At 49.5% G+C, this 249,937-nt stretch overlaps 11 protein-coding genes, 1 long non-coding RNA gene, 3 other non-coding genes and 5 pseudogenes across 32 annotated transcripts; 8 read left to right on the forward strand and 12 right to left on the reverse strand.

Annotated features, from left to right (window-relative positions):
• Positions 1-541: 541 nt before the first annotated feature.
• Positions 542-9,181, reverse strand: RND1 (Rho family GTPase 1). The gene is made up of 5 exons (XM_012441345.2): positions 8,959-9,181; positions 8,111-8,198; positions 5,330-5,439; positions 4,319-4,453; positions 542-1,643 (listed from the first exon to the last, which is right to left on the reverse strand). The coding sequence occupies exons 1-5, from the start codon at positions 9,076-9,078 to the stop codon at positions 1,398-1,400; spliced, it is 699 nt and encodes a 232-aa protein (XP_012296768.1). The 5' UTR covers positions 9,079-9,181; the 3' UTR covers positions 542-1,397.
• Positions 9,182-26,363: 17,182 nt separating this feature from the next.
• LOC135275587 (U4 spliceosomal RNA) lies at positions 26,364-26,551 on the forward strand (annotated as a pseudogene).
• Positions 26,552-39,488: 12,937 nt separating this feature from the next.
• LOC135275499 (U6 spliceosomal RNA) lies at positions 39,489-39,592 on the reverse strand. The gene has a single exon (XR_010343127.1). It is a non-coding gene; the product is annotated as a U6 spliceosomal RNA (small nuclear RNA).
• Positions 39,593-51,666: 12,074 nt separating this feature from the next.
• Positions 51,667-52,203, reverse strand: LOC105709382 (large ribosomal subunit protein eL32-like; annotated as a pseudogene).
• A 29-nt stretch (positions 52,204-52,232) lies between these two features.
• Positions 52,233-73,544, forward strand: CCDC65 (coiled-coil domain containing 65). 3 transcript variants are annotated; one of them, XM_012441294.3, is made up of 9 exons: positions 52,252-52,573; positions 53,047-53,214; positions 65,652-65,821; positions 66,653-66,791; positions 67,936-68,133; positions 68,290-68,508; positions 69,909-70,061; positions 70,146-70,395; positions 71,506-73,543. In XM_012441294.3, exons 1-9 carry the CDS (start codon positions 52,442-52,444, stop codon positions 71,565-71,567), a joined length of 1,491 nt encoding a protein of 496 aa, XP_012296717.1. In that variant the 5' UTR covers positions 52,252-52,441; the 3' UTR covers positions 71,568-73,543. The 3 variants fall into 3 exon arrangements, with proteins under 3 accessions (XP_012296719.1, XP_012296720.1, XP_012296717.1); XM_012441296.2 differs by lacking the exon at positions 71,506-73,543 and having other exon boundaries at positions 52,233-52,573; positions 70,146-70,551; XM_012441297.3 differs by lacking the exon at positions 68,290-68,508 and having other exon boundaries at positions 52,251-52,573; positions 71,506-73,544.
• On the forward strand, positions 53,163-61,326 carry LOC105709435 (actin, cytoplasmic 2-like; annotated as a pseudogene).
• On the reverse strand, positions 70,695-87,144 carry FKBP11 (FKBP prolyl isomerase 11). 5 transcript variants are annotated; one of them, XM_012441299.2, is made up of 6 exons: positions 74,945-87,144; positions 74,694-74,759; positions 74,208-74,295; positions 73,870-73,903; positions 73,426-73,496; positions 70,695-71,167 (listed from the first exon to the last, which is right to left on the reverse strand). In XM_012441299.2, the coding sequence occupies exons 1-6, from the start codon at positions 75,071-75,073 to the stop codon at positions 70,953-70,955; spliced, it is 603 nt and encodes a 200-aa protein (XP_012296722.1). In that variant the 5' UTR covers positions 75,074-87,144; the 3' UTR covers positions 70,695-70,952. The 5 variants fall into 5 exon arrangements, with proteins under 5 accessions (XP_012296722.1, XP_012296721.1, XP_064233093.1 ...); XM_012441298.2 differs by having other exon boundaries at positions 70,701-71,170; XM_012441300.3 differs by lacking the exons at positions 74,694-74,759; positions 74,945-87,144 and adding an exon at positions 74,364-74,662 and having other exon boundaries at positions 70,707-71,170.
• Positions 87,145-87,580: 436 nt separating this feature from the next.
• ARF3 (ADP ribosylation factor 3) lies at positions 87,581-110,092 on the reverse strand. 2 transcript variants are annotated; one of them, XM_012441301.2, is made up of 5 exons: positions 109,904-110,092; positions 89,839-90,079; positions 88,892-89,002; positions 88,548-88,672; positions 87,581-88,004 (listed from the first exon to the last, which is right to left on the reverse strand). In XM_012441301.2, exons 2-5 carry the CDS (start codon positions 89,984-89,986, stop codon positions 87,843-87,845), a joined length of 546 nt encoding a protein of 181 aa, XP_012296724.1. In that variant the 5' UTR covers positions 89,987-90,079; positions 109,904-110,092; the 3' UTR covers positions 87,581-87,842. The 2 variants fall into 2 exon arrangements, with proteins under 2 accessions (XP_012296724.1, XP_012296725.1); XM_012441302.2 differs by lacking the exon at positions 109,904-110,092 and adding an exon at positions 108,692-108,932.
• On the forward strand, positions 107,542-107,648 carry LOC135275458 (U6 spliceosomal RNA). Its single transcript, XR_010343091.1, has one exon. It is a non-coding gene; the product is annotated as a U6 spliceosomal RNA (small nuclear RNA).
• A 177-nt stretch (positions 110,093-110,269) lies between the features above and the next one.
• LOC105709433 (ADP-ribosylation factor 1-like) lies at positions 110,270-113,387 on the forward strand (annotated as a pseudogene).
• A 1,151-nt stretch (positions 113,388-114,538) lies between these two features.
• LOC135275554 (small nucleolar RNA U13) lies at positions 114,539-114,637 on the reverse strand. Its single transcript, XR_010343175.1, has one exon. It is a non-coding gene; the product is annotated as a small nucleolar RNA U13 (small nucleolar RNA).
• Positions 114,638-119,230: 4,593 nt separating this feature from the next.
• WNT10B (Wnt family member 10B) lies at positions 119,231-134,755 on the reverse strand. The gene is made up of 9 exons (XM_064377024.1): positions 133,065-134,755; positions 128,179-130,177; positions 126,459-126,598; positions 125,632-126,186; positions 125,133-125,195; positions 124,139-124,252; positions 123,769-124,031; positions 121,631-122,004; positions 119,231-120,408 (listed from the first exon to the last, which is right to left on the reverse strand). Exons 6-9 carry the CDS (start codon positions 124,210-124,212, stop codon positions 119,950-119,952), a joined length of 1,170 nt encoding a protein of 389 aa, XP_064233094.1. The 5' UTR covers positions 124,213-124,252; positions 125,133-125,195; positions 125,632-126,186; positions 126,459-126,598; positions 128,179-130,177; positions 133,065-134,755; the 3' UTR covers positions 119,231-119,949.
• LOC135275493 (U6 spliceosomal RNA) lies at positions 129,115-129,214 on the forward strand (annotated as a pseudogene).
• Positions 132,239-135,212, forward strand: WNT1 (Wnt family member 1). Its single transcript, XM_012441293.2, has 4 exons — positions 132,239-132,342; positions 133,034-133,287; positions 133,987-134,252; positions 134,724-135,212. The coding sequence occupies exons 1-4, from the start codon at positions 132,239-132,241 to the stop codon at positions 135,210-135,212; spliced, it is 1,113 nt and encodes a 370-aa protein (XP_012296716.1).
• Positions 135,213-149,277: 14,065 nt separating this feature from the next.
• Positions 149,278-153,503, reverse strand: DDN (dendrin). The gene is made up of 2 exons (XM_012441334.3): positions 153,207-153,503; positions 149,278-152,798 (listed from the first exon to the last, which is right to left on the reverse strand). The coding sequence occupies exons 1-2, from the start codon at positions 153,413-153,415 to the stop codon at positions 150,869-150,871; spliced, it is 2,139 nt and encodes a 712-aa protein (XP_012296757.1). The 5' UTR covers positions 153,416-153,503; the 3' UTR covers positions 149,278-150,868.
• LOC135275379 (uncharacterized) lies at positions 152,479-173,524 on the forward strand. Its single transcript, XR_010342974.1, has 2 exons — positions 152,479-152,822; positions 172,522-173,524. It is a non-coding gene; the product is annotated as an uncharacterized LOC135275379 (long non-coding RNA).
• PRKAG1 (protein kinase AMP-activated non-catalytic subunit gamma 1) lies at positions 156,331-173,105 on the reverse strand. Of its 5 annotated transcripts, none has more exons than XM_064377027.1 (12): positions 173,016-173,105; positions 167,484-167,532; positions 160,604-160,713; positions 160,326-160,407; positions 160,163-160,221; positions 159,974-160,019; positions 159,819-159,873; positions 159,408-159,534; positions 158,749-158,914; positions 158,551-158,588; positions 157,626-157,772; positions 156,331-157,488 (listed from the first exon to the last, which is right to left on the reverse strand). In XM_064377027.1, exons 1-12 carry the CDS (start codon positions 173,022-173,024, stop codon positions 157,381-157,383), a joined length of 996 nt encoding a protein of 331 aa, XP_064233097.1. In that variant the 5' UTR covers positions 173,025-173,105; the 3' UTR covers positions 156,331-157,380. The 5 variants fall into 5 exon arrangements, with proteins under 5 accessions (XP_064233097.1, XP_064233100.1, XP_064233098.1 ...); XM_064377030.1 differs by lacking the exon at positions 173,016-173,105 and adding an exon at positions 172,618-172,738; XM_064377028.1 differs by lacking the exon at positions 173,016-173,105 and adding an exon at positions 170,981-172,565.
• KMT2D (lysine methyltransferase 2D) lies at positions 173,257-214,777 on the reverse strand. Of its 7 annotated transcripts, none has more exons than XM_012441327.3 (56): positions 214,500-214,777; positions 210,200-210,285; positions 209,823-209,949; positions 209,447-209,670; positions 209,226-209,335; positions 208,874-209,036; positions 208,372-208,537; positions 208,103-208,217; positions 207,831-207,988; positions 207,480-207,625; positions 205,722-207,341; positions 204,522-205,630; positions 203,926-204,036; positions 203,478-203,588; positions 202,762-202,866; positions 200,860-201,041; positions 200,517-200,681; positions 200,322-200,431; positions 200,177-200,224; positions 199,304-199,525; positions 198,640-198,759; positions 198,441-198,554; positions 198,108-198,238; positions 197,879-198,026; positions 197,606-197,671; positions 197,316-197,426; positions 196,979-197,116; positions 196,797-196,881; positions 196,348-196,589; positions 196,176-196,249; positions 195,914-195,964; positions 193,983-195,794; positions 193,694-193,876; positions 193,473-193,609; positions 191,368-193,268; positions 189,267-189,390; positions 189,039-189,123; positions 188,867-188,933; positions 188,524-188,756; positions 185,705-188,422; positions 185,418-185,558; positions 185,128-185,295; positions 184,807-184,966; positions 183,943-184,018; positions 183,604-183,779; positions 183,371-183,501; positions 182,573-182,705; positions 182,367-182,494; positions 180,746-181,886; positions 179,062-179,198; positions 178,831-178,961; positions 178,320-178,367; positions 176,860-177,145; positions 176,553-176,626; positions 176,318-176,426; positions 173,257-176,147 (listed from the first exon to the last, which is right to left on the reverse strand). In XM_012441327.3, exons 2-56 carry the CDS (start codon positions 210,246-210,248, stop codon positions 176,055-176,057), a joined length of 16,713 nt encoding a protein of 5,570 aa, XP_012296750.2. In that variant the 5' UTR covers positions 210,249-210,285; positions 214,500-214,777; the 3' UTR covers positions 173,257-176,054. The 7 variants fall into 7 exon arrangements, with proteins under 7 accessions (XP_012296750.2, XP_012296751.2, XP_012296752.2 ...); XM_012441328.3 differs by having other exon boundaries at positions 198,450-198,554; positions 203,923-204,036; XM_012441329.3 differs by having other exon boundaries at positions 196,348-196,568; positions 203,923-204,036.
• A 5,461-nt stretch (positions 214,778-220,238) lies between these two features.
• Positions 220,239-225,929, reverse strand: RHEBL1 (RHEB like 1). Its single transcript, XM_012441249.2, has 8 exons — positions 225,684-225,929; positions 225,003-225,074; positions 222,842-222,909; positions 222,494-222,576; positions 222,352-222,408; positions 222,105-222,152; positions 220,902-220,983; positions 220,239-220,744 (listed from the first exon to the last, which is right to left on the reverse strand). The coding sequence occupies exons 1-8, from the start codon at positions 225,733-225,735 to the stop codon at positions 220,655-220,657; spliced, it is 552 nt and encodes a 183-aa protein (XP_012296672.1). The 5' UTR covers positions 225,736-225,929; the 3' UTR covers positions 220,239-220,654.
• An 18,889-nt stretch (positions 225,930-244,818) lies between these two features.
• On the reverse strand, positions 244,819-249,503 carry DHH (desert hedgehog signaling molecule). Its single transcript, XM_012441291.2, has 3 exons — positions 249,201-249,503; positions 246,037-246,298; positions 244,819-245,444 (listed from the first exon to the last, which is right to left on the reverse strand). Exons 1-3 carry the CDS (start codon positions 249,501-249,503, stop codon positions 244,819-244,821), a joined length of 1,191 nt encoding a protein of 396 aa, XP_012296714.1.
• Between the last annotated feature and the right edge of the window lie 434 nt (positions 249,504-249,937).

A 249,937-nucleotide genomic window follows, 5' to 3' on the forward strand; every position in this document is an offset into this window, starting at 1 on the left:
ATTTGGCAACATCTGGAGACATTTTTGGTTGTGACAGCTGGGGAGTAGGGTGCTGTCATCTAGCATCCAGCAGATGTCAGGGACACTGCTAAACATCTTAGGCTGCATAGGACAGCACCTCAAAACAAATCATTATCCAGTCCAAAATGTCAATAATTCCAGGGTTGAGAACCCTGCTCCCCTGCTCTAGGGCTAAGGAGCTCTTCCTTGGTTTAGTAGGTCTTGGGTGGGGCTACAGCAGGGGATGGGGGAAACGAGAATTTCCTTCTTGGAGGAGCTGGGGAATGGTGGAAGCGGCCTGTTTGCAGCCCACAGAAAGGGCCTCAGGTCAGCTTTTCTCTCATTATCATCAGCCAAAGGGCCCAGCATGGTGGCTCACACCTGTAATCCCAGCTATTAAGGAGGCAGAGATGGGAGGATAGCTTGAGCCCAGGAGCTCAAGATCTGCCTGAGCAATATAGCAAGACCCCGTTCTCCATAAAAAGGAAAAAAAAAGGACAAAAACAGTATAACAACCAAAGAAAACAGAAAGAAACAAAAATGGAGCCAAATTCTTTATATTATATTTTTCATTAATAAATAGGTTTTCTTCATTAAACACAGAACATATAACAGATTGAAACACTCCCCCCTCCCACGAATTCCAAAGACAAGAGTCTATAAAACAAATGCCAGCTGTACTGCCCTAAGGGCAGAAAGTCTGGTGACCCCCACCCAGCCCTGCCCCTGCAGCACCACCACCCCCACACTCTGCAAGAGAAGGGGGTCTGGGGCTTCTCCCTTGGACCCTGGGGACTTAGGTGAGAAGCATGTGAATGTATGATGTCACCTCTCCATGAGGCATGGGCTATGCAAAGATGAGGTTTCCTTCTCATTGGCTCTGACCAGCTCCTGCACTTCCGATTGCAGTTATGAAGCACCTGGGCTAAGCCCCCAAGGGAACTGCCGCTCGGCTTCCCCACTCTCTGTTCCTCTGCTCTTCCTTAGAGGGGACGGGAAGGGCTCAGGGACCCCTCCCATCCCCTGGCCTGCATGGAAACCCTGTGTGGAAGAGGCATGATGCTGAAGGTGAGGCTGCTGTAGACCCCCAAGCCCATGAGGCCAGCATGCCCCCCGTCCCCCACAGCTTTCCTTCCTCTGGAGCTGGGGGGGCACTGGGGTAGTTGCCCTCTCCACAACCTAGTGCCTGGCTTGGGGTATGATGGTTCTCTCTCTGTCAGGTCCTCATGCCGGGCCTGGCTCCTTCCTTGCCCCATTCCTGTCTCCTTCCAAGCCCTCACCGTGGCCATCTGAAAAACTCATGTCCAGTGTCCTCAATTGTCTCATCCTCCCTCTCCCCGTGCCTCTGCACCCCAAGGGAGGAAGTAGGGGGTTATCTCCCCCCTCCAATTTCCACTTCACATAATGGAACAGCTTTTGGCCTTTTCCTTCTTGAAGGTAGAAGAGATGAGTTCAGAGCGACTAGGGAGGTGGAGCAGTCGTTTGGAGAGGCTTCGGACAGGGCTCTTCGGGGGCAGAGGGCTAGGCTTGTTCAGACACACCATGGATGCCGTCCGAAAGATGCTGTGGATGCTCTTTTCTGATGTGAAAGCCGAGCCTTCCAGGTAGATTTCCGCACCCAGCTGCTTGGCTATTGCACAACCCTGCAGGAGGCGGTGAGGACATTAACGCGGTGGCCAAAATGGCTCTGTGACGCTGCCTCTATGTGTGACTCCCCAGGGTCACTCCAGAGGTGACCCAGAAGCAAATCTCCAACCACCACCCTCTACCGATTATTCTATTATTATTATTTTTGGGGGGCATACACCCTGTCTGATTATGCCTCTTTTTCTTAAGATGATGCCCGACTGCACATTATAAATCACCTGGAGTATTCTTAAAACTATATCGATGCCAAACTAAGTGAATCAGAATTTCTGGGGATAGCTAGAGCAGTGGCTAGTGCTGCTAATCCCAGCTACTCAGGAGGCTGTGGGGGGAGGCTCACTTGAGGAGGCCAGGAGTTCAAGACCAGCCTAGGCGGCTGGGCATGGTGGCTCACGCCTATAATCCCAGCACTTTGGGAGGCTGAGGCAGGCAGATCACAAGATCAGGAGATCAAGACCATCCTGGCCAACATGATGAAACCCCGTCTCTACTAAAAATACAAAAATTAGCTGGGTGAGGTGGCTCACGCCTGTAATTCCATCACTTTGGGAGGCCAAGGCGGGCAAATCACCTGCGGTCAAGAGTTCAAGATCAGCCTGACCAACATGGAAAAACCCCATCTCTACAAAAGTACAAAAAAATTAGCCGAATGTGGTAGCACATGCTTGTAATCCTAGCTACTTGGGAGGCTGAGGCAGGAGAATCACTTGAACCTGGGAGGTGGAGGTTGGGGTGAGCCAAGATTGCACCATTGCACTCCAGCCTGGGCAACAAAAGTGAAACTCTGTCTCAAAAAAAAAAAAAATTAGCTGGGCATGGTGGCACATGCCTGTAATCCCAGCTATTCAGGAGGCTGAGGCAGGAGAATCTCTTGAACCAGGGAGTCGGAGGTTGCAGTTAGCCGAGATGGCGCCATTGCACTACAACCTGGTGACAGAGCGAAACTCCGTCTCAAAAAAAAAAAAAAAATGTTTAGGCTGTGGTTGGTGGCTCACGCCTGTAACCCCAACACTTTTGAAGGCAGAGGTGAGTGGATCACCTGAAATCAGGAATTTGAGACCAGCCTGGGCAACATGGCGAAAGAAACCACATCTCTACTAAAAATACAAAAATTGGCCAGGTGCGGTGGCTCACGCCTGTAATCCAAGCACTTTGGAGGCCAAGGTGGGCAGATCACCTGAGTTCGGGAGTTCAGGACCAGCCTGACCAACATGGTGAAACCCTGTCTTAAAAAAAATAAAAAAATTAGCCGGGTACGGTGGCTCACACCTGTAGTCCCAGCTACTGGGGAGGCTGAGGCAGGATAATCACTTGAACCTGGGAGGCGGAGGTTGCAGTAAGCCGAGATCATGCTGCTGCACTTCGGCCTGAGCGACAAAGCAAGATTTCATCTCAAAAATAAAATAATAGAAATTTTTTTTTAAATTATTTTTCAATAAAGATGGGGTTTCACCATGTTGGTCAGGCTGGTCTTGAACTCCCGACCTCAGGTGATCCGCCTGCCTTGGCATCCAAAGTGCTTGATTACAGGTGTGAGCCACCAGGCCTGGCCAGAAATTTTTTTTAAATGTTAAAGAATTCACGGGAAAGGAAGTAGGGAGCTGTAGAAATTTAATTAAAAAAAAAATTCGCTGGAAGTGGGCATACAACTGTAGTCTCAAATAGTAGAGAGGATCGCTTGAGCCTAGGAGCTCTACATTGCAGTGAGCTAGGATCACACCACTGCACTTCATTCTGGGTGACAGAGTAAGACCCTGTCTCAGGCCGGTCACCTCAGGTGATCCGCCCCCCTCAGCCTCCCAGAGTGCTGGGATTACAGGCATGAGCCACTATGCCTGGCCTTTTTTTTTTTCTTGAGACAGAATCTTATTCTGTTGCCTAGGCTGGAGTACAGTGGTGCAGTCTCGGCCTCCTGAGTAGCTGGGATTACAGGTACATGCTACCACAACAAGCTAATTTTGGTATTTTTTGTAGAGATGGGGTTTTTCCATACTGGCCAGGCTAGTGCTGAATTCCTGAGCTCAAGTGATCCTCCAGTGCTAGGATTATAGGCGTAAGCCACCACGTCCGGTGCCCTCCCACCTATTTTTTTGAGATAGGCTCTCACTCTGTCACTAAGGCTGGAGTACAGTGGCACAATCACAGCTCATTGCAGCCTCAACCTCTTGGGCTCAAGTGATCTTCCCACCTCAGCCTCCTGAGTAGCTAGGACTACAGGCACTCACCACTGCACCTGACTTTTTTTTTTTTTTTTTTTTGGTAGAGACAGTCTTGCTTTGTTGCCCAGGCTTATCTCAAACTCCTAGGCTCAAGCAATCCTCCTGCCTCAGCCTCCTAAAGTTCTGGAATTACAGGCATGAGCCACCTTACACCTGGCCTCTTGTATGTGTGTGTGTGAAACTCTAATGAACACCTCTAATGATTCTAACGCAGGTTGGTCAGAATATAATCTTAGAAAGGTGGGCACACACAGGAATAACTCACCTGCTAACTGACAGCACACATCTGGGTAAGCAGGTACCTACCACCTCCCTCCAGGTGACTCCTTTGCTAATTATAACACCAGTTCTCTCTTGCCATAGTGGAAGAGTTTGAGCCAGGGCCATATTTCGAGCTATCTGCCTGTGGCCTTCCCCACTTCTCCCCACAACAAGCGCTTGCGCACACACACCTGCTCATAGGAGATGGGCGCCTGCTTCTGGTGGGACAGCTCCATCAGAGTACTCAGGTCTGTTCGCAGGTCTGTCTTGCAGCCAACGAGCAAAACGCGGGTGCTGGGACAATAATCTAGGATTTCTGTCCTCCACTGAGGGGTCAAACAGGAAGAAGGGCAGGAGAAGGAAGAAGGGAGGAGAGTTAGTGGCAGACGGATGCCAGGAGAAGCCTGGCTGGCAACGTCACACACATCACCTCTCTTATCACCGGCCCAGTCCTCCCTCTGAGTCACAGCATCACCACTGCACTAATTACATCATCTTCCTGCCCATAAGGCCTTTGGGGCCCCCAGAGTGCTGACCCAGGAGCCTGTTTCCGCAGTCTATGGCCCAGTCACCAGAGAGAGCACAGGGGCAATTCTCCCACTCTGCCAAGCATACAGGGCATGGATCTGCCCCCTCACCCCAAAGGGTCTCACAAGTCCAGAATGCCAGGGGAAGCCAACCAACTAGTCTCTTCCCAAGGGAAGAATGTGATCCCAGCATCTTCTATACTGTACTACGTACACAGGGTTTCCTGGGACTCCTCAGCATTGGCGGATCTGCCTAGACTCAAGCATTTCATACCAGCAGCTCAGCTCAGACCTGGCTGGCTTGTCCAGTCTCAGTGGGACTGGGATCAGGGTCTATAGAAGCTGCCTTCAAAAGGTCCCATCCCTGACCCTCAAGTCGTATCACCTAAAGGTTCTCTGACTCTCGATCCTCTGCCACCTGAGTCTTCAACACCACCTTCCCTGTGGGGCCTCTGGCAAGGCAACATGGGATGATAACAAAAAGGGCAGGAGGCAGGGTGAGGAGACCCGAGTTCCAGTCCCAGAGCTGTAGCTAATGGTGTGGCCTCAGGCAAATCTCTTCCTTCCCTGGCCTCCATTTCTTGCTGTTATATACGAGGGGATTTGTGACAAGGTCCCCATGATTCCTTCTTGATTCTCATGCTAAGTCAGATTGGAGAGGTGATCTAGTCTTACCTTCTTGAGTGCACTGTCCACCGTCTCCGGACGGCTGATGTCAAAACATAGTAACACTGCGTCCGAGTCGCTGTAGCAGAGAGGACGGACATTGTCGTAGTAGGGAGATCCTGGTGTAGGCCAGAAAGAGCTGATGGTGAGCCACGGTGTTTCCCCTCCCCAATAGGCCTAAGCCCGAGAGCCCTGGGAATACCATCCTCCATCCCAGAGGATCCACCTGTCTCCCAGGGGAATGTGCTGCAGCTGGAAGCTTGGGACCGCCTGCCAGAAGGTCATGCAAGAATATCATCCCCCTTAGTCCAGAAAAAGAGAAAGAAGGCAAAATAAAGTGGGTGGAGTATAAATTGGCCCTGTCTGGGTCTCCTGCAGTAGGCTTAATTGGAGATGGAGTAGTTTTCTGAGTCACGGAAGATGCTTCCAGCCCCGAGGAGAGACCATGCTTATCTCAGGGCCCCTCTCCTCCAGAGCCTCCTGCTGCCCCGCTTCGCTCTTTTCTGCTCCAGGGTCTCCCCAGCGAAGAGACAAACCTGCCTATTACATAACCCGGCTGCTGCTTTGCCGTGGGGTGAGAACTTTAGGAGGCTGGCAGGGGAGGGAGTGCATCAAGGGTTCAGCGCCCACTTCTCCACCCACCCAGATCGGCTTACACTGAAAAGAGCAAAAGGAAAGCTGTACCCCCTGACCACCACCACCCCAAGATCTCAGGAAGGCAGTCTCTAAGACAGCAGCACCAATAGCTTGGGATTTAGAGGCTAGAGCAAGAGTCCTTCATTGGGAGGGGAATAGGCAATGCAGACCCAGGTGGTCCCATATGGGAGAATGCTAGGGGCTGAGCCTACCCCTCCACCCTGGGGAAGGAGCGATAGCGGATTTGGAACCCAGACAATCCGTGCTCAGAATAGCAAGCAGCCCCTCTCCCTGCACCGCAATCGCCATGGAAACGGGGGGGGGGGAGTCCAAGCTGGGGGGGGGAATTGGTCATTTTAAAAAAAAGGAATACAGGGGAGTTGGGATAGCTGCCTGCTCCTTTAGCAAGACTCCCCCATCCCTTTCTGAGGTGGGGTCTTACCACTGCAGCACTGAGAAGCGGAAGCACTGCAGCACTGGGGAAGGGGGAGGGGAGGAGGCCTCCATTTTGGCTCCAAGCAATCCCCCTCCCCTAAGACTAGCAAGTGAATAACGGGAACAGGAGCAACCCTGACCCCAACATTGGGACGCCCTATCCCACACACCTACACCACTTCCTCCTTCCTTATGGGAACCTAATCTGAAAGAGAGAGTTTGAGAGTAACTGACAGCCTTTATCCTTTTGGAAACTGGGGGGTGGGGGTGTGACACAGGGAATAAAGACAACACTTGCTGATTTTCTCTGATCTGGTTTGGGATTTGAGGGCTGCATTCTGACTGTGGAAGGAGGGAGGAGGTGGGGGGAGGGGGCTTGGGCAGTGGTAGTGAAAAGAGATGAGCTGCAGTAAGATTCTGGGAAGATTGGAAGGTGGGAGGGTACAGCAGATGAAAAACCAAAAAACTATACATCATGCAGTCAAGCTGCTTTCTAGTCGGATCTAGCCAGCATAGCACAACCCAGGAGAATCAGAACCCTGCATCCCAAGTCCTGGAACTGCAACAGGGAAAAGCACACCAGGTTGGGGAATTTTTGTTTAGAGGGTAAAGGCTCATTATCTGTCTCACCATCCCCAAGCCCCAATCTTTTCAGACCTCAGAATTGGAGCATGGGAACAGCTCTTGGAGGAGCAGGACAGTGTACTTATTATATGTAACAGGAAACACCTAGGGATTTATAGCCCCTCTTTAAACTCAGCCTGAAGATGCATTTCTGGAGAGGGATGGATTTTATTTTCTTTCCCCTATTCCCAGCTTTTACTCCTTCATTATAACTCTGAGCCAGTCTATTGAAAAAGGTCTGGGGTACAGAAATAATGGGAAGGGGTCAGAATCAAGGCAAAGGATAGCCTAGCACAAGGGCTTGGGGCTGAGAGGCTTGAAAAACATTTGTTTCTAGATTCTCAAGACAGAGAGCATCTTCCACCTCACCCCAGTAGAGGGAAAACAGTCAGAGCCAACCTCCCCTCTGCCCTGCCCGCCCCTCTTCACAACTGATTATGCCCCTGTATTAAGCCATCTCCCCCATCCTCCAAAACATCGATGATGCATTGCTTCATCCCTGAGCTGCAGCGGTGTGACGAGTGGGGCTGAGCTGCAGCAGGAGGACAGCAGTGGCCCAGGATGGAATGCAGGAGACAAAACTGAGTCTGAGCAATCTTTCCCCAAAGCAGGCTTGTCTCCCTATCCCAACCTGCCTCCAGCAGCACTCCCTCTTCTTGCCTCTTATTTGGCTTTGCTCTGGGGACGTAAAGGGTATATGTGTGTCTGTGTGCGTGTGTGTGTGTGTATGTGTGTGTGTGCATGTGTGTGTGCGTGTGCGCATGCTTGCCTGCTGGGTGGCAGAGAATGGAAATGCAGAAGCTCTGTTTTACTGCCCCCCAGGAATATTCATGGGTCCCTTCACCTCACCATCCCAGCCCTCTGAAGGGTGGAACTAGACCCAGGGAAGAAAGTGGCTCCTAGGGTTTACCCACTCTGCACCCCTGGACGATCCAACAGAGTTGACCAACTGTCACCCCTCCCCACAACTAAGGAATCTTCAGATCCCCTTCTTTCACTTCTCCCCACCAAAGGGGAAAACACTTTCTAAAATACAGCAGCTACACAGCAGACAAGTGGAGGTTGGAAAGGGGCATTTGGAGCCACAATTCTTACCTGAGGTATCCCAGAGACTAAGCTCCACCCTCTGTTCCTCTGTCTCCAAACAGGCTGTGTAATTTTCGAACACGGTGGGCACATAGGTCTGTGAAGAGAGAGAGGAAACATTCACCCCGGGGCACCCCTATCCTCAGATCCTCTGGTTAGTGCTGGCTACACACACACTCAGAAAGACAGTAGTCACAGGAGACAAGAAGCCAGAGGAGGGGATGCCTGGAGCGGAGCAGGAGGGAAGGGACTGTGGAGGCACAGGCACTTTGCTGTGACAGCGAGAAATGTGAATGACACCTCCCCCCATATCCTAGACGATCAGGGACATACACACACAGATTCTTCCTATCCCCAGATTGTGCTTTCCAATTTGAGAGAGCCACAAACCAATCCTAGCTCATCTCCTCCTCTCAAGCTCCCCCGGCCAGGTAAACAGAGGAGCTGCAGAAGAGTCCAGCTGGAGGCAGGCATAGAGCCTTTGAGGAGCAGGTGAGCAGACGGGCAGGGATTACGTCAAGAAGAAACCCCAGACTCTCAAATGCCTCCAGTGCCCTCTCCTGAGAGCAGACTCCAGGGACGCAGGAAGGTGGAGGGGATCTGATGGGGCCTCTGGGTGAAGAGGTGAGGAGGAGCCAGCGGGGCGGCAGAAGTGGGACAGGTCTCAGGGGAAGCTAAGGCAGGGCAGTCCTCCAGCCAGAAAGCAACTGAGGATGGGAAAGCCTCAGAAAGCGGCTGAGGATGGGCTGGGGCTGGGGGGGCCACGTCTCCTGGGCAGGTGGAAATCTACCCCAGGGCGGGCACGGGGACAGGCAGGGAGAAAAGCCGGCCAGCGGGGGGGCGGGCGGGCAGCTCACCTCCGGATAGCAATCCTTCGCTAACACTTGTAACATCGCGGTCTTCCCACACTGCACGTCCCCGACCAGAACGAGTTTACATCTGGCCACGACTGGCTGGGGGGCTCGTCTCTCTTTCATGGTTGCAGAGTCCGCGGGACTTGAACTCCGATTCAGAGGAGAGGGTTGCGCCAGGTGCGTCTGAGAACGCCAACACCGCCGGATCCCCTGCCTCCCTCCAACTGAGGAGGAGGCGAGCACAGCTGCCTTATATTTCTCTGGCAGAGCCAATCACAAGAGGAGGCGGACTCTGTTACGCCCAATCCCTGAGGTGGGATCCCCTCCGGCAGCCAATGGATCTGAGGATCTGAGTCAGCGCCCTCTTCTTCCCTTTCCTTTCTCTTAAAGCTGAACCGTTGCTTCGCCCTGAAGGGGGATTCCCACGTTGTTTTGCATTTGTATTAGGAAGGGGAAAGGGTACTGGAAGCCACATAAAATGATCTGGCGTGTCCACTAATTCGTGTCCTAAAACAAACTAGCTATGGAAGCAGGAAGTGAGGTCAGGCTGGAGTTTCAGGGACTGTCCCAGGTGGGTTACAAGAGCAGGACCTGCTTAGACTATAGACAGGTGTGTGTGTGTGTTGGCGGAGTGGGGTTGGGGGAGGTGGCCCAGAGCTTCTCTGACTTTTTTTTCTTTTTTTTCCTTACATCTTTTACGTAGAGACAAGAGTCTCACCATGTTGCCCAGGATGGTCGGTCTTGAACTTCTGAGCTCAAGCAATCTGCTTGTCTCAGCCTCCCAAAGTGCTAGGACTACAGGCATGAGCCACAGCGCCTGGCTTTTTTGTTTTTTCTAATTCCCATCCAAACCAGTTCTTACTTTCCCTCCCAATATCAGCTCCTGCTGTACGCCTTTTATTTTTATTTTGTTTTATTTTTTGAGACGGAGTTTCGCTCTTGTTGCACAGGATGGAGTGCAGTGTTGTGATCTTGGCTCACCACAACCTCCTCCTCCCCAGTTCAAGTGATTATCCTGACTCAGCCTCCCGGGTAGCTGGGATTATAGGCATGCGCTATCACGCCCCGCTAATTTTTGTATTTTTAGTAAAGACAGGGTTTCTCCATGTAGGCCAGGCTGGTTTCGAACTCCTGACCTCAAATGATGTGCCTGCCTCCGCCTCCCAAAGTGTTGGGATTACAGGTATGAGTGACCACGCCTAGCCTGTACCCCTTTTAAAGCCTTCTTTTCTTCAAGAATCACCTTCACCACCAGAGAGAGAGAGAGAGAGAGAGAGAGAGAGCGCTTTCTAGAGTCATCCAGAAAAAAAACACACATCACCTGGCCCAGAGATGGGTAGAGAGAAATGAGGGACTCTGGCAAGTGGGGATGGGAGAGAGGAAGAAGACAAAGCAAACACAGTCGCTGTCTGTTTGGCCAGACAGCCTCTCACCCATGCCTGGCAGGAGCTGCTTAGGAGTGTTTGTTCTGTGGTCTGGGCTCAGCTTCCTGGATGAATCAGGCACAGGTCCAGTTCCATGTTAACGCCCACTGAAACTGATGAACTAATGTGTGTCAGCTGGTTAAAGTCCAGACTGGACCTAGGATTTTGATTTTGGGATTAGAAGCTCTCAGACAATCTAAGGTTGAGATGAGCTACATAACTTCTTAACAGACCTGACCGGTGGGGCCCCTGTATTTTGAGGAGCTTCTCTACTAGACAGAACTATGGGCTGCCCATAGCTTAAATAAACCACTGATTGTCCAGGAATCAAGACTATCCAAATAAGAACTCCTGGGGATTTGTGATTGAAGGAAGACCAACCTTGGGCAAAATTGAGAGTAGTCCCTTCCCCTTGTAAAGCGCAGCGTCTCTGGGGCATGCCCTGAGTCTTGCTTCATCTGAGCTTTACTTTTTTTTGATACAGAATCTTGCTCTGTCACCCAAGTTGCCCAAGTTGGAGTGCAGTGGCATGACTCACTGCAACCTCTGCCTCTCAGGTTCAAGCTATTCTCCTGCCTCAGCCTCCTGAATATCTGGGATTACAGATGCCTGCAATCACACTCAGCTAATTTTCGTATTTTTAGTAGAGATGGGGTTTCGCCATGTTGACCAGGATGGTCTTGGTCTCTTGACCTCGTGATCCACCCGCCTCGGCCTCCCAAAGTGCTGGGATTACAGGCATGAGCCACCACGCCCCAGCCTGGGTTTTACTCTTAATTCATAGTCCTTGCTGCCCCACCCAGGGGTAGTTTCCTTGTGACAAAGGATGCCTGAAAGCCTTCCACAGACCTAAAGGGACAGATCTCTAAGAGTGAGATTTCCAGTGCCCACTCTAGGCAGTTAGGAGAGTAGATGTTATTTTGGGAATATAGCCTAGCCAGTGTTCCTCCAGTCAAACCACGTGGCTCTGGGGCCAAGGCCTACAACTGCTCTCCACCCATGTCCTAAGCTCCATTCACTTCCAGGGACGGGGAATGGCCTGAGGGAAACTTTAGGGTGGAAAGGGCATCCTTATCCAGGTGTTGCCCTTAGCTGCCTGCCCTCCTCTCCCAGGCTTTCTGAAGGTTTCTGCCCTCTACCTCCCCCAGGCCTCATCCTCCATCCTCAGATAATGTTCTGTCGATATAATTCGTCCTCTTCTTGCCCTTTTCCAGCAGCCTGACCGCCTCTCTGAGCTGTCTATAAGCGGGGTTTGGGAGAGTTCCAGGAACAGCTGTAAGATCATGGACTGCCTCAATCTGGAATCCTTTCCCTCAGCCTGACCTTCTCCTTCTGTATCCTCCTGTCCCCTACCTTCAGTCTCATCTGGACCTAGTTCTGGAAGCATCAGTAGAGTTCCCATACGTCCTCTTAACCCTTAGCTGGGTTCCCTCCAATCACAGCCCCAAAAGTGTTAGCCTTCTCAACATGTTCTCTACCAGCCTCCCCCTACATACACCATCCATCCGCCACTCCAAATAAACATTCAGAAAAAGTAAAAACTGTTCCTGCTGCCAGGCACAGTGGCTCACACCTATAATCCCAGCACTTTGGGAGGCCAAGGCAGGCGGATCATGAGGTCAGGAGATCCAGACCATCCTGGCCATGGTGAAATCCCGTCTCTACTAAAATACAAAAATTAGCCAGGTGTGGTGGCGCATGCCTGTAGTCCCAGCTACTCAGGAGACTGAGGCAGGGGAATCACCTGAATCCGGGAGACGGAGGTTGCAGTGAGCCGAGATCACACCACTGCACTCTAGCGTGACGAAAGAGCAAGACTCCGTCTCAAAAACAAACAAACAAACAAACAAAAAACCGTTCCTGCTAAACAAACAGCTTCTTCTGGCTTCTAAGAACATTGCCATACCTGAGCTCCTCTAAGACAGAAATTCTGAGAGCTGGTGCCAACACTGATTCTTCCCTAAGTGGCTGCATTTCAGGGTCAAGTAGCAGAAAACCTGAGCAATGATACAGAGCAGCCTCCACCATGGCTGAGGCTCAAGATGTGTCTCCAGGGATATTTTGTGGGTCATATGTTTATGGGTTTTAGTGGAAAGGGTGTTATGTGTGTGTGAGCGTATGTGTTAGATCAGTGGGCAGGGAGGTAACAGGAAAAGGATGGAACCAACATGCAGTAGGTATAGGCCTTGGACCTTGCTTTGTATTTAACAAGTTGTGTGTCTTTGGGTAAGTTACTTCTCTCTCTGGGCACCTATTTACTTAAATGCGATGTGAGGAATTTAACTAGAGAAGTTTTTGTTTGTTTGTTTGTCTTTTGAGACGGAGTCTTGCTCTGTCCCCCAGGTTGGAGTGCAGTGGCGTGATCTCGGCTCACTGCAACCTCTGCCTCCCACCCAGTTCAAGCAATTCTCTTGCCTCAGCCTCCCAAGTAGCTGGAATTACAGACATGTGTCACCATGCCTGGCTAATGTTTTTGTATTTTTAGTAGAGACGGGGTTTCACCATATTGGCCAGGCTTGTCTTAAACTCCTGACCTTGTGATCCTCCCACCTCAGCCTCCCAAAGTGCTGGGATTACAGGCATGAGCCACCATGCCCAGTAGAAGGAGTTTTTAGATGTTACTATTATTTTTTTGAGATGGAGTTTTGCTCTTGTTGCCCAGGCTGGAGTGCAATGGCATGATTTGGGCTCACCATAACCTCCGCCTCCTGGGTTCAAGCGATTCTTCTGCCTCAGCCTCCCGAGTAGCTGGATTACAGTCATGCACCACCATGACTGGCTAATTTTGTATTTTTAGTAAAGACAGAGTTTCTCCATGTTGGTCAGGCTGGTCTGGAACTCCTGACCTTGTGATCCACCCTCCTCGGCCTCCCAAAGTGCTGGGATTACCGGCATGAGCTACCAAAACCAGCCTACACCTCTTTTAAATAACTTTATTTAAAACTCCATAGCCAAGACCCGGTGTGGTGGCTCACGCCTATAATCCCAGGATTTGGGGAGGCTGAGGTGAGAGGATCACTTGAGCCCAGGAGTTTAAGACTGGCCTGGGCAATAGAGTGAGATCCCCCATCTCTACAAGAAAAATTTAAAAATCAAATAGAAGTCTGTAGCCAGATTAATACATTAAGATGGCTCTTCCTGGCCAGACACAGTGGCTCACACCTGTAATCCCTGCACTTTGGGAGGCCGATGTGAGTAGATCACTTGAGGTCAGGAGTTCGAGACCAGCTTGGCCAACATGGTGAAACACCATCTCTGCTAAAAAAAAAATTAGCCAGGTTGGTGGCAGGTGCCTGTAATCCCAGCTACTCCGGAAGGTGAGGCAGGAGAATAGTTTGAACCTCAGAAGGCGGAGGTTGCAGTGAGCCAAGATCGCGCCACTGCACGGCAGCCTGGGCAACAGAGGGAGACGCTGTCTCAAACAAACAAAAACAAAGGTGGCCCTTCCCTATCAAGATCAGAAAACTTTAAAACAAGGTTATAGTTGAAAACATTATGCCAAGGTGAAAGAAGCCAAACACAAAAGACCATAGAGCCTATATCCCTTTATATGAAATGTCCAGAATAGGCAAATCCAAAAAGACAGAAACTAGATTAATAGTTGCCTAGGTCTGTAGGGTTGAGGAGGAAATGGGGAATAACTGAAAAACCATCGAATTGTATAGTTCAAACTGGTGAATTCAGGCTAGGTGCAGTGGTTCATGCCTGTAATCCAACACTTTGGGAGGCTGAGGCGGGCAGATCACTCAAGCTCAGGAGTTCAAGATCAGCTTGGGCAACATGGTGAAACTCCATATCTACAAAAATACAAAATTAGCTGGGCATGGTGGCACATTCCTGTAATTCCAGGTATTCAGGAGGCTGAGGCAGGAGAATCGCTTGAACCTGGGAGGTGGAGGTTACGGTGAGCCCAGATAACTGCACTGCACTCCAGCCTGGGCAACAAAAGCGAAATGCCATCTCAAAAAAAAAAGAAAAGAAGGGCCGGGTGAGGTGGCTTATGCCTGTAATCCCAGTACTTTGGGAGGCCGAGGTGGGTAAATAACGAGGTCAGGAGTTCAAGACCAGACTGGCCAAAATTGTGAAACCCTGTCTCTACTAAAAAATACAAAAATTAGCTGGGCGTGGTGGCTCATGCCTGTAATCCCAGCTACTTGGGAGGCTGAGGTAGGAGAACTGCTTGAACCGGGACCCAAGAGGCAGAGGTTGCAGTGAGCCGAGACTGCGCCACTGCACTCCAGCCTGGGCTACAGAGCAAGACTCCAGAAAGAAAAGAAAAGAAAAAGGCCGGGTGCGGTGGCTCACGCCTATAATCCCAGCACTTTGGGAGGCCGAGGCGGGTGGATCATGAGGTCAAGAGATCGAGACCATCCTGGTCAACAAGGTGAAACCCCGTCTCTACTAAAAATACAAAAATTAGCTGGGCATGGTGGTGCACGCCTGTAGTCCCAGCTACTCGGGAGGCTGAGGCAGGAGAATTGCTTGAACCCAGGAGGTGGAGGTTGCGGTGAGCCGAGCTCGCACCATTGCACTCCAGCCTGGGTAACAACAGCGAAACTCCAACTCCAAAAAAAAAAGAAGTAAAGAAAAGAAAAGAAAAAGAAATTAAGAAGAAGAAAACATAAAAAAAAAATAAAGAAATTAAGAAGAAGAAGAAAAAAGATTGGTGAGGGAAGACTATGGATGTAGCAAACTTCTAAGCACACCCAAGGACTGAAGAATCAATCCAATCCACTGGAACAGATGATTCAGGGTGGGGAGGTGTAGCAGCTTGTCTGAAAACATAATCAGAAAGAGAAATCTGCCAGGCACGGTGGCTCATGCCTGTAATCCCAGCACTTTGGGAGGCCGAGGCAGGCAGATCATGAAATCAGGAGATTGAGACCATCCTGGCTAACACGGTGAAACCCCATCTCTACTAAAAATACAAAAAAATTGGCCAGGCATGGTGGTGCATGCCTGTAGTCTCAGCTACTGGGGGCCTGAAGCAGGAGAATTGCTTGAATCCAAGAGGCAGAGGTTGCAGTGAGCCGAGATCTTGCCACTGCACTCCAGCCTGGGTGATAGAATGAAACTCTCTCTCAAAAAAAAAAAAAGAAAGAAATCTACTGCTAAAATATTTTTAAGCTGGGCGAAGTGACTCACACCTATAATCCCAGCACTTTGGGAGGCTAAGGCAGGTGGATCACAAGATCAGGAGTTCAAGACCAGCCTGTCCAACATGGTGAAACCCATCTCTACTAAACATCCAGAAATTTAGCCCAGCGTGGTGGCGTGTGCGTGTAATCCCAGCTACCAGCTATTCAGGAGGCTGAGGCAGGAGAATCGCTTGAACCCAGGAGGCAGAGGTTGCAGTGAGCCAAGATTGCACCATTGCACTCCAGCCTGGATGACAAAGTGAGACTCTATCTCAAAAAAAAAAAAAAAAAAAAAAACCGTTAAAAGCACTTCAAATCCAAAGGCATAGGGATTTGTAATTTTTTAAAAATACATATACATATACCTGTATGTTGTTCTTGATCATCAATGTCCTCCAGTCAAAAGACCACCAGCAGATATCTGTAGTTGAACAAAATTGGGTTTATTGAGTCACTTCTGTTATTTCTTTTTTCTTCTTTTTTTTTTTTTAAATAAGACAGGGTTTCACCATGTTGGCCAGGCTGGTCTTGAACTGCTGACCTCAGGTGATCCGCCCGCCTTGGCCTCCCAAAGTGCTGAGATTACAGGCGTGAGCCACCACGCCCAGCCTCTGTTATTTCTTTTCTTATTTTTTTTAATACCTCTGTTGCCCAGGCTGGAGTGCAGTGGTTTAATCACAGCTCACTGCAGCCTCGACCTCATGGGATGAAGCAATCCTCCCACCACAGCCTCCTGAGTGCACTATAGGCATGTATTACCACACCCAGCTAATTATGTGATGTGTTTTTTGTTTTTTGTAGAGACGGGTTCTCACTGTGTTGCCCAAACTGGTCTCAAATTCCTGAGCTTTAGCAATCCCCTCCCATCTTGGTCTCCCAAAGTGCTGGGATTACAGGAATGAGCCACCATGCCTTGCCTTTTCTTTTCTTTTTTTTTTTCTGAGACAAAGTGAGGCTCTATCCCCCAGGCCGAAGTGCAGTGGCATGCCTTTCCTTCTTTTTAAGACTAGGTCTCCACTGGGTGCAGTGGCTCAAACCTGCAACCCCAGCACTTTGGGAGGCTGAGGCTGGTGGATCACCTACGATCAGGAGTTCCAGACCAGCCTGACCAACATGGTGAAACCTCATCTCTACTAAAAATACAAAAATTAGCCAGGCGTGGTGATGCATGCCTGTAATCCCAGCTACTCAGGAGGCTGATGCAGGAGAATTGCTTCAACCCAGGAGGTAGAGGTTGCAGTGAGCTGAAATCATGCCTTTTCACTCCAGCCTGGGTGACAGAGCAAGACTCCGTCTTATAAATAAATAACAAAGACTGGGTCTCAATTTGTTGCCCAGTGTACAGTGATGCAGTGGCAAGGTCATAGCACTTAAACTCTGGGACTCAAGTGATCCTCCCACCTCAGCTTCCCAAAGTATTGTGATTCAAGGTGGGAGCCATTGTGCCTGGCAGACTAATTTCTTCTTCTCTTCTTTTTTTTTTTTGTCTGTTTTTTGAGATGGAGTCTCGCCCTACTGCCCTGCAGTGCAATGGCATGATCTCGGCTCACTGCAACCTCTGTCTCCTGGGTTCAAAAGGTTCTCCTGCCTCAGCCTCCTGAGTAGCTGGGATTACAGGTACCTGCTACCACATTCAGCTATTTTTTGTATTTTTAGTAGAGACGGGGTTTCACCATGTTGGCCAGGCTGGTCTTGAACTCCTGACCTTGTGATCCACCCGCCTGAGCTTCCCAAAGTGCTGGGATTACAGGCGTGAGCCACCGTGCCCAGCCAGCAGACTAATTTCTCTTTTTTTGAGACGGAGTTTCGCTCTTGTTACCCAGGCTGGAGTGCAATGGCATGATCTTGGCTCACCGCAATCTCTGCCTCCTGGGTTCAGGCAATTCTCCTCCCTCAGCCTCCTGATTAGCTGGGATTACAGGCACGCGCCACCATGCCCAGCTAATTTTTTGTATTTTTAGTAGAGACAGGGCTTCACTATGTTGGCCAGGCTGGTCTTGAACTCCTGACCTTATGATCCACCCGCCTGAGCCTCCCAAAGTGCTGGGATTACAGGCGTGAGCCACCGCGCCCAGCCAGCAGGCTAATTTCAATAAGAACGTATGCCATGGTGGAACTGTGGCACATCCAATAAATGAGTATTAGAAAGGACTTAGGATTTGTACTCAGAACATGTGGTGATTTGGGGAAGAGGTGAAGGAAGTGAGGCTTTGCTTGGGATTGGATGCTGGTCAGAAAGTGGAGTATCCAGGAGGCAGAGGCTGCAGTAAGCCAAGATCGTGCCACTGCACTTCAGCCTGAGCAACAGAGGGAGACTCCATCTCAAAAAAAGTAGAGTATCAGTAAATCTGTCCTGTACAAGGTGGAAGGAATAAAGCAAGGCTAAATGTGCTTGGTAAAGAAGCGGCACTGGCTCACGTTAGCCTGGATGCACGGATGGTTCGTTGTTCTTGTGGTTTTGACGATGTTCTTGTTTCTGCCTTTTTCAGATATAATTACTGAGAGATCTTGTTTCTGTCTTAATCTCTTGAGGTCAGTCACAGCGTGACCTTGCCTGATGTTGGTATTCTGTGAAATGCTTATGGAAAACCAAAGCATTGCTGAGAGTGCCAGGCAAGTTCCTGGCTGCTGGGAGCTGTTTTCTCCTTCTCAGCTCTTCTGCTCCTCTTCCTGGGAGCTGGGCATTGTTACATAAGTGATGAGAGAGAGCTAAGGAAAAACAAAAAGAAAGAAGAGAATTTCCCAGGAAAACTTTCTGGAAGAAGTAGCACTGAGCTATGATGCAAAGCAAGAATAGGATACTGAGAGGTGGGCCAGAGCACAGGGAATGTTCTGGGAGAATGGGGTGGCTTGGAAGCAGGAATGGAGGCCTGGGGAAGAGGACCAGTGCATGTGTGTATATGTGTGTGTGAACAGGAGGAGAAAAAACAAAAAAAACAAGCCACCTGAGCTGGACTAAGAATGAGGAGGGAGGCCAGGCGCGGTGGCTCATGCCTGTAATCCCAGTACTTTGTGAGGCTGAGGCAGGTGGATCACCTGAAGTCAGGAGTTCAAGACCAGCCTGGCCAACATGGTGAAACCCTATCTCTACTAAAAATACAAAAATTAGCCAGGGGTGGTGGTGGGTGCCTGTAATCCCAGCCGCTTGGGAGGCTGAAGCAAGAGAATTGCTTGAACCAGGGAGGTGGAGGTTGCTATGAGCTGAAATCGTGCCACTGCATTCCAGCCTGGGCAACAGTGTGAGAATCTGTCTCTGAAAAGAGAAGAAGGAGGAGGAGGAGGGGGAGAGGAAGAAGGAGAAGTAGAAGGAGAGGGAGAAGGAGAGGAAGAAGGAGGGGGAGGGGAGGGGGAGGGGAAGGGGAGGGGAAGGGGAGTGGGAGTGGTATGGGGGAAGACTGACGCCCTCTCAAACTTAAAGAAAAAATTAAAAATTAAAAATAAATAAATAAATAAATGAAAAAAAATAATTAGGAGGGAGGATGAAGGTGGCTGAGGATGGGGCCAGAGTGAAAATAGAGGAAGGGGCCGGGTGCAGCAGCTCATGCCTGTAAATCCCAACACTTTGGGAGACCAAGGCAGGAAGATCACTTGAGCCCAGGAGTTGGAAACCAGCCTGATCAACCTATCAAGACCCCGTCTCTACAAAATCAAAAAACAAAAAACTAGCCAGGCATGGTTATGCACACTCCTATAATCCCAGCTACTCGGGAGACTGAGGTGGGAGGATCGCTTGGGCCTGGGAGATCCAGGTTGCAGTGAGCTGTGATGGAACCACCGAACTCCAATGTGGGTGACAGAGCAAAACGCTGTCTCAAAAGATAAAATTTAAAAAACAAAACAAAACAGATGAAGGCAGTGAAGATAGTAAAGAAGCCTGTGTTCCTTCTGGTTCCTGCTGAGTTGGGGATGGGGAATGGAAGCACAGGGAGGAGCAGAGGGCAGCTGGAGGGAGCTCAGAGTAGCCGCACTTGGTGAACAGGAGACTGGAGACCACACGCAAGCCTTCTGCCTTCTCTTGCCACTACACTAGCCCAGGGTTCAGCCAAGACTAAGGTGAACACTTGCTGGGTGAATGGGAGAGAGTAATTCCCAGGCAGGAAAGGACCTCAGGAGCACAGGAGTGAGCTGGAAAATGATGTGGACTCTGAGCCAGGCACACTTCCTCTCCAGTTTCCCATCTCCTCATCCTCCCAGGTAGCAGGGATTCTTTCAGTCTGTTTTACCCTCCTTTTCTTTTCTTCAGACTGAGTCTCGCTGTGTTACCCACGCTGAAGTGCAGTGGCACAATCTCAGCTCACTGCAACCTCCACCTCCCGGGTTCAAGTGATTCTCCTGACTCAGCCTGCTGTTATCCCGGCTACTCCGGAGGCTGAGGCAGGAGTCACTTGAACCTGGGGCGACAGATCGAGACTCTGTCTCAAAAAGACAAGTAAATAAAACACCAGAAAGCATATAGACAATGCTTATCAGTCTTCCTGTGGGGTCAGGTCCACTTTTTTTTTTTTTTTTTGAGACAGAGTCTTGCTCTCTCGCTAGGCACCAGGCTGGAGTGCAGTGGGGCAATCTCGGCTCACTGCAGCCTCTGCTCCTGGGTTTAAGTGATTCTTCCGCCTCAGCCTCCCGAGTAGCTGGGACTACAGGCGCACAACACCACGCCCGGCTAATTTTTGTATTTTTAGTAGAGAAGGGGTTTCACCATGTTGGCCAGGATGGTCTCGATCTCTTGACCTCGTGATCTGCCCCCTCAGCCTCCCAAAGTGCTGGGATTACAGGCGTGAGCTACCGCACCCAGCCACACATTTTTTTTTTTTTTAAGACAGTCTCGGCCAGGCGCAGTGGCTCATACCTGTAATCCCAGCATTATGGGAGGCCAAGGCAGGTAGATTACTTGAGGTCAGAGGTTCGAGACCAGCCTGACCAACATGGAGAAACACTGTCTCTACTAAAAATACAAAAATTAGCCGTGTATGGTGGCAGATGCCTGTAATCCCAGCTACTTGGGAGGCTGAGGCAGGAGAATCACTTGAACCCGGGAGGTGGAGGTGGTAGTGAGCTGAGATCGTGCCATTGCACTCCAGCCTGGGCAACAAGAGTGAAACTCTGTCTCAAAAAAAAGAAAAGAAAAGAAAGTCTAACTCTGTTACCTAGGCTGGAGTGCAGTGGCATGATTACGGCTCACTGCAGCCTCTACCTCCTGGTCTCAAGTGATCCTCCCACTTCAGCCTCCCAAGAAGATGGTACCACAGGTATGTCCCAGCACACCTGGCTAATTTTTGTGTTTTATGTAGAGATGGGGTTTTGCCATGTTGCCCAGGCTAGTCTCTAACTCCTGGGCTCAAGGGATCTCCTACCTTGGCCTCCCAAAGTGCTGGGATTACAGGCCTAAACCTCCTTGCCTGGCTTTTTTTTTTTTTTTTTTTTTGAGATGGAGTCTCACTCTGGTGCCCAGGCTTGAGTGCAGTGGCATGATCTCAGCTCACTGCAATCTCCACCTCCCAGGTGCAAGTGATTCTCCTGCCTCAACCTCCCAAGTAGCTGGGACTACAGGTGCACATCACCACGCCCAGCTAATTTTTTGCATTTTTAGTAGAGACAGGGTTTCACTGTGCTAGCCAGGATGGTCTCAATCTCCTGACCTCGTGATCCACCCGCCTCGGCCTCCCAAATTGCTGGGATTACAGGTGTGAGCCACCGCACCAGCCTTTTTTTTTTTTTTGAGACAGGGTCTCACTTTGCCATCCAGGCTTGAGTGCAGTGGTGCGATCATGGCTCAATCTCCTGGGTTCAATCAATCTGCCCACTTCAGCCTCTTTAGTAGCTGGGGCTACAAGCATGTGCCACCATGCCTGGCTAATTTTTTTAAATGTATTTTTTGTAGAGACAGGGGTCTCCCTATGTTGCCCAGACTGGTCTTGAACTCCTGGGCTCAAGTAGTCTGCCCACCTCAGCCTCCCAAAGTGCTGGGATCACAGGGCTGAGCCACTAAGCCCAGTCATCAAGTCTATTTTGAAGAAAATCCAACTTCTTATCCTGGTTCATAGAGCCATACACGACCTGTGCTTGCCCCCTGGCTGACCTCACCTCCTTCAGTTCTCTCATCAGCCACGTTAGAGAACTTTTTTAAATTCCTCCAATAATGGTTTTCAAACTTTTCTGTTCACAAGTCACAGTCAGAAATGCATGTTATATCACAATCCAAAACATACATTCATGTTATATTTAGAGATATAGATATATCAATATATATTATGCTATATATATATCTCTGCATGCGTATATAGATGTCTCCTAAACGCTCCTGAAACATCTACCTTTACAATGCACTCTGATAATTTTCTTTTCTACTTCTTTTTTATTTTTTGAGACAGAGTCTTGCTGTCACCCAGGCTGGAGTGCAGTGGCATGATCCTGTCTCACTGCAACCTCCGCCTCTGGGATTCAAGTGATTCTCCTGCCTCAGCCTCCTGAGTAGCTGGGACTACAGGCACGCACCACCATGGCCCAGTTAATTTTTGTATTTTTAGTAGAGATGGGGTTTCACCATGTTAGCCAGGATGGTCTCAATCTCCTGACCTCGTGATCCACTCTCCTGAGCCTCCCAGAGTGCTGGGATTACAGGCGTGAGCACCGCACGCAGCTACCTCATTTTTGGATGCTTGTCAGGACTCACTAAATTGATTTCACTGTCCACTGTGCTCACACACAAGCTTATACTCAGGGCCTTTTCACTGGCTGTTTCCTCTGCCAACAATGCCCTTCTCCCTGACTGCCCCCATTGGCACCTTTTCATCCTTTAGATCTCAGGTTGTCTCCTGCCCAGAGAAGTCACCCAGCCTGAAGTAGCCACCTGATCCTTCTCTTTCATGTTCTCAGTATGGCCTTTTTCCTCTGATATTTTTCTAGTTTATGTTTTTTGTTGACCTATTTTTTGTTGATTGTCTTTCTCCCTCACCATGATAAGGTGGACTCTGTAGGTGCAGTGACCTTCTCACTTTGGTATCATACCTACAACAGTGCCTGGGGACAGCAGATACTCAATATTATTAGTAGACCATGGGAATGGGCTTAGTCAAGACTCTTGCTCTTTTGGGCCTCGGCATTCTCCTCTATACAGTGTGAGGTCAGAGCCACTCCCCAAGAACCCCTCCAGCTCTGTCAATCCAGTTTCCAAGAAACACCAAAGGATGTGCTCCAGAAACCCCAGGGTTGGGCCAGTGGGTGGGACAGAGATGCCTAAGCAGTTAACTGAGCCCAGATACCAAGAAGGAGTCTTGCTTCCAGGCTGCTGAAAGCCAAGGATATAAACCCAGGCACACAACAAAGAATAGAAAGGCAGAACTGGAGCCAGCCAGACATAATGAAGACAACTGTGTTGATGTACTTCCCGTGTGCTAAATGCTCTGCCTGCATCACCTCATTCAACGCTTGGTCCTCTAAGGGTGGAAGAGGTGGTACAGAACATCACGATGCATTCGGGCTCTGGAGTCAGCCAGATCAGATTCAAAACCCAACTACAACACTTGCATAGGCAGCACAGATGGAGAGTGCAGGCTCGGGCCACACTTACATGGGTTTGAATCCTGGCCCTGCCAGTTACTACTTACATGACTCAGGGTAAATCACTCAACCTCTCACTGAACTTTCTTATATCTTTTTTTTTTTTGGAAATGGAGTCTCACTCACTCTTTCACCCAGGCTGGAGTGCAGTGGTGCAATCTCAGCTCACTGCAACCTCTACCTCCCAGGTTCAAGCAATTCTCATGTCTCAGCCTCCTGAGTAGCTGGGACTACAGGTGTGCGCTACCACACCCGGCTAATTTTTGTATTTTTAGTAGAGATGGGTTTCACCATGTTGGCCAGGCTGGCCTCAAACTCCTGACCTCAAGTGACCTGTCCACCTTGGCCACTCAGAGTGCTGGGATTACAGGCGTGAGCCACAGCGCCCAGCCTGAGCTTTTTTTATGTCTTAATGAGGATGGCATTCATTACATTACCTCATGGTCTTTCCAGCAAATCTCTGGAAAGCTTTCCTGGGGATTAGGAAATTTAAACAAACTTGGAATCTCCCGCTGGCCTCTGTCCTACCTGACCCTGTGGGCTCCTGGCCTCTGAGTATAGTTTGCCGGTTGGAAGGCTTAAAGCTGAGGTCTGAGTCCAGGGTTTAGCGCTTAACTAACTTGTGACCTTAGATAAGCTACAACCTCTTCGAGCCTCACTTTTCTAAGAAGGACTTAGGATTTCCTGAGCCAGCCTCAGGCTCCCTAACCTCAACACTTTTTCTTCTTTCTCTTCCCTGAAGGAGAGAAAACAGAATTGCCACAAAGAGCCCTAAACTCTGTTATCATTAAGAATTTTAGGGGCTGGGCACGGTGGCTCATGCCTGTAATCCCAGCACTTTGGGAGGCTGAGGCGGGAGGATCACGAGGTCAAGAGATCGAGACCATCCTGGCCAACATGGTGAAACCCTGTCTCTACTAAAATACAAAAATTAGCTGGGCATGGTGGCACACGCCTGTAATCCCAGCTACCGGGAGGCTGAAGTACGAGAATTGCTTGAACCCGGGAGTCGGAGGTTGCAGTGAGCCGATGTTGTGCCACTGCACTCCAGCCTGCCGCCTAGCAACAGAGCAAGACTCTGTCTCAAAAAAAAAAAAAAAAAAAAAAAAGAGAATCTTGGCCAGGCATGGTGGCTCTACCAAGATTCTAACACTTTGGGAGGCCAAGGCAGGCAGATGGCTTCAGGCTAGGAGTTTGTGACCAGCCTGGGCAACATAGGGAGAACTTGTTTCTACAAAACATAAAATAATTAAAATAATTAGCTCGGCATAGTGGTGGCCACCTGTGGTTCCAGTTACTCAGGAGGTTGAGGCAGGGGGATCACTTGAGCCCAAGAGGTCGAGGGTGCAGTGAGCTGTGGTGGCACCATAGCACTCCAGCCTGGGTGACAGAGTGAGACCCTGTCTTGAAAAAAGAATCGGCTGGGCATGGTGGCTCATGCCTGTAATCCCAGCACTTTGGGAGGTGGGGGCGGGTGGATCACCTGAGGGTATAAGTTCAAAACCAGCCTGGCTAACATGGGGAAACCCCATCTCTACTGGAAATACAAAAATTAGCCAGGTGTGGTGGCAGGTGCTTGTAATTCCAGCTACTCGGGAGGCTGAGACAGGAGAATCACTTGAACCGGGCAGGCAGATGTTGCAGGGAGTCGAGATCCCGCCATTGCACTCCAAACTGGGTGACAAGAATGAAACTTTGTCTCAAAAAAAAAAAAAAAAAACCTCTTTCTTTTCCAGCTTTCTCCAGGTTGAATAATGAAAATCCCGTTTTTTTTCTTTTCTTTTCTTTTCTTTTTGAGACAGAGTCTCACTCTGTTGCCAGGCTGGAGTGCAGTGGCACAATCTTGGCTCACTGCAACCTCTGCCTCCCGGGTTCAAGCGATTCTCCTGCCTCAGCCTCCCGAATAGCTGGGACTAGAGGCACCTGCCACCACACCTGGTTAATTTTTGTATTTTTAGTAGAGATGGGGCTTCACTGTGTTGGCCAGGATGGTCTTGATCTCTCAACCTCGTGATCTGCCCCCCTTGATCTCTCAAAGTGCTGGGATTACAGGCATGAGTCACTGTGCCTGGCCTCTTTTTTTTTTTTTTTTTTTTGAGACAGTTTCTCTCTTGTCACTCAGGCTGGAGTGCAGTGACACAATCTCCACTCAGGTTCCAGTGATTCTCCTCCCTCGGCCTCTCAAGTGGCTAGAATTACAGGTACCAACCACCACGCCCAGCTAATTTTTGTATTTTCAGTAGTTTCACCATGTTGGCCAAGCTGGTCTCAAACTCCTGACCTCAGGTGATCCTCCCGCCTCGGCCTCCCAAAGTGTTAGGATTACAGGTGTGGACCACCGCACCTGGCCAAAAATCCTCTCTTGCCCTCACAAATCTAATTTTTACTCCCCTCCCACATCTCTCCTTTGCCACCTCCCTGTATCACCTGTGTCTTCTGACACTGGCAACACCAAGCCCAGCTTCAAATCCCTCTGGCTGGGGTTCGAACTGAGTTTAGCAAAAGAGGGCTGAGAAATAACCCTGTGTCCCATAGACCTCTCAGATCCAGGGAATCAATGGCTCCATTCCTGAGGTCTGTGCCACTAGGAAGGCACTGTGCTAAGTGTTGTTGGGGCTCAGAAACCAATATCCCAAAATATCGCGTTTTGTCATCCTGAACTGAAGAAGCCTCAAGGTCTCTCTGACCTTCTTCCCACCCACCATCTCCCAAAGTGAACTTCCTTTATCTGCCTGAGATCCAGACCCACCAAAAGGAACAACTGTTTTTCCTTCCCCTCTCTGTAAGAACAAGAATGTAAGTAACCGCACCTGCACAGACTCTTTTGCAAGATAATGTACAGGTTAGTCTCTGTTCCCCAGATGCATTCATTCTCTCTAGTAATCTCCTCAACAGAATTCCTCTTCTCTGCCTCCCATCCCATTTTGTTAGAATAGTATACAAGCTCCCGACCCCTACCTGGGAGTGGGCGCTCATCATGATTCTCCTCATTTACATCTGTTAAATACATTTGCATGCTTTCCTTCCAATTAATCTGGCTTTTGTGAGTTGATTTTTCAGCGAAGCCTCAGAGGAAGAAGAGGAAAGTTCTTATTGGTCCTTATGGTGCCCTCCTTGCATGATTTCATGTAAACCTTTCGGCAACTCTACTAAATATAATACTATAGTATTGATGGTGAAACCTAAACATAATTGGTGGGGTGCAGGGTTCTAGGTTCATCTGACTCTGTTAGGGAAACAGTGTAAAAGAGCCAGGCTGACTTTCTTTTTTTTTTTTTTGAGACAGAGTATCGTAGCCAATGGCAGTATCGTAGCCAATAAGGTTTATCCGAGGTGCGATTATTGCTGATTGAAAACTTATCCCAATACCCTGCCATGACGGCTTGAAATATGCTAATTGAAAACTTTTCCCAATACCTTGCCATGACAGCTTGAAATATAGTAGGCATTGGCAATTTTTGACAGTCTATACAGAGACTAAATTATATATAAAAAAAAAAAAAAAAACAGAGTCTCACTCTGTCGCCCAGGCTGGAGTGCAGTAGCACCATCAGGGCTCACTGCAACCTCTGGCTCCCGGGTTCATGCAATTCCCCTGCCTCAGCCTCCAGAGTAGCTGGGATTACAGGCGCGTGCCACCATGCCTGGCTATTTTTTTTTTTTTTTTTTTTTGAGTCGGAGTTTCGCTCTTGTTACCCAGGCTGGAGTGCAATGGCACAATCTCGGCTCACCGCAACCTCCGCCTCCTGGGTTCAAGCAATTCTCCTGCCTCAGCCTCTGGAGTAGCTGGGACTACAGGCGCATACCACTATGCCCAGCTAATTTTTTTTGTATTTTTAGTAGAGACAGGGTTTCACCATGTTGACCAGGATGGTCTCGATCTCTTGACCTTGTGATCCACCCGCCTTGGCCTCCCAAAGTGCTGGGATTATAGGCGTGAGCCACCACACCCGGGCTTTTTTTTTGTATTTTTAGTAGAGATGAGGTTTCACCATGTTGGCCAGGCTGGTCTTGAATGCCTGACCTCAAGTGATCCACCTACCTCAGCCTCCCAAAGTGCTGGGATTACAGGTGTGAGCTGCCGAGCCCGGCCTCGGTGACACCATTTAAAAAATCAACTCCAGGCCAGACACGCACCTGTAATCCCAGCTACTCAGGAGGCTGAGACAGGAGAATCCCTTGAACCTGGGAGACAGAGGTTGCAGTGAGCCAAGATCGCACCACTGTACTCCAGCCTGGGTGACACAGTGAGACTCTGTCTCAAAAAAAAAAAAAAAAAAATCATCTCCATATGAAAACTAGCCAGGCATGGACCAGGCGCAGTGGCTCACACCTGTAATCCCAGCATCTAAGGTCAAGGGGGGCAGGTCACTCAAGGTAAGAAGTTAGAGACCAACCTTGCCAACATAGTGAAACCTCATCTCTACAAAAACACAAAAATTAGCTGGGCATGGTGGTGGGTGCCTGTATTCCCAGCTACCTGGAAGACTGAGGCAGGAGAATCACTTGAACCCAGGAGGCGGAGGCTACAGTGTGCTGAGATCATGCCACCGCACTCCAGCCTGGGTGACAGAATGAGATCCTTTCTCAATAAATAAATAAATTAAACTAGCAAGGCACGTTCCTTGCCAGCCACAACCCATGGTCATAAGATGTTTATGGCTAAGAAAGCAGCTTGATAATGCCTGCAAGGACAAACTCCTATCACAACAGAATGTCTACATACCCTGTGACTGCATAACAATTATGCTTTTAAGATAGTCGTAGTTGCTAGGCGCGGTGGTTCACACCTGTAATCCCAGCACTTTGGGAGGCTGAGGCGCGTGGATCACTTGAGGCCAGACGTTCGAGACCAGCCTGACCAACATGGTGAAACCCATCTCTACTAAAAATACAAAAAATTAGCTGGGCATGGTGGCGCATGCCTGTAGTCCTAGCTACTCAGGAGGCTGAGGCAGAAGAATCACTTGAACCTGGGAGGCGGAGGTTTCAGTGAGCCAAGATTGTGCCACTGACACTGACTCCAGCCTGGGCGACAGATTGAGACTCTGTCTCAAAAAATAAAATAAAGAAAAAAGGTAGTCATAGTTAGCTCCTTCTTTTTTTTTTTTAGAGACGGGGTTTCACCATATTGGTCAGGCTGGTCTCAAACTCCTGATCTCAGGTGATCCACCCACCTCAGCCCCTCAAAGTGCTGGGATTACAGGTGTGAGCCACTGCGCCCAGCCATAGTGATGCTGTTATGTACTTATGCCCTAAAAAAGTAATAATAAGGATAGTTTTATTTAAATCCACAGAATAACAAATTTTGTCATGCTATCAGCCCACCCACACCTAGACATAGCTTAGCTTTTACATAGATAAGACCCCTACAAAAGATGAACCGGCTGGGCGCAGTGGCTCACGCCTGTAATCCCAGCACTTTGCGAGGCCAAGGCAGGTGGATCACTTGAGGTCAGGAGTTCGAGACCAGCCTGGCCAACATGGTGAAACTCCATCTCTACTAAAAATACAAAAATTAGCTGAATGTGGTGGTGCTCGCTTGTAATCCCAGCTACTCAGGAGGCTGAGGCAGGAGAATCGCTTGAATCCGGGAGGTGGAGGTTGTATGAGCCGAGATCATACCACTTACTGCACTCCAGCCTGGGTGGCAAGAGTGAAACTCCATCTCAAAAAAAGAAGAGTTGGCGCATTCCTCCTCCTCTTGCTTTTTGAGGACACCCTACTCTGTAACTGAGTAGCTTTCAATCAACTATCTCTTCTCACTGCACCCTGTGGCTTGCCTTGAATTCCTTCCTGCAGGAGATCCAAGAATCCTCTCTTGGGGTTTGGATGAGAACCCCTTTTTCCAGCAACAACTCCACACTTCCTGTGAATCAGGATGCTACTGAAGTAGAACAAGCCAGAACAGCAGGGATACAGTTGCCTTTTCTGAAACAATGGGAAAATGCCACAATGGGGAAGGAGGAGGAATTTCTTGAAGGGAAACAAGATAAAAAGGATAAGGAACCCAGAGACTCAGAATTGTGTCACGATCTGCATATATTGGTACTGAGGGGACAGGAGAGGCAGAGAGATGGGAGGAGGGTGGGGTAACTCCGGGAATTCTCAACAGAAGGTAAGGTTGTGTGCCAGAGGGGTGGGAGGCTGGGAAAGGGAGACAGGGTTGAAGAAAGGTCAGGGGAAGAAGTGGCCCCACCCCCATGCCTGCGGAGAATCGAAAGATCAGGAAGGTGCTAGCGTGTGAAATGTTTATTTTTTCCAAAGGCTAAAAATACAGTGAAAAGGAAACACACACACACAAACTAACCTAACCAGAAACGGGGAAAAGTGGTCACAGCGACAGCTGAGAAATCTGAGACGGAATTTCAGGAATTGGGATAACTCAGTGACCTGAGCTTGGAAATTCCACCCCGTGACGAGGCTCTGGAGAGCGACTGCTTCCCATCAGCGTCTAGAACACTTTCCAGCAGCCTGAGGTGGGGCAGAGAGGGAATAAGGGAATAAGCCAGGCGGAGGTGAATGCCCCCAGTTGAGAGGGCAGACCTGTTACCTCCAGGGAAGGTGGGCGTGGGATGGATAAGGCGTGGGACCCTCCATTTAGCCCACTGTCAGAGTAATCATAACTACCTTAACAACAACCCCTTACTAAGATGCCAGCAGTCTTGTCAGGTAGTATCATCCCCACTTTATAGATGAGGACACAGAGGCACAGAGAGGTTAAGTGATTTGACTGAGGTCTCACAGCGGGCAAATAGCAGTGCTAGGAATCTTTCTCTTATTTTTATTTTTATTTTTATTTTTTATAGAGACGGGGTTTCACCATGTTGGCCAGGATGGTCTCAATCTCTTGACCTAGTGATCTGCCCGCCTCAGCCTCCCAAAGTGCTGGGATTACAGGCTTGAGCCACCGCACCCGGCCGCTAGGAACCTTTCTGAGATCATAGAGCCCTTTCCTGACCATCTAATGAATGCTATGTACCCGGTACCCAGGAAAAAGCCTTATAATGAACTTATACATATTCCATTCAATTTCAGGGAGTTCAAAGAGCCCCTAAGCCCATTCCATGGGAAAGAAATTGGACAGTAGGCAAGTGTTGAATGATCTCCCACCCTTATCCCCAACCCCAGGGTCCAGTAAACAAAGCCACAGTGCATATGGGAGACGGTGGCTTACAACAATTGCACACCACCCCTTCCTTGAAACCTTTACTAGCCTGGGACCTGGATTTTGCCCTAGCTGGTTTGAGAGGCCTCTCCAACCTGCTCTGGCATGAGGTGGTGATCGGGGTGGCAGCTGGGAGGGGGTGGGCTGGGAAAGCCATAACAGACTTTGTGGGGAAGCCGGAATTGTGCTATATTGGAGGACAACACCTCTCCCTCACCCCCTCAGGGTATCCTTTTTCGGGCTGAGATTTGGAACTGCCCAGCCTGGAAGAGATGAAGGCCTCCTCCTTTAATTAAATGCCCAGGGGTTGCTATGGAAACCAGAGCTTCCAAATCCTGGCCAGACAATGGGGAGAGGAGCTGCTCTAGTGAAGCTTCAGGGGACTTGCTGGGGGCAGGAATGGGGCCAGAGGGTGAGAAAAAAAGGGAGTACCAGCTGAGGAGTTCAGTCTCCTCTCTCCCTGGGGCTGTGGGAAGGGGCCTCTCAGAGCCAAGGGGTCTGAGACAGGGGCAACCCTCCTGGAAAGGGGAGGCAATGGGGGCGGGTAGCTGGAGCCAGGCACTGCCCAGAACTGAACACCTCCTTTGTTCCCAGAGGAGAGAGTCAGCCAAGTTGGTAAACAAAGGGAAGAGGCCAGAGGGCAGACAGCTAAGTGATAAGGCCAGGACCGCAGAGAGCTGAGTAATGGAGCGCCAGAGACAGGGAAATCTCCATGGTCCAACTGACAGGTAGGACACGCAGCAGGCCTGCATACTTGTCACACCGACACACACAGTCACAGCGATCACACAGGACACACAGGTGTTCCTACAGAAACACTGGTCTTCAGGGACACTCAGATCCCCTGCTCCCTTGTCCCCGACCTCTCCTCTGGAGTTCATTAGTCTCCCTCCTTTGGAATGTTTATGGAAGGCAGAGGGCAGGCCTCTCTTTCATGAGCGTGGGCTCCCACAGGTGGGAGAGCTTCACGCAGGGTTCAGGGACATCAGCAGGTCATGGATCCTGTTACCACACTTTGAGAGGAGACACCCCCGTTTGCAAAACATCACAACACAGATCGTTCACTTATGTGCTGGGCACTGTGCCAAAGGCAGTATAGTCTCTAGCTTCATGCCCCCACAACTCTGTGAGGTACTAGAGAGAATTTGAGGGGAACTTAGGTAAATCAGGTGCACACTCGCAGTAGGTAAGTGGAAGAGCTGGGATTAGGATTAAACCCGGGTTTGTCTGACTCTTCCCATTTTTCCTACATTTGCTTCAAAAACTTCTTGGAAACTTTTCTGAGCAAGCCTACTCTGTTCTCATCCCTTCCCTCTCCCACTCGGTGTTACCTAAATACTTCTCTAGAAGCAGTTCCCAATTTGCAAGCTGGTTATTTAAAGGGTTTATATATAACTTGGTTGTTTGGAACCCAAACACATTTTTCCCAGAGAAAAAATGTTAAATGGGCCAGGCACGGTGGCTCACGCCTGTAATCCCAGCACTTTGGGAGGCCAAGGTGGGCAGATCATGGGTCAGGAGTTTGAGATCAGCCTGGCCAATATGGGGAAACACCGTCTCTACTAAAAATACAAAAAATTAGCCGGTAGTGGTGTCCCATGCCTGTAATCCCAGCTATTTGGGAGGCTGAGGCAGGAGAATTGCTTGAACCTGGGAGGTGGAGGTTGTGGTGAGTGGAGATTGCGCCATTGCACTCCAGCCTGGGAGACAAAGCAAGACTCTGTCTCAAAAAAAAAAAGTTAAATGTGTCCAGAAAGGCCACTTGACCCAGAATGTATGTAGCTGACAATGTTACATCTAGTTCAGGATTAGCCTGGGGACCCAACCATCAGTAATAACAGTGTTTTCTGGGAAATATGTCTGGTTACACTGTGAGAAAGAAACAACGTTCTTTTTTCACTTTCTTTTCCCTCTCCTTCCTCATTCTGCCAGATCCGTATTGCAGTTCCTGGAGAGCCTGGGGCAATGAGAATAGATGGCAAATATGGTGCTGACCAAAGGGAGTTTCTTGAGAAGGGCAGAGAAGAAGGGTAGAGGCTAGCCATGGTGGCTCACGCCTGTAATCCCAGCACTTCGGGAGGACAAGGCAGATGGATCACCAGAGGTCAGGAGTTTGAGACCAGCCTGACCAACAGGGTGAAACCCTGTCTCTACTAAAAATACAAAAATTAACCAGGCATGGTGGCAGGCACCTGTAGTCCCAGCTACTCGGGAAGCTGAGACAGGAGAATTGCTTGAACCTCAGAGGCAGAGGTTGCAGTGAGCCAAGATAGTGCCACTGTACTCCAGCCTGGGCAATAGAGCAAGACTCCATATTAAAAAAAAAAAGAGAGAGAGAGAGAGAAAGAGAGAGAGAGGTAGAGAAGGGAGTTTCTGGAGAAGGGGAAGAAAGGGTTGAGAATCCAAGCCTTCCTGAACTGAAAGGACTGTTGAGATGGCCCAGTGAAAGCTGAGTGCAGAGGGAGCAGCCAGGAGGACAGCTGCCAGTTCCTGTTTCAAGGACACAGCTCCAGACAGCCAGTCTAGGGCCAAGGGGGGTGGCAGGTGATCAGATTTTTCTTCACTAAGAAGAACTTTTTAACTATTAAATCTCTCCAAAAGCAAATGGGCCTCTTGGTGAAGTAGAGTTCTCTGCTGCTGGGAATATTCAAGGAGAAGGTAAATAACCTATTGAACATATGGTGAAAGAAAAGAAGCATTGGACCAGTAGACTTCTGAGATTCCGCTAAATTTATAAACCCATTTAGCAAAGTGTTATGTAGTATCTATATGTGCCCAGCACTATGCAAGAAACAAAGTTTATAGCAGGGGTTCTTGCCCTCATAGAGCTTACAGTCTAATGGGAGAGTCAAGCATTAAATAAACACAACTGAATATAATTTAATTTTTTTTTTTTTTTTTTGAGACAGAGTTTCGCTCTTGCTACCCAGGCTGGAGTGCAATGGCACAATCTCGGCTCACCGCAACCTCCGCCTCCTGGGTTCAGGCAATTCTCCTGCCTCAGCCTCCTGAGTAGCTGTGATTACAGGCACGCACCACCATGCCCAGCTAATTTTTTGTATTTTTAGTAGAGACGGGGTTTCACCATGTTGACCAGGATGGTCTCGATCTCTTGACTTCATGATCCACCCGCCTCAGCCTCCCAAAGTGCTGGGATTACAGGCATGAGCCACTGTGCCCGGCCTAATTTAATTATTATGTATTTATTTTTTAGTGACAGGGTTCTTGGCTATGTTGCCCAGGCTACTTTCAAACTCCTGGCCTCAAGTGATCCTCCTGTCTCAGCCTCCCAAAGTGCTGGGATTATAAGCATGAACCACCACACCTAGCCCTCAACTGAATATATAATTTCAAATTGTGATACAGATTATAATGGAAAATAATAAGGTACTACTATGAGAGACTAAGAGAAGGGATCTAATTCAGAGGGACTCTTTGAGGAACTGACAGTGAGGCCAAGATCTGGAGGATGAATGGGGTCAGCCTGGAAAAGGGAAGGTGTATGTGTATGAGGAAGGGTTCAGGGTAGAGGCAACATCAGAAAGAAGGCCCTAGGGCAGGAAAGAACAGTGTGACAGGAAAATTGGGAGTGAGGGGAGAGGAGCAAGAGATGGCACTGACAAGGGAGGCAGGGTGAGATCTCACAGGCGACACTAGGAGCTTCCATGTTGCCTAACACCCTGACCTTATCTCTTGCTCTTTTTTTTTTTTTAATATTTATATATGGGGGAGAGTCTCACTGTGTTGCCCAGGCTGGAGTGCAGTGGTGCAATCTTGGCTCACTGCAACCTCTGCCTCCTAGGTTCAAGCAACTCTTCTGCCTCAGCCTCTCGAGTAGCTGAGATTATAGTCGTGCACCAACGTGCCCGGCTACTTTTTTGTATTTAGTAGAGGCAGAGTTTCACCATGTTGACCAGGCTGGTCCTGACCTCAGGTGATCCACCCGCCTCAGCCTCCCAAAGTGCTGGGATTACAGGTGTGAGCCATGCACCTGCCTGACCTTATCTCTTAGCTAGTTGCCCCTCTCCAGTCCTGGGCCTCTAGGCCTTGGTCTCCAGCAGCTCCCTGCAGTTGCAAGGCTGCACCATTCCCCATGACTCCTCCCACTTCCCCAGGACTTCTTCATAGTAGCAGGTGCTACTTGTACCTTATCAGTGTCCCCAGGAGGTAGAATGGTAGAATTCTCATGTTTTGTGTGGGACGTTCAGGTTTAATTCATTGCCTTTGCAATGAGCTTCCCTCTCAAGAGATAGCATAGTTTGGTGGTGAAAAGCACGAACTCTGGAGCCAAACTGCCTGGGTTTAGATAGTGGCTTTGTCACTTGCTGTTTGACTTTGCCAAGTTACTGAACTGCTTCAGGCCTCATGTGTAAAATGAGGATGACCATGATTATCTCCTGGGAGTGTTATGAAGTAATACTTGCTGCTGGGCGTGGTGGCTCAAGTCTGTAATCCCAGCACTTTGGGAGGCCGAGGTGGGTGGATCACGAGGTCAAGATATCGAGACCATCCTGGTCAACATGGTGAAACCCCGTCTCTACTAAAAATACAAAAAATTAGCTGGGCATGGTGGCACGTGCCTGTAATTCCAGCTACTCAGGAGGCTGAGGCAGGAGAATTGCCTGAACCCGGGAGGCGGAGGTTGCGGTGAGCCGAGATCGCGCCATTGCACTCCAGCCTGGGTAACAAGAGCGAAACTCCGTCTCAAAAAAAAAAAAAAAGTAATACTTGCTAAGTGTTTAGGACAGAGCCTGACATATAGGTACTAGAATAATCTCCCCCTTATCTTCAGGGAATACATTCCAAGACTCCCAGTGGATGCCTGAAACTGCAGATAGTACCAAATTCTATATGGGTCGTGTTTTTTTTTCTATACATACTTACCTATGATAAAGTTTAATTTTAAAATTAGGCACAGTAAGAGATTACCAACAATAACTAATAATAAAGTAAAACAATTATAATGATATGCCAGTATCACTACTCTTGTGCTTTGGAGCCATTATAAAGTAAAATAAGGGTTACTTTTTTCTTTTTTTTGAGATAGAGTCTTGCTCTGTCAGCTAGGCTAGAGTGCAGTGGCACAATCTTGGTTCACTGCAACCTCTGCCTCCCAGAGGTTCAAGTGATTCTCAGTGGGCCTCAGTCTCCCGAGCAGCTAGGCTTACAGGTGTGCACCACCATGCCTGGCCAAAATAAAGGTTACTTGAACACAAGCACTGTGATACTGAGACAGTGGATGTGATAACTGAGATGGCCACTAAGTGATAATGGGTGGGCAGCATCTACATTGTGGATACGCTGGACAAAGAGATGACTCACATTCCGGGCGGCATAGAGTGGGATGGTGTGAGATTTCATCACACTACTCAGAATGGTGGCAATTTAAAACTTATGAATTGTTTATTTCTGGAATTTTCCATTTAATGTTTTCAAACCATGATTGACCACAGAAGGCGAGACCACATACATAGACATATACAGTAGCCCCTTCTTATCTGTGTAACGGAAACTGTGGAAAGCAAGACCATGGATAAGAAGGGGCTACTGTATATGAGTGGATCTTTTTCTTTTCCCTTTTTTTTGGAGGCAGAGTCACTATGTTACCCAGGCTGGTCTCAAACTCCTGGGCTCAAGTGATCCTCCTGAGTCGGCCTCCCAAAGTGCTGGGATTACAGGCATGTGCTTGGTCCAGAGTGGTGTTTTTTGTTTGTTTCTTTGTTTGTTTTTGAGATGGAGTTTTGCTCTTGTTGCCCAGGTTGGAGTACAATAGTGCAATCTCAGCTCACCACAACCTCCGCCTCCTGGGTTCAAGCGATTCTCCTGCCTCAGCCTCCCAAGTAGCTGGAATGACAGGTGTGCGCCACTACGCCTGGCTAATTTTGTATTTTTAGTAGAGACAGGGTTTCTCCATGTGGGTCAGGCTATTCTTGAACTCCTGACCTCAGGTGATTCACCCATCTGGGCCTCCCAGAGTGCTGGGATTATAGGCATGAGCCACTGTGCCCAGCCCAGAGTGTTTCTTAAACGAAATCACCAGCAATAAACCATTACAACATCTCCTGTTTTCCTAGTTCACCCCCATGTTCTCCCAGTCCCATCCCTACGTCCACAGCAGGGAGCAAGAGGCCCAGCCTGCTGTTCTCTCTACTCACCCACTTTTTCGTCCAAGCTTCCTCTGGCCACAACTCTGGTACTTAAAAAAACAGCCAGGTTCAGTGGCATGCACCTGTAGTCCCAGCTACTCTAGAGGCTGAATGGAGAGGATCATTTGAGCCCAGGAGTTTGAGTCAAGTCTGGGCAATATAAAAAAAGAGAGTAGGTAGAGCTGAGGTCACCCCACCTAGCCCTCCTCACCCCCAGAATAAAAGATGTTCCTAATGGTAGGTTCCAGTCAAATCAAGGTGTACTGGTGACTCCCCTTCCTTCTTTCTCTCTCCTCCTCTCCCACCACATCTCCCCTCCAGCTATTTTCAGAGGCTTCGAGTATTCTGAATACACTAAATATGTCACTGATCCACTTGCACCTGGAGCCCTGCATTCTGGGCCTTGGTCCTGATCCCCACAGCTGAGTTCAGTGCTCACCCACATGCTCCCATCCCACCCCATGCTTATTCCCAATGTGGAACTTAGCACTTCTGCATCATAACCAGCAGCTTTCTTGTCAGTGTCCTTGAGGGCAGCAGCTGTCTGCCTGTTCTCTGTTGCATCCCAGGGCCTACATATGGCACTTACCACTCTAGCGTCATTTCTCACCAGTTCTTCTCCTGGCATCTCTGAGCCAGCTACGAGGGCCTGCTGTCAGCTTCTCAGGACTGCTGTTCCCTCTCAGGGCCTTTCCATGTGCTTCCCTCCATGCCCAAAGTGCTCCTCCTCAGGTCCTCGCCTGGCCAGCCCCTACTCCTTCTTCAGGTCTCAGCTTACCTGTCATTCCAGGAAGCCTTCCATGAAGCCCCTGGTCTAGGTAGGTGGCCCTCCTTTGGGGTCGTCCAGCACCACAATGCCGGCTGTATTTTAAGATCTCTTTGTACCTCCCACTTGCCTGCAGAACTCAGGTAGGGCAGGGACCATGCTTATCTAACTTGCTGTTGCATCTCTAGTGCCTAGCCCAGAGCCCAGCTGCTAATAGACCAGGGTTTATGCCCTGGGGCCCATGGATGAGCTGCCAGGGGTTCATGAGGCTCCCAAAATCACACAAAAATGTCTGTAGGGTTTATAGTGCGTTCTTTTTGGGAGACAATCTGTATTTTTTGTGTGTGTGACATTTGAATAGCACTGTATTTTTTTTTTTAAATCATACTCTCAAAGGATATGTGACACTCCTGCCCACTAAAAAAGGTTAAGAATCAGTGTGTGAACTAGGTACAGTGGCTCACACCTGTAATCCCAGCACTTTGGGAGTCTGAGGCAGGCGGATCACCTCAGGTCAGGAGTTCAAGACCAGCCTCACCAACATCGAGAAACACCGTCCCTACTAAAAATACAAAATTAGCTGGGCGTTGTGGCACATGCCTATAATCCCAGCTACTCTGGAGGCTGAGGCAGGAGAATCACTTGAACCCAGGAGGTGGAGGTTGTGGTGAGCTGAGATTGCACTATTGTACTCCAACCTGGGCAACAAGAGCAAAACTCTGTCTCTTTCTTTAAAAAAAAAAAAAAAAAAAAAAAAAAAAAAAAATTTTATAGAGACAGGATTTCAAAAGGATAGTCTCTATCTCCTGACCTTGTGACCTGCCCACCTCGGCCTTCCAAAGTGCTGGGATTACAGGTGTGAGCCACTGTACCTGGCCAAAACTCCGTCTCAAAAAAAAAAAAAAACAGTGTAGGTAGGCATTCTGTAAATACTTATTTTTGATTGGATGCATCCACTGTGACTATAAGATGATACTCAATAAACATTATTGAATGAATGAATGGGCCTCCTCTTCACAGAGTGTTGTAATTGTTTTCAATGGATCAAGGAAAACCTCAGAAGAAACCATTGCCAGAAAAAAGTTAAAGTGCCCCTTGCTTCAGCCCCTGACTCTGTGGTCCTAAATACTTGACTCCTCAGTGGGGCCCACAGCTTAAGAACAACGCTTCATAGGCTCATAGCCCCTGCCAGAACCCATCTCCTGCCCTGAAATCCACCTACTGCGCCTTTGCAGCCTGTCAGCTGAAAATAATCCCAGTGAAGGCAGGGGTTGGGTGGTAGCAGAGGAAGCAGGCCCACACACGCCTTTAATGCGGGGGACTCTGCCCCCTGCTGGCTGCCCAGCTCCCCTTCAGCGCCCGGCCGAGAGCCCGGTGGCTCCGACTGAGGTCAGAACCGGGAGAGAAGAAGGAGCGAGGCGGAGGCGCCTCAGGAGCGGGCCGTCGCCCACTGGGCAGTCTTCCCACCGACGACTAGGCTTTGTCTTCAAAACAAGTCAGAGGTGGTAGCTTCTGCTTTGGAGCCCCCTCGCTTCTTTTCTGCGCTCTCCCGACTTCGACTTCCAAATTAGGAGCTTAGGGAGGGCAGGGGGCGTGGTGGGGGTGGTGGTCCTTCTGGAGCTCCAGGGAGGTCCAGTCATCCAGACTTGGCTTTCTCATCGATCTCTTTCCCCAGAGCCTGGTTACTGCCGGCACCTTTGGATCCTCGGCCAATTCTCTGCTTCGCCTACACTTGGCGTGTGGTGTACCAACCTCCCCGCGTCACCATGGAAACAGGAGCCTTTGCATCCATCCCAGAGCTGATCTGTGAAGCTATGAGAAGAATCTGGAGGGGTGGGGAGTGGGGGGTGGGGGGGCAGAGAGATAAAGGAAGGGGAAAAGGGAAAACGTTGAGAGAAAAATATGGAGAGAAATAAATCCGGGTGAAGGGGCAGGATTGCTTTAGAAGGGTTACTGAATAACTTTTACTCTGTGGAGAGGGTCAGCTTCCTTGACAGACTGTAAATGTAGTCCTCTCATGGTCAGTTCGAGCTGGCCGAACCTCCTCACAGACTATCAGTTAGTAGCCATATAACCTTGAGTGAGTGACTTAGCCCCTCTAAGCATCACTTTTCTCGTCTGTAAAATAAAAATAATAGCAGCACTCCACAGGGTTATTGAAAAAACCAGTGAGGGGTGATCCATATTCAGCACTTAATACAGTGTTTGGCACATAGTGAGTGCTCAAAAATGTAGTTATGGTTGCACATGCTTGTGTATCTTTAGTAATGATTTCTGTTATTTCTTTATTTATTTTTCCTCTGCTGAATTGCCAGCACTTCAATAATAATACCTAATAATACTTTAGAATTTTTAAAATCATGTCATCCTTGTTTTCGGACCATGCTAATCATCTCTGTATCATTCCAGTTTTAGAATATGTGCTGTCCAAGGACCACTACTTTACAATTTTCTTTTTTTCTTTCTTTCTTTCTTTTTCTTGCTTTCTTTCTTTTTCTTTCTTTCTTCTTTCTTTCTTTCCTCTTCTTTCTTTCTTCTTTCTGTCTTTCTCTCTCTCTCTCTCTCCCTCCTTCCTTCCTTTTTTTTTGAGACACAGTCTTGCTCTGTCACCCAGGCAGCAGTGCAGTGGTGCAATCTCAGCTCACTGCAACCACCTTTGCCTCCTGAGTTCAAGCAATTTTCCTGCCTCAGCCTCCCAAGTAGCTGGGATTAGTGCCACCACACCCAGATAATTTTTGTATTTTTAGTAGAGACAGGGTTTCACCACGTTGGCCAGGCTGGTCTCAAATTCTTGACCACAAGTGATCTACCCACCTTGGCCTCTCCAAGTTCTAGGATTACAGGCGTGAGCCACCGCACCCAGCCTTTCATTTTTTTCTTTTCTTTCTTTTTTTTTTTTGGAGACAAATTCTCACTTTGTTGCCCAAACTGGAGTGCAGTGGCACGATCTCGGCTCATTGCAACCTCTACCTCCTGGGTTCAAGTGATTCTCCTGTCTCAACCTCCTGAGTAGCTGGGACTACAGGCATGTGCCACCATGCCCAGCTAATTTTTGTGTTTTTAATAGAGGTGGCTTTTCACTATGTTGGCCAGGCTGGTCTCGAACTCCTGACCTCGTGATCTGCCAGGTTTGGCCTCCCAAAGTGCTGGGATTACAGGCATGAGCCACTGTGCCCAGCCTCTTTCTTTCTTTTTTCTTTTTTTCTTTTTTTTTTTTTGAGATGGAGTCTCACTCTGTCACCCAGGCTGGGTGCGATCTTGGCTCACTGCAACCTCTGCCTCCCAAGTTCAACTAATTCTCCTGCCTCAGTCTCCCGAGTAGCTGGGATTACAGGCATGTGCCACCATGCCCAGTTGATTTTTGTATTTTTCTTTTTTTTTTTTTTTTGAGACGGAGTTTCGCTCTTGTTACCCAAGCTGGAGTGCAATGGTATGATCTCAGCTCACCGCAACCTCCGCCTCCTGAGTTCAAGCAATTCTCCTGCCTCAGCCTCCCGAGTAGCTGGGACTACAGGCACGCGCCACCATGCCCAGCTAATTTTTTGTATTTTTAGTAGAGACGGGGTTTCACCATGTTGACCAGGATGGTCTCAGTCTCTTGACCTCGTGATCCACCCGCCTTGGCCTCCCAAAGTGCTGGGATTATAGGCGTGAGCCACCGCACCAGGCCGATTTTTGTATTTTTAGTAGAGACGGGGGTTTCACCATATCGGCCAGGCTGGTCTTGAACTCCTGACCTTGTGATCCGCCCACCTCCGCCTCTCAAAGTGCTGGGATTAAAGGCGTGAGCCACTGTGCCTGGCCCTTTTAAAGACAAGGTCTTACTCTATCACCCAGTCTAGAGTGCAGTAGCGCTATCATGGTTCACTGCAGCCTCGAACTCCCAGGCTCAGGTGATCCTCCCACCTCAGCCTCCCAAGGAGCTGGGACTACAGATGCATGCCCCTATGCCTGGATAATTTTTTGTACTTTTTGTAGAGACAGGGTTTCCTCCCGTGGCCTAGGCTTACAATTTTCAAGGTGCGGCCAGAGGCAGTGGCTCACTCGTGTAATCCCAGCACTTGGGGAGGCCAAGGCGGGTGGATCACCTGAGGTCAAGAGTTTGAGACCAGCCTGGCAAACATGGTGAACTCTCATGTCTACTAAAAAATACGAAAATTAGCTGGGTGTGGCGGCACATACCTGTAGTCCCAGCTACTCGGGAGACTGAGGCAGGAGAATTGCTTGAACCAGGAGATAGAGGTTGCAGTGAGCCAAGATCCTGCCACTGCACTCCATCCTGGGTGAAAGAGCAAGACTCTGTCTCAAAAACAAAAACAAAAAAAACAATTTTCAAGATGCTTTTACACACATTCTCTCATTTGGGTCACCCCAATCATGAAAAACACAGAAGGGATTACTCTCCCCGCTTTGCAGATGAAGATAGAAATTAGGAATTTAACCTTGTTCAAAGGCTTGACCTAATGCTAAAGCTTAGGGTTCTATAGAGCTGGGATTCAGTGCCCTGCCCTCTTATGTCCTTTCTGTGTCCCTCTGCCCAGTGTGGTGCCACAAACAGCACCTCATTGTTTGGTGGCATTGATTCTGTGGAGCAGAACTCTCAGGGAAATGCTAATCCTGAAGTGTGGGTACTTGGGTTTGAACATGAAGGAAGGAGAAAATGCTTAATTAAATCTATAATTTTTTTTTTCTTCTCTGAGTTGGAGTCTTGCTCTGTTCACCGTATCCAGCCAGAAATATTTTTAATTATAGATTTAATAGGCCAGGTGCAGTGGCTCACGCCTGTAATCCCAGCACATTGGGGGGCCGAAGCAGGTGGATCACTTGAGGTCAGGAGTTCGAGACCAGCCTGGCCAACATGGTGAAACCCTTTCTCTACTAAAAATACAAAATTAACCGGGCATGGTGGCACAAGCCTGTAATCCCAGCTACTCGGGAGGCTGAGGCAAGAGAATCACTTGAACTCTGGAGGCAGAGGTTGCAGTTAGCCGAGATTGCACCACTGCACTCCAGCCTGGATGACAAAGTGAGACTCCATCTCAAAAAAAAAATTCCCTCAGAAGGAGAGTGACTGCTAATGACTGAGGTTTCTTTCTTTCTTTCTTTTTTTTTTTTTTTTGAGACAGAGTCTCGCTCTGTTGCCAGGCACCAGGCTGGAGTGCAGTGGCACAATCTTGGCTCACTGCAACCTCCGCCTCCCGGGTTCAAACAATTCTCCTGCCTCAGCCTCCCGAGTAGCTGGGACTACAGGCTCACGCCACCACACCCAGCTAATTTTTGCATTTTTAGTAGAGACGGGGTTTCACCATGTTGGCCAGGATGGTCTCGATCTCTTAACCTGGTGATCCGCCCGCCTCAGCCTCCCAAAGTGCTGGGATTACAGGCTTGAGCCACCGTGCCCGGCTGGTTTCTTTATATTCTAAATTTGAAAATGCTCTGAATGTTGTAAATTTGGTGGTGGTGATGGTTGCACAAGTCTGTGAATAACTAAAAATCATTAAATTGTACATTTTTTTATGCCTCTGAGACAAGTTCAAGAATTGTACATTTTATTCTTTTTTTTTGTTTTTGAAACAGAGTCTCACTCTTTCACCCAGGCTGGAGTGCAGTAGTGTGATCTCAGCTCACTTCAACCTCTGCCTCCGGGGTTCAAGCAGTTCTCTTGCCTCAGCCTCCTCAGTAGCTGGGATTACAGGCACATGTCACCATGCCCAGCTAATTTTTGTATTTTTTTTTTTTTTTTTTTAGTAAAGACAGGGTTTCACCATGTTGGTCAGGCTAGTCTTGAACTCCTGACCTCGTGATCCTCGTGCCTCATCCTTTCAAAGTGCTGGGATTACAGGCATGAGCCACTGCACCCAGCAAGAATTGTACATTTTAAATGGGTGAATTGCTTGGTATGTGAATTATGTTTCAATACAGCTGTTATTTTTTTAATTCACACAAATCAAATCCCAGACCCAGATGTGGCACCAGTGAATTCTACCAAACATTTAAGGAAGAAATAATGCCAGTTGGACACAAATGCTTGCAAATTATAGAAATAAAGGGCTGACCCAGTGGCTCATGCCTGTAATCCCAACTCTTTGGGAGGCTGAGGCAGGTGGATCACTTGAGCCCAGGAGTCTGAGACCAGCCTGGGCAACATGGTAAAACCTCATCTCTACAAAACAATACAAACAACTAGGAAGGCAAGGTGCCATGCACTTGTAGTCCCAGCTACTTGGGAAGCTTGAGGTGGGAGGATTGCCTGAGCAGGGGAGGCTGAGGCTGCAGTGAGCCATGATTGTGCCATTGCACTCCAGCCTGGGTGACAGAGTGAGACTCTGTCTCAAAAACAAAAAACAAGAAAAAAGAAGAAGAAGAAGAAAGAAAAGAAATAAAGGCTACTGTCTCCAATTCATTTTATTAGACAAACGTAACCTTGATATTAAATCCAATAAAGACATTATAAGAAAGAGGGATGGGCACAGTGGCTCATACATGTAATCCCAGCACTTTGGGAGCCTAGGCAGAAGGATCGCTTGAGGCCAAGAGTGCCCAGCCTAGGCAACATAGTGAGACCTTGTTTCTACAAATCCTTTTTTTCTTCTAATTAGCCAATTACAAAAAAATTTAGGTTCGAGTCTGTAGTCCTATCTACTTGGGAGGCTGAAGCCGGATGATATCTTGAGCCCAGAAGTTAGATGTTACAGTGAGCTATGATCATGCCACTGCACTCCAGCCTGGATGATAGGGGGAGACTTTATCTCAAAGCAATAAAATAAAGAAAGAAAATTTTCTGACAAGGCATGGTGGCTCACGCCTGTAATCCCAACATTTTGGGAGGCCGAAGCAGGCGGATCACCTGAGGTCAGGAGTTGGAGACCAGCATGACCGACATGGTGAAATCCTGTCTTTACTAAAAATATAAAAAAAATTAGCCTGGCATTGTGGCATGCACCTGTAATCCCAGCTACTCGAGAGGCTGAGGCAGGAGAATTGCTTGAACCAGGGAGGTGGAGGTTGCAGTGAGCAGAAATCGCGCCGTTGCACTCCAGCCTGGGTGACATAGTGAGACTCCATCTCAAAAAATAAAACGAAATGAAATAAAATTAAAATGTCTGCAGAAACACATTTAGGTAAGCAGATTCATTGGCAGATTTCAATTTTATCTTTTTTTTGAGACAGAATCTCGCTTTGTTGCTCAGGCTGGAGTGCAATGGTGCCATCTCGGCTCACTGCAACCTCTGTCTCCCAGGTTCAAGCGATCCTCCTGCCTCAGCCTCCCCAGTAGATGGGATTACAGGCACCAGCTACCATGCTCGGCTAATTTTTGTATTTTTAGTAGAGACAGAGTTTCACCATGTTGGTCAGGCTGGTCTCAAACTCCTGACCTCAGATGATCTGCCTGCCTTGGCCTCCCAAAGTGCTGAGATTACAGGTGTGTGTCACTGCACCTGGCCAATTTTGTTCTTATATGTCAGCAACAAACAGAACTTTGAAAAGATACCATTTATATTTGAATAAAAATATCAAGTACATAAGGATAATTCTAACAAAATATTTTTAAGATCTCTAGTAGAAAAACTTTATAACAGACCAGGCGCCTGTTGAATATTATAGAATGTGAATTATTTTGTTTTTTTGTTTGTTTGTTTTTATAAGACAGGGTTTCACCATATTGGACAGGCTGGTCTTGAACTCCTGACCTCAGGTGATCTGCCCGCCTCAGCCTCCCAAAGAGCTGGGATTACAGGCGTGAGCCACCATGCCCGGCTGTGAATTAAATTTTTGAAAAAGAAAATAAAGTGATATGGTAAGTCATAGACTGGGAAAAGAAATTTGAAACACATATACTGATAAAAGACTTATGTAATCCCAGCACTTTGGGAGGCCGAGGCGGGTGGATCACGAGGTCAGGAGATCGAGACCATCCTGGTCAACATGGTGAAACCCCGTCTCTACTAATACAAAAAATTAGCTGGGCACGGTGGCGCGTGCCTGTAATCCCAGCTACTCAGGAGGCTGAGGCAGGAGAATTGCCTGAACCCAGGAGGCGGAGATTGCGGTGAGCCGAGATCGCGCCATTGCGCTCCAGCCTGGGTATCAAGAGCGAAACTCCGTCTCAAAAAAAAAAAAAAAAAAAAAAAAAAAAGACTTATATCCAAAATACTGTATAAAATGAACTACTACGGGCCAGGCACTGTGCCTCACTCCTATAATACCAGCACTTTGGGAGGCCCACCAAGTTGGTGGGGAGCATGGTCAGACCAGTGAATTTCATAAGCATGGGCCCATTGTCAGACTTCATTTGCTGTGAAACGAATTCCTTGATCAGAAGCAATGCTGTGTAGAATACCATGAAGGTGAATGAAACATCCTGTAAGTCCGTGGATGGTAGTTTTGGCAGAAGCATTGTGTATAGAGAACACAAATCTGGATTTGCTCGTTCTCATGTTTATTTGCCATTTGAACATCCTCTTGTATAGTGTATCTAATAAAGTTTCTTGCCAATTTTTATGTTAGGTTCTATGTCTTTTCTTGATTCACAGTAGTTCTTTTTTTTTTTTTTGAGACAGAGTTTTGCTCTTGTCACCCAGGCTACAGTGCAATGGCATCATCTCTGCTCATTTGGCTCACTGCAACCTCTGCCTCACAGATTCAGGTGATTCTCCTGCCTCAGCTTCCCGAGTAGCTGGGACTATAGGCACGCGCCACTATGCCCATTTAATTTTTGTATTTTTAGTAGAGACGGGGTTTCACCATGTTGGCCAGGATGGTTTTGATCTCTTGACCTCGTGATTTGCCTGCTTTGGCCTCCCAAAGTGTTGGGATTGCAGGCATGAGCCATGGTACCTGGCCCTGGAATGGCCTTTTGAAGACACATTTATGGTATCAGCTAGGTGACAACATCTTGCAAGACTGGAGCATGGATCTCTAGAAGACTGTCTATGCTCTGAATCAGTGTCCAACATATAGGGCTGTTTCTTCCACAGCCAGGATTCATAGCTCCAGAAATTAAAGGATGGAAATGGGAATGGCACAATGCACAATTATTGCTGGAGACCCACTAGCAACACTTTTGTTTCCTGTTCCCCCAATCTCATGCTCTTGTTATAAGTAAAATTTTCGATGCTGCAAAAAAGTAGCACTCGAAAAATAAAAAAAGTAAAAAAAAAAAAAAAGACAAAAAAGAGAAAAAGAAAAAGTAGCACGCGAATATAAATTTCCTCAGCAAGACAATTTACTTCTATAAAAGGGTATGGCTCACAGATGGAACAATGGTGAACACACACCTGCACAAGGGGCACTTAGGCCTGACGGGGGTCACCCCTACTGCTGTGTCATTCCCCTATTGGCTAGGGTTAGACCGCACAGTCTAGTCTAATTCTGATTGGTTATTTTTTTTTTAAAGATGGGGTTTCACCATGATGGCCAGGCTGGTCTTGAACTGCTGACCTCAGGTGATCCACCCACCTCGGCCTCCCAAAGTGCTAGGATTACAGGCGTGAGCCACCGTGCCCAGCCTGATTGGCTATTTTAAAGGGAGCAGGGGTGCGAGCAGGAATGGTGGGGTGGGTAGTTTGGAGGAAAGAATGGAAACGGGCAGGTCAGAGCAGGTAGCCAGGGGCCAAAGCAGGTGACTGGATCAGGTGACCGGAGCAGATGACCAGGATGAGTCAGGACGGAGCAGGGGACCGGGGGAACATGTGAATTACTGATTAGAACTGGCGGAAAGGGTTGTTTATTGAAACTACATGGATGTTAAACTTTAAAATGGAGACTTAAGGAATAACAGAGCTGAACATACTGACAGACCGATTCTTTGAAGAGAAACTTGGAGTCTACTATATCTAACACTCTACTAGTCTAGAGGTCTTAGCTCCAAAGAAAAGAATGCTTCCACCAGGAGACACAATGATTCCATTGAACTAGAATAGACTGAAGCCTGGCCACTTTGGGATCCCCATGGCTCTGAGTCAGCAGGCAAAGAAAGGAGTTACTGTGCTGGCTGGGGCGATCCATCCTAACTACCAATAAAAAACTGGAGGCCGGGCGCGGTGGCTTACACCTATAATCCCATCACTTTGGAAGTCCCAGGCTGGCGGATCATCTGAGCTCAATGGTGAAACCCCGTCTCTACTAAAAATACAAAAATTATGAGGCCTGGTGTGGTGGCTCACACCTGTAATCCCAGCACTTCGGGAGGCCAAGGCTGGCGGATCATCTGAGCTCAATGGTGAAACCCCGTCTCTACTAAAAATACAAAAATTATGAGGCCTGGTGCGGTGGCTCACACCTGTAATCCCAGCACTTTGGGAGGCTGAGGTGGGTGGATCACCTGAGGTCGGGAGTTTGAGACCAGCCTGACCAACATGGAGAAACCTCATCTCTACTTTTTTTTTTTTTTTTGAGACGGAGTTTCGCTCTTGTTACCCAGACTGGAGTGCAATGGCGCGATCTCGGCTCACTGCAACCTCCACCTCCTGGGTTCAGGCAATTCTCCTGCCTCAGCCTCCTGAGTAGCTGGGATTACAGACACATGCCACTGCATCTGGCTAATTTTTTGTATTTTTAGTAGAGATGGGGTTTCATTAAGTTGACCAGGCTGTTCTTGAACTCCTGACCTCAGGTAATCTGCCTGCTTCAGCCTCCCAAAGTGCTAGGATTACAGGCATGAGCCACAGTGCCCAGCCGAAACCCCATCTCTACTGAAAAATACAAAATTAGCCAGGCATGGTGGCACATGCCTGTAATCCCAACTACTCAGGAGCCTGAGGCAGGAGAATCATTTGAACCCGGGAGGCAGAGGTTGCAGTAAGCCACTGAGATTGTGCCACTGAACTCCAGCCTGGGTGACAGAGATTCTGTCTCAAACACACACACACACACACACACACACACACACACACACACCCCAACAAAAATAAATAAATAAATTACAAAAATTAACCGGACATGGTGGTGCATGCCTGTAATCCCAGCTACTTGGGAGGCTGAAGCAAAAGAATCGCTTGAACCCAGGAGACTGAGGTTGCAGTGAGCTCAGATTGTGCCATTGCACTCCAGCTTGGCAACAGAGTGAGACTCCGATTCAAAAAAAAGAAAGAAAGAAAGAAAAAGAAAAAGAAAAATTGGAATATTACTTCACGATGGAGGTAAGTATGAGTATGTCAAAAATACAGGAGATTCCTTAAGTCATCTTAGTATTACTGTGACCTATGATTAAGGTCAATGGAAAACTACAACAAACCAATCCAGGACTACTAAAGTCCTGGACCCTTCAGGAATGAAGCTTTGGGTCACTCCACCAGATAAAGAAACAGGGAAACACCTGTTAAAGTGCTTGCTGAAGGCAGAGGGAATACAGGATGGTAGTAGAAGAAGGTAGTTATTAATATCAGCTATGACCACAGAACCTAGTACTATGATTGTCATGAGCATTTCCTCTTGTTTTATTAATATGTTTATGTGTATATATATCAAGCAAATATCTTTGTTTTCTTATCTTTTTGTTATTTATTATTATTATTATTTTTCCTTTTTTCTTGAACCGGAGTTTCTTTCTTGTTACCCAGGCTGGAGTGCAATGGCGTGATCTCGGCTCACCGCAACCTCTCTCCTGGATTCAAGCAATTCTTCTGCCTCAGCCTCCCGAGTAGCTGGGACTACAGGCGTGCGCCACCATGCCCAGCTAATTTTTGTATTTTTAGTAGAGATGGGGTTTCACCATGTTGACCAGGATGGTCTCGATCTCTTGACCTCGTGATCCACCCGTTTCGACCTCCCAAAGTGCTGGGATTATAGGCGTGAGCTACCGCGCCTGGCCCCATTTATTTATTTTTTTAAAGACGGGGTTTCACCATGTTGGTCGGGCTGGTCTTGAACTCCCAACCTCAGGTGATCTGCCCACCTTGGCCTCCAAAGTGCTTGGATTACAGGTGTGAGCCACCACACCTGGCCTTATTTATTATTTTTTTGAGACGCAGTCTTGCTCTGTCGCCAGGCTGGAGTGCAATGGCACGATCTCAGCTTACTGCAACCTCTGCCTCCCAGGTTCAAGTGATTCTTCTGCCTCAGCCTCCTGAGTAGCTGGAACTACTGCGTGCACCACCACGCCCAGCTTATTTTTGTATTTTTAGTAGAGACAAGTTTTCACCATGTTGGCCAGGATGGTCTCAATCTCCTGACCTCGTGATCCACCCGCCTCAGCCTCCCAGAGTGCTGGGATTACAGGCATGAGACACTATGCCCAGGCCATTAGTGTGTTTTTTGGTTATACACAGAATAATTGTATTATGTTAGGCAGAATTATGATCTATTGTTTTCTTTATTTGGAAATTAAATATGGTTTAAGGAGAAGTATATGGGTGCCAAGTTGACTAGGGGTGGACTTGTTGTAATGGTTAATTTTATGTGTCAACCTGGCTGAGCCATGGAGGGCCCAGACATCTGGGGAACATTAATCTGGAGGTCAGGCACAGTAGCTTGCACTTGTAATCCCAACACCTTGGGAGGCCAAGGTGGGAGGATCGCTTGAAGCCAGGAGTTTGAGACCAGTCTGGGCATCATAGCAAGACCCAGTCTCTACAAAAAATTAACAACAACAACAACAACAACAACAAAATAGTTGAGTATGGTGGCACACACCTTAGTCCCAGCTACTCAGAAGGTTGAGGTGGGAGGATCCCTAGAGCCCAGGAGTTCGAGGCTACACTGAGCTATGATGGCATCACCGTACTCCAGCCTGGGTGACAAAATGAGACCCTGCCTAAAGAAAAACAAACAAAAAAATTATTCTGGGTGTGTCTGTGAGGGTGTTGCTAGGTGAGATTAACAACTGAATTAGATTGAGAATTAATTAAACATTTGAATTAGTGGTAGATTGAGTAAAGCAGATTGCCCTTGTAACATGGGTGAGCCTCATCCAATCATTGAAGACATGAATAAAACAAAAAGGCTGAGTAAGAGCAACTCCTCCTGCCTAACTGCCTAAGCTGAGGCAGTCTTTCCTGGCCTTCTGACTCAGACTGAAACATTGACTCTTCTTGGACCTTGAGCTGGCTGGCTTTCAGTCTAGAACTACACATCTGTTCTCCAGCATGCTAATTGCAGATCTTGGGACTTCTCAGCCTCCATAATAACCTGAGCTGATTCCTTATAATAAATAAATACATACACACACACACACACACACACACACACATCCTATTGGTTCTGTTTCTCTGGAGAACTCTGAGTAATATATTTAAAATAAACTTTAAAACACATTTAAAACAACTTTTTTGGGGTACATTTTGCATATCACATAATTCACTTTTTTAGAGTGTACAATTTGATGACTTTTTTTTTTTCTTTTTCTTTTTTTTTTTTTTTTTGAGACGGAGTTTCGCTCTTGTTACCCAGGCTGGAGTGCAATGGCGCGATCTCGGCTCACCGCAACCTCCGCCTCCTGGGTTCAGGCAATTCTCCTGCCTCAGCCTCCCGAGTAGCTGGGATTACAGGCACGCACCACCATGCCCAGCTAATTTTTTGTATTAGCAGAGACGGGGTTTCACCATGTTGACCAGGATGGTCTTGATCTCTTGACCTTGTGATCCACCCGCCTCGGCCTCCCAAAGTGCTGGGATTACAGGCTTGAGCCACCGCGCCCAGCTTGATGACTTTTTTTTTTTTGAGACAAGGCCGTACTGTCACCCAGGCTGGAGTGCAGTGGCATGATCACAGCTCACTGCAACCTTCACCTCCTGGGTTCGGGCTATTGTCCTACTTCAGCCACCCAAGTAGCTGGGACTACAGATGTGTGCCACCACACCTGGGCTAATTTTTGTATTTTTAGTAGAGACGAGATTTCACCATGTTGGTCTGGCTGGTTTCGAACACCCGACCTCAGGTGATCCACCCACCTCACCCTCCCAAAGTGCTGGGATTACAGGCGTGAGCCACCACACCCAGTAAATTTATGTTTAACATTTTAAAAAATTGCCAGGCTGGGTGCTGTGGCTCACGCCTGTAATCCCAGCACTTTGGGAGATCGAGGTTGGTGGATCACCTGAGGTAAGGAGTTTGAGACCAGCCTGGCCAACATGGTGAAATCCCATCTCTACTAAAAATACAAAATTAGCCGGGTGTGATGGTGCATGCCTGTAATCCCAGCTACTCGAGAGACTGAGGCAGGAGAATTTCTTGAACCCGGGAAGCTGAGGTTGCGGTGAGCCAAGATCGCGCCATTGCACTCTAGCCTGGGCAACAAGAGCGAAATTAAGTCTCAATAAATAAATGAATAAATAAATAAAAATTTTAAAAAGTTGCCAAACTGTTTTCCAACCTGGCTACACCATTTTACATTTCTACCACCAATATATGAGGGTTCCCGTTTCTCCACATTCGCTGCAACATTTATCTTTTTTATTATGGTCTTTCTATTAAAAACAAGCCAACAAACAAAAAGGTTTTTGTTATTGTTGTTGCTTCTCTTTTTCGCAGTTTTTACAGTTTTCTTTAAACACAAAACATGCACAGAAGTTGTCTACTCATTTTCTTCGCTGCGAAGCCTGGCATTGGGGTTGGTGACTCTGATCGTCAGCTGGGCAGCTCTTTCCGTGATGGCCTTGCGGTTCTTGGCGGAAACACTGTGAGCGATCTCAGCACAGTAAGATTTATCGCACATAAGCAGCACTTCCAGCTCCTTGGCATTGTGGACCAGGAACTTAACGGAAGCCACCGGGTAGCATGTGCTTTTTGTTGTTGTTGTTGTTGTTGTTGCTCCCATAATGTTGGGCATCAAGATCTGGCCCTTGAACCTTCTCCAAAACCTGTTGTCAATACCTCTGGGTTTCCGCCAGTTACGCTTAGTTTTGACATATCGGTCAGACGCCGTATGAACATCTTGATTCTCTTTTTGACGATCTTGGGCTTCACAAGGAGTCTGAGGAAGGTTTTTCAAAGAGCCCTGGGGAGACAGATTTTTGAGAGGTAACAGGACCCTCCCTCAAAACCGACCGCGGTCCTCCTTGGGTAGGGGGCGCTCCAAGACAGGAACTCTTCTAGCCCGTCGCCTCTCCATATTAGCGAGATCCTCGTTGCTAGGAGACTAGACGCCTCTTTCCGCTGGAGCGCGCAGCCTCATAGATAGCCGGGCCCTCTCTTTCTTGTTCGAGGGCTGAAATGTCTGGTCCCACAACCTCCCACAACCAGGGGCAGTTCTGGAAGGCCCTTTTCTAGGGACATTTTTCTTCTACGCTCTGTAACGCGGGCCGAGGCAGGCCGAGGCTTCTTTCCCGGATCCAATCACCTGCCCCGCTATGCCTAAGAAAGAAAAAAAGGCCAAGACGCCCCTGTCCGATGAGGAGCAGCTGCTTCTGTTTCAGCAGAAGTTGCTGGCAGAGGAGGAAATGGCCAAAAAGAAGGAGAGGCTCCTCAGCCAGTTCTTGAAGGTAATGGCCTTTTGCTTTATGTCCTGCCCAATCCCATCCTCCCCTTGTGCTGGCCCTGTCACTGAGGAAACCTCATTTCATCCCGACCTCACCTCCGGAAATCCTGAGACCCAGATATACTTAGATTTCAGGCAACATTGTTTGGGAGGCGGGGGTGTTCTCTGCAAAGCATGGAGGGGGTGCGTAGCATACAGCTTGGCAGTCTCTGTTGAATCCCAGAACTAGGACAGTAGGTCCTGTCAGCTGTCCCAGCTGTCTCGAAGGCTGATACTCTCCTTGGAGATAGGTCATTACAAACAACATTCTACTCTGATGCTCCCACCCTGAAGGAAATTTACCCTTGCCCTCCCTAAATTCCATCAAGCCGTTCCCATGGAAAAAGGGTAAGGTGTCATCTGACAAATTAAGAGTGATCTTGTTTGTTGTATTGAAAGGCCCTGACTTCCTGGAGGTATATTTATTCCTTCACACAGGACAAGCTGGCCAAGGAGGAACACAACAGTGCTCTGAACCTTAATAAGATTAACACACAGTGGAGAACCGTCCTTCGGGAAGTCAAGACCAGAGAGCTTCTGAAGGACATTGAGATCCTCAGCCAAACATTTGAACGAGTGGTGGACTGCAAGGACAATGTCATCAAGGTAGGCACTATTTCCAAGGAAACCTTGAGTATGGCTTCCTGACCTCTTAATAGAATGAGCCTAGTGAATTAAGTAATCCATCTTAAACCCCTCACAAGACACAGGCTGTGGGAAAGCCAGGCTATTGGTAATAACAGTTTTCACAGAAATAAAAAATAGAATATTGGGCTGTCTTTCATCCCTCTCCCTCCCTTAGAGGAGCCACTCTCCTTGGTCATCTACTGCCTGAAACCAGTACTATCCAATAGTAGAGTTGTACATCACCCAGTGACTTGAAATGAGTCCCACGCTTCATTTCAATGTCAGAAGGCTCAGTTCCAGGGGGAATTGACTTGCCCAAGGTCACACAGCTAGCCAGTGAGAGAGCCAGGACTCCAGCATGTGTTTCTTGACTTCCATTCTAGTGCTCCATTCAACCAAATTGTTTGACCTCGATTAAACTTCAGTGGCCCTGGGTAATATTGAGATCTCTATGGGTAAGAGCAGTTCTGGATTTCTAAGCAATTCAATCAGCCATCCTTTTGCTCTTGGGCAGTTCTTGAGTTCTTGATTCCATCCTATCTTTTCTTCTAAGGGATTTTCTGTACCCTATCTTCTTTTACATTCTGCTTCCATTTGCGGCCTTCTCCTTAGTCTTTTACATTTCATTTTATTTATTTATTTATTTATTTATTTATTTATTTTGAGATGGAGTCTCACTCTGTTGCCAGGCTGGAGTGCAGTGGCGCAATCTTAGCTCACTGCAACCTCCGCCTCCCAGGTTCAAGTGATTCTCCTGCCTCCGCATCTCAAGTAGCTGGGACTACAGGTGTGCACCACCACATCCAACTAATTTCTGTATTTTTAGTAGAGATGGGGTTTCACTGTGCTAGCCAGGATGGTCTTGATCTCCTGACCTTGTGATCCACCTGCCTCAGCTTCCCCAAGTGCTGGGATTACATGTGTAAGCCACTGTGCCTAACCAGAGTATTTTCCATTTTAAACAAAACAAAGCCCACAGTAACAGCAAAATGTACATTGCCAATATAGTATTCCCACTGTAGAAAACATACATTTCTCTTTCACAGCCTAAACCCTGGGGGAAAAAGTTCAGCAGACCCTGGGCAGCTTCAAGAAATATATATTAAGAGTCCTAAGGCCAGACGCGGTGGCCCACGCCTGTAATCCCAGTAGTTTAGGAGGCTGAAGCAGGCAGATCACGAGGTCAAGAGATCGAGATCATCCTGGCCAACAAGATGAAACCCCATCTCTACTAAAAATTCAAAAATTAGTCAGGCATGGTGGCACATGCCTGTAGTCCCAGCTACTCGGGAGGCTGAGGCAGGAAAATCACTTGAACCCAGGAGGCAGAGGTTGCAGTGAGCTGACATTGCACCACTGCACTCCAGCCTGGGTGACAGAGCAAGACTCCTGGGTGACAGAACAAGACTCCTGGGTGACAGAGCAAGACTCCTGGGTGACAGAACAAGACTCCATCTCAAAAAAAAAAAAAGTCCTCAAATTTGCAATAACCATCATTCATTAGAAGTCCAAACCCCACCAATTATACCTTATGGATTTTTTTTTTCGAGGTGGAGTTTCTTTTTTTTTTCTTTTTGAGATGGAGTTTTGATCTTGTTGCCCAGGCTGGAGTGCAGTGGCATGATCTTGGCTCACCGCAACCTCCACCTCCTGGGTTCAAGCAATTCTCCTGCCTCAGCCTCCCGAGTAGCTGAAATTACAGGCATGTGCCACCACACTGAGCTAATTTTGTATTTTTAGTAGAGATGGGGTTTCTTCATGTTGGTCAGACTTGTCTTGAACTCCCGACCCCAGGTGATCTGCCCGCCTTGGCCTCCCAAAGTGCTGGGATTACAGGCGCGAGCCACCTCACCCAGCCACAAGAAGGAGTTTTACTCTTGTCACCCAGGCTGGCGTGCAGTGGTGCAATCTCGGCTTACTCCCATCTCTGCCTCCCAGGTTCAAGTGATTCTCCTGCCTCAGCCTCCTGAGTAGCTGGGATTACAGATGTGCTCCACCAAGCCCAGCTAATTTTTGTTAAAATTAAATAGAAATAGAATTCTTTTTTAAATTCTATAGTATAACACAATCAGTTCAGGGTTTTTTTCCTGAACAAACAATCCCTTGGTCTTTCCTGTGGCATGCTCCTAAAACAACCTCTATGTCTAATCAGTCACCTAAGGTATTGAGCGGCAAGTCTTTCACATTTGCTGCTTATAATTCCTAAATTGCCCATATTAAGTATTTTCATTTCTGGGTAAGGAAAAAAGCATTTTTGGTCCATTTTTTTTTCCCTCAAGGCTGAAAATCAAGCATTTTTGGTCCATTAATTTACCCACTTGCTCCTGGAGGACATTAACCAATTCTGCTCTTACAATGATGTGAGTGTCATCAATGTCTTGAATGATGAACTTCTTCCCCGGGGCATTGGACTCATCCAAATACAGAAGAAACTGCTTCATGGCAGGATCACATTCTATAAGCACTCCTTTCAAAACGTTGACCATCTTTTCTCAGTCAGAAGGTTCAGATGACCTCAAGAATGCTCAGCTCACAGATGCAGAAGCGCCTTGGCATTGCCGACCTAATTTTTGTATTTTTAGTGGAGACAGGGTTTCACTATGTTGGCCAGGCTGGTCTGGAATTCCTGACCTCAGGTGATCCACCTGCCCCAGCCTCCCAAAGTGGGGATTACAGGTGTCAGCCACCATGCATGGCCTATGCCTTATAGATTTTTAAGAGGCTTTTTCAGACACCTACTGGAAGTTAGCAAACACTTGATGAGAACAGCAGTGGTCATTGCCTAGTGCTCCATTATTGGAACGCTAAGGTTGTAGGAGTTATGTGTATCACACTGGTCAAGGTCATCACCAAGGTATGATTTTTTTTTTTTTTTTTTTTTGAGACGGAGTTTCGTTCTTGTTACCCAGGCTGGAGTGCAATGGCGCGATCTTGGCTCACCGCAACCTCCGCCTCCTGGGTTCAAGCAATTCTCCTGCCTCAGCCTCCTGAGTAGCTGGGATTACAGGAGTCTGTCACTGAGTCTGGCTGATTTCTGCGTTTTTAGTAGAGATGGGGTCTCGCCATGTTGGCCAGGCTGGTCTCAAACTCCTGGTTTCAGGTGATCTGCCCACCTCAGCCTCCCAGTGCTGGGATTATAGGTGTGAGTACCAGGATTATCTTTCTAAAGCAGAAATCTAATCCTGTTACTCTACTGCTTTAATACTTAGTGGTTCCTCTATCTACAGGAAAAAATCCAAACTCCATAGTAAGAACATCAAAGCCCTTCAAGATCTGGTTCCTACCTGTACTTTTCATACAGCCAGTCTTGTTTCTTACTTGTGCCTTTGCACATCCTATTCTCTGTATCTGGAATTCTCATCTCCATTTCTTCTCCAGTTGTCCTGGCAAACTTTCTTTTTTATTATTTTTATTTATGTTTTTGAGATGGAGTCTCACTCTGTCTCCCAGGCTGGAGTGCAGTGGTGCAATCTCGGCTCGCTGTGACCTATGCCTCTTGGGTTCAAGAGATTCCCCTGCCTCAGCCTCCTGAGTAGCTGGGATTACAGGCATGCACCAATATGCATGGCTAATTTTTGTATTTTTAGTAGAGATGGGGTTTCACCATGTTGGCCAGGCTGGTCTTGAACTCCTGACCTCAAGTGATTTGCCCACCTCAGCCTTCCAAAAGTGCTGGATTACAGCCGTGAGCCACTGCACCCAGTCCTTTTTTTTGAGACAGAGTCTCACTCTGTTGCCCAGGGTGGAGTGCAGTGGTGTGATCTCCGCTCACTGCAACCTCCACCTCCCAGGTTCAAGTGATCCTCCTGCCTCAGCCTCCTGAATAGCTGGAACTAGAGGCATGCCACCATGCCAGCTAATTTTTGTATTTTTAGTAGAGATGGGGTTTCGCCATGTTGGCCAGGTTGGTCTCTAACTCCTGATCTCCGGTGATCTGCCTGCCTCAGCCTCCCAGTGTTGGGATTGCAGGAGTGAGCCACGCACCCAACCATCCGGGAAAACTTTCATTCCTCCTTTCAAGAGTTGATACAGATGACATCTCTTTGGTGAAGCCTTTCCCAGTGTTTAGTCAGATGCAGGCACTCAGTCCTTTATATCTCATTGTCACTCAATAAATCATCAAGTTTATAGCAATTTCCATGTTACGTGGTAGTTTTCTATTTATGTAACTCTTCCTACTAGACTGTAAGCTCCTTTGGGAGCAGTGGGCATATCTTTTCATCTCTGAGTCCTCAACAGCCAGCACAGTGCTGGTACATAGCAGGGGTTAGGTAAACATTTGTTGGCCGGGTGCAGTGGCTGAAGCCGATAATCCTAGCACTTTGGGGGGCTGAGAAGGGTGGATCACAAGGTCAGGAGTTTTAGATCAGCTTGGCCAATATGGTGAAACCCCATCTCTACTAAAAATACAAAAATTAGCCTGGTGTGGTGGCATGTGCTACTCAGGAGACTGAGGCAGAAGAATTGTTTGAATCCGGGAGGCAGAGGTTGCAGTGAGCCAAGATCACCCCACAGCCTGGGCAACGGAGTGACTCCGTCTCAAAAAATTATAATAATTTGTTCAGTGAGTGAAGGGTCTTCCATTATCAGAACCTATTTCATAGGATCCTTTTTTCATTGTAAACATATAAGGTAAAAGCTGTCTCTGTGTAGAGGTCATGGTAGTTTACAGTGAGCAGACTCAAGGTGCCTGGATCAGGTGGACAATTCTGTAAATGCTTTTCTGTTTAATCTTTTTTTTTTTTTTTTTTTTTTTTTTAAGACGGGGTTTCACCATGTTGGTTGGGCTGGTCTTGAACTCCCGACCTCAGGTGATCCGCCTGCCTTGGCCTCCAAAGTGCTTGAATTATAGGCGTGAGCCACCACACCCAGCCTCTGTTTACTCTTGTTTCACTTTTTTGAAGGTAATATATGCACGTTATTCAAAATTCAAAAGCAAAAAAGGTTATATAGAGAAAAGTTCCTTCCCACCAGTGCCTTCCAGGTACCCAGTGTTCTTCCAATAATTCTAGTTTCATAAGGAAACCTTTTTTCTTTTTTTACGTAAATGATTATATTATATACTATTCTGCCCCCTTGCTTTTCTCACTTAATATATCTTGGAGGCTGAGCACGGTGGCTCATGCCTGAAATCCCAGCACTTTGGGAGGCCAAGGCAGGCAGATCGCTTGAGCCTAGGAGCTGGAGACTGGCCTGGGCAACATAGTAAAACCCTGTCTCTACTAAGAATCCAAAAATTAGACAGGTGTGGTGGCATGTGCCTATCGTCCCAGCTATTGGGAAGGCTGAGGTAGGAGGATCACCTGAGCGTGAGAGGCAGAGGTTGCAGTGAGCTGAGATCATGCTCATGTATACATATATGAGATTGTTCCATATTTTCCCATAAAGAGCTTCTTATTTTACAACTGCATAGTACTGTATTGTAGTTTAACACATTACTTTGTCCTCTGTATTTCCTGTGTTTTGGTAATTGGATTTAGATGCTTAGAGATACTGTATTCTATCAAGAGGCACATATTGTCTAGCCTCTCTTTTTGTGATGTTAGCAGCTGTTGATCCATTAAATCATTGGGAGATGCAAAAATGCTTATTTTTAAAATGTTTACATTTTATTTTAGAAGTAGAGATGGGACCAGGCACAGTGAGTGGTTCATGCTTGTAATCCCAACACTTTGGGAGGCTGAGGCTGGCAGATCGTTTGAGCCCAGGAGGTTGAGACCAGGCTGGGCAACATGGTGAAACCCCTACAAAAAAACTTGAAAATTAGCTGGGCATGGTGGTGTGTCCCTATAGTCCCAACTATTTGGGAGGCTGAGGTGGAAGATCAATTGAGCCAGGGAGGTTGAGGCTGCAGTGAGCTGTGATCATGCCATTTGACCTCAGCCTGGGTGACAGAGCAAGACCTTGACTCAAAAGACAAAAAAGCCCATCCCCTCCCTTCCCCTCCCCTCCCCCCTTAAAAAAAAGAAAAAAAGAAGAAGAAGACAGACCACTGAGACCGAGTCCACCCCTCGAGCACAGAGCCTCGCCCTTGCCGTTCTGTCGCCCGTCCACACCTGCTGCCAGCTCACCATGGATGATGATATCACTGCACTTGTCGACAACGGCTCTGGCATGTGCGAGGCCAGCTTCGCAGATGACGATGCTCCCTAGGCCGTCTTCCCGTCCATCGTGGGGTGCCCCAGGCACCAGGGTGTGATGGTGGGCATGGGTCAAAAGGACTCCTACGTGGGTAACGAGGCCCAGAGCAAGAGAGGCGTCCTGACCCTGAAGTACCCCATCGAGCACTGCATTGTCACCAACTGGGACGACATGGAGAAGATCTGGCACCACACTTTCTACAACGAGCTGTGTGTGGTTCCTGAGGAGCACCCCATGCTGCTTACTGAGGCCCCCCTGAACCCCAAGGCCAACCGTGAGAAGATGACCCAGATCATGTTTGAGACCTTCAACACCCCAGCCATGTATGTGGCCATCCAGGCCATGCCTTCCTTGTACGCCTCTGCCCGTACCACTGGCATCGTGATGGACTCTGGTGATGGGGTCACCCACACTGTGCCCATCTATGAGGGGTATGCCCTCCCCTACACCATCCTGCATCTGGACCTGGCTGTCTGGGACCTGACTGACTACCTCACGAAGATCCTCACCGAGAGCGGCTACAGCTTCACCACCACGGCTGAGTGGGAAATCATGCGTGACATCAGGAGAAGCTGTGCTATGTCGCCCTGGACTTGGAGCAGGAGATGGCCACGGCGGCCTCCAGCTCCTCCCTGGAGAAGAGCTATGAGCTGCCTGATGGTCAGGTCATCACCATCGGCAACAAGCGGTTCCGCTGCCCTGAGGCGCTCTTCCACCCTTCTTTCCTGGGCATAGAATCTTGTGGCATCCACGAAACTACCTTTAACGCCATCATGAAATGTGACGTGGACATCCGCAAAGACCTGTATGCCAACACAGTGCTGTCTGGCAGTACCACCATGTACCCTGGCATCGCTGATAGGATGCAAAAGGAGATCACCGCCCTGGCACCCAGCACGATGAAGATCAAGATCATTGCTCCTCCCGAGCACAAGTACTCCATGTGGATCGGTGGCTCTATCCTGGCCGCGCTGTCCACCTTCCAGCAGATGTGGATCAGCAAGCAGGAGTACGACAAGTCCGGCCCCTCCGTCGTCCACCGCAAATGCTTCTAGGCGGACTGTGACTTAGTCGCGTTACACCCTTTCTTGACAAAACCTAACTTGCGCAGAAAACGATGAGATTGGCATGGCTTTATTTGTTTTTTTGTTTTGTTTTTGTTTTTGGCTTGACTCAGGATTTAAAAACTGGAACGGTGAAGGTGACAGCAGTCGGTTGGAGCGAGCATCCCCCAAAGTTCTACAATGTGGCCGAGGACTTGATTGTGTACGTTGTTTTTTTTAAGTCATTCCAAATATCGTGAGATGCATTGTTACAGGAAGTCCCTTGCCCTCCCAAAAGTCACCCCACTTCTCTCTAAGGAGAATGGCCCAGTCCTCTCCCGAGTCCACACAGGGGAGGTAACAGCATTGCTTTTGTTGTAAATTATGTAATGAAATTTTTTTAAATTTTGCCTTAACACTTTTTTATTTTGTTTTATTTATTTATTTGTTTATTTTTATGTCTATATTTATACTATTACCACACTCTCACTGTCTTGATTAATATAGTTTTATGGTAAGTATTGGAGTCATGATGTGCGAGTTATTCAATTTTGTTCTTATTGTTATTGATTTGGCTAATAACAGTGCCTTATATGTTCATATGAATTTCACGAATATCTTATCAATTTCTGCCAAAAAGGCAGCTGCTATTTTGACAGTGAAAGTGGAGATTTGTTGAATAATTTTGAATATATTACTCTTTTAAAAATATTATACTTTTTCCATTTACGAAACTGGAGTATCTTTCAATTTATTTAGGTGTTCTTTAATTTCTTTTAATAATGTTTTATAGACTTTATTGTATAGTCTTGCACTTCTTTTGTTATATTTATTGCTAAGCATTTTATTATTTTATGCTTTAAAAAATAAACTTGTTCCCTTAATTTTATTTCTATTTTGTTCATGGCTCATGTATAGAAATACAATGGATTTTTATGATAATCTTTTATTCTACATTCTAGCTGAAATCATTTATTAATTCAAATGTGTGTGGCAGGTGTGTTGTTTTGTGTGAATTACTTGGGTTTTTGTTTGTTTTTAACATTGAGGATCATATCATCTGTGAGTAGAGAAGCTTTGTACCTTCCTTTACCATCTGGATGTCTTTTACTTCATTTTTTTTAGCCTAATTTCCCTGGTTGGAACCTCCAGGACATTGTGTGTTTCTTTTTTTTTTTGGTTTTGTTTTTTTAATTGATTTTTTTTTTTTTAGAAAGGAAAAAAGAAAAAAAAAAGAATGAAGGAGAGGAAGAAAAAGGAAGAGAAAGAGGGAGAGAGAACGGGAGTATTGCTTTATTGCCCAGGCTAGAATGCAGTCTAAAAATGGGAATTGAAAACCTCTTTTATACCAATAATTGTGCTTAACAATGGAGACAGGAGGGAATAAGGGAAGAAAATAACAAACAAGCAGCCAACCAATATTTCATTTAAACCTATGAAATGCTATGCAATTACTGAGGAGTGATTTACTTCCAATTATGTAGTCACTTTTGGAATAGGTGTGATGTGATACTGATAAGAATGTATGTTTTGTGTATTTGAAGTGGAGAGTTCTATAAATGTTTATTAAGTTTACTTGTTCCGGGTCTGAGTTCAAGTCCTGGATGTCCTTGTTAATTTTCTGTCTCATTGATCAGTCTAATATTGACAATGTGATGTTACAGTCTCCCACTATTATTGTGTGGGAGGCTAAGTCTCTTTATAAGTCATTAAGAACTTTTCTTATGTATCTGGGTGCTCCTGTATTGGGTGCGTATATATTTAGGATCATTAGCTTTTCTTGTTGCATTGATCCTTTTACCATTATGTAATGTCTTTCTTTGCCTCTTTTGATCTTTGTTGCTTTAAAGTCTATTTTATCAGAGGTGAGAATTGCAACTCCTGCTTTTTATTTATTTTTGCTCTCCGTTTGGTTGGTAAATCTACCTCCATCCCTTTGTTTTGAGTCTTTGTGTATCGTTGCATGTGAGATAGATCTGGATGCAGCATACCAATGGGTCTTGGCTTTTTATCCAGTTTGTCTGTCTGTATCTTTTGATTGGGGGATGTAGTCGATTTAAATTTAGGATTAATAATAATATATGTGAGTTTAATACTGCCATTTGATGCTAGCTGGCTGTTTTGCCCATTAGTTGATGTAAATTCTTCATTATGTTAATGCTCTTTACTTTTTGATATATTTTTGGAAAGGCTGATACTGGTTGTTCCTTTATATGTGTAGTGCTTCTTTCAGAAGCTCTTGTAAAGCAGGCCTGGTGGTGGTGAAATCTCTAAGTACTTGCTTGTTCGCAAAAGATTTTATTTTTCCTTCGCTTGTGAAGCTTAGTTTGGCTGGATATGAAATTCTGGGTTGAAAGTTCTTTTCTTTAAGGATGTTGAATATTGGCCCCCCACTCTTCTGGCTTGTAGAGTTTCTGCTGAGAGATCTGCTAAGTCTGATAGGCTTCCCTTTGTGGGTAACCTGACCTTTCTCCCTGGCTGCCCTTAGTATTTTCTCCCTGGCTGCCCTTAGTATTTTGTTTTATTTGGAAAGATTTTAGCCTCTGTGGCTACCCCTTTTTTTGTCCCTCAACTTGAGATGTATGCAGGCTTTTGGTCTCCCTGGGAGTGGGTGGAGGCAGCCAGGGCTTACCTGTGCACTGACTTGAGACCAGTTGAATAAAGTGCACACCTTAAAAAAAAAAAAAAAAAAAAGAAGAAGAAGACAAAAAAACAGAGATGGAGTCTGGATGCATGATCCAGTAAGGGAAAAAAAAAAAGAAATAGAGATGAGGGCCTTACTCTGTTGCCCAGGTTAGTCTCAAACTCTTAGCCTCAAACCCTGGCTTCAAATGATCCTCCTGCCTCGGCCTCCCAAAGATCTGGAATTACAGGTGTGAGCCACTGTACCATGCCTGATTTTCTAATAGTATCATTCATTTTTTGTTCATTAGCTTGAGTATTTCTGAAAAGAGATATGTCCTCTCATTTTCTATTCAATTACTCAGAGCTACAGTTTATATAGGAAAGGCAAGATAAAAGCTTGATTCTTCCTCTTTCTTGATTATTTACCAGTTTTTAAAAACTGGTTGTCTGGCATCATCCAGTGATAACTGATTTAAAAAAAAATTTTGGGCTGGGTGTGGTGGCTCACGCCTGTAATCCCAACACTTTGGGAGGCTGAGGCGGGCGGATCATGAGGTCAGGAGTTCGGGACCAGCCTGATCAACATGGTGAAACTCCATCTCTACTAAAAAATACAGAAATTAGCCAGATGTGGTGGTGCACACCTGTAATCTACTCTGGGAGGCTGAAGCAGGAGAATCTCCTGAACCCGGGAAGCAGAGGTTGCAGTGAGCTGAGATCTCGCCACTGCACTCCAGCCTGGGTGACAGAATAAGACTCCATCTCAAAAAAAAAAAAAAAAATTTATGTGCATTTGGCTTCTCACAGCATGACTGTTAGGATCCTGGAGGGACCATCCTAAGAATAAGCATTCTAAGGGGTGGGAAGCAGAAACTGGCAGGCCAGCCAAAGGTTATGCCTGGGACTGGTATAGTGTCACTTCCACCATATTCTATTAACTCATGTAGTAATAGGGTCTGCCCAAATTCAAGGAGCTGGAAGAAGAGACACCATTTTTTGATAGGGGAGTGGCAAGGTCACATAGCAGAGAATTGTAGGATAGGAGATATTGCTGTGCTTTTCCTTTGGAAAATCTGCCTCAGTGAGTCACTTCATGTTGGTTCCTGGGTCCTTCTGGCATGACCTTTTGTTTGTTTGTTTTTGAGACAGTCTCACTCTGTTGCCCAGGCTGGAGAGCAGTGGCATGATCTCGGTTCACCATAACACCCAGCTAATTTTTGTGTTTTTAGTAGAAACGGGGTTTCACTATGTTGGCCAGGCTAGTCTTGAACTCCTGACCTCGTGATCCGCCTGCCTCAGCCTCCCAAAATGCTGGGATTACAGGCGTGAGCCACTGTGCCCAGCCCCCTTTTGGTCTGTGATAGTTTCTTTGCTATCTTGTATGATAAGAAACCCCAGGTTCAGCCTGGTATGGTGGCTCATGCCTGTAATCCCAGCACTTTGGGAGGCTGAGGCAGGCAGATCATGAGGTCAATAAATTGAGACCATCCCGACCAACATGATGAAACCCCGTCTCTACTAAAAATACAAAAAATTAGCTGGGCATGGTGGCATACACCTGGAGTCTCAGCTACTCAGGAGGCTGAGGCAGGAGAATCGCTTGAACCCAGGAGGTGGAGGTTACAGTGAGCTGGGATTGCACCATTGCACTCTAGGCTGGTGACAGAGTGAGACTCCATCTCAAAAAAAAAAAAAGATGCCCAGGTTCAACTTATATTCTGCATCAGACCCATTTCTCCAAGAATCCCTGATTCCTTTCAGTCTTTCAGTGGTAGCTCCATCACTGTAAATGTTAGTTGTCCACAGGACACTGGCTGGCTTCGGGGGGTTCCTTGCTATCACTTTTTTGTTGTTGTTGTTGAGACGGATTCTCACTCTGTCACACAGGCTGGAGTGCAGTGGCACGATCCCAGCTCACTGCAACCTCTGCCTCCTAGGTTCAAGTGATTCTCCTGCCTCAGCCTCCTGAGTAGCTAGATTATAGGCACGCACCACCACACCTGGCTAATTTCTGTATTTTTAGTAGAGACGGGGTTTTACCATGTTGGTGAGGCTGGTCTTGAACTCCTGACCTTGTGATCTGCCTGCCTCGGCCTCCCAAAGTGCTGGGATTACAGGCCAGTCCCCCCAACCTTTTTTTTTTTTTTTTTTTTGAGACAGGGTCTTGTTCTGTCACCCAGGCTGGAGTGCAGTGGTATGATCACAGCTCACTGCAACCTTGAACTCCTGGGCTCAAGCAATCCTCCTGCCCAGGTCTTGTGAGTAGCTGGGACTATAGCCTGGCTAATTTTTATGGTTTTTTTTTTTGTTGTTGTTGTTGTTGTAGAGATGGGGGTCTCACTATCTTGCCCAGGCTAGTCTTGAGCTTCCAGGCTCAAGTGATCCTCCCACCTTGGCTTCCCAAAGTATTGGGATTACAGACATGAGCCACCTTGCCCAGTCCTTGCCATCACTCTTGCTTTACACAAGAGTGAGGAGGACAGCCAGCACTCCTAAAGCCAAAGAATTGGCATTAGGAACTAAGGAAAAACTGCCAGCTGAATACAATTTTATTTTCTCACACAGATGCCATTCAGCTGGAATGATAACTCTCTCTTTCTGACCTAGTCTTTAGCTAAAGACCTGTCTGAAGCCGAGGAGCAGTACGCCCGTGCCCTGCACAGCCACTTGCATAATGTTGACCAACTCTTGGCCCTGCAGAGGCGCCGGCTCAGTCTCCTGGAGGAAAGTTACAACATGGAGCTGGAAGCCCTAACCAAGGAGTTTGAGACAGAAAGGTATGGGGGCCTAAGAGAAGATGGGGAATTGAATCCAGGGGAGTGCCCAGAGTCTGTGTCAAGGAGGTGCCTGTAAGCAAGTGACTAGTATCTTGGAGCATCCCATGTTGATTATCACAGGACCCCCAGCAGAGAATATCTTGGTTCCTTTTAAACAAACTCCAGCTTAAGCTTGCAGCCCTAGCTTCCCTTTACCCACCTCAGGCCCCTGTTTGTGTGCCTTCACCACCCACTTTCTTCTTTTTTCTTTTTCTTTCACTATTTTTTTCTTTATTGTTTTATTTTTTTGGTTTGTTTTGTTTTTTCGAGATGGAGTCTCGCTCTGTCATCTAGGCTGGAGTGCAGTGGTGCGATCTCAGCTCACTGCAACCTCTGCCTCCCGGGTTTAAGCGATTCTGCCTCAGCCTCCCCAGTAGCTGGGACTATAAGTGCATACCACCATGCCTGGCTAATTTATTGCTTTACTTTTTTTTAATAACCTCTTTTTTTCTTCTTTTTAAATTTAACTCCTCAAATTCCTTTTACCAACTACCCACTTTCAACTATCAAAATCCTACCCATTTGACAGGGAACAGGGATGGGAAGGAAACTTCTCACTGTAACCTTTTGTACTTTTTTGTATCACATGAATGTATTATCCATTCAGAAATCAAAATAAAATAGCCTTATTCTTTCTAGCCCTGAAAAGAATAGAGCCTTCCCTCTCTGTTCTCCATCAGTACCTAAGAGTTTGTACCATTTACATAGATTTATTACATACTGCTTTGAATTGTCATTATTGGTCCATATCCTGTATCCCTTAGAGCAGGGACAGTATCTTGTCTCTTACAGGAAGACGATTATAGACCAACATGAGAAAGAGATTCGCTACCTACAAGATATCTTCATGGCCATGGAGCAGAACTATTTGGATTCTGAGTATGAAAGCAAGCTGGAGTTCCAGAGCATGTGGAATGATCTCAAAAACATGGTACAGAGGGAGAGCAGATGGGCAAGAACTGGGAGGAGGTGACAGAAAAATGCTCAAGGAGGCTGGGCACAGTGGCCTCACACCTGTAATCCCAGCACCTTGGGAGGTTGGGGCAGGAGGATCACTTGAGACTGGGAGTTCAAGACCAGCCTGGGCAACATAGGGAGACCCCATCTCTACCAAAAAAGAAAAAAGAAAATAGCCAGGCATGGTGGTGTGTGCCTGTGGTCCCAGCTACTTGGGAGACTGAGGTAGGAGGACTGCTTGAGCCCAGAAGATTGAGGCTGCAGTGAACTGTGATAGCAACACTGCTCTCCAGCCTCGGTGACAGAGCGAGACCCTGTCTCAAAAAAAAAGAAAGAATAAAAAATGCTCAAGGCTACTAGAGGTAGAAGAGGCACCTTTAGCCAACACAGTCAGTAAATCATCTATTCCCACTGTAGGTATCCCTACTGCTTTTTGTAAGTTTGTGAAAATTGGTTAGGAGAGAAAACCATTCTAAAATGGTAAGGGAATGCATTTTAGAGCTAAAAAGCACCAAGGAGATCATCTGGCTTCACCCCTGTGATTTGCAGATGAAGAAAGTAAGGTCAAGATAAGTAAAATGACCTGCCAAAGTCATGCTGCTGGTTTGTGGTAGAACCAGAAGGAGAATCTAGGTCTCCTGCCCCTTGACCCAAAGTCCTTTCCACTGTCCTGGAGGTCCATTAGCCAGACCTAGGTTTGGGTATTGGGGGGTCTTTGTTTTTATTTACCCCACAGTGTTTCATAAAATTTTTTGAATAAGCATCCTACACTTAAAAATTGGAGATTTCACAAAAACATCTAAATTTTCAACTTCCCTTGAAAAATTTAAAGATCTGGCAACACTGGGCCACATTTCCAAATGGCAAGGCTCACATAGAGCTCAGTGACTGCCCCTCCTCCTCCCAGATGAAGCACTTCCTCTCCAGTTCACCACATGCCCCACCCAGCCCACAAAACTTATTTATATCAGCTGCCTGGTCTTTTGTAGGCATTTTCATTGACAACCTCTGTACTAAACTATGCTACAAACAGTTCAAGAGAATGAGGTTGCTGGTGGAAGTGAAAGGGCACTAATAGGGTAATTCCAAACATTTGCTATTTTGGGGTCACTTCCTAGAATTTAGAAGAGAAGCACTTTCTAAGACTGCAACTGGAGAACACAGTAGAAGATCTGTGGAGAAAGTTCCAGGATGTATTCAAGAATTACACTGATGCCACAGAGGATCGAAAGGTTGCCTTTGAGACCCTGCAGGTGAAGGATGAGAAGAGCTCCAAAGAGATTGAAGTACAGATGAAAAAAATACAGAAGCTACAGGTTAGTGTAGCCACCTGGAAATACTGCTTGAACACTGATCATTGGTTGGGAAAACATGACATGCTCTGATTTCAGTCCCCAAGCAGCCCTTTTACCTGTCTCACTGAAGACCCTCAGTTGGTCAAGTGTTTCCCCTAATCTACTCTGTTCCTCTAGGATGCCATAACTATTTCAAAAGGCAAGATCATGATACATAGCCGTGAGAGTGAAGATGAGAACCGGTATATTCGTAATGACAAGGAATTGGTGTTCATACAACTGCGAAAACTTAAGGCCCAAAGGACTCAGGCCCGAGCAGCATCCCAGAAGAACTTAGTCAAACTTACCCTGGAAAGTAATGCTACCCTCAAGGCCCTGAGAAAGATTGTTGATAAGGTAACACAGGGGAGAGGGCAGTCAGAACAAAGTCAAGAAACCTGGCTCCTGCAAGGTGAAAGGGATTTGGAAAGGATAGAGGAGGCTTCTTCCTGCTTCCTGCCTGAGTGGACACTTGGAATACCTTTTTTATTCCATGTTTTCTCCCCTCTTTAATTAATTTATATATTTCTAGAGATGGGGTCTCACTATGTTGCCCAGGATGGTTAGGAACTCCTGGCCTCAAGCAGTCCTCTTGCCTTGCCAGAGTGCTGGGATTAGAGGTGTGAGCCACTCTGCTGAGCCCCTTCCTTTTTTTTTTTTTTTTTTTTTTGGTGAGACAGGTCTCACTCTGTCTCCCAGACTGGATTGGTGGTGCCATCTTGGCTCACTGCAACCTCTGCCTCCTGGGCTTAAGCATTCCTCCCACCTCACCTCCCCCACTCACAGCTAATTTTGTATTTTTTGTAGAGGGGGTTTTACCATGTTGCCCAGGCTAGTATCGAACTCCTGGCCTCCCACCCTGGCCTTCCAAAATGCTGGAATTGCAGGCATGAGCCACTGTGTCAAGCCCCCTCTTACATTGTATTTAATTAATTAATTAATTTTTTTTTTTCCCCAAATGAGACGGAGTTTCGCTCTTGTTGCCCAGGCTGGAGTGCAATGGTGCGATCTCGGCTCACGGCAACCTCTGCCTCCCAGGTTCAAGCGATTCTCCTGCCTCAGCCTCCCGAGTAGCTGGGATTACAGGCATGTGCCACCACACCCACTTAATTATTATTATTTTTTTTTTGAGACAAAGTCTCACTCTTTTGCCCCAGCTGGAGTGCAGTGGTGTCATCTTGGCTAACTGCAACCTCCACTTCCCGAGTTCAAGTGATTCTCCTGCCTCAGCCTCCTGAGTAGATTGTTTTACAGGTGCACACTATCACTCTCAACTAATTTTTTATTTTTAGTGGAGCCATGGTTTCACCATGTTGGCTAGGATGGCCTCAAACTCCTGACCTCAGTGATCCACCCACCTCGGCTTCCCAAAGTGCTGGGATTACAGGCATGAACCACTGTGCTCAGTCTACATTTTAAATGGAAATGAATTGGCCAGGCGTGGTGGCTCATGCCTGTAATCTCAGCACTTTGGGAGGCCAAGGTGGGAGGACTGCTCGAGCCCAAGAGTTTGAAACCAGCCTGGGCAACATAGGGAGACCAAAAAAAAAAAAGAAAGAAAAATTAATAATGAATGATTAAAAAAAATACTTGGAATAGTGTGTGTTGCATGGTAACCTCTATTTGCTCTATGTATTTATTGCTGTTGTCTCCCACTTGGATGAGTAGCTTTCCTAGGTTCAAACAGGGGAACCAATTCCACTAGCTTCCCTCTCTACCCTCCTTCTTAATATAAACTCTCTTCCTGCTTCAAATAGGGTGAAAAGATCCTTAAACTTGCTGAAATATGTAGGAAATTTGAAACTGAGGAAGAAAAAGTGCTGCCTTTTTATTCATCAGTATTGACTCCTAAGGAGCAGGAGGGGATTGAGGAGAATAATTTAGAAGAGCTTACTGAGGAGCTCGCCAAGGTAAAGGCTGGGGGATGGTGGGGCATTGGGCAGCATTTGCTAACGGGTCTTCAGGCATACTTTCTCCCTATAACTCCACTCCAGGTGATGGTGGATTACATTGGGATGGAGAATTTCTGGAAAAGGTACAACAAAGTGAAACTGGAGCAACTGAGCCTCCAACACAGACGAGCCCAGCTGCTAGATATCAATGGGAAGCTGCGGGGGATGCTGAAGCAGTACTTGGATGGCATCTCAGTGAGTGACGAAGTGCTGAGCCAGCTCAACCCACTCTTCATAGTCAACCATCGAAGCAACTTACCCCAGCCCTCGTCCATACCTATAGCTCATCCAGGTGATAAACAACATCCAACCGCTTAAAATATCACTGAAGCAGCCCATGTGATCTTCCACACCCTGTGATCTAAGGGGGAAAAAAAATCTATTTTTAATCCCTATTTTTTTTTTTTGAGAGAGATGTAGGGACATTGCTATTAAAAATTTCCATGGAGTTTATGAGCTCCTTCTATCTTTTGCATATTGGACAGAGCAGTCCACTCTGAGGACACTAGGAACACTGTGGTCCCAGGGAATACAGAGAACAGCTAGGCAACTACCAGGAGGCTCACTGCTCAATTAAGCATCGTTCCTCAGAATCAGGGCACCATGGGAGCCAAAATCCATACCTTAAGGACCTAGAGATCCTATGGAAAGACTGAAGACCAGGTCCTTAAAGTCAGTTAGGACAGCAAGGGGAGGAAGAGAGGGCCTACAACAACCACCCCCAGGCCAGGCAAGATGCAACTCAGAATGCCTTTTTCCTCAGCCCTTTACCTCATTCCCACTTTCAAAGGCAGTCTCAGAAAGTATCAGATGAAGAATGCAAAGAAGTTTTTTTTAATGTATTATTTATTATTTCTTTTTGCTCTTGTTTCGTTTCTCTTCCTTGAGCTTCTTTTTGGAGACTTTTGGTCTGTTGGCCTTTCTGTATAGGTGATACCCAATGAGGCCCAGGAGGGCTGGCACCATGGCCATGCCTACTAGAGGCAAAATGCCCTTCACCAGCTTTAGCCAGTAGTTGGCTCGGATCAATGCTATCAGCTCCACGTCATACTGCACCACTGCATCTGCTGGAGAGGCAGAGGGATGGAGAGGGTTAGACTCTCAATGCATTTTGTCCAGGGCTTGAATCTGAATGAAAATAGGGAGTGTAGGCCACAGCAAAGCCAACAACTATGAAGCTGGCAAGATTTAAATGTGGGGTTGAATTCCCTTAGACAAGGGTAGAGAAGGATTATGAGCAGAGTCTGGTGATAGTCTTGTTGACTCTAACTACACATGTGGCTTGGGTCCAGTGACAAGTCTTTGAATGCAGGAAAACTTTCTGCGAATATGAAATGTACAGGCTCTTTTCCATTTGTAAGTGGGAGAACTCAGACTAACTACTAACTTATCCTATTTCCAGAAAACCACACGGATAGAATCTTTGCAGGGCTGCAATTAAATGGATTGAAACTAGACTTTTAAAAATCAACCAACCAATGAGCACATTCAGTGTGATTATGAGGAAACAGGAGTTTCAACATAAGAGGTGAAGAGGAAGAAGGATGAGGATGCTGCTTAAGAAGTAAAAGGGGCTGGATGCGGTGGCTCACGCCTATAATCCCAGCACTTTGGGAGGCTGAGGCAGGCGGATCACAAGGTCAAGAGATCGAGACCATCCTGGCCAACGTGGTGAAACACCATCTCTACCAAAAATACGAAAAAAAAAATTAGCCAGGCATGGTGGTGCGTGCCTGTAGTCCCAGCTAGTCAGGAGGCTGAGGCAGGAGAATTGCTTGAAACTGGAAAACAGAAGTTGCAATGAGCCAGGATCACGCCACTGCACTTCAGCCCGGCAATGGAGCAGGACTCCGTCTCAAAAAAAAAAAAAAAGTAAAGGGGCAGGTGGAATAGAACTGAGTTGGCAGATGAGGTGCAAATAGGCAGCACTGGGGATGGGGAGGTAATAATAGGGCTTGGATAAAAGAGTTTCTCCTTGGTCCCTCTACCCTCCTTCCAGGCCTTCCCCTAAGCTGGAACTAGGTTAAGAATTACGATCTCTATAATCCATCACACACATCAAAAAAAAAAAAAGGATTACAATCTCTCTTTTTTTTCTTTTTTAGAGATAGGGTTTCACTCTGTTGGCCAGGCTGGTCTCAAACTCTTGCCGGCGTGATCCACATACCTCAGCCTCCCAAAATGCTGGGATTACAGGCGTGAGAAACCGCGCCCGGCCAAGAATTACGATCTCAATACTCTGTGGAGTACAAAACATTTTAGCTAATAGAACATTTGTTAGAACTGAAAGCAAAAGATAGATATGCATCTTGGGAAATCTGTCCATCTCAACTGTTCAAAAATAAACATCGGCAGTGACCTATGATGGCTTTTACAATTAAGGGGAAGACTTGGCTTTAAAAAGTTGCTTTTTGTGGCCAGGTGAGGTGACTCATGCCTGTAATCCCAGCACTTTGGGAGGCCAAGGCAGGGTGGATCATGAGGTCAGGAGATGATTGAGACCATCCAGGCTAACATGGTGAGACCCCGACTCTACTAAAATAGAAAAATTAGCTGGGCATGGTGGCACGTGCCTGTAATCCCAGCTACTTGGGAGGCTGAGAGACAGGAGAATCGCTTGAACCAGGGAGTCAGAGGTTGCAATGAGCCGAGATGGCGCCACTGCACTCCAGCCTGTCGACAGAGTGAGACTCTGTCTCAAAAAAAAAAAAAAAAAAAAAATTAAAAAAAAGAAAAAAGTTGGCCAGGCATGGTGGCTCAGGCCTGTAATCCAAGCACTTTGGAGGCCAAGGCAGGCGGATTACTTGAGGTTGGGAGTTCAAGACCAGCCTGACCAACATGGTGAAACCCCGTCTTAAAAAAAAAAAGAAAAATGTTGCTTTTTGTTTTGTTTTGAATTACTTGACTGTGATTGATTATTTTTACTATCTCTTCCCTGATGGAGGCTGAACGGAAGGAGGGGGGTGGCTGCACAGGTGACACAGCGTAGAGTTGTAGGAAAAGGGCAGGAAAGAAGTCCAGTGTTGTGGGAAAGGTAGTGGCACAGGCAGCAGACCCATGTGGCCCAAACAGTTCTCTCCCTAACAAGTTACTGGCTGCTGGAGGTCACACCAGGTGGCCTCATCAGGTTGTCTTTAGACCCCGTTGATATGAAGTGATAGGAGGAGGAAAAGAAGTGGCCCTGCAGATGAAGGCCCCAGCCACTCCTATCAGTCTGAACAAACTTGGTCTGGGCCTTCTCAAGCTTCAAAGTATGTAGCTCCTTATAGCTCTTAGGGACTGGGTATTTTGATGGCCTGAGACAGAGACCTAGTCAGATTACCTGGGACAGATGGTGGAAATCCCCGTTTTCCATAGGCCAAGTGAGAAGGAATGATTGCCCTTCGCTTCTCTCTGAGGGAAGAAATGTCAGTCACAGCCAGAGGCAGGAAGGGTGGGCCAGTAGCCTCAGTCCAGCTGAAGCTCCTCCAGCAAAACTCCCTGGATCTTCACACCCAGAACACAAACTTTTCCACCTGAACACCAAACAGGCTGGCCAGCAAAGGTGTCCATCTCCCCACGTACCTCAACTCCTCCAACAAAAGCAACAGTGCAAGAGGCACAGAGGCTTTGGATGCCCTCAGGGGTCCCACTGACCTAGACCTGTCCAGTGGGAAGCAGGGTCCTTTATCTCACATTCTCCTGCTTCTTAAGGAGCAAGGATGGCTGAGAAAGCCTCTACCCATGCAAAGGGGGTACCCAGGCCCACCCTTGCGCAAATACTCACCCCACACACATGTCTAGAAGACTCTGCTCCAGACCTTGAGGAAGAAGACACAACTGAACTGGAAGCTATCCAGCTTCCCCAAATCCCATGACATAAAGATCAAAGTCTTCCTCCTCCATCTTCAATTGACCTTTCCCCCACTTCTTAAATCCCTAGCTTCCAATGGGGTATGGAACAAGTGGAGTATTCAAAGTGAGGTTTGAATTTCAGGAGGTAACTGGTAGAGCCCTAGGGTCTTACTCATTCCAGGGGGGATTTCCAGGGCAGCTTTGAGGTTGAAGAGGCTAAGAAAGGGCTTATGTTGAGAAGAGGTGAAATGGGAGGCACAGGTCACATACCTGGAATCACCTGCTTTTGGCCAAGTTCTATAACCAGAGGGTCTCTGGTCAGGGAGGTGTCAATAATACGTCCATCTACCAAGCTGCCCTGAAGGGAGAGAGTATCAAGAGCATACACCTAGCACCGCTCCCTCCCAGCAGGCGCGCAACACACACCTGGACCGCTGGGCGGCGGCAGCCCACTTAGAAGCGCAGCCTAGAGTTCCCCTTAACGGCAGTAAGGAACGGGAAGACCCAAAGGGCTGGCGCTTCTCGGAGATCTCTCCACCCTGCACTTCTCAGTGCCAGGTAGGAACTGGCAAAAAAAACAAGGAGGGGAAAGAGGTACGGAAGAGCAACGCCTCTCCCCTCGCCACGTGCTCGACGACCCCAGAGCCCCAAGTGTCTTCTCCCGAGCCGCTTGCCACGTGTCCAAGCCAAAGCTGACGTGTTTCAGCAGGGCGCCGCCCCCTCCCAGGCCCCGCCCCGACCCCCCAGACACCTCACCGTGTAGTGTATGTGAAGCGTGTCTCCAAAAGCAGCGGGCTCCGCACATGGTTCGGGGGGCTCGACCTACGATCGGACTACAGGGGTCAAGGATGCTCCTCCAAAGATCCCGTTCTCGCCCCTAGACCCGGCACCACCCCCAACTCAGTTCCCGCACTTCCTCTCCTCCCGGCTCCCAGGTTCGTTGAGACCCCAGTATTACCCAACAAGGCTCTGCCCACCGGGGCTGAGGGCCGGGACTATCTCCTCACCAGGGTCTCCACTTGGAGGGTCCGGACGGGGCTTTCGGTTTCGAACCCAGTTTCAGTCCCGCACACCGCCGCACTGAGCAGCAGCAGCAGCAGCATATGGAGCGGGGGGAGTGACGGGCGCAGGGTCATGACTGGGCACGGGGCAGGGAGCCGGGGCACCAGGACAGCCTGTTCGGGTGGCGGCGGCTAGGACAGCGTTCCCGCGGCGCCCAGGCCAGACTGGACGGGACAGGGCGGGTCGTGATGCTTGAGCTCCTCCTCCTGCAGCCCTTCCTCCACCTTGTCCCCACCTCCGAGAGGGAGGAGACCGCGGGAGCCCTCTGTATCCTCTAAGATCCGGAGGGCGCAGGTTCTGACCCATCCGTTAGACGTTCTGTCCCATAACGAGGGGTTGGGCCACATAATAACACCCATTTACGATTACTTACTGTGTGTCAGGAGCTAGTCTCTAATCCTCAAAACCACCCTGAAAAGTCGGCATAATTGTTTCCATTTTACAGATAAGGCACAGGGTGCTCAGGATAATGTGCCCAATGTCATCAGGCTAGGTGGTGACAGAGATAGGATTCAAACCCATGACTGCCTGAGTCCAACGTGGTTGCTGTCTGCTCTTTCCTCTACGCATCCTTGCTGCTATCCTGACAGTTTCTGGCTGGCAGACCCAACCCAGGCAGTTGTCAAAGGGAGGCATTCCTCATTCCTCTCCCACCTCCAACTACTTCAGCTTGAATTTCTGGAGGTTATAGATCCAAATACCCAAAAGAGGGCAGGGAGCTGTCCTGTCCCTGTCCTTTGAAAAGCCAGCTGAAAAGAGCAAGAGGCTGTTTTCCTGTAAGAACTGGGTAAATCCTTGATATTTTCCTCTGTTGCTACCATTTCCTTTCTCCTTTCATCAACAAACTTTTCAAAAGGACAGCATATGTAACCCCTTTATGTTTGTGTAAATACTTTGCTTTTTTTTTTTTTTTTTTTTTTTTTGAGACAGAGTCTTGCTCTGTTGCCCAGGCTGGAGTGTAGTGGTGTAATCTCTACTCACTGCAACCCTTGCCTTCTGAGTTTAAGCGATTCTCCTGCCTCAGCCTCCCAAGTAGCTGTGATTACAGGTGTCCACCACCACGCCTGGCTAATTTTTGTATTTTTAGTAGAGATGGGGTTTCGCCATGTTGGTCAGGCTGGTCTCAAACTCCTGATCTCAGGTGATCCGCCCACCTCGGCCTCCCAAAGTGCTGGGATTACAGGCGTGAGCCACCGCACCCAGCCAGACTTCACTTTTTAAAAGTCTTTTTTTGTGTGTGAGACAGAGTCTTGCTCTTGTTGCTCAGGCTGGAGTGCAATGGCACAATCTCGGCTCACTGCAACCTATGCCTCCTGGATTCAAGTGATTCTCCTGCCTCAGCTTCCTAAGTAGCTGGGATTACAGGCATCTGCCATCACACCAGGCTAATTTTTGTATTTTTAGTAGAGACAGGGTTTCGCCTGTATCTTCAGGAGATACAGGCCTGGTTGGCCAGGCTGCTCTCAAACTCCTGACCTCATGATTCAACTGCCTCGGCCTCCCATAGTGTTGGGATTGCAGGCGTAAGCCACCGCACCCAGCCAATGGTCTTAACTGTACTCATTATTCCTTTTCCTTCCATCCCATCTGTAACAACCTAGACTTCCTCCCTATCTCCTGTTTCTGTTAGTGGCTCTGCTACCAGCATTCATTCTTCTCTCATCTCCCACATCCAATGGGTCTACTTTGGGTTCTCCTTCCACAGTCTCTCCAGCTCTTCCCTTCCATTCCCATATCTATAACCCTCTCACCTCAGGATAAGAAGCCTTCATTATCTTTTGTATTGTTTTTTTTAAAAAAAGTCCCCTCAGCAGGAGGGAATTTCTAGGGGTGATGAAATGTTCTACATGTTGAGAGGGATGTAGGTTACATGGGTGTATGCATTTGGCAGAACTTACCAAACTGTATACTTATGATCTGTGCATTTCACTGTTTTTGAATTACGTATCAAGTCTAAGTTAAACAAAAAAACCACAAAACTACATATCCAAATCTCCCTTAAAGCTGGATATGGCCAACTGACTTAAGTTCTGGCCAAAAGAACATAAACAGAAGTGTTCCAAGTATTGTCTTTGACTTCCAAGAAGGCCCTTTAAAGAGTTAATTTAGGTAGAAAGGGTCCTTCTGTGCTGCTCTCCCTCTCCCCAATCACCTTTCCTTCCTTCTGTCTGCTATCTGGAATGTAGATGAGATGAATTAAGTTCTAGAAGCCATATTAGACCATGAGATGACCAAGAGAATGGAGGCTGCATGTTAGGATGGTGAAGCACGAAGCCTAAGTCCTTGCTAACTGGAGCCACCATGCCAGCTCTGGATTGCCTTCCACCAGACGCTATGTATCTATGTATCTATCTATGTATCTATCTATCTATCTATCTATCTATCACCTATCTACCTACCTACCTACCTACCTACCTACCTATGATGGAATCTGGCTCTGTTGTCCAGGCTGGAGTGCAGTGGCACGATCTCGGCTCACCACAACCTCCAGCTCCTGGGTTCAAGCGATTCTTCTGCCTCAGCCTCCTAAGTAGCTGCAACTATAGGTGCGTGTCACCACACCCGGCTAATTCTTTTTTTTTTTGTATTTTTAGTAGAGAAGGGGTTTCACTGTGTTAGCCAGGATCGTCTCAATCTCCTGACCTCATAATCCACCCGCCTCTTCCTCCTAACATGCTGGGATTACAGGTGTGAGCCACAGCCCCTGGCCTACCAGACACCTTTATTTTTTAGTTGTATTTGAAGCCCCATTCTTTGTGTGGGGGGGGGGGGGTGCGGGGAAGACTAGTCAAGTACAGTAGTGGGAAGGGGGAAAAGAGTAGTTCAATCTGTAACTGGCTGTGAATAATCAAGATGCCTATCTTCAAACCAGCCGCCACTTTTTTTTTTTTTTTTTTGAGATGGGGGTCTCACTCTGTCATTCAGGCTGGAGTGCAGTGGCATGATCTTGGCTCACTGCAACATCCGCCTTCTGGCCTCAAGTGATCCCTCCTGCCTCAGCCTCCTGAGTAGCTGGGACCACAGGTGCATGCCACCATACCCGGCTAATATGTGTATTTTTTGTAGAGATGGAGTTTCGCCATATTCCCCAGGCTGGTCTTGAACTCCTAGACTCAAATGATCTGCCCGCTTCCTAAAGTGCTGGGATTACAGGCATCAGCCACCAGACCAAGCTCACCATTTTTTCTTTTCCTTTTTTATTTAACAGTCTCCCTCTGTTCCCCAGGCTGGAGTGCAGTGGTGTGATCTCGGCTCACTGCAACCTCCACCTCCTGGGTTCAAATGAGCATATCTGGTTAATTTTTGTTTGTTTATTTATTTATGAAGGAATCTCACTCTGTCTTGCCCAGGCTGGAGTGCAGTGGTGTGATCTCGGCTCACGGCAGCCTCCGCCTCCCGGGTTCAGGCAATTCTCCTGTCTCAGCATCCAAAGTAGCTGGGACTACAGTGTGCGCTACCACACCAGGCTAATTTTGTATTTTTAATAGAGATGGGGTTTCACCATGTTGTCCAGGCTGGTGTTGAACTCCTGACCTCAGGTGATCCACCCGCCTCAGCCTCCCAAAGTGCTGGGATTACAGGTGTGAGCCACCATGCATGGCCCCAGACACCTTTTAACTAAGGCAGAAATAAACGTCTATCTTGTTTAAGAAAAGAAAAAGTCCGGGCATGGTGGCTCACCCCTGTAATCCCATCATTTTTTGGGAGGCTGGGGCAGGAGGACTGCTTGAGGCCAGGAGTTCAAGACCAGCCTGGGCAATACTGCAAGACCGTATCTCTACAAATAATTTAACAATTAGCTGGGTGTGGTGGCGTGCACCTGTGATCCTAACTACTCAGAAGGCTAATGTGGGAGAATTGCTTGAGCCCAGAAGGTCGAGGCTGCAGTAAGCTATGATCACACAGCTGTACTCCAGCCCAGGTGACAGAGAGAGACTTTGTCTAGAAAAATAAGCCCCTCATCCCTAGCCTCTCCCTACTTTGGACCATTGTGTACACTGTTGCTATCTACAGTTTCAGCCCCATCACCTGCCCACTAAAAAGCCTACCATGGCTTCACATTGCTCACATGAATAAAATTCCAACTCACTGACATCCCAGCTGAAAGCTTGTCCTCCAGCCCTAATCCGCTTTTCCAAACTTGGCTTTTATAAAACTGAATGCCTTTGAGAGACAGAAACCTCATGTTTCTCGTTTCTAAATCTTCATTGCTAGTATAGTGTCTGACATATAAATGCTCAGTAAATGTTTGTGAATTAAGCTATCCCCTTCCTGCTCATGGACTGTGGTCTGGCATCATACAAACCTACATCTTGTGTTTTCATCTCTGTGCCTGAACTCATAGGCTTCTTTTACCTGCCAAGTTTCCTCCAGACTAAGCTCAAATATCATCTCTGTGAAGTCCCGATTCTCTTAGCTAGGAGTGACTTCCCTGATTTCTGAGCTCCAGGCATACTCTTGTGGACATTATTATATTTTTCCTTTTGTTGCAGTTATTTGTGTATGCCCCATTCCTCCCTTCCTATGTCCCCCAAAGAGCCAGCTAACTGATGGCAAGGTCAAGGTTGCAATCATGTCTGGAGCTAGGTACTAGCTACACGATACCCTCCAAATAATAGATTCTAGACAGTATGTTTTATTTTGAAGAAATTATACTATGAAATACTGAGAAGCCATTAAAAGGAGATCTAATTATACTAATGTAGAAAATCTCTAAGGCAAATGTATATACCCTAAGTAAAAAAGCAAATAGCAGAATAACAGATGTGATATGAGCCCATTTATATTTTAACCCCTCCCCAAACATGTATCAGTACATACATTTAGAAAAGGAACTAGAAGGATGCACATCAAATAGCTCAGGATGGTTACGTTTGGGGATGGGAGTGCGAAGAGTAGAGGGGAATGTCCCACATGTTGCTCTGTATATTTATTACTTTGGTTATAAAAATAATTTTCCTGCTCAGATGTTACTTCTCAGGTTATAAATTTTTAAGTTAAATATTAAACGAATGAACAAGATATACAGCAATACAAAGGAATGAGTGGGAGGTGTTAAATGAGTTGTGCTAACAGAGCTCAAGGAGCCAGAGTGGGGAAAAACTATGAAAGTCCTTGTGGTTGCAGAGGGCACAGGCAGCTTTGTGGAGGAGGTGAAACTTGAGCTACATCTTGGAGTAAGATTTTTAAACAAGTGAGAAAGGAGGTAAAGGCAGAGGGCCAGATGTTTGGGAAAAATGAATGGACCAATTTGGCTCAAGTAAGGGATTTGGCCAGAGACTAGAGGGAGGTGGTTAGAGAGGGAATTAAGGACTAGTTGTGGAGAACCTTGAATATCAGACTAAGGCAGTGGGAACACATTGATAGTTTCTAAGCAAAAGGGTGACACGGCATACTGCACTGATGCATCAGCAGACTGGAACAGTGTCATGAAGGTGGAAGGCTATTGTCTTATCCAGGTCTGAGGCTCTGTTCAGGAACCCAAAGGGGAAGAGGAGTAGAGTAGGAGAGGGTGGTAGTAGAAATGGAAAGGGCAAAACTATTACAGACAATATCCACTCACAGGCAGCACAAGCCCACCTGCACCCTGGAGGGACCAGAAAAGGAGCTTTTTCCTGGATCAAGTTAGAAGAAATCTAAACAACAGAGAAAGGTGACATGATTCTTGGAAAGGTAGGAGAGTTGGCCCAACCCTGGCTGGAGATCACAGAACCGTTCTTAGAAAAGCCTCCACCCTCAAAGGTGTCTCTGTCAGTGAGTAAGAAAAACCCTACCCAGTCCCTCAGCTTCCAGGACTCATGGGGCACCTACCACGCCCAGCTTGGTTAAAGACAATGTTATTTCTTAATTCATTGATTTGTTCATCAAAGTTCCATGCCTATTATGTGCCAGACAGTAAGCAGAACACTACTTTTCAAAAAAAATTTTTTTTTGAAACAGAGTCTTGCTGTGTCACCCAGGCTGGAGTGCAATGGCGCAATCTCAGCTCACTGCAACCTCCGCCTCCTGGGTTCAAGTGATTCTCCTGCCTCAGCCTCCTGAGTAGCTAGGATTACAGGTGCATGCCACCACACTGGACTAATTTTTTGTACTTTTAGTAGAGATGGGGTTTCACCATGTTGGTCAGGCTGGTCTCGAACTCCTTACCTTGTGATCTGCCCGCCTCTGCCTCCCAAAATGCTAGGATTACAGGCATGAGCCACCATGCCCAGCTTAAATGTTAAGTGTTTATTTATAACACATTGTTAATAAAGTAAAAGTCTGAGTTGGCATATGAAAATCTGGGTTTAAAATTTGATTTTTTTTTTTTTTGAGACAGGGTCTTGGCTCTGTCACCAGTGTAATGGCACAAACACAGCTCACTGCAGCCTCAACCTCTCAGGCAATCCTCTTGCCTCAGCCTCCTGTGTAGCTGGGACCACAGGCACATACCACCATGCCCAGCTAATTAGAAACTTTTTTTTTGGGCGGGGCACAGTGGTTCACGCCTGTAATTCCAGCACTTTGAGTGGCTGAGGCTGGAGGACTGCTTGAGCACAGGAGTTCGACACCAGTCTGGGCAACATAGTGAAATCCCATCTCTATCGTCATGTTGCCCAGGCTGATCTCAAATTCTGGGCTCAAGCCAACCTCCTGCCTCAGCCATCCAAAGTGTTGAGATTATAGACATAAGCCACTGTGCCTGGTCTGGTGTTGTATTTTCAAGGGTATGCATATCCCAGCTGACTAGATGTTTTCTTTCAGGTATGTTTATGCACACATTCATCCAAGAAAGAAGAAGAGTTACATCCTTCCTCCACTCTTCCCCTGTGGCTGTTCTAACCAAGGAGGTATCATCCCATCCATGCAAGATTTGGCAAAGACAAGAACAGATTCTGCATCTCCTATCTATAGCCTAAAGCTAAGAGAGTGCCCTTTATTACTATATTCAGAACTCAGAAAGAATCCCTGTGGGTTAGAGCCCCAAGCTAAGCCCTCCAAGCCTTAAAAGTCCTTCTACTCAATTCTGTGCTGGGAGGCCCCAGCACAGAATTCTATATGGGATGGAGGGGTGAAGGCAGAGGTGGACAGGAAGCAGGTACCAGGTGGAAAACTCCATTCTCAAACCTGCTGCCTTGCCTGAATTGGACTGCCAGACAACTCTCAAAATGCCTGGTTTGTGAGGAAGCGTGGTGGAAGAAAGGGTACATGGGTAGAACTGGTCAGCCCTCTGCATAGATAGCCAGGGTTTTGGATTGAGTGTCCTCTCTCCTCCACCATGTTCAGCTCGGAAGCCAGAAGTGCTCAACTAGAGGCCAGATACTCTGTTCTGTAACTCACAGCCAACATAATACACAAACAGACACTCACCTTCAAGCCTTGATAATGAATGGTCCCAACCCAACTTCCTCTCTTCTACACCTCCAACCACTGCCTTTGGTGGCTTTGCTCCCTTTACCCTACTAAATGATTAATTTCCTCTGTCCTAACTCTCTTCCCTTTTCTCAGGAATTCAGTCATTCTTACCCATACCAGCAATCAAAGTCAGGAAACCCAATTAGACAGAAAATCTTGCAGAGGAAGGCAGGCATCCAGATCCTATCACTCCCCAGTGATCAGCATGACACTCTCTCTCTCCAGCTACTGGGTTAGAAAGTGACAGAACTGGATTCTGGCTCTCCTACCTTTGCACTCTTCAGAACTGGAAAAGCAGCTTTTCTGCCAGGTACAGTGGCTCGTGCCTGTAATCCCAGCACTTTGGGAGGCCAAGGTGGGCAAATCACTTGAGGTCACGAGTTCAAGACCAGCCTGGCCAACACGGTAAAACCCCATCTCTACTAAAAATACAAGAATCGGTTGGGCATGGTGGCACATGCCTATAGTTCCAGCTACTCCGGAGGCTGAGACAGGAGAATCGCTTGAACCTGAGAGGCAGAGGTTGCAGTGAGCCGAGATCACGCCATTGCACTCCAGCTTGGGTAAGAATGAGACTCGCTCTCAAAAAACAATTAGCTGGGTGTTGTGGTGTGTACCTGTAATCTCAGCTACTGGGGAGGCTGAGGCACAAGAACCACCTGAACCTGGAAGGCAGAGGTTGCAGTGAGCTGAGATCACGCCACTTCATGAGCCGAGATCACACCACTGCACTCCAGCCTGGGTGACAGAGACTGTGTCTCAAAAAAAAAAAAACACCCAAAACTTTTCTTAGTAATATGACTGCTGCCCAAAGACACTACTCCCCACACTAAGCAGTGGCAATGGAATGGGTGTCCCCCAACTCTCACAACCCCACATGGTGCATTACAGATATCCCAAAGGATTCCAGAGCACCCCAGAAATGGATCCCCAGATGTCCAAAAACATCGAATACACTAAATACATACTTGTCAACTTCCTGCTGTAACCAACCTAAGCGCTTGAACTGGAAGTGGTGTGTGCAGTGAATCCCCAGAGCCTTCAGACCTTCTACCTCAAGGCTGAGAAACTCACACATACATTCATTCTCGGCCACTGCCCCTATATTCTGGAATGAAGTGGAGGGTTTTGCCCTCCATCCAACCTTGGCCAACCTAAGCCCTTCCACTGACTTTCTACAGGCTCATTTGGGAAGCTCCCTTGCCGAGATTATCCTGAAATGAACCTTGGGTCCAAGTCTTCTGCCAGTCCATGACTAACGCTATTCATGTTCTGGAAGATGGGGTTGTTGTTTGTCCTAAGAGCTGGGTGCTAAGCATTTACCTCCCAGGTTCAGTCTCCTCTGAAGGTTTAAGCAACTGCCACGAGAGGGCTCCCCTCTACCTCCTTCCTGGCATTCTAAATTGAGTACTAAGAGACAGAAAGGAATAGCTCATCCTCTTCTCAAGTTGTTCAAGGGTCCAAAGACACCCCACTGGCCCACCATTCAACTAAAGTCCTCTCCATTATCTTTATCTTACGAAAGGTTGTAGCTCTGACAAGTATCTATTTGCCAATATCGAAATAAAACACTTGGGAAAGATACTCTTAGCAGCAGCCTGTCACCAAGCAGACCTTTAGAGGAGCCTGGAAGGAAGAAAGTGTCATCTGATCTTGAGGAGTAGGTGGGGAATGTTCAAAGTTGGGATTGATAAAAGATGTCTGGTTGGAGTAGTTTGAGAATTACATATGGCGGAAGCACTGGTCCCTGAGGGTGATGGCCTATTAATAACATAAGAGTTGAAAAGGAAACTTGGCTGGGGAGGCAGCAGGGAAATAACTGAATACAAATTATATGCTTAACACTGGTACTTGGGCTCTCAAACTTACTATATGCCTAAATCCTATCCCTTTCCCACAACAGCAGGCTGGGAAGACCTCTGTCCTCAAAGCTTAAGAAAACAGTAAGAGTGGGAAAGACTTGCCTGGCTTTCCCAGACCTCACCTACCCTAATGGTGGCACCATCCCTTTCTTTGCCTGGAGCCAGACACTGGTAGCAGGAGAGGAACAGAATAGTGGTGGCAGTGGGATGGGAGGATGACAGCTTTATGGAAAAGGTCTATTCCTCAAGACATTTGTGGGATCTCTGGATGAGGCTTGGCATCCTGACAATGAAAAACCACATGCCTGAAGTAGAGCTGATGCAGGGCTGTCAGTTCTAAGAAGGATCAAGGCCATTACACTGCCCAGACGTTTATCCTTCATGCTTATTCACTGCCAAAGTCCAGAACTAGACTGGTGAGAGGTCTCTGTTCAAACTAGAAGCACCTCATGTGCAGAGCTGAGGAGATCTGAGAGTAGAGGCATATGGGCCCTCCAAGTTCAGGGCCCTTCAGCCAGTGACGTCCCTACAGTCTACCAACAGGTGATAAATACAGCTAATTTCAGATTTAAACCTTTCAGAACTAGAGTAGGAAAGTCACAAAGCCCTCACACTCTGATGACCAATTCATTTGGGCTCCCCCCCGGGATATGATGGGAAGAAATAAGCAGTGTGGAGTGGGACTAGTTTCCTCCATAACCCCACTCTCTATCAATCAAGTGTGCCTTTTACTCCTTTGCTGAAAGAAGGAGCACTATGGAGAGAGGGACCAGAAACAGAACTACCCTCACCACTGAACCACTGCCCCATGGCTGTTGCACAGCAAGGATGAAGGTCTGCTCCAAAGCTGCTTAAAACAAGTTTAATTTCCAACCAGGGTCACAGTCATCGCGTTATCCCACATTTTGAGCAAGGATAGAGAAGATGAGTTATTAAACATATACAGTCTACATTCCAGAGGAGGAAAAAAGAAGAGAAAACCCAGTTCAGAACTGCAGTTACCACTATAACACCACAGACAAACTTTGGGGTGGGGAAGGGGGGAGTCCTCAGGAAGTAGAAAGCAGGAATCAGGGAAAGCATAAAATTAAACCTACCAGAGGACAGCAGGAGAGGGAGTGGGCAGAAATGGAATGAAACACCCAATCCCAAAAGAGCTGTTAAGTGAATGGGAATGTAGAAAGGACCACCCCTGCCAAGGGCTTAGCAGCCAGGGATACTACCAAGGTCACTTACTGCCCCCTGCTGGACAGATCTGGGGCAGCCCCAAGGCAACCTTTTAACACTTTCAGCCCCAGATTGGTCCCTAGAGCCCTAAAACACAAGGTGAGGGATGAGGCCTGAAGTGAAGAAAACCTATTTAGGACTGGCATCTAACTAGAGAAAGACAGGGAATGAGGCAGGAGAAGAGGTAAAGTCCTCAAGAACTACAAAGATAGAGTGGAGAATCCTAAGTTGGAAAAAAATATACATGGAAAAGGGCAAACAGGCAACAGCAGTGAATGACTTGAGATTGAAAAGGAAAGAGTTCAAGGAGGGAGAGGTAATGGGAAATAGAGCAAATAAAAAGTACGGAGGGAAGCATCCGTGGGGTCAAGGGAATGAATACATTTTTAAATCAAATAGAACCTCTAACACCCCCACACACACCACACCACACACACACACACACACACACACACACACACACACATGCACACTCGCCTAGAGAGCAAGATACCTGCACACACCTGCTGCATCCTGGGTAAAACATTACTAAGTAACTGGCACTGAGGGAAGATACCCCTGGAACCTCTCTTTCACAGTTCAATCTTGGATGGGGTTACTGGTATTGATCTGCCTGCTATAGAAAAAAGTGGCCAGGAAACCTGGCCCCATGGAGTGGGGCTTGGGAGAGCCCCACTGGGAAGGGGTCCCTCAGCCTTGCTGTGAGGGGGCCCTGGGCCCTGACCTTAGCAGAAAGGTTATGGGCAGCTGTCTCGGAGCTCAGGGCACAGCCAGCACACACAGGAACCCACAGGACAGCCATGTCTTCACAGAAACTACGGAAGTCAGGACACAGGCCAGGACCTCAGGGACAAGTGCCCCCTGCAGACAGAGAGATGCAGTAGCAGCAGCTTCTGAAGAACTACATAATAATGGGGGAAGACCACTGCATCCCACAAGCACTGACAACCACTTCAGGATTTTATTCCCTCCATTCTAACCCCCAGATCCATTTATGAGAAGTGAGTAAGGAGGGCAGGGACATGGAGGGTGAAGGGACAGCAAGGATGATCTGAGGGCCTGGAAACAATTGAAAATCTTCATCCTTTAGCACATGCTGGACTAGAAAACAAGAGTTGGAGAAGAGAGGGGCTGATACTGAGGTCAGCTATGTCACCCCACTCCCCAGCTCCTCATTAGAACACCCAGTCAGCCCTGGTCAAGCCAGCAGGACTACTAGGATAAGAAAACTTCTGACCAAGGACCGATGAATCATCCAGCTCCCAAGATCAGAAAGGTGGGGGGCACTGGAAGGCAGGAACAGGATTGATCCATGCCTCACCTTCTCCTAATAACAAAAGAGAATGAAGATGGAAAATCTGAGGCCTTCTCCTCCCTTCTCCCATGCCCTGGGTCCCTAACACACACCCTGGACTTGCCATCCCCACCTCCCCATCAAGCTCCAGAGGAACAGATCTGAGGATGGTGGGGGAGGATCAGTTGAACACTCTAAGCTGATAAGAGTGAGTAGGTTCCTCTCTCCTTCCCAGTGACAAGGCAGAGCAGGTGGCATTTCCTTGGGAACAGTCATCTAGAGATAAATGCCACCCTTCAGCCCTAAGAAGGGTGGAGAGAGGAGTACAAGGAAAACGGTGGTGGAGAATCCATCATCTGTCCTATCATCCAGAAAAACCTACCTGCAGAGAACAGGGTAGCCAAAGACTGGGGCAGTCTGGCCTGACTAATGCCCTCCTACCTCCTTCCCTTAATCTCACCAACATGGAAGGGGCAGATGACAGGCTCCAGTGGGCAGTGTCCTGGCTGCAAGCCCTGAGCTTCACTCCACCCCCTCCCCACTTCCCCCGGCCCCGATTAATATATCTCTCTCTATACATGTATATACAGGCGCACACATGCACGCACACACAGAGAGGCCCGTGCAATTTCCATGTAGAACAGGGAGAGGGTAGTGAAGGAAAGGCAGACAGGGAATAGGAGGGCTTGTGGGGACAGGGAAAGGACTCAGATGCCAAGAGCACAGCAACCACTGCCAAACAAAGAGAATACCCCACCCGACCTCCCGAAACCCAGAGGGTGAGAGAGAGAAGGGCCACCCCATGAAACCATAACAACCTTGTTTTTGTTTTAAATCCAGTAAAATTGGAATGATTCATCATCAGGACAGCAATTAGGGATTGGTCATATAGGTGGACAGGAAAAAGGAGGGGAGGCAGGGGAGGCAAGGCTCTTGCTGGGCATGCGGACATGATACCCAGGGCCCTGGCCGCACTTGCAATGGAGAGGAAGGGGTAGGACTGGGGCAGGGTGACAGTAGGTATGTCAGGGGTAGGTGGGGCGCTTGGATAGGGCTGCCTGGCTCTCACTTCTTGTTTTTGAGCTGATTGGCCAGCCAGTCCAGGCCTTCGTACAGCCCATCCCCGCTCGTGGCACAGGTGGCCTGAATGTACCAGTTACGGTGACGAAGGGAATGCAGGCCCAGCTTGTCTGTGATCTCAGCAGCATTCATAGCATTAGGCAGGTCCTGGAGCACAAGGGAGACACACAAAAAGAAGCCTCAGGATTTTTTAAAGGCTTCTAGAACACCCATCTACCAAAGAAATGTGTACCAGCACCTTCCCCTCCTCCTTTATTTTAGGAAACCCACAACAAGATCCTAAGGAGCTGCTTTGGATTTAGTCACCTTAGAACCCAAGATTCAAGGCACCAGAGGTCACTGTACTGAGGAATTGGAAACCAAATATGAGGTTGGTAGGGAAGTAGAGACGTGATTCAGACTGACCAAACAATCAGGTCTGTCTGACAGCAGGAGTGAGGCCAATTCTACTAAAGTAGATAATAGGCAAGATGAAAGAAAGATTTGAGGCGATCCCTGAGGACTGAAATGTTGCTAAATAAAGCTGGGGTGGGGCACAAGAAGAGGGACATAAAGAAGCCAACTACTCAATTTCCCACACTTCTAAAATTGAAAGCATAGTAACAGGGTTTCCCATATAACAGGCCCAAGACCCAGTGATTTCCACAGCCAATTTCCACAGCCAAATTCAGGGGTGGGAAGAAGTCTCACCTGTTTGTTTGCAAAAACAAGGAGCACAGCATCCCGGAGCTCATCCTCCGCCAGCATCCTCATCAGCTCTTCCCGGGCCTCATTTACTCGCTCCCGATCATTGCTGTCGACCACAAATATCAACCCTAGGGAGGCAGGGCATGGGCTGCACTAAGATGGCAGGTAACCCCTTGCCCCCAACCAAAAGACAACACCTGCCTGACACCCTCCAAATATTTGCTCCCTTTCCTCCCTTTCTCCCACCCCCAGAGCTGCAGCAGGGTAGCAGTTGGCCACACATTAACAAGAAAGACAGCCACACTCTCTGCTCATACTCAGCCAACCCATGCTAGGCCTGGGCATACCTTGGGTGTTCTGGAAATAGTGTCTCCAGAGGGGCCGAATCTTGTCCTGGCCACCCACATCCCACACTGTGAAGCTGATGTTCTTATATTCCACTGTCTCCACGTTGAACCCTTTGGAAGAAAACAGGCAATGGCCACTTGGCCTCAAACACTAGGCCCGCAAACAACATCACAATGAGATTGGTTCTGCTTTTCCCCAGTGGGGGCCATGACACCAACAATGGAAAAAAAGCTATGGCTTCCTCAGACCTGGTAATCCTTAACCTAGCAGCCTGAAGGCCAAATGAAAACCTAGGAGAAGTAGAAGAGGATGAGGAAGGTCAGTCAAGAGGTTCACAGTTGCCTGGGTAATGTGGGCCAACTTTTCTGACTTTTCCACTCGGTCTTTGGCTCTCCCTCCTGCAAAATGACTCAGCCCTATTCCAGTACTTTAGCCATCAGAGTTGGCTTCAGCTAAGATGTGGGGTCTGAGAGGCAGACTGAAGAAAGGGAAGTGAGCTGGCATCCTGGAGCCCCAAAGGCAGAGCCAGCTGACAATGCTGACTGGAGCCCCCATCTACATGGCAATGTTCTCCCTCCCTTCAGCAGACTGTAACCAAGATTGGCCACCAAAGATTTAACCCCAAGCAATTCCAGGCCTTTGGCAGGAACATCAAAGCCTTTCACCTGCTTTCCAAACAACACAGAGAACAAACCAACTCCGTGCCTGAGGGCAACTGTTGAGTGCCAGGCCATGGAAGCTCCCACATCAGGGAGAGCCAGATTAGGTGGGCAAACAGCAGCCCCAGCACCTACTAGTAACTTAAACAACACCCACCTCTTTTCTGAACTCCACAAATTGCATGGACTTTCCTGGGGAGAAGAGACCAGGTGGGGGAACCAGGAATAGGTGCTCTGCCCTGCCTCAGCTGCCAGCATGAAAGCCCACGTCCAAGCTGTGCTCTTACCAATGGTAGGGATGGTGGTGACGATCTCCCCCAGTTTCAGCTTGTATAGGATGGTGGTCTTTCCTGCGGCATCCAGGCCCACCATCAGGATGCGCATCTCCTTCTTCCCAATCAGGCTCTTGAGAAGGTTTCCAAAGATATTGCCCATGATCACAGCAGCTGCTTTCTAGGGACAGTGGGGCCCAAGTGGGGGCAGTGGCAGTCTGGTTTTGGCCTGGTCCCTGGTATGGAGGACTTGATCCTAGACAAAAGAAATACAAAATCGTACCATCATTTGCTGGTAAGGACTTCCAAGTAAATGGAATTTGCTAAGGTCATGGCTAGAGTTCATTCATGATAAACTGAGAGCCTGAGGGGACGTTACATACCAAGGCCCACTCAGATACATACTGAATCTCTGGGAACAGAAACAAAGCAGTAAACACTAAGGATCCCTGCTCTGCCAGTAATCTAACCATGTGACTCTGGCCAAGTTCCTTCACCTTTCCATATCTGCACCTGTAAACGGAGGGGAGATTGAATTAGATGATTTCTAAAGTCCCTTCAGTTCTGACATCCTATCCTATACCCCAAGGCATTGCAAGATCATTAATGCCCCTCCCTCTCCTAACCTTACCCTGAGACTTCTGGAAAGGATGGAAGTGGAATGAGGAGTGGCTTTCTGTGACTGCTGACAAGGTTCAGACTTGCCAGTTTCCCAAGGTTTATGCTCTCTGCTCTAATCAAGAGACTGCCCCTTCCCTTGTTATATTTCTGCAACTCCATCTTTCTTCCATACTAAAACAAATGGGACTTAAAGCTGCACTCCTAAAAGAGGCTGATCCTTTACACTCTGGAATGCCAGCTGCTAATGTTGTGCCCTGTTCAAACAACAGTGCACTGACAGTAGAGAGGTGGGGTATGGCGGGGCTACCCTTTACTCCTCAGTTAAGTGCATCCTAGGCTCACTGTGGCCCATCCAAGGAGAGCTGTTCCACATGGTCACGGCAATGGGGCAGTCATCTCGTTGGTTCTCTGCTTTTTCCCTAAGCCTTTTGGCCTATTCTCCACATAGTAGGGTGGTTTTAAAACCAAACTCAGGTCATATGATTCCCTTGTTAGAAACCCTCCTGTGGCTTCATAGCTCCTTTTCAGTAAAACCCAAGGCCCAAACCATGGCTTACAAGGTCCTACAGACCTACACTCCCCTCTACTTTTCTCATGAGATCTATCACTCTCCCTTGCTTACTCCACTCCAATTCCCCAATACTTTCCTTTCCTGCCTCAAAGGTTTTTTTTTTAAAGAGGCGAGGTCCTACCATTTTGCCCAGACTGATCTCAAACTCCTGGTTAAAGCAATCCTCCTGCCTTACCCTCCCAGGGTACTGAGATTATAAGCATGAGCCACCATGCCTGGCCCAAAGCTTTCATATTTGCTATCACCTCTGCCTGGAATGCTTCTCTCCCAGATAACCACCATGGATTACTCCTTCACCCCCTTCAGCTGTCTGTTCCATTGTCACCTACCAAAGAGGCCTCCCAAAACCACCTACATAACACACACACACACAGACACACACACCACTCCCTACCCCATTTATCCCGCTTTATTTTTCTTCATAACATTTATCACCATCTGACACATTATATATTTCTTGCTGATTATTTTATTCTTCCTATGATATCAGCTCCTTACGTGTTTTGTTCACTGCTCTGTCTTCAGTACCAAGAATCGTGCCTAGCACACGATAGTTGAATAACTGAACTAAGCTCCAGGGTCTCTAATGACTTTACTGGCAGCTCACTCAGATTGGATGCTATGCCTGGTATATGGTAGGCATGTAACCAATACCTACTGATGCCGGGCGCAGTGGCTCACACCTGTGTAACCTCAGCACTTTCGGAGGCCGAGGTGGGTGGATCACCTGAGGTCAGGAGTTTGAGACCAGCCTGGTCAACATGGTGAAACCCCGTCTCTACTAAAAATACAAAAATTAGCCAGGAGTCATGGCATGTGCCTGTAGTCCCAGCTACTCAGGAGGCTGAGGCAGGAGAATCACTTGAACCTGAGAGGTGGAGGTTGTAGTGAGCCAAGATCACACCATTAAACCCCAGCCTGGGTGACAGAGCGACACTCCATCTCAAAAACAAACAAATAAATAACCTGCTGAAAGGATGAACAGGAGTATTGAGAACCACTGTATCTATGCATCTACTTAGAACACTTCACTGGCAAAAAAGAAAAAAAGAAAAGAACCGTTGTAAAGGTACAAAATGTCTATCTGCTCACCCCAGCCACTGCCTCAAGAGAGAATCAGATTCTATGCACAGGATAGCCACAGAAATGCATCTTTGAAACAATAATAAAATGAGGATTGAGAATCACCCATACAAGCCAGTTCTCTGTGCCTGCAGGAGGCATGTGTCAGCGGGCAGCTTATTCAGCAATCACCATATGCCAGCTGCTGGCATTTTCTACAGTCTGGGAACCAGAGACACATACACACCCCAAACCCAGCAGCTGAAGGGACAGGTCAAGATAAAGTATGCCTAAACCCAAGCATGTGAAAGGTGGATGGGAAGGAATCCTATTTACAAGCTAAAGCATGGGGGTTTGGTGGGGTTTGGTTTTTTCCAAAACCTTGTGACATTTCCCCCTACCATCCTTCTCAGTTTGCAGCAAATTCCAAACTAGTGCAACTGAGCCAGATCAACAGTCCCTGAGACCAAAGTACTAGTTTGTCAAAAAAAAAAAAAAAAAAAAAAAAAAAAAAAAAAAAAAACGAAACAATGAGTGCTTATGGAGTGTTTCATCTTTAAAAGGCCTCCTCAGACAGCCACTAATGAGCCAGGTACGGCGCTCTCAGTAGGTTCCCCAGATGAGCCCTACCCTTGACCCAGAGGGTTCATACCCCAGGAAGAAGGGCTGGCTCAACCTTAGGGTTCAACTTCAGTTGAGTCACCTGCTAGCCTTCCTCCCTGCCCTACCTTCCTCAACTCACCCAGGTGGACAGACTCCTGAGGACCCTTGAGGGACCTACCCAGCTAAAAGCAGCTCCCAGGCCGGGCGCGGTGGCTCACGCCTATAATCCCAGCACTTTGGGAGGCTGAGGCGGGTGGATCACGAGGTCAAGAGATCGAGACCAACCTGGTCAACAAGGTGAAACCCCATCTCTACTAAAAAACACAAAAATTAGCTGGGCGTGGTGGCACACGCCTGTAGTCCCAGCTACTCAGGAGGCTGAGGCAGAAGAATTGCTTGAACCCAGGAGGCGGAGGTTGCAGTGAGCCGAGATCGCGCCATTGCACTCCAGCCTGGGTAACAAGAGCAAAACTCTGTCTCAAAAAAAAAAAAAGCAGCTCCCATCAACCTTGGCAATTTGTAGTAGTCTAACTTTTGGTTATATTACTAACACCTCCTGAAATTTAAACCTTCCGCAAGTCTTCCTAGTCTTTAGTCTGCTTCCTGCTCAGGCAGCCTTTCCTTCAGCTCCAGATGACACTTTGCTTTTAAAGGTGTGGTATCAGGCTTTGGCCCAGATTCTGAATTAAATGTATGCCACTCATTTATCTTGCTGTCCTTTATGACTGAAACTATTGCTGATTAAATGCTTACCAACTGTGAGTACAGTGGTGACTGAAAAAGATATAAGGAGCCAATATCCCTTGCCCCAGAACACAGGTACACTGTCCTTTGATTTGTTCCTTTCCTGGGCTGCCATGCTGAAGTCCTGGTTCAAAAAAGCTGATCCCAATGTTACATCTATTTCTATTTCCTGGCATGCCACATCAAGACTTTTGAATGACCTTAACCACTCAATGTGGCATTTACTACCTTGTGGAGTTTTTCTTCTTTTGTAAGTCTGTGTATTTACTGTCTCCCCAGTTAAACTGTGTATTCCCTATGGGCAAAGACTATGTCTACTTATTTTGAATCTGTCCTCCCTCTAGTGCTAAGTTCACTGTGGGAGTTCAATTAAGCACATTGGCTGATTTAAGCCTCATCTGAGGATGTCCTTATATTATTTCTTCTGTCCAGCAGGATTTGGTATTTCTATGTAATGCACAGTTAGTTGCTTAGATATCCTGTCAATTCTCAGCCATTTTCCACACATATTTGACCCAGGACTGGTTTGGGAACAACACAAAAGGACTAGAAGACTAGAATTGGTGGGATTCTCTCTTGGCATTTAATACGCAGTGGGACTCATGAATAACTGATAAAATATCTAACAGCTGGCTGGGCGTGGTGGCTCATGCCTATAATCCCAGCACTTTGGGAGGCTGAGGCGGGCGGACCACCTGAGGTTGGGAGTTCAACACCAGCCTAGCCAACATGGTGAAACCCTGTCTCTACTAAAAATACAAAAATTAGCTGGGCATGGTGGCACGCACCTGTAATACCAGCTACTTGGGATGCCAAGGTGGGAGAACTGCTTGAACCCAGGAGGTGGAGGGTGCAGTGAACAGAGATCACGCGACTGCACTCCAGCCTTGGTGACAGAGGAAGACTCTGTCTCAAAAAAAAAAAAAAAGGCCAAGCACGGTGGCTCACACCTGTAATCCCAGCACTTTGGGAGGCTGAGGCAGGTGGATCACTTTAGGTCAGGAGTTTGAGACCAGCCTGGCCAACATAGTGAAACCTCATCTCTACTGAAAATACAAAAATTAGCTGGCCGTGGTGCCAGGCACCTGTAATCTCAGCTACTTGAGAGGCTGAGGCAGGAGAATTGCTGGAACCGGGGAGGCGGAGGTTGCAGGGAGCCAAGATTGTGCCATTGCACTCCAGCCCAGGAAGACAACAGTGAGACTCCGTTTCAAAAAAAAAAATTAGCTGGGCATGGTGGTACATGCCTGTAGTCCTAGCTACTCCAGAGGCTGAGCCAGGATAATCACCTGAACCCAGGAAGCAGAGGCTGCAGTGAGAACTCCAGCTTGGGTAACAGAGTGAGACTCCGTCTCAAAAAAATATATATCCAGTAGCTATCATGTGTCTCCCTGACGCAGCCCAGGGCCTTGAAACTAGTGGACATTATGACTCCTCTTTATTTATTTATTTACTTAATTTATTTATTTGAGATGGACTCTCGTTCTGTCATCCAGGATAGAGTGCAGAGGCAGAGGTTGCAGTGAGCAACCAAGATCAAGCGATTCTTGTGCCTCAGCCTCCCAGGAGCTAGGATTACAAAGGCATGCGCTACCACGCCTTGCTAATTTTTATATTTTTAGTAGAGACAGGGTTTTGCCATGTTGGCCAGGCTGGTCTCAAACTCCTGGCTTCAAGCAATGTGCCTACCTGGGCCTCCCAAAGTGCTCCGATTACAGGCATGAGCCACCATGCCTGGTCATGACTCTTCTTTAAATATAATCAGGAGCTTGACTTAAATGAGCATTTCAAAGTGGATGCTGGCTTTGTCTTGGCTTTCCCTGTCCCTGCTATTACCAGAGAGCATGCTGCCCTACCACCAAGACAGTAGCAGCTTTCAGCTTTGCGCCATGAACGCAAATCTTTGGCTAAAGAGCCCATTCTCACTTTCACAATACTTTCCTAGAAAAAGCACTAGGAAGCAGAATGGCAAAGCAAACAAACCGTGAATCCTCTAAGTATTATATAGCCTATAGTTACTCTCTTTCACCACAGATGGAACTCCTGTGTTGATAGGGCAAAATGCCAGGGTTCCATTGGCTGTTGGAAACCAAGAATCAGCAGTTCAGACTGAAAGTGAGTAGCTCAAGATGAAGAATGGAATATACTAATATTGCTGTTAGAGGATATCTTCATGTTCTGTTTTACAGTCAGAAACTTTGTTAACACAGGTAAAAACAACAATAGGAACCCGAGTATGTGCTCTAGTAAAATCTGTGTGGGACACTGTAGGAGTTCAGTTAAGCACATCAGCTGATTTAAGCCTCATCTTAGGATGTCCTCACTTGAGGACAACTCACTGCCCCCACCTCACCCCCCCAGGAGAAGCAGGCTGTTATTGTAACTGGCTGCTCAGCCATCTTTCCTTGCGTATGTTGCAAAACATGCCTGCCTCAATCTCCAGGTGCTTTTGAGAGTCACACATCCCAGTCGGCCCATACTCCCTCGAATTGATTCCGGTGAATCATCCAAGAATGTGCTATGAGACATCTCTGAGCAAACTCCTGATCTGGCACTACCTCCTCCTCTTCAGCGTCCAGGAGAAGGAAGACCAGAGTCTTCCAAACCCTATGCTGCCAGGTACAGTGCAGTAAAAACAGCTTTGTTCTTAATTCTCAAACTGAAATATCAGTGATAGAGATGTTATTTTTAGCACAGCTAAGCAAACAGACCAATACAATTTAAGGAAACAAAAGCAGAGTATGCCTGTACTGAGTTTTCTTGGTGCAGCTTGCTTGTGACCTGTGTAAACTCCAAGTTTTTGCATCAAGAGCACTGAAATCAGAATACAAGAACTCCTAGATTAGTATCTCAATGGTTTCTACTGAACTTAAAGATTTCCCAAAGTCAAGAAATAGCTTCTGATGTCAGTTTTTATCCATTCATCAAACATTTATTGGGCATACTGAACTAAGGATACAGAGAGAAAGACAGTTTCTGTCTTCATGAAACTCAGTCTTTAATGGGAAACACAGAATTACAAAACAGTGGGAGGGTAAGAATAGAGTAAGCACATGGTATTATGTGGACAGAAAGCTGGAGCATTAAATCAAAACTGAAGGGTAAAGGGTGATTCCCAAACATAATTCTCAGGTCACACCTGAGCAGACTCCTAAAGGAAGAAGAGGAAGTAATCACACAATAAAGAGAAAATGGGGCAGAAATGTGTGCAAAGGCATAAAGACTGAGCCAGGGCCAGGCGTGGTGGCTCACGCCTGTAATCCCAGCACTATGGGAGGAGGAGGTGGGCGGATCATGAGATCAAGAGAAGGAGGTCATCCTGGCCAACATGGTAAAACCTCATCTCTACTAAAGATACAAAAATTAACTGGGCATGGTGATGCACGCCTGTAGTCCTAGCTACTCGGGGGGCTGAAGCAGGAGAATCACCTGAACGCAGAGGTGGAGGTTGCAGTGAGCCAAGATCGCACCACTGCACTCCAGCCTGGGCAACAGAGCAAGACTCCATCTCAAAAAAATAAAAATAAAAACTAAAAGACTGAACCACAGACACAGTGGCACACACCTGTAATCCCAGCACTTCGGAAGGCTGATGCAAAAAGATTGCCTGAGCCTAGGAGTTCAAGACCAGCCTGGGCAAAGTGGCAAAAGCCTGTCACTACAAAAAAAAAAAAGGCCGGGCGCGATGGCTCACACCTGTAATCCCAGCACTTTGGGAGGCTGAGGCAGGCGGATCACGAGGTCAAGAGATCGAGACCATCCTGGCCAACATGGTGAAACCCTGTTTCTATTTAAAAAAAAAAATAAATGAATAAAAAATTAGCTGGGTGTGGTGGTGCACACCTGTAGTCCCAACTACTCAGGAGGCTGAAACAAGAGAAATCACCTGAATCCAGGAAGTCAAGGCTGCAATGAGCCATGATCACACCACTGCACTCCAGTCCAGGTGAGAGAGAGAGTATGTCTCAAAAAAAGAAAAAGAAAAAAAAAGAACCTAAGTTTCAGATAGGACTTCTAAAAAAATTTATATAGATAATTTTCTTTTTTTTAAAGAAATGAGGTCTTACTCTATCATTCAGGTTCACTGCAGCATCCAAATCCTGGGCTCAAGCAATCCTATTGCCTCAGCCTCCCCAGTAGCTAGACCTACAGGCCCAATCATCATACCCTAGCTAACTTTTTTATTTTTATTTTTGGTAGAGATAGAGTCTCACTTTGTTGACCAGGCTGGTCTCAAACTTCTGACTTCAAATGATCCTCCAGTCTCAGCCTCTTTAAGTGAAGATTGCAGGCCAGGTGTGGTGGTTTATGCCTGTAATCCCAGCACTTTGGGAGGCCGAGGTGGGCAGATCACCTGAGGTCAGTTCGAGACCAGATTGGCCAACATGGTGAAACCCCATCTCTATTAAAAATACAAAATTTGCCAGGTATGGTGACGCATGCCTGTAATCCCAGCTACTCACGCAATAGCACGATCTTGGCTTACCATAATCTCTGCCTTCCATGTTCAAGTGATTCTCCTGCCTCAGCTGAGTAGCTAGGATTACAATGCCCACCACCACACCCAGATAATTTTTTTGTTTGAGATGGAGTCTTGCTCTGTCACCCAGGTCGGAGTGCAATGGCACAATCTCAGCTCACTGTAACCTCCGCCTCCTGGGTTCAAGCAATTCTCCCAAGTACTACTTGGGCATACTGAACTAGGGATTCAGAGAGGGAAACAAAAGTAGGAGAAGAATCTCCTACTTTTCTTGCAAGTATATGGGATTACAGGCACCTGCCATCATGCCCGGCTAATTTTTGTACTTTTGTAGAGACAAAGTTTCATACCATGTTGGCCAGGCTGGTCTTGAACTCCTGACCTCAGATGATCCACCCACCATGGCCTCCCAAAGTGCTGGGATTACAGGCCTGAATCACCACACCCAGCCCAATTTTGGTATTTTTAGTAGAGCTGGGGTTTCATCATGTTGGCCAGGCTGGTCTCGAACTCCTGACCTCAGGTGATTCACCTGCCATAGCCTCCCACAGTGCTGAGATTACAGGCTTGACTCACCACGCCTACCCAGATGGCACTTTTTATTAGCCAAAGCCAGGTTCAACTGGGAGGTAGCTTATTTGGATACAGCATGGTGGGTAAAAGAAAATGATGGAGAGAGATCCAAGATGGCTGATCACTAGCAGCTCAGGCACGTAGCTCCCAGTGAAAGCACAGAGAACGAGAGGACGCCACACTTTCAGATGAATATTTGTTGCTCATGGACCAAGAGATTCCCAGCGGAGGAGCCCCATGGGTCGCCAGAGCGACTCTTGTGGCCGGCAAGGCGGTTTTGCTGGTGCCTTAGCGCAGCAGTTCTTGGTGCAGAGTCCAGAGATTCCCGGGCAGAAAAGCACCATCAATCTTAACACCGCTGTTTTGGCTGGCGTAGTGGATTGCTCAGATTTCAGTGCTGGGAATCAACAAGTTGGACGTCTGCTCAGAGACCTAGTTAGAAAGTTGGTAATTACAAAGACGACAGAGGGATAAATATATAATGAAGGGAAGAAACCAGCCTAAAAAGGCAGAGAATACTCAAAATCAGAATGCCTCTCCCTCTACAGGGGATTGCAATTCCTCATCAGTAACTGAACAAGGCTTAATGGAGGACGAGTGTGTTCCAATAACAGAAGCAGGTTTCAAAAGGTGGGTGATAAGAAACTTCTGTGAATTAAAAGAACTTGTTCTAACCCAATACAAAGAAACTAAGAACCTTGAAAAAAGGTTTGATGAAATGTTAACGAGAATGGACAATTTAGAGAGGAATATAAGTGAATTGATGGAGCTGAAAAACACAACACGAGAACTTCGCGAAGTATGCACAAGCTTAAACAGTCAAATTGATCAAGCAGAAGAAAGGATATCAGAAGTCAAGGACCAGCTCAGTGAAATGAAACAAGAAGACAAGATTGGAGAAAAAAGGATAAAAACGAATGAGCAAAGTCTCCAGGAAATATGGGACTATGTGAAAAGACCTAATTTACGTTTGATAGGTGTACCTGAATGTGACGAAGAGAATGAATACAAGTTGGAAAATACTCTTCAGGATATCATTCAGGAAAACTTTCCCAACCTAGCAAGGCAGGGTAATATTCAACTCCAGGTAATACAGAGAACACCACAAAGATATTCTTCAAGAAGACCAACCCCAAGACACATAATCGCCAGATTTATTAGGGTTGAAATGAAGGAGAAAATACTAAGGGCAGCCAGAGAGAAAGGTCAGATTACCCATAAAGGGAAACCTATCAGACTCACAGCAGATCTCTCAGCAGAAACCCTACAAGCCAGAAAAGAGTGGGGACCAATATTTAACATCCTTAAAGAAAAGAACTTTCAACCCAAAATTTCATATCCAGCCAAACTAAGCTTTATGAGCGAAGGAAAAATTAAATCTTTTGCAAACAAACAAGTACTTAGAGACTTCACCACCACCAGGCCTGCTTTACAAGAGCTTCTGAAAGAAGCACTATACATATAAAGGAACAACAAATATCAGCCTTTCAAAAAATATATCAAAAAGCAAAGAGCATTAACACAATGAAAAATTTACACCAACTAATGGGCAAAACAGCCAGCTAGCATCAAATGCCAGTATTAAACTTATATATATTCTAATTGGATAAAAAGCCAAAACCCATCGGTATGCTGCATTCAGACCCATCTCACATGCAACGATACACAAAGACTCAAAACAAAGAGGAGGAGGAAGATTTACCAACCAAACAGAGAGTAAAAATAAATAAATAAACAAAAAGTAGGAGATGCAATTCTCGCCTCTGATAAAGTAGACTTTAAAGCAACAAAGATCAAAAGAGGCAAAGAAGGATATTACATAATGGCAAAAGGATCAATGTAACAAGAAGAGCTAACGATTCTATAGATCAACGAGACAGAAAATTAACAAGGACATCTAGGACTTGAACTCAGACCCGGAACAAGTAAACTTAATAAACATTTATAGAACTCTCCACTTCAAATATACAAAACATACATTCTTATCAGTATCACATCACACCTATTCCAAAAGTGACTACATAATTGGAAGTAAATCACTCCTCAGTAATCGCATAGCATTTCATAGGTTTAAATGAAATATTGGTTAGCTGCTTGTTTGTTATTTTCTTCCCTTATTCCTTCCTGTCTACATCATTAAGTATAATTATTGGTATAAAAGAGGTTTTCAATACCCATTACTAAACTGCATTCTAGCCTGGGCAAGAAAGCAATACTCCCATTCTCTCTCTCTCTTTTCCTTTTTCTTCTCTTCATTCTTTTTTTTCTTTCTTTCTTCAAAAAAAAAAAAGAAAAAAGAAAATGATGATGGGCGGGGCACAGTGGCTCACACCTGTAATCCCAGCACTTTAGGAGGCTGAGGGGGGCGGATCACCTGAGGTCAGGAGTTCAAGATCAGCCTGGTCAACATGGTGAAACCCCATCTCTACTAAAAATACAAAAATTAGCTGGGTGTGATGGTATGGGCCTGTAATCCCACCTACTCAGGATGCTGAGGCAGGAGAATCGCTTGAACCCAGGAGGCAGGGGTTGCAGTGAGCTGAAATCACAGGGGTTGCAGAGAGCTGAAATCACATCATTGTACTCCAGCTTGGGTGACAGAGTGAGACTTGGTAAGAAAGAAAAGAAAGAAAGGAAAGAAAAGAGAGAGAGAAAGAGAAAGAGAGAGAGAAAGAGAAAAAAAGAAAGAAGATGATGAGGGATGGGGTGGAAGAGATAAGCAGGGACTAGATCATGAAGGGCTTTAAAAGCCATGCTGAGTAACATGATCAGGTATGTTCTTTAGAAAGACTATTCTGGCAGAAGTTTCAGAAGCAAATTAGAGGGGGAAAGACTGGAGACATAGAGACTGCTCAGGAGGTATAGTAATACAGGTGAGAAATCACAAGTTCTTAACTAGAGGTGGAAACAGAGGAAACATCAAAATGGTAGAATCCACAGGATTTAATGAGTGCCTCAATATAGGCAGAAAAGTAGAAGAATCAAAGACGATTCCCAGGTTTCTGGCCTAGGGACTGGGTGGCATTTCTTCAGGAAAAAAATACAAGAGGAACAGATCTGAGGGTGAACATGTTCGTTTATATTATTACTGTTGTTTTTAGAAACCGGGTCTCACTCTACCACTCAGACTAGAGTGCAGTGGCATGATCATCACTCACTGCAGCCTCCATCTCCTGGGCTCAAGAGATCTTCCCACCTCAGCCTCCCAAGTAGCTAGAACTACAGGTATATATCACCATGCCTGGCTAATTTTTAAAATTTTTTGTAGAGACAAGGTCTCGCTATGTTACCCAGGCTGGCCTCAAACTCCTGGCCACAAGCAAACCTCCCACCTCAGCCTCCTAAAGTACTGGGATTATAGGTATGAGCCACTGTGCCTGGCCCCTCAATCTTAGAAAAGGACCTATGGCAATGTTCTTTTGTCCAGCCTTTGGATGTTGATGTAGAAGGATGAGATGCTAGAATAATCTTGAGACCATAAAGAGACAGACGTTAAAAACTCCAGAATGTCAGAGTGGAAAAACAGAAAAAACTCAGTTGGGTCCTTAATGACAGTATCAAGGTGGTAAATTAGACTTTTTCTTTTTTAGAGATGGGGTCTCATTACGTTTCCCAGGATGAAGTACAATAGCTATTCACAGGTGCCATCATGGTGCACTACAGCCTCGAATTCTTGGGCTCACGCAAGCCTGAGTAACTGGGATTACAAGCATGCACCACCATGCCTGGCTTCTTTTGTTTTTGAGATGGGGTCTTGCTCTGTCACCCAAGCTGGAGTGCAGTGGTGTGATTGTGGCTTACTGCAGTGGGAGGTCTGAGCAATCCTCCCACTTCAGCCTCCCAAGTAGCTGGGACTATAGGTGTGCACTACCATGCCTGACTAATTTTTGTTTAATTGAAGTTCTGCCATGTTGCTCAGGCTGGTCTTGAACTCCTGGGCTCAAGTGATCTACCCACCTTGGCTTCCCAAAGTTCTGTTATTATAGGCATGAGCCACTATACCCGGCTGGCTTCTTTTTTTTAAATCATAGTAAAATATACATAAAATTTACCATTCTAACCATTTTTAAGCATACAATTCAGTAGCTTTAAGTACATTCACAATGTAGTATAACCATCACAACTATTCATCTCCTGAACTTTTTCATCTTCCCAAACTGAAACTCTACCTGTTAAACAAAGTCTCCCCAATCCCCTTGTCCTTCTAGCTCCTGGCAAACACCATTCTACTGTCTCTATGAATTTGATTACTCTAGGTACTTTACAGAAGTAGAATCATACAATACATGTTCTTTAGTGTCTCCCTTTCTTACTCCTGACCTTAAGTGATCCACCAGCCTAGGCCTCCCAAAGTGCTAGCCAGGCAATGAGCCACCACATCTGGCCTATGTCTGCCTTTCTACTAGATGTCTTGCTATATGATTTAATAAATCCTTGAGGTAGGGCGTGGTGGCTCACGCCCATAATCCCAGGACTTTGGGAGGCTGAGGCGGCGGATCACCTGAGGTCGGGAGTTGGAGACCAACCTGAGGTCGGGAGCCTGACCAACATGGAGAAACCCTGTCTCTACTAAAAATACAAAATTAGCCAGGCGTGGTGGTGGTACATGCCTGCAATCCCAGCTACTCAGGAGGCTGAGGCAGGAGAATCGCTTGAACCTGGGAGACGGAAGTTGTGGTGAGCCAAGATCATGCCATTGCACTCCAACTTGGGCAGCAAGAGTAAAGCTCTGTCTCAAAATAAATAAAATAAATAAATAAATAAATCCTCTCAGCCTGCCGGGCACCGTGGCTCACGCCTGTATTCCCAGCACTTTGAGAGGCCGAGGCAGGTGGATCATCTGAGGTCAGGAGTTCAAGACCAGCCTGGCCAACATGGTGAAACCCTATCTCTACTAAAAATACAAAAATTAGCCGGGCATGGTGGCAGGCACCTGTAGTCCCAGCTACTCAGGAGGCTGAGGCAAGAGAATTGCTTCAACCGGGGAGATAGAGGTTGCAGTGAGCTGAGATCATGCCATTGCACCCCGGCCTGGGTGACAGAGCAAGATTCTGTCTCAAAAAAAAAAAAAAAAAAAAATTCTCTCAGCCTTTGAACCACATGTGTTTTCTATTTTTGCAACTAATACATCCTAACTGATATATCTAGGTATAGTGTACACAGTGGGAGAGGAGAAAAGGGCAAAGGCAGAAACCTGCCTGACGATAATATCAACATTTAAAGTAGTAGGAGCCAGGCACACTGGCTCACGGCTGTAATCTCAGCCCTTTGGGAGGCTGAGGTGGGCGGATCATCAGAGGTCAGGAGTTCAAGACCAGCCTGGCCAACATGGTGAGACCCCTGTCTCTACTAGAAATACAAAATTAGCTGGGCATGGTGGTTCATTTCTGTAATCCCAGCTACTCAGGAGACAAGGCTGGAGAATCGCTTGAAGCCAGGAGGCGGAGGTTGCAGTGAGCTGAGATTGCACCATTGCACTCCAGCCTGAGTGACAAGAGCGAAACTCAGTCTTGAAAAAAATAAAAACAAAAAATAAATAAAGTAGTGGGCAGAAAAGCAGGCCAGGAGTGAGAAGCAACCAGAGGGGTAGAAGGGAAATCAAGAGAGCAAGACATCATAGACACCAATGGGGATAGAACATAAAAAAGAAAAGAGGGAGGATCGAAAGCTATAGTTTTGGTACAAACTAAAACATATCTAACTAAATTAGGCCCCAATTAACTCAATTAGTGGTGTTTAGGCTCAGGCCAGAATTGTTATGGCAGCTTCCCATCTAGTCAAAGAACAATCCTGGAGGAGACTTCAGGACACACAAACCTGAAGGAAGCCACAGCTATGAAGGAGGATCCTGAACCACCGTCTGATGGAGATCCGAAACACCTGGGAAGGGTGCGGCTTTTACCATGGACAACCCTCAGCAAATGAGTCAGAACAGAGGACAAGGTCTTAGAATCCTAGCCAGATAAAACAGTGACAAGATAAAAACTAGACCCATTTGTTTCTATGGAATATTCTGTGGCATTGCCCTCTGCCCAAAGCTTTCAGCTTGCCTTATTCTTAGAATCTGACCAGCTTACAACTACTACAGCTCCTGATATTCTACAGCTGCTCCAATCCAATGCCCACATTTGTAGTTTTGGATATGCAGAATACTATACATTCCTAACTACAAAATCACTGAAACTCCAATAGTCAGCCTAGACCCCTAATAATCTTCTGCCCCCAATCTGGTCCCACTCTGCAAGTCAAGATGGAGCTGACAGTAAACTGCTTAAACAAGGAAGACATGATTTGGACAAGGCCATCGTTATACAGAGCAGCCTAAGGACACACAGGAACAGAGAACTGCCTACTTGGGGAATAAGAGTTATCTGTGATCCCTCAGCATCCCAAACACGCTTCTACTCTAGGACTTACTGCAGTATTCACGTTTGTCTGTTTTGCTTTCCAAAGCTGGAAATGCCCAATGTGCCTCTAGTTCATTACCGGTCAGCTGGAAATATTGACTCTATCAGCCACTGGATGGCTGGGCAGGGCTTGGGGTGGCTAGAGCCCTCTTGGGCCAGCCATCTTGGGTTTCAATTCTCACTATTACCATTTTTTGTGTATGCTATGATTGTTAAAAGGCTGGAAAGCACCTCACTAGACTGTGAGCTCTTTGCCAGCACAGACTATGCCTTATTCATGTTTCATGTGCCCAGCATCCAGCACCAATGACTGATCTGTAGCTAGTGATTGACATGCTTGTTGAGAACAGTTCTACTGAAGGCAGCAAAACACTTGCGGGGTTGAGGAAGACAGTATTCTATAGGTGGTCCCTGATCCTTTTCCCTGTATCTGACAAACTGAAGAAATGGTTTCCATGTCCTCAGAGCCCTAGGGTTCTCTCTTGAAGAGAGGAAAGATCAGAAGAGGCTGTAATTATACCCCACCATTAACTCCACTTTTGTCCATTTTATGTATTTGAATTCAAATAAAATTTTATTTAAGCTTTGACTGCTTTAAAAAATAAAGGACATAAACCATTTCAACAGAGAGTAAATACTCTCCAGCATCTTAAGCTCATGCTGAAGTTTAATCATTCATGCTTGACACTCCTGTGCATAAGCTAGGCCAGGCTTTCAGCAGTAATGGGAGAATTAAAAGGTACCAAGAGGCCGGGCGCGGTGGCTCAAGCCTGTAATCCCAGCACTTTGGGAGGCCGAGGCGGGTGGATCACAAGGTCAAGAGATCGAGACCATCCTGGTGAACATGGTGAAACCCCGTCTCTACTAATACAAAAAATTAGCTGGGCATGGTGGCGCGTGCCTGTAATCCCAGCTACTCAGGAGGCTGAGGCAGGAGAATTGCCTGAACCCAGGAGGCGGAGGTTGCGGTGAGCCGAGATCGCGCCATTGCACTCCAGCCTGGGTAACAAGAGCGAAACTCCGTCTCAAAAAAAAAAAAAAAAAAAAAAAAAAGGTACCAAGAGACCTGCCACACCCAGTCATCTCAACTTTCTTCAGGAATATGATAATAATGGTGGATTTCTAAAATCTTGAGCCATTTCCTTTCTGGTCTACATGGTGTGACAGATCCTCTGCATAAGTCCATGACAAAGCTCTAATACATTCATGAAATCCCTACTTTAGTCAGTTCTTCCCTAGACTATAATATGAAGCCTTCAAACATCTGTGGGACTCTTTCCAAAGGCTCCCGATGTCTTTTCTTTATCAAATAGTTTTATTAGCACTCTATCTATATTTGCAACAGATGTTACAGTGAAGACGGTACGGTACAGAGAATTATACAGGCATCACAATATCTAGGCCATAATATTTTGAAACAGATACTAAAAGGCAGACATTTTTTAAAGATTGGACTAAATGAAAAGAGTGAACTAAATGAAATGGAAGATCCTGAAATACTGACCGAGACCTAAAATAAGGGGACCTAGGAATCTAAATCCCTGACCTGGGTCATCAGGATGCTCTTTTCTAGAAGAGTGAACCATTATCTCAGAGTCACACTGACTTTTCTAACATGAATACTATTCTTGTGCCCCCATGTCCTCACCCTACATCCAAATTGATGGTTCAGGGCCCCTGCCTTGCTCCAGCTTCACCTCCCACTCAGGCAGCAGGAGCTGTCTCTGTGAAGCTGATGCTGAAAAAAGATTTTGCTGCTCATAAGCCTACGACCAGCATAGAAAGTCATGGTAACAATCATCCCTCTACACAAGCACCTCAGGCAGTAAGTTGTTCTTTTGTAAACCTCTTTTCCTCTAAGGCAGCTCTGAGTGTTCATATTATTAGTATTATGATGATGGATTATTAATAGCAGCTAACAGTTATTTGGTACTTACTATGTGCTTTGTACAATACTAGGTGCTTTACATTTATCTCATTTAATTCTACTGACAACCAAAAAAATAGTAATTCTCTTAAAAATCATATTAGGTAGATACTATCCTTACCTTTTTTATAGATGAAGAAAATAAAGATAAGAGAGGACAAGCAATTTTACAAGAAACATGCAACTGGTAATTAGCAGAAGCAGGATTTGAATCTAATTTTGTCTGATTCCAATAGCCACTCTTAATTACTACAACATTCTGTCTCTAAATTTACCTGCAACAAAAATGGTGAGGAGAGATCAGGCATGGTGGTTCATGTCTGTAATCTCAGCATCTTGGGAGGCCAACGTGGGAGGATCTAGTGAAGCCAGGAGTTCAAGACCAACCCTGGCAACATAGTGAGATTCTGTCTCTACAAAAAGTAAAAAATATTTGCCAGGCATGGTGGCGCACACCTGTGGTCCCAGCTACTTGGGAAGTTGAAGTGCAGGATGGCTTGAGCCCAGGAGTTCAAGGTCACAGTGAGTTATGATCACACCACTGACCTCCAGCCTAAGTGAATAAAAATAAAGGTATATAGGGAAGCAGATTCCAATTTCCCTCAGTTACATACTCAGCTTTAACCAACCTGGTTTTAAAGAAGTTCCTCTTTCTAACCAATAAATCCCACCCTCTGTCCTGAGTCCATTTCCTCTTATTATGACTCTAGTGTAAAAGAGTAGGGTGGATGTGCTCACTTCGGCAGCACATATACTAAAATTGGAATGATACAGAGAAGATTAGCATGGCCCCTGCGCAAGGATGACACGCAAATTCTTCGAGCATTCCATGTTTTGCGCAGTCTGGGAAGATCATTTCAGTATCTGCTAACTAGCACTAAGAAAATAGTGAGTCTAAGCAAAAAAAAAAAAAAACCCCAAAAAACAAAACACACACACACACACAAAGAGTAGGGTAGATGAACACACACTACAATATGACTCTGTGCACTTTTCACTCACTTCCACTCTTTCTAGTCTGCTGTCTACTCTTTTTTATACTTGCATTCAGTATAATAATAGCAGCTACCATTCGTTGGTACCAATTCTGTGCCAGACACCACACACATACATACAGCGGTCCCTCCTCCAAACTCTCCAGGATCCCAATTCATATATAACACTTCGAAGGACTTAGGTCTGATGGAGAGCTCCCTTTGCCCACAATGGGGAAGCAGGAAATCTGGGACTACAGATAATGACTCTGTATTCTAGTAATATTTTTCTTTTTGGGTCTTAGTTTCCATTATCTATACCTATTCTGTGCCTCTTAAGAAGGCAGAGAGACCAAGACTTATTAATTACAAAAGCCAAGGGTCTTTGTACCCTTGCTCAGCTATCTCCAGGCACTTTTGCTGACAGCCAAGCCATCTCTTGCCCTTTCCTTAAACTGTAGTTAGAAAGCTTGTTGAGTTCTATCTATTCACATTCTGAATTCATCATGGGTACCCACTGTTTGCATGGGCATTGTGGAAATCCAATTCCTGTAGTCAAGAAGTTTCTAGTCTCTTTGGAAAAGCGAGATAGACGCCTATAAAAATTCTAACTATGCAAGGTAATAATTTCATGCTGGGAAGCAGGACACATGTGAATATGTGGTACATGAGAGCCCTTACTGGCTGAATCCAAGGTCAATCATTCATTCTGTGAAAAGCTGAACCTTAATGGGTTCGTTTCTTAGAATGAACTTTTACAGACATGTTTTTCAAGCTCAGGTCCAATGGGCTATGATAATCCACTGTCCCATAACACTGTCCCATGTCCCAACTCATGGCAAGTGGAGACACCTACCCCAACAACAGACCCAAGACAAAATGGCAGCAAGGACTGTTACTACCTACCTGATTGAGAACAGGGAAGGAGGTATGCAGAGACTAGATTCGGTCCTGTTGCACTGACCCAAGCAATCAGACTCTTGCAGCAGATCTCCTCCCAATAAAACTTTCATGCCACAGACCAGGGGTGACCCAATCCAACAACAGCAGAGACAGGTTTTAGGTTACATTTCTCCCTCACCGGGATGACCTTACTATTTCTTCTCACTCCTGACCACATACCACAATCCTCCACCTCCACCACCACATTCCTCCTGGCCTGTACAGATGGAGACTCGTCATAAAGTAATCAAATAGGGAACTCCCCAAAAAGAACAGCTACCACTCGGCTAATCAAGCGGCCCGTATTAACTGGGAACTCCACCTCCCCAACTCCCCCTCCTCCCCTCAAACGATTCGCGTAAGCAATGGCTCCATTTTCTGTTCCGGGAATCCTGGTACTTCCTAAAGAAAGAAAGCGGATTGGAAGACACAAACTCAGGGCCAGTGACAAGATGCTCCCTCCTCCTGTGAGACCGCCCCCGCTCCGCCTGGGGGAGGAAGGCCCCACCTCTCTTCTCCCAGGAAGATCAGAACCCCTTCCCCCTTCTCCTGCCTCCTCTCCACCCTCTCCCCACCTGCTGCCCTCTTCCAACCTGCGGTTCCCTAGACTTGAAAGCGCAACCTCTACCAGAATAGCGTCCCTGTGGTGCCCCAGTATCCTGCCCCGTTGGCTATCCCCCAGACCCCCTACGCACCCCTACCCTATGATGGGGGAGGGGGTGTAACCACAGCAAGGCTTCTCTTCGGTCTCCGATTGCTAAGGTGGGGGAGGGAGAGGGAGTAGAAGAAAGCAGCGTTCCCTAGCCCTTTAACAGAAAAGATACAAACAGCCATCACGGCCCCCGCATCACCTCTCCCCGGACGGTTTTCCTCCCCCTCAACAGCCCACCTCCTGCAGGCGAGAACCTAACTGCAGCCCAGGTCGCCCCCTTGTGCGAGGTGGAGGACAAATCCGTGTGCGCCCCCCACCCCCACCCCAGCTCCGCGTCCTTCAAATGCTGGGGCAGGCGCGAAGCTGTCCCGACGCCCCCTCTCCGAGCTCTCGGGTGTAAAGGATCCCACCGCCCCACGCCAGGCAGTGCCGGGCGGGGCCCGGGAGGCGCTCTATCTCCTCAGCCCTCACCCGGACCGAGCCTCTTCTCTACCGGGACCCGCCTTCCCTTCCCAGCCCCTCACCTGTTCCTGCTATCAGCTGCACCGCTGCGGCCACCGCCTCCGCCCCGCAGATTCCGTTCCGCTCCCTCCGGCTCCCCAAGCCGACTTCAGCCCGGCTGCTACCCTGGCCCGTTCCCCGGCTCCCTCCTTCCTTCCCTCCACCTAGCACCGGAAGCCGCGACGACAACTGGAGCTGTGCAGCGTACCCCCACCCCCAGCCCAGGATACTTCCCACCTCCCCGATCGCGCGAGAGCTGCGCGGTAGCGAGCGGCAGTTCTCGCGAGACCCATCACCATGGCAGCGGCTGCAGCACAGGCAGCCGAGCGCTCGAGCTGGAGTCTGGGCGGGGGCCGGTGTTGGGGCTGGAGGCTGTGGGCGGCGGAGGCGGGAGCCGGGAATGGGAATGAGACAGTGAGGACGGAGGTGAGATTCCCAAGCTCCAGGGTTGTGCCTGGAATTTACGGACTGAGGTCACAAGTTGGCTGCGTTGGAGACTGGGGCTGGGCTGAGGGGCCCAGGAGCTCCTTGGGCAAAGCCGGCTTCAGGATATGGGGTCGTTGCTGTAGCCTGCCTTATCCAGCCAGACTTCATCTTTATTTCTTAATCTGGGCTAGCTGCAATACCCTGAGAGCCCTCGCTGCACCATTGTTGCTCACGATTCCTGAGACTATATTACTCCGGGGTCTGAATCGAGAGATCCTTTCCCATAAGGAAGAGGAAGGATAGTGATGAACTTTAACAGGCTAAAGGAAAACAGCTGGACTTTGGGCCAATTAGGAAGTTGGAACTTGAAAGAGGGAGAGGAAGTGTGCCTAGCTGAATAGAGATTTTAGTATCCCAAGGAAAAGTGAAGGACGTTGCACCCATATTTCTTGCTTTCTGCCCACCCCCTAGTTCCCTCACGCTCGGTTTTGCACCTGGTCTAGACATGCAGAGCTGCCTTGAAACTATCATAGCTGTGATAGAAGGGCACTAGGAATGCTAAGGAACAGAAGGTTCTTTAAGTGCCCACTCCCCTCATTTACAGCAGTGTAAGGGAGCAAACACATGGCTCTTCCCTAAGGCTTGAGCCAAAATTGTTGCTCTTCTAAATTTATTGCCTTCGTTGGTTTTGTTTGTTTTCTTGCTTCCAAGAAGAACTAAGCTGGGGCCTGGCCCTGTGGTTCACACTTGTAATCCCAGCACTTTGGGAGGCTGAAGTGGGTGGATCACTTAAGGTTGGGAGTTTGAGACCATCCTGGCCAATATGGTGAAACCCCATCTCTACCAAAAAATACAAAAATTAGCTGGGCATGGTGGCTCACCCCTGTAATCACAGCTACTCAGGAGGCAGAGGTTGCAGTGAGCCTAGATCTTTCCACTGCACTCAAGCCTGGGTGACATAGCAAGACTCTCTTAAAAAAAAAAAAAAAGAAAAGAAAAAGCTGGGCTGGGCCTGGCGTGGTGGCTCAAGCCTGTAATTCCAGCACTCTGGGAGGCGGAGTCTGGCGGATCACCTGAAGCCGGGAGTTGGAGACCAACCTGACCAACATGGAGAAACCCCATCTCTACTAAAAATACAAAATTTGCCGGGCATGGTGATGCGCACTTGTAATCCCAGCTACTTGGAAGGCTGAAGCAGGAGAATTGCTTGGACCTGGGAGGCAGAGGTTGCAATGAGCCAAGATTGCATCACTGAACTCCAGCCTGGGTGACAAGAGCAAAACTCCATCTCAAAATTTAAAAAAAGCTCCTAGAGGCCGCCGTCAGAGCCACCATCTTGTGGGAGCGAAACCAATGCCTGGCTCAGAGCAGCAGCCGCTGAGGTGTCCCTGGCCAATGTCCTTCCACCTATCCACAAGCATGGGGAACATCTTCGCCAACCTCTTCAAGGGCCTTTTTGGCAAAAAGGAAATGCACATCCTCATGGTGGGCCTGGATGCTGCAGGGACGACCACGATCCTGTACAAGCTAAAGCTGGGTGAGATTGTGACCACCATTCCCACCACAGGCTTCAATGTGGAAACCGTGGAATACAAGAACATCAGCTTCACTGTGTGGGACATGGGTGGCCAGGACAAGATCCGGCCTCTGTGGCGCCACTACTTCCAGAACACACAAGCCCTGATCTTCGTGGTGGACAGCAGTGACAGCGCGTGAACGAGGCCCATGAGGAGCTCATGAGGATGCTGGCTGAGGATGAGCTCCGGGATGCTGTCCTCCTGGTGTTCGCCAACAAGCAGGACCTCCCCAACGTCATGAATGAGGCCGAGATCACAGACAAGCTGGGGCTGCACTTCCTACGCCACAGGAACTGGTACATTCAGGCCACCTGCGCCACCAGCGTCGACGGGCTCCATGAAGGATTGGACTGGCTGTCCAATCAGCTCCGGAACCAGAAGTGAATGCGACCCCCCTCCCTCTCACTCCTCTCACCCTCTGCTTTACTCTCATGTGGCAAACATGCGGCTCATGGTGTGAGTGCCAGAAGCTGCCTCTGTGGTTTGGTCACCGTGTGCATCGCACCGTGCTGTAAATGTGGCAGACGCAGCCTGCGGCCATGCTTTTTATTTAATGTAAATAGTTTTTGTTTCCAGTGAGGCAGTTTCTGGTACTCCTATGCAATATTACTCAGCATTTTTTATTGTAAAAAGAAAAATCAACTCACTGTTCAGTGCTGAGAGGGGATGCAGGCCTGTGGGCACCTGGCCTTCAGGAGTCGCTGTGTTGGGAAAGCCGGGCACGCGCTTGGCTTTAGAGCTGGGTTGAAATCCATTTTGGTGGTTGGTTTTTAACCCAAACTCAGTGCATTTTTTTAAATAGTTAAAAATCCAAGTCGAGAACACTTGAACACACAGAAGGGAGACCCTGCCTACCATAGATTTGCAGTTACAGCCTGGATGCCGATCGCCAGCCTGGCTGTTCCCCTTGGGACGGCAGACCGCGATCAATTCTGCATGGTCACAATAGAGATCCCGCAACTCGCTTGTCCTTGGGTCACCCTGCATTCCATAGCCATGTGCTTGTCCCTGTGCCCTCATGGTTCCCAGGGGCCAGGCTGGGAGCCCACAGCTGTCCCACTCTCCTGCAGGCCGCCCCATCCACCTTCAGGCAGCCTGTGGGAGACAGGGTCCCACCTGTCCCTCGGTCAGCATGTGGCCAGAGTGAGTCTGTCATCCCCAGTACTTGTGCCCGCTCAGACACTTTGGCAGGATGGCTGGGGCCTCACCAGCAGGAGCGCGTGCAAGCCGGGCAGGCAGTCCACCTAGACCCACAGCCCCTCGGGAGCACCCCACCTCTGTGTGTGACGTAGCTTTCTTTCCCTCAGCCTGCAAGGGTCCGATTTGCCATTGAAAAAGACAACCTCTACTTTTTTCTTTTGTATTTTGATAAACACTGAAGATGCTGGAGCTGTTAAATTTATCTTGGGGAAACCTCAGAACTGGTCTATTTGGTGTTGTGGAACCTCTTACTGCTTTCAATACATGATTAGTAATCAAAAAAAAAAAAAAGCTCATAGATTGCCACATATGTCTATCTCCTTGTCATCAATTCCTGGTTTATGCACTTAGCAGTCCCTAAACCCAGTCTGTTTTCTCTCTTATGTTAACCTGATGAATAACGTGACCCTAGAATGTCAAACCAAGGGGACCTTAATTTAAGATGGTAAGGGATGAGATAGATACAAGGAAACTATTTATAACAAGAAATTATATCTGTCCTGGGCATTGCTGTTAAGGGCCTCTGCCCTGCTAATCTCTCTGTTTTTTTTAAGAGACAGGATCTCACTGTGTTGCCCAGGCTGGAGTGCAGTGACTATTCATAGGAGCGATCATAGCACACTATAGTCTTGAATTCCAGGGCTCAAGTGATCCTCCTGCCTTAGCTTCCTGAATAGCTGAGACTATAGACATGTGCTGCTGTGCTGGGCAGCTCTGTCAGGTTTTTTTTATTATTATTGTTTTTTTGTTTGTTTGTATTTTTGTTTGTTTTGTTTTGTTTTTGGGTTTTTTTCTGTTTTTGAAACTGGGTCTTTTTGTGTTGCTGAGGCTGGAGTACAGTGGGGCAATCAGCTCTCTGCAGCCTCAACCTCCTGGGCTCAAGTGATCCTTACCACCTCAGCCTCCCAAGTAGTTGGGACTACAGGTGCATGCCACCATGCCTGGCTAATTTTTTTTTTTTTTTTGAGACAGTTTCACTCTTGTTGCCCAGGCTAGAGTGCAATGGTGCAATCTCAGCTCACTGCAACCTCCACCTCCCAGGTTCAAGTGATTCTCCTGCCTCAGCCTCCTAAGTAGCTGGGATTACAGGCATATGCCACCACACCTGCCTAATTTTTGTATTTTTAGTAGAGACAGTGTTTCACCATGTTGGACAGGCTGGTCTCGAACTCCTGACTTCAGGTGATCTACTCGCCTCGGCCTCCCAAAATGCTGGGATTACAGGCATGAGCCACCACACCCAGCCACCTAGCTAATTTTTATGCTATTTGTAGAGACAGGGTTATGCCGTGTTGCCCAGGCCAAACTCGTGAGCTCAAGCAGTCCTCCCATCTAGGCCTCCCAAAGTGTCGGGATTACAGGCATGAACCACTGTGCCTAGCCCAGCTCTCTGTTTTTAAGGGCAAAAGACATCTCTAGTATTTTTGTTGTTGTTGTTGTTGTTGTTGTTGTTCATGTCAAATGGATAGTGTGCCAATGTAACAAAGGTTTGAGGGTGGCACACTTACATGTGCGTGAACACCCAGTCATTATGTTTAAGAACTACAAAAGGATCTTCCTCCAGTATTTTTAGATTCCTAGAGTGGGCTTTATATTTCCACCTGATTACTCTTTCATTTCTTTCTCTAGAGATTTCTAGTAACACTCCACCAGGTCATGCTACCACAGTGTCCACCAAAACTACACTTTATAAAAACTCCCTAGTGCCCTTACCACACAGACATGCCTTGTGGCACTCAGACAAGGAGGTGGAACCTGTTGATATTCCTGCCCAATGCTTCAGATCCTCTCAAGGTTGTATCCTAGGTGCAACAGAAGGATGGAAATGGTGACAGCCTAATGTGGTAAGCAGCAAGTACCATGATATGTTAGTCAGGACTGATTAATAGGACTAGAGAATCTCCCAGCTCATTTGTTCTTTACCTGTCTGGAGTCTGAAGAAGAAAGTGTCTGTTGCAGCATCAGAGTGGGCTGCCCATGGAGCAAACAGGAGCAGAGATAGGAGGAGTGCTGCCCAACTGGCAATTAGCTGGCCATTGCCACTCCCTAACTTCCCAGCCACTTGGTAAAGGCCAGCAGGAGTAGAGCTCATCTGGAGCTGAAGAAGGACAAGAGGCCCGACTTACAGTTCAACAGCCTTTCTCCCTCCCTCTGGCTGCCATTGGAGCCTAGTAAAAGCTGAAATTGTAGCCACCAGCTCTGTGGGTTGCATACTTCCACACTGTCACTGACCCCAGGCCTGGGCCTGAGCCCAGCACATGTGCTAGGAGCAAGAGTAGGGAGTGGTGAAGGGGTGTGTTGGCCTTGCTGACAAAATCCATTTGGAATTTGTCAAGGTTGTGGTTTGGGGCTTAAGTTTGCCACAGAGTGTGTCTGATGAAAGAAGAGGGAATGCTAGAAAGGAAAGAGGGACCCAAAGTACAGAGGAAGGAAACAGGAAAAAGCTGAAATACTCGTGCTATGACTCTGTTAGAGATTCTCCTTTCTCTACCTGAGTGTGAGAAATTGTGATTATAGATATTCTTTATCATTATTCTCTTATATCCTTTCCCATTCTAAGTGCATCCCCTCTTCCTTCCACACACACTAGGTTCAGTAAGTGCCTAAAGTAAGGATAGGATTTCTCCTGTCTCCATCAAATTTCCAAACCCAGATTCTCAATGCTCAAGTGGAAATCCAGGACATAAAATTTGGCCATAAAGTTCTGCCCTAGAGCCCAGTGTGGTGACTAAAACCTGTAAATCCCAACACTCTGAGAGGCTGAAGCTGGAAGATCACTTGAGTCAAGGAGTTCAGGGCTTCAGTGATCTTGCCACTGCACTCCAGCCTGAGTGACAGAGCAAGACACTGACTCTAAATTAAAAAAAAAAAAAAAGTACTGGCTAAACACTGGCTCACACCTGTAATCCCAACACTTTGGGTGGGAAACCAAGGCAAGAGTATTGCTTGAGTCTGAGAGTTTGAGACCAGCCTGGGCAGCATAGCAAGACTCCATCTCTTAAAAATAAAACAAAAAACAAAAACAAACAAACAAAACTATCTTATGGCCAGGCACAGTGGCTCACGCCTGTAATCCCAGCACTTTGGGAGGCAGAGAAAGGTGGATAGCTTGAATCCAGGAGTTCAAGACCAGCCTGCACGACATAGCAAAACCCCATCTCTACTAAAAATACAAAAATTCGCCAGGCCTGGTGGTACATACCTGTAGCCCCAGCTACTCAGGAGGCTGAGACAGGAAGATCGGTTGAGCCCAGGAGGCAGAGATCACACAGCTGCACTCCAGCCTGGGTGACAGAGATCCTAACACCCTGTCTAAAAAAAAAAAAAAAAAAAAAAAAGCACTTTGGGAGGCCAAGGTGGGCAGATCACAAGGTCAGAGAGATCGAGACCATCCTGGCCAACATGGTGAAATCCTGTCTCTACTAAAATAGAAAAAATTAGCCAGGCATGGTGGCATGTGCCTGTAGTCCCACCTACTCAGGAGGCTAAGGCAGGGGAATCGCTTGAACCCAGGAGTAGAGGTTGGAGTGAGTGGAGATCATGCCACTGCACTCCAGCCTGGCAACAGAGCGAGACTCTGTCTAAAAAAAAAAAAAAGTACTGCCCTAACCTAATGCTCCTCAAAATGTCCTTGCTACCTTGGTGCTACTCTCATTTCATCTGATTTTGAGGGTAATTTGAATATCAGAAGTATCTATTGCCTAGAGACATGGAAAGAACTATTTCTACATTCTCTGGCCAAAGAAATAACCTGTTACAGTCAGCATCTAGCAGCCACATAAGTGTGCAGTCATTTGTGAAGTTCTAAATATGTGATGTATATTCCTTTTCTGCATTGAATCTTAGAAAGATAACAGTTTATTTTCAAAGATGTTGGGTTAGGGCCGGCTGTGGTGGCTCATGCCTGTAATGCTAGCACTCTGGGAGGCTGACACGGGCGGATGACCTGAGGTCAGGAGTTTGAGACCAGCCTGGCCGACATGGTAAAACCCCATCTCTACTAAAAATGGCACACACCTGTAGTCCCAGCTACTTGGGATGCTGAGGCAGGAAAATCACTTGAACCCAGGAGGCAGAGGTTAGTGAGCCGAGATCACACCACTGCACTCCAGCACTTTGGGAGGCCGAGGCGGGTGAATCACCTGAGGTCAAGAGTTCCAGACCAGCTTGGCCAACATGGTGAAACCCCATCTCTACTAAAAATATAAAAAATTATGGGCCAGGCGCGGTGGCTCATGCCTGTAACCCCAGCACTTTGGGAGGCCGAGGCGGGTGGATCACAAGGTCCAAGAGATTGAGACCATCCTGGTGAACATGGTGAAACCCCGTCTCTACTAAAAATACAAAAAATCAGCTGGGCATGGTGGCGCGTGCCCGTAATCCCAGCTACTCAGGAGGCTGAGGCAGGAGAATTGCCTGAACCCAGGAGGCGGAGGTTGCAGTGAGCCGAGATCGCGCCATTGCACTCCAGCCTGGGTAACAAGAGCAAAACTCTGTCTCAAAAAAAAAAAAAAAAAAAAAAAAAAAAATATATATATATATATATATATAAAATTAGCCAGGCGTGGTGGCAGGCACCTGTAATCCCAGCTACTTGAACGAAGGAGGTGGAGGTTGCAGTGAGCTAAGATCACGCCATTGCACTCCAGCCTGGGAAACAAAAGTGAAACACTGTCTCAAAATAAATAAATACATACATACATAAAAATAAATTATGTTCTGTTTAGTTGAGGTTATCTCTTAAAGGAATTATTTTACTAAGATGAAATACAAAAGAACTCTAAATGAGGAAGGACATGGGCTGAGATGGGCAGATTGCTTAAGGTCAGGAGTTCAAGACCAGCCTAGGCAACATAGTGAAACCTATCTCTACCCAAAAAATACACACAAAAATATATTAGCCAGGCATGGAGGCGTGTGTCTGTAGTCCCAGCTTACTCGGGAGGCTGAGGTAGAAGGATTGCTTGAGCCCAAGAAGTGGAGGTTTCAGTGAGCCAAGATCACACCACTGCACTCCAGCATAGGCAACAGAATGAGATACTGTCTCAAAAAAATAATAATAAATGGCCAGGTGCGGTGGCTCACGCCTGTAATCCTAACACTTTGGGATCTGAGGCAGGTGGCTCACTTAGGCAAGGAGTTCGACAAGACCACCCTGGCCAACCAACATAGCGAAAATTCTTCTTAACTAAAAATATAAAAATTAGCCAGGTGTGGTAGTGCATACCTGTAATCCTAGCTACTTGGGAGACTAAGGCACAAGGATCGCTTGAACCCAGGAAGAGAAGATTCCAGTGAGACAAGATCACACCATTGCACTCCAGCCTGGGTGGCAAAGTGAGACCCTGTCTCAATAAATAAATAAATAAGAACAAAAAACATATGCAAATAATTCCATTGGAAAACATGCTGGTTTTGCTGGTTTCCAGAGGGAAAAACTCCCATTTCAAGCACAGGCACCTCTTTTATACATTTCTCATCAGTCTTGCATCTACATTCCAAGTTCACTCCTTTGGAACCAGAGAAAAAAGTGCCTGTATTTTTGGATCCGAGTTCAATGTTGAGATACATTTAGGACTGAAAGACTCCAGAACAAAGGCAACCTTGTGGTCTAGAACAAGGGTGAATAAACTGCAGCTAGAGGACCAAATTTGGTCCTGCAGCCCATTTCTGTGAATGAAGTTTTATTGGACACAGCCATGCTCATTCATTTATGTGTGGTCTATGGCCGCTGTTGATCTATAACAGCAGAGTTGACTAATTGTGGCAGAGCTGAATAGTTGGGACAAAGACCACAAGTTTAATATATTTACTACTAGCCCTTTGCAAAAAAAAAAAAAAAAAAAAAAAACCCAAAAAATTGCCAGCCCTTGTTCTAAGGCAGTGATCAAGGTGAAATCTGGAGTTGAGGCACATAGAGAGTCAATAGAGCCTACATCTGGAACTCTATCCTTTCCCACCTAGGAGCCCTTCCTGGTTTTATCAAGGAAAAGTTGCCAATTAAGTCACTGAGATTCATTTCAAATCCTTTGTGGAACTCAGCAGGATATACATAAAGTCATTAAGTGTAGGAGGGTAGGAGAATTCACCTAGAAAATAAGCTATGGACTGGGATCCCAAGTGTGGGTACATACATCACCATCTGCATCCAGTAACTTAATTTATTTTAGTTTCAAACAGAAACCAAGAACAAGTCTCAGTACAATAAATTATCCATTCCCACCCTTCCTGCTGAAGAAGGAAAAAGAGGCTCCAAGAATCATGGGGAAACCTCTTCCTTTGGAGGGTCCTCTTTAACTGCTGAATGGAAGGAGACAACTTCCCTAAGGGTCTGGACAGACAACTCTATGAGGATTCAGGGGATAGTGCCCCTCAGCACTCTGTCCCTTTCCCAGGAAAAAAACCTCCCTACCACTGTCTCCCATTATCCCACAAGAGGGAGCCCAGGCTGCAGTAGAGGAGTTTGGGGATAGTACATAGAAGTGGGTGATCTCTTTCTAGGTTATCCCTCAAGGGAGAGGAGTGGTGAAACTATAGGGACTTCCTAGCCAAAAGAAGTATGAATCGGGGTTAAAGGGGCTCTGGAGTTGAGAAGTGGGAGGAGCAATACAGTGCATTTCATCTTAGTCCATTCAGGTGTCTAAGGAGCAGAAGAGGCAGCTTTCCCCCAAGACCCTCCAATTGTTGGAGAGAAGGCTACACATCCCATAGTACACCTGACCCCCACCACCCCTAAAGCTGTTTCCAGGTAGACACTTTGAGCTTCCAGGGACCAAGATTGGCCTTGGAAGGAAATCAGAGCAAAGGGCTGAAAAGGCACCCCTCTCACACAGTCCCCTCCCCCGCCCCCAAGGTGAGGCTGACCCTCACTTACACACATTGACCCACTCTGTGACCTTGCACTCATCACACAGCACATAGCAGCACCAGTGGAAGCGGCAATGGCAGCGCTCAACTCGTGTCTGCCTGAGCATGTTGTGCCCACGGCCACAGCACAGGCTGCCACAGCCATCCAACAGGCGGCTGGTCTTGTTGCAGGCCCGGCCCCTCGTCCCTGGGGAGCCCATAGTGGGGTCTCGCTCACAGAAGTCAGGAGACTTCTCAAAGTAGACCAGCTCTCCTGAGAGGCGACGGGGACGCAGACGGGGTTGGAAGGCTCCAGAATTACGGTTGTGGGTATCGATGAAGATGGCCCGGCCCAGCCGCTCCCTCAACGCCGCCCCCACTGCCCGGAACTCTGGGGCCGCCCTCCAGCATGTCTTGAACTGGCAGCTGCCTGACGTGCCATGGCATTTGCATTTCCGCTTCAGGTTTTCAGTTACCACCTAGAGCATTGGGGAGAAGAGGTGAAGTGGAGGGCAGCAAATGGACAGAGCACAGAGGCACAGGAGAGGGAAGGGAACAGAGAACACAGGGAGGGACAAATGGAGGCAAGAACAACATGGAATATCAGAAGAGAAAGGGCATTGCAGTTAGTTAATAGCCCAGCTCCCTCATTGTATAAGTGCAGAATTGAAAAGAGTGGTGTGATTTGTCCATCTTCCATCAACAGCTGGTAATAGAGCCAAGACTCAACTCCAGTTGTCCTGACTCCCAATCCAGTGCTCTTTCCATCGTAAGCACTTACAAAATTGGGAGTCTGGCCCACAGCATGCCTAAATTCTGTAGGGAAGGCAGCTATAGTAATAGCTACTATGTAGTGAGCCAAAAATGATGTACTATGCTGGGTGTACTATTTGCTAGCTCAGTCTGTTTTGTTCTTGTTTTTGTTTCCAGACAGAGTCTCGCACTTGTCGCCCAGGCTGGAGTGCAGTGGTGCAATCTCAGCTCACTGCAACCTCCGCCTCCCGGGTTCAAGCGATTCTCCTGCCTCAGCCTCCCGAGTAGCTGGGATTACAGGTGCCCACCACCACGCCCAGCTAATATTTGTACTTTTAGTAGAGATGGGGTTTTACCATGTTGGCCAGGCTGGTCTCGAACTCTTGACCTCCGGTGACTTGCCTATCTTGGCCTCCCAGAGTGTTGGGATTATAGGTGTGAGCCTGTGCACCCAGCCCAGTCTGTTTTTATATATATATATATATATATATATATATATATATATATATTTTTTTTTTTTTTTTTTTTTCAAAGATGGGGCTTCACCGTGATGGCCAGGCTGGTCTTGAACTCCTGACCTCAGGTGATCCACCCACCTCGGCCTCCCAAAGTGCTAGGATTACAGGCGTGAGCCACCATGCCTGGTTATGTAATTTTTTTAATGTAGAGATGGGGTCTCACTACTTTGCTCAGACTGGTCTTGAACTTCTGGCCTCAAGCAATCCTCCTGCCTTAGCCTCCAGAAGTCCTGAAATTATAGGCATAAGCCACCACATTGGCCTGCCAGCTCAGTCTTAATAACATTGTAAGGTAAGTATCATTAGGCTCTGTACAGATGCAAACCTGAGGCTGGGTAACTACTGATGGTGAGGTGAATATCGGTCACTCATCACACCTTATCCAGGCTTCAAAAGCTGGGGAGACCCAGGACAAGACGTACACACATACCTGGCGCCCCACCCTGTTGTTGTGGATTCTCATTCGTGCCTGGATGTCCCGAGGAGCTTCCCTGGAATCCAAGAAATCCCGAGAGAACTTCTCTCCAAAGTCCATGTCATGGTTACAGCCACCCCATTCCCATGTGTCCTGGGGGCCAGGACTGGGGCCTGAGCCAGGGCCAGGGCTGGGCAGAGAGTGGGGGAAACTCTTGCCTCGGGACAGTGTCTGCAGCTGCAGCAGTTTGGCCCTCAGCCGATCCTGCTCACCACTGCCCTTCAAGCCACAGCCACAGCTCACCAGCTTGCCCAGGCTGCAGGCCATGGCTACTGCGTGCATGACGCCAGCAGCCATCATGGAGAAGGAAAAAGCACTTTCTCGGAAACCTGGGGATGAGAAGGGTGTGATGGTGGAGGTAAGGTTGACAGGCAGCTGAGAGTGGGGAGGCAGAAGGAAATAAACAGCTCCCCTCCAATTCCAGAAATTCCTAACTGAATCCTGACCCTGCCGTTTACCAGCTGAGTGATTTGGAGGAAAGTCATGGGACAAGGAAGGGTACAGAAAGCACAGAGCCTCAGATTCTTCATCTCTAAAGGGAGGTGGGAGATGATGGGTCAAGATGATCTCTGAGGCCCATTGTCACTCTGTAAGCCTGTGATTTTCAGGTGTAGATGAAAGCGCTAGCCCAGAGGGAGAGACCCCTGGAGCTGGGAGATGACTAAGAGGGAGTCCCTGAGGTCTTTGAAGATGTGTACAACCTGAGTTCTACATCTGAAAGCCTTAGAAATTCTCCCAACCCTGCAGGGAGCTTGCGTGAGGTGGGAGCAGAGCCTTTGTGGTTCTGTATTTTTTTTCTTCATTTCAGGTTATTTTAATCAGTCTTTTAACCAACCTACCTTCCACTACCCAGCACCCCCAAAGCACTGGCGCCGTGGAGCTCCATTCTTCCCAGGATGTAGTTTTATATTTGCCCTTCAAGACTGCCCTTTTTATGTTTATCCTAACCTGCTATTACCCTATAAAACACTGAGAGGAGGAGAGAGGTGGGGGAATGATTTTCCCTAAGGCCCTCTTGAAAGGTTGGCTTATTTGTTACGTTTTGGGGGTCACAGAGGCTCAGGATGCCAAGCCTTTCCCAGACTTAAATAAACGTGCTCACCATTTGGGTGTCTAAGACTTCTCCTACACCTGGCCCTGTGGGGAAGGAGGGGGACCTTCACTTCATTTTAGGCAGGGGCTCTCTGGAGCCCTGAGAAGATGAGAGACAGCACCCCCTTAGAGGACAGGCCTCTCCTACCCCAAGATCCAGGGCTCCTGGGCCAGCATCCTGATCCCCCCAACTCCAACCCTCCAGGGGTGAAGCTGTTTGCACAAGTCTTGGGAATTCCCCTGCAGATGGCAGCTGCCTATTAACCCCATAGTCCCCAGAGCACTGCCCTCATCTCAGGGCTGAGCCCATGGGTCTTTACACCTCAGGGAGTGAACTCCAGCAGGGAAGGGGGAGGCAGCCATGCCTCCCAGACCATGCCTCCCAGACCAGGCCAGCAGTGACCTGTTCTCCCCACCTCCAGCCGTTCTTCACCTGCTCAGGTGAGCAACACCTGGAGCCCCCACAGCACAGAGGAGGGGACTGGCCCCCCAGCTTCAAAGTCATCAGGGTCTTTGTTCCCAGCTTTGGCTCCTGGGAACCCCAGCAATTAGGGGAGCAGGTTTAACCCTTAAATGGTGGGGAGGGGTGTCACCCAACCCATGCTGAGACACTGGGACACCAGCCTGGGCTTGTCCAGCCAAGATGCTGGGGGAGAGAAAATGGGGGAGGGAATAAGGGGGTTTTTGAAGCTCCCAGGACTGGGGGCATCTCTTGTTCACAGGTGCAACCCAGATCAAGCTGGGCGGAGGCAGGAAAGGGGGGCCCTAGGGTAGGAGAGCAGGGACAGCTGCCTCGCCGGCAGCACGCAGGTGGAAGTTAGGCGCGCAGGGGCCCAGACGGGTGGCCAGACCTGGCTCAGAGCGGTTCTGAGAGGCGGGGGGAATTCCAGGAGAGGTCCCTCCCGGAGCTGCGAACCCGTCCCTTCCCGCCTCCGCGCGCCTCGGCCTGCCTCCCACCCACTAGCCTCGGCGGCAGCGCAGACCCACCCAGCCAGGCTCACCGCGCTTGAGGATGGCGCTGTGGTGCGGCAGGCGGCCGCCGCCCTCGAGCGCTGAGCAGTTCCAGCGCTGGTCGCGCAGCTGGTGCTGACACTCGTGGACAGCGATGTGGAGACCCTGAAGCGCGGACGCCGTCACGTCGGGGTTGCGCAGGCACAGGCCTAGCTGCCGCTTGCTCAGGCCGGACAGCGTCAGGCACACGGTGTTGGCCGTCAGCGGCGGCTCGCCAGGCAACTTCAGGCCCAGAATCTCATTGCTTAGAGCCCTGGGAAGCAAGAAGGCGTCTGGGGTCTGCGGTCCAGACCCCTCCAACTCTCCCCACCCCGGGTCGGTGCTTCTCCTGTGGCCTGGGAGACAGGGGGAACTGCTCACCGACTGCACAACGCCAGGAACAGGAGACCCGCGAGGCCCGAGGGCGGAGGCCGCGGCCGGGGCTCCTCCAGCATGTCGAAGCCCGGAGGCTCCGGTGGGCAGATCGATCAGGACCTGCGGGACAAGGAGACTTGATGCGGGTTCAGGAATAGGGCGGCTCGCCTGGGGAACCAAGTAATGCCCTTCTTCGGGCTCCTAACCCACCGATGCCACCCTACTGACCCTTCTCATTCCTCCCCAAACAAAACAATTAGAATCACCACTTGATTCCCAGAGTCCCTGAGGCTTGGAGGTCTTAAAGAGGAAGAGTCCAGGTGTAGTCCCAGCTCAGGACTCACGTGAGCACCACTGGAACCCCGTCCAATCAGACACAAAGCCCGGCACACAGACACACTCACATGCAAACTGAGATACACAGATTCACAAACACTCGCTCCACAACCTCGCCTACTGCTCCCTTTTCCAGGGCCCCATGACTAGCTTCCCCGCCCTCAAAGGGCTAGGGAGTGGGACAAGGAGGGGGTTCCCCACCACCTAAGGGGGTGTCACCTCGAGGAGTCATCAAGGCCAAGCTGGCTCCATAAGAAAGGTCTCAGAATGGGCTCCCCACCCACACTGCACCCTCCCTGAGCAGCAAGGAAAGAGGAGGGGCTCCAGGTGCAGGAAAGATGGGAAAGAGAGCCTGGCTCCCTTCTAAAAGGGACCGTGGCACAGACTGAGTCCTCTTCCCTATCCCCCACCTTGCCTAACTACAAGCTCTCCTCCTCCACAGGCACCCATCTGGTCCTCACCCCTTCACTCTCAAGTTCATTGCTTTCTAAATCTGAGGGCACTCCTTTATTCTCTGTGTCTTTATCTCTAGCAATATCTCTGGCTCTCTAAGCGTATCTGTGCTTCTGTGGGTGGATGCGTGTCTGTCTGTCTGACTACACACGTGCCTGTTTCTTCCCGGTGTTCATGTCCCTGCCCTCCCTCCTTTCCCAGGTCTAATTACCTCCAGTGGTTTGCGTGCAGGGTCCGAGACGGGCACGGTTGGGTTGCCTGAGCTTCACTAGTCCTGCTTAAACCGTGGGGAGACTGCGCTGGGTTCTGTCCCCTTGGCAGAGCTGCATTCTTCCAGGGCCGGGCCACTCCTCTTCACCGCTTCCCCCAGCGCCGCTCGGCCGCGGGGTGGAAGGGAGGGAGGAAGAGAAGGAGTGATCGAGAGAGCTAGCAAGCCGGCAAGCAAAGGACTGGGGGCTCCGGCTCTGCTCAAGCCGAGCTCACGGTGGCTCTGCCGGGCTGACGGAGCTGTGGCCCCTCCCTGAGCCTGGGGCTTCCCCACCCTACCCTGCACTCCCCGCCTTGACCAGGCGAACGAAGCCGCTCCCCTCCTCCCAGCATACACACACACACACACACACACACACACATACACACACACACCCTCTCGCCCGATGCCTGGGTTCAGGCTTGGCCCCACTAAAGAAGGAGGTGGCCAGTGTTCCTCTTACCTGCTCTGGGGTCACCAAGGCTGCAGGGAGGGTGTAGTAACCTTCCTAGAGAGCCAGAATGGGGCCCAAGTGGCCACATCTTTCAACACTTCTTTTTGCATCAGTTTCTCCAACGAGATCAGGGTGGCTGGAAGGTGCTTTTGACAAGATGAAGACGGAGCCGGACAGTCTTTGGGCTTCTCAGTGTGGGACAGTCACATGTGGCGCCCACACCCAGGACACTCAGAGCAGGCAGGAGAAGTGCAGGTCTGGGCAGCTTGGTTCCCACCCACCTCCAAGCCCCGCGCCTGCCCCTTTGGAGGGGTCAGCTTTCGCCTCAGTTTGGCCCTGGTGGAGGTTCAGGTAGCCCCAGAGATCCTCAGCCTGCCCCGATGCTTCCTTGCTGGCAGGGATGCTTACCAATAGAGGTCTCCTACCCTTCTCGGGATTCCCCAGTCTGCACTTTGGGTGGCCTGGATTCCTGCTCCAAGCTGCAGACTTCCTTCTGATGGGATGAGGAGGGTCTTGGGATCCAAAATTGAGGCAAGTCCAAGGGCAGTCGGAAAAGAGCCTGGTCTTGGGGTGCACAGGCAAAGGCAAACTGCCTTAGGGAGATCCAGTGGCAGCGAAGGGGTTAGGCGCCACTGCGCTCCCGCCTGACTCACCCTCGAAGCTCTAACCACTGCGGGCTATTTTTGCCAGAGAGGGGCCCCAGGCTTTCCAGCCGCCCCCCGCCCATGCCAGACCGCAGCCCAAGGCATGGCTGGCCCCACACGCCCCAGGCACATTGACTCAGACTGCCCCCCAGCAAGCAGAGGCACAGGGATGATACCCACAACCACAGTCACCTCTTCCTTGGTGGTGGTGGTGCAGCTCTGCTGGGCAGTTAGCCTCCAGCCTGTGCTGCTGGAGGTCCTGCCCATGCTGCAGGGGTCACTGTTGGATAGCGGGCACAGCAGTCTGAGACAGAAGATCAAGCAACTTATATCTGTTGGGATATTTATGGATGACCGTTATGTGCCAGGCTGTGAGCAGTCTGGGGAGGTGAAAGTGCCATGGTCCCTGACACTGGACAGCCTGGACCAGGCTGCTTTTCTCTGATTCCCCACCTCTGGGATAGGGAAGAGGGAGCCCTAGAGTTCCTGACCCTTCTTCCCATTTAGAGGACAAGAGCCAAACCATGTGTGGTTTTCGAGGTCACCAGAATCTGCAAGCCCCATCTCATAGTTTTCATCCTTACACCTGGATTCATGATCTGCTGTGTCCTTATCCTTTCTCCTGCAGTCAGCCTGGGATTCATGCCAGGTCCTTGGAATAGGGGAATGAGGTTGCCTAAGCCTCTCTTCTCCATGGGGACCTCATGGACATCTGTATTTCTCCATGCGTCTCTGGGTCCCCCTTAGGTTTGGGATTATTTTTTGCCTTCTGATTCTACCCTTGTCAGTCTCCAGCATGCAGTCAGGTGCCAAGAAGGGTTGAGGGACAGAACTACTACAATAGGTTTCAACTTCCTAGTGACACCAGGTCTCCCCAAGCGGGACTGTTCCAAATCCAAGGACCCAGAGTCCTGCTTCTTCTCTCTACTGAAGCCCATATCTGGTACAAGAGGCCACAGGCCGGCACACTGGGTGGCCTGAGCTGGCCCACAGTGCCCTCAGCCCGACCGGCTGGCCTGAGCACTGACCCGCAGGCAGCTAGAGGGCGGTGGGACAGGCGGGGCCTGGAGAGGGCTGCGGGTGCACACCCATTGCCTAATACCCCAAGCACGCGGCCAGCTCCAGGAAAGGGGAGGGACGGGAACCAGAGAGACCTTGACATGGGTTGGGGCCAATGACAGGAGGGGGAAAGTGGGGGGCTTTCATCGCTGCAGGGAGGGACTAGGAGCAAACTGGTGTCCCTTCCCCTAGATGAGAAGACTGGAGGGCTGCCCTTCCCATCCTAGGGATGGAGGGTGTAACGAGAGCAATGTGGGAAGAACACTGGGGCCCTGGAGGGCGGGAGTCAAAGAAAAGAGTGGGGGCCCCTGGAGATTGGGGGATGTCGAGCAACTGAGGCGGTGGCTAAAGCCTCGGAAGCTTTCTCCTCCTCCTCCCCCCATGTTTGCCTTGGCCCGGGGTCCCGGGTGACTCATCTGGGTTGCTGAGCCGCTGATAGGGGCGGCCAGGCCCGGGGAACCCAAATTATAGGCCCAGGAGGGATGGATGCGCCCGTGGCGGTGAGCTCAGCTGCGCTGCCCACCCTCTGCCTCATGCGCCTTCTGCTGCAGCACCGTAGGCCACCACCTGGAGGCACCAAAGGGCCCGCAGGCTGACGGTATACTGGACTTTCAGGAAGACCCCACTTTCAGCAGTTCACCCCAACAAATCCGTGGGATTACCTTAGAATTTTGCCCCCTTCTCTACTCAGGCCTAATGGATGGGCTGTGCCTTTCCAGACCAAGGGGGCAGTGCTGCCTGTGGGTGCTTCAAAGGAGGGTAGGCTCCTCTGCCCACAAACTCTCCCTGGTCCCCTGCTTCCTCCCCAGATCCCAAAGTCTAGGCAAAGCCCCTCTCCCTTCTAAGATCTCACCTCTACCCCATTCCAGGGGGTGGATTGCTACCGATTTTCAACTTCAAGCCTTTAAAGTCATCCATGGTCAAAACTGATACAGAGAAAAATGAAGCAGAGTAAAGGACATTAGTAGTGGGATTCTATTTTACAAAGGGAGAGGAAAAACTAAGTGAGGGAACAAATACATGGAGAGATCTGAGGAAGAGCATTTTAGACGACAGAAAAGCAGGTGCACAGACCCTTAGAAAGGAGCATGCTTGGTTCAAAGGATTAGCAAAGAGGCCAGCGGGGCTGGTGGGGAGGAATTCACAATGGAGAGCGTGGTAGTCAGTGAAGCTCAGGAAGGAAGGCTCCTTTACTTTGAGTGAGATGGGGACTCATTGGAAAATTTTGAGCAGAGGATTGAGCTAATCAGAATTCTGTTTTCCCAGCACTTTGGGAGGCCGAGGTGGGTGGATCACCTGAGGTCAGGAGTTCGAGACCAACCTGACCAATGTGAAGAAACCCCCATCTCTACTAAAAACACAAAATTAGCTGGGCACGGTGGTGTGCACCTATAATCCCAGCTACTCGGGAGGCTGAGGCAGGAGAATTGCTTGAACTCGGGAGACGGAGGTTGCAGTGAGCCAAGATTGCGCCATTGCACTCCAGCCTAGACAATAAGAGCAAAACTCCATCTCAAAAAAACAAAAAGAAAGAAAGAAAGAAAGAAAGAAATTGGCTCTAGTAATTAAATCAACCATTTTGAGTTTTGCAGTAAAATGCAGCACTGAAATGGAGCAATCTTGGGCAGTAACGTGGGGCCTAATGAAGTTTTGGGGTTTATCAGATGGGTACTATTGCAGCATGTCTGCATGCTTACGGGTATGTTCCAGGAGAGAGCCAAACAGATGACGCAGGAAAGAAAGAGAGGACAGTTGATAACATGATGATTTGATCTAAATAGAAATTTGGGTGCTTGCTTTGGCAGTATGTATTCTCAAACTGGAATGATAGATTAGCATCGCCCCTGCACAAGGATGACAAACAAATTCATGAAGCATTTCATATTTTAAAAAAGAAAAGAAAAAGAAATGTGAACCAGGTCATACACACTGTGACCCAGACCTAGGAGCCTTCCCCTCTTCCCCCTATTCCTGGTAGGTGGAATGTTGGAATAAAGCACAGTGGCTCCTTTCCACTCTTCCCACCTCTGCTTGACACCAGTGGTCACAGACAGGGCTTCCATATCTTCCAGCCAGCTTCCCACCCTCATGGTGTTGTATCAATCCACCAGTCCAAAAGATGTGACCCAGGCCCCAGTGAGGAGAAACTCCTAAGGGATAAAGAACAGACTCCCCATGGCACATTGTTCATTTACTTGAGCCATCTATGCCGGGTGCTTTCTGTGGGGGCTACTGGCTTTTGGATCTGTGGAGGATGCTGGATCAGTACACCTTCTCCCTCAGGGGTGAATCCTTGGATGGGCCAGATATACTGGGCTGGGCAAAGGGGAAAAAAAGGGAAAGAGGGCCAGGCACAGTGGCTCAGCACTTTGGGAGGCCGAGGTGGGTGGATCACGAGGTCAGGTGTTCGAGATCAGCCTGACCAACATGGAGAAACCACGTCTCTACTAAAAGTACAAAATTAGTTGGGCGTGGTGGCACATGCCTGTAATCCCAGCTACTCGGGAGGCTGAGGCAGGAGAATCATTTGAACCTGGGAGGTGGATGTTGTGGTAAGCTGAGATCATGCCATTGCACTCCAGCCTGGGCAACAAGAGTAAAACTCCATCTAAAAAAAAAGGCGGGGTGGGGAGGAGAAGAAGGACATTTCTATCTAAAATAACTTTCATCAGGCTTCATTTGGGTTAATATATATCTCATTTAAAACACAAGTGCCCAGGAATATTAATTAAACTGACCTGGCATTTATTCCTTAGAGTGATTTTCCTGCCTTGGAAGAAAAGCCTAGTCATTTCTGGGACTTGAGACTGTTTAGGTTCAGGCCTGGGGAAATTTCTCAGTCAGAAGGCATCCTAAAAAACAAGGGTGACGAAAACGGTGAGAGCTAGAACTCAAAAGGGAGGCAAGAAGGCCCTAAAAATTATGCTTACCTATCTATGAATTTTGAGAAGGTTCCCAGCCTGCAACTCCTGCACACTGGCAAGCAGCTGGTAAGGTAGGAAGAGCATGGGCTTTGAGTCAAATTGGTCTGGGTTTTAATCTGGCTCTACCATTGATTTATTAGATGTGGACCTTGGACAACTGCCTGATCTATTTTTAATTCTGTAAAATGGGGAGAGAGAAGAGATGTAAAGATCTTCCCTCCATCCAGGGGCCATCTGTGTGTGGTTGTGGGGCATGATAACCAGGCTGGCAGTGCCCCCTATTCCCCATATAGGGAACAGCAGCCACTTCTTCAATAGGAGGCCAAAGTGGCCCTGAAGCTGAGTAGGAGTCCCTGGGAGAGAAGAGAAAAGTGTACAATGGATGAGATGGTCACAGGCAGTCTGGGTATCCCAGTGTGGTGGGAACCAGAGCTTTGGGGGAAGATAGAAACTTGGCAGAAAAATCCAAAGAGAAGCAAACACATGGAGACACAAGTTCAATGCAGCCAGCAACCTGTGTCTTCCCAGTCCTCTCCATCACCATATGTACACTGTACATCCACACCACATCCCATCCTTTCTGAGCCTAGGCCTCAGAGACTTAGCCACTCCAGGCTGGGTTCACCTCCATACCATCTTGGTTGTAGGCTCGGCTCTCTCCCCCAATGACATGCACTGGTTGACACATGCCACAGTGTGACACACCATAGGATGCCATGAGGTACAAAGGGCAACAGAGTGACGCATATTTAATCTTCCCATGCACACGCTCATCCACCCACTCCACACACAGTCCAGACACCCTCCATCCCTCAGTCATGCTTCTGTGTCTCCTTCTGACAGTTTCCACCTCCTTCCTGACACACTGCCCCAGGCGGTGACTGTGACAAGATGACTCCATGACCCTTTCTGACTTGAGCTAAATTCCAAAATTCTTTGGAAAGTTTCCTAACATCCCTCGTCAGAACAAGGAGTTTCTGCACGTACCAACACACAGGAGGATGCACCCTCAGAACACAGCACATTCTCACTCCCACCCATATTCACATTGTCCCACTTCTCTCTCTCTCACACACACACACACACGCACACACACACACACATGCACACACACACACAGAGCGCCACTTGGGCGCTTCTTCTGACCCACATGAACAAACTGCCTGCTGCTTCAGGTTTCTCTCCACCGCTAGGATCCTTTTGGTCAGCTCACCCCCACAACTCATACCCGGGATTTCCCTGACCACAGCCGCACTCACGCCCCCGTCTCCCCCTTTTCCTTCTCTGTCCAGGCATCCAGGGTTCCTGGGCGGTTAAGCGTCTCCCCGGAGTCGCTGCCCAGAACCACAGCTTTCCTTCCGACACTCAGGATGGGGGAGAGAGGGGACGCCGGCGGGGCCCGGGGTGACGTCGAGGGGACAGCCCCACGGCGGCGAGGCGGGCTGGGCCCCTAGCAGGCTCTCCCCCCAGCACACGCTCGCTGCGCCCCCTGGCGGATGCTAGTCCCCGACGGGCTCCGGACGCTCAGCGGAGTGAGGCGGGCGCGCGTGGGAGGGTGTCCCAAGGGGAGGGGTCCGCGGCCAGTGCAGTCCTGGAGGCGGGGGCCACCGGGCAGGGGGCGGGGGTGAGCCCCGACGGCCAGCCCGTCAGCTCTCAGCTCAGACGGGCGGGAACCACAGTCCCGCTAGCTGCCCATTGTCTGCGCCCCTAACCGGTGCGCCCTGGTGTCACAGTGCGGCCCGGTGGGGCAGCCTCCTCCCGTCATTTCAGCCAGCGCCGCAACTATAAGAGGCGGTGCCGCCCGCCGTGGCCGCCTCAGCCCACCAGCCGGGACCGCGAGCCATGCTGTCCGCCGCCCGCCCCCAGGGTTGTTAAAGCCAGACTGAGAACTCTCGCCACTGCCGCCACCGCCGCGTCCTGTCCCACCGTCGCGGGCAACAGCCAAAGTCGCCGCAACTGTAGCACAGAGCGGGCAAAGCCAGGCAGGCCATGGGGCTCTGGGCGCTGTTGCCTGGCTGGTTTTCTGCTACGCTGCTGCTGGCGCTGGCCGCTCTGCCCGCAGCCCTGGCTGCCAACAGCAGTGGCCGATGGTGGTAAGTGAGCTAGTGCGGGGTCGCCACTTGTCCCGCAGCACAGAGCCAGGAGCCAACCCTACCCAGCTCCCACGCTCTGGGATCCGTCCGCAGACAGGCTCCCTCCCCGTTCTGACTTCCCTCCGCGACGACACCGAAGGGCGATCTGGCGTGGAGTTGCCCCAGACTCCAGCTCTGTAGAAGTGGGGCGAATGATCCGCCCGCGGAGGCCTAAGATACCCCAGGCAGGGAGCCTAGTCTCATCTAGCACCGCCCTTCCCCTTCGAGCGCCAACCCCAGCCTCACGGCGGTAGCCTCACCACAGGTTTTCCCACCTCGGGAAGTGAAGGGCCAGGCGTTCGCTTAGAAAGGAGGGGAGAAGAGGGTGGGAACTCCTAAGCATTTCACGCCTTGGGTGGGCAAGAACTGCAGGCCATCATTATCTCGCTCAGGCTGACCGGAAGAGGCTCGGAGATCCAAGGTAGAAACTCTGTCCCCGGACCTAGGGCTCAGGCGAGCAGCCCTGGGACTCCTGGGCACACACAAGTCTGGACGCCCAGTTCTTTCAAATTAGTGAGCCTGGGAGCGCAAAATCATTACCACATTATTGATCTCCCGCCACGTACCGCCAGGAAGAGGACCGGGTGACACAGTTTTTATGGTTAGGGTGCGGGTCCCCTTCCTGAGCCTGAGCTATCATATGTCCTACCAGGGGTATTGTGAACGTAGCCTCCTCCACGAACCTGCTGACGGACTCCAAGAGTCTGCAACTGGTACTCGAGCCCAGTCTGCAGCTGTTGAGCCGCAAACAGCGGCGTCTGATACGCCAAAATCCGGGGATCCTGCATAGCGTGAGCGGGGGGCTACAGAGCGCCGTGCGCGAGTGCAAGTGGCAGTTCCGGAATCGCCGCTGGAACTGCCCCACTGCTCCAGGGCCCCACCTCTTCGGCAAGATCGTCAACCGAGGTGGGTGCCCAGGAAGGCGAGGCTTCCGGGAGCAGGGGAAACGCGGGGTCACCCCCAGGGCATGGGCGGGTGTGTGCAGAGAAGGTGTCTCAGGCGCCTGGAGGGTCACACAACCCGCCAAGTGCCTCATGTCCAGCGCCAGCTCCGGGCCAGACTTCTACCAGGCGTTTTCCAGCCGTGCACCCTGGAAACGAAGCTTAACTTTTCTGAGCTACTGCCCCAGATAAAGAAAGTTTCGGGTCTCGGATGCCGGCTGACCACCGCTTTTCCCCAGCCTCTCTCAAAAGCTCCTGGGAAGCCGCTCTCTGCAGGCGTGTGTTTTGCCTCCCGCCCAGCAAGGCTTGCATCGCCAAAATGAGCCGAAAGTTTTGGACTGCGAAGAAGTCTTGGGGATGTATTGTTCTTCCGCTCCCCTCTCTTCGGTTTTTCTCTGTGGGGCTGCTCCACTTCCGCTATCGAGCCAAAATGCGCCCTGGAGCGTCCCAGTAAGGTGTGATTACGCCCGTGGACGTGGCTGCGTGCCCACGCACCTGCTTTGTCTACGAGGCCTAGGGACCAGCTTTCCAGCACTGCCGCCCTGGCTCTCAGGACTCTAAGTGCGGAGTCGAGGGTGGGATTCCGGGGTCCCAAGCCCTTCCCTGAGGGTGCTGGCCGTGCCCCACGTGCCCCCTTGCTGATCCCCGCTCCTTTCTCCCACAGGCTGTCGAGAAACGGCGTTTATCTTCGCTATCACCTCCGCGGGGGTCACCCATTCGGTGGCGCGCTCCTGCTCAGAGGGTTCCATCGAATCCTGCACGTGTGACTATCGGCGGCGCGGCCCCGGGGGCCCCGACTGGCACTGGGGGGGCTGCAGCGACAACATTGACTTCGGCCGCCTCTTTGGCCGCGAGTTCGTGGACTCCGGGGAGAAGGGACGGGACCTGCGCTTCCTCATGAACCTTCACAACAACGAGGCGGGCCGCACGGTGAGCTTAGAGAGGCTCCGCACCCTAAACGGAGCGGCAGGGGCCAATCTCGGGCTGGGGAAGTGACAGTCGGTGAGACAAGGCAAGGGGCACCAGGAGAGGGCGTCCTGGGAGAGCGGGAGGCTTGGAACGAAGCCGGAGAATAGAGGAGACAGTCAGTGGCTGAGGGCAATGGGATGCCTGTCCCGCTAGCAGGTGGAACAGAAGAGGTTAGAAATCAAGCACAGCCTCTTCACTGGACAGATTCGAAAAATACGCCTGAGAGACCGAGACTGACTCTCCGGGGCGGAGCAGGGTTGGGCCGGGTTTCCAAATCTCAGCGGAACTTTTCGCGCTTTCCTTCTCCTGGGCTCAGCTAGGCCTGGCTCTTTGCTGAGGTCCGGCCCCCGTGGCGTCCGGGAGGGGGCAGTGTCTGGGCGGTAGGCTCTGACCGGGTGCCCTGGGACACTCTTTCTTCCCTTCTCCCCGCAGACCGTATTCTCCGAGATGCGTCAGGAGTGCAAGTGCCATGGGATGTCCGGCTCGTGCACGGTGCGCACGTGCTGGATGCGGCTGCCCACGCTCCGTGCCGTGGGCGACGTGCTGCGCGACCGCTTCGACGGCGCCTCGCGCGTCCTCTATGGCAACCGCGGCAGCAACCGCGCTTCGCGGGCGGAGCTGCTGCGCCTGGAGCCGGAAGACCCGGCCCACAAACCGCCCTCCCCCCACGACCTCGTCTACTTCGAGAAATCGCCCAACTTCTGCACGTACAGCGGACGCCTGGGTACAGCGGGCACGGCAGGGCGCGCCTGTAACAGCTCCTCGCCCGCGCTGGACGGCTGCGAGCTGCTCTGCTGCGGCCGGGGCCACCGCACGCGCACGCAGCGCGTCACCGAGCGCTGCAACTGCACCTTCCACTGGTGCTGCCACGTCAGCTGCCGCAACTGCACGCACACGCGCGTACTGCACGAGTGTCTGTGAGGCGCTGCGCGAACTCGCCCCCAGGAACGCTCCCCTCGAGCCCTCCCCCAAACAGACTCGCTGGTACTCAAGACCCTGTTATTCTCCCACCCGAGTACCTCCGGTCACGCTCCCCGCGGTTCATTACGTATCCCATCTCTCCCACTTCCTCCTACCGGGGGACTCCTCAAACCACTTGCCCGGGGCGGCAGGAACCCTCTTGCCATCCTGATGGACCTGCTCCGGACCTACCTCCCTCCCTCTCCGCGGGAGACCCCTTGTTGCACTGCCCCCTGCTTGGCCAGGAGGTGAGAGGATGGGTCCCCTCCACCGTGGAGTCAGCTCCTGACGGTGTCACTCTGCCTCCTCCATCGCGCCAGCGACCTCTCTGCCTCTCTTTTCCCCTTTGTCCGGCGTTTTCTCCGATCCTCCCAGGTCCCTTCCTATTCTCCTGCCGTGGGTGCAGACCCTGAACCCACACTTGAGCATCAGGGCCTTTCTCCTCCCCACCTGCAGCTGCAACGGGAGGTTCCAGGGTAAAAGGGCAGCTGTGATGATGTGGAAATGAGGTTGGGGGAACCAGCAGAAATGCCCCCATTCTTCAAGTCTCTGTTGTGGAGCCACTGAACAGCTGCGAGCCATGCCTCCCTGGGCCACCTCCTACCCCTTCCTGTCCTGCCTCCTCATCAGTGTGTAAATAATTTGCACTGAAACGTGGATACAGAGCCACGAGTTTGGATGTTGTAAATAAAACTATTTATTGTGCTGGGTCCCAGCCTGGTTTGCAAAGACCACCTCCACCCCAACCTAGTCCCTCTCCACTCTTCTCTCCTTTCTCCCTGCTGCCTTTTCTGGTCCCTCTTCTCTCCTCAGTTTCTCAAAGATGCGTTTGCTCCTCACCCCGACCAATGTAGCATCTTCCTCTGCAGAATAAAATCTCTATTTTTATCGATGACTTGGTGTCTTTTCCTTGATGCAGAACACAACCTTGTGGTGTCCCCTTTCTTCTCCTTTTACCACTCCCAGGCTTGAAGGCTTATCTCTCTCAAACAAATAGAATGCACTGTTGGGTGACTGGTTTCCTAGCTTTGCCAGAGGGCCCTGAGATTCTGACCCTTGGATGACCCTAATGAGACCACTGGGAATCCAGCTCTCCTGAGAGAGGAACCTGGTCAGGAGCCAAACAATCCTGCAGGGTTCTTCTTCCTCGTGGAACAGCAACTAACTGTGTGATATGGGCAAGTGCATGACTCGGTGAATGTGAGTTAAACAATCTCAGTGCCTGCTTTTCCTGCCTGGAAGAGCTGTTGAGAAAATAGCTGCTATTGAATAACTGTGACCATGTTCCAAAAAGTAGGAAGAAGAACTAAAGCAGAAAGGGTGCTGCTGCCCCTGATGTAGAGCTGTTGGTCCCTGAAGCCTGGCTTCTTCAGCTGTGGTCAGGGCATTGGACAAGGTTGAAGCACTTCCACCACCAGAAAAGTAAATGCCGGCCTGGTGCAGTGGCTCACACCTGTAATCCCAACACATTGGGAGACTGAGGCAGGCAGATTGATTAAGCCCAGGAGTTTGAGACCAGCCTGAGCTACATAGGGAGACTCCCTCCCTCTCTCCCTCCCTCCCTCCCTCCCTCTCTCTCCCTCTCTCTCTCTCTCTCTCTCTCTCTATATATATATATATATACACACACACACACATATACACACACACACACATATACATACCTACACATACCACACACACACACATATACTATATTTACCTAATAAATACCTTATTAGGACCCTAGCTCCCAATTTTGGGCTCAGGGGGATCCAAATAATAGGTGATGAGTCTGGTGCTGGACCCAGAAGCTCAGAGATGCTGATGAGAGAGAAGGGAGCAGGTGGGCTAGAATCCAAATTCAGGCTAGGCTTAAACCAGTGTAACCAAAGGAAATCCTAATGTGGTCCATAACCAAACCACTAAGCTAGCCATTCACATGAAGAGCCAGAATGAGGATTCTGTTCCTAACACCACCAATGTGATACCTCTGTGCGCACATTCACCAGAGTCAGTGGGGGTTCTAATCCTGCTCAGGGCCCTAAACCTATCTCTAACTCTAATCCTCTTCCTGTCCCTAGGTCTAGGTTGAACCTTAGCCTCAACCCTAACTTCAGACAAACACTAACCTCTTCTAAACTCTAATGTCTGTCCCTAATCCTAACTCCTCCCTGCAGGGGAGGATCAGAAGGGCAAGCTGTGAAACACCTCACCTATCCCCCAAGGGCAGCAACTGCTCCCAGTCAGCTTGAGAATTTCCCCTTCTCCCCAGGCCTCTTCTGCTGTTGGTGCCTCCCACCTCTCTCCTGGATGTGTGACCTGCTTTGGGATATGTAGGGGTAGGGGAATGGAGCCAAGAACTGCTCAATCCTGCAACGACATCCCTTTCCTTTGCTTTCTACCTGCCAAGCTAACACCATCTCAGCTCTGATTCCTCAGCCTAGGGGGAGGAATAAAAACCTATTGATCCTGGGGAAGAGGCACCTGAAAAGCTTTGAGTTTCCATAAAGAGCAACCTGCAGAGAATGCCCATCTATAAGCCAAAGAGCTATTAGATCCCCCAGCTCCCCAGATAAGAAGTTAATAGGCTGCCAGAGGTGGGAGGGGGGCTTGGGCCCCTGCTGGACAATGCCCGGGGTTGGGAAGAAGCAGCAGCGTAGAGTCAAAGCATTGGCAGCTGTCTCCCACCACTCTCACCTAAGTTTGAACTCCAAGAATTGGAGTCAGTATCAGCTTTCAGGCCTGGAAGCTGGGGTCTCTGAACCGGATTGACAAACAGGAGCTGGAGGAAGAGCAAGGGAAAGCGGTTCATTCCTTTCTGTCCCTAACCAGACTTTCAACAAATCTCGTACTTTCTCAGACTCAGTTGCCTTCTCTATCAAACAGGGATGGTTATTATTACTTAACCACTTAGAGAGGTGATGAGGTTCGGATGAGATGATGTACATGAAAGCCTGGGTTATTTGAATACTCGCTGACACCTCTTCTGTACCAGGCATCTGCCAAATGCTGGCGATACAGTAATTTATAAACCACAGTGCCTGCTTGGAGGAGGTTGACATCTGGCCAGGGGATCAAGCACACCCACAGATACTGTTAGTATAGTGGAGGGAGTGCAATGGAGGATCGGTGAAATGTAAAGCCCTCTGCACATACGAGAAGTTTAAGGACAGACTCCCATACTCAAGCCCTCATCATGGAGGCCCTTCTCTTCCAAGGGCTGGAGTTTCAAAGGTGATGGTGCTGGGAAGTGCAAAATGAGGCTGGGCCCACAATAGGCACTGATACACACACACACACACACACACACACACACAAAGTAAAAGTCCAGAGGGCTCTGCAAAGCACTACATAGAAGCAAATCATTTTGTTATTGTGATCATCTGTGCCGTCCTCACACAGGGCTGGAGCAGGTACATCCTGGGGAGAAGAACAGCTATGCCTAGAAAGAGGACTCACAAAGGTCTCAGGGCCCAGAGTGGGCTCAGGGTGGTGGCCATAGGATGGTGTCATCAGGACTGTGCCTGATGCGCCAGATCTCACCACCTCTGATCTTCAGGTTCCAGGACTCTGGACATAGGTTGGCCTGAGCAAGTGAGGGAGATTCTAGTCCTGAAATATCCTGGGGGGAGTGGAAAAGCTGAGAAGAAAGGCAGGCTGTGCACAGTCCCCAGGGGGTCAGCAAGCCAGCGCCACACACACCCTGCCACACGCACCCTGGAAAAACCCTGTCAGTGGGGCTGCAAATACCCTAGGGTCCAGCCTCCCCCAAAGCCTCCCCCCTCGCCCCAGGCTGGCTCAGTCCTCTCCAGCGCAGAGGGAGAAAAATAACAAAATGAGGAGAAAATAAGCTGTTTGGCTGTGGTGTGAGCAGGAATATCCATGCAGAGCTGCCCACCACTCACCCTTACTCACTCTTTCCACACCCAGCCGGGGCGCCCAGCATGAGACAGACCACCCCCCTGCCCCCTCCCCCGTCTGGGCTAAAAGCAGACGCTGGTGAGCGAGCAGCAGGTTATAAATATGCCCAGGGAACTGCCGCCAACTCTCTCCCTTGTCATCCCCTGGGAGGGGCAGGGTGGGGTGGCTCCCAGGGAGGAGCCAGGGCTGCCCTGTTCCCTGAGGCCCAGGAGGAAGTGGGGCTTCCAAGAGGCTACCGTATTTTTTTTCCCTTTTCAAGGTGAAGGAACCACTGCCACTCCATGTTCCTTGAACATTTTCTCATCTCTTCAGAGACGGAGTCCCTACCCTCCCTGGGCCCTGGCTAGAAGCTCAGAATGAAAGGGCCCAAAGCACTCTGTGTTATGGCACAGCCGGGTGCTACTTCGCTTCTTCATGTGCATGTAGTCTGAGCAAAACAGAAGTTCATTCACTCATTAGATAAGCATGAACTGAAAGCCAGTTGAATGCCAGACCCTGTGCACAGGAACACCTGCGTGCACAGTGTGCGTGCACATGTGAGTGCACAGTGTGGGTGCACAGGTGCAAGCACACACGGCCACCCCTACTCCATGTGCTCACATCACCTCCAGCCCCCACTAAGGACTTCCTGGCTTCCACCTGGCAGCCTCATTAGGAAAGTAAAGCTTCAGGCTCCTGGTCGCGCCTCAGAGTAGGTTATGGGGCATTGTGGGGCGGAGGTCGGCGCTGATAACAGGGCCCCCAAACACTTCTGCTTCCACTACTCCCCTTGTAAATGAGGGGGTCCTTTCTCCCCTTTCTGCCCGATCATCCTCCCAAAGTAGGTGCCATGTGAAGGAAGAAAGAGCCATTCTTGGGGTGCTGAGGGTACCTGCCCAGGCTGCCAGAGCCTCCTGCCTCCCAGCCACTTGCCAAGTAGATGCCAAACTGGGGCAAGAGCAGGCACTTCCACCCTGTGAAGCTCCCAGCTCTCCCCCGACAGGGCTGAACTCCTCCCTTCTCCCTCCTCCCTATTAATCCTCCTCGGAAGTTAAGGGGCCGTCCCTGGTGGCCCCTCAGCCCTATTGTGGCCCCTCGCCCTCCTCGGCTGGCGTCTAATTAACTCCTCCTGCCCCTGGTTTTGTGTGCCCCCCTTACCCCACCTTGTCGGCCCCGCCCCTCCGCTCGGCCAGCTCCCCCCCACGGACATTCCAGCCAGGCCGGGCCAGTGTGCCAGGGCAACAAGGGCCGGACCGAGGCCTAATCCTCCCGCCGCCTGGCCCGGCTGGGGGAGCCCCACTCACCTCCCCGCTCTCTGGGGGCTGCCCGGCTCTGCTGTGGCGGAGACACACAATCGGGACAAAGACACAGCCCCCAGGGGGCTAACTCAGCCTTCACGCCCAGGTTGTGCGGCATTTGGGGAGTTTAATGAATTGTCCATCACGCCTTTCAGGGCCCGCCCGTCAGCCTGGATTAATCTTCGGAGCCCTGGTGGGGTAGGAGACACTAAGCCTGTATTTATTACTCTCCCATTGTCACTAATTGAGGTAATTATCTGTGACTCTGGCCTGGCCAACAATGCGGCATTCACTCTCGGGACCTAGATGGGCCTGGCTCCCACTCTCGGCACCAGCCCTCCCTCCCCTCCTCTTCCAAACCCGCCAAGGGCCACGATGGGCCCTGGAGCATGTTGGGAAAATGGACAGTGTCCCACAATTCCTCACCTCCCCACCGGTGTCTCCCACAGTCACCACTACAGAGCTGTCTCCCTGGTCCCCCCAGAGAAGGTAGGAAAAGAAGGCAGCCTCCGCCAGGGAATGGATTTGGCTGGCAGAGCCCTCAGGCCTGGGAGGGACCTGTTTCTGAGGACTTTGGTTTTCTGGACTCTCAACTCCTCACCTCAGGATGCTTGATGCCAAGGTCTCACAGTGCTTCTGCGGATCCATCCTGGTGTCCCTATAGCCTCTAGGGTGTTAGGAGGCGCTAGCCTGTACCAGGCCTACTCTGGGGAGGTCCTAAACGTACCAGGGCTGGCAGAGTGGCTGTGGACATGATGGGAGAGGCTGAGAGAGACAGCAGGAAAGGGCTTGTCAAGGGAAGAGTAAGAGGAGCCATGCCAGGAAGGAGCAGTCAAGACTCGCAAAGTTCCCAGGGGTCACACGAATGTGGCCATGCAACAACCTCAGCGAGAAACTTGGATTTGGAGGGGCAAGAGTTCCAAAGAGCAGATTTCACGTGGAGACAGATTTCTGGGTCAAGGTGGTTGGCCCTGGGGAGCAGGTGTGTGTATGTGTGTGTGTGTGTGTGTGTGTGTAAAAGAAAGACAGAGAGATATAAGAAAGGAAGATTCAGGCAGAACCAGACTGTGAGCTCCCTGAGGGCAGGAACTGTGTCTTTGTATCTTTGTCACTATTGCTTTTATGAGAGCCTAACATTGTACCTAGTACTCAATAAGCACTGTCAAATGAATGGACAGAGACGACGAAGCCGGTACTTGCTTTAAAACTGGAATCTGTGGGCTATTCTCTTCTACAGCTGCACTCAGGCTCTTCATTCTCTTAGGACTTGTTGGAAGGCAATGTCTAGACCATTCCTGAACGGTCAGGGATGGGCACTTCACCAGCTGAAACGCTACAGGCCCTGGCCAGAGCTGTAGCTGACATAGCGCCACCTTGTGGTGACTCTTGGGAGAGTGCCTGGAGAGACCCTAGCAATGAAGGCAGGGTCATCTCTCAGGAGCAGGGGATCACCCCAGGCAGCAGACATCCTTCTTCCTGTATGTCTGAACTGCATTGCTATGCCAGCAGTCCTGTGTCACAGTTTTATCATTTGTTCCTTCTTTATTCCAGCATTTTCTGAGAGCCTGCTCCATGTCAAACTGGTAGGGTATACAGAGCTAAATACCTCCAGCAGCTCACGGTCTAGCACGGGCCACAAGGTAACAAGACCAACGAGGTTACCATCAAGCTGCAGGAAAAATATTCTCCAGGTGTTGAGGAGGCACTAGAATATTCTCAGCTCAAAAACTATCATTCACCTCTCCCTCAGTTCCTCTCACTGAAGTGCAAGTGTTTTATCTTCATTACCAAGAAACAGGCCAGGCCTGGTGGCTCACACCTGTAATCCCAGACCTTTGGGAGGCCGAGGCAGGTGGATCACCTGAGTCAGGAGTTTCAGACCAGCCTGGCCAATATGTCAAAACCCTGTCGCTACTAGAAATACAAAAATTAGCCGGGCGTGATGGTGTGCCCCTGTAGTCCCAGCTACTTGGGACGGAGGCTGAGGCAGATGAATTGCTTGAATTCAGGAGGCAGAGGTTGCAGTGATCCGAGATCATGCCACTGTACTCCAGCCTGGGTGTGACAGAGCAAGACTCCATCTAAAACAACAACAACAAAAAAAAAACAAAACAAAAAACAAGAAACGGTTCAGGACCTGGCTCTCATACATCTTTCCAGGATTCACCCCTCTGACCGTCTGTATTCCCTAATGCCTCTGTTCCCTGTGAAAGCCACGTGCTTTCCCACCTGTCTACATTTTCCCACACCCTAGATTATCCACCCCTTCCCTGTCTCCCACTGTTGAAACCCATCCCAGATGTTCCTTCCTTCATGAAGACTCTTCTGATTTCCCTTGGTAGAGTGGCCTTGCCTATTTGAGCTCCTGAAGCACCATGTTGGTAGGACTTTCATTAGCAGCACATACTGGGTGTCCCATTGGTGGTTGTCTGTGTATATTACTCATCCTCCTACTAGGCTAGCCCTTGCAGCACTGAGCTGGGCATATCATACGCCTTTGTTAAATGGTTAATACATGGATACATGAATAAATGAGTACATGGACAGAGGAATAAACTGATGGAAGTATAAATGGGGTCGGACATGGTGGCTCACGCCTTTAATCCCAGCACTTTGGGAGGCCAAGGCGGGTGGATCTCCTGAAGTCAGAGTTCGAAATAAGCATGGCCAACATGGTGAGACATCATCTCTATTAAAAATACAAAAATTAGCCAGGCATGGTGGTGGGTGCCTGTAATCCCAGCTACTCAGGAGCCTGAGGCATAAGAACCGCTAGGACCCGGGAGGTGGATGTTGCAATGAGCAGAGATCTCGCCAATGCACTCCAGCCTGGGTGACAGAGTGAGATTCTGTCTTAAAAAAAAAAAAAGTATAAATGGCCAGATAGATGACAGATGGGTTGGTGGACATGTGGATAAGTGGATGTGTGGAATGTGTAGATGGATGGGTGGGTGGATGGATGAATAAATGGATGAATAGAACATCCATCAATAAAAGGACTCACAAAAGGCTATGTAAGTTGAGTGTAGTGGCTTACACCTGTAATACAAACATTTGGGGAGGCCAGGATGGGAGGACCATTTGAGCCCAGGAGTTCAAGATCAGCCTGGATAATAGGGAGACCTTGTCTCCATAAAAAAAAAAAAAAAAAAAAAAAAAATAGGGACAGTGGCATGTTCCTGTGGTTCCTGCTATTCAGGAGGCTGAGGTGGGAAGATCACTTGAGCTGGGGAAGTTGAGGCTGCAGTAAGTTGTGATCGTGCCACTGCGCTCCAGTCTGGGTGATACAGCAAGATCCTGTCTCAAAAAAAAAGAAAAAAAAGGCCAGACACAGTGTCTCATGCCTGTAATCTCAGCAGTTTGAGAGGGTGATGCAGGCAGATCACTTGAGGTCAAGAGTTCAAGACCAGCCTGGCCAACATGGTGAAATCCCATCTCCACTAAAAACACAAAAATTAGCTGGGCATGGTGGCACGCACCTGTAATCCCAGCCACTTGGGAGGCTGAGGCGGGAAAATTGTTTGAACCCAAGAGGCGGAAGTTGCAGTGAGCTGAGATCACACCACTGTACTCCAGACAAAAGGCAAGCCAGCACGGTGGCTCACGCCTATAATTCCAGCACTTTAGGAGGCCAAGGCAGGCGAATCATCTGAGGTCGGGAATTGGAAACCAGCCTGACCAACATGAAGAAATCCTGTCCCTAATAAAAATACAAAAAATTAACCAGGCATGGTGGCGCATGCCTGTAATCCCAGTTACACTAGAGGCTGAGGCAGGAGAATAGCTTGAATGATGGAGGCGGAGGTTGCCGTGAGCCAAGCTCATGCCATTGCACTTCAGCCTGGGCAACAAGAGTGAAACTCTGTCTCAAAAAAAAAGGAAGCGCGAGGTGGCTTACGCCTGTAATCCAGCACTTTGTGAGGCTGAGGCAGGCGGATCATGCGGTCAGGAGATCGCGACCATCCTGGCCAACATGATGAAACCTCGTCTCTACTAAAAATACAAAAATTAGCTGGGCATGGTGGTGTGCACCTGTAGTGCCAGTTACTTGGGAGGCTGAGGCAGGAGAATCACTTAAACCCGGGGGGAGATTGCAGTGAGCCGAGATCATGCCACTGCACTCCAGCCTGGCGATAGAACGTGACTCCATCTCAAAAGAAAAAAGAAAGGAAAAAGAAAAAAAAGACTAGGTAGCACCAGAGGCTTCAAAGGAGGGAGCTCACCTCATGCCAGGATATGCAGAGACAGAGACAGCATCCAGGCCAAACTTTCCTTCACTAACATACGCACCCTCAGCAACTTGTCTCCCAGAGGCCTGGATACATTCCACTCCCCATAAGAAGTCAAGTCTGGGAGCTGCTCCTCTTTTCATACTCCCTGATCCCTCAGGAATGCTTTCATTAACATATATTTTGCCATCTTCCTGCACTGCAATGACTGTGGGTTTCCCCTTCTACATCTCTTTCTCTATATCATACACACCCTAGCTTGTGAGCTCCCTGAAGGTAGGAAGCATGTCTGCATCTCTTTTGTGTCCCTAGCACCTGGCATACATGTTGAATAGGTGAGTGAACAAATGAACAACCGAGTGAGCGCTGCCTCTTCCCCATAGACACATTTTATACACTTCCTGAGTCCTCATGCTCAGTCACCTCTCCTCCCCACACATCACACGCCCCTGACTTTGACACACTCTGAAATCCCACAGTTATAAGCTGGGGCTTGGTTTCCTTACCTATCTGTGGCTGATCTAGGGAAGTCTCAGCCCTTCCCTGAAAGTCTGAAAGAGAGGGCTCTTGACTCCTCTAAAGCCATATTAACTGGGTCCCATGTGGGGCAGAAAGGGGCTTCTCTGGAAGAAGCAGCTGGCTATTGGGAGGGTAGCAGGATCCTGCGCTAACCTGAGGTCTGCTGCTCCAAGTTGACCACATCCTCCTGCGTCTGCTGTCCCTACTCCTGACCAGTGAGGCTGTCCCAAGGTAGGGGGTGGTTGTGGCCTCTGTCTCAAGGCTGGCTGGCAGACACAGCCAGATTTAGAAGTCATTTTCGCAGCAGGGAGCCTCCAGCGTCCCACCCACAGAGCCCTGCAGGGTCAGCCTGAGATATGGCTCACCAGGGGCTGGCCCCTAGACCTGCAGTTGCTCCTCCCCTTCTTGTCTCTCTCCCTTTTTCCCTAGAATTTTGGCAGCTGGTGCTGATTCTATCCTGAGGCAAAGATGGAGTAAGTTCTGGGGAAAGGAGTGTGCTGCACTGACGCTCTAACCACCCAGGCGCTCCCAGGGCACCATCCACCCACTAAAAGGGCTGTCTGTACCCACCCCAGGACTCACCTCTCCTCTCCACTAGCATCCGCTACCTGGTTCTCCTCCTTCTTCTTTACTTGCCTTCTTTCTTTCTTTCTTTCTTTTTTTCTTTCTCTTGCTCTGTCACCCAGGCTGGAGTGCAGTGGTGCGATCTCAGCTCACTGCAATGTCTGCCTCCCAGGTTCAAGCGATTCTCCTGCCTCAGCCTCCCGAGTAGCTGGGGTTACTGGCATGCACCACTACACCCAGCTAATTGTTTGCCTTTTTAGTAAAGATGGGTTTTCTCCATGCTGGTAAGGCTGGTCTTGAACTCCCGACCTCAGGTGATCCACCTGCCTCAGCCTCCCAAAGTGCTGGGGTTACAGGTGTGAGCCGCCATGCCTGGTCTAATGTTTTGGATTTTTAGTAGAGACAGGGTTTTGCCGTATTGGCCAGGCTGGTCTCAAACTCCTGACCTCATGATCTGCCAGCCTCAGCCTCCCAAAGTGCTGAGATTACAGGTGTGAGCCTCTGTACCTGGCTATCCTCCCCTACTTCTAATTCTCTGTCCTATCCTCCTGTTCTCACACCCCAACACTAATAAAATAGCCCTAGGGAGAAATAAAAATCAGAACTAACACTTAATCACCTACTATGTACCAGGTATTATTCTTTTTTAATTTTTATTTGTTTCTTTTTAATTAAAAAAATTAAAAAAACAGAGAGAGAGAGAGAGAGAGAAAGAGAGAGAGAGAAAATCTTGCTACGTTGCCTAGGCTGGTCTTGAACTCCTGGGCTCAAGAAATCCTCCCACCTTGGCCTCCCAATATGCTGGTTTTACAGGTGTGAGCTACTGTACCTGGCCAATTATTCTAAGTGCTTTACATATTGAATTATATACCTCTCCCAACAACTCTAAGAGAAAACCACCTTCTTTCTTTCTTGCTTGCTTGCTTGCTTTCTTGAGAAAGGGTCTCTGTTGCCTAGGTTGGAGCACCATGGTATAATCACAGCTCACTGCATCCTCAAACTCCTAGGCTCAAGCAATTCTCCCACCTCAGCCTCCCAAACAGCTGAGACTACAGGAGAGTGCTACCACACTCAGCTAATGAAAAGCACTTTTTTTTTTTTGAGACAGTGTTTCGCTCTTGTTGCTCAGGCTGGAGTGCAATGGTGCGATCTCAGCTCACTGCAACCTCTGCCTCCTGGGTTCCAGTGATTCTCCTGCCTCAGCCTCCCGAGTAACTGGGATTACAGGCATGCACCACCACACCTAGTTAATTTTGTATTTTTAGTAGAGTCTGGGTTTCACCTTGCTGGTCAGGCTGGTCTCAAACTCCTGACCTCAGGTGATCCACCAGCCTTGGCCTCCCAAAGTGTTGGGATTATAGTCATGAGCTATTGTGCCTGGCCAAAAAGCACTTTTTGTTTTGTTTTGTTTGTTTGTTTGTTTTTTTCTAAAAAAAGCAATTTTAATAACCTCAGTTTATAACTGAGGACATCAAGGCACAGAGAAGTTGAGTAACTTGCCCAAGGTCACATAGCTAGTACAGGGTAGAAGCCCCAGAGTCCATATTCTAAACACATTATCTAAGTTTTCAACTATGTTAGCGGTGGGTGAGATTTTAGAAACTGGCTTCCTGTGTGTTCATCCTCAAAGGGGCTCAGGCAGCATAGTAAAGGCCACCCTCATGGGGCCAGCCCTTCCACTGTTGCATACAGCTCACCTCTTCTACCAGTCCCAGAGCCCTAGGGCCCTTGGGTTGTAGAAAAATCTAGGCAGATGCTTTCATCACTGCCCTGGTCTTTCTCAACATTTTTTTTTTTTTTTTTTGACAGTCTTGCTCTGTCACCCAGGCTGGAGTGCAGTGGTGTGATCTTGGCTTGCTGCAACCTCCGCCTTCCAGGTTCAAGTGATTCTCGTGCCCCAGCCTCTCCCAAAGCTGGGATCACATGCATGTGCCACTACACCAGGCTAATTTTTGTATTTTTAGTAGAGGTGGGGTTGCCCATTTTGGGGAGGCTGGTCTTGATCTCAGGTGATCTGTTCACCTCAGCCTCCCAAAGTGCTGGGATTACAGGTGTGAACCACCGCGCCCCACCCTTCCTCAACTTTCCTCCTCACCTGAAGTCCAGTCTCCTCCCCAGCCTGGAGGTCCAAGGCACATACTCCTCAGCTGGACCAGGCTTACCCCAATCTGGTCTGTTTTCACTCTTGCCTTATCTTCCACGACTGCCATAAATGTACTCTTAAATGCACTTAAATCAGACCATTGGGCAATTTCCCAAACATACCCTGCTTACCTGCATCCATGCCTCTATTTTGGTTTTCCCTTCTACTTGAAATGCCCTTTCACCAAATTCTACTGCTGAGGACATCTCCTCCATGGAGCCTTCCCTTATCTCACAAAATCCTTACAATCTCCCTTATATGGCTCGTTGTAATACTTAACACATTGCTCACCTTCACCCCATTGTTGGAAAGGCCTTACTCATCCCTGTCCTGGAATCCAGCACAGTGTCTTGTTCCTAGGAAGTGCTCAACACATGCTCAGTAGTTAGAATTGGTAGTAGTTAGGTAGAATAGTAGGTGAAAGGGAGACAGATCTCAGTAACCTTTGTTTGTTTGTTTGTTTGAGATGTGATCTGGCTCTGTTGCCCAGGCTGGAGTGCAGTGGCCCAATCTTGGCTAATTGCAAGCTCCTTCTCCCGAGTTCAAGTGATTCAGCCATTCTCCTGACTCAGCCTCCTGAGTAACAAGGACTACAGGCACACGCCACCACACCCGGCTAATTTTTGTATTTTTAGTAGAGATGGAGTTTCACCCTGTTGAAGGCTGGTCTCGAACTCCTGACCTCAGGTGCAGTTCTCAGTAACCTTTCATCTCTGCCCGTGGTGACCATCCTCCAGCAAGAGCTAACTTGAATCCTGGCAGTGTGGGTTCCAGGAAGGCTCTGGGGTGAACCTTCCTGGATAGCTCTGACCAATGTCTTCCCTCCTGTTCAGAAACCCAAGAAGAGACCCTCCTCCGCTGAACCATGGATCAGATCGTCGGCCCCCCAGGCGGTCTTGCCCCTCTCCGAGTTCTGCTCAGAGTCTCTCTGGGTGCGGGCGGGAGTGATGTCCAGATAATTGGAAACTAAAACCGTGAGTGATTTGAGAGCGGGGCTGGGGACCCGAACGCTGAGCGGGAGTTGGAGCTGGCGGGACTCGGTTGGAGTGGGAGCAGAGGCGGGCCGGGGGCCGGGCCAGGACCCGGCGACTGAGTCTGGGAGAAGCCCCCACGCCCGCGGAGCCGGCAGCTAAATTTACCCCGGCTGACTCAGCCCTTGCCCGGAATGGGGGGCGGGGGTAGTGCGCCGGGGCAGAGGGAAGAGCCGGCAGGGGTGGGCTGGGGGCAAGGAAGGGAGAGTCTTGGCTGGGGGAGGCAGAGGTGGACCAGGAGCTCCCAACGAAGAAAGCACCCCCCTCCCCCTCACACAGAGCAGGAAGTAGCGGAGGAGCCCTGGGGGAGGGCCACTGTGGAGAAAGGGTCAGTGAAAGGAAGGTGATGCCAAGGCTAGATAAAGGGAAGCTTAGATTTATTGAGCGCCTACTGTGTGCCAGGCGGTGTGCAAGGCGCTTTACATACATTATCGCATTAAATCCTCACAACAACCCTGCGAGGTAGGTGTTATAAACCCCCATTTGACAGATGAGGACTGAGGCTCAGGGAGGTGAAGTGATGCTGCCAAGTTCTCATGGCTAATAAATGGCAGACAGAGGAGGTGTCTAGGATCGGAGAGAAAAAAAAAAAAAGACTTCGGTGTCTGAATCCCAAGCCGGCTGGGGTGGATGAATACAAAGAGGGGCCCGGCGGGCTCCAGAGGTCTGGGAGGCCGGAGGCCTGCTCCCGGCCCCGCGCGGCGGGAGGCTGCAAGGCTGGGGACCTGCGCTGGGGAACTGGGGATCGGATTGAGTGGCAGAGTCGGGATAAGCAACTGAGGAGATCCGCGACCTGCGCGCGCCCTGTAGTGGCTATAGAGAGTATCACACCCCAAGCCTACTGGCTTCTGGGGACCAGCCTCTTTCCTGGCGTGGCCGGTTTGCGGAAGAGGCTGAGATGGGAGAAAGTCTCAGGATTCTTTCAGGTGGGCGAAACCACCTGGGAGGGAAATCGTGGCCACGCCTGAGAGCATCACTAAGGAGCATTGGGGTGGAGGAAAAGGGGAAGGCCTAAAGAGGTCCCAAGCTGATTCATTGGCTTCCTTCCTCCCCAGCTCAGACCACCACAGGCCAGGGTCAGTGACAGGGCCACTATCTTGCCCTGCCTTGGGGAGCCCTCGCCTAAACCCGGAAGACTAGGATAGGAGTGCCTGGCTCCCTTAGCTCTTCTGCAAGCCCTGGGCAGTCTCCTGAATTGATCATGACTTCTGGTGACAAGGAGGCCACCAGGAACCTTCAGACTCTGTTCACTTATTCCCAACTCTCATTCTTGGCTTGTCAAGGGGGAAGATGAGATAGAGTCCTTCCCAAAGATCTCAAAATGTCAGAGATGGAAAGATGGACCTTTGAATGCCATCATTTTACATACCAGGAGGCCTGGAGGCCTGGAGAGGGAAAGTGGCTGGCCTCAGTCAACCAAGTCAGTGGCAGAGGTGGGATTGAAACCCAAGGCTTGTGAGACCAAGGTGAGCCCTCCTTCTGCTTTGCTGGTTTTACTGGACCTATTTCTCTTCTGCCAAGAACCCCTTTGTCATCTGATCACTCTGTCACTGAGTCCAAAGCCTCTCCTTCACTTTTTCCCTCCTGCGCAGAGGCCCTCTGCTACATTGCCTTCCTATGGCTGCCACCATCCCTGCCCTCCTGCCTGATCCTGGTTAGGCCTCTCTGCTCAGCTCCACACCCAGTGCATCAGGCCCTGCGAAGAGCTCACCCTAGTGCCCTGAACATGGCAGGCAGGCATTAATTAAATCTACTGCTCACTCTCACCTCTCCTGAAACAAAATCATGAATGGGCATATGCTTCCCTTCATTTCATTTCTATGTCAAGGATGGGACCAGGTATGGGTAAAGATACAAGGAAAAAAGAAGCAAAGGAAGTCTGTGGGGAAGAGTGGGGACCAGTGGACCCAAGGATGGATGTGTTGGGGTCACGAATACAAGAAGGGGCCCCTCACTGCCTCTTCCTATTTCCCTGTTGGGTCCCTTTGATGTCCCTCACCCCGAAGAGGACCTCCTCGGTTTCGCTGACGACATTTACAATCTCCCCGACCCTGTCGCTCAGTTCTGCTGTCTTCCCACCTTCCTCTGGCGGACTGTTTCCAACCCCGGGCAGGGTCCTCTCGTTCCGCAAGGAGGCGCCCAGGGTTTCTGTGTCGCTTCCATCAGAGGAGCCGCTATGGACGCTGAGCTCCTCAGCTTCGTCAGTGTCCGAGTCAGGGGCGGTGTGGCGGCGGATACGGGACACGGCTTCTCGCAAGGCCCCGGCATAGGGCCCTGGGGTCCGCGCCCAGACCCGGCCCGCGCGCCGCTGGACCACCGCCACTTCCGAGACCTCGGCTCTGCTCCGGGCTCCCGAAGCTGCTGGGCCTAAGGCTTGGTGCTCTGGGCTACCTGGCTGCGTGGGGGCATCCCGCAGGTTTACTTCGGGGGCCGGGAGCCCCAAGATGCTGAAGGTGCGCTCCTCCAGTGAGGAGTCCCCCGGCCTCCCGCCCTCAGCTTCGCCCCCGCGGCCCTCGCTAGGCTGGTGTAAAAGGTGACTGCTTGACTGCAGCTTTTGGCAAGGGGAAGGAAAGACTGTGGCTTGTTCACCGTCCTCCTTGCCGGGCTTCGATTGGCTGGGGGCATCCCCCACCACGCGTGGCACCCCAGAGGGCAAAAGCTGCACCTGCTGGGTTCGGGGGGTTGGAACATATTGGGATCTTATCACTACGCACGTGGCGTCAATGACAAAGACGCCTTCCCCACGGGATGGGCCCTGGGAACTGCGGGGCAAGGTGTGGGCACGGCGGGTCGCCTTCCAATACTCCAGGGTCTCCGGTCCTGCCCCCTCTCCAAGACCGAGGGATTCTCTCCATCCCGTGCCTCCAGGAGCCCAGGGTCTGGGGAGTGTCTGACTATGGCGGGGCGGCTGCTTTTTAGGGGAGGGAATCCAGCATTTGGGGAACCAGATCTGTTCTCTTCCTTTTTTCCCTTCCCTCGAGCCCTTGATGTGGTGCCTGGACCTGGGAGCGGGACGTGGGGCACTGGGAGCCGCAGTTGCAGACCCCGTAGGAACTGTCTCGGTGCCTGGGCTCCCTGTAGCTTTGATTTGGGGATGGCTGTCTCTACCACTGTTCAAGTCAGCAGCAGCCAGCCCCAGGCTTTTCTCCAGGACCCCCTTGCCGGACTCTGGCCTTGCTCTGGCCGCTCCACAGCCTGGGGATCCCCCCAAGAGACCCTGCCCATGTCGGAGACCCCAAGCCCCGAGGACGTCCCGGTAGATCCGAGGATCCAGCCTCTTCTTTATGCGCCCTCCCTCTGTCCTGGAGGGAGTCGGAGCTGGGGCTGATGAAGCGGGCGCTTGGGAGTGCCCGGGTCCTCGCTTAGTCCCCAAGGTCCTATGGGGGCCTTCGTAGGAAGGTGGAGCTACGTAGGGTGGCGGCCGATCCCAGCGGCGTCGCGGGGCTGTACCGGCAGAGCCTCTCAGCAGCAGGTGAGCCTCGTAGCTTGGGGGCCCCGGCCGCCGACCTCCCCAGGGCCCCGCCCACGCCGACCCTGGGTCGCTCTGCGGCTGCGCGGATGGACGGGGCGCTCGCCCCACCTGTGCCAGGAGCTCCGGCCGCGAGGGTGCAGGGAGCCCCGCCGGCTGGGTCGCCCGAGGGGCGTTGCGGGGCTCCGGGCGGGGCCGACCCGGGGGGCTCCGTCTGGCCCCACCAGCCTTGCGCCTTTTTCGCTCGGTCTCCTTGGCCTCCCGCTCCTGCGACGCCGCTTTCCTTTTCTCTTGCTCCCGAGCTCGGACCTCGGCCAGGGGCCCCGCCCGCCAGTTGGTCGCCTCCTGCAGCACCCTGGAGGCCCAGGGCCGGCGGGGCGGCAGCTGTGGGGATCCCGGGCGCGGCCCACACCTGGGACAATGAGCAGGAACCCAGGTGAGCAGTTTGTGGGGGAAGGGAGCCGAGGTCCGGGGAGCTGGGAGCACTGGAGACCACTTGGGGCAGCCATATGAAGGGGTGTGTGTGAGTGTGTGCGCGTGTGCACGTGCGTATATGTTAGGACTGAAGTCGAAGCGGGACTCCTCGCCATCTCTCCATGCACACTTTAACAGCGTCTGCCCCATCTCACCTCCTGCCCTTTCTCACGCCCACTCCTATTCCCCCAAACAACCGGATGAGTCAGGCCCCAGCCCTCGGGAGGGGGCAGGGAGGGAGGCGTGGGAAAGAGAAGGGGGACCAGCACTCGCTAGTGCCTTCGGGGAGGTCCGGACCCCACTCCCCGCCCCACCACTCTCTTCCCCTCACCCCTACTTCACTCACGTGCGGTTCGGGAACCCGCGAGCCCAGTGGCTAGCCTGGAAGTCCATGGGCTGTCGAGAAGGGGCGCGGCGACTATAATGACAGGAAATAGTCTTCACTTCGATCACCAACAGCTTGGACTTCTGCACCCAGAGGCAGCTGCCAGACTCCTCATCCTGGAGCTCCCGGGGGCTGTCAGGCCCCTCGGAGAACAGTGGGCCATCCAGCATCCTGCCCCACCCCACCCCGGCCCCCCACCCTCCCACCCGCCCCAGGAGCCCCCTCCCAGCCCAGGGAGCCGGCGCCCACTGCAGAGCCGCGGGCCCGGGGACTGGGAACTATATATACCCGGGCACACGTGTGTGTGCCTGTCTCTGTGTGTGCGCGCGCATGTGACACCGCGCGGGCTGCTCCGCGCTGCTACCTCCCCCATGTGCACGGCCGCCCCCTGGGGCCCGGGATTGGACGCCCCTTCCCACTGCTGTTGTCCCCCAAGCCTGATGGGATCGCACGAGTGGGCGGGGGAGGGACTTATGATTCTTGCCAAGCTGACAGTGCCCCCTCCCCCGCCCCTACTTCTTCAACCTTCCTGCCGTTTTAACCCTTTACTCCCCTGCCTGTCAGGTTGCCTGACCACCAGGGTTCTGCCCCTGGCTTCCTGCCTCAGATTTCAGTTTCCCCAACATGGAGTGGTGAGAATGGAACTCAAGGTCTCTGCCTGCCACTCTGCTGGTTTCCATGGGGTTGGGGTGCAGGAGGGGCTGGCCCACGGCTGGGGGGCTATTTTTAGCGGCAGTGGCTGTTCGGGTGCAGAGATGAGATGAGTAACCAGCTCCCATGCGGTGGAGAGAGGAGGCGGTGGCTTTCACCAGGCTTTTGTGCGACTCGGGGGGAGAGCTGCCTTCCCTAAGCTCAAAAAGGGTGACCCCTACACCCTTATCTCCTCACCAGCTCAGTGCTGCCCCTAGGACTGCTGGGACAGCAGGACACAGGCGCGTGCCTTGGCCACCCAAGCTGCCCTCCCAGTCCCATTCTATATGTTTGTCCTTGGGCAGCCAGGGAGCCGACCCGCAGCAGCAGGCTTTCACCCCGAGTCCAGACGCCAGGATGTGGGGGTTATAGTGTTCTGTGCCCACACAGCTCTGCTCAGCTTTATGGAGGACAGAGTAAACGAGTATGCACTCTCACCCTTCCAGAGGGGGATGGAGGAGGAATGGTGTTTGCTTGGCAAAACTAATCCCCTAGCAACTGAAATGATAAAAGTGGCCCTTATTTTTCCAATGTAGAGCTCCCCCTTACCACCACGATGCCTAGTTCACTTGGCCCCCGCCTGAAGTGGTGCTCCAGATGCTCACCTTTTGGGCTGCCTCTATCCTGGGGGGCTGTTGCTTACATCCACATGATCCCTCCCCCTAAGCTTATACCAGGTGTCCCCTGATTCACCATGGTAATGTTAGTGGCAGCACAGCCCACGCCAACCCTTCCATGCAGAGACTTAGCAACCATGCCTGGCAACCATGGCAGCAGCTTCAGTGGAGGGGAGGGGTGCAGAGAGAGGGGAAAGAGTGTGTGTGGCAATGGTTCCTAGGGAAGAAGGGATAATTTGCCTCTCTGGAGAAGAATAGGTAAGAATAGAAGCCTGTGAGTCCCAAATTTTATCCCTTGTCTTTCCCTCAGCTTCATCCTTACACTGAGACTGATTGGCTGGGTTTTAGGGGGAAATGGGAGAAGCAAGAGTTCCCAATTAGTTTTCCACTAACGTACGTGGAGCCCTTTGGGTCCAGACCCTTCCTTTTAAGGGGATGGGGACGAGAAAGATTATTGTGGGGCAGAGACTGACTGAGAAACAGCTCAACAAAACCAGGCTTCTGCTCCCTCACACAGACCTTTAGAGAGAACGCAAACATCCCATCCCATCCACCCTACCCCCCTTGATTTCACACACCTGCCAGCTGCACTGATGACTTGACTCGAAGGTGCTTCCTTCCACCCTAGGTCCCTGAGGCTTTTTAAAGCCCTTGCCTCCTCCCTAGGCAAATCTTCCTTAATGAGGGAATGTGACATAAGGGCCATCTGTCCTTTCCACCATGTACTTACACCCCCCCCACACCGCCACATAAACATACTCTAATTCTAATAACTTGGAAGCCTTCCTCCCCCAAGTTTGAGAATGTGCTGTGCGAGCTGTGAAGAGGTGAAGGCAGAAGCAGGGGCTCCTCCACAGCCATGCTGCAGCACTGAAAGCTGAGCTCTGACGAGGGCCACCTTCTTTTTTAAAAAAAATCAGCCTCCTCACATTGGATCTCATGAGGCCCTTGAAGCTTTTCCCTGTGTTCCCTCAGAAAGCCTAGTTTGGAGAACCCAGTATGCTCTGGCTGGAGGGTCATCAGCAGGGTTAGACACTGTGGGGGTAGGGACAAGGAATGACTCTGAAATTGCTCCTGGCATGGATGGGAAACTGTTTCATACCTGCAAGGCAGGAGTGAGCTGGCACACAAATTTAGCTCATACTCCACAGTCTAGCAGTTCTTCTGGTGTTGGGTGCTGTTTGGGTCTACTTGGTTTCAGTACAGGGAATGGATCTGATGGAATGACCACTGCCCTGATGTTCTCTCATCCCCAGCTCTCCAGCTTATTCAAGAAATGCAAGAAAGGCAAGAGATTTGTAGGTTTAAAGATAGTGCTGGCCGGGTGCAGTGGCTCATGCCTGTAATCCCAGCACTTTGAGAGGCCGAGGCGGGAGAAACACGAGGTCAGGAGTTCGAGACCAGCCTGGCCAATATGGTGAGACCCTGTCTCTACAAAAAAATTCAGAAATTAGCTGGGCGTGGTGGCACATGCCTGTAGTCCCAGCTACTCAGGAGGCTAAGGCAGGACAATTGCTTAAACCTGGGAGGTGGAGGTTGCAGTGAGCCAAGATCGTGCCACTACACTCCATCCTGGGCAACAGAATGAGACTCCGTCTCAAAAAATAGTGCCAACTCAGAAAGCCAAACAATCAAACCTTCCCTAAGAAAAGCTGATAATGGTGGCACGATTCTCTGCCCAAAGGAGACCCTCAAGTCTGTCTACTGTTGGGAATAGACACTAACATTTTTATGAGATTTCCCTTGGGTACGGGCCATAATTCAGGCAGAGGGGAAAGTGAGATAATAAGGAGGAACCACAGGGACTAGGTTAAGGAGCAGTTGTGAAAGGAAAATTAGAGGTAGTAAGTCTACTGTAGCAGTAAAGAGCATGACCCCTAGGGCCAGACTGTTTGGGTTCAAATTCTAGTTCTACTTTTTACTAGCTGTGTGGTCTTGGGTTAGTTACCTAGCCTCTCTGTGCCTCCATTTTTTAAATCTGTAAAACTGGAATAGTGTCTACTATTATTCTGAGGATTAAATTAGTTAATATATGTAAAGCACTGAGAATGGTATCTGGCACACAACTGTGTGTGTATGTGCACATGTGTGTGCACATACACTATTGTTAATGACCAGTTGAAGAAGCCATATAAAGTAGGAAGTTTGGAACAGTGGTGTCTGTCAACTGCAAAAATCAAACACTGTAATACCATGAAGAGATTGCTGTCATTTAATTAGATTTGCCACAAAAAGCAATAACCTTAGCTAACCACATTGCCCTCCTCCTCCACCCAACCCCATCTCCCTTCATATGCACACAGCACAGGAACCCAAAGGCCCTCCTCCCCACAGTCTTCCCCACAGTCCTCCCCACGGACATTATGGGAAGAAATGTCACTAAATGGACTTGGCCTCCTCCATATAGCATGGAACAGGTGAATAAAAATATCTTTATGAAGAATTTTGTTGTGCTATTATCTTAAGGTTGAATCAGGGCCGAGACAGAGGCAGAGGCAGGTGAGGTCTGGGGATCTCTTAGAGATCAGAATTTGTCTGAGAGACACAGAGCCTACAGTTCACCCAGAAAGGGGGCTATATCTAAGAGGACAAGGGCTAGAATTGGCAAGTCTGAAAGTTTTTTCAAGTGTATGTGTTAGGGTAAGGGTAGCTATAAAACCATTCTCCTTTCTCCCCCTATACCTTCTCTAGCTCCCAGATAGAAAGGCAGGGGGCCCTGAGCAGGGAACAGAGTCACAATTCCCCCAAGTTTCATCTGATTCCCACAGAGCTTCCAGCAGACAATGAGTTGGGCATATGCCTTGGTGCTGCCTGACCCCTTCCCCAGCTCAGGGCTTCTTCTCTCCACCCGTGAGCACCAGGGCCTGCAGGATGTCAGACAGTGATACAATTCCCTTGACCACATCATTTTCATCCACCACTACAAGTCGGTGAACCTGGCACAGAGCAACAAAGGAGAAAGGGAATGTTTAGTGCTGGCCTCAAGGGAAGCCCCTCTGCCCCTACCCACCTTGCCAAACCCCATTCTCAAGGCTGCTTCTCACAGCTTCCTTAGGGTTGCTGGCCTCCCTACCTCTGCTTCCACTAGCCTGTTGATGATGGTCTCCAGAGTCTCATGCAGGTAGCACTTGAGAACACCCTCAAAGTAATGTGATCGATGTTGCAGGGCTTTAGTCACAGACACGTCTAGGTTGTTGTAGGTCTTTTCTGCTGCCAGATTCTGGGAAGACAGAGGAAGGAGCTTGCAGGGAAGCAAGAGAGCCAGCCTCCAAACCCTGAACCCATCCAACCTCACCAGAGGGATTCAGGGAATTGCCAGCCACAAGCCACACCCAACTCATTCCATTTCTTTTCAAATAGGATTTGAAAGCCTGGAAGCTTCTTTTTTTTTTTTTTTTTTTTTTTAAGATGGGGTTTCACCATGATGGCCAGGCTGCTCTTGAACTCCTGACCTCAGGTGATCCACCCACCTTGGCCTCCCAAAGTGCTAGGATTACAGGTGTGAGCCACCACACCCGGCCTTTATTTATTTTATTTTATTTTATTTTATTTATTTATCTATTTATTTATTTTTATTTATTTATTTTTTTTGAGACGGAGTTTCGCTCTTGTTACCCAGGCTGGAGTGCAATGGCGCGATCTCGGCTCACCGCAACCTCCGCCTCCTGGGTTCAGGCAATTCTCCTGCCTCAGCCTCCGGAGTAGCTGGGATTACAGGCACGCGCCACCACGCCCAGCTAATTTTTTGTATTTTTAGTAGAGACGGGGTTTCACCTTGTTGACCAGGATGGTCTCGATCTCTTGACCTCGTGATCCACCCGCCTCGGCCTCCCAAAGTGCTGGGATTACAGGCGTGAGCCACCGCGCCCGGCTTTTTTTATTTTTTGAAGGCCTGGAAGCTTCTAAGACCCTTAGATCACAGAAGAGACTCCCTTCTCCCCCTCCATATTTAACAGCCCACCCCTTCCCTACCTCCCAGACCCTCCACAATCACTCACGATCACATCAAACTTGGAGTAGATGTCCACCACACGCCCTAGGGGGACAGAGGCAGCTCAGTAAGGAGGATCTGGCATCTAAGGCTCCCCCTACTCACAGAATCACCCTCCTGGCTGAGCGAGGGGAAAGCAGATTTTCCCAGAGCCATCTTAACTTCCCTGGATCTTCCCTCCCTCTCCTTCTGCCCAATCTCTTACCCTTCTCATCCACCACTGGCAGGGCTGAGACTCGATGCTGTACAAAAATGCCCAGAGCCACATAGACGGGGGTGGTAGTGCGAACCATAGCAATATTGGCATAGGTGCCAATCTGTAGCTCTTCCAGAGACTTGGACATGAACTCTGGCTTGGGAAATTCAGTGATCTGAGGAAAGAACCATCAGCTTAACTTTCAAGGCACGCAAAACCACCCTTGGATACCCCTCCAACCCAGTACGTAGAAATAAGGGCTGGTTGTGCCAGCTTATGCCTGTAATTCCAGCACTGTCGAAGACTGAGGCAGCATATTGCTTGAGCCCAGGAGTTTCAGACCAGCCTGGGCCATATGGCAAAACCCCATCTCTATAAAAAATACCAAAAAATTAGCCAGGTGTGGTGGTACACACCTGTAGTCCCGGCTCCTCTGGGGGTTGAGGTAGGGGGAATCACCTGAGCCCAAAAGGTGGAAGCTGAAGTGAGCCATGATAGTGCCTCTCTACTCCAGCCTGGGCAACAAAGTCAGACCTTGTCTCAAAATAAATTAATAAATAAATAAGAACTGGGGCTGGATGCAGTGGTTCACACCTGTAATCCTCATTTTTTTTCTCAACAAATAAATGAATGAAAAAAGAAAAAAAACTGGGCTGAGGAGTACTTACGAACAATTTGAGGAACTTCAGAATGCGCTTGTGGGTGAGGATGTACAAAGTATTGCCCGATTCTGGGTCAATAACTGGCAGCCTGTGGATCTTGTTCCGAATTAATGAAGAGACAGCATCAAACAAGCTGTGGGAAGGTGGGAGATAATAAGTTCCACAGTACTGGGGCTGAGGGTGGTTAAACTGCTCCATACAGTGTATAGGTAAACAGGGAAAACTGATGGTTAGGGAAGCGGGGCAGTGTACAGGGCAGACGAGAGAGAGAGAAAGAGAGAGAGAGAGAGAGAGAGTGTGTGTGTGTGTGTGTTGTTTTCTCTCTTCTTTCCTTTTCCCTGGATGTCTAGAGCATTAGCTATGCTGATGGCAAAGCTCTTCCCCCTTTGGACAGATGAATAGACAGCTGGAACTCACCTGGCATTAGGAGAAATGCAGACAAGCGGTTTAAATGAGTCCTGGAGGTACACCTCTGAAGGGAAAAGGGATGGGTCATAAAATACCATCATGGAAAAGCATTTCCCAGAAACCTTCCATCCCTTTATCCTTTTACAACCCAATTCTCTACATACCTCTCCAAGTTTCTATCTTGTGTTCTTCTAGCTCATAGATCTGTACCTGAAAGCAGAAGCAACAGAATTTGAGACCTGATCTCTCTACTTCCTTAAGCCCTTGTAGCTTGCTTGGAGGAAAAGAAATGAGGAGAATGAGGGACTTAGGGTAGAGAAAGTGATTTAGATCATTAGGCTAAAGTTCCTTACCAAGGCTGATTTATAGTAGCGGTGCAGAATATTGATGAAATCAGTGATGGTCAGCATACCTAGAGGACGAGACAGAGCCCTCAGCCCTCAGCACTGCCCGAAGCTTCTATCCCTGCCCAGCACAAGATGCTAATAATACTGTGTTGCAGAAACGTTTGCTTACCCACAAAACTTTGCTTCTTACTATCCCATAAAGGGGCAGCTCGTACACCGTTAGTCACCAAAGCAAAGAAAGCTTTCTTCACCTGTAGCCAAGACAGGAATAATCATAAAGGCAAATCCATAGGGGCAAGACTAAAAAAGAACAGTGTTTGAGCATGTTGGGTAAAACATGAGACTAAGTTCACAGAAGGGTAAGGATACTACCCTTAGGATGAGATAGGATGAGAGGTATTAAACCAAAGGCTCCAAAAGGGGAAGGGAAAAGAGGATTTCACCCACCTGCAGGGATGTATCAAATACAACCAATTTGGAGCTTGTGGGAATCAGGTCATAGCAGCGATGAGACTTCATGAAGGAAGTATACACGCTATTGTTGGATTCTGGGGTCTCTGCATAGGTTGGAATAGTTAGTAGCTTCCTTCCACATAAAAACTCCCAATCAAAAGAGAAAACCAAATAGTGTTCTAGTATTTCAAATATTTAGAGCATGATTTTTTATAAGGTCCCTTATTTTATCTTTTGTTTCTATTGTTTCCACAAAGCCTGGATAAACCTCTTAGAAACGATTTCATCCAACCCCTATCTCCAGATTAAGACTTTATCTATTGGTCCCTATAGGTAAAAGAAAGTTGACTAAAACCTAAAGTCTATAGTATCTCTTTAACATGTTATATATAGTCTAAAATTTTTTCTCATCTTTAATCCAAGCTTTCCCTTTCATATATTTAGCACATTTTTCACTTGTTCTCTTTTTTCAATGAAGTAAGCTTCTTAAAATTCTTTCAAGACTGTGCTGGGCATGGTGGCATGCACCTGTAATCCCAGTTATTCAGGAAGTTGAGGCAGGGGATCATTTGAACTCAGGAGTTTGAGGCCAGCCTGGGCAACATAGCAAGCCCCTGTCTCAATTAAAAAAATATATCCTAAGACCTGCAAATGGGAAAGTCATGGTCCAAGTTTGGCCAGTTCTCATCAACAGTAAGTTAGAACCCAGTGCTCAATCAACCTGGCTCAAAACACCTTGAGAGTCCATTTTGGGATCACCCTGTAAATCAGAAATCATCCCACCTACTTGAGACAAATGGGAGATCCTGGCTAGGTTTACCTTTTTCTATTCCTGTGATTTTAATTGCTTGCTCGAAACTAGGGAAGCAATCTCCCAAAATAATAGCTTGAATGTGCTACATACTATACTACATGTACTTAAAAATATTACATTGGCTTGGCGAGGTGGTTCACGCCTGTAATCCCAGCACTTTGGGAGGCCAAGGTGGGTGTATTACCTGAGGTCAGGAGTTTCAGACCAGCCTGGGCAACATAGCAACCCCTGGCAAACATGGCAAAACCCCATCTCTACTAAAAAAAAAAATACAAAAATTAGCCAGGCGTGGTGGCACACGCCTGTAGTCCCAACTACTCGAGAGGCTGAAGCAACAGAATCGCTTGAACCCAGTAGGCAGAGGTTGCAGTAAGCCGAGATCCTGCCACTGCACTCCAGCCTCAGCAAGAGAGTAAGACTCTGTCTCAAAAGAAAAACAAAAAATTACATCATTTAATACTTATAACAAATCTGTAAGTACTGTCCTGTTTCAGATGAGAAAACAGGTGTAGTTAAATAAACTGCTCAAAGTCACACTAATAATAAGTGGCAAGAAAGACTCAAACTCAGATCTGATTCCAAACTTCATGCTCTTAAGTCTTTAGCCAATTTGTTTAATTTTTTGTAACCAAAGTTATACAGGCACACAGTTTAAAGTGTCAAACACATTACAAATTTTGTTAAGAAAAAACTGCAGTCCTTGCAACCTACCTCCCTGTACTACCCTTCCCCAGAGATGAAAACATCTACCTCTTTTAGTTGATTATTTTGGTACTTAATTCTATGTCCTTAAATAACACGCTTGTATTGCTAGTTTTGTATTTTCTTTTTTCATTTTGGGGCATTATTTATCATCTACCTATGAAGGAAGATGAGAATTTCTATTTCTCTTTCCTACTAGGGCTTCATCACAAACATGTACTTCCCATCCTCCCCATTCTTCCAGGAGCTAAAGCATGTTGGATATATCTGTATTTAAATCCTTTTTTTTTTTTTTCCTGAGAGGGAGTCTCACTTTGTCACCCAGGCTGGAGTGTAGTGGCAAAATCTAGGCTTACTGCAACCTCGGCCTCCCAGGTTAAAGCGATTCTCCTGCCTCAGCCTCCCAAGTAGCTGGGATTATGGGCGCCTGCCACCATGCCCGGCTAATTTTTGTATTTTAGTAGAGATGGAGTTTCACCATGTTGTCCAGGCTGGTCTCGAACTCCTGACCTCAAGCGATCCACCCACTTCAGCCTCCCAAAGTGCTGGGATTACAGACATGAGCCACTGTGGCCAGCCAGTATTTAAATAATTTTGACTGAATGTTTATTATTCAGAGATAAACCAAATAGTAAACTCTGATTTTTTTTTTCTTCCTTTCACAACTTTGTTTTCCCTGGAGTTAATGGTCTTGTCCTTCTGTTTAATTTTCATTTTTTTGAGACAGTCTTGCTCTGTAGCCCAGGCTGGAGTGCAGTGGTGCGACCTCTGCAACCTCTGCCTCCCAGGTTCAAGTGATTCTCCTGTCTCAGCCTCCTGAGTAGCTGGGATTACAGGAATGTGCTACCATGCCCGGTTAATTTTTGTATTTTTTTTTTTTTTTTTTTTTTTTTTTTTTTGAGACGGAGTTTCACTCTTGATACCCAGGCTGGAGCGCAATGGCGCGATCTCGGCTCACCGCAATCTCCGCCTCCTGGGTTCAGGCAATTCTCCTGCCTCAGCCTCCTGAGTAGCTAGGATTACAGGCACGCGCCACCGTGCCCAGCTAATTTTTTTTTTTTGTATTAGTAGAGACGGGGTTTCACCATGTTGACCAGGATGGTCTCGATCTCTTGACCTCGTGATCCACCCGCCTCGGCCTCCCAAAGTGCTGGGATTACAGGCTTGAGCCACCGCGCCCGGCCAATTTTTGTATTTTTTTAAGTAGAGACGAGGTTTCACCATGTTGGCTAGGCTGGTCTAGAACTCCTGCCCTCAGGCGATCCACCCGCCTCGGCCTCCCAAAGGGCTGGGATTACAGGCATGAGCCACCACGCCCAGCCTGTTTAATTTTCTATGTATAATTCCCATAACTAATCCAATCCCCAAATGCTTCAAGAGGTTCAGAAGCATTAGATAGTCTATCAATTTAAACTACCCAAAGAAGTCTCGCTGGAGCCTTGTGACCTGCTCAAATCTGGGCTGGTTCGTCTGGTGTGCACTGCTGTCATCCTGGGATCTTTCTTCATCACCATCCTGGGTACCCCTTTCAAGTCTCTCCTCTACTGGTGCTCCTGTTTCCTATATCATGTTTTCATCTTTTTTGATTACTCCCTTGTTTTAGTAGAACACATCTTCCAGTAGCTTCCTGAGAAAGGGTGCATGGGAGGTACATTTTTTGAGACCTTGCAGCCTGTAGACATCTTTATTCTACCCTCATCCTTGATTTATAATTTGGCTGAGAATTTGCAGGAAAGCTTGGAATTTATTTTCCTGCAGAATGTTGAAGGCATTGCTCCACTGCCTGCTAGTTGCTAGTGTTGAGAGTCCAAGGCAATTCCGACTCTTTTTATGTGACTTTTTTTCTCTCTCTCTGAAAACTCAATACGATCTCTTTGTTTCCAGTGTCCTGAAATCTCACGATGACTGTGCTTTGGGTGGGTCACTTTCATCCACTGTCCTGAATATTTGATAGGTCCTTTCAATATGAGAACTAATGTCCTTTTTTTTTTTTTTTTTTTTTTAAAAGGAGACCATGGTCTATGGCATAGACAAGGCTCAGGAAACAAAGGTCACTGACAGTAGGAAAAATAAAGGCAAAGCTAAGGGTGGATAATTCCTACTCTCTTGGTGCTCCCTGCTTCACTGTTGTAGGTTACAATAGCACCCATGGGAGAACTAATGTCCTTAAGTTCCAATAAATGTTCTTGAATTATTTCATCAATTATTTCCTTCCCTCTGTGTTCCTATTTTTCTTTCTGTGACTCCTATTTAGATACTGGACTTCCTAGACTGATCCTTTAATGTTTGTTTGGGGATTTTGTTTTGTGGGTTGTTGAAATCTTTTGTCTCTTTTTTTTTTTTTAAGAGACAGGCTCTCATTCTGTCATCCAGGCTGGAGTGCAATGGTGAGATCATGGCTCATTGCAGCCTTGACCTTCTGGGCTCAAGCAATTTTTCTGTCTCAGCCTCCTGAGTAGCTGAGACTATAAGTACATGCCACCATGCCTGGCTAATTTTATTTTTTATAGAGACAGGGTCTTGCTGTGAGCTGGTCTCGAACTCCCGTGCTCCTGCCTCAGTCTCCCAAAGTGCTAGGATTACAGATATAAGCCACTACGCCTTCTCTCCTATTTTCTACTTTGTTGATTTTTAACTCTGCTTTCTAGGAAATTTCCTCATGTTGATTTTTGAAACCTACAACTGGATTTAAATTTTTGCTCTTATATTTTTAATTTCCAAGAGTTCCTTTTTGTTTTATGAAAATTCCTTCTTTAAAAATTGTATCCTATACTTGTTTCATGGTGGAATGGTGGAAATATGGTTTTTTGTTTTTTTTTTTTTGAGACAGAGTTTCATTTTTATTGCCCAGGCTGGAGTGCAATGGTGTAATCTTGGCTCACTGCAACTTCTGCCTCCTGGGTTCAAGCGATTCTCCTGTCTCAGCCTCCCAAGTAGCTGGGATTATAAGCGTATGCCACCACGCTTGGTTAATTTTCGTGTTTTTAGTAGAGACAGGGTTTCAGCATACTGGTCAGGCTGGTCTCAAACTCCTCACCTCAGGTGATGCACCTGCCTCAGCCTCCCAAAGTACTGCCACTGAGTCTAGCTGTTTTCTTTAAAGATACACTACTTCCACAGGTATTGAGAAATGTGTTCTTTTACCTGAGATTATATTAATGTTATCAAAGTTTTCTTCTCACCTTTTCCTTTCAGTTGCTTTTTTCCCGTTTGTTTCTTCTGGGTGTATGTGAGGTTGGGAGGGGCAGTTTGCTTTTTCATTTTCATTTATTTTTTTACCAGGGAGATACAGCCTTCAAAGTAAAACAATGGTACCTTCCAGGGTGGGGTGGGGGGCGATGTGGATCACTTTTTTTCACAGATGCTTTCTTTAGATGTTTGGCAATCTTTGGTTTAAAGAATTTAAACCATATCTTTAGAGTGGAGGCTTTAAGGCTTAGTGGAAGCTCTGTGTGTAAGTGAGCCTTGTTGACTGTGAGTCATTGGACAGGGAACATTCAATACCTTATATATTTTAGGACATTCCCTTCAAGAGGATTCTGGAGAGAAGGATTATTTAATTTTGTGCTTGGAGGGTGAAGTCTTTTCTGCTAGCACTCTGGAAACTGAATAGGGAAGAGGACTGGAGGCTCAGCATCAAGTCTAGTTCACTACATGCTCCTGTTTTCAGTGCAGTACTTCAGCCCTAAGCTGTGCTCAAGTCCCTTGCCAGACTTCGAGTCTTTGCCACAGATGGGAGGGGGAGGTGCCCAAGGTGTCTTGGGATCTGACTGTCTCTTAGACCTTCAGTGCTTCTTGGCTTTCCTCACTGCTAGTTATAACTCAGTCTTCTCAGGTCTGCTAAGTCATTTATCACTCTTTTGTTTGCTTTTTGCTTCCAAAAATTCATTGCTATTATCTCCTCTCCTGTTTTCCCTATGGTGTGTTTGTGTCTTTTTCTTTAAAAAATTCCTTTATGGTGGTTTCAGGGAAGTTTTTGTGAATATATATTCTCTACCATCTTTTTTTTTTTTTTTGAGACAGTCTTGCTGTCACCCAAGCTGGAATACAGTGGTGTGATCTCCACTCACTGCAACCTCCGCCTCCTGAGTTCAAGGGATTCTCATGCCTCAGCCTCCCAAGTAGCTGGGATTACAGACATGAGCCACTATGCGCAGCCCAATCTACCAATCTACAATCTTCAACTGGAAGCCTACCATTGTTATTCAAACTTGGGAATTCAGACTCCCAAGAACACGACTTTGGACATCAGTTGAAGATATACTACATTGATAGTTAAATACTATTATTCAGGTCACAGGCCCACAAACATATTGGAGTTGATTTTCTCAGAGTTTGTTTGTTTGTTTATAATTGAAAGAGGGACTCACTCTCTGCGCAGGTTGGAGTGCAGTGGCATAATCACGGCTCACTGTAGCCTAAACCTTCTGGGCTCAAGTGATCCTCCCACCTCAGCCTCCCTGGTAGCTGGAACCAGAGGTGCACACCACCATGCCTGGCTAATTTTTAAATTTTTTATAGAGACAGGGTCTCACTAAGTTATCCAGGCTGGTTTCCAACTCCTGGGCTCAAGTGATCCTCCTGCCTTGGCCTCTCAAAGTGCTGGTATTACACTGTGCCCAGCCTTAAAATAATTTAAATCAGAATTTTAAAATCTAGAAATGTACATAAAAATCTAAATTTCTAGTATCTTTTTTTTTCTTTTTTAATTTCTAGTATCTTTTCAAAACCAGAAGATCTGGCAAAAATAGGTCTTAAGTGACCAGACCTGGAGAAATATGCCTTTTTTTTGTTTGTTTGAGACAGAGTTTCACTCTTGTTGCCTAGGCTGGAGTTTCACTATGTTGGTCAGGCTAGTCTCAAACTCCTGACCTCAAGTGATCCACCCATCTCGGCCTCCCAAAGTGCTGGGATTACAGGTGTAAGCCACTGTGCCCGGCCCTTTTCATAATTTTTTGTTCACACCCAGTGGCTTTAGTGAGTTTGCTGGGTGATAAAATCCTGGTGGTACTGTTTCTGGACTATGCAGAAAACACCCAGGACTTCTAAAACATAGTTAGCCAGCCCAGAGTTGCCTATGGAAGTTTTCCCTGTATCTCAGACGTTTCTCTCAAGTGGTCTGATAATTGAAGACATTAATCATCCCCACTCTGCCCAAGATTTATTCCTAGGTGATCTTGTCAAACTACTGTCACTGATTTTTGTGGTTTGGCACATTATCTGGCCCTGCTTTGACTTTCCCAGGGGAGAGATTCAAAAAGCTTTGACTTTCCCAGGGGAGAGATACTGCTGGCTGAAGACATTGTCAGAGTCAGGCTATTGTTTTCATATCCAGTTTCCTTTCTTCAGTAAACTTACCTTGAGGATGCTCATTTTCCACAGCTGGGGAGCTATCTGAAGAAATGACCTGGAGAGACAAGAAAACAGATTCAGTTTAATCTGGTTCTATAACATTAGGGGAAGGGCTGGTGAACAAATAATAAATGACTCCCTTTAAAGCACTATAAAGCCCCTGCTACCCCCACCCATTTTTTGTTTTTGAGACAGGGTCATGCTCTGTCACCCAGGCTGGAGTGCAGTGGTATGATCACAGTTCACTTCAGCCTTGGCCTCCTCAGGCTCAGGTGATCCTCTCACCTCAGCCTCCTGAGTAGCTGGGATTACAGGCACACGCCACTATACCCAGCTAATTTTTGTATTTTTAGTAGAGATGGAGTTTTGCCATGTTGCCCAGGCTGGTCTTGAACTCCTGGGCTCAAGTGACTGCCCTCCTTGGCCTCTCAAAGCACTACAATTACAGGCACGAGTTACTGCACCCAGCCTTGTAAGGGCCTTCAGAAATATGATCTCATTTAACCTTTAAAACAACCCTGAGGAAAGTACTGTTATTAGCCTTATTCTCACAGATTATGTCTCTGAGGGTCAAGAGACATTAAGCAACCTTCCCAAGGTCACATGGCTGATGGGGGGTGGAGTAGGCATTCAAACACCTATCTTCTGGTTCCAAAGCTTGTGGTTTGCTTTTTTTAACATCAAAGTTTTAATAAATAACAAATGTGAAAAAACACAGTATTTATTTATTTATATTATTACTATTTTTTGGAGATGGAGTTTCACTCTTGTTGCCCGGGCTGGAGTGCAATGGCGCAATCTCAGCTCACTGCAACCTCCGCCTCCTGGGTTCAAGCGATTCTCCTGCTTCAACCTCCCAAGTAGTTGGGATTACAGGCATGCACCATCACGCCTGGCTAATTTTGTATTTTTAGTAGAGATGGGGTTTCTGCATGTTGGTCAGGCTGGTCTCAAACTCCTGACCTCAGGTGATCTGCCTGCCTTGGCCTCCCAAAGTGCTGGGATTACAGGTGTGAGCCACTGCACCTAGCCAAAAAAAAAAATGTTTTTTTAAACTACTTATACCTAACAAAATGATTTCTTATAACTGATGAAGAGTTTGGTTGGATTTATCTTGGCAGTGTTCATTTTTGTAATTTTTTTTTTTTTTTGGCAGATTCTCGCTCTGTTGCCCAGTTGGTCAGGCTGGTTTCAAACTCCTGACCTCAGGTGATCCAGCCGCCTCAGCCTCCCAAAGTGCTGGTATTACAGGCATGAGCCACTGCACCCAGCCATTTTAATAAAATTTTTGAATGCATTTACTCCATTCTGATGAAATCCCACCTCTCTGGAATCAAAGAAGAGAAGATACCAATACTGCTACAATATTGTGCTTTCCAGAAATGCTTCTATCCACTTTTGAGCTGAATGAGCATCATCTGCAAAGCTCATGTTTTTATACACTATACTGCCTAATGAAACATTAGGTCCTAAAAGCTAAGGCTAAAAGATCTGGGCTTAGGGCTAACCCCTACAAGATTCTCACAGATCTATTTTATCAAAACTTGGAAGCCAGAGAGATAGCATTGTCTTCCCCCAAACACTGGCACTCACGCACTAGGCATAGTTGTAGGCACTGGAACCACAGAAATATCTTTACCATTGAGAGAGGACCACAAGTAGGGAGGATCCCAGTAGCTGACTGTCAGCCAAAGCCTGAATGACTGAGGGGTGGATAAGGAACATGAATGTTCTGAAACTGGGGACTCGAGTCCACTCAGCACCCTTGTGAGTCAAAGCCTGCTACAGCCAGGGGATGCTGGTTTTCCAAGTATCCTTTCCCTGGATAGTCTGAGAGTAGAGAGTGTTTTGACTAGATAAACCTTAGAACCATTTCTGTGCTCCCTCAAGTGGGAACATTTGGAAATGCCATTGTTATTTGGGAACCCAGGAGGTTTCACAACAATTTTCATCTGCTAGCATCAACAGTCTTGGCTCCATTTGCTCTGGGTGATACCTCCAAACTAACTTAAAACTATACTTCATCCCCATAGCTTCTGTAGTAACATGACATAAAAACTTCAACCTGGGAGGCTGGCTGACAAAATTCCTAAACCTGGGAAGTTTAAGACAGCCCTACACTTTTCTCCCTTAATAGGCTAGGGAAGAGAGCAGGGAGTAAGGGGGATATTCTCCCTCTCTTCCTTTTGGACTACGTAAGACTATTAGCTTGGCCTGCCGTTTTGGCAAGATTATCGGAACAACAGCCTCATCACGTATAAGTGGGAGAGAGGATTGTTTAATGGTAAAGATAGGCACATGATATATCGGAGTCTCACAAAGATCTATACAAAGGCACAGCAACAGCTACTTCTGTAGAATTTACGGTACCCATCATATGATATATATTGTACTGTGCTACAGTTATTTTGTTCATTATCTATCCAAACAGATTATAAATTCCTGGAAACTTAGAACTACCTTATATTTTGTATCCCCCATACTATCTGGCGCAGGGTTTTGCGTATAATTCACAGTTGTTTTTTTAATCCTCAAAGAATGATGCACACTGATATCAACAGATATACCCAAGACTAAGTTACAGAGACAGGCAAGAAACATATAGCTAAATAGAGATACAGATACCAATATAAGAGACTCAAACACAACTGACTATGTGACTTTTAACTTTCTGCCTGTTTCACCATATCAGAGGGGGAATTATCTAATTATGTCCACTTTTTCTTTTTTTTTCTTTTTGAGACAGGGAATCGCTCTGTCACCCAGGCTGGAGTGCAGTGGCACAATCACAGATCACTACAGCCTTAACTTCCCCAGCTCAGGCAATCCTCTGACTTCTGCCTCCCAGGTTGCTGGGACTCTAGGCACACACCACCAAGCCAAGCTACTTTTTGTATTTTTTTGTAGAGATGGGGTCTCACTATGTTAACCAGGTTGATCTTGAACTCCTGGGCTCAAGCAGTCTGCCCACCTTGGCCTCCCAAAGTTCTGGGATTACAGGCATGAGCCACTGTGCCTGGTCTCCTTTCTACTTCTTCTTCTTCTTCTTCTTTTCATTGACCATCCTTTCTACTTCTAATAACACAGGGGACCAGAGAAATTACCACTGTACCATGTAAGTACAAAATATTAGAGACACAGGCTACATCTGACAAACAGACTCACAGTTTCTTCCAAACTTCTGATCTACATTTGCAATTATTTGTTTGATAACCACAGATATCACAGAGACTCCTCAAATGCTTCAATACAAAACATCTATCCCTCTAATCCTATTATTCTCAGTGTGGTTCCCATCTATGCTTTGCATAGCTGTCTTCTTAACACGTATCAGCTAAGCTGGTATGTTAGAAATGCCTCAGATCCATCTCTCTCATTGCCAATTTCACAGCCTTAATTTAGGCTTTTATCTCTCACTTCTGCAACACTGTTTAAACTGGTGTCCTTGCCCAAAACTATCTGTTCTTCAATTTATCTTTCATGCTTTCACCAAGTTTGCTCACCAAAGCATCTCAGGTTTGGAAGGTTACTTTCATCTCCAGTAACAAGAAAGTTTACTTTCTGAAGTAGCTCAGTCCATGTACAGAAAGCTGCTATGAACATTCCTAAAGGACATTAACTGACATGCTCATAAATCTTCCATAGGTCCCCTATTACAAAACAAAGTTCAATTTTAGCATGGTATGTAATACTTTCAACCTGATCTTAGCCTTCTTTTACAGTCTTTTCTCCCACTGTGACCAAAATCCAAACCCAGCAACATCAAACCACTGGTTCACTCCCAGTTCTCTACATACCCCAATTTTAGTGCCCTTGCTCATACTGTTCTCTCAATTTGCAGTGCCCTCTCCCAGGTCCAAAGTAATTTTTCTCTCAACTATGCTGTCACAGTCCTTTGTCTGCATATTGATGATAGCATTTATTATAGTCTACCTTTAAATAACAGCTATTGCTGGCTGCCCTCAGGCTGAGCATTTTCAAAAGTTGTTGTTGTTGTTGTTTTGGAGACAAGGTCTCACGGTGTCACTCAGGCTGGAGTGCAGTGGCATGATCTCAGCTCACTGCACCCTCCACCTCCGTGGATCAAGCGATCCTCCCACCTCAGCCTCCCAAATAGCTGGGGCTACAGGCACGCACCACCACCACCATGCCTGGGTAATTTTTGTATTTTTGTTTTTGTCCAGACAGGGTTTCATCACTGGTGTAGAACTCCTGAGCTCCTGACCTCAAGCAATCCATTTGCCTTGGCATCCCAAAGTACTGGGATTACAGGCGTGAGCCACCACACCTGGCCAAGTTTTCTTTTTCTTCTTTTTAATTTCCATCCCAGAACCTAATCCACTACATAAAATGTGAAGGCTAAAACAGAAAATCTATATAAAAATGCTTTGTAAACCATAATACATTTATAAGTAGGTAGACTATGTTATTTTAAATTTAATGAAATTAGACTCCTTATTTTTGTTCAAGATTATCTTAATTAGTCAGAACTTGCTCCCTTGCCTGGGAGACCAACTGCAAATCATTTTACTACTTTGGTCGGTTTTCTTTTTGAAAACCTGAAAGAAACAACCTCTCTATAGGCAGGGAAAGGGTGTGGCAAAGAATTACTCTGGGCATGTCCCAGAATAATTCTTATGAATCACTTATGAATTAGTTATGAAAGTGAACCTGCAGTCCTTTCATAACTACAGTAGCAGATAATAAAAACCAACATGGAAACAGTTACTCTGTCTCAAAGAAGACACATGGTTAAAAACTGTGGAGAGGGAAGTGTATGAGAGGAGTTACAGAGCGCTAGAAAAAGACTCCTGAGAGTGAGGGTGGGTGCAAACATGTAGCAGGCAACCCGCAGCATCTGTGGGAGGGTGACAGGGCCCTGCCACAATTGGTCAATGCCTGCTCGCCAAGAATGAGCTATGCCAAAACTCCCGCTTAGAGTCGCAGAGCGGGTCATGACCTAAACTTGTCCAAGGGACACAGTGGCCTCTAACACTGCAAGATTTCCTCTTTCAAGCAAACCCCAATTTTCTGTCTTATTAAGGAAATGTGACTTCACTGGATGCATTATAAAGATCTTCAGATGTCCTCCTGCCAGGGATTACAGAGATCAGTCAGACCACCGAGGTCCAGTAGCTACCTGCAAGCGGAGATCCCTCTGGACGTCCCCTGCCTCACTCAGCAAAGCTGGATCACAGCCCTGCCCTCTCAAGCAAACCTCTGAAAGGGCTTGAGGTGCTAAGAGGAAAGGAGGCCCGAGATTGCCACGGCATACGTGGGCTCGCTCCAAGGAGGGAGCCAGGAGTCACTGCCTGCTCCGGCTAAGGGTACCGCGTACGGAAAGGCGGCGGGGGCGCGGCCCAGTCCTAGGAGATGCGCCCAACGAAGAAGTGGAGGGACAGGGTCACGGGATAGGGCAGACACTCGGCTGCTTCTTGTTTGCTAGACACCAGCGCCAGCCCCTGCCCGGCCCTCCCGGTCTCCTAACGGGGGTCTTAGGCTCCACAGCGCCCCCGACCGCCCTCCGGCACTCCTCACCGTCTCCATTGCAAGAGGCGCCGGCTTGGTTCTCTCGCTTTAGGAAGCTCTCTTGGGGCAGGCCCCGCCCCACATCCGGTGCGGCAACGCTACATCCGTCCACGTCACGGCAGTCGCCAGACTAGGGCGGAAGACGGAGAACCCACCCTTCCGGCGGTGGCGGGCCTCGGTAACCGCCTTCCACCGGTCCTCGTAGACCGCACGGATCCCGCTGATGGCAAGGGTTACGGGACGGAGTCGCTTGTATTTAAAATGTTCTTTTTTTATTTGTTGTTTAAAAACAAACTTGGAAGAAGCAAAATCCAAAACTTGCCCTTTGCCTCTCGCAACATAAATTATGTACAGTTCAGAATGATCGCTGATACAAAACATGCCAAGGACAGGGGCGCTGAGGGTGGAGGGAGAGAGGGCGCTTTAAAAAAGGGAACCATTTCATCCGTTGTTACGAAGGACCAACCTTGCTGTACAGGATACACACAACACAAAATAAAGTTTTCACGGGATTCACACTTGTCAGCGATTTATTTTTTAAAAAGGGGGGAGGGTCCTGGAGGTGAGGGGAGAAGACTGTAAAGGGGAAAACTGAAAATTGAGTATGTGCGAGTGTAAACCAACCCAAAATACAAACATGGGGGGGTGGAGGATTCTGATGCAATTATACAGGCAGGGTACTTAAAAAAAACCGACAACCAAAATTCCAACCTTGTAGCTTGGGTCTGAGTTATAGTTTATATAAAAATTAAAAACTGTATAAGGTTTCTTCACTAAATTCTACAGGACTATCGGATACCTAGCATATGCTTACAAAGTCTGCCCCATCCCCTTTTCCCAATCCCAGGACCCAAGCCCCAAACAGAGCCTGACTCACAGGAGCCAATCTCCCCATCCCTGTAGCCTAGACCTTCTGCTCTCGGAAAAGGAACATCCAAGGGCTGTGGCTTTGAGGGGAGCAGCCCAGTCTCCCTACTGTCTGATTTAATTACAGCGGTTCCTGTGGGAGTGGGGGGTGTTATTCTCTTAAACATTTGCAGCTTGAAACAGTTGAGGAAGCAGCTTAAATAAAAAAATCTCCCTACCCCCAACAATCCACAACCCCCCAAATTCAAAAACAAAACAAAAACAAACCTAAAATCACAACAGCGACCAAGCTCCCCCTCCAGCAGGCCCGCCCATCCACCACCACCACCAAGCCCACCCCTACACTCCAGACATTTGATTCTTGAAAATATTAATTACAAAATGCCCTTTGCCCACAGCCCCTAGAAGATAACTGCATATAAGCTTCATCTTCATCCCCATGGTTCCCTACCAGAGAGGGGTTTGGGGCCTCACACACCCCTTACCTACCCCCACCCGCAGGAAGAGGTTCAACTGCAGCACTAGCTTGGGCAGAAAGGGGAAGGAAAGGGAGGCAGGGAACCCATCACCCTCTGGCTCCCCCTGGGGTCAGCTCTCTTTTGTGCGTTATAACATAGTCCAACTATACAATAGGGGGTGGGAATCGCCCAGCCTCTATACCCCCATCTTACAGCAGTCACAGCCAGGGGGTGGGGAGTGGGGTGGGGGGGTGAGGAAAAGGGCGGTAGGTTGGGTAATGGAGTTGGCCCCCCCACAAGGGGAGCTCCATGTGTCCGCCCCATGCCCCCCTACCATTTATAAACTGGTTTTGTAAAAAGAAAATAGATATATTTATATAGAATATATAAAGCACAAAAATTAGTAGTTTTACATTTGCTCTCCCCGGGGGTGGGGGGAGAGGGGAGGGTTCTCACCTCCAGCCGGCTCCCCCATGCCCCACAAGACTATGTACAATCCCATGTATAAATAGATAAATACCCCCCACCCTCCCCGCGCTGACACTAAGCTCCCCCACCCCCACATCACCACCCCTTCCCACCAGACCAGCAGCAGTTTGGTGACTGAGGGAAAGTGGGAGCTCCGGGCCACACCCTGCCTCGCTAGGTATGGGCATGCCACTCAGGGATAGCCCTCACCCTACCCCCCACCCAACCCGTCCAGGGGCTGGAGGGCAAATGGGCTCATGATGGGGTTGAGAAAACAGGAGGGAGATATCCTGGTCCTAGGTTTAGCCCCTCCTGCCCCCATGTCCAGATGGAGAAGGAAGTCCTAGAGCAACTAGGGGCCAGTCATCCCCAATCTTCATCATCATTTGCCTCAACCACCATCCCATGCCCATAATTAAAAACAAAGATGGATTTTTTGTTGTTGTTTTTCTTCCTCCTCCTACCCCCCTTCCACCCACTCAGAAGAGGGCAGTGAGGTGGGGGAGAGGGCTGGGGCAGTAGGGGGCTTGGAGAGGGTCTCACATTTCAAAACAGCAAAAAATCCAACACTTAAATGAGGTAGGTGTGGGTGCGGGGTCTCCTTGCCCGGCTTGCCCAGCTTGCCCTCCTAGGCAGCTGGGCGCCTCTTTCCCGTTCATGTTGCATTTGTCAGAGTGGAAAACAAGGAAACACAACCCATAGAGAGACAGAAACACAGAGGAGAAGAGGGAAACAGAGACAGATCAAGAGGGAAGGGTCTGGGGGTGAGGGTGGGGGCAGGACCCGGCAGGCAGGGCCAGGTGTGGGACCCGGCCTTTGGGATTGTCAAGCTTAGTCAAGTCTCTTTGCAGCCTTGAGTTGGGCCAGAGAGGTCAGTGGGAGCAGCAGGGCTGTGAGGCCCGGCCACACATCCTCTTCCCCCACCCTGCTGCCTCCCAGATGCTTCTGGGTAGTTCCCGGCCCATATCCCCCTCAAACCTGAGATGCCCAATGGCTGCTTCTGTCTGGCCCCTCCTGGAGCTGGGGGCAGAGATGCCAGCCTGAGGGCCGATGGTGGGGAAGAGGGTTGTCCCTGGTGCCCAGGGTGGGCTTGGCCTAGGGCCCTCTGCCCCAGCCTCCTGCTCCAGGGGCTCCGGTCAGCCGGCAGCCCCAGCCCTGGGTCCTGGCTCTGGCTGCTACCTCTCTTCCCCCTCATCCCTTTCAGGGAAGAGGTTGGGGGTAGGGGGACTCCCCTGCCTGGTAGCCTCAAAGCTTCTTAGTTCATCCATTTCCGACAATTCCAGGCTCCACAGTGGCAGGGGATCTTGTGCTGATCGTCCTCAAAATCAAACTGATAGTCATAGGTTAGCTGAAAAGAGAAGAGAGCAGAATCAATGCTAGCCCCACATAGGAAGAGGGGAGGGCAGAGAAGATAGGATTTGAGGGGCACAGCCTAGGAACCCACATTTAGGGAATGGCAGAGAAGGGGTGAAAGGAGGAGGAGCTGCTTTGTCACTCACTGAGGTTACTTCCTCTCACCTCCTCTCCTTTGGGGATTCGCCGGCTGGAGATGATGATGATTTTGTCCTCTTTGTCAAATGTTACGACTTCGGCCACACAGTTAGGGGCACAGGAATGGTTAATGTACCTGGGCAGTGGGAGAGAGTCAGGGATGTCAGGCAGCTAAGTTGGGACAATTTTGATTCTTTGTTGGTTTACCCCTGAGTGCCACTCTCAGGGACTGCTAAATCCCTCCTTCCTCATCATTGCTCACCTGGCAGGGCCGCCGGTCAACGTAGCATCAATCACATGTTCATTGTTTATTCGGAACATGTAGATGCCTCGATTCTAGAAAGGCAGAGATTGCAGAAGGGAAAAAGAGTATCAGAGAGTGGCAGTGGTGGCTGTGGGATCAGGTGGGAGACTCAGGCAGTGGGCTTCTCTTGCATGTTCTTCATTTCTCCTGCCTTTCCCTTCACCCCGCCACAGCTTTCCTCCTGCTCTCCTGGGACCAATCCTGCCCCTTGCTCCTTGGTTGAGTGCAGACGATACACCACAATGGTCCCTCTGCCAGTTCATACCTGCTCCTCATAGATTTTCTCCCGCCGGTTGGCCACCTCGTTCCGAATGATGGTGCCAATGTACTCGATAACCATTGTGTGCTTTTCTAGGTCCTTGGCTGCATAGAGCCCCAGGCCCTGGATACGGGAGCGAGCCAGGTACACATTGTTCTTCCATTCGGTTCGCAGGCGCCGGTACTGAGATGACTTGGAGTGCACAAACTGCTTACTGTACGGGGTGTTGGTCTCGCCTGTGAAGGTGCTCTGATATGCCTTAGACATGCTGGTGCTGTTCAGGGTATGGGGCCTGGGAGGTGATACAATCCATGACGAGACAGCTCTCCTTCAGACCAAGCACACACCACCCACTTCCTCCACCTCCTCCTGGGATGTGCAACACACCGGTTAGGGGCATGTGCTCCTGGCAAGCACTGGAAGTGCTGCCTTAGGAAAGGAGTAGAGGCAACTGGGTCTCAGCTCTGGTGAGGAAGCGACTAGCTACAGGGACTCTTCTGACATCCTGGGTGGCACAGAGAGCCCAGTGTGAGGGGTAGGGAGTGGAGGAAGCGGGGGGCACCAATTCCCCTACACTGAGCCTGCTCTCCCATCTCCCACTTCCTACCACTCTCCTGCCAAACAATTCTCAAGGCCATGCTCCTCTGGGAGGTCTTCCCCAAGCAGCCCTGGCCTAGAATTTAAGCTGATGGTTTGCTTGAATGTTTGAATCCTTCCTCCTGCACATATTGGAAGCCCTGAAAATGGGGGTTGTACCACGCTGGGCTAGATTTGAATTAAAACTGGCTGTAAACTCACAGCCTAAAAGGTGGTATCCTTTCTTCGGACTGTCCCCTTCTCTGACATAACATGGGCTCTGCGCAGATGGCTCAGTGCAGGGGAATGACTGCTGCCTGGCAGGATGCCTTTTACCACCCTAGGGCACCAGCCAAATTCTTGACTATCCCAGAGAAGTGGTTTTCAAATGTTTCTGGTTCTTTTCTTTTCTTATTTAGCAGAAATCTTTACTTTTTTCTTTAACAAAATGTTGATTGGAACTCCAATACATACACTAGATGACAATGGAGCTCGTCTAGTTTAATCCAATTTGGGAAAAGGAGAGTTATGCATAGGAAGGCCAAGTTCTACCCATCAGTTTACGTGTTCCAGGACTTTTTGGAACACATGCACTCACAGTTTGAAAACCACCATTGCAGGGCATCAAGGACAAGGCTGACTAGTGATAGTCTCTGACAATCTACGACAGCCTAGGAGCCACCAAAGGCCTTCAAGAAAGCCCTGCTACCATAGATTCTGCCTCCCTCTACCCAGGGACCAAGATCCCTGGTACACAGAAAGAACAAGGACCCACAGTGAAGAGGTAAGGGTCTGGTCCCAGCTGTGTGACATTTGCCTAGTCACTCAATCTTTCTGGGTCTCAGTTTCCTCAGCTGTAAAATGGGGGTCATACCACCTGCCCTACCTACCTCATAAGGTTGTTGTGAGGATCAAATGAGATAATGGATGTGAAAACGCTTTGAAAAAAAAAGTATAAAGTGCTATACAAATGTAAGGTTTTATTATTTTTCTATTATATCTCTATTTATTTTTGACACCAACATTCATGGGGAAGGGAAGGTAACCCTAGCACTCGTGGGGTATCTGAGGTTTGGGAGAATCACAGGCCCTACCCTGGAAGTAAAATAGGAAAGAGGTGACCAGGTCCCTTATATATTTCATAAAATGTCACCACTGTTTACCCATTACCTCCCCAAGGTGCCCAAGATAATTCTGTCCCATATCCCAAGTGCATCTGAGCAGGTTGGGAGAGGAGGAAAACTACTAATAACTGTGTGCCCTCTGATTAGGAGGTCTAAGAGTGATTCCCCAGTTTCTCCATGGGAACTCTGATTTGCATCCTAAACCTGCATAATGGGACCAGAGGATCCCTATCAATACCCACACCCATATCCCTTGGCTCCAGCATCACAAGCTCACCGTTTGTAGTGTGTGAGGATTTTAGGCTCTGATCGGGCACAGCCAGTGGGGTTGATCATGAGTGGCAGCTCCATCAGGGGGTGGCGCCCATAGCGGAATAAATAATTTTGACAGCTCTCCACCCCAGGCAGCTGTGGGCACAGATTGTACTCACCTTAGCCTGAGGTCTTTTGGGGTTAGGCCAACGTTCTCAGTGCCCACTGAGCCCCCCAGCTCCCGGCCCCTTCTTACTGATTCAGCTATGCGAAGCACGGCGTGCACCGTCAGCCCAAAGAGCTCCTCGCCCTTCAGATACTCGGGGAAGAGTCGCAGCATGTCAGCCTCTTTTCTCATGGCAGCCACAGGCTCAATGATGCGATTCCACACGGCTAAGAAACAAGGAAGAGAGCAGCCCTCAGAGGCAACTTCTGCTTACTGACCTCCAGTCCCTAAGCCCAATCTAGAACTGCAGTTGTTTTCTGTGGCCTTCATGCCTCCCTGTCATGAAAGTGTATGGATCTTCTGGATCCTCTCTTGGCCGCCTCGTCCCACTATCTCTTAAGAAGCAGGAGGCTTCCAATCCCAGGGAGTCATCACAGAGCCTTGAGACACAAACTCAAGGCCCAGGTGACCCAGCATAGGCTATAGAAGGTCCCTAGTGAAAGAGCAGGCATGCTTTGGAGTTGGAAAAACTTGGGTTCAGGTTCTGGTACTGGCCATGGGAACTGGAGCCAAATACAGTCATGTGCAGCTTAACAACATTTCATTCAGTGAGGGATCATATATACAACAGTGGTCTGGTAAGATTATAATACTGTATTATTACTATATCTTTTCTATGTTTAGATGCACATACTCACCATATGTTACAACTGCCTACAGTATTCAGTACAGTTACATGCTGTACAGATTTGAAGCCTAGGAGCAATGGGCTATACCACAGAGCCTAGGTGTGTAGTATGCTACGCCATCTAGGTTTGTGTAAGTACACTCTATGAAGTTCGCACAATGACAAAATCGCCTAACAATCCATTTCTCAGAATGTATCCCTGTCATTAAGCAATATGACTGTACTTAAATCTAAGACTCAGTTTCTTTATGTATAAACTGGCCATAATCGTAGTATAATACTTATTTCATAGGGTTGTATGAACAAAATAAACGGTACAAATCACTTAGCTTAGTTTGTGGCGCATAGTACACACTCAAAAATAGGGACATGCTCTCACTGTTATTTTATCATTAACACTAAAACTAAAATCAAAATAATTTTGTTTTTTGTTTTTGGAGATGGAGTCTCACTCTGTTGCCCAGGCTGGAGTGCAGTGGAGCGATCTTGGCTCACTGCAACCTCCGCCTCCCTGGTTCAAGCGATTCTCCTGCCTCAGCCTCCCAAGTAGCTGGGACTACAGGCACATGTTGCCACGCCCAGCTAATTTTTTTTGTATTTTAGTAGAGACAGGGTTTCACCATGTTGCCCAGGCTGGTCTCAAACTCCTGAGCTCAGGCAATCCGCCCACCTTGGCCTCCCAAAGTGCTAAGATTACAGGCTCAAGAGAGCCACTGCGCCAGGCCTCAAAATAATTTTGATTTTGTCCAGGGAAAAACAACCACAAGGAACTCGGTTAGGATTAGGTTGGGTCAAGTGGATCATAGTCTCAGAACTGTTTCCTTTCTTTCCACTGAGGACAGAAAAGGGAAGTAGAATATGTGAGATTAGACAAGCAAAATATTTTCAACTACAAGGGAATTTAGGGTGACAGAGAGGTTGAAACACTTTCACTGGAAATTTTCAAGAGACCTCCTGCCTGCCTGAGTTAGGGGAAGGAGGATGGCTCACATAGAGGCTATAGGTCCTCTTATGGACACTGGAACAGTGACCCTGGGAGAAACTTTCCCCCTTCCATATTATCCATTTCAAGGGCCCAGTGCTCACCCTGGGGAGAGGCGTCAGTGAAGACCAGGTCCTCCAGGCCCTGCTCGATGACTTTGATTACAAACTCCGGCCGCCCGTTGTTCTCACCAATAGAACAGCGATAGCAACAGCGACGGTTGTTGGTGCGGAGGCTCCAATAGATGCGCGTGGCCTCATAGCCAACGGGATAGAGGGCAGTGGCACTATGAAAGTCAGCCATCTGGTGAGGGAGCAGCTGTCCAATGGCGTGGAACACAAGGCCTCCCACACGGAACATGTGCAGCCGTTCTCCCCGCTGAATGATGCTGGCAATTTGCTTCACCTCGTCCCGCTCAATGTAGACCCGTCGGAAGACAGCAAAAGAGCTCAGCTCTTGCTCACAAGGCCCCTTGATCTTATGCATTGGACACAGCATGGTCTTGTCCTTGAAGAACATGCACTTGGCACGGATGGCACAAGCAAAATGGTAGACATTGGGGCAACGCATGCGATTGCAGCTGCTGGTGGCACCAGTTCGCTGGCACAGGGAGCACTTGGTTAGCAGTCCTCGGTGCAGGGCGACCTCCACATTCATCAGTGCCCCGCCCTGGGTCTCATACACCTCCGTGGACCAAAGGGCACAGTTGAGGTGCACCCACAGGTCCAGGTCCAGGTTCAGCAGGCGGGCAGGCCCATCAGTGGCCCCGTCACCCTCCTCATGACAGAAACAGCAGCGACGCATGTCTCGAGGTACCTTGTCAGGTCGCAAGGCTGTGCCAAGCTGCTCCATAAACTCTGCCACTTCCCGCTCATCCTCTTGCCGTCCACTGCCCTTCTGGATGGTCAGCAACAGCCGCAGCCGCTTCCAGCGCACTCCTTTCCATTTCTTGAGGCGAGGGGGATGGGAATCTTCACCTTCTTCAGGGGGCCGGGCACGGGGCTTGGGCCGGGCTGATTCAGGGGATGAGGCCAGTGGCAGAGGTGAGGGGACGGGTGGCTCAGCCAAGGGTTCAGTGGGAAGTTCAACCAAGGGTTCAGCAAGGGGACTGGCAGGAGAGGGTGCCAAGGGGGAAGGGGGCGGGGAGGGTTCTTCAGGAGGTGGGGCCGAGAGCTGTCGCACATCCAGATTGGAGACATTGTAGGTATAGCTGTGCTGGGTGGGTGGCTCTGGGGCGGGGCTCTCCTGTAGGAGGGTGCCCTGTATCGTTAGTGCCAGCTCCTCATCTAACTAGCTCCCTTCTTCCCCTCACCCATATCCCACCCTCCCAAAAGGCCTCCGCATTCTTTGCTCTACACAGCGCCTTTTTTCTTTTCTTTCTTTTTTATTTTTTGAGACAGAGTCTCGCTCTGTTCCCCAGGCTGGATCCAGTGGCGCAATCTGGCTCACTGCAACCTCTGCCTCCTGGGTTCAAGGGATTCTCGTGCCTCAGCCTTTTGAGTAGCTGGGATTACAGGCATGCACCATCACACCTGGCTATTTTTTGCTTTTTTATTTAGTAGAGACAGGGTTTCGCCATGTTGGCCAGGCTGGTCTCAAACTCCTGGCCTCAAGTGATTCAGCCACCTTGCCTCCCAAAGCACTGGGATTACAGACATGAGCCACCGCACCTGGCCGGCAGCCCCTTTTTTCTAACACCCACCCCTTTTTCTCCCCCAGACCTACCTGTTTGAAAAGGCTCAAGATGTCTAGTTGGCTCTTGAGGGTATAGCCAGGCAAAACTGCATCAAACTGCTTCAGCCAATCAGGGCCAGTGTCTGGGCTCTTGCCTCCCAGACCCTTTTCCTTCCCACCTGCAGAAAAGAGTGGATCAGAGCCTCCCACCAGAATCATTCCTCTCAGGTTCCAAAGGCCTTCCCTGCCACACTCACCAGGACCCTCAGCTTCCCCCTTCTTAGCCTCAGTGCCTGCCCGGGCGGGGCTCTCTGGGAACAGCACCTCATAGGAATTAGGGATCTTCATGCTTAGCAGCTCTGCCACTGCCACCATCACACCATTCAGGTTCTGCCAGGGAAGGGATGGGAGAGACATGTCAGCCAAGTGTCTTGAGGTGAGCTCTACAACCAGCTGAGTGGGGACAAGGACACCTAGAACCCATTTCCCAGGGGAGAAGCTCTATCCTGTGTCACCCAGCTCTTTTCCCACACTTCCTTCACAGCAGCCTTTCTCAAGCTGCTGTGGACACTGATGGGAGCGCCATGAAAAGGGAACTACGTCAACTACGTTTAGGAAATGATGCATGTTCTATCCATGACTTGGAGGCTCATGATACACCTTAGCAAATTAAAGGACCTGAAACCCATATTGTAGTTTTAACTGGGTTTTCCAACTTTCTTTGACCACAAAAGCCCATTAATATTTTCAAAACAGCTGACAGAGTCCCACCAAATGTGACTGGGGCAACGCTGTCATGTAGTATCTGTGGCATTCCACACACATGTGCTCCTTAGTTGTTGACTTATCTGTCTTTACCATGGGACTATCAGCCTCTTGAGGGCAGGAACCACACTTCATTTACACGAATCCCATAGCCTCTAGTCCAGGCTTTCACATACAATAGGTACCCAGTACATGTTTTTGAACAACTACATTCTTTCTTATCCAGACAAATTCCAGGGACTGTCCTCTAATCAGGTTCCCCTCAGCCTTGAGGCACCCCTGGGACACACCTTGGCTGCAGCAGCAGAGACTGTGAGCATGACTGACACTTCACTTCCTTTGCCCTTTTCCCATGTCGTGGCAGGCAGCTTTCCAGGGACCTCCAGGTCGAGAGCCCCATAAGGTTTGGTATCTGGGAAGACTGAATGAGAAAGAGGGATTTGTGTAACACTTGGCCGCTTCTCCCCAAGCTTTGGACAACCCAGGTAAACTGGGGCTGGCCCATATCCAGAGTAGTATGTACCTGGGATGCTGGCCCGAGGAATGAGGGGGATGACAGGGGAGAGAGCCCGGTCCTCTTGCTCCCACCGGCCTGAACCCAGATGAGGGAAACGAGGGGCCTCCTCCCCCAGAATGCTCTCAGGGGATGAAGCTGGCACAATGCTGTCAGGAGAATCGCTATCCTCATCACTCTCCATCCTGTACACCAGAAGTAGACATTTGTTGTTACAGCCCTGCAGACTCCCCCTTCCCAAACCTAGAGATAAACAGATGTCTTCACCTTACTTGAAATCTGCCCCTGGCCAACGGAAATATGAGGCAACCTGTCCCCCACCCTCCCCATTTCCGGCCCCACCTCTACCTGACATCCTCAGTCTGATTGTGAGGGGGTGTAGGCAAGGCGGCCAGTAGGTCTAGACTCTTCACCTCTGTAGTATCTGAGGGGTGGGTAAGGAAAAGAAAAGTCAGGTGAGGGTGGCCAGAGCTGATGGTACCTTCTCCCCAATATTTTAGGTCTAATTAGCATGAGATCTCATCTATCATGATTTAACTGTCCTCCCACCTACCAGTTTGGGGAAAATAAGCTATATTTATTGAGTCTGCCTTGCATGCCAGGCATTGGCTTTTTTTTTTTTTTTTTTTTTTTTTTTTGTAGAGATGGGGTCTTGTTATATTGCCCAGGCTGGTCTTGAACTCCTGGCCTCAAGCAATCCTTTATCTTGGCCTCCCATAGTGTTGGGATTACAGGCATAAGCTACCATGCCCAGTGGCAGTTGGCTTTAGATACACTCTTTGTTTAGTCATTTAACAACTCCATTAGGTGAGTACTATAATACCCATTTTACAGTGAGGAAACTGAGGCTCACACAAGTCAATCAAGTTACTTGGATACAGTAACACAGTTGAATAAATGCAGCAACCAGAATTCTAATCCAGATCAGAGTCTAGACCCATACTCACTAAAGCTGAACTGTTCCTTCTATACAAAGCTTCATAAAGATGCTCCCTGCCACCCAGCTCCCCTATTGCCTTTGCTCTAGATTCCAAATGTCCATTCTGGCCTCCAAGAAATCAGTCCTGAAGAGGCCCTTCCTACCTCAGGTGCCCTGTCATGTAAACACACAGGACAGCACGCAACCCACTCATTTCTAAACTGTACAGACACTAACTGGCTTGGACTCCAGCCACCAAACCGCACCAGGGGTGGTGTCTGCTCTTGACTTACCCCTCAGTGCCCCTTCAGTATCCCGGGCAGAGGCAGCATCCTTGGGGTGCTCCCCCAGCTCTTCAGATGGGGTGACGCCATTTACCATCTTCTGCTGCACCGATGGGGGTGGGGTGGGGGGCAGCGACGAGGGTGGTGTCGGCGGATTACTCAGGTTATTCTGGGGGGTGGGGGGTGGGGTGTTGTGTGCAAGATGGCATAGGGAGACTGATATAATCTCCTGGTCCCACTCTATATCAGCAATTTCCTCAAGTTTTCCATTCCCACCCTCACCTTCCCAAGAACTTCACTATTCCCAAAAAATATTGCCATTTTTCTGACCTTGGTAAGCAGCTGGGAATAGTAGTCAGGGCCAGTGGGCAGCGCCCCACTTCCAAAGGCCCCCTTCAGCTGGCTCTGCCCATTGACTGGGCAGCTACTGCCAAAGGGAGCGAAGAGGCTAAAATTGGCGGTGATAGCAGGCTCCATTAGGGGCAGCAGGGACAGCTCCTACAAGGGGCAAGATGACAAAGTCGAAAACCTACAGCGTTTGCAGATCTGTCATTACACAGCTGGGGGACAGGATGCCCCCTATCCTGGAATGGGTCCAGGGGACTGCTCCTGGGGGTCACCTGTTTCAGCTGTTTCAGCAAGGCCTCGCTGGCCCTGACCCCGTCCTCCTTCCGCAGCTTCTTTCGGGAGCTCACCAACCTGTCGCTTGCCTTCTGTACCCGCTTGGGCTTCGGTGTCAAAGGCTTCCTTGCTGCTGCATCCTAAGCCAAATAAGCCCAGTGAAGGCTGCTACCCTCCTCCTCAGAGCCCTCATCTCTGTCTGACCCAGACTTACTCATTCTGCATCCCCCCACTCCGCTGGCTCTAGGCCCCACTCTACCTACTCCACTCTAGCCAGAGTACTCACCTCCTTGTTGCTGGGGGTACCCTGTAGTTTCTGCTCCAGCCCAGCCAGCTTGCTGTCAATGTGCCCGTTGATCTCAGCTCGCAGCCCCTCGGACCCCCGCCCAGTGCTGAGTTGCACATTCTTTGCTCGGAGTAGCTTCTGCAAGAGCAGATGCCCAGCTTCTGAGCGAGGGCCTGCCAGCAGGAGGTGGTTGCTGGTACCTGGTGCCCCTATGGGCTCCCCATTGGCCTCCCTCTTCACTGACTGGGTTCCCAGGGCACATGACTCTTCCCGAGGCTCTTGCTTGATGCTGAGTTGGGGTGCCTCAGGCACTACCTGTCCATTCACCTGGTCCAGATGCCCCAGTACCAGGCTGCTCTGTTCTGGCTTCTGGGCTTCTGCTAGGTTGTCTGGGGGATCCCAAGGTCCCAGACCCTTGCCAAACAAGGTATCTGCAAGCTGGGCAGCAGCAGGTGAGACCCTCCCAGGAGGCAGCTCCAAGGTTGTCCCCTGGGGTTTGGGGGTCCCTGGATGAGTGGGAGGGAGCTGGGCCTCAGTGGGAAGCTGGGAGCTGGGGGAAGGTAATTGTGAAGGTCTCTTTGGCTCTTGAGGGCTGGATGGTGGAGGTGTGGGATGGACAGGGCCAAGGACTGGTCCTGTAGATAAGGCTCCTGGTGGGGCAGGGAGCCGGGGTGGGCCCTGAGATCGAGGCCCTGCCCCCAGCTCCTGGAGGGGGCCTGTCTGGGATCCAGGGAAGCCCCCAGGTTGGGGTTGGCAGCCCAGGAGACCCTGGAGGGAAGAGGCCTGGGTCCCAGGCTCCTGGTAGGGTGGGGTCTGGCGTACTGCCTGACTCTGCTGCAGCTGCCGCTGCATGAGGAGTGCCTGTAGCTGTTGCTGCTGCTGAGGACTTAAGTGCCGCAGCTGTGGGTTTTTGGCCAGGACTCCTTGGAGCTGTGCTCGAAGCTGACCCACTGTAGGCATGACTCCAACCCCAGGCAGACCCTGCCCAGCCTGGAAGACAGGTCCTGGTTTGGGAGGTTGTGGCCCTGTATTATTTTGCATGGGCCGCTCTAGCATGGGCTGTTGGGGGCCCAGAAGGTTCTGAGTCATGGGCCCAGGTTGCTCCCCTAAGGAAACAGAAGGCTGAGCCAGCAGGTGGGGCATAGATGAGGCCTCAGAAGATGATCCACTGCCCAGCTGCCCATGGCTTCCTCCACCTGCTGTGTGGAGCAGGCTAACTTGCTGCTGCTGTTGTCCTGGAAGCCTCAGTGGTGGCTGCAGTTGCAAAGAGTTGGGCTGAGGCTGGGCCTGGGGTTGGACAAGGAGGAGTTGTGAGTCCCCGGAGAGTGAGGGTTTTACGTCTCCTGATTCAGTGGCCATTGACTCAGGGGTAGTTCCTATTGCTAACTGCCCTCCCTGATGTGTAGAGGGCCCTTCAGTGACCTCTGAAGAAACAGCAGTCTCTACGGTGTTTTGTTCTTTGCCCGTCAAGAGAAGGGTTGGGCCCAGCGCTCCAGGGCTCGAAAAGTGTTGAAGAGGCTTTACTGGCATGCCAGGGCCAAGTGCCACCTGCTGCTGCTGTTGTTGCTGAGGAGACAGTAAAGTTCGACTCTGGTTTAAAAGGCCCATCTGCTGCTGTTGCTGCTGCTGCTGTAGCTGCTGCTTCTGCTGTAGCTGTTGCTGTTGTAGCTGCTGCTGCTGCTGCTGTTGAAGCTGCTGCTGCTGTTGCTGCTGCTGCTGCTGAAGTTGCTGTTGCTGTTGCTGTTGCAGCTGCTGCTGCTGAAGCTGCTGTAAAGAGCCCATGGACTGAGTGCTCAGTTTGGGCTGCCCACTGTGTGACATTAAACCCTGCTGAAGATGGGACAGCCCTGCCATGGACCCTTGCTGTTGGTGCTGTTGTTGCTGCTGCTGCTGGGCTGTGACCAGCCTGTGTCCCATAAGCCCCTGACCCTGCTGTGCCAGCTGGGGGGAACTGAGCACCCGGGACTGGGTCATAAGCACCTGTCTGTGAGAGCCCTGGGGGCCCAAAGCTCCAGGGTGCTGCTGCTGCAACACAGCTACTTGGGCAGGGCCTAGTATGCCCTGGGGCCCCTGGGGTGGTTGAGGGGACAGCTGTTGGACCAGGAGACCTTGGTGGCTGCTGGGAGGCAGAAGCCCCTGGGGCTTAGAACCCAGAGCCTGGTTTGTCTGTACTCCAGGACCCTGCTGCTGTTGTTGTTGGATTGCCACCTGTCCTAGGAGGTGCTGCTGCTGCTGCTGTTGCTGTTGCTGCTGCTGCTGCTGCAGTTTCTGGGCCAGCTGCATGCGTTGTTGCTGCAGCTGCAGCTGCCTTTCCTGTAAAAGCCTTGAATCAGGTCCAAGGCCTCGAAGAGCAAGGTTGCCAGGGAAGAAGCCTCCTGAAGGGCCAGCCAGGGATCCAGCCCCACTAGAATGTTGCTGTTGCTGCTGTTGGGCCAGAGCTGTGTTAAGGAAGGGGCCACTAGGCTGTCCAGATAGTGCCATACCCCCAGGAGGCAGGCGAAGACCTCCAGCTTGACCACCCGGAGGCCCCTGTGGTGGCTGCAGCCCATGGCCAGGGAGCAGCTGACCAGGGAGCTTGGTTAGTAGCCGGGGACTCTGGGAAGGGCTGAGAGCCAGCACAGCTGAGTGTTGTTGCTGTTGCTGCTGCTGCTGCTGTTGCTGCTGCTTGTTCCGATATTCTGCCATGAGATTAGTATGTTCCTTCTGCTGTTTCCGGACCTAACGTGGGAGGGTCAGAGAAGTCAGGCTGAGGCATGCTCCCCCCATGCCATCCCTCTTCCCTGCCTTCTGGGTGCTAGGCTGAAGTCTGCTTTCCCCACCTGATCCAGCTGTTTCTGGATCTTGCTCTGCTGCTCTGTAACCAGCTTGAGCTTCTCAGCATCAGCTTCTGGGAACTCACGGCCAGCTTTTTTGGCAGTGCGCTGCTTGGCACACAGAGCCTTCCGGGACTTGCGGTGTACACCAATCTGCTCCTCTAGCACCTTCAGCTGCATCTGTAGGAGCTGCTGGGTATGGAACAGCCACTCCTCATACTGCCGCTGGTCAGCTTCATCTAGGAAAGGAAGCTGGGTGTCAGGACCTGCAAAACGGTAACCCCAATCCCTCTTCCTCTATCTGTCCCAAACCACTTCCCTACACCTTCCTCCCGTGCCCCATACTCACTGATAACTCCCTGAGCAAAAGTGGGTGGGTTGGGACGAGGCTGGGAAGGATCACCAGCACTACGCTCCTGCAATGAGAGAGGCTGTTAAAGGGTCATTGTTCCCTGCCAGGCCCTAAGAAAGGTGGCCCAATGGCAGAAAACACAAGTTCCTACTCCCACTTGACCACTTACCTGGCCACTCCCAGCTGCCACATGGTTCTGCAGATCACTGCCAGGTCCCCCCGAGAGCCTCTGAGCTAGCAGAGACACTTGTTGCCTGGAGTCCACCAAAGCACAGAGGGTAAGTGTTGGCAATGAAAAAGTTGGAAAGCAAAGATGTGGGACAAGTAGGGAGAAGGGCCAAGAAGGGGTGTGACTGGGAAAGAAAAGGGCAATCCCCATTCCAGCCCTGAGTCTTACCTGTTCATACCAGGTGCCACCCCAATGCTGCCTTGAGCCATCACTTTCTTGATGCCTTTCAAAGCCACCATCTTGGCCTTTGCAATGGGATCAATGATATCTTCTGCAGCAAATTTGTCCAGGTCTGGAGAGGGAAGAACCAAGTGAGCTGGGTTATGGGGCCAATGCTCCATTGAATATCTGAGATTCCTTTCAACATCCTGACCTCAACCAAGCCAGGCAGAACAATGGCATGGCAAGGCAGAAAGACCACTGAATTAGGAGCCAGTCTGCCTGGGTGAATCAGCTCTGTTATTCACAGGATATGTGGTCCTGTTTTTACTTGCACTGTGCTAGGAAAAGGGGCTCCATAAAAATTTGTTGAGTCAATCTGTGCTATTTCACCTGTTTACCCTTTAATTTGGTAGAGATGATGATCTCTACTCCATCTACCTCACAGAGGTGTTGAGAGGATCAAATGTGACAAGAATATAAATACACTTTATGACTTGGAAAGCATTCTTCAAATATAATGTTCTTAGTGCAACTAGCACATCTCAAGAACCCAAGACGCTGGCACTGTTGCAAAGCCCTAGATGCCAGAGCTGTTTTGGGTACCACATGCATCACCTGTAGTCCACTCTCCTGTCTGTCTAAACTGCTGGGCAAAAAAGAAGAAACAAACCACCACCAAAAACTTAAGTCTTCCTAAAATCCTACACATTGTATTATTTCTCCACTGCTCAGAAAACTTAACTGAGCTCCCACTTTCTATTTTTTTTTTTTTTTAAGACAAATCTTGCTGTTGTCACCCAGGTTGGAGTGCAATGAATTTTGGCTCACTGCAACCTCTGTCTCCCGGGTTCATGCGATTCTCCTGCCTCAGCCTCCCGAGTAGCTGGGATTATAGGCATCTGCCACCATGCCCAGCTAATTTTTGTATCTGTAGTAGAGATGGGGTTTCACCATATTGGCCAGGCTAGTCTTGAACTCCTGACCTCAGGTGATCCACCCAGCTTGGCCTTCCAAAGTGCTGGGATTACAGGAGTGAGCCACTGCGCCCAGCCAGAGCTCCCACTTTCTAAAGGACTAACCAAACTCCCTCTCCTGGAATTCTGAGGCAGTAAACAGTTAAGAGGAGTACCGACCAGACTTCAGATCTAGTTCTGCTAGCTGCTGCGTAATCTTGGACAAGTTACTTAACCTCCACATGTGTTTCCTCTTCTGTAATCAAAGATAATAACAATATCTACTTAATGAGTCTGCTGTAATTATTAAATTGGACAAAAAGTGCAAAGTGCTCAGTAAACTACTTGGCAAATAGTAATTACTCAATAAATGCTATTATAATTTGAGGTATTTTTCAATCTGGCCTCAACCTTACCTCACCAAAATTATGTCACTTACTTCACACTCAACAGTCTACTCCAGCCTAACCATTTCACTTACTGTTCTTGAAACATACCATAGGTTTTCCCACCATTACAGCCTCAATGAACTTTTTCACCTATCCCAACTGCTTTATTATTTTTTTTGACAGTCTTGCTGTGTTGTCCAGGCTGGAGTGCAGTGGTGCGATTTTGGCTCACTACAACCTCTGCCTCCTGGGTTCAAGCGATTCTCCTGCCCCAGCCTCTCGAGTAGCTAGGACTATAGGCATGCACCACCACGCCCAGCTAATTTCTATATTTTTAGTAGAGATAGGGTTTCACCATCTTGGTCAGGCTGGTCTTGATATCAAGTGATCCGCCCATCTTGGCCTCCCAAAATGCTGGGATTACAGGCGTGAGCCACCGCGCCCGGCCTCAACTGCTTTTATTTGCACCACTTCTCTTCAACTCCTAAGCTTTCAACTTCACCACAGCCACAAAGGCTCTGCTAATTAGGCTTCATACATTCAATTTATTCAAACATCTGCTATATGCCTCCTATATGACAGCAACCGTTCTCTCTCTTCTTAAAAGCTACAGTGTTTCTGCCTCTACCACTAGTATATTATTCAGCCAAAGTTCTTCGTGTCTCATCTTAACCAGGTATTATTTTAGGTCTCTAGCCTCAGTGCCCATTTAGTGGTAACAATGATCACCCTGAGTAACTTGGCTATGTTACCAGCCGAGGTTACCTGTATCTGGAAAGAAGCTGTTTGCCAGCTGCTGCTGCATTGCCAGTTGCTGGGGCTTCATGCACATGGAAGGTGGCATGGTGCCCATGGGCTTCTGTGATAGCACTGGCTGTGAGCTCTGCTGGGGTACCAAGCCTGCCTGCCCTCCATGCTGCCCACTCAGCATATGCCCTTGATTGGACACCATAGCCATGGATGGGGCCAGGCGCTGCTGGAGGGCATGAGCTGGTGGCTGGGTGGGCATCAGTGGTTGAGCCAAGCCTGGCTGTCGGGTACCTCCAAGACCCAGGGAAAGCTGCTGCTGGGACCCAGCCAAACTGGGAGAAGAGCCCTCATGTGGCAAAGACATGGCCTGGGCAGGGCCTGGTGTAGACAGTAGGGAATGCTGCTGTTGCTGCTGCTGCTGCTGCTGCTGCTGCTGCTGCTGCTGCTGCTGCTGCTGCTGTTGCTGGACAGGCTGCAACTGTGCTGAAAGCTGCTGCTTCTTCTGCAACTCCTTCTTCTCGTGCTCCAACAGGTCCTCAATGAGCAGGGGCAACTCGCTGGCTACCAGTGAGCTCTCCATCTTGTCTAGCTCATCCGCAGATGCTGCAGGTTCACCAGGCAAGGTCAGGGCCCCACTCCCGAGCTCAAACTTTTCCAGGAGGGAGGATCCTCCTGGGCCACTCAATGGGCTGGGGGTCAGCAGATGAGCTGGTGGTCCTCCTGTGGCCCCAAAGGAGCCCTTCTCAGCTGTGTGCCCACTGCTAGAAAATGGTCCTGTGCCCATCCGGGTATCCCGGCTGTTCATCACGCTCTGTCCTGGCTTTAGCCCCAGGCCAAGGGAATTGGCAGCAGGTACAGGCTCTACCTTGGGGGTTGCAATGGTGAACTGACAAGGGGAAGGGTGGCGTCCACCCTCCTCCACCTTGGGCTTCACCTCAGGGAGCACAGATGCCAGGCGGGGCTCAGAGGCATCAGCAGCAGGGGGAGGGCGCTCCTCAGGGCCCAAGGGTCCTGGCTCCACCCCCTGCAGCAGGGCCTCCCGTTCAGCCTTCTCATTAGCCGATTCTACCAGCCTCAGGTGCTCATTGAAGATGTCCTTCTTGTCCCCAGTGTCCAGCTCAGGATCAGTATATGCCAGCAGGTCAAACTCATCTCCATTGAGCAGGTCATCCAAGTGGGGGTCATTGGTCTCCAGGTTTTCTAGGGTGCCCAGTTCATCATCACCCTTGGCCACATCCACACCCAGACCTAAGTGAGCAAGCTCTTCATCATCCTCTAGGGCCTTGTGGGCATCAAAATCATCATCCAGCTCGGGATCTTCACAGGGCAACTTCCCAGCTTCCAGGGCCAGAGGAGGGGGGCGGCCAAGCTCTGTGCTTGAGGGGGGCCGGGTGACCAGCTCCAAGCCAGTTGGCAGGGTAGGACCTTTGGTATGGGGTGTTGGATGGAGGCTGTTGTTCAGTTCAGGGGCCAGTGGGCCTGAGGGTTTCTGTGTGGGAAGACCTGATACCGCCAGGCCCCGAAGCCCTTCAGGAGCCAGTCGGTGGGGGTCCTCACTTACAGGGTAAAAACGAGGTCTCTGAGGTGGGCCCTGACCAGGAAACTGAGTTCCCCCAGGTCCCAGTCCTTTCTGTACATTGTGCCGCAGCTCAATGAACTGGGCAGGACCAGCTGGACCAGGCACTGGCTCACCAGGGCCTGGCAGGCGGGTGGGAATTCCTGTCAAGGGGGAACCTAGGGTTTGGCGGCCAAGTTCAGGTCCAGGAGTTGATGGAAAGCGAGTTGACATGGCAAATCGCATGGAGGTTGCTGCTGTTGCCTGTTGCTGCTGCCACAGTTGCTGTTGCTGCTGTACGGGCAGGGACCCAGGATAGGGTGCTCGCTGATAGAAAGCTTGGGAGCCTCCTACCAGTTGCCTGAAAGAATACACAGTAGTCAGTAAGATGAAATCAGATGAAAAGTAGCAAGAACATAGGCTTATGGCAGTGAGGAAGGATACAATTAATGTAATGAAGGGGAAAGGAATGAGGAAGAAGAGAAAGTGATACTGGAGAAGGATTAGTGAGACAGGAAAATCCATCCCCCTTGGTTTACCCCCAGGGAACCTCTTGGAGACTCACCGGCTGTTCACATCCATAGAGGAAGGCGTGGCTGGTGGAGGTGGCCGGGAGAGTCGGTCATCGCTAGGGAAGGACCCTGGCCCCAGAATGGGGCCACTCAGCTTGCTTTGAGGCAACCCCACAAGGCTGCTCTTGTCCTAGAAGAGACAAGGTAGATAAAGGTGGGGCAATCTTCAATATCCTGGCCCCACTATCCCACTATCCCTTGCCACTCTACCTACCTGTGATCCAGCAAAGGGGGTCTGGCCTCGATTCAGCTGCTCAAAGGCAGGGCTGCTGGGGTCAGCACCCCAGCTGCCTGGAGGCCCCACTGCTCCTGCAGCTGCTGCAGCTGTTTCCTTCTCCTGCCGCAGGGTGTTGCGCTGGATCTGCTGCCGAATCAGCAGCTCTCGTAGTCGCTGGCGCTGTGCAGAAAACGCAGAAGAGGAGTAAGCCCATTCTATTCCAATCATTGGGCTGACCCAGAGACAGCAGCGATATGAGGGGCTTAGCTCCTGGGTGTCAACTTACCTGCCGTTGCTTCTCCAGCTCTGTCTGGCTAAGGCCGGACATGCCTGGGTCCTGGGTACCTGGGAGTTCAGGTGTCGCCAAAGAGCTACCCATTCCAGCCCCTGGGTCTTCTCGCTTTTCGACAGGAGAGGTGATGCCTGATCGCTGTGAGGCTCCATGGGACAGGTAGGGGAGGGATCCGTCGGGTACAGGTGGTGGCAGAACTGACGGGGGGCGGAGCGGGGACAGCCCATAGCTCTCCCCTGTGGACCCGCTGCTGGGCCCCAGGGGGCTGCCCGATTGGTGGAAGTTCCCTGTGGCTACTGCGTAGTTTGTGCTTTGAGGCTTGCCCAAGGTGGGGCCGGGCCCAAAATGGCTGTTGATCCCATGGGGTGGCGGGAGACCAGGCTGAGGGACAGGGGGCTTTAGGGAAGGTTCCCCTACCGCCTGAGGGAAAGTGAAACGCATGGGAGAGGGGGTGCCCACAAATGCGCCCGTCCCAGGGGACCGGACAAAATTGGGGGGCTGCCCACTTGGGACCTTGGCATGAAGTTCACCTGCTGGCCCCGAGGGCAGGGCTGCTGGGAAACCCCCAGCCCCCAGCGGAGTGTGGGCTAGAGACCCAGCCTTAAAGGCAACTTCAGGGGGCTGGGGTCGGGGTGGCTTATGCAATGGGGCAAATGGGTCACGGGACTGAGGGCGTGAAGGTGGGCGAGAATATGGGTCAGGGGACTGGAAGCGAGGTGTAACAGGGGACGGGCAGAAAGCTTCAGCAGACAGAGGACGGGGTGTCAGTGGAGACTGGGAGCTAGACTGGGACTGAGGACTGGCAGGCACTCGGGAGAAAGGGTCAGAGGGCAATGAGCGAGGGGGCGGAGCACAGCAGCTCTCAGGGGGCAGAGGCTGGGGCCGAGGGGTCAATGGGGGCTGGGCATAGGGGTCAGGGTAGGAGCCAGGGCGAAAGATGTCCGGGTGACTTGGGGGGGAAGGGACCAAAGCCTGGGCAGGAGGTGGCTCCTGAGGCCTTAGGCCCAAGCCCGGGCTCTGGGGCTCTACCTGAGATGCCCGAGGGGTCAGGGGGGCTTTGAAGACATCAGGTGTCTTTAACTCCAGGCCACCCAGGTGGGGGCCTGAGGAGGGTGAGTCAACAAAGCCCAGGTTTGGGGGCCCATAGCTAGGAGAAGATGCCCCAAGCTCTTCCTTCTTCACCTCGAGAGCCTTCCGGGACTCCCCAAAAGGTGGGGGCGAGAGCAGGGGCTCGGAAGCCTTGCCTCCCCCTACCCCAGGGCTCTCAGGCACAGCCAGATTATCCAGCGAGGGGCAGCGGGGTTTGAGGAAGGGGTCAGGTGTGGAGGGCTGGTGTCGGGGCGTGCCAGGTGGGGTAGTGTGGAATTCCCCTGGCTGACCAGTCCCAGGACGAGATGAGGTGCCCAGCATTGGGGGCTGCACAGGAGCCCCCGTTGGACTAGGATAGTGGGGATAGGTGGGTGGTGCTGTGGGGAAGCGGGGCTCCAGGGCATAGGCGGGAGCCAGTCCAAAGGGGTCCTGCGAAGGCACTTGGGCGGGCACCTGGGGTGGGAGCTTGAGGAAGAGCTCACCAGGCGAGTCAGGGCCGGGCACCGAGCCCGCCGGCGGCTTCAGGAACCCGTCCGCAGAGGTAGACAAGCCGGCGGGGGTAGTGGGGCTGCCAATGAAAATGGTGGGGGCAGCGGCGGGGGGCGGGCTGCCCAGTGCCCCTGGCTGGGGGGGAATGCGGAGATGTAGGGCCGGTCGGTCAGTCTTACGGGCTATGTCGCCCACCTTGGTCTGCTTGTTGATCTGGCTCTCAGCCTGCTATAGGGGGAGACCAGGCACAGACCAGTCAGGCTGCTGCAGGCAGGTCCCATGTCCCTCCATCCTCAAGAGAAGCCACCCACTAGAGGATTGCTATGCCCCAGCCCAGCCCCACTCACCTTCTGCACCTTGTTGATGCGGTGAGCTGCCCGGTTATCTTTGGCCTTTTGCTGAGGGATATAGGACACAGCCTTAGGGCCTAGTGCTCAGCCTCATGCCCCGCCCCAACGCTGTACAGTGTTTTCACACTCCCTACCCAAAAGCTGATCCCCTCTGGCCCAGCTGCTTTAATAGTGGGGAGTGGAAAGAACTGAGGTAAATTACTCAAAGATCCCTCCCTCCCTCAGTTTTCATGCTGACCCATGCTCCTTTCTGTCTCACCAGGTAGGGGGCTTTGTCTGCTGCTGGAACCTTTCTCCAGAGCTTCATGATTTGTTTGCAACGGCTTGACCAGTCTGGAGGGCAGAGAGAGTGAGTCAGAGGAGACTTGGCAGATGACCCTTCCACCTGCCACGTTGCCAGGCTGTCTCCCTTGCCCTTGTCCCACAAGTACCTGGGTAGTCTTGCTTGAGATTAGGAAAATTAATGTTGGCATAGAGCACGGGCGAGATGGTGGACAGCTGGCCCAACTCCTCATCCTTCTCCCAGCGCTGAAGACTCCGCTGGTTATAGGAGAGTCCATCGCCCTCACCCTCTGTGGTGGGGGTTGTGGGAGTGGAGGGCGTGGTGCCGCCTGAGCCTGTCCAGGGGCTGTCTGGCTCACCAGGTTCCGGGCTAAAGAAGCCCCCGCGCTCCCTGGGGCGCAGGGGCAGAGAGTCACAGTGGGCAGTGATGCCAAGTCCCACCCCAGACAAACTGTCCAGAGCCCCAGGCCACTGCCCTGCCCCCAAAGAGGAGGGCCACTAACAAGGGAACAGGGAGGACAAGGGAAGTGCTGCAGGAGTCCGAGGGAGGCGAGGCACGAACTCAGATGGAGGGAAAGCACAAAGCAGAGATACCAACCTAGAGTCCAGAAACGGGGACTGGCAGAGGCCTGGGTAGGAGTCCATTGGGCTGCTGGAGGGGAGACTGCCCAAAGGGAGTCCACCTACAAGACGGACAGGATCAGAGAAAAAAGAGCAACTGGCCCATCCTGGAGGCAAGCTTGGTCATGCCAGTCTTCAGACCACTCCCACCCGTATCACCTTGAAGAAAGGGCCTCTGCAATGGCGTACGGCTGCCTTCTAGACCAGGGGTTCCACAACCCAGATGCTGCTCTCGTTCAGAGCCCAGAACATCCTTGAAGAGCTGCTGCAGGTCCTTGGATTCCATCTTGGGCAGTTCTGTGGGGGAATGAAGGACACTGTTGAGGAAGACTGAGAAGTTCAGGTGACACCACAGGTCTACAAATGGTCAAGGCCAGGGAAGGTGCCCAGGATTCCCCACCAGAGAAGCTGTACAGATCACAGTCCCACAGATAGGACCTTCTCCTTCTTCCACAGAAAACCCTTAAACACAAAGAGGTGAGGGTCACAGCCTCACCTTCTGTGGAAATCCTGTCTAAGTCAGAGCTAAGCATCCCTTCACCTGGGGTGCCTGGTTTCTCAGGGTCACTGGGCACTGGGGATGCCTTCACACCCCCATCCTCAGGTCCTGTAAATGCCAAGAGAAACCCATGGGTCAAGGCCAGCATGGAGGTACCACACTGGACACTCTGAACCACAGAGGGCCATGGGACAGTTTCCAGCCTCCAACCCTGACAATGTTCAGGGGCATGGCAGAGTGACAGAGGCAAGGCCAAGACAGGACACAGTCCCCCCGGCAGCCCTCACCTGGTGTATCAGCCTTGCCTTCGAGGCCACGGGATTCTTCGTCTGCAATATCTGGACCATCATCTCCTATGAGCAAGAGTCCCCACTCCAATCAGAGACGTCCTGCATCTGATGCCCAGAACAGGTTCCCAGCTCCCATAGCCCTATAGGCCAGGACCCCTGACCCCACCCTTGACTCCTGGAGGCCAGTTCATATCCCATCAAATAACTTACCAGCTCCTAATCCAGAAGGAAGTTGGATTCTCTCAGATCACTCACTCCCACCTAACTAACCTTTCTGTGAGGTGGGGAGCTCCTTCCTTTCTGAGCCTCCATCTCCCTTGGCTTTTGGGGTTCCTTGTCCAAAGCCTGGCCGGCCCATCCCAACTGCAAAAAGGGCCTTACGGCTCAGGTCCAGCAGCTCCTTCCCAAAGAAGGCTTCCTGTGGGGAGTCAAGGAGAAACAGGCTTCATGCCCTGCAAGATGCAGACACCTCCGTCACTGCTTGGAGCCTGAAACCCACCTGCAGGTAAGCAGGGAACATGTCCTCCAGTTTGCTCTTCTTGCGCCCTCGCCGCTGTTGCTTCTTCTTCTCATCCCCTTCAGCTAAGCTCTGCTCCACAGCACCCTCTGCAGGCACGTCAGCAGGTGTCACTGTGGACAGAACAAGTGTCAGATTCTGGAGGTTGAGAGCATGCTGCTCCCAACAGCATGTCACCCAAGCGTGACACTTTGTGCCTACTCTCTCCCACAACATCAGCTGGGTCCACCACCCTCTTGGCCCTTTCAATGAGTCCATCCCCTGGGTCTCTCTGGCATTGCCCCACCTTCTCCCAGGCCCCACTGGTGCCCTCACCCGTCTCACCCTCGTCGGGCTGCCCATCCCCACTCAACACCTCCGCCTGTGCAGCAGGCCCCTTTTTCATGCGCATGTGGGATTTCCGCTGTCGCACCATGAAACCACCAATGCCTATGAGGAGGCAGAGCTGCAGATGAGAAGCTGCTGGGGGACCTAGTGAGCTGCCCCGCACCACCCCACCATCCCAGGTCCTCACCAGGCCGATAGGGTTTACGCTTGCGTTTTTTGCTTTCCTCGGTCTCCTCTTTGCCAGGCTCCACATCAGGGCTGACAGGGCCCTCCAGTTTAATTTCACACTCCATGTGCTCCACACCACCTGCGTATGGTGACAGAAGAGATGGAGGCAGATCAGAACTATAGGCATCCCCTTTTTTTTTGAGACGGAGTCTCGCTGCGTTGCCCAGGCTGGAGTACAGTAGCACAATCTCGGCTCACTGCAACCTCCGCCTCCCAGGTTCAAGCGATTCTCCTGCCTCAGCCTCCTGAGTAGCTGGGACTACAGGCACATGCCACCACACCTGGCTAATTTCTTGTATTTTTTTTTTTAAGTAGAGATTTTCTAGTAGAGGTTTCACTGTGTTAGCCAGGATGGTCTCAATCTCCTGACCTCGTGATCCACCCACCTCGGCCTCCTAAAGTGCTGGGATTACCGGTGTGAGCCACCATGCCCAGCCCTATGGGCCCTTTTAACCTTGTCACCCTTCCACTAAGAGGGCTGAGTACCATGCCACAGAGCCACCTGGACAAAACCAGCAGTGCTTAAGGGTAACTGTGAGCGGCAACACAGCCCCCACCCAACATCTCACTCCCAGAGGTGTGCTCCCACTACTCTGCTGCTCCCTAAGATTCCCCAAGCTAACCTTCACCCTTGAGCAGCTCATCGGTGTCCAGGTCCCCATCCTTCTTGTCATCAGGGCCAAGGGCATCTGAGGGCTCAGAACCCTCCAACCCCGCCTCGCCTGGGAGGCCAGGCCGTCCTCGCCGCTGGCGCCGCTTGTGCAGTGGTGACATGGTCAGGTTACGCAGCACAGTCATGCCAGTTTCCGTCAGCCACACACCTTCGAAGCGAAAGTACTGGGGCTCTGTGTAAGAGGAAAGAGTGTGTGATCCCTGGATGGAAGCCCCAGGGAAACCAGAACTGCAAGTTTCAACCTATGTCCTTAGCTGAGACAAAGGCAGTGACAGAAAGTCCAGCCTAGGGTCTAAATGCTGGGGAGAAAAGGCCACCAAGGACCATTGGCTGAGGCCCGAGTTCTCTGTCAGTGACCTAGGGAGATTCAGAGAGGAACTGTAACTCAGAAGCCTGCCTTTGCTCATGATTAACCCTAGGTTCACTAAATAGATTCTCTTGCTATCTGGGGCTAGAAGGGCCCCTACTTGCTGAATGCCAGCACACAGTGTCCTAGATGCCAGTAACAGCATCCATATCATGATGAAGGAGATGTCCCTGGCCCCTTTCACTGAGAAAAGAGTTGTGTTCTCTGAACATGAAATTCTGGCAGTGAAAAGGCCATGGTGCCTGAGGAAAAAAACACTGCTTGGGAAGCTGGAGACCTTGGATCTAGTCATAACTTTGCCACTAACTTGCTAGATGACCTTAGGCAGGCCACTTAACTTCCCTGGGTCTGAGTTTCCTCCTCTTAAAATGAGGAAATGAAGTTGGGGGGTTAAGCTAGACTAGATGATGTCTGAAGTCTGATCTGGCTTTGGCATTCAAAATTTCTGTGACTCACCTGGCTCTTTCACCTTCATAGGCACCAACTCTGGAGGCGCAACAGGCACTATGGCGAGAAGGACAAACCGAGGTGGCTGAGGCCCTGTCCCAAAGCAAGGTATCCCTGCCCTGACTCCTCCTCCTACCCACCAGCTGGTACTCACCCACAGGCTTTACTACATAGGGCTGGCAGGAGACACAGTCAAAGCCCTCATCGGCTGCCTGCTCCACATCGTCCTCTGTGAAGAGGCTCTCACAGCCAGCATGCATCCACCTGGAGAACAGAGACCGAAGGAGATGAGCATGGGCAATGAGAGGCTGGCAACAGGGCCGACATGAGGGGAAACAGATATACTCACCGTTCACAGTGGCGGCACTGGATTAGTAAGTCCTCTTCCACATAAGGAGCATGGCAGATAGGGCAGGTCACCAGGCTGGCACAGGGCCCACAGTGTGTGTAACTATTCTGCCATTCACAGTGGAAGCCAGGGGAGGCAGCCCCACACTGCATACAAGACACACACCTGGTAGGAGCAGAAAAACAGAGCCTTAACACCTACCCAAAGAACCCAGAAGTCCCCTCAATGGGAACCCCAGCCACCAGCCTGGCCTCGGAAACCCAGCCTCTGTCACATACTCAACATCATATCCACTTTAACGTCCCAAGGCCCCAGGCTCTACTGAAGCTCCCAGTCTCCTTACCACTTGCACTTCCAGCCGCCCTTGGGCACAGTGAGCAGTGGGGGGTCCAGGCAGTATGTGTGGTAGCTAATGTCACAGTCATCACAGAGCAGCAGGCGTGAGGGGTCGGAGGCCTGGCCGCACACCTCACACACAATACACTCCACACAACGCCAGCCCTTGAGCAGCATCACCTTAGTGATCTGGGGCAGAAGACGGGAATTTCACAGGGTGTGAGGTGGAAAGGAGGTAGAACTTTTTTTGTTTTTGTTTTTTTTGTGAGACGGAGTTTCACTCTTGTTGCCCAGGCTGGAATGCCACTGGCACAATCTCGGCTCACTGCAACTTCCACCTCCCAAGTACAAGCACTTCTCCTGTCTCAGCCTCCCAAGTAGCTTGGATTACAGGCATGTGTCACCATGCCTAGCTCCTTTTTTTTGTATTTAGTAGAGATGAGGTTTCACCATGTTAGTCAGGCTTGTCATGAACTCCTGACCTCAGATGATCCACCCACCTCAGCCTCCTGAAGTGCTGGGATTACATGCATGTACCACAGCGTCCAGTCTAGGAGGTGGGACTTCTAAGGGTAAGGCTGGAACAACTCCAGTGCAGAGACCAGGCCTCCAGTTGAGCACAGGGAGACTTATGCAGAGCACCCTCATCCCCAAAATAATGGCTCTAAACTTAGGCTCCCAACGATCTCTGCTGATCGGAGAAGAGTTGCAACAGCCACTGCCTCATTATGAATGGAATAGCAATCTTTCCACTAGCCAAGCCCCTCAAAAGAGACTGTAGACAGAATTAGGTCTCCCAATTTTTCTTTTTCTTTTTTTGAGATGGATCTCACTCCATCGCCCAGGCTGGAGTGCAGTGGTGCAATCTCAGCTCACTGCAACCTCTGCCTCCCGGGTTCCAGCAATTCTCCTACCTCGGCCTCCTGAGTACCTGGGATTACAGGCGCACACCACCACACCTGGCTAATTTTGTATTTTTAGTAGAGACAGGGTTTCGCCATGCTGGTCTTGAACTCCCGACCTCAGGTGATCTGCCTGCCTAGGCCTCCCAAAGTGCTGGGATTACAGGCGTGTCCACCAGGCCGGGCTTCCCCCAATTATTCTTGAACATTTACAACTCACTATTGCTGCTAGTTAGTAAATATTAGCAATAGACAAGTCATAAATATTAATGAAAACCCCAAAATAACTGATCATGCGTATGTCAAAAACACTGCTTTCTCTTTGTGAACATGTACTTATAATTTGACATTTTATCTCCAAAATATATCATGTTTTTGCTAGTAAAGTTATCTCATATATATATATGTGAATGACAAAAAAAAAGGCAATGTCTCAAAAAATATATATACATAAATATATATAAATTTTTTTTTTTTTTTGAGACTGAGTCTTGCTCTATCACCCAGGTTAAAGTGCAGTGGAGTTATCACAGCTCACTATAGCTTTAATCTCCTGGGCTAAAGCAGTCCTCCCACCTCAGCCTCCTGAGTGCTGGGACTACAGGCACGCACTCCCATGCCTGGCTAATTTCTAATGGTTGTTAGTAGAGGTGCAGTCTATGTTGTCCAGGCTAGTCTTAAACTCCTGAACTCAAGCAATCCTCCCACCTTAGCCTCCCAAAGTACTGTGATTGTAGGCGTGAGTCACCACTCACAGCCAAGTTGTTTTATTTTTTACAATGGACTGAATTATATCAGCAAGTCGGGGTCTACCACAAAGAAACTATAAAATCTACCGTGAGTTCCAAAGTACTCTTCCCCAAGAAAAGTTTGATAACCACCAGCGATTAATGAACAATATCCATGACCAATGGTTGCTTTAAGAGGTGGTATGGCCAGACAAGGAACTAGGGTAAGAAATAACTGACCCTATTCCCCAGCCTATACCTCTTGGGCCCTGAACTCACCTTGCTGTTGACACAGTAAGGGTGATAGCACTGAGAGCACTGCGAACACGCAAGGAGGTGGCCCTCTGCACCCCGGCCAAAGCTGCCACATACCACACACATGTCCTGGGGAAACACAAAGAAACTGGAATGTCCAGTATCTCCCTATCCCACTCAGATTCAGCCTACTATGACACTACAACACTGATTTGAGACCAGAGAGTCAAGAACCCCATCCCACAGCATTAGGACACTGTAAGCTACTAAGGAACCCTGCTCTTTCCTAGGATGCCTAACTCACCTAATCAGGTCACTTGAATTTGTAAAGCCTGACATGGGCAAAGGCAAGAAGAAATTAAAGGATAAGATGGGGTAAAGATTGGTCAGGTGAGAATCACATATGTGACAAAATTCTATCAGCTTGAAGATTTTTCAAGTGAGGACACATACAAGCTCCCTAAGCTATAAACTTCAATAGGGCAAAGACCTTTTCACTGTTATTTCTCTAGCTCCTAGCTTAGTGCCAAGCTCAGAGGAAGCACTCAAGAGAAATGTGATGGATGGAAAAATAAACAACATGATTAGAATTCATGGTCTGTTTTCTCATTAGCTGAGTATCCCCAGAAGTAGGTCCCCAGTTTTCCCCATCTATCCTCTCACCAAAACACACACATACACAGCATTATGGCTTTGTCCTGGCCATAACGTTCAGTGTGCCAGGTCTGACTGTATGGTACCTGCATTAGGACGAATTTGTCTGTGTTGGAGAAGAGAACCACGGTATTCTGCATGGTGTCATCATCTTCCTCCTCCTCCTCCTTACTGGGAGAGCTATCAATATCAGCAACCTTATGGGCAGAGAGTTGTAGAAGTGAGGCAGATAAATCTGCCCCCACCAAGCTATTTTCCTCTTTGGTGTTGGGGGAAAAGGGTGTGAACCCCTGGCTAAGATGAAGGCCAAAAGCCAGGAAAAAGAGACAGAACACCCCAGCTCCCAAACTGGGCGTCAGCCTGATAGCAGAGATTTCAGAAAAACCTGGGAGCCAAGTGGAGAGGAACACAAACATAGCCAGACAGGTCCCAGACAAGCAGGCAGGTAGGCAAGCATGCAAGGGACTGACAGGACTCAGACGGTGCTAAAGCATGCTTGGGGGATGGGAGGAATAGGAGGCCTCTCCTTACTACCAGAGTCTCAATGGAAGAAGCAGTTGACTTTAGCCGGGCCCGTCCTCTACCACGTCCTCCATGGGCTCCTCCACGAGGCCGGCGTCTTCCTGGGAAACTACTGCTGCGACCCTGAGTGAAAGAAGGGAGCAATGACAGGAGCATGTCAAGGGCTAGTGTGTTGGGCTTACACGCTTAGATGGAACAAGTGACAAATGGACACAGTAAAACAGAGTAAAAACGGAACAAGTGACAAATGCCCAGGAGTCCCACTCAGGGCAGGGGAAAAGGCCAAGCTCCCAGATATTAACAAGCACATAGCTCTAGCCCAAACTCATTCTTCCCCTCCCAAGAATGGCTGACATGGACAAGGAGAAAAAACAGTGGCTTAAAAGAAGCAAATTTCTAGTCCCGATTCTATTACTGAGTAACCATGAATCTGGGCAAGTTATTTATCCCTTCTATATATTATTATTCTCCTTAATAAAATAATTGGAATAAAGGATTTCCAAGTCTAGGATTCAAAAAGCAAGGTGAGAAGCTATCAGTGACACAGGACTAGTACCTCTAACAGTGGCCTAGCGCTGATCACATCCAGCAGCTAGACAGCCCCTCACCTGTTTGATGCGGGAACGGGCTGGGGAGCTGCGCCGCCGCCCCTTCTCCCCATCAGCTTTGCCTCCGCTGATAGCTGTCCCGGCATCACACAATAGTGAGTCATCAGTCTCTGGCAGTGAGTCCGTACAGAGCCGTAGGGAGCCTTCATCTCGGGCTGGACTAACATCCGTAGAGACCCCCAGCTCCATGGACAGGGAGCCACCCCCCTCTGGGTCAGGAGAGCCCAGGAGGGGCTCTGAACCAGGAAAACTGGCACTGGCATCGCCCTGGCTCAGATTAGAGATCTCATTAACGATGTCGGATTTGATGAGAGTGGGTGGTGTGGGGGCCACCGATGCACGTGGCTCTTCTTGTTCTTCACATGGTGAGCCCTGCCCTGCTGCCTGCTTGCATTCGGGGTAGACCTCCATAGGGGTCACAGGGGCCAGCTCCTCGGGGTCAGGGAGCACAGGGGAGCCTTTAAGTTCACTAGCCAAACTGCCAGGCGTCTGTCCAGCCTCTGGCTGTGAACCTGGAGCATCAATCCCATCCAGAGGGGCTATGTCTTCCCCTAGGCCAGAGAAGTCATCCAGGGCTGGGGCAGGGCTGGGAGCGGGACAGGAAAGGTCGCCCATTGGGGAAGGGAGGGGACTGGTGGCACTGGGTTCCAAGGCTGGGCATTCAGGTTCTGGAACTTTCTCAGTATCCATTTCATGTGACTCAGCCTCATCTGAGACCCCCACTGCCTTCCCTATGGGACTCAACGGGGAGGGAACAGACAGTGGCAGGGCAGGAGGGGAGCACTGGGAAGGAGGGGAGTTTTGAGGAGGCAGGGAATGCTGAAGGAGTGGTGAACACTGAGGGGGAAGGGGCTCTATCAGGATGAGAGAAGCCGGTCCCATTGGGGAGCCTGGAGATGGGGGAAGGATCATAGGGGGGACAGGCTCAGGGTCAGTGCAGATAGCTTCTGGTGGAGGGCTGATAGGTGTCTCCAGGATGGGGGCAGCCAAGGGTGACTCAGGGTAACTGTCCCCTTTGGCACCAAAGGGGTACTCTAATTCCCTCAAAGGAGACAGGGCTGGTGGGGCCACAGCTGTGATAATGGGTGAGAGCGGAGGAGGAAGGGAATCTGGAAGAGAAAAAAAGGGGGGCTCTTAGATTAGACATGCCATGAAGAGTTACGGCTGTCCCAGAGTAAGAGAGTACTAACATCCCCTTACCTGGTGGCATCAGCTGAGGCGACAAGGATGGCTCCCCAGACGGGGACAAGGGCAGCTCCTCAGGCAGAGGGGACAGAGGTGGTTCCCCAGGTTCAGACAGGGCCGGCTCTCCAAGCAAGGGAGATAAGGGTGGCTCCTCAGGTGGAGGGAACAAGGGCAACTCCTCAGGTACAGGGCATTGGCCTGGCTCCTCAGGGGGCTCTTCAGGCCGAGGCGACAGGGGTGGCTCCTCAGGTTGAAGAGACAGGTGCAGTTCCTCAGGCTGGGGGGACAGGTGTGGTTCCTCAGACTGGGAGGACGGGTGCAATTCCTCAGGCTGGGGAGATGAGCATGGCTCCTCAGGCACAGGAGACAGGTGCGGCTCCTCAGTCTGGGGGGACAAGTGTAATTCCTCAGGCTGAGGGGACAGATGTGGACCCTCAGGCTGGGGAGATAAGTGTGGCTCCTCGGGCCGGGGGGACAGGCGTGGCTCCTCAGGCTGGGGGGACAGGTGTGGCTCCTCAGGCTGTGGAGATAGATGCGGCTCCGCAGGCTGGGGGGACAGGTGTGGCTCCTCAGGCTGTGGAGATAGCTGTGGCTCCTCAGGCTGGGGGGACAGGTGCAGCTCCTCAGGCTGTGGAGATAGATGGGGCTCCTCGGGCTGGGGGGACAGGTGTGGCTCCTCAGACGGTGGGCAGAGTTGCAGCTCCTCAGGCTGGGCACAGAGATGTGGCTCCTCAGGTAGCGGTGACAGGGGTGACTCCTCCAGCGGCAGGGACATGAGTGAGTCCTCCGGTGGTGGGGAAGCAGGTGAGTCTTCAGGTGGTGGGGATGTGGGGGAGTCCTCAGGTGGTGGGGAAAGCCGTGAAGCCTCAGGTGGAGGGGACATGGGAGACTCCTCAGGCGGTGGGGACAAGGGAGATTCCTCAGGTGGTGGAGACAGGCGTGACACCTCAGGCAGGGGAGACAGGCACGATACCTCAGGTGGAGGGGACATAGGTGATTCCTCAGGTGGTGGGGACATAGGTGAGTCCTCAGGTGGTGGGGACAGGCGTGATGCCTCAGGTGGTGGGGAGAGGGGAGACTCCTCAGGTGGAGGAGACAGAGGAGACTCTTCAAATGGTGGGAACAGACGAGACGCCTCTGGTGGTGGAGACATGGGTGACTCTTCAGGTGGAGGGGACATGGGTGACTCCTCAGGTGGTGGAGACAGGCGAGATGCTTCAGGTGGTGGGGAAGTGGGCAATTCCTCAGGTGGTGGGGACAAAGGAGATTCCTCAAATGGTGGGGACAGGGGTGTCTCAAGTGCAGGGGATGGGGGTGACTCTTCCGGTGGACAGAAGGGCAACTCCTCTAGCGGAGAAAAAGGTGATGATTCAGGTGGGGGAGACAGAGGAGACTCCTCAGGCGGCGGAGAGAGGGGCGATTCCTCTGGCGGCCGGGACAGGTGCAATGCCTCAGGAAGCGGGGATGCGGGTGATTCCTCAGGTGGTGGGGACAGGCGTGATGCCTCAGGCGGTGGGGACGTAGGTGATTCCTCAGGTGGTGGGGACAGGGGTGACTCCTCAGGTGGGGGCAGCAGTGGCATCTCCTCATTTTGGGGGGCCTCCAACTGGGGCTCAAGTTGGACTCCTGCTCTCCCTGCAGACACAACACACAGTGCTCCTATCTAGCTCAGATCTACTCCACAGAAAGTGCAGGGTCTGGGGCAATGCAGAAACTGTCTCTTGCCACAGAATAAAAGGGGATGAATTTCAGGGACCCTCAAACCCTACTCACCTAGTGGTTTGGCTTCACATTGCAGGGGCCCCGGTTCCTTGGGTTGCATAGAGGTCACGTGCCCACCCTTTGGCTGCCCTTGGCATGCAACGTACAGAGCATCGGGCTCATCAGTGGGGGTATCGCCAGGCTCTGGGGGTGAAAATCTGCAGAGGGTACAGGGGAGCAGGCACTGTGGCTCTCACCAGCTAACAAATCCTACAGAGCACACTGGGGCAAGGCATGAATGCTGTGGATGGCACTGCCCACCTTGGAGCTCTTCTCTCAAAGTCCACTCGATTTAACATGGCCCCTGCCAACCTCTGTCCTTTCAATCTGCCAGCCCATTCTCAGCCTGTCCACACCGCTTACCTGCTACACACAGGGGTATGCTGCTCAGCAATGGAGCTGAGAGGCTGACCTCCCTGGGCTTTGTGACAGCGGTGACAGAGAGAGTAGTTCTCAAACCACTCCGAGTTGGGATTCAGTTCTGCCGAGCCTGCCCCACAGGCCCGGCACACTCGGCATGCCTAGGGGAAGGAAGTGGGCAAAACGTGCATTGGTCAGACAGCAAAGACTGAAGGAAAGTACAGGCCTTGTTAAGACAGAGAATGCTGTAGGAGGCAGAATCAGGGTACACTCACCTTGCACTTCCAAGAGTGAGCAGGCAGTTCCTCCATGGGTGGTTTTAGGCAGAAGGTATGGTATCCTTTGTCACACGTCTCACAAACCAACATCTTAGAGTCATTCCCAGGTTTCCTGTAGGGACACAGGGAACGTGACAATGTCCTCTCTGACCTCATTTCCTTTCTTTTTTGTTGTTTTCATGTTAACAGGCCTTCTCCAACTGCCCTCATTTTCAACCCTAACCTGTGATGTGCCTAAGACTTCCCTCCTGCCCTTCCATTCCTACCTGCAGGCTTGGCACACTTTACATTCAGGGCACTGCCAGCCAGCACGTTTGCGGGCAGTCAGAGCAGTGTCCAGGCAGGCCCCATGATAGTGATGCCCACAGCTGGTACAGAAGAACAGGTCACACAACTCCCCTGGCCCCTCACACACTGCACAGCGAGCCTCCTCTGCAAGGGACAGAGACAGCACAGGTTAGCTATGGATTTCCTGTAAGCCTCAGCACAGTGCTGTACACACAACAGGCACTCCATGGGCACAGAATGAACAAATAACAAAGTTACTGAGTGCCTGCCCAACGTCTGCCAGCTACTGTTATAGGCACTGGAAACACAGTGGAAAATGAGACAGGCAAAACTCTGGTGCTCACAAAGTTCACAACTATTTTAATGGGGCAGACCAACAGTATATAATTCTATACTTTGATTAGTGCTCTGCAGAGTACAAAAATCCAAGGCACACTTGGTCTCTCATTTGCGCTATGTCCAAAGGTCAGGACTTCTCACCCAGGTGTGCAGCCCCCTCACTGTGCTCTGGGCATAGCAGCTGCAGTGTTTTCATGGATAGGAAGGAACCGCTGGCAGTCGCGCAGGGGAAGTGGTAAAGCCGTGGACATCCAGGTGAGCGGCAAGGAATGGAGGCACCGAGCCTGGTGCAGTGGGAGCAGCGCTGCCAGGGTGAAGAAGGCTCAGTGTCAGCCAGCTCTCTCCAGAGAAACAGTTCAGGCACTAGCTCTGCCCCAGTATACCCACGGTCCTTCTCATTCCACCCTGACTCCCAGAAGCCCACCAGCCCTGTCCATCCTCTGCAAGAGCAGCCCTGCCCTTCACCTATGCAATCCTCTGGCCCCAGCCCCACCTGTGAGATCCCTGAGAAGATGGCCTTGTCCACACCACATAGTTGTGGGCCCTCCTGCCCCCATACGCCTGCCGACCATGCAGCACACCAATGGTGAGCCCAGCAGGACCCTTTACAGGTGGGAAGAGGTAAACAGAAAGGAAAGCGTTAACAAAAAGAGGCTGGCTGGCTCAGGACTACCCAGCCCTTATCCCATTTCCTGCCCCCTTCCCCTCACTCACCTCCAGGTTCTCCTAGGTGGGCAGGTGTAAGGCCCTCAGGGAAACCAATCTGTGATAGGTCCTCACTGGGCAGCACTGCCTCATTGGGCCGTGGGCTCCCCCCAGGGGACACCACTGGACACCGGGGCCAATCAAATGGCAACTCAAAGCGCTGTAGCTCCCGCTGCCCGTGCAGACTGGGCTCCCCGCAGTTACAGAGAGCACAACGCCGCACTGGACCCCCACTGTGGACACATAAGCATCAGTACCAGGCCAGGCCCCTGCAACCCTATGATTTGGCATGCCCATGCTTCCCCAACACTCATTTTCCTAAATCCTCTTCCTTGAAAGCCCTAGACTCTCAAATCAAATCTTCATGTGCCCTCAAACAAGTTACCTGCAGTCCTGAGGAGTGTCCTGAAGCCTGGGACTCCCAGAACTAGGGACAGAGACCTCCCCCACATGTGGGTTAGGCAGGTCTGACTCAGTGGCACCTGGGTCCTCAGAAGCTGCAGGTTCATCAGCTGAATAAATAGACAAACAGCATGTGTCAGCCATCATCCCTATTTAATACGAAGTCCACTCACCAGAAGCATACGATTATCCAAAACCCTCAGTGGCTCAGAGTGATGATATTTCAACTGTTGTCCCAAAGAACAAAGTTGTTTCATTATTTATCTGCTGCACAGACTCAGCTCATGTCCTTGTGCCAGGACCAGAATTGTAAGGTTGCCCATGAAATCTAAAAGCAAACACAGAATCTGTCCTACTCACCTGCCGGTTCTGAATCTTTATCCTCACCAGGCAGCTTCTGGCTGTCCATCCCTCTCTCCGACTGGGCAGGGCCCTCTCGGGGAGACCTGTTGGTGCCAAGAGAGAGATCTATATGCCTAGTAAGTCTTCCCAAGAAGCACTTTTCCCAGAATCCCAGGAAGAAGGCATCCAGGCCCTCCAGATATCAGAGCAAAGCCATACTACAAACTCCAATACTGACAAGGAAAGTCATTCTCCCTAACCTGTACCCCACTGCCTACTTCCTCCCAAGATAAACACATACCCTCTTTTCACACTCTGGAGAGATTGTCAGGGGGTCCATTTGACTTTCTCATTTCCAGCCTCCTCTGTAAGAGTTCCTGGGGCCATAGCATCCAACTAGAAGCATATCCATTTATACCTAATACTGCTCTTTGCCTCGCCTCTGGGTTTTTGGCTTCTGGTGAGCCCTATCCCCACACTTTTCCTCAGGTCTCAAGTAAGCTATCATTCTAGAGACCAGTCAGTGCCAACCCAGGGGCAGTCATGACCCAGGAAGTCTGAGTCCAGCGAAAATCCCTCTCCCAGAGGCAGAGTTGAGGCACTGCAAGAGATGGAACACACTACTGGAACTAAAGCCTAGCTATGGATGGATCTCCCCCACCACCACTTGTTTCTACGAGGACATCACCATCACAAAAGAAGAAAACTCCCTAATTTCCACCCACTTCCAACCCAAATCCAGCTCAGACCAATGCCTGGACCCTGCCCTAACTGAGCTCAGGATCTCAACCAGCCTGAAGGTCTCAGGTCGTTGCCCTTAGCAACATCAACTGCCCTTCCTCTTCAGATATCTCTAGTAGTTACCAAAAGTGGACCTTGAGAGATACTGAGCATGTGTAGCCAGGCCTGAGGCTAAGCATGCTGGGAGTTGTAGTCTCAGGAAGCATAAAGCCACTCAGAGGAGTTCTAAACAGGGCAGGACACAGCACAGCAGAGCAGAGTAGCTTCCTTCCTCTTCCCTTTAGCAGGGTTTCCACACACATACATGGGGGTGGGGAATAACGGTCCCTTGTCCCTTCTAGGAAATTCGTGTCTGTATCAAAGCCAAATGAAACTAAAGTTATACCTAAAAAAGTTGAGACTTACACCTTTGGGCATTATTTTCCTAGATCTCAGAGGGAATTAAGCACAGCAGGAGAAAAAGAATTACAGACATGAGGAATAGAAAAGGGATCCTATAGAAGGAGGGAGAAAGGAATAGGTGCCAGCAGCTTGTAGTGGGAAGTGTAGACCCTTTATCTTAATCAGAGAAAATATACAGTGTTCCTAGAGAAAGTGGTGGTGAGGTGGGGGAAATCCCTAAAACAGAACTCTAAACAATCAAAGTTTGAGAAATTCATCTCTCGCCTTTTCCATTCTTCTCAATTGACCGTAGTGACCACACCAACCTTTGCAAGGACAACCCCCTCCTCCCAAGCTGGAAGGCAAATACCCCAGTCAGTCACTTAGGGATGAATGACTGGGGCAAATGAGACGGGGGGAACCCTCAAAGGTGCCCCAAATGAGTAAATCAATTCCCTAATTCCACAATATCACTCCTCCTGCCTGGAACTCACCCTTTATTTCCAGATACTGGCTATGCCCCTCTGGAGACATGTCATAGGAAAGAAAATTACTTTTTCCCCTAACACTTTCAGAACCTACTGGATAAAGTAACTCATCACCTGATACACATCATCCCCATTCTCAAGTCATCTCTCTTTCCCAAACCTGCCACACAACCACACCTGAAAGGAAAGCAGGGTGGGTTGTCTGGCCGGCTCACAGAAAAGCTGCTCCAGAACTTCAAGGAGTCTTTAGAAGCTACTTGTGGGAAGTGGGAGGTGGAGGTGACGGCAGCAGCCATGCTCCTCTTCCATTCAGTCATTCAATGCCTGACCACACCCCAGAAGGTCCAAGGAGCCCTTAAAGTTTTCTAATTGTTTGCATCTTACTATATCGTACCACTACATGCCCCCAAAGATCCTCTGCCCACTCTGCTCTCAAAGTTGAAGCCAAAAGAGTCACAAACAGCAAGAACTAAAAGGCAACAATGATAATACAGTGGGTAGGAGGAGGGGTGCCTCACACAAGGCCAGAGGGACAAATTCCTCAGCCCTCCCCCGAGCGCAGCCCTCTCAGGCTGGTAAGGCTGGTACTGCTCAAGAAGGTACAGAAACCACCTTCATCTGGCCTTGACAGACAGCGTACTAACGTCCTTCAAAGCCAGAGCCCCATTCATGGGGCCATGGAAGATGAAAGATTAAGAAGCAGAGAAGAATGTCATGCAAGTGGACCAAAAATAGGGGGCATCTCCAAAAAGCCTGAGCCCTCAGTCCCTATTTCCCCATCCCTGCAGTCCAGGATCCCAATGCTGATTCCTAGTTATCCCAAGCCCCTGAACATATCTAAACAAAGACCCCAGGTTCCCCAGTCCCATCATTCACAGCCAGTAAAAAGACACATATTCACACCAAGGATTTTTTTTCCTGGATCTAAACTCAGCTAGTGTCTGGCCAGGCTTCCTCTACAGAACTAGAGATCCCAGACAGCAAGTGCAGAGCTAGGGAGTAAAACTGTGCTGGCACCCCTCAGTCCTATACCTAAGAGGCCCAAAACAGCAAAGAGGAGGACAAGGATTTATCTCAACCCATTCTCCTTCTTGCCTCCCTCCCAGACCAACAGCTTTCACTCCATTTTCCCAGGCAAGGGGGAAATGGAGGCTTGGAGAGGTGTAAGGCTGAAGCAGGCCCTTCAATGAACAGCTCTTCAGTAGGACTCAAGACTTCCTGGTTCCCAGCCTGAGCCTCAAACCACACCTCTTCCCACCCCCATTTTGGGTCAGCCCTCTGAGATGGATCCAAACGGAACACTGGCCGTGCAGACCCTCTGAACTGTGTCCCTGGCTCATTCTGAACAAGGTGCAGTTTATATAAAGAACTTGTTTGGGGACAAACAGGAGGGACTCTCCATAGACTGCAGGAGCGGAAAGCAGGCTTGACAGCTCACCTCACTATACCACACCTGTGCTACCTCTCACCTTTCAAAACTCTTTAAAACGGAAAACGCCTATTTTCTCCTTTCCAATACCAGACTCAAATCTAGTATATGTATGTTGGAGGGGGCAGAGTGAGGGAGCAAAACGCACCAGCCAAATCCCTGCTGGGCACATGACAGGTGTGAGAGGGGCAGTCCCAAACCCAAGCAAGGCCCAGAGGCTTGGGGCTCCAGCTGCAGGCACCCTTTCTCCCCAATACCTTCTGCCAGGGGTGGAATCACTGGTTTCCAGGAGAAAAGAGCTCTGATCAAGCCATTTCTCCTCCAGAAAGATACAGGCCACCCCATTCTGCACAGTTGGTACAGGATCAGAGAACCAGTTAACAATCCCTGGTCAAAAAAGGGTTGGAGAAGTCTGGGAGGGCCTTGCAGGACTGGCCAGGGACTCATGGGCAGCCAGCTCCCCATACCAGGCCGGGAGAAAGCAAGAGACAAAAGCCATTTTTTGCAGCCTACATTCGCAGGGAGAAAATCTCAACGGCCTCCTCTATAATCCTCTGGAGATTAGATCCATCCCAAGAGGAGGGGAGGCAAAGCAGGCTAAGACAGCACTAGGCCTCACTAGGGTCACTTTGCCAGGCAGGGGTAGTTTAAAGTTGAACAGCAGGGCCAGAGCTGGCCCCAGCCCCGCCTCCTTCTTGCCCCAGCCACCCCCTTCATGACAACTAGTCGGTTTCCACACACTCTCCCTTTGCCTAGTGAAACAAGGCCTGGTGAAGGATCTAGGGTTCCTTGAGTTTTCCAGGGACTGTTTTGCGTGCCCAACTCGGTAGGAACAACCTTAAAGTCCAACTGGCATAAGTCTGACCTGGCAGTGGCACCCTCCCCCACCACCCCAAGTTGCTCTGTCCCAAGGCCCACAAGGAACCCAGCGGGGAGAAGCCGCAGCCTGGGATTGGTGCTGGCATCAGGGCCTGGGTCCTAGTTTAGTTGAGTTCCCCCAATACGAAAATAAACAGGAGGAGAGGCTATCTGGCCAGGTTCCCAAACTCCCGTGGTTCCCTGAACCCCCACTCTTTAAAGAGGCACACCCGAAGACACCAGGCCTCAGTTCTGCCCTGGTGACTAGCTCAGGTTCCCTTGACAGACCCTGCCAAAGAAACCCTCCCCAGTTCTGGCATCCCCTTCTCCAACCTAAAGGCCAGCTCCGGCTAAGATAGTCCATCTGGCTATGCCCCCAGTCCAACCCTTTCTGGGCCCTGGCCGGGCGGACTTCACCTACCTCTTCACAGGGCGATCCAGAAATCCTCATCCGAGAACATGGCCAGAGCCCGGGCCGCTCCCCGACCTCCAACCGCCAGCGCGATCACAGCCGCCCCCCGCACGGGGGGGCTTAGGGGGGCCAAGAACGGTAAATCCAGGTCGGAGTGGCCACCCTCCCCCAACAAAAAACAGCAAGAAGCCAAAGAGGGGGTTCTCTGCCTCAGCTTCCAGCAGTTTAGGTTTCCATGGACAGCCCCAGAGCGGCGAATCCCGAGCGGACACAAAGAGAGCACCGGTGGCTTTGATCTTGGGCGAGCAGGCTCCGCATCCGCGTCGCCGGGCGGCCTCTCAGTCCTAGGGCCCGGCCAGCGCCCCGGCCGCCCGCGCCGGGCTCGGGCGGAACGTCGAGGCTCTCCAGATGGAACGTCGAGGCGCCTCCCCAGCAGCCCGGAAGGAATGCCGCGCCGCCCCGCGCCTGGCCCGGATGGAACGTGAGACCCTCGCAGGAGCGCCGAGCCCCTCTCCCCGCCCCGGCCGGCGCCCCGGGGCCGCGCGAGCTACGGCGACGCGGGGCCGGCGGGGCCGCGGGGCTGAACCTGACACACACCCAGCGCCGGGCTTCTCGACCCCGAGCGCTCACCCTCGGCCGCTTCGAGCCCCCCACCTTCTGCTCCCCCCGGGGAAGGGAGGAGGCTAGGTGGGCGAGGAAGAGGAAGGGGCGGGCGGTGCGAGCCCTCTGCCTGCTCCCCTCCGGCCGCTCCAGGCCCTGCGCTCGCCTCCCTTCCCCTCTGGCCTCGGGAGCTGCCCCGCCCCCGGCCTGGCCGACTCTGGTCGGTGGCACCCCCTCGACCCCCGACTGGCTGTGATCGCGGGGGGCTTAGAGGTGCATGGCCCAACCCCGGCTCCCGGCACCGGGGGGTCAGGAAACTGAGCGGAAAGTGGGGAACGAGGCAGCCATTTGCAACCGGAGAGGAAAGTAGTGCAGCGCGGCGCCGCTCCGCCTCCCCCCCTCCGCCTCCTGTTCGGCCGGTAGGGTGGTTCCTGCGAAGGGGCTATTTCCTGGCCCGAAAGCTGGGCAGCGGTCGTGGAGATTCGTGAAGCCTCCGGCGCGAGATCCGAGGGGGCCTTTCGCCCGGGGCGCCCCACTCGAGACGGGGAGAAAGGAGAAGAGGCGGCCCTATTTTGTGTTGGAGCGGAGCGGCGGAGGGATCCCGCCCTCTCGGAGGAAAGGCTGTGACTTTGCAGTTCTACGCACACGCTGCGGGATCCTTCCGCCCCAGGTTAACCCCGACCGCGCCGGGCCGGCCGCCGGGCAGACACGTGGGAACGAAGACCCCCTCCCCTCTGCCCCGGCCCTGGAGCCGCCTCATTTACCGTCCGGGCGGTGAAACTAGGACTCCGGCCTCTTTCTAATTCCATACCCTTGCAGTCATTGGTCCCTGAAACTCCAACTGCCCCCTTGCTTTGGCCAGGGGCAATCTTTCCCGGGAGGGGGATGGAAGAAGAGCCAGGAGATTGGCTGCTGCTCAGCATCCTGGGAACTGGAGTCCGCAAATGGAGAAAGTGAGGCACGGCGCCTGGCGCTGCAGAGGGTGGGTTCTTGCCACGTTTGGGGGCCCGAAGAAAACCGGATGAGTCCCTAGTCGTTCCTTCTGACTCCAACCCCCCGTGTGAGGAAGGACTGTCGGTGCCCACACAGTCACCACACACACCTCCCCATCGAAATATAAATGTAGAGCCTCTCTTTTCAGGGTGCCCCCACCTCCACCTCCAGTCCTTCCAGATCTTCATGACCCATGTCCCTTTTTTAGTAAGCTGAGGTAGCCTCGCCGCTACCTGGCCACAATACTGTTCTGGACAAGATCCCAAAACATACTCTGCAGGCAGCCCGCCCCCCCATTAAGTCTGGATGAGAAAGGATTGGAATGCCTCTTGGGCATCAACTGCACACATGGGGTGGACAAAAGGAGACAAATTAACTATGTCCAGATACTTTATTTATTATTATTATTGTTATTATTTTGAGACGGAGTTTCGCTCTTGTTACCTCCGCCTCCTGGGTTCAGGCAATTCTCCTGCCTCAGCCTCCTGAGTAGCTGGGATTACAGGCACGCGCTACCATGCCCAGCTAATTTTTTGCATTTTTAGTAGAGACGGGGTTTCACCATGTTGACCAGGATGGTCTCGGTCTCTTGACCTCGTGATCCACCCGCCTCGGCCTCCCAAAGTGCTGGGATTACAGGCGTGAGCCACCGCGCCTGGCCCCAGATACTTTATATATTCTTAGTTATTCCTCACCTTCATTATGAGTAACATGGAATTATCTCCATATTACAGATGAAGATTGGGGCCACAATAGGTAAGATTGCCCACAGAACTACATCTAGTGAGAAGTTGAGCCATTATTCAAACCAAAGGCCATGTTTTTCCTAGGATTACAAATAATGATACATGTTTTAAAAGATGTGGAGAAAGAGGCAAGCAGATTCGACTCAAGGCCAGCTTTGTGGGGAAAGGGTTTACAATCCTGTCCAACAGAACTTTTCTACAGTGATGGAAATTGACTAAATCTACTATCTAATATGGTAGCCGTTAGCCACATGTAGCTCTGGAGCACTTTGAAATGCAGGTGGTATAAGTAGGGAACTTTGTATTTTTTGTTGTTGTTTTTTAAGACAGAGTTTTGCTCTTGTTGCCCAGGCTAGGGTGCAATGGTGCCATCTCAGCTCACTGCAACCTCTGCCCCTGGGTTTAAGCGATTCTCCTGCCTCAGCCTCACAAGTAGCTGGGATTACAGACACCCACCACCATGCCCAGCTAATTTTTTGTATTTTTAGTAGAGATGGGGTTTCACCATGTTGGACAGGCTAGTCTCGAACTCCAGATCTCAGGTGATCCACCTGCCTCAACCTCCCAAAGTGCTAGGATTAAAGGCGTAAGCCACCGAGCCCAGTCAGAAAATTAACTTTTTATTTGAATGGAATTAAATAGCCACATGTGACTTGATGCTTTTATATTCAACAGTGCAGGAGACCTTAATCCCTACTGACTAGAGTCATAGGAGGGAACAGGATCAGGTTTGTCCTCTTCAAGCCACACATGCCCATCATGTTTTCTGCACTGACCATTCATGCCTATTTGAGCAAAAAGACTTCAGCAGTGACCCCATACCTGTTTTGGTTACAATAGAGTAAGTTAACCAAGAGACAGAAGTTGGAAAATGGAAGGCCCCTCCCAGCTTTACACCTAGAGGGAGGGAGAGGCAGACCCTTACCAGAAAGACCTCCAGTAATAACACAGATAGCCACCCACTATTTCATTTTTTTTGTTGTTTTTTTGTTTTTTGGTTTTTTTGAGATGGAGTTTCACTCTTGTTGTCCCCCAGGCTGGAGTGAAATAGCGCGATCTTGGCTCACTGCAACCTCCACCTCCCAGGTTCAAGCAATTCTCTTGCCTTAGCCTCTCGAGTAGCTAGGATTACAGGCGCATGCCACTGTGCCTGGCTAATTTTGTATTTTTAGTAGAGATGGGGTTTCACCATGTTGACCAGACTGATCTCGAACTCCTGACCTTGGGTGATCCACCCACCTTGGTCTCCCAAAGTGCTGGGATTACAGGCATGAGCCACTGCACCCAGCCACCACCCACTATTTCTTAGGACTATTATATGTGAAGAACTGTAGTAAGCTTTACATATATTACCTCATTAAATTTTCACCTCAATTCTATAAAGCACACTTAGCCTTACTTCATAAATGGGAAATGGAGGCTCTGAGAGGTTAAGTGACTGGCCAAGGCCACACAGCTAAGTGGAGGAGCTATTAACTGCTATCACTACTGACCCCAGGCCTTGAGATTACTTATTGATAAACTTCTAGAAAACTTTAGGTAAGTCTACCCTAGACCTCATGAAAATGGCAGCAGGAAGGTAGGCCCCTGTAATGAGTATCCCAGGTCAGATGTGCAAAAGGACTTAATTTTAATATAAGGAGAGAGGGTGGTGACCTCCCAGAAGAACCTCCTAAGCCAGTGAGATTGTTGTTTAGAGTATGTTTCTTCTAGCAGCCCTTATTTCTTTTTAGATTCTGAATCAGAAAAGCAAAAGCAGCTTTTGAAAATCAGCATGACAAGCCATATCCCCAACTGTAAGCCTGGAGCCAGGCATTGACAAAGTCACAGCTAAAAATCACACCTAGGTTTTGATCATCCTTCCCAAGTAAGTACACTGACAGGGTACCTCGCCTCCCCCAGTTGTCAGAAGAGGTCTGTACCTTCCCTGTACCTACCATTCAAATAACCCTTATATGTCCTTGGAGGAGCTATTAGACTAGTTAGGCTCTGAGGCTGGTAGAAGGGTGGGGATCAAGAAAAGTGGAGGCAAACAGGATCAAACTTTCCTAGCTGAAATACCAATCCTACTGAGGCGGTAGGTCCATAAAAGCAGAAGCAATAGCTTTTGACACCTAAAAAGCAGTAGCACAACACCAAAAGTGTGAAAAGTAGCATAAGATTAAAGGTATGAAAAGAGCAAAGAGGCCGGGCGCGGTGGCTCACGCCTGTAATCCCAGCACTTTGGGAGGCCGAGGCGGGTGGATCACGAGGTCAAGAGACTGAGACCATCCTGGTCAACATGGTGAAACCCCATCTCTAAAAAAAAAAGAAAAGAGCAAAGAACGGCCATTTCAATGAAAGGCATGGGGACATGGAGCACAGGGGTACTAATATGCCCCAGAGGCATTATTTCTTTTCTTTTCTTTTTTTTGAGACAGATTCTCACTCTGTTGCCCAGGCTGGAGTGCAGTGGCTCGACCTCAGCTCACTGCAACCTCTGCCTCCTGAGTAGGTAGTTGCGTGTCACCATGCCCGGCTAACTTTTTTTTGTATTTTTAGTACAGACTGGGTTTCACCATGTTAGCCAGGATGGTCTCAATCTCCTGTCCTCATGATCCACCCACCTCAGCCTACCAAAGTGCTGGGATTACAGGCATGAGCCACCGTGCCCAGGCGGCATTATTTCTTACTTTACTCAACACTCCTGGGAAGTCAAATCACAACACTTTAGTCTCTGCCTCAACGCTCCTTCTCAATTCTTACATCATTAGGAATGGTAAATGCCAAGGCCCCAGGAAGACAGCTAGGGCAGCATGTTGCAGCTGGCCACTAGAGGGTGTTGTTTCTGTAATTAAGGGGATCTTCAAAGGCTACAAACTTGGATGGGAGTGGCAGCCAATAGGGACTCAGTATATGAGGAACCCAGTGGAATAGAAAAGTGGGAAAGGCAAGTAGTAATTTTAGGATAATGGTCCTTAATAAGTGAGGAATAAGGAATAGGAACAAGGTAGGAGGAAACATTCCCCACCAAATACCACAGCCATCACTCCTTGGAAAAGGAGATATTGGCTCTGAGCTCTACCTAGATACACAGAAGTCAACAATAAGGCTGGGTGTGGTGGCTCACGCCTGTAATCCCAGAACTTTGGAAGGCCAAAGTGGGCAGATCACTTCAGGTCAGGAGTTCGAGACAATCCTGGCCAACATGGTGACACCCCATCTCTACTAAAAAATACAAAAATTATCCAGATGTGGTAGTGGACGCCTGTAATCCTAGCTACTCAGGAGACTGAGACAGAAGAACTGCTTGAACCTGGGATGCAGAGGTTGCAGTGAGCCGAGATCATGGCACTGCACCACTCCAGGCTGGGCAACAGAGTGAAACTCCATCTCACAAAAAAAAAAAAAAAAAAGAAGTCAACAACAAAAGATTTCTCAGTTTATTTGCATGTATACATTGTCACCCCAGGGAGTCAGCTCTATTTCAGTAGTCCCCAGCTCCCCTTACCAAGCCAACACCCAAAACCCACCCAAGAGGATGGGTCCTGGATAAATAATGCCCAGGACTCATATTCTAACCTCATAGGTTATAACAGAATTCATCTAGCAAAAACAGAGGGCTAGAGGGCCAGTGTCCATGAGATGTCCTTGCCCCTTTGTAAACATTGACATCCAGGCCACTGGAGCCTGGGGAAAGTGTGCAAACATGAGGATGCCACACTGTGTGCCCAGGGGCCAGGAACACAGCTGGCAAACATACCCATGAAGTCCTGAGGATCTGCCCCACTGGAACATGGCAAGTACCAGGGGCAGAAACAAGGCAGTTACCCCACACCCGAGCGCTCACATGAGATGGCAGCGACGCTCTTGCCCATAGGAATTCTCCACACGGGCAATCTCCTGGATGACTTTAGTGAAGATGCCTTGAGTCAGCTACAAGGGGAGAGGATTCAGGGCAAAATTTAGTTCAGTGTCAATACCACCCAGCTCTGGAGTGAAAGCCCCATTCCCCCAACATTCCCACCACCAAGCAGTACAATAAGGAAAACACAGCTATCACCACCACCCTTCTAGTCTTCAGGCCCAGCACCTGATTCTCTCGAGCAGATGACTCCATAAATGTCGCACCCCAGGACTCTGCCAGCTTCTTCCCTTCAACTGCCTGTACCTCTCTGGAAGCAAATTTGGGACATAAAGATGGAGAAATGTCAGCAAGTGCTCTGAAAAATCTTCAGAGTCAAGACTTCCTGGACAGGCACAGTGGCTCATGCCTGTAATGCAGCACTTTGGGAGGCCTAGGCAGTGAATCACTTGAGCTCAGGAGTTCAAGACCAGCCTGGGCAACATAGTGAAACACCATCTCTATTAAAAAGAAAATGAAAGTTTTTACAAGAGGGGGAAAAAAAAGGCCAGGAGCAGTGGCTCACGCCTATAATCCCAGCATTTTAGGAGGCCAAGGCAAGCAGATCACAAGGTCAGGAGTTCGAGAACAGCCTGGCCAATATGGTGAAACCCCATCTCTACTAAAATACAAAAATTAGCCAGGCATGATGGTATGCGCCTGTAATCCCAGCTACTCGGAGGCTGAGGCAGGAGAATAGCTTGAACCTGGGAGGCGGAGGTTGCAGTGAGCTGAGATCGCACCATTGCACTCCAGCCTGGGCGACAGAGCAAGACTCTATCTCAAAAAAAAAAACAGAAAAAAAAGACTTCCTCTGACCCATGCCATTTCTCCAAGTTTTAGGAGTAAGGCTGTGGAAGGAGAAAATATAGGTAAACAAAGAAGGCCAGGCGCAATGGCTCACACCTGTAATCCCAGCACTTTGGGAGGCCGAGGCAGGAGGATGGTCTGAGGTCAGGAGTTTGAGACAAGCCTGGCCAGCATAGTGAAACCCCATCTCTACTAAAAATACAAAAATTAGCCAGGCATGGTGGCAGGTGCCTGTAATACCAGCTACTTGGGGAACTGAGGCAGGAGAATCTCTTGAACCTAGGAGGCGGAGGTTGCAGTGAGCCGAGATCGTCCCACTGAACTCCAGCCTGGGCAACAGAGCAAGACTCCGTCTCAAAAAAAAAGAAAAAAAGGAACAATGAGTGACAATGGGTGAATCTAGGACTGAGTCTTGAAATATGAAATTGTGGCTTTTAAGATAGAAGTGTTATCTTCCTTAAGCTTCGAGTTAGAGACAGAGAGGTGAAATGACTTGAGTCAGTGGCAGAGCCAGAATGAGAGCCTGACTGATTCCTAGTCCAGCTCATTTCCTTTTGCCCTGAGTAGCAGAGATTTACATACCTCTCTGGAGAGAGATCTGCCTTGTTCCCAACTAGAACCACTGGCACCCTGTGAGGAAATAGCAGTTACTACAGAATCCCCTCTCATTCCCCACATTCCCCAGCTCCTTACGTCAAGGCTGGACAACTCATCATCACACCAGGCCAGATCTATATCCCAGCCTCCTCTCAACTTGGACAATTCTCCCCGCTGCTCTCTCCCACTCCCTCATGCCCACACTATGTCTCTATCCCCCAGGGCCACTTACCGGGTTTTCCCATGGCCTTCATGTAGCTTTTGGTACAGACTCTCAATGACTTGGAAGCTTTAAACACAAGAATTGGAGCTATAAATTTATGAGACAGTTCTCAGGTCCTCCCAAGTCCCCCACTCAAACCTTGGTCACTTACCTATGCAGAGAGGTGACAGAATACACGAGCACATAACCATGGACCCCAATGATGAATGAATAGGGCAGAATGCTGTACTCATCCTGGCAAGAAATGGAAACATCACTACCTAGATCCAAACCACTCAAATGGCAAAGGTTGATGGGACAACATCCACATGACCCTCCCTGGGGCACTCCCTACTATAGTCACTTCAACAAATATTCATGGAGCAGCTCCAATGAGCACTGCACACTGTTAGCAGGTAAAATGCTTTCAATACTACTTTACAGATGAGCCACAAAGACTACCAGCCTTCATCTGTGAGGGCTGAACTGCCACATTTGGATACTATACCCCAACTGGTACCTGCCCTGCTGTGTCCACCAGGTGTAGGTGAAACTCATCTTTGCCAAGAGTCACTATCTTGCTGTAAGCTGAAAAGAAAAGAAAACTTGATTGTGAGGTGCCTTATAGGGACAGTGATGTATGTCCCCATATATTTTTTTTTTATTTTAGAGATGGGGTGTTGCTATGTTACCCAGGCTGTATAGCACTAGCTATTCACAGGTGCACTCTTAGCACCTTATAGCCTGGAACTCCTGGGCTCAAGCAATCCTCTGACCTCAGCCTCTCAAGTAGTTGGAACTATAGGTGTGTACCTCTGCACCTGCCTGTCTCCTTACCTTCTTTTTTTTGGCAGCATTTTTTAAAGTAGATTCTTGATCAGGTGTGGGGACTCACACCTGTAATCCCAGCACTTTGGGAGGCCAAAGCGGGTGGATCACTTAAGACCAGGAGTTGGAGACCAGCCTGGCCAGCATGGCGAAACCCCATCTCCACTAAAAATACAAAAAATTAGTTGGGCATGGTGGTGCATGCCTGTAGTCCCAGCTACTCAGGAGGCTGAGGCACGAGAACTATTTGAACCTGGGAGGCTGAGGTTGCAGTAAGCTTAAATTGTGGCACTGCACTCCAGCCTGGGTGACCAAGCAAGACTCCTATCTCGAAAAGAAAAGAAAAATAAAGTATATTCTTTTGCTTTATTGATAAAAAATAGATGTACCAAGTTTCGGGGTACATGTGATAATTTAATACATTCACATAATTTGTTTTCTTTTGTTGTTGTGTTGTTTTTGAGGAGTCCCGCTCTGTTGCCAGGCTGGAGTGTAGTGGTGCAATCTTGGCTCACTGCAACCTCTGCCTCCCAGGTTCAAGCGATTCTCCTGCCTCAGCCTCCCAAGTATCTGGGATTACAGGTATGTGCCACCATGCCCAGCTAATTTTTTGTATTTTTAGTAGAGACGGTGTTTCATCATGTTGGCCAGGATGGTCTCAATCTCTTGACCTTGTGATCTGCCTGCCTCAGCCTCCCAAAGTGCTGGGATTACAGACATGAGCCACCGCACCCAGCCTACATTCACATAATTTGTAAAGATCAAATAAGTATATCTGGAATATTCATCACCCTAAATATGTCTTGTCTTTATGCTAGAACCACTTGAATTCTTCTCTTCTAGCTATTTCGAAATGTAAAATAGCTTATTGTAAACTATAGTCACCCTACTGATCTAATACTGTCTTATTTCTTCTATCAAACTGTATATTTATGCTCATTGATCAAATTATCTTTATCCTTCCCACTCCCTTCCCCCTTACATTTTCTTTCTTTTCTTTTTTTAAGACAGAGTTTCGCTCTTGTTGCCCAGGCTGGAGTGCAATGGCGTGATCTGGGCTCACTGCAACCTTGCCTCCTGGGTTCAAGCGATTCTCCTGCCTCAGCCTCCTCAGTAGGTGGGATTACAGGTGTGTGCTACCACGCCCAGCTAATTTTTTGTATTTTTAGTAGAGACAGAGTTTCACCATGTTGGCCAGGCTGGTCTCGAACTCTTGACCTCTGGTGATCCACCCACTTTGGCCTCCCAAAGTGCTGGGATTACAGGTATGAGCCACCGAGCCTGCCTTTTTTTTGTTTTTGACACCCAAGCTGGTGTGCAGTGGCACAATCTTGGCTCACTGCAACCTTTGCCTCCTGGGTTCAAGCAATTCTCCTGCCTCAGCCTCCTGAGTAGCTGGGATTACAGGGGTGCACCACCATGACCAGTTTATTTTGGTATTTTTAGTAGAGATGAGGTTTCACCGTGTTGGTCAAGCTGGTCTCGAAATCCTGATCTCAAGTGATCCACCCCCCTCTGCCTCCCAAAGTGCTGGGATACAGGTGTAAGCTACTGCACCGGGCCTCCCTTTACATCTTAACCCTGGGGGTGACATAGATCAGCTCCAAGGAGTTATCCAGGTAACTGCAAAGACAAGTTAAGGTTCTTAATGTCTACATCTAAACTATCCCAGACTCAGTATCTTGCAAAATCCATACTCTAGCCATCCATGGAACAAGATTGCTAAAGAAAAAATTAGATCTAATCTAAATAAATCAGCCCCTTGGCACCAGAGAAATACATTATGGAGTTGGGTGGGGTACCCAAGCCCTCCGGGTCTCATCTCCAGCACACTAGTGGAGAAGTCTACTCACTATTCTCCACTGTAGGATCGTAGCCTTCCACGAACTCGCCTTCCACAAATTGATGTGCCAGAGATGTCTTCCCTGTGGGGAGCAGTGTGGCAGTTGTATCCAAATCATCCATCCACATTCACATCCTCTGTCCTTTCGGACTGTGGCCCAGGACCAAAGGGGACCCCAAATTAGCACCACAGTCTGTGAGTGCCTCAAGCAATGCTATCTCTTGGTCTACCCTCACCCTCTTTTCGCCCGGGGTCTCCTGACATTGGCTACCGGATGCATTCAGAAGCACTGCAGGAAGCCTTTCCCGCCGCCTTCCTCACCCCATCCCACCCGCAGGAGGATCCAAGATTCCCTAGGATCAAGTCCCCCCTGCCCCAGGACATCTGCGGTTATCTGATGTCCACGGAGACCGCGTACCGGTTTTCAAATTGTGATCCCACCCCTATCCCCAAAGTAACGCTGGGACAACTCTGAGATTCCCGCAGCTGAGTCCGCATTAACCCTTAAGTGCTCCCGCTTCCTGCAGCCTCCAGACACCACTAGCCTTTATTTCTTCACTCTTCCAATCCTTCCTCTACAACCCCATCCTTGAGCTGTCACCATTCCTCGCTGGGTCGCGTTCCCGCGACAGTGCGCTTCTTCTGGCTAAAAAGCTGCTGCGCGTCCGAGCTCTGCAGGGCGGAGACTCACCTACAGAGCGGTATCCGAGGATGACCACCTTCCTGTAGCGGACCAGCGGCATGGCAGGAGCCCGCCCCAGGGGCTTCCGAAACTGCGGGCTGAGAGAGCCCGAAGACGAGGTCAGGGTGTGGGCAGGCGCGGCAACCAGTGCAGGAAAGTCGCTCACTCCGAAGCTGCCGTGGGCAAGTTAGAGGGAAACCAAAACAAGCGCCGCGCCCGGAGCTGCCCACGTGATCACAACACAGCACGTCTAACGCGAGGGAGCCGGGCGCCAGGGGAACTACTGTGCCGCGCCGCGCCGGGCTCCGCCCCCCAGGCCGCTCGCCATTGGCCCATTAGAAAGGGTAAGGGCGGTGCCGCCAGCAGGAGGCAAGGGTGGGCCTCACGTGGAGCGGGAGAACTGGGAGCTGCGCGTGCGCAGATTGGAGCCGGTTCATTCATAAAGAAACGGAAAGGAACCCGGGGTCCTAGAGTTGCTTGCGCATTTGCAGCCTAGCTAAAGTGGCTGCGAATACTTATAGATGGAAAATACCCGTTGTGGTTTCTGGTCAAAAGATTCCAGCCTTCCCCTTTGCATGGTCTCTGGGGTCCTTAGATAGGGAGAAAAAGGCCCAAGTTCCAATATATTCCCTCTGCTTCCGCCAGCCTTCGCCCCAAACCTATCAGGTTTCCAGTCTCGCAGCATCTAATTTCAAACTGCAATTCTTGTTCTTGCAGAAATTGCTAGAATTTATGATCAAGTAGTCTGAGGTTTCTTCATCATCATGATCCTCAAACATTCATTTTTCAACAAATATTGAGCATATACCACAAGTTTCAGGCATTGCTTCAGCTTTGGGGACAGAACGTGGACATGACAGACAATGTGTCTGCTCTTATGAAGGGAGAAACAAACATATAACAAGGAAATACGCCGGGCGCGGTGGCTAACGCCTGCAATCCCAGCACTTTTGAAGGCTGAGGCGGGCGTATCACGAGATCAAGAGTTCAAGACTAGCCTGGCCAAGAGACCAGCCTGGCCAACATGGTGAAACCCCGTCTCTACTAAAAATACAAAAATAGCCAGGCTTGGTGGTGGGCCCCTGTAATCCCAGCTACTCGGGAGACTGAGGCAGGAGAATTGCTTGAACCCGGGAGGCGGAGGTTGCAGTGAGCTGAGATGGCGCCATTGCACTCTAGCCTGGGTGACAAAGTGAGACTCCGATTCACCAAAAAAAAAAAAAGAAAAAAAAAAAAAACAGGAAATATCAGATAGTGTTAAGTGCTATAAAAGATGGTGTGTTTTATATAGCCATCTGTAGTTGTAAGGGAACTTGGAAATTTTAGCATTTTCTTTTCCAATGTCTATAGTAAAGGAAGGCAAAAACAAAGTGATTAGAAATTAATGTTTTGGCCTGACGTGGTGGCTCAGGCCTGTAATCCCAGGACTTTGGGAGGCCAGGTGGGTGAATTGCTTCAGCTCAGGAATTCGAGACCAGCCTAGGTAGGCAACATGGCAAAACCCTATCTCTATAAAAAATACAGAAAAGAAAAAGAAAAGTAGGCAGGCATAGTAGCATGTGCCTGTAGTCCCAGCTACTTGGAAGGCTGAAGTGAAAGGATCACCTGAGTCCAAGAAGGACAAGGCTGCAATGAGCCATGTTTATGCCACTGTCTTCCAGCCTAGGGAACAGAGACCCTGTATTTAAAAAAAAAAAAAAAAGAGGCTGGGCATGGTGGCTTACACCTGTAATCCTGGCACTTTGGGAGGCTGAGGCAGGCTGGACACCTGAGATCAGGAGTTAGAGACCAGTCTGGCCAACATGGTAAAACCCCGTCTCTACTAAAAATACAAAAATTAGCCAGGCGTGGTGGTGCACACCTGTAGTCTCAGCTATTCAGGAGGCTGAGGCAGGAGAATCACCTGAACCTGGGAGACAGAGGCTGCAGTGAGCCAAGATCATGCCACTGCACTCCAGCCTGGGCAACAGAGCGAGACTCTGTCTCCAAAAAAAAGAAAAATGAGATCTTTCTTTTTTTTTTTTTAGACAGAGTCTCACTCCGTCACCAGACACCAGGTTGGAGTGCAGTGGCGCGACCCTGGCTCACTGCAATCTCCGCCTCCCGGGTTCAAGCAATTCTCCTGCTTCAGCCTCCCAAGTAGCTGGAACTACAGGCACGCGCCACCACGCCCAGCTAATTTTTTTGTATTTTTAGTAGAGACGGGGTTTCACCATGTTGGCCAGGATGATCTCGATCTCTTGACCTCGTGATCCGCCCGCCTCGGCCTCCCAAAGTGCTGGGATTATAGGCGTGAGCCACCGCACCTGGCCAAAAAATGAGATGTTTCATAAGCCAATCTATAAAACCTGCACATTTTAGGAGATATTGGTTGATTAAATATTTGTTTGTTAAATATCAATTACTTTGAAAAGTAATGCATAAATGGTTTATTTAGTAAAGATCACAAAAATAGGATCAAATAAAGCAAGAATAGAACTTGGGGATAAGTGGCCAAAAAATATATATATTAAAATATGTAGTATATAAAATAAATATCATTTAATATATAATAAATGTATTTATTATATATTATTTATATATAATAATAGAAATAAAGCAATTGATCCTAAAGTTAGCTAAATGGACTTGGAATAACATTTCTTTTGTTTTTTATTATTTTTATCTTATTTTATTTTATTATTTATTTTTGAGAGAGGCTCTCACTCCGATTGCCCAGGCTAGAGTGCAGTGGCATGATTTTGGTGCACTGCAGACTCAACCTCCTGGGCTCAGGTGATTCTCCTACCTTAGCTTCCTGAGTAGCTGAGACTACAGGCATGCACCACCATATGCCCAGCTAATTTTTTTTTTCTTGAGAGATGGGGTCGCTCCCAGGCTAGTCTCGAACTCTTGGCCTCAAACAACTTTTCCTCCTCAGCCCCCTAAAACACTGAGATTACAGACATGAGCCACTGAACCCAGCCTAAAAAAAATGTTTCTGGTGACACCATCATACAGTGCTATGTCTCAAACAACTGAGACAAAATAAAGATAAGATGTTCCCAAAAAACTGTTTTAAGTATCTCTGGGAAAAGTGAAAAATGTCTCTACTCTGTTTGCATCCAAATTATATGGCATGTCTTTTCTAATGGACTCCATTGCCCAGGTATTCAGGGGTTCTTTGTTTTCCACAGTTAGGGTTCACCTTCCTGCCCACTAATATATCAATTACCTATTGTTGCATAACAAACTACATCAAAATTTGGTGGCTTAAAACAATCTCTATTTCTCAGGATTCTGTGGGTTGAACTGATGGTTCTTCTGTTGCCTCCTCTGGACTCACTCTTGTGGCTAGTCAGTGGAAGCTCCACTGGGAATGGAAGATCTAAAGTGACCGCACTTGTGTCTGGAGCCTTGGTGCTGGCTATTGGCTAGGCCTCTGTCTCTCCACGTGTCTCTCATCCCTTAGTGGTACAGCCTAAGCTTCTTGGGTGGCAGAAGCATCCAAGAGGGCAAAGATAGGACAGTGCATGGCCTCTTGAGGCCTTAGGCTTTGAAACTCATCCAACACAAGTTCTGCTCCATGTTAGTAGCCTAAGCAAGTCACAAAGCCATCCCAGATTCAAGGCATGGGGAAATAGACTCCATTTCTCCATGAGAGAAACTGCAAAATATTGTAGCTATATTTTTCAATCTACTACAGACCAGATTAATTACAGCAAGAAGTGCAAGCTGGAGTTCTCCATTTACCTAGCACCCCCAGGTTTCCACAGCTGTAGTGGAGCCCTACGACTCCATCCTCACCATAAACACCACCCTGGAGCACTCTGATGGCACCTTCATGGTAGACAATGAAGTCATCTATGACATCTGTCATAGAAACCTCGCTATTGGGTGCCCGACCTACAGTAACCTGAACTATCTGATATTGAATCTGTTGTAGTCACTTGAATATTAAGAACACACTTGGCTTCAGCAACAGAAAAACCTAGTTGCAATAGCTTAAACAAATAAAGATTTATTTTTCTTAAGTAACAACACTGGAGGTAAGCAGCATCAGTCCAGTTGCTCCGTAATGCCAGGTCTGGTACCTGCAGTTCCCTTAACTCTTCCCTTATGCTTGTCACCTCATGGCCACAAGATGAGTTCACCTTCAGACATCATATCTAAGTTGCAAAAGAGGATCTAGTGATCATAAATGCACTTACACTGAAAATGAATACTTTAGTCAGGCGTGGTAGCTCACGCCTGTAATCCCAGCACTTTGGGAGGCTGAAGCGGGCAGATCATCTGAGGTCAGAGTTCAAGACCAATCTAACCAACATGGTGAAACCCTGTCTACTAAAAATACAAAATTAGCCGGGCATGGTGGCATATGCCTGTAATCCCAGCTACTCGGGAGATTGAAGCAGGAGAATCGCTTGAACCCAGGAGGCAAAGGTTGCAGTGAGTCGAGATTGCGACATTGCACTCCAGCCCGGGCTAGAAGAGCAAAACTCCATCTCAAAAGAAAAAAAATGAATATTTTCTTTTTTTTTTTTAATACAGATGGGTTTCACCATGTTGGTCAGGCTGGACTCGAACTCCTGACCTCATGATCCGCCCGCCTCGGCCTCCCAAAGTGCTGGAATTACAGGTGTGAGCCACTGTGCCTGGCCTAAAAATGAGTATTTTCATATCAATATACAAGTTACAAGTTTGGGGCGGGGAGCAGTGGCTCAGACCCGTAATCCCAACACTTTGAAAGGCCAAAGTGAGCAGATCACTTGAGGTCAGGAGTTTGAGACCAGCCTGGACAAAACCCCATCTCTATAGAAAATACAAAAATTAGCCAGGCATAGTGGTCCGTGCCTATGGTCCCAGCTACTTGTGGGGGCTAAGGTGAGAGGATCGCTTGAGCCCAGGAGGTCGAGGCTACAGTGAGCCATGTTTGTGCCACTGCATTCTAGCCTAGGCAACAAAGTGAGACCATCTCTCAAAACTAAAAATAAGGCCGGTGTAGTGGCTCACGCCTGTAATCCTACACTTTGGGAGGCCGAGGCAGGCGGATCATTTGAGGTCAGGAGTTCCAGACCAGCCTGACCAATATGGTGAAACCCCATCTCTACTGTAAGTACAAAAATTAGCCAAGCATGGTGGCGCGCACCTGTAATCCAAGCTACTCAGGAGGTTGAGGCAGGAGAATTGCTCAAACCCAGGAGACAGAGGTTGCAGTGAGCCAGGATTGCACCACTGCACTCCAACCTGGGCAGCAGAGTGAGACTCCATCTCAATAAATAATAATACGAGTTTGAATAAAACTATTCTTGAAATTTAAGAGCCGGGCACAGTGGCTCACACCTGTCATCGCAGCACTTTGGGAGGTCAAGGTGGGCGGATCATGAGGTCAGGAGTTCGAGACCAGCCTGGCCAGTATGGTGAGTTCTCCATTTACCTACCCATTTCACATGGTAAAACTCCGTCTCTACTAAAAATACAAAAAATTAGCCAGGCATGGTGGCGGGCACCTGTAATACCAGCTACTCAGGAGGCTGAGGTAGGAGAATCACTTGAACTCCGGAGGCAGAGGTTGCAGTGAGCCAAGATCATGCCATTGCACTCCAACCTGGGCAACAAAGCAAGACTTCATCTCAAAAAAAAAAGAAAAAAAGAAATGTAAGAATGGAAAATCAGCAAAATAATATTGGTTTATTATTTTATAGGCTATGTACTTTTAGATATATACAGTATATATGTTAATAAATTAAATATTATAAATTAGACATTTGATTATGTAATTCCTAAAAGTTTGCTCAAGTTGGCCAAACAATACTTTTTGTTCTAGGGTCTCCTAATCAGGAAAATGGATGATTATCTAATTTTGGCATCAACTGTTGAAAATCATATGTAAATACAGATTTAAGATAAAATGCAAATTTGGTTTCCAGTCATAGCAACAAATTTTTTTTTTTAATTTTAAAGTGCAAACCTGCCATGCTTCTTAGATTTACATTAACTAAGAAGTTACTTTCAGGTGCTCCCTGTCATGGTCATGTTCTTTCTAATCTGAAGAACCTTCTCTGAAGACCCTCACTATAGAGTTCTGGTTCTTATGAACTCACAGTTTCCATTTACCCCTCCAGATTCTCCTTTACCCTTCTCCCTTCTGCACTTTGCTCCTGGAAGGCTGGCCTTTATGGACAACAGTAATGCCCTCTGGCTTCCAGCTAGCTTTAGCCAATAGGAAGCATTGACCACAGACTGGAAGACAGAGAAGAGAAGGTTGGAATGTGTTTATTCCCCTATTCCCTCTCTGCTGGACCACTTTATTTATTTATTTATTTTTTTAGATGAGTCTCACTGTCGCCTAGGCTGGAGTGCAATGGCATGATCTCAGCTCACTCTCTGCAACCTCTGCCTCCTGGGTTCAAGAGATTCTCCTGCTTCAGTCTCCCGAGTAGCTGGGACTACAGGCACCCGCCACCACACCCAGCTAATTTTTGTATTTTTAGTAGAGATGGAGTTTCTTCATGTTGACCAGGCTGGTCTCAAACTCCTGACTTCAGGTGATCCACCCACCTCGGCTTCCCAAACTGCTGGGATTACAGGTGTGAGCCACCACACCCGGCCAAGAACTTGGACCTTATGACCTTACCATTTTCAAAATATACCACTAGTATATACAAGATAACTTATGTAACACACAAACTTTTTAAAATTTTTGTTATGTAGTTGGGGGGGATTGCTTGGTTTTCTTTTTGTTTTCTTTTTTTTTTTTTTTTAGACGGTCTTACTCTGTCACCCAGGCTGGAGTGCAGTGGGGTGATCTCAGCTCACTGCAACTTCTGCCTCCTGGGCTCAAGTGATTCTTCTGCCTCAGCCTCTTGAATAGCTGGGACTACGGGAATGAGCCATCACACCTGGCTAATTTTGGTATTTTTTCGTAGAGACAGGGTTTCACATGTTGGCTGGTCTTAAACTCCTGGCCTCAAGTAACCCACCCACCTCAGCCTCCCAAAGTGCTGGGATTACAAACGTGAGCCACTGCACCCAGCCTTGTTACGTAATTTTTAATATATGGTAGAAAAAACAATAACTATCATGCCAAAACCACAACTTCACAAATATTCCTACTTTGAAGAGGCTAAAGTTGCTTATAAGAAAACCCAATAGAATTGGAGGATAAGATTAAATAATCATATGGTTCCTGGGACCTATGACATGGAAAAAAGAAAGAAAGGAAAAAGAAGAGAAGAGAAGAGGTGAGGAGGGGAGGGGAAGGGAGAGGAGGGGAGGGGAGGGGAAGAGAGAAGAGGAGTGGTGCAATCTTGGCTCACTGCAACCTCCACCTCCCAGGTTCAAACGATTCTTATGCCTCAGCCTCCCGAGATCTCAGCTGGGATTACAGGTGCCTGCCACCATGCCTGGCTAATAGAGTGACCTTTTTAAAATCCAAATTTGATCAGACTACTCCTCCAAGCTAAAACCTAATTAAATTAATTTAATCCACTAAAATGACTGCTTATGACTCCAGAAAAAAAAATCAAAATCCTTAATATAGTACAATGCCTATTAGTATTTGCAGAGGCTTAATAAATATGTGTGGAAGGGAGGGAGTCAGGTTTGGATCTGCGAGTTACTGCCTTGTGCCTTCCTGTGTTGATTTGCCTTACTTAAATCTCAGAGCACTTCTTCATTTCCAACTTCTTTAAAGTACCTACTGGTAGCCTCTGTTTACTCAAGGCCACACAGCTGGTGAATAGGAACCAAGTTGAATATATAGCCCTATTGTTTTTAACTGTAGAATCACAGTTAAGTGAGAAGCAATCAGTTTAAAAGTGACAACCACTGGCATGATGTTTGATCCTCCCCAGACACCCCCACCAATAGTATCTAGGCCTTGGTATAGTCTTTCAAAGATAAAGGAAATTCTCCTCCCATCTCAACAAAGAAATCCCATCATCGTTGGACAATTCTGAGTTATTGAAAATCAGACAATTTAAAGACTACTCATCCTAGTCAATTTATTGAAATAGAGAGAGAGGGAAAGGGGACTGAGAGAGAGTGAAAGACCTACATCCTCCTTCTGTAGCGGTCCCTAGGTGCTTTGGACCAGCTGATTCCAAGAGAATGAGAAGGTGGGTGACTTTGTCTCCAACCTATTTAAGGAAGGGAATTGCAATACCTATTCTCAAAGATTCTGCAAGATACTATAGACTAGCCAGGGGCTGGAACAAGGACGAGATATGTGCGGAGGAAATGGGATTAATCCCAGATCAAATGTTGGGTGGAATTCCAGCTGCTGCAGCTGCTGAAGGCTTAACCAGCTGTTCCCTGGGCAGCTGCAATGTTCACTCCAGGCCTGGCTCTTAGGGTGACAGCTCGATCTCCGCTTGTGGCCCTCAGCTTCAAGCTAAGCCAAGGGTCTGCTGAATGGATCGCTGGAAAGCAAAAGGGAATAACAGAGAAGTAGTACCCAGTTCAAAGGACTTCTGTTGGACATCGTGTGGTTTGAAATTAGACAACTGTGTTCTTAGGTTATATAGTCCCAAGGAGAGAAGTTGAGATATAGTTTAGGTTTCTGAAAGAAGCAAAGCCAGGCCTGGTGGTATCACCTTCAATTCTGTTCCCATCCTAGTCTATCCTATCCAGCTCCAATTTTCTTACACTGCTCCCACCATCTGTTCTCATAACACACTCCGTGTAGGAGTGGGAGCATTTCCTATTTGTGACTGAAACTAGAGCAAGGATATTCAAATACTCAAATGAGGACCAATTTACATAGGGATAAAGGCTATCTAAAAAGTCCTATCTGGCCGGATGTGGTGGCTCACGCCTGTAATCCCAGCACTTTGGGAGGCTGATGTGGGTGGATCACCTGAGGTTGGGAGTTCGAGACCAGCCTGACCAACATGGTGAAACCATCTCTACTAAAAATACAAAATTAGGTTGGCGTGATGATGTATGCCTGTAATCCCAGCTACTTGAGAGGCTGAGGCAGGAGAATCGCTTGAACCTGGGAGGTAGAGGTTGCAGTGAGCCGAGATCACACCATTGCACTCCATCCTGGGCAACAAGAGCAAAAATGCCCCATCTAAAAAAATAACAAATAAATAAGTACTATCCAATGGCTAGTTTCCCTTTTTTTTTGTTGTGAGGGGGTGGTTGCCCAGGCTGGAGTGCAATGGCATGATCTCTAGTCACTGCAACCTCTGCCTCCCGGATCCAAGCGATTCTCCTGCCTCAGCCTCCCAAGTAGCTGGGACTACAGGGGTGAACCACCACACCCAACTGTGTGTGTGTGTGTGTGTGTGTGTGTGCATTTCCCTGAGACGGAGTCTTGCTCTGTCGCCCAGACTGGAGCCATGGTGCGTGATCTTGGCTCACTGCAACCTCTGCCTCCCAGATTCAGGCAATTCTCTTGCCTCAGTCTCCCGAGTACCTGGGATTACAGGCGCATGCCACCATGCCCAGTTAATTTTTGTATTTTTTTAAGCAGAAACAGGGTTTCATCATGTTGGCCAGGCTGGTCTTGAACTGCTGACCTCAGGTGATCCTCCCACCTTGGCCTCCCAAAGTGCTGTGATTACAGGCGTGAGCCACCGTGCCCAGCTCAGTTTCCCTTTTAAAATGCAAGTTTGACTATTCCTCTCAACAGGATTATTCCCTTGTTTCAAATATTACAATTGCTTTTCATCTTTAGGACAATATTCAAAATCCTTAAAGCAGGCTGGGTGCACTAGATCACACCTTTAATCCCAGTGCTTTGGGAGGCCAAGGTGGGAGGATTGCTTGAGACCAAGAATTCAAGACCAGCCTAGGCAACATAGTGAGACCCCATCTCTACAAAAAGAATAATAAAGTTAGTACATGCCTGTAGTCCTAGCTACAAGTTACTCAGCAGGTTAAGGCAGGAGGATGGCTTGAACTCAGGCATTCCAGGCTTCAGTGAGCTATGGTGGCACTACTGCACTCCAGCCTGCGAAATACAAGACCCAGATCTCATCGCCCTCTAGCTATACTGAACTTGCTGATGCTCCCTTGATGCTCCTCAGCTTCATCTTACTCTTACTCCCCAAATCCAGGCCTTTGCACATGCTGTTCCCTCTTGGACAACTCAAACTCATCTTTCAGGTCTCAGCCTAAGTGTCACTTGTTACCACCTTCAACAACCTCTAACTGTCTGAGTGTGGTGGCTCACACCTGTAATCCTAGCAATTTGGGAGGCTGAGGCGGGTGGATCAAGAGGTCAGGAGTTCAAGACTCAGCCTGGCCAAGATGGTGAAACCCTGTCTCTACTAAAAATACACAAATTAGCTGGGTGTGGTGGCAGGCGACTGTAATCCCAGCTACTTGGGAGACTGAGGCAGAGAATTGCTTGAACCCACGTGGTGGAGGGTGCAGTGAGCCGAGATCATGCTGCTGGACTCCAGCCTGGGTGACAGAGCGAGACTCCGTCTCAAAAAACAACAACAACCTCTAACCATTTATGCCTGTCTTGCCAGATGAATTCTAAGAGCCATGGGGAGAAGGGATTGTGTCCCTGCCTGTCTCTATTGTCCTAGCTCCATCACACAGCACAATACTTGATGCATAATAGGCACTCATGAAATCTTACTGAACTGAAAATAACCTACTCTCAGGGAGATGCTTATTTGAATACATCCACCAAATCACATACAGAGACAACAACAATGACAATGTGCTAATTGGCCACAAAATTCCTTGCAGGGAAATAGACCCTGACCACCTTCTTTCCCATGATAGCTGCCTCAGTCTTCCAGCCAAAGAGGAAAGTTCCCTCCAATATTACACAGACTACAAAGCACACTCAAAAATAAACATGGAGGCAGGGCCTGGTGACTCACACCTATAATACCAACACTTTGGGAGGCGAAGGTAGGAGGATCACTTGAATTCAGGAGTTTGAGACCAACCTGGGCAATGTAACAAGATCCCATCCCTTTTTTTTTTTTGGCTTTTTTGAGAGGAGTCTCGCTCTGTCACCCAGGCTCAAATGCAATGGCACAATCTTGGTTTACTGCAACCTCCGCCTCTTGTGTTCAAGCGATTCTCCTGCCTCAGCCTTTTGAGTAGCTGGGACTACACGTGCCCACCACCACGCCCAGCTTAATTTCTGTATTTTTAGTAAAGATGGGGTTTCATCATCTTGGCCAGGTTGGTCTCAAACTCCTGACCTTGTGATCTACCTGCCTTGGCCTCTCAAAGTGCTGGGATTACAGGCGTGAGCCACTGCACCTGGCCATTTTTTGTTTGTTTGTTTGTTTTTTGAGAGAGTTTTGCTCTTGTTGCCCAGGTTGGAGTACAATGGTGAGATCTCAGCTCACCACAACCTCCACCTCCTGGATTCAAGAAATTCTCCTGCCTCTGCCTCCCAAGTAGCTGGGATTACAGGCATATGGCACCATGCTGGCTAATTTTGTATTTTTAATAGAGACACGTTTTCTCCACGTTGGTCAGGCTTGTCTCAAACTCCTGACCTCAGATGATCCACCCACCTCGGCCTCCCAAAGCGCTGGGATTACAGGTGTGAGTCACTGTGCCCAGCTGACCCCATCCCTTTTTTAAAAAAATTAAAATAAAATAAATATGTAGGCCAGGTGCAGTGACTCATGACTGTAATCCCAGCACTTTGGGAGGCCAAGGTGGGAGAATCGCTTGGAGGCCAGGACTTTGAGACCAAGCATGGACAACATAGTGAGACCCTATCTCTACAAAAAATACAAAAATTAGCCAGGTGTGGTGGCATGCACCTGTAGTCCTAGCTACTCAGAAGGCTCAGGTGGGAGGATCATTTGAGCCTGGGAGGTCAAGACTGCCAAGATTCATGATTGCGCCCCTGCACTCCAGCCTGGGCAACACAGTGAGACTCTTTCTCAGCAAATAAATAATTAGCTGTGTGCAGTGGCTCCCACCTGTAATCCCAGCACTTTGGGAGTTTTAGGTGTGAGGATCACTTGAGCTCGGGAGTTCTAGACCAGCCTCTACAACATAGTGAGACCTCATCTCTACCAGAAAATGAGGCAGGAGGATCTCCTGAGCCTGAGAGGTTACGGCTGCAATGAGCCGAGATCATGCAACTGCACTCCCACCTGGGTGATTGAGAATGAGATCCTGTCTCAAAATAAATAAATAAATATTTTTTTAAAAAAAAAGTCCGGGCGAGGTGGCTCACACCTGTAATCCCAGCACTTTGGAAGGCTGAGGTGGGCAGATTACTTGAGGTCAGGAGTTCAAAACCAAAATCCTGGCCAACATGGTGAAACCCAGTCTCTACTAAAAATACAAAAAAAAAAAAAAAAAAAAAAAATTAGCTGGGCATGATGGCAGGAGCCTATAATCCCAGATACTACTAGAGAGGCTGAGGCAGGAGAATCACTTGAACCCAGGAGGCTGAGGTTGCAGTGAGCCTAGACCTCGCCACTACACTCCAGCCTGGGCGATAGAGTGAGACTCCATCTCAAAAACAAATAAATACATTAACTGAATTAAATTAAATTAAATAACCTTGTGAAGTTTCTAAGTCAGAAATGCTCATTTTTTGGCCAGGTGCGGTGGTTCACGCTTTTAATCCCAACACTTTGGGAAGACGAGGTGGGCAGATCATGTGAGGTCAAGAATTCGAGGCCAGCCCAGCTAACATGGTGAAACCCCATCTCTACTAAAAATACAAAAATTAGCTGGGAATGGTGGCACATGCCTGTAATCCCAGCTACTTGGGAGGCTGAGGTAGGAGAATCGCTTGAACCCGGAGGTGGAGGTTAAAGTGAGCCGAGATCACACCACTGCACTCCAGCCTGGGTAACAAGAGTGAAACTCCGTCTCAAAGAAAAAAAAATGCTCATTTTGCAAGGACAGCTGATTACTTTCACTAAGTAGAGACCCTGTCTCAGCAAGGGCCTCTTTCTACTCCAAATATTTCTGGAAGCTTGAACTAGTTTGCTAGAGTTGCCATAACAAAATACCACAGACTGGGTGGCTTAAATAACAGATATTTATTTTCTCACAGTTCTGGAGGTTAGAAGTCCAAGATCAAGGTTCTAGCTGATGTGTCTTCTGGGTAGGCCTCTCTTCCTGTCTTGTAGACAGCCACCTTCTCACTATGTCCTCACCTGGCCTTTCCTCAGTGCCTGTGGTAGGGAGTGCCCAAGCACTCTGCTGTCTTTTGTTTTTTTTTGAGACAGAATCTCACTTTGTCACCCAAGCTGAAGTGCAATGGTGTGGTCTTGGCTCACTGCAACCTCTGCCTCCCCAGGTTCATGCTCCCAGGGTCAAGTGATTCTCCTACCTCAGTAGCTGAGACTACAGGTGTGTGCCACCACACCCGGCTAATTTCTATATATTTTTTTTTTTTGAGAAGGAGTTTTGCTCTTGTTACCCAGGCTGGAGTGCAATGGCGCGATCTTGGCTCGCCGCAACCTCCGCCTCCTGGGTTCAGGCAATTCTCCTGTCTCAGCCTCCTGAGTAGCTGGGATTACAGGCACATGCCACCACGCCCAGCTAATTTTTTGTATTTTTAGTAGAGACGGGATTTCACTATGTTGACCGGGATGGTCTCGATCTCTTGACCTCGTGATCCACCCGCCTCGGCCTCCCAAAGTGCTGGGATTACAAGCGTGAGCCACCGCGCCCGGCCCAATTTTTGTATTTTTAGTAGAGATGGGGTTTCATTATGTTGGCCAGGCTGATCTCCAACTGCTGACTTTGTGTTCCGCCCTCCTTGGCCTCCCAAAGTGCTGGGGTTACTGGTGTGAGCCACCATGCCTGGCCTGGTGTCTCTTCTTATAAGGGCACTAATCCTATAGGATCAGGGCCCTAACCTTATGACCTCGTTTAACCTTAATTACTTCTGGCCAGGCTCGGTGGGTCATGCCTGTAATCCCAGCACTTTGGGAGGTCAAGGCAGGAGGATCTTGAGGTCAGGAGATTGAGACCATCCTGGCTAACATGGTGAAACCCCGTCTCTACTAAAATACAAAAAATTAGTCAGGTGTGGTGGCATATACCTATAGTCCTAGCTACTCAGGAGGCAAAGGCAGGGGAATCCCTTGAACCCGGGAAGCGGAGGTTGCAGTGAGCTGAGACTGTGCCACTCACTCTAGCCTGGCAACAGAGCGAGACTCCATCTCAAAAAACAAAACAAACATCTTAATTACTTCCTTAAATTCCCCATCTTCAAATACAGACACAGTAGGGGTTAAGGCTTCAATATATGAATTTGAGCTGCAGGGAGGAGACACAAACATTCAGTCCACAACAAAGTTCAATCTTCCCTCTCCTTCTCTAGTCCAAAAAGAGTTAAGGGTCTTCTTATGCTTTCTGTGTTGGCATACCAGCCTGCCGCAGATTCCTGCCAGAAACCTATATCAACATACGTATTTCCTTAACTGGATGGCTAGATAGCTTCAGTTAGGGAGCCAATGAAAATGAGAGAGAAATAACTGTCAGAAAGCTGGGAGAACTTTACAGTGATTCAGTGAAGGGAAGGAGCAAAAGTGAAAAACAGCTTAAGGTCCAACAAAATGCGGCCCCATTCATCAAGTTGTCTTATTTCTTTTGTATTTATTTGTTTATTTATTTTGAGCTCTTGCTCTGTCACCCAGGCTGGAGTGCAGTGGTGTGATCATAGTTCACTGCAACTTCAAATTCCTGGGCTGATGTGATCCTCCCATCTCAGCCCCCCAGATAGCTGGGACTACAGGCATGCACCACCATACCTGGCTAATTTTTAAAATTATTTTTTGTAGAGACCAGATCTCACTATGTTGTCCAGTCTGATTTTTTTCTTTTTCTTTTTTTTGAGACAGAGTCTCACTTCGTTACCCAGGCTGGAGTACAGTGGCTCGATCTCAACTCACTGCAACCTCTGCCACCCAGGTTCAAGTGACTCTCCTGCCTCAGCCTCCAGTGTAGCTGGGATTACAGGCACCCACCACCATGCCTGGCTAATTTTGTGTTTTTAGTAGAGACAGAGTTTCGCCATGTTGGCCAGGCTGGTCTCGAACTCCTGACTTCAAGTGATCTGCCCACCTTGGCCTCCCAAAGTGCGGAGATTACAGGCATGAGCCACCGCAACTGGCCCAAGTCTTAGTTCGTGTTACTCCTGATTCATTTTGCCACTTACTGGCTGTGGTGACTTAGGCATGTTACCGGCCCGGGCAACAAGAGTGAAACTCTGTCTCCAAAAAAAAAAGGAGAAGATAATGCAGGTAAAATATCAGAGCAGGACCTAGCATATCTTAAATTCTCAGTAACCGTTAGCTACATATTGTTACACTCCCAGGCTTTTGCTCCAAACAAGTTGCACATCTTCATCTCAGATTCCGAGTCCTTGCTCATGATGTTCCTTCTGCCTGGAATGCCCTTTCCAGCCTCTTCCGCCTACACATGCTTCAGCATCCTAGTCAGGCCCTCCTTTCTCCACAAGGCCTTCTCTGTACTAATATGGCATTTGCCACCGGTTCATCTCATCCCAATTAAGTAACAATGTTAAATATTTTCGGGGTTTACGTCTACTTCTCCAGGGAAGAAGCTGTTTCTTAACCTTTTGTGTTTTTTAGTTCGGAATACAGGGCTACACGGCGTATGTTCAGTAAATCCTGCTTGAAGAAAGGAAAGAAGGAATAAAAGACTGGATTCTGGGCGATAAACAAGTCACCTGAACCTTTTAGGCAGTGGTTCTCAACTCTGATTTCTTAGTATGCAGAGAGGTATTGCCAGGGCAATCACAAAATGCTTCATAAATTCTCAAAACAAGATCATTTTTAACCATACTTCTTCATAAAAGTAGTCTCAGGCATTACTCGGAACCCCATTATGCTTTCACCTCTTTGACTACTGAGCTCAAGGGTCACAAAGGTAAGGGACGGCTGGGTGCAGTGGCTCATGCCTGGCCAACATGATGAAACTTTGTCTCTACTAAAAATGCAAAAATTAGCTGGGTGAGGTGGCACACGCCTGTACTCCCAGCTACTCAGGAGGCTGAGGCAAAAGAATTGCTTGAACCCAGGAGGCGGAGGTTGCAGTGAGCTGAGATCACGCCACTGCCATGCAGCCTGGTGACAGAGCGAGACTCCATCTCAAAAAAAAAAAAAGAAAAAGAAAAAAGAAAGGTGAGGGACATGAAGAGGCAACTTCGATATGTAAGGAAATCTGATCTGGACTACTACAGATATGCTACTACTATGCCTCCAGCTTCAGGAAGTCCTGTGACACAACCCCAGAAAGTTTGCACTGCTGATGCTTTTAGTGGAGTAGTGAGGAAAGAAATGATAAAGAAGCAAAGTCAGTGAGAAATGGCCAATGAATAAAAAACATTTACTGAGTGCCTATTCCACATCCAGCACAATCCTTGTCAACCATCCTGTCAGGGAGGTATCATTGTCCCCAGGTGGATCTGACTTCTAAGCCGAATCCTCACTGCCTATTTTGTTGATGGCAAAAGATGCTGCAACTGGGAGGTGTTTGCCTGGCCAAGTGAATATGCCCACCTGCTACACAGAGATGGTGCGCTTTGCTGCCTGAAGGCAAGCAATGGCTTTTTTTTTTTTTTTTTTTTTTGAGAGCCAAGAGGGACCTCAAAGGAATAAAGATAATAAAGGGAAGAAGTGACGGTTTAGAGGTAAGCCTGAAGCCTAGGAAGTTACTTACAGGATGTAGTTTAAGGGAAAACAATGAGTTCTCCTTGTCCTGAAATATCTCCCTGGCTAACATACTATGGTGCTAGGAGCCATCACCATTATGATTTTATGGTTAAAGGTTAATACTGTAAGATATATGTATTACTGCTGGGCACAGTGGCTCACACCTGTAATTCCAGCACTTTGGGGAGCAAAGGCAGGAGCCCAGGAGTTCAAGACCAGCCTGGGCAACACAGCAAGATTCTGTCTCTACAAAAAATACAAACATTAGCCAGGCATAGTGGCATGCACCTGTAGTCCCTCCCAACTACTCCAGAGGCTGAGGTGGGAGGATCACTTGAGCCCAGGAGGTTGGGAGCCAAATTCTCACCACTGCACTCCAGCATGGGCGACAGAGCAAGATCCTGTCTCTTTAAAAAATACATGTATTACCTGATTACCTGGGAAAGGCAGTAAAACCAAGGAGCCCATCAACATAGGAAAACTAAATTTGTTTATCGGATTAATCATCACCCATGGTGACATGACAGGAAGGCATCAAATCTGATAAAAAGAGACAAGGGCAGGTTTAGAAAGTGGGAAAAGTTCACAGCTTGGGATGTGCTTCTGAGACACGGAAAAGCAAAGGTGGCAACAGACACCCAGTGTGGGCTGAGGGTAGTGGTGGTTGGAAGGACACCAAAGGTAAACTTGGCCTGCTTCCAAATATTGCCTTTATCAAGCACTACTTGGAACCCTATTATGCTTTCACCTCCTTGACAACTGGACTCAAAGGTCATGAGGGTGAGGGACATGAGGCAGCAACTTTGATATGCAAGGAAGTCTGGACTACTACAGGTATACTACTAGGACATCTGCTCTTCCAGGAGCCACAGAGCTAAACTAGGCCGAGGGATGTAAAAGTGCCATGGTTTGGAAGGGCTTTCCCAAGGAGAAGCAGGTGGACTCCTTGACAGCTCCTGGCATGTGTGGCTCAGCGCTGGCAGCTTAACAAGGCCCACCCATCATCTCTCCCCTCCTGGGAGCGGGCTCTTTTGCACAGGACCAGTACACCCTTCCATGTTTGAGACCACTTTCCGTCTTAGAGAACCTTATACATAGGCCTAGAATTCTCTTGAAGGCCACCAGAGGGCGGTGTATAGCAATGACCCTGTGCGGTGGGAGCGCACAGCTGCTACTGGCAAGGGCGAGCTCCGGGTATACCAACAACCCCCGACTATTTCCCCTTACCCGCCTTACCTCCTCCCAAGACACTTCCCTTCTGGAGCAGCCCAGCTTCCTCCAGAGCTTCCATTTCTAACTCAGGGGCACCTGCCTGCCTGGATTCCAGGTGTCTACTGCGTTGGAACCTTTGACACCCAAGCTAGGGAAGCAGAACTGGTGATAATGGAAGAGGGAGGAGGAGGGCAGACCAGGCCAGTAGAAACAACACCAGGGCCAGCGGTCAGGAGGGGAGCTCGGATTGTAATGCTGATATGCCCTTATTCCCCCACACACATTCAGGCTGAACACATTCTCTCTCTCTGAGCAGCCCTTCGGTAAGGAAATATTCCAGCCCCCTACCGAACCCCCCTTCTTTTTTCAGGCCACGAGTATGTGAGGACTGCAAATTATTAGCCAGGTTTCCCATGGGTCAGCAGTTGACTCAGTGGCATCTCAGAAAAAAACATTCACCCCATCCAGACTCTGCCACCAGAGTAGGATGGGGACCAGGACTACTGGCTAACAATAGGGGACTAGATGCTTTGAGTATCAGTACTAATAGGGGCCTGAGCCTCTGCTGGAGCCCCTATAAACAGAGAAGGGGTGCTCACAGTCTTTCCAGCCCCGGACAACCCTGGCCCCTCCAGTCCATATGCAGCCGCAGGAGCAAAGAATGTGGTCCTCTCTGGGTGGGAGATGGAAACAGCAGCCCGGAAAAGGACATGACTTGTGGGCTCTGTGGGTGACGGATTGGGATGCCCCCTCTGAAGGGAGGAATAGGGTCCCAAAGACCCTGCTGAGGAAGGAGGGAGAGCCGGAAGTAAGCAGTTAACTCAGGTTGGTCACCTTTCTCCCTCTCTCTAGAGGTGAATCACCTTCTGAATGGAGGTGTTTTCCGGTAAGCTCCTGAAAGCCTTCCCTTTATTAGCCCACCTGTAGGAAAGTGTCAGATGTCAGACTGGCTGGCTGTGTCAGACAGTGTTAATGCCATGCCCCAGCCCCTCACCTTGGGAGATTGGGCATGGGGAGCATTATATTACAATTTATAAATAAGAAATAAAATTATCAGGTGGGGCTGAGGCACTGGAGAAGAGGCTAAATAGTCCTCCTTAAGGAGTACGCACCAGATCAGACCCGGGATCACCTCCTTTCAGTTCGAGGTTGCCCCTAAGCCAGGCAGTTTCCACATAGCCCCATTTTCTCCCTCCCCCTCCCTCTCTTTCCCTCCCAATCGGCTTCCTCTGCTGCCCACACCCCCACATCTCACCCAGCAGGCCCCTGTTTCCTTGGGCGCCTCGAGGTTTCTATGCCTGGGACGCTCAGCCCAGCAGCTCCTCTGCCAAGCGGTAGAGGAGCCGAGAATACCAGTGCATGCCAGTCGGCTGGACAGCCCCGCCGGGGAGCAGCGCCCCCAGCGCATGCAGCAGGCGCAAGGGGGCAAAAGCGCGGTGCGCCCACTGGTGACTCTCCAGAACCGCGTAGCACGAGGCCAGGACATCGTTGACCAGCAGCGTCCCGTGCGCGGTGAGCGGCGCGAACACTCCCACGGCTTCCTCCCGTGCCACACGGGCCACGCGCGCCGGCCGAAGCGCGTCCCCGCCTGGCGCCAGCACCGAGTCCCCAGCGCGTAGCCGGCGCGCGAATACTGGTGCAAAGTCGCCTGGCGCGGGCGCCGGCCCTCGAGCGGCAAACACCAGGTGCCAGGGCGTGAGCAACAGTTTGCGTGGGGGCCGCTCGGTCTCCACAGCCACAAATGAAGCCCGGCGCTGCAAGTCCCGGTCCAGGAAGAGCAGCACCGGCGTGGGCACCACCCGGCCTGACGCATCGGCCGCCAAAACCCAGTCTCCGCGATGCAGTTCCCGCAGCCCCTTCCGCTCGCCGCTCCGCAGGCGCACCGTGGCATTTCCCGGAAAGCAGCCGCCCGCCCGGACCGCCAGTGAGTTATCTGCAGGGAACAACCACAGGAAGGGTTGAATCAAGACCAGCAGTTCCAGAATGATGGTACCGATTCTCAAGGCCAGCGCAGACCTCGATAGTCCTGGACAACACAATTTCCCACTAATCTGGCCCCAAAGGAAGGGTGATTTTCTTTCTTTTCTTTCTTTCTTTCTTATTTATTTATTTATTTAGAGACAAGGTCTGGCTCTGTCTCCCAGGCTGGAGTTCAGTGGCACCATCTCGGCTCACTGCAACCTCCAACTCCCGGGTTCAGGCGATTCTCGTGCCTCAGCCTCCCGAGTAGCTGGGATTACAGGCATGCGCCACCACGCCCGGCTAATTTTTGTATTTATAGCAGAGACGGGATTTCACCATGTTGGCCAGACTAGTCGGGAACTTCTGACCTCAAGTGATCCGCCAGCCTTGACCTCCCAAAGTGCTAGGATTACAGGCATGAGGCACCGCCCCGGCCTGAACAGGTGGTTTTCAACACTAAAGCCCGCTTGGTCTCCCCTAGGGTGGCAACAGGACTACTGCAGACTCAGTTTCTCGGAGGGAGCCCCCTTTTGGCGGATTATACCACTCTCCCCCTACTGTACCAGCTTTGACCGACACGTGGACGTGGTTGCGGGACTCGTAGTAGACCCAGTCGAACCCGGCTTCCACTGCGAGGCGCGCCAGCAACCCATACTTGTTGCGGTCGCGGTCAGACGTGGTGATGTCCAAAGCACGGCCTTCGTAGTGGAGTGAATCCTGAGCGTGGTGGCCGTCCTCATCCCAGCCCTCAGTCACTCGTAGTCGCACTCCGGGCCACATGTTCATCACGGCAATGGCCAACGCGTTTACTCTCTCCTTACAACGCTGGCGGGGAATAAAGGAGTCAGTCTCCCCACCACCACTACCACCACCCTCCGAGGAAAAGGGATCTAGATAGCAGGGTTGATTCTTTATTATTCCAGCCCCACTCCTCCCCATCCCAGCTTTTGAGTGTGCTGGAGAAATGAGAGTCTGAGTAGATGGTAGTCGCCAATCTGCATTCCGTTCCCAGGGTGTCGTTGGAGAACTGTGGGGTCACCTCCGAGGTTGAAACGGGGTGCCCATACCTAGCTTTTTCCCCATTTTTAATGCCCATCCCTCACCCCTATTGGCTCTGGGACAGTGTGGGTCAACCTGGGAGAAGGCCAGAGTTGGGAGGGCGAATGGAAGCGTGGTCAGGGAGGGCTTGGTTGCTCCCGAGGAGCCCCTGTTTGAGCCTGGCCCCCGCCCCAGGCCCCGGCTCTCTTGCCTCCGCCTGATTCATCTTTTGTTTCATTGCCTTCCCTGGCACCGGGCATCGCTTCCTTCCTTCCTTCCTTCCTCCTCCTCCTTTCGGCCCCTAGCATTAACCTCTTCGTGCTCTGGGTGCCCCCCACAGAGGTGCCCAAGAGGAGCTGTGCGGGATCAAGGCTACTGGAAAAAGAACTGGGGTGGCGGGGGTTGCGCGAAGTACAATGGCCATTCTCCGGGATGACTTAACCGAGCGAGAATCCTGAGCCCAGGCCGGGGACGCGCTGGGAGAAGCGGACTCAGCAGCTCCGGCCACAAAGGCGCTTTTCAGCCGCCCCGGCTCAGGGAGAGGAAAGGGCAGAAAGCCGCGCCCCTCATCCCTGCTCCAGTCGGCTAGGTCCCCTCCCCCAGCGAGGCCAGTTTTCCCAGTTCCAACTAAGGCTCTGCCAGTCCGGAGAGCCCCCATCTCTCCATCTCTGCTCCCGATGCCGCCCAGAAGGGCATGGGAGTAGCACCTGAGAATAACAGGATCCTTGAGCGGATCTGGGGAGCCCCCTGCAGGGTGAGAGTGGAGAAGAGGAAAAGAAGCTGCGGCTGGAAGCTTGCACCTGGGGGAGTGTACGACCACAGTTATCTTGGCCGCTCCAGTCTGGGAGCGGGAGACCTTGGCGCGCACCATAGCAGGGACACTGCGGGAGGAGGCGCAGAGAGGGACAGCTTCCTTTTTTCTTTCCCCTCTGATCTCTCACCTCGGACTTGGTTTTCTCTTAACAGAAAGACACTTTTCCCCTTTCCTTCTCTAGTTGCCTCCACCTCCGCAGAGTTGGGGGGTGAGGGGAATACAGGAAAATTAGTAGCTCCTTCCAACTTTGTCGTTTCGTCCCCTAAGGAGGCCCCGAGGCCCTGACCTGCGGGGGCAGCAGCCCAGTGCAGAGCCAACTCAATGGAGGCCTTTTGCAGCCAGGGTGTGGGAGATAAGTAAGACTGAGGGGGCTCCCAGGCCTGTCGGAGTTCCTCCTGAGCCTGTCCCTTGTTCTGCCCACTCTGCTGCAGGTGGCAGCCAGAGGAAAGGGCCACGATGTTCCATGGCCAAGCAGGAGAGAAGGAATGTCCCCTTTCCAATCTCTGGGTAGGAGGACGCCTTCAGGGCAGAAGCAAAAGGAATTCTTTCTCCTCTGGACAGGTTTTCCTAACAAAGTAACCTGGAAAACTATGGCAATTAATCAGAGGAAATCCGTACCCCTCCCTCTCCCCCCACCTCCCCACTCCATACACAATTAGGTGGTGTAATGGAAAGCATATAGGGCTTAGAATCAGGAGTCCTGAATTCTAGTCCCAGCCATGCCACTAATTAGTTGTGAGACTTTAAATTGCTTTTCCTCCTGGTGAAAGGCCAGTTCTCAGATGTAAAATGGGGGTGGCAGTGGGGCTAGGGAGGGTTAGAGGAATGTGATCTCCAAGTTTTCTTTCAATTCTAACATTCAATATCACTGGCCAGGCTGGTTGCAGTGCCTCACACCTGTAATCCCAGCACTTCAGGAGGCCAAGGTGGGAGGATCCTTTGAGCTCAGAAGTTCAAGACTAGCCTAGGCAACATAGCAAGTCCCCACCTCTACAAAAAATAAAAAAAATCACTGGCCAGAGGTGATACTTCTCTTCCAAAGCATTGCCCACCCCACTCTAAGTTCGTTTAGTTTCAATGCTCAAAAATGGTAGTTGAATTTACCTTAATTATGTAATTTCAAGGAAAGCTCCTGAGATAAGCAGAGCTTGGAAGACTTAGGAGCCCTCTGATTCTCAGGTGGGCCCATCTGTTGTTCTCATTGAGGATGACTTTTTACCCCAAGATTGTCATTTAGACCCTAGGGTAGCCCTAGAATAAACCCTAGAATAGACGTGTCCTGGTTCTAGGACATGTTTCTCATGCCAAAAGCAATTACTGCTCAGCCCCTCCTCAGGTAGATGGTCTGGTGACCTGACCCTTGATTACCCCTTTCCCAGCCCTCTTCAGTCTCTTCTTTTCGGCCCACAGAACTTTTCTACAATCAGGTCAGGTGCCAGGCTAAGGGTAAAACCTTCTGTCTGCTGCCTTGCCAGCTTCTGGCCCCCAGCTCACCCCAGCCCTTCCTGCCTGGCTGGGTGGCTGACCCCGGGTCCACGCCTCAGCCATTTCCCGTCTCGCCTGCCGCCATCCTCCTTTCCCCGCCCTCGCTGCCTCTCCCAGCTTCACTCTCACTAGTCAGTCCCCCTCCCCTCCCCATCCCAGACTCTTCCCGTCGGGATCCCTCCTAACCACTCTGTCCAGGCAGCAAGGATTTTCTTTTTCTTTCTTTCTTTTTTTTCTTTTTCTTTTTGTCTGGGGCAGGGGGTTGGTGACAAGGGAGATGTTTAAGGCTAAAGTCTCTGTAGGTGAAACTAGACTTACCCTCCTGGGCTGCCATAAGAAAACGGAGGAGCTGGCAGGGCCCTGGCGCAGGTGGGGAGAGGCCCTCCTTACCTCGGTCATCAGGCGGTCGGCGCCACTGTTCTCCTCATCCTTGAAGATGATGTCGGGGTTGTAGTTGGGCACGAGGTCTCGGAAGCGCTCGGAGCCCCTTGCCACCCTTCCCTCGGCTGGCCCACTGGCGCCCAGGGTCCGCTCGGGCACGCCAGGCACAAATTGCTTGTAGAGTAGCGGCACGAGCTGCTTGCGCACATAGCGGCGCCGGCCAACCGGCCCCCGGCCCGGCCCGCAGCTCTGGACCGGTAGCGCCAGAAGTGCCAAGCAGCACAGGGGCAGCAGGTTGGCCAGCAGAGCCATGGATACAGCAGACCTGGGCCAAAAGGGAGCGTTCTTGTCCTCACTAACTCTCCTGTCAGTTAGGCATCTCCACAGGCACCAGAGAGGGCAGCAGGCAGAGCTGCCCCCAGAGTGCCCTAGAGCTCTTGTGGTTCCGCGCACCTGCCTGCTGCTAGCTCTGCCCACGTGCCCCCGGGGGGTCTAGGACCTGCTACTGACGGACCATCATAGGAGGGAAGGGGGGTCGTGGGTGAGTGCCAGCCCAGCCCGTCTCTGCTGCAGGACTCTGGTGCTGCCAGAACGCCGGGACTCCGGACTCCGCCTTAAGTGGCCCCTGGCCCCGCCCCCCGCCCTTCTCCCAAGACCGTCCCACCCCCTCCCACCCGGGCGGGGGATCTAACCGGTCACTGCTGGTCCATTTCGCGACTGAAGTGTGTCCCATCCTGGAAACCAGG

This window comes from Aotus nancymaae, unplaced genomic scaffold (genome assembly GCF_030222135.1).
Source record: "Aotus nancymaae isolate 86718 unplaced genomic scaffold, 86718_ANA_hifiasm-v0.15.2.pri h1tg000016l, whole genome shotgun sequence".
Taxonomy (NCBI): domain Eukaryota; kingdom Metazoa; phylum Chordata; class Mammalia; order Primates; family Aotidae; genus Aotus; species Aotus nancymaae.

Bases quoted from the DNA above. Each gene is read 5' to 3' on its own strand.
- RND1 (XM_012441345.2), bottom strand. From the start codon at position 9,078: ATGAAAGAGAGACGAGCCCCCCAGCCAGTCGTGGCCAGATGTAAACTC. The intron at 8,199-8,958 runs GTGAGCTGCCCG...CTCTCTTCACAG, and splicing joins CGAAGGATTGCTATCCGGAG to ACCTATGTGCCCACCGTGTT. The intron at 4,454-5,329 runs GTAAGACTAGAT...TTGACCCCTCAG, and splicing joins TGGACAGTGCACTCAAGAAG to TGGAGGACAGAAATCCTAGA.
- CCDC65 (XM_012441294.3), top strand. From the start codon at position 52,442: ATGCCTAAGAAAGAAAAAAAGGCCAAGACGCCCCTGTCCGATGAGGAG. The intron at 52,574-53,046 runs GTAATGGCCTTT...TCCTTCACACAG, and splicing joins TCCTCAGCCAGTTCTTGAAG to GACAAGCTGGCCAAGGAGGA. The intron at 65,822-66,652 runs GTATGGGGGCCT...TGTCTCTTACAG, and splicing joins AAGGAGTTTGAGACAGAAAG to GAAGACGATTATAGACCAAC.
- FKBP11 (XM_012441298.2), bottom strand. From the start codon at position 75,073: ATGACCCTGCGCCCGTCACTCCCCCCGCTCCATATGCTGCTGCTGCTG. The intron at 74,760-74,944 runs GTGAGGAGATAG...GTCCGATCGTAG, and splicing joins CCCTCCAAGTGGAGACCCTG to GTCGAGCCCCCCGAACCATG. The intron at 73,904-74,207 runs GTATGTGACCTG...TTCTTCCTCAAG, and splicing joins CCAAAAGCAGGTGATTCCAG to GTCTGGAGCAGAGTCTTCTA.
- ARF3 (XM_012441301.2), bottom strand. From the start codon at position 89,986: ATGGGCAATATCTTTGGAAACCTTCTCAAGAGCCTGATTGGGAAGAAG. The intron at 89,003-89,838 runs GTAAGAGCACAG...TTTCTTCCAAAG, and splicing joins CACCACCATCCCTACCATTG to GGTTCAACGTGGAGACAGTG. The intron at 88,673-88,891 runs GTATGCCCAGGC...CTGCCTCCCTAG, and splicing joins CTATTTCCAGAACACCCAAG to GGTTGATATTTGTGGTCGAC.
- WNT10B (XM_064377024.1), bottom strand. From the start codon at position 124,212: ATGCTGGAGGAGCCCCGGCCGCGGCCTCCGCCCTCGGGCCTCGCGGGT. The intron at 124,032-124,138 runs GTGAGCAGTTCC...CTTGCTTCCCAG, and splicing joins TTCCTGGCGTTGTGCAGTCG to GGCTCTAAGCAATGAGATTC. The intron at 120,409-121,630 runs GTATGTGTGTAC...CCAATGCTCTAG, and splicing joins ACAACAGGGTGGGGCGCCAG to GTGGTAACTGAAAACCTGAA.
- WNT1 (XM_012441293.2), top strand. From the start codon at position 132,239: ATGGGGCTCTGGGCGCTGTTGCCTGGCTGGTTTTCTGCTACGCTGCTG. The intron at 132,343-133,033 runs GTAAGTGAGCTA...ATGTCCTACCAG, and splicing joins AACAGCAGTGGCCGATGGTG to GGGTATTGTGAACGTAGCCT. The intron at 134,253-134,723 runs GTGAGCTTAGAG...TTCTCCCCGCAG, and splicing joins ACAACGAGGCGGGCCGCACG to ACCGTATTCTCCGAGATGCG.
- DDN (XM_012441334.3), bottom strand. From the start codon at position 153,415: ATGCTGGATGGCCCACTGTTCTCCGAGGGGCCTGACAGCCCCCGGGAG. The intron at 152,799-153,206 runs GTGAGTGAAGTA...TCATTGTCCCAG, and splicing joins CGCGGGTTCCCGAACCGCAC to GTGTGGGCCGCGCCCGGGAT.
- PRKAG1 (XM_064377026.1), bottom strand. From the start codon at position 170,481: ATGCCTGTAATCCCAGAACTTTGGGAGGCCAAG. The intron at 160,222-160,325 runs GTAAGCAAACGT...CTCGTCCTCTAG, and splicing joins TAAGAAGCAAAGTTTTGTGG to GTATGCTGACCATCACTGAT. The intron at 159,535-159,818 runs GTGAGTTCCAGC...ACCTTCCCACAG, and splicing joins TGCATTTCTCCTAATGCCAG to CTTGTTTGATGCTGTCTCTT.
- KMT2D (XM_012441325.3), bottom strand. From the start codon at position 210,248: ATGGACAGCCAGAAGCTGCCTGGTGAGGATAAAGATTCAGAACCGGCA. The intron at 209,336-209,446 runs GTGAGTGAGGGG...CCACCTGTAAAG, and splicing joins CCACCTAGGAGAACCTGGAG to GGTCCTGCTGGGCTCACCAT. The intron at 197,117-197,315 runs GTGAGGCTGTGA...ATTCCCCCACAG, and splicing joins AGACAGGATTTCCACAGAAG to AACTGCCCAAGATGGAATCC.
- RHEBL1 (XM_012441249.2), bottom strand. From the start codon at position 225,735: ATGCCGCTGGTCCGCTACAGGAAGGTGGTCATCCTCGGATACCGCTCT. The intron at 220,984-222,104 runs GTATGTAAATCT...ATTTGCTTCCAG, and splicing joins GCAGATCTCTCTCCAGAGAG to AGAGGTACAGGCAGTTGAAG. The intron at 220,745-220,901 runs GTGCTGGGCCTG...CTCCCCTTGTAG, and splicing joins CATCTGCTCGAGAGAATCAG to CTGACTCAAGGCATCTTCAC.
- DHH (XM_012441291.2), bottom strand. From the start codon at position 249,503: ATGGCTCTGCTGGCCAACCTGCTGCCCCTGTGCTGCTTGGCACTTCTG. The intron at 246,299-249,200 runs GTAAGGAGGGCC...ATTCCCCGCCAG, and splicing joins CCGACCGCCTGATGACCGAG to CGTTGTAAGGAGAGAGTAAA. The intron at 245,445-246,036 runs GTACAGTAGGGG...TGTTCCCTGCAG, and splicing joins CCACGTGTCGGTCAAAGCTG to ATAACTCACTGGCGGTCCGG.